Source organism: Leptonychotes weddellii, chromosome 1 (assembly GCF_054177405.1).
Source record: "Leptonychotes weddellii isolate Sample4059 chromosome 1, ASM5417740v2, whole genome shotgun sequence".
Classification (NCBI taxonomy): domain Eukaryota; kingdom Metazoa; phylum Chordata; class Mammalia; order Carnivora; family Phocidae; genus Leptonychotes; species Leptonychotes weddellii.
Window position 1 is genome coordinate 122,508,460 of NC_138369.1, and position 221,030 is coordinate 122,729,489.

General features: G+C 40.4%; 1 protein-coding gene and 1 pseudogene across 1 annotated transcript; both read left to right on the forward strand.

The window, feature by feature from the left end:
• Positions 1-86,083: 86,083 nt before the first annotated feature.
• TPRG1 (tumor protein p63 regulated 1) lies at positions 86,084-196,854 on the forward strand. The gene is made up of 3 exons (XM_081813775.1): positions 86,084-87,312; positions 187,607-187,837; positions 196,759-196,854. Exons 1-3 carry the CDS (start codon positions 87,301-87,303, stop codon positions 196,852-196,854), a joined length of 339 nt encoding a protein of 112 aa, XP_081669901.1. The 5' UTR covers positions 86,084-87,300.
• On the forward strand, positions 113,423-115,338 carry LOC102731195 (malate dehydrogenase, mitochondrial pseudogene; annotated as a pseudogene).
• Positions 196,855-221,030: the final 24,176 nt, after the last annotated feature.

Sequence of the window (221,030 nt, forward strand, 5' to 3'; positions counted from 1 at the left end):
TAGCCATTGTCTTCACAATTGCTAGCCTGAATTCCGTCTCCGACATCTTGGTTATATCTGCATCCATTTGTAAATCCGCAGCATAAGTCATAATCCCTGAGTCTTTTCTATTTTGGGGGCTCCTCCTCCTAGTCATTCTGTTGATGGGTGTTTGAGGGAATGTATAGAGTCCAAATTATTGACCAGAACCCAAGAAAGATGCACCTGTTTTCTTGGGACCTTAGGGTTGCTGGCCTCTTGTTTTCCCAGCCTGTCTTCTGCAGGAGGGGCCTGCCGCGCTGTTACTCAGGCAACCCTGTTTGGGCGGAGTTGCCGTGCCCCCCTGTGGTGGGGGATGGGCTCAGTGGGAATCAGTTTTGGGGGCTTTTGTTCTCTGGTGGCTTTCCCTGGTGGCTTTCTGCATCTCTTCCGCGAGTCAGAGCAGAAGAGACCGTTTCCAACCCTCTGCCTCAGAGCAGAGAGACCTCAGTCTGTTCTTCAGTGAACTCTCCAGGCCACACTGTCTCCGTTTCTGTCTGTGCTGCTATAAACCGCAGCAGCCTCGGTTGTGCGCCCCTCCGCAGCGCTCCCAGTCCTGCCTCCAGGTCGGGGCACGTCTCTGCCCTTTGTGCTTCTAAAACCGCCAGCCACCCCCAGATCACACTTGCGGCCCCGCCCCTCCGGGTTTCCGTCCCAGGGGCTGCAGTTCACAGGCCTGACCCGGCCGATCTGGGTTTCCACGCCGGGGGCTGCCCTAAAGTCCTTTCCCCGCCGCTACCGGTGTGCAAGTCTGTGTCTTGTCTGCAGTGCCCAAGGCTATCACTCACCGGCAGTGTAGGATCCCCACGGCCAGGCACCCTCCCGCTGCCGTTTATCCTCCGATATCTACGGGCGGAATCACAGCTCCCTGCTTCCTACCTCAAAACCAACCACCTGCGATATTCTGTTTGTAGAGATCCAGATCTTCTTACATCTCAGGCTGGTTTTGTGGGTGCTCAGACTGGTCTGGTAGATATCCAGCTCAATTCCGGGGACCAGTTGAAATAGGGTCCCCTACTCCTCCGCCATCTTTCCCCCCTCCGTATTATTTTTTTATGTAATTATTGTTGCAATACCTTCATTTCCCCCAAAAGAACCAATTTTGAAGAGATCAATGTTAGAAATGATTCAGAGGAACCAAAGATCAGGGTAACTGATCACCTCTGTCTCTGGCTCTGTCCCTTGACACAGGGCTAGCCAGTATCCACAGATCACATACACTTGAGTAGCCATTGCATGGTAAGGGGAATAAATGGGTTTTCTTAACAAATGGCACAGGATTTTTCTTAAGGAAGAAAATATCTTGGGCTAGAAAAATTCTTAACAAGCTGCTTAGTGAGAAAGTGATAGAGGTTCTGAGTTACCAAGAACCAAGATGACAAAAGAGAAGGCTAAACTCCTTGAATCAATGATGAACAGGGATTTGGGAATTGGGGGAGAAAGGTGAGGGGGTAAGAGGAAAAATACAGGCTGTTAGAAGGTAGCACAAAGCCTGAAGACCTCAGGAGAAAAGTGGGCAGTGATAATACCCATTTGTGGGTGAAGCAAAGCCTTCCTAGAACAAAGAAGTCTGGTGTTCAGTTTGAATGTATTTTTGTTGGTGTGATGTAGTCCTTTCCTTGGCCACCTTTCTCTGATCATCAGTACAACCTACTAAGCACACACCTATCTCATGAGAGTAGAGCTTCAGGGAAGGGGCTGGGCTGTAGCATTGAAAATGTCATGAACAGATTTGGCAGATGATTCACACATGGAACTGATTCAGCCAAAGCAGGACTTCAGAAGCAGGTATCTGTGAGCTTGAATCACTCTCTCCTCCTACCTCCAGGCATGAACAGAAATCTGGGGAAACAGTTTTGATTCTTATAGGACACTGAAAGGGACATGAGAGTAAGGATGTGTTTAACTCAATCTTATCTACACTTTAAGGGGCAGGCTGATCCCAGATTTCATGGAGGTTATATATGTATTGTAACTCATTACTTTTTAGGAACAACAGTCCAACCTTATGTTGGATTATGAGTGATTTTAAAATGTTTCTCCACATATTATTCTTTATTTTCAAAGACTTCTGTTTTTAATCACATATGATTATAATAAAATGGGAAAACCAGCATGAACTTTTAAAAAACATTTTATTTATTTAGGTTAAAAGTTTATTTTATGCTCATATTAAATTGGCATGGAGTTGTAAGAAATAACACAGAGAGATCTTGTGTACCCTTTGCCCAGTACAATATCACAACTGGAATATTGACTTTCATACATCAAGATACAGAACATTCCATCACCACAGGGGTCCCTCTTATTCCTCCTTTAACCATACCCACTTCCCTCCTGCTCCATCCCCCCTCCTTAATCCCTGGCAGCCACTCGTTCTAGAAATAGTTCTCTATTTCTAAAATCTGGCATTTGAAGAATATTATATAAATGGAACCACACAGTATGTAAGTAGCTTTTTGGGATTTTTTTCACTTAGCATAATTTCCTGGGGAGTCATCCAGGTCATTGCATGTATCAATAGTATTTTTTTTTTCTTTTCATTACTGAGTAATATTCCCAGGTATAGATGTACCAAAGTTTGTTTAAATATTTACCTATTGAATGATATCTAGGTTGTTTCCAGGAATGGGATATTACAAGTAAAGGTACTTATTGTGAACTGAATAGTGTCTCCCCAGAATTCCTATGTTGAAGTCCTAGCTCCCAACACCTCAGAATATGACTATATTTAGAGATAATGTCTTTACAGGGGTAATCAATTTTAAAATGAAGTCATTAAGATGGGCCCTGATTCAGGGTGACTGGTGTTCTTGTGAAAGCAGAAATTTGGAGGCAGGCATGCAGAGGGCAAATGCCATATGAAAATGAAGTCAGAGATTGGGGCGAGGTTTCAGCAAGTCAAGGAGTACTAAGAATTGCAGACAACTACCAGAAGCCAGGCAAGAGGCATGGAAAAAAGTCTCTCTCACAGCCCTTGGAAGGAAACAATCTTCTAACACATTGATCTTGGACTTCTGGCCTCCCAAACTGTAAGATAAAAAATTTCTGTTGTTAAAGCCACCCAGTTTGTGGTGCTTGGTTAGGGCAGCACTAGCAAACTAATACAGTGTCATTAACATTTGTATATAATGTTTCGAATGATTACAAGTCTTCATTTCTTTGGGATAAATGCCCAGGAGTACAATCACTGGTTCATATGGTAATTACATGTTTGTTTGTTTGTTTGTTTTTTTAGGATTTTATTTATTTTATTTGAGACACAGAGAGAGAGTGAGCACACACACAAATGGTTGGGGGAAGGCACAGAGGAAGAGGGAGAAACAGACTCCCCACTGAGCAGGGAGCCTGACTCGGGGCTCGATCCCAGGACCCTGAGATCATGACCTGAGCCAAAGGCAGACACTTAACCAACCTAGGCACCTAGGTGGTCCAACATGTTTCATTTTTAAAGAAATAGCCAAACTATTTTCCAAAATGGCTGTACCATTTTACATTACCCCCAGCAATGTGTGAGTGATCCAGTTTCTCTGCATCCTCTCCAGCATTTTAGCGATTCTGATAGGTGTGTAGTGATATCTCATTATGGTATTAATTTGCATTTCTCTAATGGCAAATGAGGATGGACATCTTTAATGTGCTTGGTTGGTTGTTTTACTTGGTTGGTTGAGAGTCTTTACATATTCTAGATAATAGTCATTTGTTGTATATGTGGTTTGCAAAGATTTTCTTCTAGGCTATAGCTTGTTCTATCATCCCCTAATAGAGTCTATTTAGATCAAAAGTTTAATTTCAATCAGGTCCATTTTATCATTTGTTTCCTGTTATGGATCATGCTTTAGTGTCAATAACCCCAGGATACCAAAGACTTTTTCCCATTTTTTAAAAAAACTTTTATAGTTTTCTATTTTCCATTTCAGTCCATGATCCATTTGAGTTGATTTTTGTGCAAGATGTGGGGATTATATTGAAGCTTATTTTTATTTTTTAAAAATTTTTTGGCCTATAGATGTCTAATTAGTTCAGCACCATTTGTTTAAAAGGATGGCTTCCCCCATTGAATTGTTTCCATACCTAAGTAAAAAATCAGTTGTGCATATTTTTGTGAATCTATTTCTTAGTTACTTATCTTGTTCTACGGATCTATGTGTCTATTCTTCCACCAGTATCAAATTGTATTGATTAGTATAGGTATATATTAAGCTGTAGTATCAGGTAGAGTGATTTCTACCACTTTATTATTCTTTTCTCCTCTACTGATGTCCTTAATTAATGCATTTGGACTATTTACATTTTTTATAATTATTGATATCTTAGGGTTACATTTGCAATTTTATTTTTTGTTTTGCTTTTATTCTGTTTTTTGTTTGTTTGTTTGTTTCTATTTAATTTTTTCCCCCTGCCATTATCTGGACTAATTGAACATTTTGTAGAATTCCATTTTCATTTTTCTATAGCTTTTTTAAAAAAAATCTTATCTCTTTCTATAGTTGTTTTAGTAGTTGCTCTAGGTTTTACATTACATATACATAACATCACTATTTACTGGCGTCATTTTACCAATTTGAGTGACATATACAAACTTTATCTCTCTTTGTATTTCTTAACCTTCCCCCATTTAAAATATAACTTTCTTAAATATTTTCTCTACATGCACTTAGATCTGTATCAAATAGTGTATAACTTTTGCTTTGATTGTGTAAAATAACTTAGAAAACTCAAGAGAAGGAGTTTATTTATTTATTTTTTTTGGTGCATATTTTTGCTTATCACATACTTCCTTCCCTCCTGATATTCCAAGATATTTTTCTTTTATCATTTTTTTCTCTGTTTAGAGAACTTCCTTAGCCATTTTGTTATGGTAGGTTTTCTGATGACAAATTCTCTTATTTTTCTGTTTCTGAGAATGTCTTGATTTCCCTTTCCCTCCTGAAGGATATTTTCACTGGACATTGGATTCTGGGTTGACACTTTTTTCATTTAAGTAGTTGAAAAATGTTGTGCCATTTTCTTCTAGTCTCTATAATTTCTGCTGGGAAATCCAACTGTAGTTTGATTGGTGTTTTTCATATAGGTGTGGTTTTATTTCTCTTTCGCTGCTTTCAATATTTTTTTCTTTGTCTTTGGTTTTCAGGACTTTGACTCTGATATGTCTTGGTATGAATTTCTTTGAGGTTTTCCTCTTCGGGATTTTCTCAGCTTCTTGAATCTGGAGGTTTATGTGTTGTTTTGGGGTTTGTTAATTTTGGGGGGACAAATTTGGGAAATTTTCAGGCACTATTTCTTCAAATAATTTTTTAGTCCCATCCTTTCTCTCCTTTTCATCTAGAAACCCAAAGACACAAATGTTATATCTTTTTTTTTTATATTCCTACAGTCCTTGAGGCTTTGCTCATTTTTTCTCAGTCTGTTTTTCTCTGTTGTTGGGATTGGGTAATTTCTGTTTTTCTTAAAGTTTACTAATTAATCTGTCCCCTCCACCTTACTGTTGAATCCATCTATTGTGTTTTTTAAGCTAAGTCACTGTATTTTTTAGTTCTAAAATTTCAATTTGATTCTTTTTTGCATTTTGTATTTCTCTCTGAGAGCTTCTATGAAGAAATCATTGGCACTTGCTTGGTTTCACGTGTTTCATCTGTGTGCATAATTGCTCATTAAAGCCTTTGTATGATGGCTGCTTTACAATATTTGTCTGATCGTCCTAACATCACTGTTATCTCAGTGTTGACATCTATTGATTGTCTTCTTTCATTCAATCTGAGGTCTTCCTGGTATTTGGCATGATTTTATTTTTATTAAAACCTGGACATTTTGGGTACTATGTTATGACAAATCAGATCTTATTCAAACCCTCCATTTAAGCTTGCTTTCTCTGAATCCACTTTGACAGGGGTGGGGGCAAGAAGGCAGTGTGTTGTTATTGTTATGTAGTGGTAGAAGCCAAGTTCCCAACTTGAGCTCCATTGATACACAACAGGTGGATCTTCATTAGGTAAAGTTGGGAATTCCAGTTTTCTTTCCTATCTTTCTTTTTTATTTTAATTTTTCATCCAATTTCTTTGAACCCTTTGCGAGTAAGTTGCAAAGCACAACAACTTCAGTGTGTTAAAAACAATATTCTTTAACATAACCAATAGACAATTATCCAAATCAGGATATTAACATTGAGACAATATTATTTAATCTTATAATTACCAGTTGTCCCACCTATTCTTTGTAGCATAAGAAAAAATTAATCTTGGATATTTTATGGGCAAGTACGTCCTCTCATGTTGGACCCTGAGATTTGCTGTGTTATTTCATTGGGCAATAAATCCCATGATTCTCTTTCTTTTTTGTTATTTTTCTTCACCAAATTCACCCTGATTTTTGATCTTTGAAGGTACTTTATCATCAATTAGCCTAGAATCTCTTTACTTGTATCCACCTAGATCTCTATTTGTACCAGTATTTGTTAGGGAAGGAAAACAGTCATTCTAAGTAATACAGGAATAATATTTTTTATATAGCATATAAAATATATAGAATATTGAATTCTATGTAGGATATAGAATATATGGGATACTGAATTCTATAGAATAGAGAATACTATTTTAATATAGGAATTAAGAATTAACTGAGAAAGGAAAGATTTGGAAGGGTGGCATCAAAATATCAGAGAAACAACTTGAAACTCTACAGTAAGTAGTTATAAAAATTTCACCAGGAAATTGTTGCAACTCTTGAGCCTCAGAAAATTCTTCATCAACTATCTTGGTTAATAACCTACCTTTGGCCACCCGTGTGGCCACCTTGATATCCCAAATCACTTCTGCCTACCAAAATGTCATGTGAGTTTTTCATATTGGCAAAATGTATATTCACATTAACAAAGGGGATTCCAGAAAATATAGTTAGATGACTTCTGGTTTATCTAAATCTCCTGATGAGTGAATGGTGCCTGTAATAGGAGAGGTAATGGATGGGAAAACATCCAACTGCCCCAGGCAATCTGTCTTTATGGAAAATTACTCAAGTAGAAATACATTGCTAAATTCTGCCACTGGACCCATGATAAGAGATAATTGGTTCTCCTTTTCCCATCATGATGTTGAACTTGTTTTTGTTATCCTCACTTTCCCTAACTGATTCACCTTGAAATAGTATCTAAAAAAGACATATCTAGTATTATCTAATCTACACCATTTCTTTTAGGAATTCCCCCCCCCCATTCTAACCAACTGGTTTTAATTGGGACTACCATGACTTTCCATGACCTTGATTCCATCCTTGGCCATAGTTTATTGGTCCAAAAATGGCATATTAACTCAAGTTGGAATAATCAGAGTGTTTTGTTTCCCAGAAACAGTTTATTGGTCTAAGTGTAGGTCCCTGACCAGATGAGACAATCAGAATTATTTCTAAAATTTTTTTGAAATATAATTGAGAGAAAGTGTTCCTTGTTGTCTTCTGGTGGGAACTTAAGAACTTTTGGTAGCTCAGTTTCCTCTTCTTTGGAACACCCCATTTGCAGTGAGAGGAAAGAACTGTGACACATAGAGAAAAAGAGCAAAAAAGAAAAAGATAGAAAAAGAAAGGGGTGTGGTCATGTTCACGTTGCTGATTCTAGTTGTTACAAAGTCCAGCTTCATCTCTCCTCTTCTCATCACTTGCTTACTCAAATCTTGTTTAGTTTATGGGAACCAATTATCTTCCACTCTCTTTTTTACTAAACTGGGTCAAACAAGGTTTCTGTCACTTGGGCACACGTATTGTCAGAACACTGGACCAAGTGCAATATAACTCACATTTTTAAAGCCTCCCAAACCACTTATTTTGAAGAGTGGTCATTTGTCCTACTCACAAACATTGCCTCTACTTTTTCTAATGGAGTCTTTCAACAATCAAAGTTGATTCTTCAGGTTTGAGTGTTTACTGTTCTATGTTGTGGACACTATATATAGCCTTTACATATCTTGTTCAATTTAAATTTCCTAATAACCAAACTGATAAAGATTTTTATTCATATTTTAAAGATGAAACAAACAATGGAAGCTTTAGATAAGTTGAGTAATGTCTCATAGGTTATCCAACAAGTAAATGAGATCTTAGTTCAGGGATTCAGCTTTCATATAAAGTACTTTTGTGTGATTTGGAAAGAGGTATCCTGCTGTGGGGCACAGCTCTGAACCACAATGCACAGCTTGGTGAACAAAGTGTGAATTAGATTTCAGACTTCACTTGTCCTTACCTCATGTTTGTCCTTGTGCAGTGAAAAACCTTGGTAACCATTACATGGTACCCAGCAGAATTCATGTCTTAAAAAGAATTGAACTTTTGGCATTAAGTTCAGTTACTTTTTTTTTTTTTTCATTCAGCCATGCAGCATTTATTTTTTATTTCCACAAATGGCTTAATTTTATGATACTGCTAGAGCAAATGGAGACTACATCAGTCAGTATAGACTAGGATGTGCTATGGTAACAACTCCAAAATCTTAGTAATTTAGCATAACAAAATTTTACCTAGTGCTCAAATTCTGCTGAAAGTCCAGGTGTTTCTCCAGGGCAACTGTCCACAATGTGCTAACTCAGTATCTTAGGCTGCTTAGCTCTTATGGTACTTCCATATGGATACATACTTCTGTAATTCCTGTGGCAAAGGAAACGCCAAGCTATAGTTTCAAGCATCTGCAACTAAATACTTCCACATGGAAACTGCACTTGTCACTTCAACTCATATTTCATGGTGAAATCAAGTCATACGGCTATGCCCAAGTTCAAGAGGTGGATTAGTGCAGTCTTCTATGTACTCAGAAGTAAAGGACACTTAAATGTCAGTGAACAATAGTGATGGTTACAATGTGGACTTACAGTTGTAGTTAATGATGATTAAGGCAGCTAAGTATGATGCCCCCATAGTCTTGGATCGGAACACTGTTGAGTCAGTCCTAAGGAAAATATTCTCTCTCTCTCTCTGTTTTGCCATTACTTTGATCACTAGGCTTGGGAAAGTCAAACATAAATAATGCTATTTCTTTCTCCTTTGCCTGGCATTGTAGATGACTTACTTTTATATAATACCCTTTCTGAGTTAGAAAATCTAGTGTTGAAGTTAATGATAGAGTACTATTTATGCAGCCTGTCACAAAGGGTTGTTGTAAACCTCACACAAAATAATGCTTATAAAAGGGCTGGGTATACTTTAATATCTTAAGTTATCATTTTTCTTTGGATTTCTATCAGAAACATCTCTGATGACTTTTCAGAAGAAAGGTGAGTGGATGATTCATTAGAGGGCATAAACCCCCATTTCCAAATAATCTAAAGGCCCTCTTGCCAACAAGACTCTAATGAGCATTTAATTTATTCAATGAAAGACCCAGTTAAGTGTGGCAGGGTAGAAAAGGCTTGGGTAGAAGGTAAGGGTGATCAGAACAAGTCAGTGATAAGGATGTGGCTCAGATGGAAAAATAAAGCATCCTATAGTATAAATGTGAGCCTGCTGAGATCTGCTCTGTGATTCTCTCTAATAACGGAGTCGAGAGGTGTTAATGAGCATGACACAGGGCACACAGCCATCAAGTGAATTAGTCATAGCTTGATTCTTTTATGTGCCTTGTCTAATGGCAAACATTACCCAGCAATCACAGCAGCAGCACTCTCAGATGGAGCAGAAGGTGTGGAAGGGAGTAATGAGGCTGCCTAAAAACTGTTTTACAGAGCCCTGCACCAATTCACAACAGATAATAGAACTCAAAGCCAGACAGATAATAGAAGCGACAGCCATTTATTGCTAAGAGACTGTCTGAGTATTTGTGCGTAAAACAGCCCACTCCAAGTTCTTTAATCACATTTCCTGAGAAAAAGTGGCAAAGAGGAAAGCCACGTGGCAGGCTACTTCCATTAGTGTATTCTAAATGAGTATAAAGAAGAAGAATTAGTAGATACGAAGAAAAGAATACTGACAGAGACTGCAGATCAGAAACAGAGCCTGGCTGTTTGACTCCAGTAAATTGGGACATGTTCTCCTTGTGGGTAGGGCAGGGTATTGGGAGATCTCATCCTAGAGTTATTTGATATTCAGGATTGTTAAAAGAATCTTAGTTTACAATTCTTCTTTGATTCCTGAAAGAGAGTTAGGCTCACCCAGACCCCATTCTCTTTTACTTCATGCCTAGACTTTAGAACTTTTGCTGTATTGTGGGTAGTGAACAGGGACAGAGGTATTTGGTAAAGGCCTGGGGAATGGAATGCATAATTTTCCATAAGTTTTTATAAGCACAAACACCTCTTATCTTATCTCTTACCTTTTACCAAATGGACCCCAAATAGAAACTTATATGATGCCTCCTAATATAAAGTAAAATTCAGAAACATTGTTTTTTTTATTTTTTTCCCACTTAATCAGGCAATCATGTTTTCCCTTCTGGTGCAACATTTTAAGAGGGACATTAACCAGTTGAAGTGCATCCAAAAGAAGATACCCAACTTGTCACTGGAATGTGAAACCGCATCATTTAAAAATGGTTGGAGGACCTGGAGAAGAATTTTGCATGGGGAGGATTATGTGTAGATAGCTTGACACCAGTATTGAAATAACATTACTTTCTTGTGAAAGAAGAGTTCTGTAGGAAATTAGGGAGTAGAAAAGGATGAATACAGCAAAGTTAGAGTACACTGACCTTAACATGATTATAGGGAATGATTTGGCAGTGATTAGAGCTGTGTAAGAATTGAATGGACTGTCTGGAAGGAATAGTGAGCTCCCTGTCAGTGAAGATGTTCAAGCAAAAGTCAAGTAACGACTTGTCAGGGATATTATAGAGAAAAATTAAGCTGGAGAGTTGTCCTAATTGATGTAAAGTCCACTTCAACCCAGAGGGTCTGTGATACTCCTCTTGTTATTAGTCTCCTCAGGGGAGTCCTTGATGCATGTAACCTGGAGCCCAGGAGATGAGCAAGGATGGAAAAATGGATACTTGAAAGGCTATGTCTAAAATGGTTTTTCTTCTATTCTGAAGTTAGAAAGACTTCCGTGTTTACATTATTATGATTATAAGATTTATTTATCTATTTATTTATCTGACAGAGAGACACAGAGAGAGTGATAAAACACAAGCTGGGGTGGGGGTGGGAGAGGGAGAAACAGGTTTCCCGTGGAGCAGGGAGCCCGATGCGGGGCTCGATCCCAGGACCCTGGGATCATGACCTGAGCCGAAGGCAGATGCTTAACGACTGAGCCACCCAGGCACCCCTACATTATTATGATTATAAAAGCAAGGTTTATTTTTGAAATAAATAGTAATCATGATTGTTTGACTTTTAGTAAAATTCGTTGTTTTTCCTGAAGTTAATAATTGCCTTGCTTATTAATTTTCTTCATTTTCAAGTACACATAGCTAATTAATCTCCATATGCTAACAATTTTATAAAATATTCTGCATTATTATTTTATACACCGTCAAATGCACTAGGTGATTTATCAAGTCCATATGTAACAATTTAGTACCCAACACCATTAGTTGCGTATCCAAAATACATTCTCCTTTTCTCTTTCTTTTTTAAAAATTTTATTTATTTATTCGAGAGAGAGAAAGAGTGAGAGGGGAGAAGCAGACTCCTTACTGAGCAGAGAGCCTGATATGGGGTTCAATCCCAGAACCCTGGGATCATGACCTGAGCCAAAGGCAGATGCTTAACCAGTTGAGCCACCCAGGCACCACCTCCTTTTCTCTTTTAGTGGAAGCCTAATAATTGTTTAGTGCAGAAATATGTATAGCTTTAAAAAATTATTTACTATTCTCTCTTACAAGAAATATCATCCATAAGATACTCATAAGATCTATAGTCTACTTCTCTTTCTCTTTATTCTCCTTCTCCCCTCTATTTTTCTTTCTTCCTGAATATGCTGATTTTATGCAAAAAATGGAGCAGGCTTTATATTACATGAGGCACCCATGAGAATGAAAGATATAAGGAGCAGAAGAATAGAGACTTGGATGTTAATGGCTTTACAAAACTCAGTCCAGGACTTTTTATCTTCAGATCTCTGGTTAAATGTGGGGGAAAAGAATTACATGTTTCAATCACTTTGATCAGGTCTCTAAGACATTTAGCTAAATGTAACCCTAACTGATACAAAGGGCATTTTGAATCAGTGAATTTCTCAATAAATAATGTTGCGACAAGTACCTAGTTATTTGGGAAAAAATGAAGTAGAATATTTACTTCTTAAAAAATAATTTTATTTTTAAATTTATTATTTATTTATTTATTTGAGAGAGAGAATGAGTGTGTGTGGGGAGAGGCAGAGGGAGAGAATCTTCAAACAGACTCCCCACTGAGCATGGAGCCTGTTGAGGGGCTAGATCTCAGGACCCTGAGATCATGACCAGAGTCAAAATCATGAGTCAGACACTTAACTGACTGAGCCACCCAGGTGCCCCTTTACTTCACTGTCATACTAAAATTAGTCCTGGATAGAATAAAAGTATAAACTGAAATAAATAATTACTGTTTAATCATACAAAATTTAAATTTCTATATAGATGCTTGAATAAGACAAATGATTAATTGGCAGAGAAATTGTTGCCACACTGAACTATATAAAGCTAACCTCCTTTATATATAAAGAGTGCTATAATAAAAACAAAATTTTCTCACAGGAATAGAAAGTTTGGCAAAGGAAACAGATAATTCTAAGAAAAAAGAAAGGTATTTGAGAAAAGTCTCTCACAAAACAGACTGAATAAATAATAAAATAACAAATAAAAAGGAACTTAAAAAAAAGAGACATATGGAAGAAGCCAATTAAAATATTATAAATAATTTCCTCAGAGAGATAAGAGAAAATAGAACACCCTGGAAATAACAAAAAGGTGTCTCATACATTTAAAGACAAAACAAACAGAAACACTAGAGAACAAGACAAAGCTTTTGAGAAATTTAAAAAATATGGTAATAAAAAAATAAAAAATAAAAAACATGGTAATAAAAATGTCTGAAAAATAGCTGACATATAACATTAAAGAAATAACCCAGTAATTAGAATGAAAACATAAAGAGATGGTTAATAGAAAAAAAACAAAATTGAAAACTAAACCATAAGCTCCAACCTTCACCTACTAGAAGTTAGTAGAAAGACCAGAGTAAACAGTGGAGAAGGAACTGTCCAAGTAACAATTTTGTTAAACTTTCTCAATCCAAAGGATGTGACACTTAAGATTGAAAGTGTATATGGGGTGCCTGTCATATGAACAAAAAACGTCTAAAATACCATGGACAAACAGATGTTTCTAAGCTACTAGAAGAGAGGAAACTGTCCCATACAAAGGATGAGAAATCAAAATGGCATATCCATCTATTCCTACTTCCTATTTTATTATATCTTTTACTCTGGAAAAGATGTTGAAATTCATAAATACATTTTCTAGTGAAACTGAATCTTAAACTATGAGAAGGTGGTCTTGTTGATATCTCTTAGCTATGGGCAAAGTGACCATAAGAGGGATTTAGTGTGAGAGGACTGGTGAATTGGCACAATCTCTGTCTTCACTGTTGGAAAAACAAAGGAACTGAGGTTCATCAGTGCCAGTATGGTGTACTTTTTCATTCAGATCATTTTTGCTTTCCTCCCTCTCTCCATTCATTTTTTCTATGGCAAATATTGTCAAGAGTTGGCACAGGTACAAGAACATCTAGGCTAAGAAGCACTAATTCTGTTCACATATATGCCACTTTCCCTTAGGGCTATCTCATTGTAATCACATAGCCCTTATCATATGGTTTCCTTTAAACATCCTTAATTTCTGGTTGGTGCAGAAAATTGAACCTGGGATTTTAAAATATATCAAACTCTGAGGAAAGCTGTAGGGGAATAAAGTCAAAGATAAGAAAAATATGAAGTTTTGCTTACAAAGTACAGTGCAAAGCTCTGATCTTTTAGAGTGACTGATTATCCTAGGTTGCCAGGGCCTGAGGAGGTTTCCAGGACATGGGAATTTCAGTTTTAAATGTGGGACAGTACCAGGTAAATTAGAATGAGTTGGTCACCCTAGATCTTACCCAACTAGCTCACACTCAGCATCAGGGAAATCCAAATCAAAACCTCAATGAGATATAACCTCACACCAGTCAGAATGGCTAAAATTAACAAGTCAGGAGACAACAGATGTTGGTGAAGATGAGGAGAAAGGGGAACCCTCCTACACTGTTGGTGGGAATGCAAGCTGGTGCAGCCACTCTGGAAAACAGTATGGAGGTTCCTCAAAAAGTTGAAAATAGAGCTACCCTACGACCCAGCATTTGCACTACTGGGTATTTATCTCAAAGATACAAATGTAGTGATCCGAAGGGGAACGTGCACCACAATGTTTATAGCAGCAAAGTCCACAATAGCCAAACTAAGGAAAGAGCTTAGATGTCCATCAACAGATGAATGGATAAAGAAGATGTGGTATATATAGACAATGGAATATTATGCAGCCATTAAAAAACTGAAATCTTGCCATTTGCAATGACCTAGATGGAACTAGAGAGTATTATGCTAAGCGAAATAAGTCAATCAGAGAAAGATAAGTATCATATGATCTCACTGATATGAGGAATTTGAGAAATAAGACAAAGGATCATAGGGGAAGGGAGGGAAAAATGAAACAAGACAAAACCAGAGAGGGAGACAAACCATAAGAGACTCTTAATCTCAGGAAACAAACAGGGTTGCTGGAGTGGAGCGGGGTGGGAGGGATGGGGTGGTTGGGTGACTGACACTGGGGAGGGTATGTATTATGGTGAGCACTGTGAATTGTGTAAGACTGATGAATCACAGACCTGTACCCCTGAAACAAATAATACATTACATGTTAATTAAAAAAAAGATACCTACCCTTCAGCCTCAATGAACTAGCACAACAGTTCAAGTTCCTAAAAAGAGTTCTTATCTCTCTAGCTCCTGGGAATATCTCCAGGGAAGGCATGTTTAAACATTACAATCCAGTAGCTATCTCTGATGCATCTTGAAGCCTACATCACCAACTATAAAGAGGGAGACTTCCTCCTTTGCAGTTCATCTGTGATCTTCCTTATGCTACACCCTTCTCCCCCATCCCCTTACCTCCCACTCCCTCAACCCTTGATTTCTGGATTTCTGGTTTGAGATATATTATTCTTCTTCTTTCCCAATGTGTCTTTACCTTAGGGATAGACCCTTCTTCTACATACCAGGATTTAAGTTTACTCTTAGGGGCTGAGATATAATATAAAAATATATTTGGTCTTTGTCTTGGTTCCTGGCACAGAGCTCCTAAAAGTCTTGGGATTTCCTAAGTGATAGAAGTGTATTTTGTTATTCACAACAAACTCCTTTGGATCACAACTGAGTTTATGCTAATGAAGTGACTTAGGGCGGGACCCCTAGATACACTAAGGATGGAGCTGGTCAGGAGAAAGACCTAGTGAATAGAGGATCTGAACTCTCAGCCCCATCCTGGAACCTCCAGGAAGGGATGGGGCAGGGCTGGAGGTAGAGCTCTATAAAAATGTTCCAACAATAAGCTTCAGAGGGCTTCTAGGTTGGCATGAATACATCAAGGTATTGGGAGAGTATTGTGCCTAGAAAGGGCATGGAGCTTTGCCTACCTGTCCCCCCAGTACTTTGTCCTGTGTATCTCTTCTATCTGGTTATTCCTAAGTCGTAGCTTTATAATGAACTGGTAATAGTAAGTAAAGCATTTTCCTGAATTCTGTAAGTTGTCCTAGCAAATTATCAAATGTGGGGGATGGAGAGAGTGGGCTATGAGAGTCCTCACACCTGTAGCCAAGTCAGAGAGAAGTGTGCATAATCTAAGGATCTAATATTTATGGCTGGCCTTTGAAGTGGGGACAGTCTTGTAGGACTGAACCTTTAAACCTGTGGAGTCTGACACTAAATCTGGGTAGTTAGTATAAGAATTGAATTGAATTGTAGATCATCCAATTAGTATCATAACTGGTTAGCATGTGAAAAACCAAACCAAACCATACATTTGATGCCAGAAGTGTTATGAGTAAGAACAGTTCAGGGACAAATTTAAGAATTCATATTCATTCAGCCATTCACTGACTTGTTCAATTAAAAATGTGTAGAGATTTTACTATGTGCCAGGCACTATCTTAGGTGCTGGGGATTTAGCGGTAAAAAACAATAAGAATCCTATTTTTGCTGCTATGGAATTTATGCTCTTATGGAAGTAAAAAATTAGCAAACAAACAGGTTAAGTATAAGAATAACAGAGTTTGGATGTGAATAAAATCAAATAGTGTGACAGGATAAAGAGTAATGGGGTGTATTTTAAACTGGGTTTGTGAGGAGGTAGAATGTGAGCTGTAGCTGGAAACATGAGAAGGAGCCAGTAGTGAGAAGATTTAGGGAAAGTAAGAGTGACTGTGCAGATTCCCAAATGGCTTGTTTAAAAAACATCTAGAAGAGCATCATGGCTGGAACATAGGAAACAAAAATGTTATTATGTGATATTAGAAAGGTAGGAAGGAACCAGAGCATGCGAGGGCTTTGAAGGCCATAGGAAAGAATTTGGGTGAAGACACTACAGTTCACCCTCGAAAGTACGGGCATGAACTACATGGTCCGCTTAGATGCAGATTTTTTACAGTACTGTAAATGCATTTTCTCTTCTTTATGACTTTCTTAATAACATTTTCTTTTCATTATAATAATATAGTATACAATATATATACAATATGTGTGTTAATTGACTTTATGTTATTGGTAAGGTTGGCGGTCACAGTAGGCTATTAATAGTTAAGTTTTGGGGGAGTCAATAATTATACAGGACTTTTTGACTATGTGGGGAGTCAGTGCCCCTAACCCCCTTGTTGTTCAAGGGTCAATTCTAGATGATTTTGAGTAAGAGAGTGATGTGGTCTAAATTACATTAAAGGTATATATCTTTCTGACTACTGTGTGGGAAAGATCATAGGACTTGAGAGTAGAGGTATTGAGATTGTTCAAGTAAATGTAAAAGCTGGCTGGTTCTAGGGTAGGAGGGAGAAACTGGCCATATTTAAGACATATTTTGGATGTAGAGATTATAGGATTTGCTATTGGATGGGGTCAGTGGGGGTGAGGAAAAAAGAATTAAAGATGTCTCCTGCACTTTTGGTGTGAGCAACAAGTGGCTGTTGGTGTCTGAACATAATTCACTGATCATACCATTCATGGCATTTATGTAACCTGTAAAAGCTATAGAAAAAGAGATACATTGCTGAAATGAGCAAAGCATTTCCAAATGGTATTAAGTATTCCTCCACCACAATATGGGCTTGTGCATAGTGGTTAGGAGCGGTAGTTATGGAACCACATGGCTTGACTTTGTATTATTCCATTCTGCCACTTACTGTGGATATAGGTTAAGTTAACTTCTTTGCCTCAGTTTTCTTATGGAGGATAATAAGTAATACACAGCTCACACAATTTTGTGAGGATTAAATAAGCTAACACATGTGAAGCACTTACAAAAATATCTGGCAAGAAATGATAGTTATTCTATTTATTAAATACATTTAATGGCTGCATGATATTCCATTATGTGATGTATTATAGTTTATATAATTGATCTTCCCCTTTGTCAGACATTTAGATTATTTCTAATAGTCTCTATTAGCTATAGTTCTATACTGAACAATTCACGTACAGAAATATTTTTCCACTATCATGATTATTTATTTAGGTGAAATTCCTACTGTTGGATTTGTTGGCCCAAATCATCTGGGAGATTTAAGATGCAGGATTTAAGGCTTTTGCTACTTATTGCCAAAAGTTATATAAATTTAAACTCCCGCTAGGCATGTATTTTCTCATACCCTAGCCAAATTTCGATATCATCATAAAAAAAGAAAACACAGATTGATGGAAGAAAATAACATGTCCTTATCAATTAAGTAATTATCGAATAGACTTAAAGCTTTATAATGAAGTTAACCACTGGTTATTTTTATATTGGAGTATTTGGCATTTTTATTTCAATTTGTAATAGCTGTTTACCTGCTACATATGCTTCAATCGAAGTTAGTCAGTTGGTTGTTGAATTCAATGTGTACATCTTTTACATCTTCCATTCTCATACTGATATCCTATAAATATCAGCCGTTTTTAAAGGTTAATTAAACTGAAATTTTTTTAGTGTATGATAGAAGTTTAATATATGGGTTTTTTTTTTTTCAAAATAGTTTGCTTGATATACTTTACTTGGCTATTGAATCTCTTATTCTCCAATTTAAAATACTTTACCTAAAAATTATTGAGACATACTTACAGAAATTTATATCTAAATGTACACATGAGTAAATGTTTAAAAAATGGAATACACATGCCTCGTTTTAATGTACAAAATTATTATACACGTTTAGCTCTGTTTTTCAGCTTTTCCTTCTATTCCATTTACCCATCTCTGTGGTTCTATACCACTATTTAAAGAATTGTAGCTCTTTAATCCATTTAATATCTGGGTTTGTAAGTCCCCCAGCGTATTCTCATTTCAAAAAGACATTCAAGTTTGGACTGGAATGTTGTTAAATTTCAAGATGAATTTTGGAGAATGTTAACAACATAATACACCAAATCTCCCCAATCACGGGCATATATTCATTTATTCAGGTGTTCCTCAGGTTCAGCAACTTTTGAGTTGCAATATATAAGCTAGAAAGACAAACAACAAAATGAAAACAAAAATAGAACAAAGAGGGCCGCCTGGGTGGCTCAGTCGTTAAGCGTCTGCCTTCGGCTCAGGTCATGATCCCAGGGTCCTGGGATCGAGCCCCGCATCGGGCTCCCTGCTTGGCAGGAAGCCTGCTTCTCCCTCTCCCTCTCCCCCCTGCTTGTGTTCCCTCTCTCGCTGTGTCTCTCTCTGTCAAATAAATAAATAAAATCTTAAAAAAAAAAATAGAACAAAGAAACCAAAAGAAGGGATAGAGGAATGAGAAGGATAAGAAGAACTTTTTTTCCCCTGAGGAAATTTTTTTATCTATTTTTAATTTTTATGTATGTATTTATTTTTTATGTTAATTTTAATTATTTTTATTCCAGTATAGTTAACATACAGTGTTATATTAATTTCAGGTGTACCATATAGTGATTCAACAATTCTACACATTACTCAGTGCTCATCATGATAAGTGTACTCTTTAATCCTCTTCCCCTACTTCACCCAACTCCCCACCCTCCTCCCTTCTGGTAACCAGCAGGGTTTTTTTTTGTTTGTTTTTTGTTTTTATAGTTAAGAGTTTGTTTTTTAGTTTGTGTCTTTTTTCTTTGTTTATTTGTTTTGTTTCTTAAATTGCTCTTTATTTTTTGCATATCTATTACTGGTTTCTGATTTGTGGTTGCCATTAAGTTTGTATAAAATAACTTCTGCGTATATCAGTCTATATTAAGTTGATGGTTGCTTAAGTTTGAGCCCATTGTTTACTCCCCAGCCTCCCCACAAACATTTTAGATATATGCTGTCATATTTTACATCTTTTTACCTTGTGAATACCTTAACTGATTTTTATACATATACTTAATTTTACTGCTTTTGTGCTTCCTACTCTTTTTACTCTTGCTTATGGTCTTTCCTTTGCACTCAAAGAGTCTCCTCTAACATTTCTTGTAGGGCTGGTTTAGTGGTGATGAATTCCTTTAACTTTTGTTTGCCTGGGAAACTCTTTATCTCTCCTTCTATTCTGAATGATAACTTTGCTGGATAGAGTATTCTTGGTTGCAGGTTCTTTCTGTTCAGCACTTTGTATACCTCATTCTATCCCCTTCTGGCCTGCAAAGTTTCTGCTGAAAAATCAGCTGATAGCTTTATGGGGGTTTCCTTTGTACATAATGATTTTCTTTTCTCTTGCTGCTTTTCTTTTTTCTTTTTATTTTTTTAAATTTATTTTTTATTTTTATTATGCTCAGTTAGCTACTGTATAGTACATCATTAGTTTTTGATGTAGTGTTCAATGATTCATAAGTTACATATAACACCCAGTGCTCATCACAGTACATGCCCTCTCTTGCTACTTTTAATATTCTTTCTTTATTACTACTTTCTGCCATTTTAATTACTATGTGTCTTGGTGTGGACCTCCTTGGGTTGATTTGTTGGGGATTCTCTGTGCATCCTGGATCTGAATTTCTGTTTCCTTCCCCAGATTTGGGATGTTTTCAGCTATTATTTCTTCAAATAAATTTTCTGCCCCCTTTTTTCTCTCTTTTCCTTCTGGGATCCCTATGTTATTATGCTTAATGGTGTCACTGGGTTCTCTAAGTATACTTTCATTTTATTATTATTATTATTATTATTATTATTCTCTCTCTTACTTAGCTTGATTATTTTCCATTACTCTATCTTTCAGGTCACTGATCCATTCTTCTTCTCCCTATAGTCTACTATTTATTCCATCTACTGTATTTTTAATTTCAGTTATTGACTTCTTCATCTCTGGTTGGTTCTTTTTTATGTTTCCCATCTCTTTGTTAAGGGTCTCAGTGAGGTCCTCCACTCTTTTCTCAAGTGCAGTGAGTATCTTTATGACCATTATTTTAAATTCTCTATTAGGGATATTACTTATCTATGTTTCATTTAGCTTTCTTGGTGTGGTTTGTTCTGTTCTTTCATTTATCCCACATATTCCTCTGTCTTCTCATTTTGTCTAACTCTCAGTGTCTGTTTCTATGTGTTAGGAAAGTCAGCTATGTCTCCTGCTCTTGAAAGTGATGACCTTATGAAGAGGTCCTGTAATGCCCTGCAGTGCAGTGTCCCCTGTTCACCAGAACCTGGTGCTTTAGGGGGTTTCCTATGATGTGTTGCACACACCCTGATGTTGTGGCTGAGCCACTTTTGCCTTCAGTCTAGTCATCTGCAGTGGCTCTCTTTGCCTGTTGTGGGTAGGATTTGGTCCCTGTGTTGTGAGTGTAAGTCTGGGGCCATCTTAGGCTTGAGTTGACTTAGACCAGGCATTTGCCAGAGATGTGGCAGCACAGAACTGCAGGGTGTTGTCCCCTGAGAGAAGATTTCATTGGTGGGTGGGGCCTGTAGTCAGACAAGATGACAGCCCATAGCCCACTGCCGGGGCTACAGTCAAACTGTGTGGTTATCCTCCCCTTTCTCCTGGGGGCAGGAGTCACTTTGGAGTGGTGCTGGTCCCTGTTGGAACTGCTTGCATACTACCAGGCTTATGGCACCACTTGGGATAAGCTCTGGCCAAGGGCATATTGGAGAGGGCAGGTCTAAAGGGGAACACAGAGGTGGGTCTGCAATGTCAGCAAGGTTAGCATGGGTCTGCTGTGGAAGGATATCTGGAGCCAAGGCATGGCTGGAGGGGGTGTACCCACAGGAAAATGCAGGATAGGGTGCACTCTTAGCAAGTTAGGTAGCAAGTGTTGGTGCTGTGCTTGTTCCCATAGGTGTCCCCATGTCTAGGCTGTTTGGCAAGGGAGGGAAATGGTTCCTGCCAGCTCTTTTGTTCTTGGAGATGTCTCCCAATGATCCCTGTCCCTCCAGTACATGTTTTGAGATTAGCAAATAAATCCCCCTCCTGTATACCCCAGGCATTTTTCAAACTGCTGTTTCTATGTTGTATCTCTATAAGGCTATTTGTTGTGCTGCCTTTTTAAGGACAGGGACTTTACCCTCCTGGCTCTCCCAGAGCTGATCCACTGATTTTTAAAATTCTAGGTGCTAAGCCCCACTGATTGTAAGAACTCATGATATTTGGTCTGCCTGGTTTTCAAAACCATATGTTGTGGGAATTTGTCTTCCTGTGCGGGCTCCCTGGTGTGAGGGTCAGTTTCTTTCCCCTTTCTGCACCGGAGGTGTCCCTCCCTCCTTTGGATAGCCCTGCGGTCTGTTTAGCTCCCGACTATGTCTCCGCCCTTCCTATCCTTTTTGATGTGGCCTCTTCTCTACATTTAGCTGTGGAGACTTTGTTCTGCCAGTCTTTGGGTCATTTTTCTGGGTTATTTACACTGATATGAGTGTTATCTAGTTGAATCTATGGGATGAGGGGAGCTCAGGGTCCTACTCTGTCATCTTCCCTGGTAGTCTATTCATTTTTTAGATTGTAAGTAAAACATATATTACATAAAATTTATCATTTCAATCATTTTCAAGTGTACACTTCAGTTGTATTAAATGCAATTACGACGTACAACCTCCAACACCATCCATCTCTATAACCCTTTCCGTCTTAAAAAGCTGAAACTCTGTACTCATTAAGCAACAACTCTCCATTCTCCCCTCCACTCAGACCTTGGCAAATACCATTTTACTATCTGTTTCTATAGTTTTAACTATTCTAAGTACCTCAGAAAATTAGAATCATACAGTATTTTTCTGTGACTGATTTATTTCTCCTAGCAAAATATTCATGGTTCTTCATGTTATAGCATATTGCAGAATTTCCTTTCTTTTAAAAACTGAGTAATATTTCATTGCATGTATATACCACATTTGTTTATATATTCATTTGTTGAAGAGTACTTGGGTTGCTTCCAAATTTTAGCTTTTGTGAATAACGCTGCAATGAATATATATCTCTTTGAGACCTTGTTTTCAATTGCTGGATCATATGTTAATTCCATTTTTAACTTTTTAAGAAACTGCCATTCTGTTTTCCACAGCAGCTGTATCATTATACTTTCCCCAAAAATGGGGCACAAGGATTCCAATTTCTCCACAACCTCCCCAATACTTGTTTTTGTTCTTTTCATGGTAGCCATTGTAATGGGTGTAAGGTGGTATCTCATTGTAGTTTTGACTAGAATTTCCTAATGATTTGTGATATTGTGATATTGAGCACTTTTTCATGTGCTTATTGGTCAGCTGTCTATCTACTTTGCAGAAATGCTTATTTATGTCCTTTTCTCATTTTTGAATTGGGTTGTTTGTTTTTTTATTGTTGAGTTTTAGGAGTTCTATCTATTTATGTTCTGAATATTAGTCCCTTATCAGATATGTGATTTGCAAATATTTTCTCCCATTCTGTGGTTGCTTTTTAACTCTGTTGCTATCATCCTTTGATGCATAATTAAAAAATTTTTCATGAAGCCTAATTTGCCTATTTTTTTTTATTTTGTTGTCTCTGACTTTGGTGTTAGATTCAAGAAATTCCCAAATCCAATGTCATGAAGTTTTTGCCCTATTCTTTTCTAAGAGTTTTATAGTTTTAGGTCTTACATTTAAGTATTTGGATCCATTTTGAGTTAATTTTTGTCTGTGGTATTAGGTAAAGGGTCCAATTTCATTCTTTTGCATGTGGGTATCCAGAACCAGTTGTTGAAAAGATTGTCCTTTCCCATTAAAGGATCTCAGCACCTTTGTCAAAAATCATTTGACCATAAACACAAGGGTTTGTTTCTGGGCTCTCTATTCTATTCCATTTTTCTATATGTCTATCTTTATGCCACTATCACACTGTATTGATTACTGTAACTTTGTATTGTTTTAAAACCAGAAGTGTGATATGATCCTCTCATATGATCCTCTCAATCCTCCAGTTTTGTTCTTTCTCAAGATTGCTTCAGCTATTTAGGGGTCTCTTGAGATTCCATATGAATTTAGGATGGGTTTTTCTATTTTTGTATAAAAAGTTATTGGAACTTTGATAGATATTGCATTGAATTTGTAGATTGCTTTGGATACTATTGACATCTTAACAGTATTAAGTATTACAGTTCATTAACGAGGTATATTACCATTTATTTATGTCTAAATTTCTTTCAGCAACATTTTGTAGTTTTTATTGTAAAAGTCTTTTACCTTTTTGGTCAAGTTGATTCCTAAGTATTTTGTTCTTCCTGATACTATTTTAAAAGGACTTGTCTTTGTAATTTCTTTCTCAGATTTTTCTTTGCTAGCATATTGAAATGCAACTGACTTTTGTGTGTTGACTTTGTATCCTGCTACTTTGCTGAATTCATTTATTAATTCTAACAGTTTTTGTTTGTTTTTCTTTGTATTCATTTGTTTTTGGTAGAATTGTTAGGGATTTCTACATCTAAGATCATATCTTTGGCAAACAGAAATAATTCTACTTCTTCATTTCCTTTTATTTTCCTTTCTGGCCTAATTTGCTCTGGCTAGAACTTCCTGTTCTATGTTAAATAGAAATGGTGAAAATGAACATCCTTGCCTTGTTGCTGGTCTTAGAGGAAAAGCTTTCAGTGTTTCACAGTTGGGTAGAATCACTGTGGGTTTTTCACATATGGTTTTTATTATGCTGAGATAGATTCTTTCTCTATTCATCAGTGAAGCCCTCAGGTCTAGGGCTTTTCCTTGTTGAGAGATTTTTTGATTACTGACTCAATCTCCTTACTAGTTATAGGTCTATTCAGATTTTCTAACTTTTCATAAATTAGTCTTGATAAATTTTGTGTTTCTAGAATTTGTCCATTTCATCAAAATTTTTAAGCATACAATTGTTCATAGTACCCTTTTATAATTCTTTTAATTTTTTTAATTTAAATTCAATTGCCCAACAATTAGTACACCATTAGTTTCAGGTGTAGTATTCAACAATTCAACGGTTGCATATAACACCCAGTGCTCATCACATCCTGTGTCCTCTTTAATGCCCATCACCCAGTTACCCCATCCCCCAACCCACCTCCCCTTAAGCAATCCTCAGTTTGTTTCCCATAGTTAAGAGTCTCTTCTCATTCAGTTTTCCCTCCCTTCCTTATGGTCCTCTGCATTATTTCTTATATTCCACATATGACTGAAACCATATGATAATTGTCTTTCTCCAATTGATTTATTTCACTTAACCTAATACCCTCACGTTCCATCCACATAAATGTGCAAAATACTCACCAAGATACTAGCCAATAGGATCCAATAGTACATTGAAAGGATTATTCACCACGACCAAGTGGGATTTATTCCTGGGCTGCAAGGGTGGTTGAACATTCACAAATCAATCAACATTATACATCACATTAATAAAAGAAAGGGCAAGAACCATATGATCCTCTCAATTGATGCAGAAAAAGCATTTGACAAAATACAGCATTCTTTCTTGATTAAAACTCTCCACAGTGTAGGGTTAGAGGGAAAATACCTCAATATCATAAAAGCCATCTATGAAAAGCCCATAGCAAATATCATTCTCAATGGGGAAAAACTGAGAGCCCTTCCCCTAAGGTCAGGAACACAACAGGGATGCCTACTCTCACCACTGTTGTTCAACATAGTACTAGAAGTCCTAGCCTCTGCAATCAGACAACAAAAAGAAATAAAAGGCATTCAAATTGGCAAGGAAGAGGTCAAACTCTCACTCTTCACAGATGACATGATACTTTATGTGGAAAACCCAAAAGACTCCACCCTAAAATTGCTAGAACTCATACAGCAATTCAACAATGTGTCAGGATACAAAACCAATGCACAGAAGTCAGTTGCATTTCTATACACTAACACTGAGAAAGGAAGAGAAATTAAGGAATCAATGCCATTTACAATTGCACCCAAAACTATAAGATACCTAGGAATAATTCTTTTTATTTCTATAAATTTGGTAGTAATGTCCCTATTTTCATTTCTGACTTTAGCAAGTTGAGTTTTTTCTCTTTTTTCTTAGTTTAGCTAGCTAAGTTTGTCAATTTGGCTAATCTTTTCAAAGAATCAACCTTTGGTTTCATTGATTTTCTGCTATTTTTTAAAATTTTCTATTTCATGATCTCTGTTCTAATCTTTATTATTTCCTTCCTTCTTCTAACTTTGGGTTTAGTTTGTTCTTATTTTTTTAGTTCCTTAGGTTGAAAGGTTAGGTTGTTGATTAGAGATTTTTCATATCATCTATCTATCTATCTATCTATCTATCTATCTATCTATCTATCATCTATTTATTTGTTTATTTATTTATAGTTTATATAGACTATTTATAGTTCACAGCTATAAATATTCCCCTTAGCTTTCATTATGTTCTATAAGCTTTGGTATGTTTTGTTTTCATTTTCATTCATCTCTTAAGTATTTTATTTTCTTTTTTTAAAATATTTTATTTATTTATTTGACAGAGAGAGAGAGCACAGAAGCAGAGGGAGTGGCAGGCAGAGGGAGAGGGAGAAGAAGCAGGCTTTTTGCTGAGCAGGGAGCCTTATGTGGGGCTTGATCTCAGGACCCTGGGATCATGACCTGAGCTGAAGGCAGATGCGTAACTGACTGAGCCACCATCTCTATGTATTTTCTAATTTCCCTTGTGATTTCTTCTTTGATCCTTTGGTTGTTTAAGAGTTTGTTGTTTAATTTCTACAAATTTGTGAATTTTTCAGTTTTACTTCTGTTATTCATTTCTAACTTCAGCTTCATCTTGTTGTGGTTGGTGTAAAAACTTTGTATGACATCTGTATCATTACAGGTACATCTATTAAGATTTTATCTGTGACCTAACATATGGTTTATTCTGGAAAATGTCCCTTCTGCACTTGATAAGAATGTGTATGCTGTTGATATTGGGTAGAGTGTTCTGTAAATATGTTAGAAATAGTCAGTTCATTGTGTTAGGTTTTATATTTTCTTACTCATCTCATGTCTGATTGTTCTACCCATTATTGAAAGTGGGGAATTGAAGTCTTTAACTATTACTGTAGATCTGCCCATTTTTTCTTCAATTCTGTCAGTTTTTCATTCATATATTTCAATGATCTTTCACTAAATGCATAAATGTTTACAATTGTTATATCTTTTTGTTCTATTGAATCTTTTATTATCAATTCCTTCTTTGTCTCATAATTATTTTAGTTTGTTTTAAGGTCCATTTCACCTCATATAATAATAGTCTTATATAGTATTGTTCTGGGTTTTTTTGTTTACTATTTGCAAGAAATATCTTTTTTTCATCCTTTTACTTACAACTTATTCATGTCTTTCGATCTAAACTGAGTGTCTTATAGATGGAATATAGTTGCAACGTGTGTTTTTATCCATTCTGATAATCTCTTTCTTTTGATTGGAAAATTGAATCAATTTGCATTTAAAGTAATTACTATCAGGAAGGCCTTATTTCTGTCATTTGCTATTTGTTTTCTATCTGCCTTATACATATTGTACCCCCCATTTCCTGCATTACTCTCTTTTGTGTTTGTTTTTTGTAGTAAAATGTTTAAATTTATTTCTTATTTTCTTTTGTATATATTCAATAGCTATTTGCTTTGTGGTTACCATGGAGATTAAAGGTAACATCTTAAAGTTATAACATTCTTATTGGAATTTATAGCAGTTTAATTTCAATAATATAAAAAAAAAAAACTCTGCTCCTTCACAGTTCTGTTCCCACCACTTTTGGTCAGTTTTTGATGTCATGAACTTACATCCTTATATATTGTATACCCCAAAATATAACTAATGATTCTTTTAAATTCTTTAGTCTCTTAAATTATGTAGAAAAGATAATGTGGAATTTTGCACCAAATTTATAATAACACTAAATTTTAGACTAATACTTTTTAAAAAAATGTATGAGTCTCTTTAATCATGTAGAAAATGAAAAGTAGTTGCAAACCAGTGTTACAACAATACTAGCTTATATAATTGCCCATGTATTTACCTTTATTGATATCTTTCTTCATATGGCTTATAGTTATTATCTAGTGTCCTTTCATTTCACCTCACAGGATTCCCTTGAGAATTTCTTGCAGAGCCGGTCTAGTGGTAATGAACTCCCTAAGCTCTTGTTTACTTGGGACTATCTTAATTTCTCCCTCACTTTTGAAGGGCAGTTTTGACAGTTTAAGATTCTTGATTGACAGTTTTTTCTTTTAGGACTCTGAAGTCTTCTGGCTTCCAAGGTTTCTGATGAAAAGTCTGCTGATTATTTTATTGAGAATCCCTTATATGTGACAAGTGTCTTCTTTCTTGCAGATTTCAAGATTCTCTCTGTCTTTGTTTTTCAAATAGTTGATTATAATGTGTCTCAGTGTGGATATCTTTGAGTTCATCTTCCTTGCAGTTTGTTGAGCTTCTTGGATGTTGATATTTAACACTTTCATCAACTCTCTAAGAGAGTTGTTTTAAAGTCTTTGTCTAATAGATTTGCCACCAAGTCTTTTTCTAGAGATAGTTTCTGTTGATTACTTCTTCCTCTGAATGTGCCATATTTTTCTGTTTCTTTATATACTTTGTGATTTCATATTGAAGATTGGATATTCAAATCTAATGATGTGGTAGCTCTGGAAATCAGACTCTACTCCTCTCCATGTGTTTGCTTGTTTTTTTGTTTTTTTTTGTTTTGTTTTGTTTTGAGGTAGACTGTCTCTATGCCAAGGATTAGATGAGATGTAAACCTAGGTCTCCTCAGGCCTTTTCTGAGTCTGTGCTTTTCCTTGAGAATGTACTTTTTAATTTTCCTTGTATTTGCAGTTGTTTTTCAGTGTCCTCATCTTTAATGTCTAGCCTCCAAAAGAGGAAAAAGAGAAAAATGAAGGGAGGAAGAAAAAGGACCCTGGCTCCTTAAGTCCCCTGAAATTCATTTCAGCCAGAAAGGAGGGGCTTCCAACAATGCGAGGACGTGTAAGAACAAGGTCACCCACCTCTTTGCATGACTGTTATCAGAAGCACAGATCTCAGATATTTGGAGGACAAAGCCCTTTTTGTCCACCTTGGCTTTTGGTAGAAGCTGCTCTTGGAATGTATTCAAAGCTGCCTGCCATGGGGGTGAGGGTGGGGGGATGGTAGCTGTTACTATCTAAGAGTTGAAATTGACTGAAAAGAACTGTACTTAGCTTTCCAAAACTCTGGAAGTTGAAAGCCTTCAGTAGACTCCAGAGTTCCAAAATAGTTAAATCAGATAAATTCTGCCCATGCCATTGTTGTCTAGGTAGACAGAAAGTTTCCTAAAGTATCGCACTCCACTATCTTCCCAGAATCCTCTTTCGCTTGAGGAAATTTGACTTTTGTTTTATTGTAAGATGCTGAAGATAAGATGAGCTCAATGACCAGGGACACTTTCTGACTGTGAGAATTGGAAATAAAGAAATGACAAAAATATATTACATTCATGTGTTGCTTTTTTACTTACCAAAGTATTTTTATATCCACATGTCACTTCATCTTCCCAGTACCCCTAAAGAAAAGCAAAGAAATTTCTAAAATGTCCATTTTACAGAAGAGGAGTTTATCTCAGAAAGCCTAGATTGCCCTGAGTGAGACAGCTACTTGTTGCAGCCCTTGACTCAGGAGTAGGTCATTTGGATTTTAGCGCTTGCTCTATAATACTCCTCAGTGTAGTCGGTAGTGGTTATGAAGAAAAGGATGAGTTTAGATGGAAGAGCATTAAACATTAGGTACACTACCTAATGTACCCAACCTCTGCCCCAACATAAATATATTTGATTCAGGACAATTTGTTTTCTACAATTTAAACCTTTTCTCCTTTGCAGAGGTGAGACTTCTTCATTTTTTTTTTCCTTATTACTTTCCTCCCTCCAAGCCCGTTCTTGCAAAAAGAACTGATATATCTAAACTTCACAAGTACCTCCTTATATTTCAGTTATTGACAGATTTGAAGTCTAAATCATGGGGCAGAAATGTGACACAATAAGCACCTGAAAGTTGGGTTGGAAAATAATATTTTAATCAGGTTGAATTTTTCAGTTTCTGGATTCACACTGTGTAGATAGAGCTTTCCTGTTCTGCCTGACTACTGTGCAGATTCCATATAATATGGGCTTACAGATATAGAAGAGCCTTATATTCACTGCTCCCATTTTGTAGATGGGAAACTAATGCCCAAAGAGGTAAACTAATTTTTTTAAGGTCACTCTATGCAAATTTAACCTTTGTTCTGTTGACAGATGATTCAGTTAAGCCCTAGCTCAGTGGTTAGTGATCTGTGGAAGGCTGGCTTCTGACCCAGCTACAGAGATTTAGTCCACAGGATATTTGCTAGGGAGTATCCTTAGGATCAACACCCATGGAAGGAAAGGGGCAAATGCAGGAGAGGGCAGAGAGAGAAGTGGAGCTGTCATAGGAAAACTCAGTTCCTGGTCACTTCAACCAACACCACAAAAAAGCTCTGGAGCTAAAATGGTCCATCAGGCTTGTCCCAATTTGATTGCAATGGCCAGGACTTTCTAGTCTAGCCTCCCTCAGTTCTTGGATATGTGCCACACCAGGGAGGAGTCATCTTGGGCAAGGAAACGCTGCACCTGAGGCGACCCCTGGAAGGCTGACAGCTGAAGGCAGTCTGTGACAGCAGTTCCAGCAGCTGGGTCAAACAGACTTTCCTTGAAAGGGGAATCAAAGCAATGCCTCTTCACATCCATCCTAAGAGCCTTGCTGAATTGGAGGATTAGAGATTATGTCCAAGTATTATCAACACTTTCGGCAGAACTTGGGCTTGCAATGAGGATTCCCCTGTCTTTACCATTCTCCTTTGCTGTTAGAATTCAAAATCTTTCTTACAGGTTTGTGATTTGGAATTATTTGTGATTCTTAGATATGAACTGTTGAACTGTGAAGAGACTTGCCAATCTGGTTGGCTCAATCTATTTAACTTCATGTTCAACCGCTACAATAAAAACATTTAAGCCTATCCCTGAAGATTAAGCAGAATACTTAATACCAAGCTCTCCAAATCTCTTCAAACTCCGTAACTTAAAAAAAAAATCTGTTTACTTCATTCTCCCTGGAGCTACATGTTGATAAATGATTACCCTAAGGAATTTTCTGTATCTACATCTTTTGTGTCTGCAGACATCATCCTTCATCTGATGAATACTGAACCAGAATTCTCCAGTACCATAGAGGATTTAAGGATATTATTGAGACCTTGCTATGAACCAACACAGGCGTCACCTATGACCTGAACTCAGTCATTATATTCTACCTGCCCACAATATTGACATGTCAGTGTCTTGTTTATTTTTTAAGCATTTGCTCAAAGGCCATCTCCTCCAAAAGGATTAAATGATTTAATACTTAAAAAACACTCAACCATACCTAGCATATATATGTAAGGATTCAATAAATATTAGCTATTATTATTATTGTCTTTTTAATGGCTTTGAATCCTTTGCATGGAGTTCTGTAATGCACACTCAACAGCTTATTCCTTGGTGTGTTAAAGGCAGAAAAATATATTTTTTTCCACATGCCATTGCCACTTGCAGCTGTGGTTTCAGAGATGATAACTGTGTTTGACTACAACTAACTACTTGGTCCACACCCCATGCATAGTGTTCAAGCAGTGGCACAGAGAGGGGAGAATAAGAGAGAAAGTGCCAGAGTCACCCACAAGGCACTGAGTCACAGGAGCTTCAGGAACCATCTGTTCCGAAATGCTCCGACCGTACCTCAAGCCAGTTGACCCCCATGTTTCTGTGGCATTCCTTCTTCAAAGTGGCAAAGTGGTACATCCCATCTCTAGAAAACTGTTTTAAATTTTTCTTAATTTAGGACAAAATTTAACTTTGGAACTTTCATCCAGACTTCTCATTCTCTTCTCTGGGACCACATGGACCAAGTCCCTTCCCTCTTCTTTAAGACTGCCCTTTAATATATGGAGAAACCTATTGCAGCTGATCACTCTAGAACACATTTGAAGAGCTATGCCTTATATATTGACTGACTTCAAAGGCCCTTTGTGTTGCCTCATATCCTGCTTCATTTTTGGTGGCTGATTATGGACTAGAGATTTAGTTTGATTCTTGGGTGGGTTAGTATCACAGTTCTCTCTTGCAAGTTGGTCTGGAAAGTCCTTTCTCCTTCTTTCTACTTACCTAAATGTGACCTTTTAAAAAAAGACTATTTATGCCAAAGAATGCCATGGCTCAATATTGATATTAATTTCTTCTTCTGAGTTATCCTTGCTGTAATCTTCTTTTAGGGACACTTATAGCTATATGCCCAGTTCTTGCCATGCTCCCTCTGAGGAGCTAAAGAGAGTTATGCTTTTGGGCTGAGGACTTAGGGGTGAATCTTACCATGTAGTCCTTGCCCCAGATTCTATCTGCTCACATTTTTGTATGGGTAAAATTGGTATAAGGAAACATGACAGTGAAGCCCACAGAGAGAATTGATGCTAATGAAAAGATGAAGGAAGACAGACTGTTTGGATGTATGTGAGCATCAGGTTTTCTTTATGTTCATTTTAAAAGTTGCTATTTTTTGGAAATGGTAATACATTTATGTGGTTCAAAAATCCAAACAATGTTAACAGATATAAACAGAAAATCTGGCTCCCACCCCTGTCTCTATTCACTCTGTTTTCCCTTGCTCACTGTGTTTATTTTTACTGTTTATTTTTAAAATGACAAGCAAATATAAATGCATATACTTATTTCTCCCCCTTTTTGCACAATGGGTAATTATAGCAGAAACCAGTAATGCTCACCAGTATTCATTCTCTCCTCTATCTAGGAGAGACTTTGTGTGTATTTGCTTGAGAAACTGACAAGAAGGAAATAGATCATAAATCTACCAAATTTTCTAATGTATTGTCACATCAAAGAAATCATGACACAGGACTGAAAATGCTTTTATGTTTTCCTCAGTTCCTCATATTTGCATCAGCAAGACGTTGGCTATGAAATTTGAACTGCTCCAAAAAAGCACATTCACTTTATTTTTTTTAACTTTCAGAACTTTATTTATTTATTTATCTAATTATTTATTTATTTTAATTTTATTATGTTATGTTAGTCACCATACAGTACATCATTAGTTTTTGATGTAGTGTTCCATGATTCATAGTTTGCGTATAACACCCAGGGCTCCATGCAATACATGCCCTCCTTAATACCCATCACCGGGCTCACCCCTCCCCCCACCCCCTCCAAACATTCACTTTAGATGTAGCCACAGAAGATAGTGGATAAGGAAGTACTTCCCAAGGAGGGAGCTAGTGGCAATAGCAACAAATGGGCAGATCTCCCCCCATTGGCAGCATCAATGCCCAGTCAAATAATCTCCCCTACTCCCATTTTAAAAGCTCTTCAAAATGCCTTCCCAGGGGGATTTAAGAATTGCTATGGACAATCACTTCTGTGTATCTCCTGTCCTTCCCTTTTCTGAATGAGTATTTCTATTTTGGTAATCCTTCATTATTACACAATTATATATTCCATGTGGCTCCTAGGTCACTAGATCATAAGGAGATATATCCAGATCAGACAGAAAGGACGGATTCAGACATCCTGGACTTTTGAGTTTGGTGCAGTTACTAGATGGGACTTTGTGTTGGGTTCTTTGGGGAGGATGTAAGTGTGTTCAATATGTTGAAGAAGAGTGAACCGGAAGTTTGATGGCCAGAATGGCACACTGTGGAAGACATGGCTAGTTCTCTTTAATATCAATGTATTCTCTTCCTCCTGAGCATACAGGTAGACTACATTTTTCTTGTCTTTCTTTGGTTCAGGGTAACAACATGACTGAGTTTTGACTAATGAAAGAAGAACAGAAGTGATGTGCCCATTTTCAGGTTTGCCCATAAAAACCTTCCTCATGTGATTCTTATTCTCTTGGCACTCATCCTCTGGCTGAACAGTGCAGACCCCAAAGACTTAGAGGAGGGAAGAGTCACAGGATTGTGTGGACCATTGAGTTAGAACCTAGAGCAGAACTCATCAGGAACTTGCTCTTCAGACCTCCTTTTGAGCCAGCTGGTAAAGCTTCTTCTTCTTCTGGCCATTACCTCCTTGAATGCCTTACCAGATGCCAGTACTCAGCACAAGTCCATGTACCACTAGAAGTCTGGAGCTGGGAATTTGCCTTTGGAAGTTTTCTATGCCTATTCTGGCCCATACTGCTCTCTCTCTGGAATTTTAAGCCAACACCCCAGAGCATACGTTACAGAGTCTGTTTCAGAATTGTACATCTGTTCTTACTCATAAGATCATAAGCTGCTTGAACTCATAGATCACATCTTTTGCTTCTTTCACCACCTCAGTGCCCAGTAAAGTGCTTGATACATAGTGGGGGTTCAGTATGTCTTAATTAATCAATTCACTGATTTCCCAGTAGAGCAGATGAGAGGTGATTGGGGTGTTTGAATGAGGTATCTCTGAACTTTTGACCCTCTCCAGAGCTCTCCAGGAGTGTTTTGGCATGTCTTCCAAGAAAAATTGTAAGTCAAGAGAAAATTATCATTTTTACTGATGACTCAGCCAAAGTTGAGCATCTACTAATCCAGAAAATTCTGCTGACAGCTTTGCTTTTTTTGACTTTCAAGTATTAATGACTCTATAAGAAAATCAGCTGGGGGTTATGTTCCCTTATTTTAAGTGGTTAAGTAAAGTGTTTCTGGGCATGTACACTTGGCAAAGCAGATTCTTTGAGTTGAGAAGGAAATTCCTTTTATATATTGTCTTTTTAAAAGGGAGTCATCTGCTTTTGGGGAGATTAGTGAAAGGAGCTTATAAATACAGGTCTGTATAACCAAATCATTAGTAAACTAATTGATTAAATTCATTCAGTATTAATTAAGCATCTGTCAAAATAAAGGCACTGTACTAAATACAATGTAACATGCAACAGTGAATGAAAGCATGTGCAAAATGGAAAGAATCCTGGATAATCAGCAGTATTAATAGTAGTAGTGTTAATAATAATAGTATTGATAGTAGTAGTAATGGTAGCTGCCAGTATTGACCATTTAGTCATACCAGAAATATTAATCAGATTGTCTCTAATTCTCAAAATAACCCTAAAGGTAAGTATATTACTGGTGTCCATATTTTTGTAGTTTAAGAAACAAAAATTCTGAGACATTGAATGTGTTGTTCAAGATTACAAAACTACCCAGCTGAACTTCTTTTTTTATTTTAAAAATATTTGTATTTAGAATTAGCCAACTGCATTCAGTTTGGATGATCCCAATTTTATTGGCAGTATCCAATGCATCATGGAAGCAAGTTGAACATACGCCTTTTTCAATCAGGCCTCATCAGGGAGGGTGTTAACATTGGCCACACCAAGGTCATAGAGTTTCTTTACAGGCTATTTAATCTGGTGCTCTTTGGCCTTGACATTTACAATGAATACGAGTGTGGTGTTGTTTTTTATTTTCATAGCCACTACCAAATGAATTTGAATACAGCTCTCTGACTCCATATGCAGTTTCTTGCATTAAACACACCTTGCAATCACAAGATTAGGATTCAAGTGTAGACTTTGCTTCTTAATGCTCAGTAATCTTGTTGAGTCTCAGTTTTCTCATCTTAACACCCAGGGGTGTCTTAACACTCATGACTCCATTCATCTCCCAGGGGGGTGTTTTAATCAAAGGGCCTAGTGAATGTGAAAGTGACTATGAGCTGCAAAGTACCCTATGTATGCAAATGATAATAATAATAATTAGTAGTAGTGTTAGTTATAGTAAATATCCTTCAGTTGCTTATGATCTAGAATGGGGAATAGAACATGCAAAATAGTAGTGTGAAAATTGACAAGTGATGTAATCAATATATGTACAGAGAAGGAGCTGGAGGTGTCCAGAGGGAGAGACCTCCCTGTTGGGAAATCAGGGAGGTATTAAAGACACGTGGATATGGACTCTTGGGGAGCACCATGGCCTCCACCCTGAAAAAGTGGCTCTATTCAACAGCAGGTATAGGCAAAGGAGAACTATTCTGCAGGAAGTCTTTCTTTCAGGCAGGCAAATAAACTCCAACAGTGACAATGGAGTTCTGAAGGCCACTGGCATCAGAGTCACTGTAGTCCCAGTTTGAAAAAAAAAGTAGTAATTGCTTTATATGCCTTAGAGACTCTAAATAAAGGGTCAGCAAACTATAACCTGAGGACTTGGTGCCTGTTTTCACAAATACAGTTTTATTAGAATGCAACCATATCCATTACTTACATATTTTCTATGGCTTTCTTGCTACAATGATGCAGCTGAGTCATTGCTACAGAGACTATGACTGGAAAAGTCTAAAATATTTACTATCTGGCTCTTTAGGAAAATGTTTGAAGAATCCTGCTCTAGACAAAGACAGCAGCCATCAGTTAAATAAGCAACTCATTATGCTAAGTACATATCTGCACATACGTGGGTAAGGAGAGGGGGCAGAGAGGGGAAGCTGGGGTGAAAGATATGGGTGCCATCTACTTCTTTATTCACTGTCCATGTGTCCTAGCTGGTTGGCTATTAGTCACTAGCAGAGGCAGCACACTGTGATAAATGGTTTGCAAGCTTGGCTGCATATTAGAACGACCTGGGGATCTTTTAAAGCTCTGGATACGTAGGCCATCAGAACAATTAAATCAGAATCTCTTGGGGTGTGACTGGACATCAGTAATTATTAAAGCTTTATAGGTGATTTCAGTGTGCAGCCAAGGTTGAGAATCATTAATTTAGTGGAAATAACACTGGCCCGAGTTTCTGAAATATAGTTCTAACCCAAGCTCTGGCACTATTTTATTTTAACCAATTAGTGAAATGTCTCAATGAGAAATTAATTAGTATGCTATGCTTTCTTCCTTCCAAAGCAAGAATTTTTACATCTTTCTTGGGGTGGGACGATGCCTGGGAGGCTCTAAAGTAATGGCATTCTTATTTTCAGTCAGAGATTGTTCTTGCTCCATGTACAATGGATTGCAGAGTTTATGGAGAAGTTTATGCATGGAGAAGGGAACAGTCATGGGGCAAGTCCATTTGGAATTTAAGATGTGCTAAGAAAAACAAAACAAAACAAAATCTCTCTTTATTTTAGGAGCTCTTCCTCTTCAAATATATTATGCTATATTGTGTTTCAACAGAGTAAGGCTTAGGTATCTAAATACTTTCTTTTCTTTCTCAAGGCCTCTTGACTTTTCCAGATTGAGAGTGAATGGATCAGCCAAGGTGGTTAAGAGAGAGGTATGAGAATAAACTAAGGCTTGGCAATTTGGCACAGTACTGTGGCTGTCCATTTGCTACCACAGGACTAAATTATTTACTCTAGTATAAAGTAGGGCTACTGAATCAGTAACCACATTTTGGTTAGTGACTGGAAGGCTAGTCTAGCCCCACCCACCCTTTCATGGACCACTGGCTAGTTCCAGGGTTAGAGAGTCCACATTTTGGGAGTGTTTTCTGAAAGTATGACTGAAATTCAAATATGATAATTAGAGTTGTAGAGCACTTAACCCTATTAACTCATTAGCTCACATTAGTATGGTTAATTTATTTTACTGACCTGAGGGAAAGGACATTGGTCTAGTGAATGTCAATGATGACCAAGGAGCAGGGCAAAAATGGTGGTAATTCGGGAAGGTAGATCTATTGAGACCTTATAAGGAGGGACCTGGGAGACTGGATAGAGATTCTAGTCAGGAGAATTTCTTTCTTTTTTTCCCCTTGATTCTAAAAGTAATACTTAATCACCAGAGAAAATTTGGAAATGCAGAAAAGCATTAAAAAAAACCAAAAACCTAAACTAAAATCACTTCGTAATCTTTTCTGCCAATTCCCAACACTTTCTGGTCCATTTTTTTTTCTGTTCATTTATTAATGCAAAGTCCTTTGATAACAGAAATAAATTTAGTATTTATTTCTAATATTTACCTATAGTGTTGCCCTGTGACTCTCAGATGGTCATTGCCCAAATGCAATAATTCTCAACTGGTTTGCTGATGGACCTTCTCAGGGATGCTGATGAAATGTGGACAGTGTGTTAAACTAAACTGTGGTGTGACTGATTGTACACACTCTGATGGTTGACATCTTTCCTGAAATAAAAGTAAGAGCAAGGAGGAACTTACTGACTGCAAGAAGGAAGAGACATAGCATAATCAAGCCTGTGCTTACTTTCTGGAGTGTTCTCTAGAATGTGAAGGAATGTTGTCTTTCAAATATTTAAGAAAACATTATCGAATCAGTCAACATGTCTACAATAATGTATAATGACCCAGAAAAAGTGCAATAACCATGAGTGATATTTATTTATTTATTTATTTATTTATTTATTTATTTATTTATTTTTTAAAGATTTTATTTATTTGAGAGAGAGAGAATGAGAGAGAGCGCATGAGAGGGGGGAGGGTCAGAGGGAGAAGCAGACTCCCTGCTGAGCAGGGAGCCCGATGCGGGACTCGATCCAGGGACTCCAGAATCATGACCTGAGCCGAAGGCAGTCGCTTAACCAACTGAGCCACTCAGGCGCCCACCATGAGTGATATTTAAACTTCGAGAGACGTTGTTTTTCCTCAGAAGTGATTGTATTCTCATTAATAGTGATTTTTTTTCCAGAGTTCCCCCCCCCAATTTTTTAATCCCATATTAGTGCATTACTAAATTCAAAGGGCTCAAAACCAGTCATTGAACACAAGATTGAGAATCCCTACCCTAAGGAACAAAGGAGTTTTAGTCTGCTCAGGCTGCCATACACAATTCCTCAGGCTGGATGGCTAAAACAACAGAAATTTATTTTTGTATAGCTGAGGAAGCTGGAAGTCTAAGATCAAGGTACCAACAGGATTGGCTTCTGGTAAGGCCTCTCTTCCTGGTTTGCAAACAGCTGCCTTCTTGCTGTGTCCTCACATGATCTTTCCTCTGTATGTGTATCTCTGGTGTCTCTTCCTCTTCTGTAAGGACACCAGTCACATTGAGTTTAGAAACACCTTTATGCCTTCATTTAACTTTAATTACCTCCATAAAGGTCTTATCTTCACATAGAGTCACACTGGGGGGTTAGGGCTTCAACATATCAATTTTGGAGGGATATAATTCAGTCCATAATAGAGTGTGTGAGCTTTGCATATTGAAGGAGAAGGTGCGGTTTATATTAGCCTTGGTATTGGGAAGGCTTTCAATGCACTGTGGACAGGACCATAGATACAGGATAAACAAAATCATGTTTTTGGAATGGCAGGCAGGGTTTAAGTTTAACCAGGACATAACATTTGTGAGGGAGAGATTATGGATATAGGTTGAAAAGGGAGGTTGAGACAAAGTTTTGGAGCCTTGGAGTACCAGGGTGAGGATGTGTCACTTGATTTGGAGGGGCAGCTGAGAGCCACCAAAGAATTTTGAGCTGGGGAATGACATGGGTCAAAGCTGGATTATAAGCAGATGATGCTGGTGAAGAACAGGTTGGAGGGTAGGGCATATAAGATGGGAAGTAAGGAGGCCAGTTAGAAGGCCACTGAAATAATTAAGGGCACTTCAGAGGCAGCTTGATATGGTGTGGTTGTTAAGATCATTGACTCCAAAGCCAGGCTGTCTTGTTTCAAGTCTGATTTATGCCTCTTACATAACTGGATTACTTTAGGCAAATGACTTTATTTCTCTAAGTGGTTGTTTCCTTGCAAGTGATACGTGGCTGATGGAAGTGTTAAGAATTTTACACAAGTCAACATATGTAAGGTGCTTAAAAAGTACCTGGCATACAATGCTATTAAACTGTTTGCTTGTATAGTGAAGGTGGAAAAGCATTAGACAAAAATCCAAAATCACTTTCTTTTTTCCTCAACCAACTTTAAAATAAGTGTTTTATGTAATGACTCCTGTAATTTTTTCCCTACACTTATATCTCAGGCCTACTTTTGTAAACAATTAGATTTTTGCTCAGCCTACCCCACTCTGCCTTCACTGATCCTGCCAAAAGAAATCCAAAATATACCCCACCAGGATTCAGAATGCACTTAAGCAACCAATAGATCTTCTGCATCTAAGGGATACAGCTGTTCTAAAAGTTTACATCTGGACTAAGTAAGGTATGTAAATAGAAAGTTGGAACTATGCTAAAAATCTCATATTTTTGCATTCATTTGAACAACCAGACTATAATGAACCAAAACACTATAAACTCTGCCTAGGAATATAAACACACGCCATGGTGCACTCAGGACTAGCTCACAAGGGCAACATTACTGTGATTAAAAATATTGTCAGGTTGAAGTTCTTCACTAGGTTCTCAAAGGCATACAGAATGGTGTTTTTTACATTTAATGCAACATTCCATGCTGTTAGTGGATGGTACTTGGACTCAGTTTGAGTTAGTCTGTGTTTAGGATGAATTATGTAAAATCCCCAAATCATCTGTTTTGTAAACATAAGAAAGGAAGTGATTCCAATGAATGGGAAAAGTTGTTCCAAATTGGGAAAATGGAAAATCAGGGCCAGATGGAAGTGTGTTAGAAGGCTCGAAAGCTCTAGCATTGCAAACAGTGAGCTTGCATCCTCTCTCATGCCTTGAAGTGAAGGGAAACTTATTTATGATTCCTGGGAAATGAAGTAAGGGCCATATATTTGTTGTTCATTCATTTTTTCATTATGTTGTCAGAGTATTTATTATTGAGAACTTACTATGTGCCAGATGCTGGGTTTCTCAGGAAACTCACACCCCAGTGGTTTATAGGAAGATAACAGCTAGAAGGAAACTTTGATTATGTAGTTTAACCTCATGACTTGACAGATGAAGAAACTCTGGTAAGTCAGTGTCAGGACTAGGCTTCCAGGTCCTTGACCCTCATTCCAGTGCCCTACTTGCCACAGAACACTGACACTTGAAGTAGTCATTTAGGCATTCTTTGCATTGTTCACTGTGCAAAGGTGGGGAAAACAGTGAGAAACCAGATAATCAAGCCTTGGAAGATGACCGATGGTGTCACTTAATGATCTCCTCTCTAGGGCTTTAGGGTCACTTTCTGCTGCTCTTGGAATAGCATGCATTGCTTATGAATTCCTTGGTATTAAGTGAGGAGTGGGGAAGTATTAGGATCATGGTCTGTCACATCTGAGGTCTTCACCCATTATAACTGATGGCTGAGAAAACAAGGTACTTCCAGTGCAGATCTAAATTTAAATCCTCACTCTAGCATTTTCTAGCTGTTTTTAATTACCCCTCTCCTCAAACCTCAGAAGAGGTACCTGTAAATGAGGTATGCTAATATTTCTTACTAAGTATTGGTGTGAGTGTTGGGGAAGGTCATTGAAAAGACGTGACTGCCAGTTGATCGCTGGGCTGGACCTTGGCAATTGAATGTTCCTTACCCCCTCTCTTGTCCTTGGAATGTGGGTTCCACTTCCTTTTCCCATTCCAGAAGCTGCCCCAAAGGCATAGCCTTGAGATAGTGATGTGGTGTTGGAAACATCGACACGATATACATGATGGGACTCTGTTGACACATCTATATAAACTTTTATTTTATTTATTTATTTTTTTTTAGATTTTTTTTTTAAGATTTTATTTATTTATTTGACAGAGACAGTGAGAGCAGGAACACAAGCAGGGGGAGTGGGAGAGGGAGAAGCAGGCTTCCCACTGAGCAGGGAGCCCGATGTGGAACTCGATCCCAGGACTCTGGGATCATAACCTGAGCCGAAGGCAGACGCTTAACGACTGAGCCACCCAGGCGCCCTCTATATAAACTTTTAAAATTTGGTAGGTGAATGTGGGGATCCACTCATCTTGCTTCTGCCCCAAACTAGCTTCTCATGTAAGATCCCTTTGCTTGTTAGAACTCTCACCCAGCAACCTGGAGTGTCCTGCCTCTTCCTTTGGTCTCTCCAGGCCCTCTGTATATGGGAGCTGGTTTCACCCAGGAATTTCTGAGAGGGTTGCAACCAACAGCGATGTACTGAGGGTAAGGTGCCAAGCACATTGCCTAAAGGGTGGTAAGCTCAAGAATGGTAGTTAACATTATCATTTGTCTCTGCAAACAGAGATGTGCTAAATATATGTAGTAATATATTATTACTGTACTCGTTAGGATTCAACATAGCCCCTACCCACAGGGAGCTCCCATTCCAGCAGACAAGGCAGACACATGCATAGACAGACAACTTGCTGGCAGTGCTGATTTATGATAAGCATTTTCAGGAAAACATCTAGTGTCTTGGAATGGAGGAGGAAGGGAGACGAATTTAAATTTCTCCCTGTTCCTCATCATGGTGTATTTCCTATTGAAGATGGAACTGAATAAGTGTTACATTCAATGAAAAAACAAAGTGATTTAGTGGGTTGGATGTGAGAATTTAGGTAAATTGAACAGTTGGGAAGAGGTTCAATGAAAATGGAGCCTGTTTTTCTATGCTGAAATTGTTAATATGATAATGTCTGCTCTCCTGTGTGAAAGGAGCCAGAGAAAATAATACCTTTTAATTGAAATTTAGATTTGTTCAAAGAGAAAAAAAGAGAGTCAGTTTATGTGTGAGATGTGACCTCCATAGCCGGAAACAGGCACGTGGAGATGTGATTCATCTAGAGGTGCAATGTTTTATGATGCTGCTGCTTCTGATAAAAAGAGCAGGGAATAAACAGTATAAAATGTTGATGTTATAAAACATTCCATGTGAACTAACATCAATAGAGATGAATAGGACTTTCACGTAATTAATGCCAGCCTGCCTCTGTGCTGTCGTTTATTGTAGAACAGACAAAAGCAATTCAATCAGCTTTTCCAGAGCAAACCCACACGATCTTAATTAATGGGTTAATGATTTTAGGAACAATAACAAAAAGATAATGTAGTATAGGCCTTCAAAAGTGGCTTGGAAGCTGGATTACAAATTTAAGAAAGATATTTTTATGTAACTGGGTCAGGAGGTAGAAACCAGAGATGTTTCCTTCCCTTTCACTTGCTTTTTTACATGAATACTCCTGACACTCTCTGTGCTTCGTTTAAGAAAAGAAGTCAGAGGCCTGGGTTTAAGTCTTGAATCTCGGTCACTAGATGTAGGAGATTTTATTTCATCATCTATTTCACAGTTTACCCATCATAAAATGAGGGAATTTGGTGAGATGGCGATTAGGGTTTCCGAATAGCATTGTCAGATTAGCACAACACAAAAGCAAAAACAAAACAAAGTGAACACTCAGTTACATTTAAATTCAAATTAAAACCCAGTTAAATTTAAATTCTTATGTAACTGGACATCCTCTATCTGGCAACACTATCTGTGAGGTCTCAATCTTACCCCTTCCTTATGTACGTTTTGAATAGTCACTGGACTCAGGAATCAACATATCAGGGTTTTTTTTTTTTTAATATATATATTCCTAATATATCTGGGTTGGATAATCTGGCTTGGAGTTAAAGCTAAATTCAGTCTCTCCTTCTTCCAACTACTATTCCCAATTAAATTTACTAAAAATTATTTACCAGAAATCCCTTTGCAGAGGAAGAAGTCAAGAGAGGAGCTGGAAATGTTACTGCAATCCTGCCTTTACCCCACCCCACTCTACTCCACCCCCAGGAGAGGGCTGGACCACTTCTAGAAGCATGTAGAAGGCTTAATGGCAGATCACCATCTATGACCATCTCTCTTGGGATGAGGTGGATTTCATTTTGCTGTTGCTCATACAAACTTTACAGTAAAGTGTAAGAAGATTTAATTCATTCATTTAATCTTGATTGAAGGCTTCATAAAAGCCGTTTAAAAAAACAGGTAGCATGCACAGAGCTTACTATTTGCTAGAAACTATATAAGTACTTTATGTTTATTTATTTATTTTTAAATTTTTAAAATTTAAATCCAATTAGCCAACATACAGTACATCATTAGTTTCAGATGTAGAGTTCAATAATTCATCAGTTGCATATAACACCCAGTGCTCATCATATCACGTGCCTTCCTTAATACCAATCACCTAATTACCCCATCCTCCCACCCACCTCCCCTCCAGCAACCCTCAGTTTGTTTCTTACAGTTAAGAGTCTCTCCAATTTCTTCCCATTCAGTTTTCCTTCCCTTCCCCTATGATCCTCTGCACTGTTTCTAATATTTCACATAAGAGTCTCATTTAATCCACTCCTCAGTCCTATGAATTAGTTTCTATTATCGCCATTTCATTTTACAGATGAGGAAACTAAGGCACAGAAATGTTGAGTAATTTAAGATCAAACAACTTGTAAAAAACAAAGTCAGTCCCTGAAACCCAGACTATGTGGCTCCAGGGTCTGAGCCTTTAACCATAATATTAGAGGGATCTTGTCATCAATGCCAGCACAGCACCACCAACTGCTGAATAAAATAATCAATAAAAAGTAAAAAGGGACACTGAAAATCCTGTCAAGTTGAAAAGAGAAGTCTTATCTGCCTTACAGAATATATGACACACATATACTGGGTATATGCATGGTTGATATTATATATGTTTATACATTTATATCAAGCCCATTTTATATATAGACATGGATATATCTGGAAATCAAGACATGCAAGACTGAGTGGCAGATGAACATTTTCTCTAGTGTCTTTCTTGCCATATTCCTTATGTGGTTGGCTTTCCCCTTTTTGCTGTGCTGTCACATAAAGATCAATTCAGTGCTTCTTTCAGCAAACTTTTACTGAGTGAATACTGTGTTCTAGAGACTGTTTTAGGCCCTTGAAATATAAATATGTACAAGACGGAGTTCTTTAATAATACCAGTGATGATTGGCTCTGTGGAGGGGTGATTGAGACCAAGAGAGGAAATTTCAGGCAGTCCTTGTTTAAGAAGTGGGGTGGCAGAGAGTGTATATGACATATTAAAAAGAGTTTCCCAAACAAAGAACTTCTTTGGAAGCACCCTTGAAAGCAGTGCCTCAACAAGAAAAGAAGCAATAAAAATAATAAAAGTAAGCACTAATAAGAAGAAACAAATAGAGTTTGTGAAATAAGGTAATACTAGAATTTAGGTCTAGCTATGTGTAAAATTGACCAAAGTAACAGTCATTTAAATAAGATGTTATAGGTAGAATAATGACCCTTCCAAAGATGTTCCCAGCCTAATCTTAGAACTCATGAATATGTTAACTTACATAGTAAAAGAGACTTTGCAGATGTGATTAAGTTACAGATGTTAAGATAAGGAGATGACCCTGGGTTATCTGCATGCAATGTAAGGATCCTTATAAGAAGGAGACGTGATGGGTGAAGGAGTGATTGGGGTGATGCAAGGAAAGGGCCATGCCCCAAGGAAGGCAGGTGCTTTCCAGATGCTGGAAAAGGCAGGGAAACAGATCTATCCCTAGGGCCTCCAGAAGGAATACGGCACTGTCTGAACCTTGAATTTAGGACTTCTGACCTCCAAAACTGAATCGTAATAGATTTATTGAAGCCACTAAGGTTGTGTACATTAGTTACAGGAGCCATAGAAAACAATATATGAGGGATGAGTTATCTCTCTCAGGTAGGAATTAAGTGGTAGATGGTCCAGGATTGGTGGGAGAGTTTTGTTGCCCCAAGTTGCCAAAAAATCCTGGCTGTTTATATCTTGTTAATCTTCCTTCTTAAGGGTCTTTCTTTCATTGATGGTCAAAATGTCTCACAATTACATATATATTTCAAATAGGTGGTTGAAGGAAGAGGAAAAGAAAGGTCATGTCCTTACTTTTTAAGTATGTGTTCCAGAAACTGCACACATATTTTCTCACATACCTTTGCTCAGAACTTTATTACATGGTCATATGGCAAAGGAGTCTGAGAAATGTGGTCTTGATTTTGGGTGATTGTGTGCTGAACTAAAAGCCAGGGGCTCTATCACTCTAGAAAAAAGGGATAATGGATATTGGAGACAACTAAGCAAGTAACTTAGTAAAGTCATTACCCCTCTTAATAAAACAAAAAAGGTATAGAATACTCTATGCTCTATATTACCAATGATACCAACAAGATGTGGGGAGGTGCAGAAGGAGATAAAAGGTACATGAGAACATGTTAAAGCTCCTGTCCAGTTAAGGGAAAATACACAGATATTGATTTATTTTTATATGCTTGTGTTTTAAATATAGTTATATACCTTGATACTTTAAGAATAGCCCCAGGATATTAAAAATAGAATGCATAATTTTTAAGCAACCAGAAAAATTGATCCATGCAATTAAAGGTATATTGGGAGGAAAATAATTGGACAAATTTTGTAAACAGAAAACAAAAAACTTTGGAAGTAGTAAGTTCTAACAAGGTAGTAATTATAATAAATGTAAATTGATTATAGTCATCAACCCCAAACAGACTTTTTCAGATGGGATTAAAAACAAGACCCACCTTTATGTGATCAATACAAGCCACCCTTTTTTTTCCAGAGTACACAGAGAGATTAAAAATAAAGGCATAAAAAAGATACTAGACGTGATCTGATAGTAAGTCAGTATAGCAATTTCAAAGTTGAACAAATTAGAAGTGGAGAACAATTATGATCAGGAGAAAAGACAGGTGTAATAAACTGATAGCATGAACAACAGATCAAGAATATATAACAATCGTAAACATATCTGCTTCCAACATACCAACGTATGTTCAAAATGTATAAAGTGCCAACTGACAAAACTATGATGGAATAAAGGTAAATTAATATCTGGAGCTGGGGTCCTTGAAAACTGTTCATTCAAACAGATGAAAGGAAGCAGAGACATAAAAAAATGTGAACAGTAGCATTTAGATGAAAATTTGGTGTTTAAAGTATATCTGTAGGAATAAAAGTTAAAGAAGATTTCCACTAAAGAAGAAAACATCAATAGCACAACATTATTCAAAACAAATGAGGAAGAAGGAAATCATAAAGAGGAGATAAAATTAATGAAATAAAGAACAATAACGATATATAGTTGAGTATAAACAAATAAATTTGGGTTCTTCAGAAAGATGAATAAGATATATAGGTAACTAGTAATACTGATAAAACTGATAAAGAAATGAAAAAGAAGATGAATATTCACAAAATACAGATGAAAAATAAAATCTATTACTATAGATGTAACAAATGATATATAATTATAATCATAGGTGTGATTTATAATTATATAATTATAGGTATAATGGAGATTACAAAAACAACAAATACTATTAAAGGCCTACTAACTGATAAACCTAGGTGGAATAGATAAAAATAATTTTTTAAACCAGAATCAGCAGAAGAAATAGGAAATTTAAAATAAAAAAAATCAATTTTAAAAAATATAATAGAAATAGAAATGATTATTGAAAAGTCCTCATTCCAACTTCTACCCTTTACCAAAATCTCAGGCCCAAATAATTTCTCAGTGATTTCTTAAAACAATTAAGAAACAAGTAATCTTCTTTTATAGATTGTCCTAGACAGTGAAAGAATAAAAGAAGCTGTGTTGCCTAAATCATTAAATCATTTACTGAGTCTAGTTTAACATTGATTTTTTTTAGTATATAAAAATGTTATCTGTAAATAAAATTATAGGCCAATTTTATTCATAAACATAGATGTGAAAATCCTACTTATTAGATCACAAATTACTTTTTTTTTTTTAAGATTTATTCATTAGAGAGAGAGAGAAAGAGAGCATGTGCAAGCAGGGGGACGGGCAGAGGGAGAGCGAGAGAATCCTCAATCCTCAGAGAATCCTCTGCTGAGTGCAGAGCCCACCCCAGGGCTCAATCCCAGGACCCTGAGATCATGACCTGAGCTGAAATCAAGAGTCAGATGCTTAACTGACTGAGCCACCAAGGCAACCCAACAAATTACAACATTACTTTTTAAAAAACAATATGTTGACTTATAAGGAAATTAATCACATGCTTAATTCAGTAGAGATAGAAAATTATTGAATAAAATTCAGTTCCTACTTATAATAGAATTTTAAAAAAGATTTTATTTATTTGAGAGAGAGAAAGAGAGGGCCTGAGAGAGAGAACACAAGCAGTGGAGCGAGAGGGAGAAGCAGACTTCCCTGCTGAGCAGGGAGCCCAATGTGGGGCTGGATCCTAGCACTCTGAGACCATGATCTGAGCTAAGGGCAGATGCTTAATGGACTGAGCCACCCAGGCACCCCTTATAATACAATTTTTTACAAAGTCTGACATAGAAGAGAATCTGATTAACTAGTTAAAGGCTATATATGAAAAATTTCCAGCAATAATAAGAAACTTCCTTTTCTTATTTAAGGAAGAAACTTTAGGTATGTTTCATACAAGACAAGAAAGTTTGTGTCACCACCACTGGTTGACTTTAATGCTAGAGAATATAACCAATTTTATAAAACAAGGAACACAATGAAGAATTAATATTGGGAGGGAAAAAAGTTTCAGAAGACATATCCATTTATGGAAACTAACATAATCTTTTACACTGTTTGATGTAGAACCCTAGTTCTGGATAAAAGATGATCTTATAACAACTAACAGTATTCTCACCAGGAATAATAAAATATATTTGTCATTTCAGAGTATACCAATAAAACTTTAAAATATAAATACATTAACCTAATCAAAATCATACAAGATGATTTTGGAGAAATTAATGTCTGTACTAACAGGCATATAAGAAGATTTGAATAAATGTAGAGATAAACCATGTTCATGGATAAGATAAGTTAACATTTTAAAGATGGCAAATTTCCCCCAATTAAATAAATAATGCATGGAATTCTAATCAGAACTTCTGCAGAGAAACTTGAAATAGTGGGTCTAAAATATATTTTGAAAAACAAAAGTCCATAAGTAAATGACAATTTTGGAATAGCAGAGCAAAAGGGACTATTTGCTATAACCTATATTACCACATAATAATAAAAGAAAACAATGTGACCTATAACAAACAAATAGAATAATGCAACAGATTAAAGGGCCATAGATAGTACCATATAAAATATGGCATAAAATTAAGGTAACTATTTGAATTTGTGTGGGAAAACCTTAACTTTACGCCTTCTGGTCTAGCAAAATTTTAATAATAAGACCTTTTACTCTCAAATTTCTCCTGGTTTGGAGTATAAATTATATGATGTCCTTATATGTAATAGATTGTCATAATGAATCAGTGGAGGAAAGACAGATTTTTTTTAAACATATAGTATGGTTTAAGTAGCTTAGCAAATGTAAAAAAATGGAAATTGATAAAATTTTGAATGTATTAAACACCTAAGTATACATATAGATTATAAACTATTAAGAAATTGTTGAAAAACACCTTGGTGATTTTGGGGTGGGAAATGGTTTCTTGAGCAGTCCCCAAAAAAGTCCAAACTAAATTGGGAAAATGGATTTAGCTACATAAAAATTAAGGATTTCTGCTCAATGAAGGACATTATAGATAAAGATAACAGATGGGAGACAGACTGGGAGAAGATAATTACAATACTTAAAACTGACAAGGGATTAATATCTAGAATAATTAGGCAATTCCTGCAAGTCAACAAGAAAAAAAAAAGAGGAATTAACAAAGAATATGAATAGGCGATTCACAGAAGGGGAAACCCAAATTACCTACATGCTCATGAAGAGATCCCCAACATCACAAGCAGTCGGAGGGATATAAATTATAACCACAATGAGGCTCATCTTACACCCATCAGATGGATAAAAATTAGAAAGTCAGATGGTAACATTGTTGGCACAGATGTGGTGAAGGGAGAATCCTCATGCACTGCTGGGGGGAGTGTAAACTGGTGAGCCATTCTGGACTGAAATCTGTGTATCCCACAACCCAGAAATTCCTCTGGTGGATCTGTAGTCTAGAGAAACACAGGGTCATAAGTGACATATACAAGGACAGTCAGAGCATAAGAGTTTGGGTAGGGAGATGTTGCTCTATGAAAACATTCAGAGAGAAGCAGACCATCATAAAGCTAGAGCTGGCTTTCTGGGTCTGCAAGCTTGTATTCCCTGCTGAATCTTCATTAAGTAGGAAGCAGTGATTGCCCCATTCCACCTCAGTCCTAGGGCATTGTTAAGGCTCAGATATTGGCCCTTCCCTGTAATTTTTCAGTGCCCTATTAAGAAAAGTGTCTAGGAAGTTAAATACATCCAAAGTGTTAGGAATTCATTAGAACATTTAAAAAAGTGGATGTTATCACAGGGTAAGGGCAATTCTTAACCCAGGGGGGAAATGATAGAATATAGGTTTCAGGGACAGCAAAATAAAAGAGAAATCCATGACATCATTGAGTGCAGACATTTGGAGGCTCCATACAAGTTGGAGACCCCTTCTGCTCTTTCTCTTTGCACAGTGAAAGAAAAACAACTTCATACATGATTATGGCTATGAAAACATGTAGCAAGAGCCAATAGTCTTTCCAGTTTTAGTGGAACTCCAGTTTTGAACACCAGGTTATTATGAGAGAATGTTCACTTGCCTTCCTGTCATTTCCGGAAAGCCAGGAAAATAGGTGAATTTTGTCCTCATCCAGATGGCACCTCAGAAAGATCATTTTCAGGTAGCTTCCTTTCTGGCTTTTAAAATTTTTCCAAGAACCACAGAACATTAGAGCTGGAAGTTTCCAAGAAGTCAACTGACACAACTCTAGCCCACTATGGAATTCTCTCTACAAAAATCCATTCCCTAATAAGTTTAACCTCAAAAATCTGCTGGAACCAGGCCATCGATCCATTACTTTAGGACACATCTTCCCATCCTCAGGAAAGCTGTGTAAGCCCCTCCTGAAAGAGGCTGTGGCAGAAAAGCTGCCTCCTTGCTACTTAGGGGTCAGGTTATAACTCTTGGATCTCACCTCCTTCATGAAGCGAGAGATCATATTCCTTATCAATCTTGTCTTCTCTAGGAGGTCCTCACTGTGGTGGATGAAGGAAATGAATTTTAATGAAGATGAATTAATTTTAATGAAAATTAAATGGACTTTAACCTTCCTCTAGACATTTAAGAAAACAGTAAAATATTGGATCTCTACGCCTCTTTAACTATCCCCCCAATTATTTTCAGGTGTCCCGAGAGGTGTACCTATAGACACGCAAATACACCTGCTCAACCTTGGTTGCCAAAGTGCCTGTTTCCCTGGTGGTTTCATCACTGCTCTGCTGCTGGTATGCCTCATGAATGGTGCCAAGGGAGTTAAACCAAAGGTTTTCTTGAGGATCTCACTTGGTCTCTTAATCCCACCTCAGGACATTGCTTTGTTTCCTGCTGTGGCTAAGGCCCTTGACACCTACCAAGGGAATCAAAAGGCCATTCTGTCTACCATTAAGAGCACTGTGTGCCTGTGGCCACCACTGATACTCATGTTCCTGTTGCTGATGTCTGCATGATGGGGACATCATCACAGATTTGCCATGTCTCCCACCTTTATGCCATTGTCTCTTCCACTGGTCCCACAGTGCTGTGACCACTTACTCCAAAGCCTCATGGACACAATGGGTGAAAACACCCCATTCAGGTCTTATTTGCAGGTCTTCTTTCCCCAGGATTTGAGCACAGATCGATAGGGACTGAGCTGGGTGATGAGTCTAAGGAAGGCATTGATGGTCCTCAATACCATTCCTCCTCTCCAGCTCAGAGGCAGTTGCAGCCAACTCCGTCTGGGCTTTGGCTATTATTCCTTAGACTAAGGAATTTCTTAGTCTTGGCTGTTATTCCTTAGACTAAGGAACTCCTCTATATTTCCCAGGACACTCCTCTATAGACTTCCCCAGACTTGTTGCAAATTTAGGTTGGCAGCAGCCGCAGCTAGAGCTGGGACCCCTTTGCTCGGGGAATGTTGGAAGTACAGACCAACACAGCCTTTTAGGATAGCACTAGGCCCCTCTACTTCCTCTTTCTCCCTTTCTCCCTTCTCTGCTCCCCTCTCTCTTTGTTAAAGAGAAGCCCACCTATCCCTAGAAATCAGTTCATTTTATAAGCTGGATTCTCACTTAGCATGGTCCTTACCATTCCTAACCTTACTGCAGGGCCCAAGATGATGAACTAAAAGCTGGCCCTGTTATCCAGGAAAAATACAGCACTGTGGCTATGGATTTGAACTTTGAAATCAGAGTCTCAGGTTCAATTCTTAATTTGGTCCCTTTCTGGCTGTGTGGTTTGGGCCTACTGTTTATTTTATTTTATTTTTTTTTAAAGATTTTATTTATTTATTTGAGAGAGAGAGAGAGAGAGAAACAGCATGAGAGGGGATAGTGTCAGAGGGAGAAGCAGGCTCCCCGCCGAGCCGGGAGCCCGATGTGGAACTCGATCCCAGGACTCCGGGATCATGACCTGAGCCGAAGGCAGTCGCTTAACCAACTGAGCCACCCAGGCGCCCGGGCCTACTGTTTAACCATCATCTGTCTCAGTTCGGCTTTATCTGTAAAAGGAGAAAGCGATTATTACCCACTTCACAGGACTATTGTGAGGATTAGCTAAGATATATGTCATGTGGCATCCAATATCTGGGGGCTACTACTGTTATTAATTAGGAAGAAAACCCCAAACCACACACAGGGCATGGGTGAGGTGCTCAAGGCTTCAACTGCCACATTCAAGTGGGGAGATGCAAGCTTCCTAGTCTGAGTCATTCACTCAGATGCTGGCAATTTTCTGCCCTATTACCTGGTGATGAGGCCCTCTGGTGGCAGAGGATGGTGTATCTTTTGGACAACCTGAATTCACTCTCCCATAGCCTTTCAAGTGGGGAAAGGACCCAGCAGATTCTGCAACTGCCCTGCACAAAGCCCTTGGATTCACACACTGAACCATTTGTCCCTGTTGCTACAGGTCTATTTTCTCAGGATGCTGAATGTTAAATATAAAACTGGATGCAAATCTCAAGCGTAATGATTTGGATCCTGATATAAAAATCAACTCCCCTCCCCCAAGCCTGGGGGATCCTTCTGGGTCATTAATACCAACCTTAGAGATCTGTTTCTGAACCAGTGGGGTGCTCCATAAAGTGAACTGCATTACCTGCCAGACATCAGGGCTGGTTAAGTCCTTAAGAATCCCTAAGCATTACAAAGCTAAAATCTCTCATCTTTCAGAATTGAGGAAAACAAAACAAAACAAAAACAACCCTCAGGTCATGAAATAAGTATCAGAAGGTCAAAGGAAGATGAGCCTTTCCCCATAATGACAACTTTAATGTATTTTTTGAACTACCAAGAATAAATTTCTTTGCCAATTCCCCGCTTTTTGGTAGCATTTATTTTTCTAATGTCTTAGCATATGTTTTATCCCCCTTTGAGTCATCCATGTCTGTGAGACATGTAGGAAGTTCTAAGTCAGAGGTAAATAAAAATCTTGGTAATATTTTCCATCTATAAGGTGTTTCGTAATTTATAGATTGCTTCAATAGCCGTTGTCTCAGAAATCTCACACCGACTCTGGTTTATTGTAGATTTTCAATAAAGGAAAATAAAGTTTGAACGAGGAGCGAGGAGGACGGTGTTATCTTATGTCTGGGCAGAAGGAATTAGAGTCCCAGGGACATTATGTAAATCACTGGGTCAGCAGGTAGTAGAGTTGGCCCTTGTGTTCAGAACTGCTGACAGCTTCTTTATATTATATCTCAGCTACGTGGGGCACACTGAAGATTCCTGGTGAAGAGGAACTCAGTCTTGCTTGAAGGAAAGTATGCAACAAAACAGAAAATAAAAAATTTCTTTAGGCATTTAGATAAAGCATCATATCACAATGCACAATCGGCTAAGGCTGGGAGGAACCTCATTTTATAGAGGAAGGAAACTGATGTCCAGGGAGAGGGAGAGTTACTTGCATGAGATGGGCGGGAGCTCACTGGCAGGACTGGTGCTGGAACTCTGGTCTCAGCCCAAAGACCTACACCATGGGGGCAGCTTAGACAAGCTAGAGTGGACCTGCTTCCCACCTCCACTTGTGGCTGGAAACACTGAGCATACTGTTCACCCATTGTTTATTCTGCAAATATTTTGTAAAGCAAAAGAGAATGCTGCTGTGCTACATACTAACTCTAAGGTCTTTCTACTTTCACCTGGCTTCTAAGGTCAAAATTAAATGGGTCCCACTCAGAAAACAGAGGAAAGAACATATAGAGACTAAATCCAAACTAAGAGAAATGGTAATTCTGAAGCACAAAATACCCAGTGATGTCTGAGTTTTTATGAAAATAAGATTCTGTTTCTGAGGGGAAAACTTAGAGAGGGTATGGGTTAAAAAGGGCACAAAAGGGGTGCTACAAAGACCCGAGACTAAGAATTAAGGGTGTCAGGTTGTAAGAGGCTCTCAACAGATCCACTGGCTTTCTTTGGGACCTGGTGCAAGAAATTTCTTTCTGAGCCTCAGTTTTTCCATCTGCTGAAATGACAAGGTTGGACGATGTATCACACAGGGCCTTTATGGGATTTGACCTTCCGTGACATTAAGTGCTCTCTTTATTTTTCATATTTTCACCCCAGATGAAAGAACAATTTGTTGATTTACTAAGAAGCAGACCGTCACCAAAGTCAATCCTCTGCTTCGCCTATTGAAATTTTTTGGGCGACAACTGACTCCGGGGACTGGCTTGTGTATGTTGAAAGCATGCCATTCACCACCTCAATTTCGGAATTGGAATGGCACTGGAATTCTATGACGCCCACTCTTTTGAATTGGAGAAGGGCATGGTGACATTGGCATTTCTGCTTGGGGCTAGCGGTTGAATCACCCTTTAAAACTAGTAGTTGGGTTGCGATCCAAAGATGGCTACTGACTGGAGCCAAAAGTTTCCACAAGGATGTCATTAAGAGAAGTGACTTTCATTACCAGAGGAGAAAGTCGGCTCTCTAGAAGTAAGGAGGTCTGTGAATGACGAGTGCCATCTATAGCATTTGAGCTATACCCACTAGTCAGGACTTACACAAGGAACTTAATTTTTTTCATGTCTTCTTTTTCTGATGATCCAATGTCAAGGTTTTACTGGTGTCTATGTCTCCTATAAATAATAGGCACAAGGCAGATGCTAGGAAATGTTCGATAAATGAATGAATCTTGGTGTCCAAAATCGAAGAGTTAATAGGAAAGAAAGAGAGAATGTGTGTACATTAAATAGTAAATATAAGGTAGCCCGTGACCTGTGCTATAAGAAAGAGATAAGTCAAGTATCATAGGGGCTTCAGAGCTAGAGAGATTACGTGGCTGGGACATCATGAAAAAGAAGGAGTTTGAGCTGCACCTTAAAGGACAGGTCTGTTTTTCATATGTAAGGAAGGTAAAGAGTAGCAAGAGGGTAGCCTGGTTAAGAAAGTATAAGCAAAGGCAGGAAGGATCTATTGTGTGTAGAAAAGAGCTGTGGTCTAGTGTACCTGAAGTGGAGAAGACGGTTAGAAAGGTCAGTTGGTGGTCTTACTGGGAAGAAACTAGGATGCCAGAATCTTTGGATTTCTGCAGAAAATGGACAGCCCCTGGATATTTTTTGAGAAGGGGCATGATATGATCAGAACAGAGGATTCGAATTAATTCATTTAGACCTATAATAACAGTACTCCATGAAAGGACCATAGTATTAGATTTTATGTCAAAGTGTGATTTGCTTTTGAAAGTGTAATGCTCATCCTGGGTGAAGAAAATGAACTCTTTCAGGTGATCAGAGTATTCATCAATATTCCTGGAAAATGACCAAATAAAACTCTGCTACCCTGGATAATCTAATTTATCTAGCATAAGCAGAAATATACCCTTAGAGAGTTTATTTAACCATGCCCTTCATTGGCTAAGGTTTATTTTTAATCAATGCTCATATATATATATATATATATATATATATATATATATATATATATATATATTTAAAGCACTACACTAAAGATAAACATCCTGTATGGCAAACATGGTATTTTAGCTCTAAGAGCACTAAAGGACTTCCCAAACAAATATGATTTTATTTTCAGCATTAATACTATCTAACTGCCAACTGCATAGCATTCGAGCACAAGGATTACAGTAAATTCATCTATGGCCAGGTCTACTTTTCCATTTCATCTATAGGAGTGGATGACTTATGTAATTGCTATTCATCACAAGAGGGAAAGAAGGACTATAAGGCTCAAAAATGTTCTTACAAATAATCAGGACTTATACATTTTATGGTATAAGTGGAAAAGAGGACAGATATTGAAATTAGATATCTGGATTCAGTTTGATTCTGTCAGTTATTAGTAGTGATACTGGAACAGATTATTAGATCTCTAAACCTCAGTTCTTAATCTATCAAATGGGAAAATATCTGTATGGTACCTGGAGTAGAAGCTGGCATGGAGTAACTATCTGCTAAACTGTAGTTGTTGTTTTTTTTTTTTAAAGATTTATTTATTTGACAGAGAGAGATAGCGAGAGAAGGAACACAAGCAGGGGAAGTGGGAGAGGGAGAAGCAGGCTTCCCGCAGCTCAGGGAGCCCGACATGGGGCTCGATCCCAGGACCCTGGGATCATGACCTGAGCCGAAGGCAGACGCTTAATGGCTGAGCCACCCAGGCGCCCCTAAACTGTAGTTTTTAAATCCTTATCACTAATACATCCTCACCCTAGATTGCCTGTCCACACAGTAAAATGTTACTTGTAGGAGAACTGAAACGATGTTGCATTCCTGAGTAGACATGGATCACAGCTACAAGGACTGCACTGGAGGGGAGGAGCCCCGGGACTGAATGGGTTGGAGGCTGAGGAAACCTGCCTCCTGCAGGCACTTGGCATTTGGGCAGACTGTGGTCTGCATTCAAGGGTCCAATATCCACACTAAGCTCAGGCAGGGGCTGGAGCCAGAAAAAGAAGGCTAAGTAGGAAGGTGGAGAAGAGTAAAGGAAAATCCAGTGGCAGGAGGGTGCTGCCCAAGGTCAGGGGGAGAGGCGGGATCCAGAGAGTGTAGGGCCTTGGCAAGTGGGACACCTCCTGTAAATGGAACTGGCCAGAGCTCTGCAGACTTCTGGGGCCTCTCAAAGATGCAGGGGGTGGGGACCAGTGATTTGAGGAAACCAAGGCAAAAGCTCAGTTGAGTTGTAGTTGGGGATCAATGGTTCATCTTGGGCATACTGAATTTCTAGATCAATGACAGCAAGATTTAATTTCAGGGTCTACTAGTCAGTAGACAGGGATTGTTGGTAAGCTCTCTGCTCCTCCTGGGCCCTGAAATATGCACAGCCTGGGAGGACTTAGAGAGCACAGTGCAGTCCAGTAAAGCTGATGATCAGGTCTGCATCTCAGGACTGTTGCAAAGATCCAGCAAGTGGATATATGAGGCAGAGCTAGCCAATTCTCTAGGAAGTATCTAGGAAAATTTTCCTGGCCTGAGTTGTAGGGAATGGTTATGCAGGGAATTCTTTAAGTCAAAAGCCCAGCAGAGAAAAACAGGGAAAAGGGAATGATTCATTTGACAAATCAGGGAAATTGAAAGATTGTGTAACAGAAACTTCCCAACAGGGTTTTTAATTCTTCTCTAAAAGATTTACCAGTTTCTTTTTTTAAAGTTCTAAGATTAAAGATATTTTCCATTATGCTTTTCCTGTAGTGGAAGCCGCCCAGGGAAGGCAATTTTTGTTTTATGGCTATTAGTCAACTCTTTCAATTGCCTCCTTACCATCCAGAAAAACTGATATAAAAACCCATGCTTCTTCATTGAGCCCAGAGGGGAAACAGAGAAGTATTGGAATGATTAAGACCCCCATTTAAGGGGGGTCTTGAAATCCCGGTAGCTTAATTTTTTTTTTCCTGAAAATACAGATATGGCTCTTTCTGTCAAAGCCAAGTAGGTGGAGGATGCTATAAGAATTGATATCAAAGTAAGGGATTTAACATGTGTATTACTGAGACTTGTGTATGTGTGTGTATAATATGGTCTTCCAAAAATATCTATTTGCCCTAACCAAACCATTTTTTTTTTCAAATGAAATTTTACCTGGTATTTAGTTATATAGTCCCTCTGGACCAAATTCAAAGTTTTGTTTGTGAACACTAAGGCCAGAAATAGGAGGTCCCGTCCCCACATTACCAATGTGCTATGAGATGGCTTCTCCTCATCCCCAGTCTGAAGGCCTCCCCACCACAGAGTGCTGCCTTCCTCCTAGTGTCCTCTCACATCCCATCTTCTTTGTTCTGAAAAGTTTGTTGTGTTCCCCACTTAGGTTGGGGTTTCCAAAGCAGACCCTGAGGGAAGAATTCATGTGAAAGCCAGTTGTTAAAAATCGTTCCCAAGAGCAACTCATAAGGCAGTAGGGGAGTAGGACCTGGAAGGAAGGAGAGGAGGCCAAGCCAGGGTGCTTCATGCCTGCTTCCATCACTGTAAAACCAGAGTCATTCCTGCTGTTCTCTCTCTCCCTCATTTGGATGTGACTCCTTCTCAGCAGAGAGCTGGGTCCAATAAATAGACCTCAGTAGATGTTAAGTACATGAATGAATAGAGCTTCAAGGCTCCTTTCAGTTGAAGTAATCTCTTTCCCCTATGAACTCTCTGTGATTACATCATTTTCCTTTGAATCATAATTATTTATATGCATGTGCTAAATCCCTTGCTCATTTATAAGCTCCTTGAGGCTAAGGATCATGTTGGACTCTCCATGACAGAACCTAGTCTGGGTGTTTGAACATGGTAGGGACCCAGGCAATGCCAGCTGGGATGGTTGAAACATTCTTGGATAGATGAACAGCTTGAATGCATAGTCCCAGTCCAGGGTGGGATTTTTAGTTTTTATTCTTTTTTTTTTTTAAAGATTTTATTTATTTGACAGAGAGAGACACAGTGAGAGAGGGAACACAAGCAGGGGGAGTGGGAGAGGGAGAAGCAGGCTTCCCGCGGAGCAGGGAGCCCGACGCAGGGCTCGATCCCAGGACCCTGGGATCATGACCTGAGCCGAAGGCAGACGCTTAACAACTGAGCCACCCAGGCGCCCCTTTAGTTTTTATTCTTGTTCACACCTACTCCTTTGGGGTACATGGTCTTGGGCTACTAATCAAAATGATTGCAGAACCTTTGGAAAGCTTCAATGCCATGTAAATTTTGAAGATACTCAATCCCCAGTGCCTGAGATATTTTACCCTTACTCATGCTTTACTCTTCCAATGGCATCTCGAGGTTTGTTCCCATCCCCAAGGGGAATAATGTCTGAAGTGTAAGAATTAATCACTCTTGCTTCCTTCTTGAAGCATTGCTAAATTAATGGCTTGACATCACATCTATCATCCTTCCTCTAAGCTCTCTAGGCCCATTAGGATGGGGAGTGTCTGAGAACATGGTAGAGGCTAAGTAAAAAAATATTTCGTGGGAATCAGTAAGTGATTCCCAAAATGTTCAATACGCAGCAGCATTTGAGGCCCTGGGCTTATTACTATTTGTGTTGCCGGCCCATGATGTATGTACACTTCGGCATATGTGCAAGTCCTTGCTTATGCACTGGTATCCTGTCTCTTCACGTCTAAATTGTTAGAGTAGAAAGTATCTCCTCTGGGCTGTAACACACACACACAAAGACTTTGGGATTGGAAATCATTTCATGAAACTCCAGCAGTTTTGTTTTGTCTAGACACAAGGCAATAAAAAGGAAAATCATCAGAGATGATAATAAGATGGCATGTGCAAGACGAGGCACTTCATACAGAGCCATGATCTTGGTTTTTTTTTGTTGTTGTTGTTGTTATTTTTTATACATTCTGTGGCCTCATTTCTAGAATCCGGTCACCTTCTGCAAATTCTTTAATGATTCTCCTGTGTGGCCCAAGGGAGAAAGTGTTAACAGCTATGGGTAAAACTTTCACTGAAACAAATTAAATAAAACAAAAAAAAATTAAATAAAAAATAAATAAACATTAAATAAAATAAAAATTAAATGACCCGTTGGTAGAAGACAAGAAGGGGTTATTCTCATTTCTGAAGCACACTTCCTATTTTCGTATGTATCTTAACATACGAACATATGTATGGTAGGAACTTCTAGATCTCTGAATTCTTCCTTTGCATTGTGTGTTGACTGAAACCAAGTTGTGAGTTTTGTATGAGTAGATTGTTGGCTGAAAAGGTGCCTTAGGGATTATGTAACACACTCGCACTTATATAGCCCCTACTAGAGGAATGAGGCCTCAGAAATGACAGGTAATGTAAGTATTTGCTAGACCCAAAGTTTTAACCTAGCACCCTGGATCTTTCTACCACCCTGCAATTTACTCTCCTTGAAGACATCTCTGATCAGTTTACCAATGGTTCCCTTCTGTGTGATCAAAGAGTATAATCTTGGGCAAGCAAGTCTCCACAATGTAGTTTGGTCTCAAATGACAGTGTAATAGAAAGTAGAAAGTGAAAAACTTAGTTACTTATTATGCCACGGCAGGAAGTATGAAAGTGAAAAATTTAGTTACTTATTATACTGTGGTACCAAACACCCAACTTAACTGAATTATCTTTTATACTGTATATTCATAACTGTGTATGTACTCTTTTATGGGCCCATAAAGCATCCCATTGGATCAAGGGATTTAGAAGGGTTAGGGACTGTTAAAATTCATACAGTCTCCACAAATAAGGATTCCCAACAAAGAGGCCTGCATTATGAAACTGTTTTAAGAAAAATAATCCTTAATGCTGGTTTCTTAAAGCTGTTGCTTTTTGGGAAATTAGTAGGTTGTCTATAAAGGTGATTTACCCAGGATGTGGCTAACTTACGACAGCTGTATTTAAAACACACACTCAGCCTTTATCCCTGAGGCTGGGGAAGACACGGAGGATTTATGCTTTTTCTGCTCAGGCTGAATTGGTGAAATGGGCCTCAAAGTATATTAACTAGAAGGCATGTTCAGAGGCACTGAGAAAGGCCCACATGTGCCAAGACCAGTTCACAAGAAAGATATAGCAAACTCAGACTGAGGAAGTTTCATTTAGACAATGCTCTTTCTCTGAACATATCTAGTTTTGCCCTTCTGGGTTACTAGCATTGAGATGCCAATGGTCATGAGGGTGTCCCAGGGCAGATATGCACCAGTTTTGACTCTATCACTTACTAGCTCTGTGACCTTAGGCAAGTCATTTAATCCCCTCAAACCTCTGTTTCCTAATATCTACAATGTGGATAATGGTATTTCCAATTCACAGGATTATCATGAGGATTACATGAGATAGTCCCAAGTGTTCAGCACATAGGTGGTCTCAAAAATAACAATAAGAATAATTAATACTTACTGAATACTTTCTAGGTACTAGGCACAGTTCTAAACATGTCACATGGATTAATTCAATTAAATACTTAAACAGCTCTATGAGATAGATAGTATTATTGTTTCAATTTTAGAGTTGAGGAACTTGAAGCACAGAGAGGTTATATAATTTGCCTAAGATCATATAGCCAGCAGTTGTATTGCTGGAATTCAAACCTTGACAGTCTGGCACCAGAAGCACTTACAGGTTAACTATTATTGTTATTGTAGTCTTAGAATAATACATAAGGACAAATTAAGACATTGTGTAAATTGCATGCAGAGTAGCTAATAATTTAACAAACGTGCATTGAGGAAGGGGAATTTTTCCAGCTTCAATCCAAGGATTCGAGGCTTGGAGTCTTTGGGGGAATATGGGGAGTTTGAATTGCTAGTATCTAAAGTCAAAGGCGCATATGCAGGAGATGAGGCTGGAGAAGTACCAAGTCATGAAGATCTTGTGATGAGGAATTATGATAAGGAGCCAAATCTTACCCTACACTTGAAGAAGAGTCGAGGAAGGGTGAGAGTTGGAGAGAAGGAGAGTCCGTGTCCTAGTCACTTTTTCTGAAGCCCTAGATCCAGCTGTGGCTGAGGTTTTCCTTTGAATTCTCTAGTTATATAAGTTAATGCCTTTTCTTTGCTTCTGCTAGTTTGAGTTGGATTGCTATCACTTGGAATGTAAAGAATCTTGATAAGAATGATTAGTTCAAAAACTATTATTTTAGGTAAGAAAATATGAAGCTATAGACCAAGACAAGACTATAAATTAGATAGCTAGTTAGCAAGTATAAGAGTCTGATGGAGCGCAATGAAATTCTTTTAGAGAATTGTCTCTCTTCCATCAAGTGCTGTGTTGGAAAAGATGTTAATCAAAGATCGCTCCCTTCTTTTGGCCAAGGGATAGATACGTCTGTGAGAAATGTAGGCAAAAGGACCATTTCTTCTGGTGATTTGAGTTCTAATAGTATAACCCAAGGATAGGAAAAAGAAAAGTCACCTGTCCATTCATTTCAGCGGCAAGGCTGATGAGATTCTCAGGATATTTCTCCTCGTAAGACTTCTGGGGTCATCTGTTTCTGACCTATCAAACCTGATTCTTCCACCTGCTAACCCTTTTCTCCCCCAATTCTGTGAGTAATCCCTCTTCTTACACTAATATTCTTTGAAAGTTTCAGTTAGTTTATCTTGCTTATAGTCATAGTCTTAAAGAATATAGAAATTGATCCAGGAAGTGAGATGTTGCAAGGGACTGACTAAAAATTGTAGAACTGGCTTAGTTGGATGAATGGCAGAGAAGGCTCCTTTATGTTCTGGGAACTATGCAATGCTTTTCATGATGTTAGAGTCTACTCGCTGTTTCTTATGACCTTCAGCAAAGCTCTATAAGAAAGAAACCAACTCCGATTATAGTTGGCCTACTGGTGAAAAGAGAATGCTACCTGGACAAGATGGCTTCGATTCTGCCCCTCCTTGCTAAACACAAGCAGAAGCATATAAACAATGTAAGAGGCAACCAAAAGGAGATCTCTTAAAGGTGACAAGAAAAAGGCAAACTGTTTTAGGGTCCTAGCATTGGAGGAAAAAAAAAAACAACAACCCAGTGCCAAGATTCCTTTTATCTCCCACCAGACAGAAAAAGGAAGCCCAGAATTTTCTGACCTCCAGTCTAGCATCAAAAGGCATCCTACATAGGCTCCTTCCTTCCAAGACTGAGAACATAAAGTCAGCAGGACACCATCAGCAAAAGGGATTGATTTGGAGTTCTTCTTAGCTGGGCTTGAAAATTTCTTCCCCTGCCCAGGGACATCAGAACCAGGAAGAAAGTCCTATCCAAAAGAAGAGTGATGGCCTGGGAAGCCTGAGATTCCCTTTTCCTGCCCAGAGACAGTGGGAGAGCTAGGATAGCATGGGGATGGCGTTCCTACCACAACAAGTGCCTGGTAAGGAAGCCTCTTTGTGCCAACACACTTGAGACTCCCCTTTTCCACCAGGAGATACTTAGTGGTCCAGCCTGGTGAAATTTTTCTACTACTTCAGGCAGCACCAACAGGGACCAGTGGGAAACCCAACAGCCTCACATAAACCAACCAGACAAAAATGACACTGAAATACTATGAGGATTACACTATCATTGGAAACACAGACCAAGAAAGTAGACCAGTACCTACCTGAATGCTTAATCTAAGCAGAATAATAAAATTAAAAGATTTAAATAGGATACAGAGTCACCTAACATAATTGACACAGTGTCTAGAATACAATAGAAAATCACTCATCATACCTAGAATTAAGAATAATCACAACTTGAATGAGAAAGACAACCAACTAACACCACCTCTGAGATGGATCAGACATTGGAATTTTATGACAAAGATTTTAAAGCAGCCAAATAAAAATGACTTGACAATCAATTACAAATTCTCTTGACACAAATGAAAAAAATAAAAACATCAGCAAAGAAGTGGAATTTATAGAAAGGAGCCAAATGAAAATTACAGAACTGAAAAATACAATATCGGACATTAAAAAAACAAAACAAAACAACAAAACCTTATTGGCTGGGGTCCATAGTAGTAGGGAGGTGATGAAGAATAGAATCCATAAAACTGAGGATAGATGGATAGAATTCTACCAATCTGAACAATGGAAAGGAAATTGACTGAAAAACACTACAACACAACACAACACAACACAACAACACAGAGTCTCAAGGACCTGTATGACAATAGCAAAAGAACCACCATTCATATCATCAGAGTTCCAGAGGAGAGGAAAAGAGAATGAGAATGAAGGATAGTCAAAGAAGTGATAGCTGAAAACTCCCCAAATTTGGCAAAAATAGAAACCTACAGATTCAAGAAGCTGAGCAAATCACAAACAAGATAAATCCCCCCCCACATCAATGCCAAGAAACAGTATAATTAAACTTCTGAAAACTAAAGACAAAATTTTTAGTTTTCAAAATGCATCCAAAATCTCAAATGGAGTCAGAGAGAAATGAGGCATTACTTACTGAGGAACACTAATCGGAATGACAATAATTTCTCATGTGAAGCCATGGAGGTCAGAAGGAAGAGACACAATATTTCTCAAGTGCTAAAAGGAAGAACTGTCACCTGCAAAAAGAGTAAAAATATGAGTACAGATAATAGACTATCTTTCTTCTCATGAGTTTTATAAATCATAACTGATGATCAAACAAAAATTCTAGTATCATCTAATACTCAGGACAATGATATTTATTTATTTATTTTAAATTTATTTTTAATTTTGTTTAAATTTCTTTTTGAGAGGGGGGCAGGGGAGGGGCAGAGAGAGAGAGAGAGAGAGAGAGAATCTCAAGCAGACTCCATGCTGAGCACAGAGCCGGACTCAGGGCTCCATCTCACAACCTGAGCTGAAGTCAAGAGTTGCACACCTAACTGACTAAGCCACCCAGGTGCTCCAGGACAATGATATTTAAAAGTAGGAAAGGCAAAGAGACCTCCATGGAAGAAAAATTGCCACACCTTACTTGCAGTGGTAAAATGTTGATGCCAGTAGAATGCGATATGCCATCTATATTGTTCAGTAAGAGTTCCCATTGCTTCACATCTTTATCAGCATTTCGTGTTGTCAGTGTTATGAATTTTGGTTATGCAATAGGTGTGTAGTGATATTTTGTTTTAATTTACATTTCCTCAATAGTATATGATGCTGAGCATCTTCTCTCTCTCCGCCCCCTTCTCTCTGTCAGTCTCTCTCTCATACACACACAAACACACACATACCACAAATAATCACAAGTAAAACAGAGGCAATCTGAGTAAGATTGGTAGATTGTATCAATGTCAATATCCTGGTTGTGATATTATACTATAATTTTGCAAAATGTTACCACTGGGGGAAATGGGAAAAGTGTCTGAGTGATATCTGTATTATTTCTTACAACTGCATGTAATCAACAATAAACACATTATTAAAAAACAATAAAAAAGAGAGACAAAGAGAGAATGACAATACAGTCTCACTAAGAAAATCCTACCTACAGCCTGAAATCTAAGATAAAGGAACACCCAGGTACTCCAGAATCTTACGGTATTGGAAAAACAGATTTTCCCCCCAATCTACACTTACTGTGATCAAAGACAGTGACTCAAGAAACATGGCAGGAGATTGAATTAGGACTTGAAGTTTGATGCCTTGGGTGGCCATTGTTTTAAATTGGTCTTTGATCAAGACAGAGCACAAACTGAGGGTGAGGGGATGGAGAGACACCTGTTGCTGGGAAACAGAAATTCCCAGATCAGTTTCTGGATTCAAATACTGTGTCTTGATAAGACTTTTGGACCTATTATTTGCCCCAGGAATTGCCTGGAAGCAAACAGACTAACACTCAAAAAAGAGAGTGCCTTGGGGAGAGCTCAGGCGAAGCCCCGGATGAGTTGACCAAAGCGAGGACTCCAGCTCATGGACTCCAGGGCATTCCTGCTCAGCAGCTTCCCTGTGTGCTGATGAGCAGCCACTCCGGATATGGTTCCCAATTCTACCTTTCCCAAGTGAGAATTTAAAGCTGGCCATCGAAAATTCAGTTCAATGAGCCAATACATTTCCTTTTGGTTTAAACCAAACCTTAGTTTGGTTTGATATCACTTGCAATTGAGAGATCATTAACAGATGCATTGTCTATCTACTTTATTCTCAGCGATGTGTAAGTTGCATTCATGTACACACAGAAGCATAGCGATACAGAAGCATTTATCCACACAGTGGTGTCCATACACCTGCACAGAGGCATGGATCTACACCTACAAGCACCAGTGTGCATATGTACACCACACACACACACACACACACTACTGAAAGAGGCAGTCACACAGGTACAGAAAAATTCATTCATCGTGGCATGTGTGTGCATACAGAGCAATCTCCCTAGAAGAAAAACTATTATGAGTCATCCTCTGCATCACACCTTTGGGCATATTATTAGCCTCAGAGTATTCAAAGGCAGAGATGATACACTTACTGCAATAAATTAATGAACAGAACTACTTTTTTTTTTGAGCTTCAAAAGATGATGTGGGATTATAACATAATGAAGGTTTCTAAGGTTCAAAATCCGCTAATTAGGTTGTGTGCTCAATTCAATACAGCTTCGGTTCCCACAAATACAATCAGGACCTGGATCTCTATGAAGGAGTCTCCATGGAGCTGGGTTCAGACAGGCTGCAGACTGCTAAGGGCCCGGCATCATCTCTCTCCCTGCTGGCATACGCATGAAGAATGAAGTGAAGCCTCAATTAGTTGAGGGGTAGTGATAAGGGAATGTGAAATGTTGGCCATACCGGGCTTCATCACACAGACTAGATAGTGATGAAGAGGGAAAATGAATATTTAATATTCTCACTAAACTTGGATTCTACAATATATGGAGGGAGAGACATAATAAATGGGCCTATCCATCAAGGATTTCCCTTCTTTCATCAATATCTTGAAATTTAACATTGATATAAAACTTTTATCTATAGATCATATCCCAGAGTTATCAATTGTCCTATAATGTCCTGTATCACTGTTGTTTCCCCCCGGCTCAGGATCCAATGTGGGCTCATGTATTGCCTTTAGGGGGTCGTGTCTTGATTTTCCTTTAATCAGGAGCAGATCTTCAGGTGTTTCTTGTTTTTCATATCATTAAGAATTCTGAAAAATGCCAGCCTACTGATGTAAAGATTGTCCCTCAGTGTGGATTTTTCAGATGTACCCTCATGATAAAATGCAAGTATTCCTTTCTGACTCATTTATTTCACAATTGATATTGTGTCTTTCCTGGGGCATCACACCCAGAGGCACGTGATGTCTGTTTGCCCGTCATTGGTAATGTTCATTTTGATCACTTGTTGAAAATGTTTGGTTTTCTCCTTTTTTTTTTTAGAGGGGCGGGTAAGGGGCAGAGGGAAAGGTAGAGAGAGAATCTCAACCAGGCTCCATACTGAGTGTGGAGCCTGATGTGGGGCTCGATCTCATGACCTATGAGATTATGACCTGAGCCAAAATCAAGAGTTGGGCACTTAACTGACTGAGCCACCCAGGTGCCCCTTCTTATTAATTTTGACACTCAAATTTTCCTAGATTTTAAAATGAGAGCTCTTCCAAGCAGACTTCTGTGTATTGGCATATGGCTCCATATTTTTAAGACACTTTTTTACTTTCTGACACAAGGTGTTCCATATTTATTTTGTACCTTCTCTGCCCAGTTCTTGAGTTAGCCATTTTCCCAAGGAGCACTGGTCTCTTTAGTAATTTCTTTAGAAACCATGATCTGGAGAGTAGGTGTGTTCATTGCTATGGGAGCTTTTTTTTTTTTAAACTTTTATTTATTTGAGAGAGAGAGAGCACAAGCAGGTGGAGGGTCACAGGGAGAAGCAGACTCCCCACTGAGCAGGGACTCTGACGTGGAGCTTGATCCCAGGACCCTGGGATCATGACCTGAGTTGAAGGCAGAGCTTAACCGACTGAGCCACCCAGGCAGCCCTACTATGGGAACTTTAAGGTCTTTCAGTGGATAGATCTAGGAAATATGAAATCATGAGTTTAAACTGGTTCCTCCAATTCCATTCCACCCCCACAAAGTCCTTCCTTGCCTTCCCCATTCCATATTTGTGTTTCCTTCCCCCCTGCAGTAAGAGCTCTAGCTCCCAACAATGTCAACGTTATTTACTCTTTTGCTCAATCCTGCAAAACACAGAAATTACAACAGTATTGCTATACTCACAACACTATGAAAAAAAACAATTAAAAGTGATTTAAGATTTTCTTGCAGTTCTTTTTTTTTCTTCTCTTTAGAACAAAGTCCAGTATCAAAATTACTTGAATAGCTCTTCTCTCACCCTTTAGTGGCTGTTATTCATACACACTTATGTTCTATTTTTATGTGGTTATTCTGTTTCTTTCCCATCCTTGTTGATTTAATTTTGTGTTTTGAATTTGTAAATAGTTAACAAGAGCTCATGTGTTAAAACATTGCAAACAAAATACACTCATAGAAGTGTCTCATTATCTCAATAGGTAAGCAATTTCATTATTTTCTGTTTTATCCTTCCTATGTCTCTTTTAGGAAAAATAAGCACAGATATATGTTATTTCTCCTTGTTTCTCATCAAAATGTACACAAAAGTAATATATGTATGTTGCTGTAGATAGTAAAAAAATAGTGTATATGCTACCATTATTTCCCACTCTCCTTTTTATACTTATCAATACATTCTGATTATACTCCATATTACTTTATATAGTTTACTCTTACTTTTGAATTAAAATTGTGAATTTCCAGTTATTTTTCATCAGTACTTTTAATATAGTATCCTATTATTTTTTGGAATCTATTCATGCTAACGTGCAATCTGCCATCAGTATAATTGCTGTTGTTTGTGGTACTCGGCCTTTCTTTTAGTTCTTGAAGTTCTGCTGATTCATTAAGATGTGCTGTGGTGTAGATTTGTCTTTATGAATTTACATTGGTATTTAGATTTTTTTTTTATTCTAAGGATTTATTTTATTTTATTTTTTAAGTCAGGAAACCCCTCTGATATTTCATTTGATTTTTTTCCCATTGCTTTCTTCTGTAATTCCTATTAGATCTATGTTGGAGCATCTCAATTTATTCTCCACAGTTCTTAACTCTTCTTCCATATTTCTATTTTTTAAAAATCTCTGTGCTGTTCTCTTTTCAACTGTGTTCATTTATTTCTCCTCTTGTCATAGCCACCTATTCTTGTATTATTCATGCTTTTTTCATATCTTTGGATCATTTTAATTATGTCATTCTTTCATTTATCTCTGACTATTCTAACATTCTTATTTGAAAGTTTTTGTCATACTGTCTCTTAAAATTAATTTCACAAGGAGTGAATTATGTTCTAGTTGTTGATTTCTTTTTTTTTTTTTAAGATTTTATTTATTTATTTGACAGAGAGAGACACAGCGAGAGAGGGAACACAAGCAGGGGGAGTGGGAGAGGGAGAAGCAGGCCTCCTCCTGAGCAGGGAGCCCGATGCGGAACTCGATCCCAGGACCCTGGGATCATGACCTGAGCCTAAGGCAGATGCTTAATGACTGAGCCACCCAGGTGCCCCTGGTTGTTGATTTCACTGGTTGTCCTTCTCATCTCTAGATGTTTTCATCAGTTTTAAAATTTGCACTGATGTACTTATTTTGAGTCAGAGGGATTATTTTTGTCTCTCTTCCTCTCTGGTCAGTAGTTTGTAGTCTTACAAGCATTTGAAACTACCTCCCCTGTAAACCAAATCCTGAGCCTAATTTTAAAATGGCGAGTTGGGGTTTCAGTTCTATGGTGATTTCAGAGATACTGAGATCCAATCTTTGAGTCAATGAGTTCTCTAACTCAGTTCCATATCAGACAGTACGTCTATAGTCCTACTTCCTTGGGTCCACAGCTTCCTATAAATCATAGTTTCAGGGATAAAATTGACAAACTTTTTTTTTTCTGTCTCCTTTATGCTTGAGGATATCCCCACATATAGCAAATCCCCAGCCTCAAGAAGTGAGCCTCGTTTTTGTCACCCATCTTGCAGGAATAGTATTATCCCATTATTCTTTGACTTCTAGCTCTGGAGGCCAGCAGGTCTTCTGTTTCAACCCCCTTCTCAACATAGACTTCTGTTCTGTTTCTGAATATAACTACATATTTATTATCTTCAGTCTCAATTTTCACTGGAGGATATTAAAATGTTAAGTTGAGGGCTCCTGGGTGGCTCAGTCGTTAAGCGTCTGCCTTCGGCTCAGTGCATGATCCTGGGGTCCTGGGATCCAGGCCCACATCGGGCTCCCGGCTCGGCGAGAGGCCTGCTTCTTCCTCTCCCACTCCCCCTGCTTGTGTTCCCTCTCTCACTGTCTCTCTCTCTGTCAAATAAATAAATAAAATCTTTAAAAAAAATAATAAAAAAAATAAAATGTTAAGTTGAAATGACTAGTCTAAAGCCACATGGTTAATGAGTGAAAGTGCTGGACTCAAATCCAGGTTTCCTGGCTTTAGATTCCATAATTTTTTAGCGACTCCAAGCAGCCTTTCTGTTGGCTTTTATTTTCCCATCTAGTCTTTTTCCAAACTTCTACTGAATTTAGATTTTTTTTTTCTAATTTAGGCTGTAAATGAAATGAGAGCATTTTTTCTCTCTAAAGGCATCATGTTATGGTAGAAGGGACATTAGGCTCTAGGTAGAATTACCTGAGTTCTGTTGTTGGCTGGGAAATTAGTTAAGTCTCTGGGCCTCAGTTTGCTCTTCTACAACACTAGGTGGTTTGGCTGATATGAGCTCTAAGTTACCTTTCAGCTGTAAAGGTCTTGGAGTGCACTTTTTGTCTGCTGCATTTTCAGCAAGATGTAGGTTGCTGATTGAATATCTCTTACATTTTTACTATATGTGCATTATCTGTCACTCTTCTTTATAAGAAATACTCCTTGACAAAGGAATGACAAAACAGAATGAGCTCATCAGCATGAACAGCTGGTTAGTGAGTGGTTTAATGGTTCTATATGGAACTTTGCTGTTAAGTTCTGGACTTAATGGTCTCTCCTTCCCCTTTACAAAAGCATAGATTATTGCTGGGGGTGATAAGGTAATGTGACTAAGCAACACTTGCCCAATAATTTCCAAGAAGATGCTAAGGGCCACTTAGGCAAATATATCACTGTTTATTCTGGAAATAATAGATTAATACTTGAACTATCAAATTAATAGGCAAATATTTTGGCATTGAGTCAGATTACAAAAGAAGTTAAAGTATTCTATGAAGACAAATGGATGAACACTTCACAATAGACTATATATGAATAACCAATAAGCACATGAGAAAGTGCTTATTGCAAAGTAAGACCACAATAAGATAAACTATAAATGGCAAAAATCCAGAAGACCAATACTAAATGTCAGTGATGATGTGGAGCAACTGGAACTCTCATACCTTGCTAATGGGAGAGTAAAATTATGCATGGCTATGGAGATGAGTTCTTCAGTGTCTTATAAGGTTAAACATGGATGTACACCATGACTCAGCAGTTCTACCCCTAGGTATTTATTCAAGATTTGGGAAAAATAAGTCCGCAAAAGACTTAAACAACAGTGTTTCTAGCAGACTTATTAATAAAAGCTAAAATCAGGGATAATAATATTATTATTAATGACTGGAAAAGAATATAAGAAACTTTCTTTGGTGATGAAGATGTTTAGGATTTTGTTTGGGGGAGTGATTATACAGGTGTATAAAATTTTCAAAACTCATTGAACTGAACACTTTAGATTTATGCATTTTATTGTATGTTAATTAGACCTCAATTAAAATGTGACTATAGAGAAATGGATCTATCTCAGGCTCTGAATCTAATTGAGCCTATCTGCTCTTAGAAAATGTTCACACCTCACACTTTTCAAGCACTCAGTATGGGTTAGTTATTGATCTACACTGAAATGCAAAGAATCTCTTATTTAATAGATATTTTTTTGGACTTTGTTTTAGTTGGAGCACTGAGAAATTGCACAGTCAACCTTACACCTGAACAAACACAAACATATAGTGCTTCAAATTTAATGTAGTGTGCGTCAAGCAAAGCCAACACTTCTTCTCAACAAAGATGATCACAGAGCCATTTGCCAATTAATGTGCTTTGAAGACCGCTAAGTTTCTCCTGAAACCCCTTTCTTTAAAAATGTGTTCCTGTAATTAGAATGTCTTACAGATACATTCTTAATTTCCCATATACCTCTTACTGAATGAGGGGAGGAAAGGAAAAAATAAGATTAGCAATGAAAGCTCTTTTTTTTTTTTTTAAGATTTTATTTATTTATTTGACAGAGAGAGAGAGCCAGAGAGAGAACACAAGCAGAGTAAGTGGGAGAGAGAGAAGCAGGCTTCCTGCTGAACAGGGAGCCCGATGTGGGGCTCGATCCCAGGACCCTGGGATCATGACCTGAGCCGAAGGCAAATGCTTAAAGACTGAGCCACCCAGGCACTCCAGAGATGAAAGCTCTTATCTCTAGCTAGACTGTGGTCTAAATTCCTTTGTCTCACTAAATTCTGGAAGCTCTTTACTACTATATACATTCAGGGCTGTATGAAGAACAACGGTCTAGAGGTGATGAATATATCATTCTGCATTATGTACTTAGTAACTCATGACTCTGAATTTTAGGCATACTTGGATTTAAATATCTTGGCTTCACCACACGCCAGCTGTGTCACTTTAAACAAGTTTTCGATGTCTCTATGTTTTTATTTATTTAATTTTGCACAATATTAATATGTAATATATAACACATGATAATAATATCTACCTAAAAGGTTTTGTTTTTATGACTTTAGTAAAGCAGTAGTGTAATGTTTGGTACATAGTAGGCAGCCATATTATCATCATCAATGCTGTACTGTTATTGTTTGCTTACTTGTTTGTGTCCCAGGACCTGGGTCTTGGCTTGGCTTTGCCATCTTTGACCATATGATTTTGGACAGATCATTAATTGACCTCTCTGGGCCTTATGTGGCTTTGGGGAAGATTAACCAAGAAAAGATGAGTGTGTGGAGCCTAACGCTTGGCTTGATGTCAACTTTCTTGACTTTTTTTTTATATACTTCATCCAGGAAGGAAAAAAACCTAGAGGCATGTGAGGCTTCTTGTTAGAAGGCCAGGCAACAGTTGGTGAATTCTGTTGACTAACTTCTCAAGGCTGCAGGCAGTCTTCTGGGCTTTGTTTGTACACATCCATGTTAATGGAGTCTCTACAACTGACCGCAAGTCCATCATGTACCTGAGCTACAGAGACAAGTACTCTCAGGTGTCCAGCCACTCACTGCAATTTGGCCAAACTGATTCTGTTTCAAGCTTTACAATTTACCTTGAATTTCTTGAGCTCAGAGAGGTAAATTCCAGGGGTTAGAAATGCAGCTGTAGTAGCCACCAACTGTGTGACTGACACTAGAAAAGACCAGCAAATTAATTCCAAGCATAGCAAAATATTTGACTGCTTGCAACATCCCTGCTGCATTTACACATGCACACACACACACACACACAGCAGAAATCTCTCTGCATTTGTGTCCAGTCAAATGCATAGCTGGGGGAAGAGAGATGAAACTTGGGGGGAACAGAGTCTGGGAAAAAGCACAAGAGAAAGGGGGAAGATGGCAGGCTCATTTCTTATATTTTTCCACTGACTGCGTTTGAGTGCCTATAATTAGCGTGGGCTGTGGAGGGAGAGGGCAGTGGAAGCTGGCGGGTCTGTTTAAAAAATATTTTGTGAGATTCTTGGCACAGGCAGAACCACTGGGGCCCAGGTGACCAAGGGTGGCAAGGAGCTGGGGAGGAGGCTCTTCTCACTGATGCTGCCTGGAAGCCAGCACAGCCGTGGAGCCAGAGGCCTGGAAACTTTGACGACTCTGGCTTGGATGTTGGGTTCTAACAGGGGCTGGAGCAACAGTGGTGGGAAGACTTCTCCTGGGGGGTTTGTGGGCAATCCAGGAGACCTAGCAGAACCCAGAGAAAGAGAGGGAAGGTCAGGGCAGGTGCCTCATGGTCACTGCAGCTGGCTGACTTGTTCATGGGCCTGTTGCATGGTCTGTCCAAGGACCCTCAGAAACAGATGGAGCAGGGGGCAGGAGAATTAAATTTTAGTATCAGCTTTGCCTTGGACTTACTCTGGTGCTTGGGACAAGTCATCTTCCCTTTCTAGATTGGTGTTTTGCCATCTGGGAAATGAGGGTTTGGGGTTTCAACTGAAAGATCTCTCCCAGGTCTTACATTTTCTACCTCCTAAGTGTATTATTCTATTGTCACTGAATTAAACAGATATTTTCCAAGTGCCTATGTCAAGTTTCTGTTGACAAATTCTAGAGGGAGAATTATAAGCTTGGGATGTGTGGCAAGTCCAGCTGCCTTATGTTGTTATTAGTTGTGTCTTTCTTCTTACCAGGTAGTAGGCTTTTTATACAGGGAACGATATCTGATTAAGCCCACTTCAGCCATTCCTGTAGTAAGAGCACATTCTGCTGCAGGAGAGCCTGCTGCTATATGGGAAACACTGGTATCCTGCTTCTTGTATTTTACCCAGAAAAAAGCAGATTTTAAAAGATGTGACCAACTATAATTGTCACATTGTATGACTTTTATCATAGAGCCTACCACATGGTACATACTCTAAATATTTGCTGAATGAATAAATGAATGAAAACAGTTGAACCACACACTTTAAATCTTAATTCTCAGGAAGCATCATTCTCTGAATCTACAGAACATGTATCTTAACTTCTTTATTGTCAACTTCCCTCTGCTTTTCTGACACTGGAAGTTTATCTACAGCTTTAATACAACTTTAATAACATGAATCTTAGGGTTTTTAAGTATATCACATCCTCTGAAGTTCTCTTGATTTAAAAAATTTGTTGCTTCTCCATTGGCTACTGGAATCGGAAAAGAAATCAAGACAGGTAATATATGCCAAGAAAATTTGAGAGACTTCTCTAGATACACAGAGGAACATTTTATTGCTCACAGCAAGTCAGAGCCATTGTTCGAGGATTCCAGTATTTTGATTCTAACAAAGAGAAGTCAGGGTCATTCTACTTGACCTTGACTCTAATATTTGTACTGTTTCCCCAAATCCCAACTTTATTTCAGTTATTTATAAATGTCCTTAAACTGTTAATAAAACATCTCTATCTCTATATGGTCAGGCCATTTCCTACACCCAATCTACACACAGAGAGTATTTGTGATTTAAGTGTGAGGTGAGGGAAAGGAAGAAACATAGGACTTTAAAGAACCTCTCAGGTAGTGAGTTATGGGGCCAAGTTAGTCTCACTTACTTGCGGTGACACTTGAGTAAATAAGTTCTCCTTTTAGGACATGAAATTCTTCTTCAAAGTGAGGTGATTGGACTAAATTGCCACTAAGGTCTCCCCAAGCCCTAACATATCGTTTCTCTCTTCTCTCTCTCTCTCTCTCAGATATATACTGACTTCTTGCAAAAGGTACAATTAAGACGTTTTAGTTTGGTTTTATTTCAGCTGTGTTCATAAGTCCAGTTGACTGCTTTGGGGACTATTTTGCATGGTTTAATATCAGGGTTTGTTAGTCTTATGGAAGCAAATGGGAAGGCATCCATTAAAAAAAAAATCAGAATATTTCCTTAAAGATTTAGTAGAGATCATCTATGAAATCACCTGACATTGTTTTAATGGAAAGATGGAAAGATCTCTGATTTTTTTTCTTAGTTTTCTCTTTTGATCCCTTGCTATTAAAATTTTTCAAGATTCTTTTTGAATCTGTTTGGTAACTTATAGATTCCCAGGATATTATATTCTCCATTTTGTCTAGATTTCCAAATTTACTGATATAGCCTATAAATAGTATTTTCTTAATATTTTCAAAATCTCCTCCATATTGGTAATAAAATTCTGTGTTTGGTTTTTCATATGGTTGTATCTTCCTTCTCTTTCTTTATAAGATTTACCAAGAATCTATTTTATTAGTCATTTAAGAAATAGCTATTGGAGTTATTGATCAACCCTAAAACATATCATTTTGTATTTTATTAATATTTATTTTATATTTGTTACTCTTCAACAGTCTTTGGATTTATTCTATTTTTATTTTATAGCATTTTAATTGGATTCATAGCTAATTTATTTTCAATATGTCTTACTTATTATTAAATGCATTTAAGAACATATGGATTCCTCTCAGTATTACTTTGTTACACTGGCTATATCCCACAAATTTTGATATGTAGAATTTTCATTGTCATCCATTTCTAAATAGATTTTGATCAAAAGCATTATTTAAAATAATATTTAAAAATTTCCAAATATATAGACTCCCCTTTGTTTCTTTTTGAAGAGGACAGCTACATTTTGTTTTTAATTTCTAATTTTCATTGAGGTCAAAAAATCTGATCTAAATATTTATTACTTTACAGAATTTACTGCAATTTATTTGTGCCTGATAAAAGGTTGATAATTTATACCTTTTGGTTGAATTGTTCAGGTCTTTACTTGGTTTTGGTTTACTTGGTTTTGGACTTACAATGTCAGTTATTGAAAGGGATGTATTGAAAACCTCCACTAAGTTTTGGCTCTGTCATAGTTTATGCCTTATATGCCTGGAATCTGTGTTATTAGGTACATAGAAGCTTAATAACAGCTTCATTTTCTTGATCATTTGTATCTTTTATCAGTTGGAAGTACTCCTCTCCGATATTTTAAAATATTTTCATCTTGACTTCTTTTATATTATCATTAACACCCCTGCTTACAGTTTTAGCATTTTACATAGTACATCATTCAAATGGATTAAATATCGTTTTCAACTCTTTCTTGATATTTTTGTTTTAGGTATGTCTTTTGTAAATAACATGTAGCTAAGCTTGCTTTATTTATTTATTATTTATTTATTTAAACAAATCTGATTTCTAATGGGAAAATATATTACACATTCTTTCACTTTGATTAATAACACTTTTGCAATTGTCTCTCCATTTTACTTTATGTTTTCTATTTACTTTACGTTTTCTATTTCTATTTACTAGAATGTATTATGAGCTGGTTTGGCACCCCAGCTCTGTCACACTAGATGTTTGATAGTGTTAAGTTACATAAATCCAATGTGCTTCAGTTTCTTCATCAAGAAAATGAGAATGACTATTATCACACCTAATTCATGGACTTGTTGCAGGGATTAAGGAAACTAATTCATGGACTTGTTGCAGGGATTAAGGAAACTGTTATATATAAAGTATCCAAAATTTGGTCTCAGAAACAGTAAGTACTGAATAAATGTTAGCTATTTTATTATCATTATGCCATTTATCTCCCCATTTGTATTTGTTGAGTTAATCAAGTTTCCCTTCCACCATCTTTCTTCTAATATTTTGGAAGTGGAATATCTACTTTTTATTCTTCTAACAGTTACCTGTGTATACGTGACACAGTATTTTTAAAATCAACTTTAAGAGGCATCATTTACATGTGACATCATGGACACATATTACGAGTGTATTTTGATTAGCAGCAATGTCCACTATATAGTCAAACTATGAAAAGAGCCCAGATGTCCATCGACAGATGAATGGATGAAGAAGATGTGGTGTATATTACTCATCCCTCAAAAGGAATGAAATCTTGCCATTTGCAATGACATGGATAGAACTAGAATATATTATGCTAAGTAAAATAAGTCAGAGAAAGACAAATACCATATGATTTCATATGTGGAATTTAAGAAACAAAACTGATGAACATAGGGGAAGGGAAGGAAAAATAAAATAGGATAAAAACAAAGAGGGAGACAAACCATAAGAGACTCTTAACTATAGAGAACAAACTGAGGGCTGCTGGAAGGGAGGTAGGTGGGAGGATGGGGTAACTGGGTAATGGGCATTAAGGAGGGCACTTGGTGTAATGAGCACTGGGTGTTACATGCAACCGATGAATCACTAAATTCTACCCCGAAATTAATAATACACTGTATGTTAAATAATTTGAATTTAAATAAAACCAAAAAAGACAAATTTATATTTAATAAATTTGAATAACATTTAATTATCACCAAAATCGAGATATTGAACATTTTCATCACCCCAAAAATACCTGTACCACTTCCCATACAATGCATCTCCCACTTCCCATCCCTGCCCCTTTCAGCTCCAGGTAACAATGAGGGAGTGTACTTTCTGTCACTATGGGTTAGCTTTGTCCTTTCTAGAGTTACGTATACATGGAATCAGACAGCATTCAGTCTTTTGTGACATACACATTGAAACATATTTTGCTACTATTATTAGAGTTATGCAATATCTCTAATCTTCCTTAAATGAGAGAAGAATCTAAGTAGTTTTTCCCTTCCCTCTGCCGCCTGCCACTTTGAGATTATCTGGGACTTGAGTTATATTTAGTTATAAATATTTTAAAATTATGCATCAAGAGTTATTTAAACCTAATCTAGGTTTTCTACTTACTTTCCACTCTTTCTCATATCTTATATATTATTTATTCTTTGGGCTTTATACATTCTTTCAAATGACTTCACGTACCAGCCCATCTCACCCCAATGAGGGCATGAGGGTAATAAGTTTTCTGAATCTTTGTAACCCTAAATATGTCTTTATTTTGAGCTCTTATTTTACTGGTAGTTTATATACTAGGTACAGGTTCTAAGCAAATCATATTTTCTTTCGTTTTCTCCTAACATCCAGCTTTGTCAATGAGAGTCTCGATGCAGCGCTGAAGATGGGGCTTTTTACTCACTTTCCACTTAGCTAAATCTATTTCTGCTCCCCATCCATTAATCTTCCTCCCCCCACCGTGATCAGAACTTCAAATTCTAAGCCCTTTAATGCAGTGCTTCACCAATGGCACTGAGCATACACATCCCTTGTGGGTCTTGTAAAACTACAGGTACGATTTTAGTCATTCTGGGGTGAGGCTGGACATTCTGCTTTTCTAACAAGCTTCGAGGCCATGGGCATGTGGACCACACTCTGAGAAGCAAGCCTCTAGCTGCCAAGTCCTCAAGGATGTGATATTCTCCTTAATCTTCCTGAAGAGAGTAATTGGCGATCTTAAATGTCTTCCTCTTTGCTCTCTACATTAACTCTATTTCTTGAGTGTTAATACTTGTATTTGTTACATTTGTGGCTTCTCTTCTGGTGCTGGTTTTTCTCAGATATTTTTCTTTTCTTTGTTCCTTTCCTTTCTTTTTCCCCCCCTCCTTTTTTTTTTAAGAGAGAGAGCTGGGGAGGGGCAGAGGAAGAGGGAGAGAGATAATCTGAAACAGGCTCCATGGCCAGCATGGAGTCAAACACAGGGCTCCCATCTCAAAACCCTGAGATCATGACCAGAGCCAAAATCAAGAGTCAGAAACTTAACCAATTGAGCCAGCCAGGTGCCCCTCCCCCTCCTTCTTTTTAAATTCCTGGTTGTCAGAGTTACCTATTGTTTACCTGTTCCTGTGTCTGTGGGCAAGGAGCAGGCAGGCTGCTCAGAGGAGTGCTTTGTAGCTTGGAGAGCAAATATGGGGGTTCCACCACCCCTTTGACTTCAGACTTGAAGTTCATTGCTTTAGCCTATGGGCAAAACCAACTACCAACTGTTTAGTACAACCTGGGGGCAGGGCTGACCAGCATAGCTAATAATTGGAATGAAGGCAGAAATAAGGAATCGGCATTGTTGAGTGCCCACAGCATAAAGGCACTGTTCTATGTGCTACATGTATGAACTCATTTAATGGATGGAATTTGACAAGCTTTGAAAATCTAAACCACCTCAACTCTTCCTCTCTGTGTTGTTAGTGCTCTCTAACTTACTTAGATTGAGGAATACAATTTCTCTTTAATCATATCCTCTTTTCCTTCTTCAATTCTGTGAGTAAATGAAAGGATGCTGAAGACACAGAGATTTGTCTATATGAAATTGCCCAAATATTCCAGGATATTTGGATAATACTTAAAAGTCAAAGCCCATATAATGGCAAGTGCACAGAGTAAAGAGAATAAGAGAGAGAGAAAGGCAAAGAAGAGAAAAAGAAATAAAAAAACAGAAGTCGGGGAGAAATGGTGAATAAAGAAGAGACAGGGAAGATGGGAAGGAGAACATGAGTTAGGGTAAACCTTGCACAACAGGGGGGAATTTAGCTGCATTTTGCTTGCTGTAAGCTTTTGACCTTCCTTAAATGCTTTCCAATCTCTGCAAACAAGAAGATTAATTGAGTAGCCTTCAACATTCAGAAGGAGTTCTCACTGTAGTGACCTGACAGACATAACCCAGGAGAACAGGAGGAATATTAATTTTGGCTTACCAAAAGGCAGATTTTCATAAGTTTATTGGAGAGACATCTTGTTCTGTGTTGTATGGATTGTTTCTGAGCTGAATAAAATGGTCTTTTATTTTGTGGGCTTACAGGGATTTTATGGGCTATTTATGTAGACCCCAAAGAGGAAGCCATTTAAGTCTTGGAAACTGACTGATTTGAATTTGCAGCTTAATGTGATCTTTCTTCTCAAGGATTTTTCCTATAATTTTCAGGATGTGGATGGACAATGGAAAGACAGGTGAAGCCACCTGTATTTTGGGTTCAGGCCACTAATTTACAGTCTGTGCATTCTGGGAAATTTGAAGCTCACACTCTTAAAAAAATGTTTCCTCTGTTTTTAAAGGTATTTGTTTTGTAAAGGAAACACATTTCCAATTTTCCATATTTATCAAAATCTGTTTCTTTAAAGTGAGATATTTGCTGTGCCTCTAGGAGGCATTCTAATTGTCTTTAGTTAGGATCAGACAGTATTCCTCTTGGTAAAGAGGGCAGCCTAATCTAAAGGGCATGGTCAGAGCAGCCCTTGGGTTATCGGCTTTGTTTAGGTCTACCTCCTTTTAATCAGTTGTTCGTTTTTCAGTTTGTCACTTGAGTCTTCTTCAGAATACAGCCTGTGAACACAATGAGGGCTCCCACTATGGCCCAGACCTACACTTAAGCCTGGGGACATAGAAATCATTCTTCTAAGTCTCTGAGTTCAAGGGCCACCAGAGTCCTATAGTGAGACAGATTTAGAGGTAGCGTCCCCCAGTGCATTATGTGTGCTGTGTGCTGTGACAGGGTTATGAGAAGGGTATCCTATGAGACAGGTGGAGTGGGGGCCTCACTTCCAGGCAACCTTCCACCTGGATCTCACAAGAAGAAAAATATTCTCCAGTATAGTTAGTCCTTTCTTACCCTTCCTCAGCCACTCCATAGCTGCCCCTTCCTTCTCCTCTGCCCACCACCCTGCTGAATCCCTCACCTTTAAAATTTCTTTATGAACAAAGAAATATCTATTCCAAGTGCTCTGAGGTTCCCCTTATGTGGTGCTTAGGAAGTCTTGGGTTGACCAACTGCTTCACGTCCTTGGGTTTGGAGTTCAACTTGCTATTTATGCTGCTGAAGTCCCTCCACCTCCTCACTGACTCCTGCCTGCATCTTAAGCTTGTGTCATTTGTTCTGGTGAACACAGCTCTGTGAGTTATGGCACGAAACTTCACCCAGGCATAATTGATTTTCTCATGGTGTCACTTGTATTGACAGCCAATCCCAAAAAGGGGAAGTGTTTTTAATGTGGGCATTTTTAGACATGATGGGTAGGGCTGCATCTCTGTATATGTCAGTGCTGATAGGGGTGGCAAGAGAAGTACAGAATACCCCTTCTTTAGGGCTGATAATCCCTTGCTGTCATCCATCACTGAAGCCTTCCTCCTAGCTCTGGTCAAGGTGGGAAGCAGGCCCATCCATCCCAGGGGAGCGTAACATGCGTCCTTAGGAAGTGATCGGCATCAGTTTTACAGATGGTCCCTCAGTTCCAGGGCATCATATCAGTCTTGTGTCATGCGTATTGATTGTAGCCTTTCTTACAGCAATTCTGACTCATGACTAGGGTACCAATGCAATGTTTTTGTCCCCTGCCTGCTGAAAGGGTGTGAGAGAGCATGAGTAAAGTGAGGCAGAGACTTGGTCTATAGTCGCTACTGTCTTGTTTGTCCTGAGTATCTACAAGACTTTGTCTGCAGTGAAACAGGACACTTTTTGATTGCTGGTCCATGAGAGGCTGTCTGCCAGTGGCAGATTTAGGTACCAATGACTGATAAGATTTCTAATGGTGGAGAAGGCGAGATTGGGGAGTCATAGACCAGAGTGTAGAAAATGTGTGGCATATTCAAAATTGGGTCTTGGAAATGACCAACAGACTCATTAAAAGATGCTCAACATCACTAATCATCAGGGAAATTCAAATCAAAAGCACAACGAGCTATCACCTCACATTTGTTAGGAGGCTGTTAACAAAAAAATAACAGACAACAAGTTTTGGTCAGCCTGTAGAGAAAAGGGAACACTTGTGCACTGTTGGTGGGAAGTAAATTGGTACAATCACTATGGGAAACAAAATGGAGGCACTGGGTGTTATATTCAACTAGTGAATCATTGAACATTATATCAAAAACTAATGATGTACTATAACTTGGTTAATTGAATTTAAATTAAAAAAATGTAGGTTCATCAAAATATTAAAAATAGAACTACCATATTATCCAGCATTTCCTCTCCTGTATATATCCAAAGGAAATTAATCACTCTGGAAGAGATATCTGCACCCCCATGTTTACTGCAGCATTATTCACAATAGCCAAGACATGGAGACAACCTAAGTGTCTATAAACGTGTAAATGGATAAAGAGAATATGATACGTATTTATAATGGAAAATTATTCATAAAAAAGAAGGAAATCTTGCCATTTGTGACAATGTGGATGGATGCTGAGGGCCTTATGCTAAGCAAAACAGACAGAAAAAAGACAAATACTCTATGTTCTCCTTATATGCAGAATCTAAAAAAGTAGAACACAAAAAATATAGAGAACAGAATTGTGATTGCCAGGGGCAAAAGGGTGGGGGGAAATGTAGAGATGTTGGTCAAAGGGTATAAACTTTCAGCTATAAGAGGAATAAGTTCTGGGGATCTAGTGTATGGCATGGTGACTGTAATTAACGATACTGTATTATATATTTGAAAGTTGTTAGAGTAAATCTTAAAGTTATCATCACACACACAAAATGGTAATTATGTGAGGGGATGGAAGTGTTAACTAACCGTTTTGGGATAATTATTTTGCGATGTATATGTGTATCAGATCATCATGTCATACACCTTAAATTTCTCTATGTGATATATCAATAATATCTTAATGGAAAGATGGAAAAAGTTGGAAAAAAGTTGAGTCTTGGCATCATATCTCTTCTTCACCCTTGCATTCAGAGTATTGCATCAGACACTTATGGAATGTCTTTGCTGTGATAGGCACTGTGTTTGGTGTTGGGGATCTAGAGGCAAAGAGGACAGATTCACAGACCTTCAGGAGCCTTTGAATTCATGAATGAGTGCTATGTATCTAATCAGTCTTTATCCTTTAAGAGTCCCTTGAATCACTCCCTTCCTTTCCATCCCCTCTTGAAAGCTTCACCGTCCTTCAGATGGAGGTCTTGTCTGTGCTCTGTACTTAGGGTAGCACTATACCCTCTCAGTCATGGTCAGATGGCTCTCTCTCCCCTGAAGGCCTTGTTCAAGAGACCGTGAGGACAAGAACAGCATCTTTTTCCTCTCCGAATCCCTCTTGCTCTGATCAGGGAGTGGTGTTCAGAAGAAGTTCTTCCAGTGATGAATCTCAAGGCTGTGTCGGTCTCACCCTTATTCATTCAGTGTCACGCCCAAGTTGGGACAGAGGAATATCAGCTAGTGCCTGACTTAAGAAGGAATTGTCTGGCAAAGAAAACCTTGAAGCCAGGTCAGGGCCTGCTCTGTCTCTAATTTGCACCTTATATGAATCTTTTCACTTCTTTGGCCTCTATCAACTTTCTCCACACAATTTTCTCACATATACTGTGGGAAGTAGGGGTGATAAGACACAGCTAAATGCATCCATTGCCTAGTCAATCTCTGTTTTCATACATAGGTTCATCTGGCAAGCATTTATTAAACATCAACTCTATCGGAGGCTTTGGGTCCTGCATCTCAGTTGTGCCTAATGGAATGCTCGCTCTACTCAGTGTACTCTCTGCTCTCCCACCCCTGTGCTCTTCCTTCTGCTTGGCCCACATCAACACTCCCCTGCCCCTCTGCTTTTTTTGTTTTGTTTTCTGAATGCTCAGTTTTTGTTCAGGCTTCTCAACTGTTACCTCCTCTGTAAAGACTTTTCTAGGTCGGCTTACCTGCAACCTGAGTGGAGCTTTGGAGGCATTTCATTCCTTCTCTCTGGTGACACTCCTGGACTCAAATTGCAGCTATTGATCTCCATGCCTTATCTTCCTGCTACACCATGAGGGCTGTAAGAGCTGGATCCCCTGTAGTACTTACCATGAGCCTTACCCATACTGGATGCCCAGTTAACAAGTGTTGCGCAGATTTATCTCTGCTTTCTTCTAGAATAGTCTACAGGAGTGGTGCTCAAATATTTTGGCCTCAGGACTCCATTCCACTCCAAAGAGTTTGTGCTTGTGTAGGTTATATTTATTCATAGGTATGTGTTAGAAATTAAAACTCAGAAATTGTTAAGAATTCACAAATGCCCATATTTTCCAAAAGAAAAAAAACGGGTGTCATACATTTTTAAAAATCTCTTTAAAGTATGATTTAATTGGAGACTGGTAGATTTTCTTATCTTCTATTAAATTTGCAATAATACGTTGTTTAATTGAAGTAGATGAAGGAAATCCTGCTTTGTACAGATATAGAGTTGGAAAAGAGTGGGATATTTTACTAGTGTTTTCAGATAATTGCAGACATTTTTCTTTGCTACTACATCAAAACTCAAGATATGGTAGTTTCTTAGAGTTTAGTTGCCTTGTGGAACTTGGAACCTGTTAGTGAACATTTTGTATTCAGTTTTGTTAAAATCCATTAGTCTATCTTGCATTTTCAGTGGCTGTTTTCCCAGGCAGGCATGGTTTTGTAACACCATGCATTGGTCATTTGGAAAATACCTGTTCACTGGCTTACACCAGTCTTTCAAATGTTGACATATTTCATTCTAAAATTCAAATAATCACATTTGTCAGTATCACCACTGATCTAACCAGGAAAGTTTTCAGTATGGGGAAACAGTTCAGTTCATGGTGGTAAATACACATTTCCAACATTTTAATTTTTGACTGAAAGCTCAGATTTATCATTGGCAAAAGGTGCTGTCTATTTTGCCCTGGAAGTGACAGGCTCACTTTGTTCATTATTAGGAAAACATCTGCCAAATACACAGGTTTAGACAACCACAGTTTGTCAGTCGTTCTTCCAGGTAAAACTGGAAAAAAGTGATAGGTAAAGCTTACATCTCAATTGCATAAGTACTTTTCCTTGAGGCAACTGTTATACTTTAGTATGTGGCAGAAGTACTTTATGCACGTTTCTCAACTTGCCCGGGAATAGGAAAAAAAAAAAAAAAAAGTGTACTTGAGGCTTGTTTTCAGTTCAATAAAATTTAATCTAAATTTAATAAAATAAATATTTTTAACTGCTCCTTTATGAGTATTCTTAAGTAAAATTTACTTTTTAAAACAACTGGTGTTCATGGCTGTGAAGATTACAATGACTGGGAGTCCAATTTGGTTACAATGCCTGGATACATGCTAGGCCCCCCCACCCCAGTTTTACCCCTTGTGGTGTTTGCACCATCAGTTCAAATGTTAACACAGTAAAAATGACACATAACGTCTTAACATTATGGTGAATACAATTGTGACCTTGTAGACCCCTTGAAATGGTCTCAGGGATCCCCTGAGGCTCCCCAACCATACCATGAGTACTGCTAATCTACTGGCCTCTGTATTCCTCTCCTTTGATGTTATTTGTCTTCACTAAGGGTGAAAAGAAGACCCATTCCCATTAGATCTATACTGAAGATTTGGGGAGAGAGATGAAATTTTTCTCCTTGATATCACTACTTTCAACAATTTTATTCTTTCCTTGATGTACACATGATATCCTTCCACAGGAGCCGGTGACCTATCCAGAGGACCACGCAACTGACACTGGCGAATTGACTGGGTCCCGAGACACAGGGCAGAGATGGAGAAGACAGAGTAGAAGGAAGGAAAGCACAAAAGGAAATAAAACTCGAAGAAAAAGAATGGGCAAAAGAAACAGAGAAGACCTGAGGAGAGAAAGCAGGAAGGGAATAAAGGAAGAGAAAGAGAGACACTAAGAGCAAAGCCAAGAAGACAATGGGAAGGGGGTCTGGAGGTGAGGGCCCTGATGATTCCCTCGGAATCAAGGGATCCGGGATCAGCAGGACCACATCTAGCCTTGACTTTGCAAGAGTCACTGTCTTCTCTGGGTCTCACAGTTCCCCTTCTGCAAAACGAGAGGGCTGGCAGGGGAAGGAGTGGTCCAGTAGGTCCTTGCACTCCCCAAATTGTGAGCCAACTCTCCAGTGTCTGCAGGTTTTTCCCTAGGGCAGGGAGCGGCCTGTTTTCATCAGTTACTCAAAGGTCTCTTTACCAAATTGTGTGAAGAACCACTTGCATGGATGGTTTATGATCTTTTCTAACCCTAAAACTTTATAATTCTTGCACGGAAGGGGACCCTGGACACTGATACTAAAATTGTTTTCTGGCTCTAGAGGTTCACCTTCATTGTCTTTTTTGACTCCGAGCAAAATTCGGTATGAAGTCTCTGGCCTCTCTAACGATCTGTTCTCTCCTACGTAGGGGGAAAAAAAAAAAAGAGGAGCTGTCGCTGGGAGTCCTGAACTCTTGTCACACTGCAGTGCCCAGCTACGGTAGGGCAGGTGGGAAATCAGAGTCCGGGGGGCCGCGGAGCAGAGCGACTGCCCGCGGTGTGCATGCAAACGGAAAGGGCTTCGCTCTGCATGCCAGAGCCGCAGCTCCTCTGGTCTCAGCTTGTTGACTTGGTCCCAGGGAAGGAACAAAGCCGGCCAAGTGCAATGAGGGGCCGGCAGTGGAAAACCAGTGCTGCTGTCTGCTGGCAGGCAGGGCGGCCAACACCACACTCGGTCAGCTCCCCCCGCCCCGCCCCCAAGCGGCGCGCTTCTTCCCCCCGTCATGGCTGGCTTTGGCAGGGCTGCCAGGCCTGGGAATGCAGGAAGTTTTGGGTCACGGTGACCTCTAGCTGCTGATGCCAGATGAAATATGCCCTGGAGGTTCTCCAGGGTCACATGGTGTGTGGAGCAAGAGTGGGCGGGGCTGCTCTTGTGCTGACAAAGTGGCTTTTGGCTCCAAAATGGCACCCCTTGGGGAGAAGGAGGGGTTGTGGGTGGGAAAGGGGGGGTTAGGCGAGGCAGGGGCGTGAGAGGGGGCAATAGGGAGAATCAGTCTTGCTCTTTTCATCCCCTTTAGCCTTCCAGGAAGCCACTTGCTCCTGGAGGTGGGGGCACACCCCCAAATCTAGGGCGCAGAAATTTAGGGAACTGTTTTTGTGCGTTTTTGTTGTTTATTTGGCAAGATGGACGCGTTTCGAGCTCTCCAGGCCCTGGGCCTCAGAGCCCAATAAAGCTGGAGAGTAAGTGGCATTTGACTTAATGCTCCTCAGTAGTTCAACCACTCAAAGTGGAAAGGAAGTGGGCTTTCAGCCCCTTTCTGGGAAAATAAGGCCTCTGCCATTTCTTTCCTGCTGAAATCTCTCTTCACCTCAGGCTGACATGCGGTTCTCCTGAACCCCAGACTCCTAGAGGAGGCTCAGCTGTTCCAAAGAAGGCCTCCATCAGAAAGCCAAAGACGGACACCAATCTTTGGCCCCACTTAGGTTTGACGAGCCCAAATACAGTCCCTTCACCTTCGCCTGGGCAGAGGGAAGGGGCTTGGCTACTTCTGCTTTCAAGAGTCAGGAGCAGAGGCCTAAAATGGAAATAGCTGAGAAGAAAGGAGCCAAGTCAAAAACAACATCCAGCTGAAAGAGGTCAGGCCCGATAAGCAGGCTGACCACAGGCTTGAAAAAGAGGTCAGGCCCCAGGAGCCGAGCTGGGTCAGTGAGGAGTGTTTCTGCCAAGGGAAGACAATGGCCTGTGAGGTAGGTGGGCTGCGCTCTTCCACCCCACATTCCGCTTCAGTTAGCAGAGTGAGGCCTTGCTGGCTTCCCTCTCGTTCTCTGCTGACTGCTGAATTTTCTAGGCTTAGTTGAAATGGGGAGAGGAAGGGTATGCCTGAGCAACTAGAGGCGAGGAATCTTTGGGGAAAATGAAACACATCCAATCTCCAGCTCCAGTCTCACCTCCTCCAAGAACCCTTGCCAAGTCACTCCTCATGGGTCTTGGCTCTACCTCTGTACCCCACTCTACTGCACTTCATATTTTGTTTCTGGTGTGTATCTCAAACTATCACATAATAAATTACTTGGTAATGGTAATGCCTGATATTTGTACCGTGTATCTCCGTTTGCAAAGTTTAGTGCTTTGGGGACTATTAACTCAGTTGCTCTCTATAATGACCTTGAAGAATAGCTGAGTGGTTATTGATAGTCTGCTTTATAGAGAGGTAAACTGGTACAAAAAGCATAGACCTTGATTCTGTCAGGTAAGAGTTTAAATATAAGCTTTAATAACTGGCTGACTACGGGAGCTAGGACAGCTTGCTTGACCAGCTCAGGCAGCTGGTGGTGCCACCAAGAGAGATCTGGACCCCCTTATTTGTTACTGGAGTCACTGTAGCTTCCACCAAGAGCTACCTTTTTGGTAAAAGAAAATCCTGCCCTGGCACACACAGAAAAAAAAAAAAAAAAAAAAAAAGATTATTTTGGAGGCGTCGTATTTTTTTTACCAACATTGTTTGGAACCCTGAGCAAATGCCATGGTTTTCTAACATCAAAACAAGTTTATTCCAAAGTTTCTTTTGGAAATTTGAAGGCAGTGAACTCTGCCAGAGTTCACATCATAGCTTTCCTTGGCAGCTGTGCCCTTGGGTTATTACTGCTCCTCTAGGCACATCCCTGCACCCCTGTCCTGCTTTGAGTCCTTTCCCTTTTCCCTTCTGCACGCACTACCCTTTCCGACCCTTTGCGTTGCAACTTTGAAGCTTGCCTGTCCATGCTAACAAACTCTCTCCTACTGTTAGTCTTTTTACGGGTTCATTCCTTACCCTCTGTCGTAACTGGAACCTGGTCTCCCCAGGGGGACCACTTACCTGGAAGTTCTCTTATCTGGAACGCCAATACATTTTTCTTAAATCTTACCTGGAAGTAGAGCAATGTGACCTTTCTCTATACTGCATGTTGCTGCTATCAAATCATCCTTCTTCCTCTAGTTCCCTGTTTCTCTTGGGGCGGGGGGTGGGGGGGAGCAACATGGCATTTGGCTGTACCATCCAAATCCTCCACACTCTCCACCCCTACTCTCCACCGCCCCACTGCCCTGTCAACCATGGACCTCTTACCCTCTCTTCACATTCATTGACTCATTGAAGACTAAGGCCCAGAACTTGTTGTTCTCCTTCCTTCCCTAAGTCCGGCCATTATTCTGAGTGATCAATATCCAGAGGACTATCCGATTCCTTGTCTTTCAGAAATATAAAATTTCATCCTCTGACCACAAACCTCTCATTGCATCTCTTACCCCTTCATCTGTTCTCTGGTATATTTGAGTTTCCTTGTGTTATCCATGCCTACCTTCCCCCACTAACAATCCTTCTCTGTTTTCCTGTTCTTCTAATCATCCTGTCCGGCCTGGATGGCCATTCTTTTCTTGGTATCCTAAATCCCTTTCCGCAGACATTGCACATGCTGAATCAGCTCCAGTCTCTGTTTCCTCACTTCTGCACTTAGACCACTGGGCCAGCTGAGGGAAATCATGCCACCACATGACTTGATGCCACCCTAAGTTCACGGTCCAACCTCTGTCTGGCCCTCAGTGACACCTGAATAGTCTTTTATGTATTGAGAGTTTGGTCCTTTTCCTATTTTCACAACAGATATTTAGACTTTTCTGGAAATTCAATTGCTCTTTCCCATGGCTCTGTCACTCTCAGCAAGGTACCATATTTGCTACGTCACAATGATGTTGAGGTTATCAGATGAGAATTATAGCTGGAACCATTCCTTATCTTGGCTACACCTGCTTCTGTGGAATAGGTGTCTCTTCCCCTTTCAGGTCAATTCCCCCCTGAGCTCTGGATCTCATCATATACCTCTTCCTCCTCCAGAACGTTGATCTAGTAGTTCTCTCCTGTTCTTTGTATCTTCAACCTCTTCTTCCCTACTTGCTTTTCCCCTTCAGCATGGAAAACTACCCATTTGTCCTACCTTAGCAACCCACACTTATTAGAAATTACATTCCATTTACAACTCCTATAGTCGACGTTCTCTGCCCCCTACACCTACGAACCATTCAGTATATACTTAGCTATTCCTGACTCTGCTTCTCCAGCACCCACTCTTTCCTCAACCAGCCACAGTCTGGCAGCCGCCTCCGCTACTCTACATATGACCTTAAAGTGGGTAAACCCACAGATCTATTTGAGGCCCCTTTTTCTTGACCTCTCTACAATATTTGATGCTCTGTGTATATCCTGTCTTTTGAAGTTTCTCCTTCCTTAGCCTCAAGGACGGCACTTTCTTCCACTTTTCCTGTTTTACCATTCATTTATTTTCTGTTTCCTTTGCAAGGTAATAATAATAAAAATAGCAAATATTTCTTGAGTATTTACTACTTGCTGTGGTGCATGGTCAGATATTTACATACATTTTTTTACTTGATTGGTAGGAGCCTAGGAGGTAGGTACTATTATTATTCACCCTTTGCAGATGATGAAGCAGGAATAGAAGTGTCTAACTGACTTGTTCAAATCATGCTACTGCTAATAAGCAACTGAGTTGGGATTTGAACTCAGGCATTCTGGCTCCAGGGCAGGGACATAACCACCATGGACTCTGCTGTCCCTGTTTCCTAAAGACTTTGTTTCTGGGGTTTCAGCTTCAATCTTTCTCTTTTCTCATCCTACATACTCTTTGTAAATGAACTTGTCATCTGCTCCTATGCCCGGTTAACTCCTAATTCTATAATTCAGGTTAAGAAATAAGAAATCCAGCTGGAGTTATTATTAAAAAACATTTTCCCTGACCTTTCCTTTATTTACATTTCTTTATCTGTGAAATGGGAATAATAATTGCACCTAGCTGACAGATGTATGTAAAAAGCTGATCTACCTTCATGGCCAGCAGATCACTCTCCTACATCTCGACTTAAATGTCCCACAGATATCTCACACTCAATAGTTTGATATTGAACTGAATGATGCCCCAAATATTTCAATATTGATGACTCCCCCCCTCTTTTATCTGCCCAATTGTCCTATGGGTAATCTGTTCCTTCTTCTCTTGGTCCTACATATAACCTGTCTCCATGTGGAATCCTGTTGATTCTAATCCTTAAATTGACTTCATTGCCTCAATCTAGGCCTTTAAACCACTGTGATTCCAAACAATTGCAGTGTTTTTCTACCTGAAATCCTTGCCCCTACTTCTTGTGGTCCTGAAATAGTATTAAAGAAAAAAAAAAAAAGATCAGATGATGTCTATTCTGCTCTGCCTAAAATTCTTCGATGGCTCCCTAATGCCTTGTTTTTGTTTGTTTGTTTAAAATTCTCCTTGCTTTCCTGCTTTGTCTTATTTTTGATACTCTCCTAAATTTTTTACTTCTTGCCCCAGTAATGGGAACTATTGGCAATCCTTCAAATGCCAGGGTCTCTTACAGCTCATCGTATTTATAAATGCAGCTTTCCCTACCCATCTCCTCTTTCTCTAACATTCCTTTGTTTTCAAAGACTCCATTGCAGGTATCATCTCTTGCATAAATGTTTTATCCTCATGCCCCTGGAGTACTTTGGTGCTTTCTCTGAGTTTCTACAGCACCCGATGCACACTTCTGTCAATCAGTTAATATTCCACATCATGTTTCTTAACTTCACTTTGCCCCCAGATACCCCAGAGCTAGGGTTGGCAAACTATGACCTGTGGATGAAATTTGGCCTCTTAACCTGATTTTGTAAATAAATTTTTCTTGGAACACAGGCATGATCATTCATGTAAGTGTTCTCTGTGGCTGCTTTTGTGATATAAGAGCAGATTGAATAGTTGTGACAGAGTCTATATGATCCACGAGGCCAAAGTATTTACTGTATGGCCCCTTGCAGAAAATGTTTGCAGACCTCTGATCTTACATCAATCACTGTGCATCACTACAGCCAGATTCTTAGAGATGCCAATGCCTGGAGGGAGAAAGTAGATCAAGATCCTGCAGAGGATGAATGGCAAAGGAAGGGATATTTGGATGAGTCAGATACACACTGTAAGGGCTCATGGTCCACTCAACCCTGCTGAAAATGTTGTAATCATCTATGTCCACACACATGACCCTATGAAACACTTCTTAAGAGTGTTGTAAGTCAGGGACTGTATTTTTTTCATCTTTGTGTCTTCCATGTGTAGCATGATAATAAGCTATTAGAAGTTTAAAAAAGAAGGCAAGCTTAAGCAGAAAGGATTTTTGCAGGACCCTGGGATATATTCATGGAATCCAAGGAAGAGGTGAACGCCCAGTCCTTGGGAAAGGCAAAGCAATGGAGCAGATATATGACTGCCATCAGCATCCAGTCTGTCTCGTGTCTCTGCTATTTTTCACTGTGCCAGCTTAGTTTTTCCCTTTTACTGTGGACTTCTCCAGCTGACAATAAGCATGGTCCTTCACAGCTTCTGAATACTTCACCGTATAGTTTTCGGCCATTGACCATACTTCATCCTGATTTTCTCTTAGTCCCAAATCCCAAAATACTAAGTCAATTGACTATCACTTATGGTCAGGAAGTAGGGATTAGTTGAGAAAATGAAAGTTTTTGTGATACATATTGATAGACTAGAGAAACAGGAAGGCCCCCCAAAAAAGTGGTACTGTTCTTTTTTCAAGATTTATTTTTATTTGAGAGAGTGTGAGAGAGAGAGAAAGAGACGGAGAGAAAGAGTGAGTGGGAGAGGGTCAGAGAGAGAGGGAGAGGGAGAGGAAGAGAGAATCCTCAAGCAGACTCGCCACTGAGCACAGAGTCTGATGCAGGGCTAGATCCCAGGACACTGAAATCATGACCTCAGCTACAATCAAGAGTTGGCCACTTAACCAACTGAGGCACCCAGGCACCCCAAAGTGGTACTGTTCTAAGAAGAAAGGGTGCTGGACACGTAAAGCAATGGGTGCATCCTATAGTAACTCTTGGTAGGCTCCCCTATAGTAGCACTTGGTAGATGTTTCCCACAGCAGCAAGTAAGAGGCACTTAACCAAGATATATTGGCTCAGTAAATGAATGGCTGAATGAAATGAACAAAGGATTTAACCTCTTTGAGTCTCTTTTCCTCCTGTAAGATGAGAATACCATTTATTTTATAGACCTGTGTTGAGAATAAAGTACTTGCGCACTGGCAGATAATAGACACTCAGTAAACGCTATCTAAATGTCTAATCCCTCATCTGGGTTGGGATTGGGAGGAGGACTTAGGAAGAATGTAACGTAGCCAGTCACTTTTTAAAGTTTCATCAACATGATGGTCTGATAAAATCTCTATCAGTCTCTATGCCCCATCTTGTCTCCTAATCATTCTTAAATCAACATAAAGCCCAGGACTCTCCCTTGGCTCAGGCTGAGTTGCCACATTGCTTAAGGGAAACTCTAGGGCATCACAGAACAAGCTCTCATTTGCATCTATAAGAGACTGTATTCATATGTTCAGAAGACTAACAGAAACTCAAGGTTAAGAACCTCTGACCTCTCTGATCAATATTTATTCTTTGACAAGCAAAGTTTCAGCTTACCTGTTCACCAAACTAGCTCACACAGCCCACACTCAAACTATTGATTCTCTCACTTTCTTGAATGTTCTTGGGTTGCTCTTTCTCTTTATCTCCTATTAAAATGATTATTCCTGCCTTCACTTGCATAGCTCTTCATCCTTCACTGTCTGCTCTGGCTCTATAACTTGCCTGGCCCATGCCCATCCACCTCCAGAAGTCCTTTAACAACTTTCCCCCAGGTCTGGTACAGAACATTTATGCTCAAGCCAGGTATCCTGAGGCTCTCACCTCCCACCCCAATTTCCCTTACCAAACTGTACCAAAATTCTAAACCCATAATGGGCAATACTAATAAAGATTTCTGATGAATGAACATTTCCATCCACTGATGAAATGCTTTATGGTAACCATAGATAGCTACAAAGCTTCCTAACAACTCTCCCATGGTGGTGTTATTAAAGCCATCCCACTCCTTATTATAGCTCCTGTCTCTTAGATGATTAACAGTTTTGGGAGATGAAACTTCTCTTTTACCGAGAAGAGTTTCTTAAATCTTTCTGCTAAGAGGCACTTTCCAATGGTATCTCCTGGTGCTGGAATACACTTTACAGGTTGTCTATGACATTGGTCCTTAAGGTTTTGTCTGAATTTTCTCTAGGTGTCCCCAAGGGGTGATTGAATCTGTACATACATTTATGATTTATTTGTGACTTCTAAAGGAACACCTATTTCCTCCATCTGCCAAATTAGACCTCTCCCACTCTTATCTGATTCTTTCTTACATACTGAGGAACGTTTTGCCCTCCTGTGAACTTCGATCATGAAATCCTCTGGCATCCATTAGAGACCTTTGACGTCCCCTCTTCTCCATGAGACAACTTCGTGAAAGTATGTGGGATCCAGATTGTGTCTCCTTTGTTTTCTCTTTCCCAGCACCATCAGCCTTAAAAGCATTAACTGTTGCTCATATGTTAAGGTTTTGAGTCCACTAACCTTTTCTCAGGATATATTCTAATCTATTAATTTTCTTATTAAAATTCTTAATTTGGGGGTACCTGGGGGGTACAGTCGGTTAAGCATCTGACTCTTGGTTTTGGCAGGTCGGGATCTCGTGTTCATGAGATCAAGCCCCATGTCAGGCTCCATGCTCAGTGTGGAGTCTGCTTGAGATTTTCTCCCTTTCCCTCTGCCCCTCCAGCTCATTCTCTCTCTCTCTCTCAAATAAATAAATAAATCTTTAAAAAAATTATTAGTTTTAACCAGCTGACTCTTTTTGAAGCCTATAGAATAGAGGATGTCTGAAATGTCCTTCAGGCATAATAAATACTAAATATATAGGGATTAGGAACTTTCTTTGGATATAGAGACATTCTAAGTTGGAAACATTTGTTGAGGATAAAAGTTTAGCCTGAGTAAAAATTAGGATGTCCATTTTCATAATTGTTCTAGTCTTGTCTCAAAAGCAGTAGGAGATTAGCATCATGGTAGCATGAATAAAAACCATCAATGGTTACCTGGCCTTCTGCTAATGCTTTGGATATGTCAAGCTTTTTTCACCTCAAAACCTTTGCAAGTGTTCTTTCCTTTACCGGGAATACTCTCTGCAACCTCTTTCCCTCAAATTTTTACCTGCCAGTTTCTTATGCCTCAAGTCTCTGAGAAACTTTTCCTTGATGCCTTTACCCTCCACCCTAATCCCCCACCTAATTCAGGTCATCCATCATTATTTCCCAACCTGCCTTTAACTTTTCCTTATGGCAAACATCACAATTTCAAATATATTTATTTGTATTATTATTTAACACCTGTCTTCTCCACTAGACTGTAACTTCCAGAAAGGTTCCAATCCTATCTGCTTTTGTTTACTGTGAAATTTTTAGTGCCTGGCAGAGAGCCTGGTTTATGTTGGGAATTCACATAGTATTTGCTGGAGGAAGGGAGGAAGGGAGGAAGGAAGCAAGGAAGGATTCCTACAGCATACTGTTTTCTTTCTTCCTTGCTTACATTTGTATATGACCTTATTCTTTTCAAAAGGTTTTCATGTTCCTCTCATTTTAGGTAGGGAAGGGTGATACTCTCCCAATTTCCATCTGATGACACTGAGGTCCAGAAAGAGGAACTAACACAAACTCACTTAGCTGATGGCATGTGGGGCTGTGATCAGAGCTGGGACTACATGTTGACTCTTAGTCCAGAACTCTTTCCAGTAATAATTTTTAAGAATAAAGTTAAAGAATTTCTTTTAGAAATAATTTAAATGCACATGTGATTTTTAAAAAGATTTATTTATTTATTTGAGAGAGAGAGAGAGAAAGAGAGATACACAGAGTACTTGAGTGGGGGGAGAGGCAGACGAAAAGGGAGAGGGGAAGCAGGGAGCCTGATGCTGGGCTCTGTCCTGGGACCCTGAGATCATGACCTGAGCAGGAATCAAGAAATCAAGAGTCAGATGTTCAACGAGTGAGCCACCCAGGTACCCCGATTTTTTTTTTTTAATCTTGGAAAAAAATACTAGCTAATTCTTGGAAACATCTAGGTAAAATGAAATCCTCTGACTTTTTTTTTTTAGGAGATTTAATTTTTTTAGAGCAGTCTTAGGTTTATAGCGAAATTGAGCAAAAGGTACAAAGATTTTTCCCTATGCCCCCTGCAATCGCATGACTTTGATGACTTGATTTCTTCATGTGACCTACTGTGGAGAAGAATGTAAAGGAAAGAGCTCACGGACTTGGTCCCATTGCTTTGGGGTTCATAGAACTTCAGACAGACAGTATGGAATACATATTGATTAAAAGCAGGAAACAATTTCTCCATCTGAACACATTTATTTTCTTATGAAAGCATTTGGTCAAAATGAAATTTTAGTTTTTGTCAAACCAGTGGCTTAAAAAATTAAAAATTCTCTTAAACATGCCTTTTGCTTCATAGTATGTCTATCACAAATTCCCCCCTTTTTTTCCTATGGATTTGCTTCACTCTATTAGTCATTACCTTGCAATAACAAGTAGACTTGAAAGCATTGCAACATCATTCCTTTATAGAAATTCCCATATGTGGGCCCATTTTTCCCACTGAATCGTGCTACTCTTCTTTCCTTATTTCAAATGAGGAAAGTCTGTTCTTCTGCATTCAACAAATCCTACAACCCCAGGGCAGTCCTATAGCACAAACTTATCTTAAGGGAAAAATTACATAATCCACTATAAGTATTACACTCAATTAATATATAATTTTTAAAATATCCCTTATTTGTAGACTATCTCTGATTTATATCTCAGGTTCTACAATTCCTGCATGTGGTATCATTTGCTTTTATTTCTCTATGGAATCAGCTAGGCTTTGATTCATTAGGGAAGAGAAGTTTCTTAGAATGTAGTATCCTTTTCTCACTTCTTTGGAAAAAATAACATTTCATAGAATCCTAAGGTTTCATGGTGGTGGGATATTTTTTAAAGCTATTTAGACCCCCTGCCTTTGAATTCTCTCTGCAATAAGCCCTCCAAACCCATCTATTCCCTCCTTGAATACTTTGTGTGACGGGCAACTTACCACCTCGCTTCTATACACACCCAGGGAAAAACCAGGTTGATTGCTTGCCCAACTGAAAGTGGTCCCTCTAGCCCCCAGCAGGTTGCTGGCTTGTGAAACACAGGGCTTCATTTATGTCTGAACAGCCTGAAATTCTGGACATCTGGAAAGTGTGCTCTGCAGTTGGGTCCAACATGTGATTGTGTAGACTGGTAGCAAGGCAGGCTGACTTCGTTTGGGGCTGGAGGCAGGGGCGTGTTGACAATAGCTCTCAGAACAAGTAGGTCCCTGACTGGCTGCTTGTGAGAAAGAGAATGTTTTAAGTGAGCTTAGGTTTCTAAATGTCTCCTTCAAAAGTACCTGATTGACACTGGGGGGTTTAAAACAGGAGAATATGCAATATGTGAATTAATTACTCTTTTTCACTGATTATTATTTTTTTTTACTTAACGTTTGACAGCACATTTTTCAAAAATCTTATTTTTTTAGAATCTGTTTTTCTTTTTTTCTTTCTTTCTTTTCTTTCTTTCTTTCTTTCTTTCTTTTTTTTTTTTTTTTTGTGCTGCAGAACTGCTGTCCGGAATGCTGATAGACCGGCAACTTTTCTTAGTATGATTTTATGCACATTCTTTTACACTTGTTGGCTCACACATTATTTTTTGCATTCAAATATCTTAGTTCCTACCTTCTGTAGAAACCATAATCTCATAACACAATAACATGATTTTGATAATGTCAAATCAGGTATTTCCATCTTCCTGTAAAGGAAACTGCAATTAAAGTAGCACCTTTAAAATTTCTTATCCAAGAGAGGTGGAGCAATATTTTAAGATATCAATCTGTTTTGTTCTAGCAGTGTTTCCATCTCCCCTCCATCTCTCTTCACCCCTGGACTTTACTTGATTGCCTCAGGGGAGGCAGTGAAAGGGCTGACCTCAGAAATAGCCCGCTTGTCTTTCTGACATTTGTCATGGAAAAGCCTAAGCCCTCAGGGGAACTTTGAGAGTTTTTGTGGAGAAGGTAAAAGGTTGGTATTTCAGGGTATAGACAAAGTATTTTGGCCAGAAGCAAGCAGAAGAGAGAGCAGAGTATTCCTCTGGGCACTGTGTACAGAAGTGAGGGCATGGGGGTGGGGAGAGAGAGAGAGGGAGAGGGAGGGAGAAAGGCAGAAAGAAGTGATGATTCAGAGAGCTCTGTGGTCCGGAGAAGAAGGCTCTTACACCCTACTTCCCACTGGCACTGATGGAACGGTAACTAGACCCTAAAGAGGAAATGGCTGCCTCGTGCGTGGAATACAATGTAAAAATTGATACACAGCAGCCTTGTAAGAAAAATTCTCTTTTTCCAAGAGTGACAGGGAAACACTGGGGAGTTACCAGATATAATGGGCTATGCAGCAAGGGACAATGGATGCAGCCACCATGTGGACCTAGGACTATGTATGAATCCATTGCCACAGCCCTCCCACCTTGCTACTGCCTGTGGAATATTAAGTATGGCATAAGCTTGGGAGAAACCGGGATGGGGGATAAGTCTCAGGAAGAATTGATGATAAGTTTGTCTACCAACCCAGCAGAGTAGAAACTCAGGATAGAAATACTACATTGAATTATGGGTTTATAGTATACCTTAGTGTGTGAAATGAGAGGAAAACTTGCTATAAAATCAAGAATTAATTTTCTCACTTAAAAAAATATTTAAGGTAAATTAACCTACAGTAAAGCTCATCCTTTTAGTACACAGTTCTGTGAATTTTGGCAAACATTCCATCTTGTAACCACCACGGCCATCACAACAGAGAACAGTTCTCTCACTCCCCTAGACTCTCTAGGATTCCTTTGTCCCTCTCCCCTGGCAACCACTGATCTGTTCTTCACCCTATAGTTTTGGCTTTGCAGGATTGTCCTAGAAGTGAAGTCATGCACTATTGAATTAATTACTCTTTTTCTCTGATTTCACTAGAGTTTTGAGACTAGCTTCTTAAACTTAGAATAATGCATTTGAGATTCATCCATGCTGTTGCACGTATTGGTTTAGTTCCTTCTTATGACTGAATAGTATTAGATATATGTATGTACCATAGTTGTTTCCAGATTTGGGTGATTGTAAATAAAGTAGCTATGAACATTTACATGGTTTTGTGTGAACATAGGTTTTCATTTTACTTGGGTAAATACCTAGGAGTAGGATTGCTTCATTGTGTGGTTTATGTTTAACTTTATAAGATACTTCCAAATTGATTTCCAAAGGGGCTGTAACACTTTTCATTCTCATCAGCAATGTAGGAGGAATTTTACTTTGCTCCACTTTGTATTGTCAGTTCTTTCTTAAATGTTTTATTCTAATAAGCATGTAATTGTATTACATTGTGGTTTTAATTTGCATGGTTTGCTTGCCATTTTTATGTTTTTTGGTAAATTATCCATTCAAATGTTTTGACCACGTAAAAAAGTTTTTTATTTAATTGTTGAATTTTGAGAGTTCTTTATATATTCTGGCTACCAGCCAGATATGTCATTTGGAAATACTTTCTCCCAGTCTGTGATTACTATCCTTTTATCAGGAGTTTCAAAGTGTAAAAGTGCTTATATTTGATAAAGTTCAATATATCAAATTGTCTTTTATGGCTTATGCTTTAAGAACTCTTTGTGTATTTTGAAGGTTACAAAGTACCCCCCCCCTTTTTTCTTCTAGAAGTTTTATACTTTTTTACATTTAGGTCTATGATTCATTTTTGAGTTAAGTTTTGCCTAAGGGGCAAGGTGTGGATCTAGGTTCTTTTTTTGATTTTTGTTCCTTTGGGTTTTTTTGCAGATGGACACAGGATTGTTCCAGCTATTTGTTGAAAAGATTACCCTTTGTTGAATTACCTTTGCACATTTATTGAACTCCATTGACCACATGTGAGTCTGTTCTTGACTCTATTTTGGTGCACTGATCTATACCTTTAACAAACTTTCTCTAACACCAAACTGTTTTGACTATTACATCTTTATAGTAAGTCTGGAAATTATGTAGTATAACCCCTCCAACTTTGCTTTTCCTTTCAAAATTGTTTCATCTTTTCTTGTTTCATCACCTTTCTTTGTAAATTTTAGAATCAGCTTGTCAATTTCTAAAAGAAAAATTCTTACTGGGATTTCAACTGGAATTGTATTGAATCTGTAAATAGGTTTAGAAAAAAATTAACATTTTAACTTGCTGATAATTTGAAAGATTTACGCATAAGTATTTCATGCTTTTTGCTGCTATTGTAAATACTTTTTACATTTCAATTTTTAATTATTCATTGTTGGTATAGAAAAATATGATTGACCATATATATCCTGCACTCTTGTTAAACTCACGTATGAATTCTAACAGCTTTTTTGAGTATTTTTTGAGATTCTTTCTTTAGGCAATCATATTACCTATGACTAGAGACTCATTTCTTCCTTTCCATTCAGTATGTCTTTTTTTTTTTCCTTTGACTTGTTGCATCAGATTGTACTTTTGGTACAATACCGAGTAGAAGTGGTGAGAACAGAGATTCTGGTCTTGATCCTGGTCTTAGGGGGAAAACATTTAGTCTCTTACCATTACGTATGACGTTAGCTTAGTTCTTTTGTGGGTTTACCTTTTATCAGGTTGTGGAAGTTCCCTTTTAGTCCTAGTTTACTGAGAGGTCTGTTTGATTTTTTTTTTTTTTTTAAATCAGGAATGAATGTCAAATTTTGACAAAAAAATTCCTCTGTAGCCCGTGAGATACTCTATTATTTATTCCTTTTTATTCTGTTAATATGATATGAATTACATTGACCGATATTTGAATGTTAAACCAGCCTTGCATTCTTGTGATTAACTCTGCTTAGTCATGATATATCATCCTTTTCATATGCAATTAGATTCCATTTGCAAATTTTTACATCTACGTTCATAAGAGATATTGGTGTATAATTTTATTCTTTCTTTCTTTCTTTCTTTCTTGTTTGGTTTTGTTATCAGAGCACTGTTGGTCTCATAAAATTAGTTGGAAGATTTTCCCTCCTACTCTATATTCTGGAAGAATTTGTGTGTAATTGGTATTATTTCTTGCTTAAGAACTGTTTTTCATGATGAAAAATATCCAGATGTTTGTCTGGATTTGTTAAAAAAATTTGTTTTCCCTTACCTGACCAGCAGCTAAAATACCCAAAACTCTGTTTTTTTTTTTTTAAGATTTTATTTTTTTGGCAGAGAGAGACACAGCGAGAGAGGGAACACAAGCAGGGGGAGCGGGAGAGGGAGAAGCAGGCTTCCCTCCGAGCAGGGAGTCCGATGTGGGGCTTGAACTCATTGACCCTGAGATCAAGAACTGAGTTGAGATCAAGAGTCAGATGCTCAACCGACTTCGCCACCCCGGTACCCCCAAAAAACTGTATTTTAAAAAGATTTTAGCTAGTTAACATACAGTGCAATATTGGTTTTAGGTGTAGAATTCAGTGATTTATCACTTACATACAATAGCCAGTACTCAATACAAGTGCCCTCTTTAATACCCATCACCTGTCTAGCCCAGCCCTCTCCCTCCTACCTCCATCAACCCTCTGTTTGTTCTCTATCCTTGAGTCTCTCTCTCTTTTTTTTTTTAAGATTTTATTTAATTGACAGAGAGAGACACAGCGAGAGAGGGAACACAAGCAGGGGGAGTGGGGGAGGGAGAAGCAGGCTTCCCCCGGAGCAGGGAGCCCGACGAAGGGAGCCCGACGCAGGGCTCGATCCCAGGACCCCGGGATCATGACCCGAGCCGAAGGCAGACGCCCAACGACCAAGCCACCCAGGCGCCCCTACCCAAAACTCTATTACATGACGAATAATCATCATCAAATGATTGATCATCGAATAATCATCATCGAATCATCGAATATATCATCATGATAATTTTACTGTGGGGTATTTTGGGAGATAACTAGTGAATGCACCTCCATGGCACCAGCTCTAGGGCGAGTTTTGTTGATCTCCTAGAGTACGAAATCAATTTGTTGGGCACAGACTTTGTACCAGACACCTAGGTGCCGTGTGTTCAGAATGTCTGTTATGTCTCCCAAAATTAAGCAGCAAATACTAGCATTTCTCCAACTTTATAGGTGAGAAAATAGTGCCTTATGAAATCTGGTGATTTTCTTTTTATGGGAATGTGTCCAAACGATGGCACTACACTCTGTTTTTAAAAAAAGGCTCTGGTGTTCTTTTCTGATTTTAAAAATAATTCATGGTTGTTATAGAAAACTTAAATAAAATTTATGGACTATTTTTATTTTTTATAGAGACTCCCAGTCTTATTTCCATATGCAGCAAAATAGTGTTTGGAGAATAAAGTGAGAAATGTTTTTATATCCCCATGCTTTCAAGAGCCTTTTCCCAAACATCCAGGCAATAAAGATAACTTTTCTTGAAAGAAAAAGACAATACTTTGAGAAAGTAAAATGTATGTGTTTTAATTCCAAATCTCTTCTTTAAATAACTAGAGCTAAAATCTGGAGAATTTAGATCACTGAATTTATTCCATGAATGACACTGAATAGGAGCTCTCCCACACCACCCAACTTCCTCCAAATAAAAGTTTGATGAGGAAGAAGAGGACTGGTGATGACAGTTGTAGATTTAGGCTTGGCCTCTGTCACTGGTAAGGAGCCCAGCATCCCATTTTTCACTTTGTAGAAACCCTAATTCCTAGTATTTGGCCCAGAAGGTTGACTGGATTCCTCAGATGTAACCTTGAGAGGCTGCAAGACTCATAGAAAAATCTCAACTACAATAGAACTGTTGAGCTAAACCACAGCTGTGGCTAAGAGGAGATATAAGGAGAACTCTATTCCTACCTAAATTCTCTTTGTACATAAAGTAGGAATTTCTGTTTTTGTAGAAGTAAAGAAAGAGACCACTCATCTTCGCTTCATGTCACCCACTCTTAGACTTGATTGTAGGACACACATGTACTCTGTTTGGTGGGAACTTGTGGTGGTCTTGTCCAGCTCTGCTTGAGGCAGGATGCGTGCATTCAGTTTGGGAGTAGAGCTTGAAACTGAGGAGGAAGAAAAGTGATTTCTGTAGTAAAGCTACTGTTCTGATCTTTGATAATTCTTTTTTTTAAGATTTTATTTATTTATTTATTTGACAGAGAGAGACACAGTGAGAGAGGGAACACAAGCAGGGACAGTGGGAGAGGGAGAAGCAGGCTTCCCTCTGAGCAGGAACCTGACGTGGGGCTTGATCCCAGGACCCTGAGCTAAAGGCTGACGCTTAACGACTGAGCCACCCAGGTGTCCCTGATCTTTGATAATTCTTGAGTCATTTCTCAGGTAGATCGGATCTTGAGAGAGGAGTGGAGTGTTACTTATTGCCTTCCACTGCAAACTCCAACCTATTAATTGGTACATGGGAATCTTGAGAAATAGTCCCAGGGGCTAATATTTGGAGGCTGAACTGCAGGGGAAATTGACACTTACACAATAGCTAGGGCAATAGGTGTAGGCTTTAATACTATGGTAAGCCAAATTCTCTTGGATTGTTGACTTAGGTAATCGGCAGTGGCTCATATTTTGATTATAGAGCTGGATTTCCACTGGTATGGATCTCTACAGCTCACCTGGCATAGATTTGTCCAATGCAGTTGTGCTTCATTATACAAGCCCTTAAAAAAATATAAAGAGCACTGTGAATTGTGTAAGACTGTTGAATCACAGACCTGTACTTCTGAAACAAATAATACATTATATGTTAAAAAAAAAAAAAAAGATAGTAGGAAGGGAGAAATGAAGGGGGGGAAATCGGAGGGGGAGATGAACCATGAGAGACTATGGACTCTGAGAAACAAACTGAGGGGCGCCTGGGTGGCTCAGTTGTTAAGCGTCTGCCTTCAGCTCAGGTCGTGATCCTGGGGTCCTGGGATCGAGCCCTGCATCGGGCTCCCTGCTCGACGAGAAGCCTGCTTCTCCCTCTCCCACTCCCCTTGCTTGTGTTCCCTCTCTCGCTGTGTCTCTCTCTGTCAAATAAATAAATAAAATCTTTAAAAAAAAAAAAAACAACTGAGGTTTCTAGAGGGGAGGGGGTTAGGGGGATGGGTTAGCCTGGTGATGGGTATTAAAGAGGGCACATACTGAATGGAGCACTGGGTGTTATACACAAACAATGAATCATGGAACACTACATCAAAAACAAATGATGTAATGTATGGTGATTAACATAACATAATAAAATAAAATAAAAGTACTTAAAAAAAATATTAACGGCTGACCATTGGTTCCCTGCATTTTTGGTGGGAATATACAGTGAGGCAGCCATATGAAAAATGGCATGACAGCCTCCTAAAAAAGTAAAAAAATAGAATTAATATATGATCTAACAATTCTACTTCTGGGTATATACCACAAAGAAATGAGAGTAGGGTTTCAAAGAGAACACCCATATTCATGGCAGCATTATTTACAATAACCAAAGGATAGAAGCAACCCAAGTGTCCATTGACAGGTGAATGAATAATATACATACAATGGAATATTATTCAACCCTGAAAAGAAGGAAATGCTGATATATGCTGCAACATGCATGAACATTGAGGACTTTATGCTAAGTGAAATAAGCTTGTCATTAAAAAAGTCAAATACTATATGAATCCATTGATATGAGCTATCGAGAGTAGTCAAATTCATAGAGACAGTAAGTAGAATGGTGGTTGCCAGGGGCTGCGGGGAGGGGGAAGGGAGAGCTTTTGTTAAATGAGGATAGCATTTCAGTTTTGCAAGGTGAAAAGAGTTCTGGAGATCAGATGCACATTAAGACACACATAGCTGTTGCCAAGACCCAAGCAGATGACTAGGATATCTGACTAAAAGAGAATAAAGAGAAAAAATAATATCTACATCTTTTTAGCCTTACCAATCTCTTTGTCCAGAGTCTACATCTTGAAACTTAAACTTAGTGAGAATACCTATGATTAGGTTAAGAGTAAGGATATTTACCCTAAGTGTAGGTGGGGAGAATTCACTTGTGCATAGTCTCAGCTTTTTTTTTTTTTCTTCAGAGGGTGACTTCCTTGTTCCTCCTAAAACTTGTTCCTCCCCCACAGTGTGAATGTACTTAACACTACTGAACTGTACACTGAAAATTGGTTAGGATGGTAAATTTTATGTTATACATATTTTAACACAATTTAAAATAAAAATAATAAAAAACACTAAAAATATTCTGCTCAAAGAGAAGTTAGAGTTGGCTGTATCCCCTTTTCCTGTCATATCAGTTTGCTTGTCCTCTGAGATCTCAAACTTTCCCTTGGAGAACACTCTTATCTCCCGTTCAAACCATCTTGCTTCCTTTGCCTGAGGCAAAGTTTAATACAAATACTTCATTGGAAGGTACAATCTTGGGCAGGAAAAGGTGAGAGAAAAGGTGGTAAGGAGGAAAATAGGTAAACAAATATAAGGTGGTAGTTATAGAAGAGGGGGCCACCTCTTCATAAAAAAATAACCAGTGGTTGTTCGGTCACTTGGGTCATCTCTGGAAAGAGGTGGGGAGAGGAGTTCATTTGCCAGCTCCTTGCCACCACCTGTCACTCAGTAGTCAAGTTTCTTATTATAGAGAGACACCGTTGTACTTTTAGGTTATACAACGTGGCCCCTTTAAAGGAGATAGTACTTAGGGAAGCCAGGTTCCATGTCCTGTGTGTTAGAACTGTATCCAAATTCCAAAGTGGCAGAAGGGACAAACACCTTTGTGGGTCAGGTCAGGTCCCAGTCCCGTGACCTGGCTGGAGATACTCTGGTTGTGGCCACAGCCAGCACAATGGAGGCCATGCTAGCAGATGGGGAGGTGCTGGGGATGACAGAAGTACTAAAGTAAGTGGCCAAGTATCTGGGAAGCCACTGAGAACTTAGTAGACCTAGGAGGGCATATTAACTGTGCCTGACACAGAGACATACTAGCAGAAAATACAGTGAGTCCAGAAGAGATGGTGGCCAGCCTTGGTGTAAGTGTTACTCTGGTGGAGTAACATGTTCAAAATGGGACTAGCCAATGCTGGGAGATATGGACAGACCGGATTTGGTCAAAAACAAACGCAGCTGGAAAACTCAGAACTCGTGACATTATGATTTTCACAATGGAGGGGTCCCTAGATTAGTAATGGTAAGTAACACTAGCCCGTTACAAACCCTGCAGTACCAGTGTTGGCCAGATGCGAAGCATGCCTGCTGAAAGCTGGGTGTGGAGGCGATGCTGCTTTTACACAGCTCTGAACACAGGTTCAAAGTGAAGCTCGGTATTGTTAGGTTTCAGAGGCTGCATGGAAGAAAACAAACAAACAAACAGTGACCTGATGACTGGGGCTGCTACCGCTGAAAATTTCTAAACTTTGGGTGGGGAGGAACAAGGAAGTCACCCTCTGAAGAAAAAAAAAAAAGTTGAGACTATGCACAAGTGAATTCTCCCCACCTACACTTAGGGTAAATATCCTTACTCTTAACCTAATCATAGGTATTCTCACTAAGTTTAAGTTTCAAGATGTAGACTCTGGACACAGAGATTGGTAAGGCTAAAAAGATGTAGATATTATTTTTTCTCTTTATTCTCTTTTAGTCAGATATCCTAGTCATCTGCTTGGGTCTTGGCAACAGCTATGTGTGTCTTAATGTTACAGACCTTGAGAGAGATCTAAGTATGTCATTTTGACCGGGATATTGGTTCTAAGGGCTGGGGATTTGCTTGTGTTTTTTTTTTTTTTTTTTTTTTTTTAATATATTTTGGATGTGTGGAATAGGCATTGTGATAACGTTTGTGTATATTAACTTCCTGGTATTTTTAACTAGTGGTACATGAGAAAGGCTTGATTGGATTAATTGAATTGGGAAGACCCTTTAAGGAATTACCCCTGTTCTATTAGTAGAGAGCTCAGGCTGGGGGTGATATGGGAACCCATGCTCTGTTCAAGGTTCTGAGCCAACAGATCCCCTGGCTGAAATGGAAAGAAAATAGGAAAGATTTTTTTCTTGGTACAAAATTTACAATAGGAAAGGATGTTAATTTGGGACTTCAATTTCTCTTTGAGAATTTGATAATGGGATGAAGTTCTTATTGCTCAAATCTGGGACATTTTAATATTGTTTTAGTTTTTTGGTTTTTTTTTTGTTTGTTTTTTTTGGTAATCTTTACTTTGACATTTGATGTCATTGTCTATATATTGGAATGGGAATAATTTAGAATAACAAGAGGACATTTGGTCTAGAGTATAGTATGAATTACTCTTCTTACCCATTTGAGTATTTTATAGACAAAAACTAAATTGCTTTGTCCCAGGAGCATGTACAAAGAAACCAGTTGGTTGACTTGGGAACTATCACATGAAGGTGGGAGGCTGATCTCTTCTCCCAAGGACAGCAGCCAATCTGCCTTCAGATGGCATGTAATAAAGATTATAAAATGGTTAAAAGTCTTTCCCACATTACAAGTTTGATAATAAACAATATCCAATTTGAGTTACATACCACCATATGATTTAGCCAGGACAATGGTAGCTGCGCTTTACTTCCAAAAAAAGAAAACTAAGACATAGGGAGTAAAGATTTTCCAGAAGACATGTATTTGCTTTATGCTCTGTAAACTATTTGTCACTAATATTCCTAAACTAGACTATCAAATGGGAGATGGACTAGGAACAGAGACCTTAAGATGGGATTGGAATCGACATGGATGCACAGGGCAAATGTTCAGATATAAAATTCTGTATGGTGTATCTATTTTTTAATTCAACATGCATTTATAGAATACAGTATCTACGATGAATATTCAGGAGTTCTACTACACATAGGACATTGAACTAAGTATTGAGAAATATACTGAGACAGAGACTAGTCCTTTTCTTCTAGAGTTCACCATCTAGTTAAAGCCATAAGACAAAGACATTATGACAAGAAGTCACATTTGTTCACTGCCATAAGAAAGGCCTAACGCATTATAGGTATTCTGATTATGGAGCATGAACACTTCTAACCTGAGGTGACCAGAGCAAGTTTTATGAAAGTTAATCCTTCTGAAACTTTCTTATTCCCAATACGTGAGCTTCAACTATGGTCACCAACTGCCGACATTGTTTGGCCTCCTTAAAATTATTCCAAAATTTATTTAGCCACTCTTTCCCTTATTCATGCATATGCTCACTCATTCATTCAACAAATATAATTTTGAGGATCTGAATGGCTTTAGAAGACAGAGACAGAGCCAGCATCACCACTACCACAACAACCGAGTCCGTGTGTGTCAAAGAGCTCATTGAGGAATACAAAACACCCCTCCCTCCAAAAAAATCGATGCTGTTAACCCAGAGTGTGGCAAGAGCTGTGAGAAAGATAAGAGCAGTGTACTCTGCATTCACATAATATGGGCACCCAGCCAGACTTGGGAGGCCAAGAATGTCTTCCAAAGAAAAATGATATCTAGGTTTAGACTTGAAAGATAAATGAGGGTTAGTTGCTAAATGGGCCCAGAGAGGCAAGAGTGCTAAGAAGGTTCAAGAAAGTTTGTCTAAATTATTATAGCAGAAAAGGCAAACTTGGTCAACCTTGCTGGTGTGGGTTGAGTGATTTCAGGGCTTTGAAAATTTTCTGAATTTTCCCCCGTCATCACATACCCCCATTAGAGCCTAGGTCTTGTTGGGATCTTTGCAGTTTCAAATGATTGTGGGGAAAATGGGAAACCATGTGAAGAGTGACACATTTATTCTGTCATAGAAAAGGAAGACACTTGTAGAAATGCTAAAGGTAAATTATTAGGCTGTATAGTACAGTATGAGCAAAAGTATTTTATCCCAGAGTGAGGTAGGTGACAGTAAAGACACAGATCTATGAATTTTTATTTTCCTAGAGGATGAAACCACAGAATTGTAGGAAGACTTTAATTATGAGTAGATTCTGTCCGTTAGGTAGAGAACCCTGAGAGTATGTGGATCTTAGTGCCTGAAAAATCCCTTTAAATAGGAGAGCTAATCTAATTTAGGTATCAGCCCTCATGGCAAAGATAACACTCTGAGTTTACCACACAATTTTCTCTTCCTGGATTTGCTGAGACTACACTTCTTAGCCTCTTTGAGGTTAGATTGGGACTCAGTTTTATTGGGCTGAGTCTGGGCCAATGGGAAGTGAGCAGAAGACATGTAAACCACTTTTAAGTTTGACCTTTAAAAATAGCTCATATATTCTATTTCCCTTTCTCTTCTTATGGTGAATCTTGAAGACCATATACTTATTGTAGCTAAAAGGTAGAAGCAACTTGAATCATTGAATGATGGCTTAGAAGAACCACCAAGTACAGCCAACCTCCATCAGGCTATAACATGAGCAAGAAGTGGATGTTTGTTGTGTTAAACCATTGATATGTCAGTAATTTGTTATTGAAGCAGAACCTTGTCTATTCTGATGAATGTACCCCTTCTCCTAGAGGTCTTCCCATGTCTGCGTTTGTATTTCATGGGGGTCATTTATGACACGAAGCCTTGGTAACTCATTTGGCATAGGAAATGAGAGAGCAGGAATGAAGAAAAGCCATTGTTTTTTGGTTTGTGTAGGTAAAGTGAACTGAGGTGGAATTTTTCAAGATAGGCCAAACGAAGAAGAGTAGGTTTGAGGATTAAAAGTATGAAATTAATTTTGGACATGTTATATTAGAAGGATTTTTAGCTTTATGTCATGGATGATCTCATAACTATCCTTGAGGGCAAATAGTGTGGTCTTACATGTTTAATTCCCTGTAGTATCTAGTATCTAGATACCGTTTATATTTGTTGATGGGTTGGTTTCTTCACTGGATCAGCTGAATTCTGGAGGAAATTGTCTGACTCCTTGAATCAATGAATTCCTCTGAGAGCTGTGAATATGCTTATTCTTTTTGTGACAGGAATTGTCTTGAGTTGTCCACACACTCAAAGGAAGTATCGTGTTTAAATCACAATAGCTTATTTATGCTGCTTTACTTCTTGGCTTCCCCTTTCCCTGAAATCTACATTTTCTTGAACAGTTTTAAGCAGGATGCTATCGCTCTTTGTAAAGATATTTCTCATTAGGTAGACTGTAAAAGCCAACACGAAATGTCAAATCCAAGTTTGTTGCACAAGCAATTTGGAAGGTCATAATGATCCCCACAAGATGCATACCAGCAGCTAACTCAATTTTTGATTTCCCCAAATGACTTTTCTTGTGAAATCTGGTTTTCACATCTTCCCATGCTTTTCCCTAATGGCCTACTTTTATATTAGAAAAATAACCCGGAGGAAGTATTTTACAAAAGTTATTGTTTTTATTTTTCTTTGTAATCTCTTAGGTTATACCTTGGTGTTTTTTCCTAGAAGAAGATTTTGCATAGAGTAGGTACTAAATAAGTATTTGTTGACGGTTTAAAGATCTTGGTTTGAGCTGGAAGGAAATGTAGGGATCATCTAGTGCAATCTTGTCCATTTACAGATGAGAAACTGAAAGCCAGGAGAATTGAAATGTTTTGGCCAAGGTCACACAGCTGATCAAGTGCAGACCTGCTGCTATTACTAATGATGCTACTCTTTAATTATGTGCATAACTCAACAGTTTCACAAAGCCATAATTTATCTCATCTGTGAGGTAGGAAACACAGACATAATCAACACTTTTGGTTTTTTAACAAAGAAGGAAATTGAGGCCCAGGAAAACCAAGTCAAACAGTTGAATGATCTTATTCATTTATTCCACAGACTTGATTGAACCCCTATTATTGGCCAGGCTCTGTTCCTGCTCTGTTCTAAATATGAACAAAACAGACAGAGTCTCTGTCCTTTTATCAGGGAGAAAAAAAGGAGAAAACACTATAATAAATAATAGCTGAAACAAGCTAGCTTGCCTCCTGACTCCAATCCGGTGCTGTTTTTCTCTACATCCTTGTTAATTAATTAAAACCAATGGAATTTCTGATTGATTGATTAACTCTCTCGTACTAAGGAAAAGTAAACCTGTTAAAGGATTTCTCCTGTGAAGAATGCAAAGCATTTTAGGTGCAGCAATAACACGAGGGCTTCAGAGAGTTATATAATTTTACGTGCTCAAGAGAATATGGGGAAATACCGGTCCATGTTCTCTTTCTCTCCAGTTTTGAGATTTATGACTGGTCAGTTACAACAATAATAACAACTGAATATTGGCACAAGAAATGTATTTGATTCAGTGGGTAACATTTGACAGCCTTAACTTGTAAAATGTAGCAAAGTTCTTGCAGGAAGCTCCAGCAGAATATGTAATACACAAGAAGGTATTCAGGGAACAGGGAAATAAAATCAAAGGAACCTGCTACCCAATCTGTTTCATTAAATATGAAAATTAAAATGCCTTAACAAAATGCTTTCTCTTCCTCTCTCCTCCCAACAAACAAAAGCTTTGGTAGGCAGCCTGAAATTGCTCATCAAGGAAAAAGACCAGACTGATTCTAAATGGCTTCTTTTGAATGAAGCAATTAATGCTAAAAGGAACATGTTGTCTCCTCAGCATTTGTAAGGTAAAACATTCATTGTACTTCCTGGCACTCTGTCAAGCCTCTCCTTGACCTAAACCAGTAGAGAAATGGTCTGCTGCTTGTGCTCTTGACCTCTGGTAATCAGGAGGATTTGGCTGATTAACTTGACAGCAGTGATTCTCCTTAGGACTAGGAGTACGTCTGGGAACTGTATTCCTGGATCCTTCTTTCTCAGACCCTGACTTGCTGGCTTTGGCAGGTCCATCAAGGTTGGCATCCCCTCCATTTAAAATAGAGATGTTACCTTATGATTGTTAGGTTCTGAAATGCAGTAGAGTAATGCAACAGAGTATTATCTTAATTGTATTTGTTCTGGTGATTCAGCTTTTTTCAAGAACATTACCTTCTTAAAGATACTTTTCATTTGCTCACTAACTCATGCATTTATTCAGAACACATTAATTAATGGGGTCTGTGTATCCGAAACAGTAGGGAATGTTCTGGAGTAGGGACACAGATTAAGACATAGTGCCCATCCTCAAGGAGTGCTCAGTTTAAGGTGGAGGGTGGGCAGAGACTCCTTATGACAGTAAAACCTGGCTTAGTGGAGGGGCAGCTGCAAGGCGCACTGGGATTATGGAGGGGTGGTGGGAGCTCTCTCTGTACCACGAGGACTCTGGACTGGGCTGGAGACGTCGATGGCCAGGAGGGCTTGGATTTACTTTTGTGCAGCCCCTGCCACCTGCAAACCTCAAGTGGAGACTTTCTCTTTTACCTGTTTCATGTGCACATATTTCTTATAAGAGGTTTTTAGAACAGTGTTTTATTTAAAAAAATACAGATGAGCCATATGAATGGTCTCTATTAATTCACTTAATGCTCCCTTAAATAATCCAGGTAGCAGGAGGCAATGTCCTCCCCATTTTACATAGGAGGAAAATATTTATCTTAAATAAACATTTGTTATTTCACGGTCAGTGCTAAAAGTAATGGTCTTTATTTCTTCCTCCATGAAACCATCCTACTGAAGTATTTTCACAATTAGGGAAGGTCAGTAACTGGCATGAAGCAAGACAAATATTTGTGGAATGGCTGAATGATGACAAAGATTAGACCTATCTTTGTATAGAATACTCATTTTAAAGACATTGTAACATTTAGTTTGTTAGCCTGAAAGTGAAATATACTTTCTACCAAAGTGACAGTAGATCTCTAAATGAGATCCTGTGATTCACTTTAATTCAGTTTAGTAGGTGGTGATCTTTCAGGTACCTGCCCATGCTTAAATTTGCTTATACTTTTTGTTTTCCAATCTTGGATGGTAAAGGTAGATTTTATTCATTTAATTAATTTCGATGCCACTACGTCAGGAAGTTTGCTTATACTCAAACAAGAGGCGTTATTTTTTTCAACATTTGCTTTATTATAATGTGGGATAAGAGGGTGGAAACCCTGTATTCCTGAGTCAGGGATAGAGGTTCAGAGTTTTGTTCCTCCACAAGCTAACTGTGTAACTGTGGGCACATTTCTTTGTCTTTCCTGGTTTCAGCTTTCTCAGGTGTGAAATGGGGTACCGATCCCAGCTGACCTCCCCTTATTGTTGAGGATCAAACGAAATGATCTAATTGAAAGTATACTCTGAACTATAAAGTGCTGTGTAAGTGAAGGTGCTTATTATTATTCATTGAGCCCTGGGCCTGTCAGACCATATGATCTTTTTCCAGGGTTGTTTGTTTACAGTTGATTAACAGCCCCTGCAAACTGCCTGCTTTTTGAGGTCTGCAGCAGAGCGGGGATTGGCAAAGAAATAAAAAACAGTTCCTCTCCCACTTAATCCTTCTTTGGACTCCCTATCTGTGTGTCGTCTTAATCACAAGGCTCAAATGAAGCAGTACCTTCCAGTCCTACTTGAGGATTCCAGGGGCTTGAGGGCCTCATTTCAGGGACGACCATCCAGGGAAGACCCCCGCCCTTTGCAGAATTCCTCATATCAGACTTTTTTCTTTTTTTTTTTTTTTCCAGTTAGAGATTTCATTGCCTGCTCAGAAAATGGAGCTTCTGGCTTTTTAGTTTTGTTTTGTTAGATTTTGATTGACATAGAAAAAATGTCTTTAACAATCAGCAAAGTGCTTCTGCAAGAACATCACACTGACAGTAGTCCATCTTTCTCGTCTCCTATCAAATTCACTTTCCTGACCAAGTGCAAGGTGGATTTCTCCCTGCCCGCACTATAGGCTGCTGATGCCTGGAACAGAGCTCAGCTCCTTCTCCTAGTTCACAGCATCATTATAGATAATAAAAAATCTGGAAGCAGGACTTTGCTAGCAGTTTAGGTTTGGGGATGATGCATGAGACAGAAGTCCATTTTGGGTTATGAGGTGCTGACACCAGGAAAACTCCTTGTTCCAGATAAAATAAGTCAATTTGACTCAGAAGACACGGGGAGGGTAGAACTATACTCTTGTAAGGAGGCATGACCTCCTTCTAGGATTATATATATATAATAAACCATTCTGCTTTTAGACAGAACTTGAAGGTTATGCTTCTGTCTTTAGATGAGGGAAACTGGTCATGGAAGCAGACAATGGCTGGACTTCCAGCTTCACCCCCTACCAGCTGTATGCTAATGGAACCAATCTGCATTTATTTATAAAATGGGGATTAAAATCCTGCCTCATCACTCTCTGGTATGTTTTGAGGATTAAGTGACAATGCCTGTGCATGATGCTTTCTGATTTTTAAGGCCTTTTCACATGAGAAGTGACCAGTATGTAGTTAGAAAAACACATGTTTAGGGGCGCCTGGGTGGCTCAGTCAGTTAAGCGGCTGCCTTCGGCTCAGGTCATGATCCTGGGGTCCTGGGATTGAGCCCCACGTCCGGCTCCCTGCTCAGCAGAGAGCCTGCTTCTCCCTCTCCCTGCCACTCTGCCTACTTGTGCTCTCTCTCTATCTCTCTGTCAAATAAATAAATAAAATCTTTAAAAAAAAAAAGAAAAGAAAAACACATGTTTAGGGGGCTTTGATATGTGTCTGAATCCCATTCCAATTATTGGCTAGCTCTGTGACCTTGGACAATTTGCTTAAACTTACTGAGCATAGGTTTCCTCATCTTTCAAATGGGGATGACAATACCCGAGGCTGGGCAGAGCGGGCAGGGAGGTCCAGTATAGAGTGGAGGTTGGTCGTGGGTGTCACCTGCCCGGAGCCAGCTTCTCCACCTGCGGGTCCATGCCCTGCCTGCCCCAGCCCTGCTCTCCGCCCTCGCCTGCCCTGCGGGCACCACTCTCCTCCACAGCTTCAGCCCCTCAGCCCAGAACAAGGCTACAGTAGCTACGTTAGGGGCTTCTGGAGGAGGAATCGGGCAGCCCCTGAGCCAGCCGCCTGACCCTCTATGGTATTGCTCGGACACCTCGAGTGGCCGCAGATCTGAGCCACATGGAGACCAGAGCAACCATGAAAAGCTACCTCGCACCTGAGCAGCTGCTAGGCTGCCCGAAAGGTTGCGATGTGGTGGTTATTCCAGCAGGAGTCCCAAGGACACCAGGCATGATAGGGATGACCTGTTCAACACCAGTGCCCCAATCGTGGCCACCTGGCGGCTGCCTGCACCTGGCATTGCCCTGAGGCCATGATCGGCATCGTGTCAAACCCGGTTAACTCCATCATCCCAATGGCAACGGAAGTTTTGAAGAAACACAGAGCATACCACCCCAATAAAATCTTTGGGGTGACAACCCTGGACATTGTCAGAGCCAACACTTTTATTGCAGAACTGAGGAGTTTGGATCCTGCTTGAGTCAATGTTCCTGTCACTGGCAGCCACGCCGGGAAGTCCATCATCCCCCGATCTCCTGGGGCACTCCCAAGGTGGACATTTCCCACGACCTGTGGACAGCCGTCACTGGGAGGATCCAGGAGGCCCGCACGGACATGGTGAAGGTCAAAGCTAGAGCAGGCTCTGCCGCCCTGTCCATGGCTATGTGGGAGCCTGGTTTGTCTTCTCCTCTGCGGAGGCAATGAACGGAAAGGAAGGAGTTGTCCGGTGTCCCTTCGTTAAGTCCCAAGAAACAGACGGTGCCTATTTCTCCACACCATTCCTGCTGGGGACAAAAGGCATAGAGAAGAATATAGGCATCGCCAAGATCTCCCCTTTTGAAGAGAAGATAATAGCAGAAGCCATCCCTGAGTTAAGGCCTCCATCAAGAAGGGAGAGGAGTCCGCGAAGAACATGAGAGAGCAGCTAGCGAGCAGTCTGTTTCCCTAACTTATGGAGACATTATGTCCCTATAAAGCTATCTCCCGCTGCTTTGTGTTTCAGTTGTGTTAACCACAAGTGTTGTGTCAGGGTCCCTGTCCCTTCCAAATCACAGGTCTATCTGTGGGTACGTCAATAAAAGCAGGCTTTGGTTTTCTTTTTCAAGAAAAAAAAAAAAAGGAATGACAATACCAACGTTGCAGGGACATCAGGAAGGAGTAAATGATACATGTGAGGTGCTTAGCTGGGTACCTGGCATGTGGTATGCACTCTCTACGTGGTTGCTAGTTCTGTCTTACTTGCTTTCTACCAAACACTGTGAGGAGAGAACAGCTCTTATTCACATGGTTTCCATTGTGAAACGGTTGGTAACCGGTGGCCTGGAAAGATGAAGTGTGTTGCTCTACTTAAATCCAGCAGGAATATCTTATAAAGCAACGCATACACTTAGAGATTGTGACTACTGTTGGTTAGAATAAAATTGCATCTTCCCTTTGAAGCAGTGAGCATCCTTCCTGAAGGAAGGGGAAAGACACCCTAAGATTTCATGCTGTTGATTCATGGAAAGCCTATTATTCTCGCTCCCAAGTGTCCCTAGAGCCCGGGACATGTCCTACAGAAGATCTTTGTTGTTAGTATTTCTGATCTACTTCTGAGGTGGGGAGAAGGGAATGTGGGAGTCTCAACTGAAAGGGAAAATGAGGATACCCACGGGAAGTCATTCTCAGCAGCCAGGAAGGCACTGGCAACAGGAGACCATGACTCAGATGGCCGCACCATTAGAAACCAGAGTCCCGGAGGGCAGAATGCCGGAACCGGAAGGAGCTCAGAAATCATCTGGGTGATTACATATGGGGATAAGCAGAAGCTATTTACCAATGGTAAAATCATAGCTGCAGCAGTATGTGCTGTTACCAATATACCAAGTCAGTGGTGAATCTGATCCAGGACTTGGGCCTTTTCCCTCCTGATTTAGAAAGTGTCACCTTTGCTTTGGAAGCACTGTAGGAAATCTTGACATGAACATGACCCAATCCTTACCCTCAAAGCCAAAAAGGAGATAAAATGCAGACATATGTGGCTGTGATCCCAGGTAAAGGTCTTAGGCATTTCTCAAAGTAATGTGGAGAGTCAGAAAAACAAACCTTATACCCGGTTTGGAGAATCGGTACAAACTCACAGGAGAGGTGGCCTTCAAGCAGAACCTCGATGACCAGATGGTGTGCTAAAGAAAGATGTAGATGCAGTGAATGGCCCTAAAGCAAAAAGATGATCATTTCCGGATGAGGTAGAGAGAGTCTAAGTTATTTTTCTTCCCTCAGCCTCAGGTTCTCATCAGGAAACAGGCACAGGCATACTTCTCCTATGTGGTCCACTAATGTATGTGAAAGCATTGTGCCCAAATGCTCCCTCTTTTTCTCTCATTCCCTCCCCACAGATCCCAAGAGGTGGTCCATCTTCTGCGCTGTTGGTAGTTCTGATATTTTTCCTTGTGGTTTAACAATTTACGTAACACTTCAATCACTGGGCTTCTGTAAGGGGTGGGTAATAAAAATACCCAAAGAATTTGAAAAGAAATTTTGCACAATTGCAAGTCAGAGAGAGAGAAAATTCCTCCGAGTCATGCATTCCCCGTGAACTCGCTTTGCCAGAGTCAAACTCCTGTCATTGACCTTTGTGTTTCCCTCCTGGAGCACGCACTGCTGTGGTGTTCAGGTGAGGTTGTTATGCCAAAGGGTCCTCAGAGCTGAGCACATCAGCACTGTATAAAGAGAGGCTGAAGGAAGGAAGGGGTGTCTTAAAGAAAGGGACTGACAATTGGAAGTTGGGTAGAAGTAGGATTGCCAGAATTAGTAAATAAAAATATAAGATACCCAGTTGGTTTGAATGTTAGATAGTCAAAAATATGATTAAGGTAAGTATGTCTCAATTATTACATGGGGTATATTAAGACTAGAATGATTATTTATCTGAGATTCAAATTTAATGGGGAATCCTGTATTTTATCTGGTAACCCTAAGTGGATGGGGAAGGACATAGTAATGGGGCTAAAGAGTAATAAAAATAATATATTTATAAAGAAAGAGCTTATAGATTTTTTTAAAATAATTTATTTGAGAGAGAGAGGGAGGGAGAAAGCATGAGGAGGGAGAGAGGAGGGGCAGAGGGAGAAGCAGACTCCCTGCTGAACAGGGAGCCCAATGCGAGATCCGATCCCAGGAACCTTTGATCATGACCTGAGCCGAAGGCAGCCGCTTAACTGACTGAGCCACCCGGGCTCCCCAGATTTATAGTTTTAAACGTACCCTCGGAGGGCGCCTAGGTGGCACAATCTGTTAAGTGTCCGACTTTTGATTTTGGCTTAGGTTGTGATCTCAGGGTCGTGAGATGGAGCCCTGTATAGGGCTCCGCACTCAGTGTGGAGTCTGCTTGAGATTCTCTGTCCCTCTCCCTCTGCCCCTTCTACTCTTGCACTCTCTTTCTTTCTCTCTCAAATAAATAAATAAGTCTTAAAGGGGGGGGGGGGGCTCCAGTTTCTTTTTTTATTTGGTTCTCAAATAGGTAGATGCTGTTCCTCTAGTTTTGGACGTGATGAAAGATGAGGTTCAGGCGACTTACCTAATGCCCCAGAGGGTGGCAGTGTTAGCATTCCAGCTCAGTTACTTTTTTTTTTTTTTTAAAGATTTTATTTATTTATTTGAGACAGAATGAGAGACAGAGAGCATGAGAGGGAGGAGGGTCAGAGGGAGAAGCAGACTCCCTGCCGAGCAGGGAGCCCGATGCGGGACTCGATCCCGGGACTCCAGGATCATGACCTGAGCCGAAGGCAGTCGCCTAACCGACTGAGCCACCCAGGCGCCCCCAGCTCAGTTACTTTTTAAGCTTCTTATTTTGAGATAATTTTAGACTTACCAAAATGTTGCAAAACTAGTAGAGTGCTCTTCTATCCCCTTTAGGCAACTCCTCTTTACATTAACATCTTAAATACCCATAGAACAATAATCAAAACCAAGGAGTTAACATTGGTACAGTACTATTATTCACTAAAGTATGGACTTTATTCAGATATCACCAATTTTTCCACTAGAGGCCTTTTTCTTTCCCAGGATCCATTTCCACTTCCCACATCATTGTCAGTTGTCATGTTTCCTTAGTCCCCTACCATCTGGAACGGTTCCTCGGTTTTTCATTGTCTTTCATGGATCTTAGCACTTTTGTCCAGTACTGATGAGTTATTTTGTGGGATGTCCTGCAGTTTTGGTTTGTCTGATGCTTTCTCAGGATTCTATGGAAGGCATTGGGAAGGAAACCGCAGAGGTGATATGTCCTTCTCAGGGCATAACATGTGTATTACGTTGACATGTTCTGTTGGTGATATTACCCTTGACCACTTGCTAAAGATGACATCCGCCGGGTTTCTCCACTGTAAACCTACTGTTTTTCCCTTTGTGATTACTAGATATTTTTAGAAGAGATACTTTGAGACCATGCGCAAATCCTGCTTCCACCTAACCTTTCACGCACCAGTTTTAGCCTCTACTGGTATCACTTGCTTGCTGCCATGCTTAGTGTGTCCCAGAGGTCATTTTCTAGTTTCTTCATCCCTTCTACATTGATTAATTGGAATTCTTCCGTAGGAAAGAGCTATAGCTTCACCCCACTACCTCGTTTAAGCTCAGTTATTGTCATTCCAAGTTTATTGTTCCTTTCACGAAAGCAAAGGCAAAGGAGAAAGTGAAAAAATTTGCGTTACTGTAGAGGTATGATTGTTTCAGATGTGCAGTGGAAAGGAGGTGGGACTAATTTTGTTCATCTCACAAGTATTGATCAAACATTTCTATCCAAGGCATTGTACGATGTACTGTGAAGGAAAGAGAAATGTGCAAAAAATCCAAAGGAGGCTGATAAATCAAAGATTCATACTTAAGGTACTTTTTATAAAAGGGATAATGAAACTTCTCAACTGAATATTGAACTGAAAAATAGTCACACCGATGATTATGACAAGGGCAAGTGTATCCTAATGCAGTCAGTTATGAAGCCCTCCCTGAACGGCCAAATCTGTGTAGTGTAGAACATCTCCAACAAGATGATCGTGATGCGTGTGAAGATCCTGGTACCTTAGTTTGTAGGGTTATAAAGCATTTTAGCCTTTTTCTCCTAATTCAGAGAGAAGAACCGACTAGAAGATAACCATTTGACTGCCTTTGGGGCCCATGATTCCTCTCCTGCCTGAAAGACAGTATGAGGCTTCAGAGAATTCAAGCTCACTCCTCATTAGGAAATTGGGAATTAATTTGTATATAGTACCTGGAAGAGTTAAGTTTCTATTTTTGGTGACTAGAACTGACCATACAAGCATAATCCCAGTGTCCCAAATATCATCAGAGGATAAAGGACTGGCATGGTCAAAAGATTTCCAAACCATAGCACATTATTTTAACCAGCAGTTAATAAAGCTAAAGGGCAGCTTTACAGAGAACACTAATTATCTATCCTCTTGTGTGGAGTGTAATGAGATCCAGCTAGGGGCAAATATAGATTCTCCTTGAGTGGGTCAGTGGTTTATTCTCCTGTCTCCTATCAGAGTAATCATTTGCATATTCAGGCAGAATGTGAATTGTTTAGGACACCCTTGTGAAGAATGCTGTTGTGAAGAGAACCTAGCTCCATTACACTAGTGTCATTAAAAAAAAAAAAAAATCTGTCCAACAGGAGAGCTTATTCTAGCTTTCATTTACATTCATTCATTACATTCATTCATTCATTTTCATTTATATGCTTCTTCGACTGCAGATAAGTCTGAGATTCAGGTAATACCTTGCATTTTTGAGATGAGGAAACCGAGATTCAGTGGCATTATGTCATTTTTGCTAACCATGGTGGATCTAGATCTTGGATCCAAATGTTCTGATTCTAGGAAGTGTGTTTTTAGCCTTACACCATATTGCCTCTGGTCAGTGATATTCTTAAAATTCCTTATGACTGTAAGTAGAGTGGTCATATGACCCACTTTGCTCAGAATGGTTCAGATTTATACTTTATGCCATGGTATAATTATCGATAGGATGACTTTCTACTCTAAAAAAAATAAAATAAAATGTCCTGTCTTGGACAAGAGAACAACATATGGTCACCCTATCCATAGTAAGGCTCAGAGAAATTCTAGCTGGGAATTCATGCAATCTTTAAACGTATGTTAAGGAAATTACTAATAAACTCCCTAAGTGTTAAAAACTAATTAAGCCAGGGGTACCTGGCTGGCTCAGACAGAAGAGCATGCAACCCTTGATCTCGGGGTTGTGAGTTCGAGCCCGACGTTGGGTGTAGTACTTACTTAAATAAAACATTAAAAAATGTTTTTATGTGATTATGCCATTTAAATATATTATGAAGCATTCTGATGTTGGAATAGTATGCACATATAACATACACACATACACATATACATAATATTTAATGATCTGGGAAAACTCAAAAAAGGCAAAATTATAATAACAATTCAAATTGTATGTGCACGTGGTAACAAGACTATAGATGATTTTCTTTTTAAAAATACATTTCTGTATTTTCCCAAATAGCCCATAATGAACATGTGAAAAATTTACAGCTAAAAATTATCTTTAAAATCTCTCATTTAGAATGAAGGGATTTCTTTTGACAGGAGAATATAAAATTGTCACCTCAGAGAAAGTAAGCCTGCATAGATAGGAGTCTAATAACATAGTAATAATCCTTCTTACAAGTAGAACAGAGCTTTATATTCCCAAGAACTTTCTGATCACATTTTCTCGCTTAATCTTCCGAAGAAGGCTCATAGTCAGTAAGCTAATGCCCCATTTCACAGGTGAAGCCAAAAATGCAGAGAAGACACTGAATGAGGCAGATGTGGGAGCTCTGAGGTTGTCCCAGGTAAGCCCCTCCACCACTGACTCTTATACTTTTCCTATATTGGTTTTTAAAGCTAACAGTGAGACCCTGAGCTAACAGTTAGAAGGTAGTTCCTTTGCTCATGCTGCTAGTCTCTCATGTTGAGCACAGGGAGAGCAGGGCATATTGCTGCCACAGTGTAACATGGGAAATGAGAAGCTTTTCCTTTATTTAAGCAACCATTTAGCCAGCCATTAATTTCAATCTCCAGCCATTCGAAAGAACACTGACTACAACTCTGAGACAGGTTCCAAGCCTGAATTTGTTGTGACTGTGTCTGCCGTATGATTTACGGCGACTTGCTTTTTCCCTCTGGTCCTGGATTTCTCCGTCTGCAGAATGAAAACTTGTAACCAGATCACCTCTATGGTTCTCTCTGGCTCTGACAGTATGTGATTCCAAGCTTCTGAGCTTCTGAGGGAAAAAGTGAATTCCAAAGCTGTATTCCAGAAGCACCCTGTCTAACTGGGGCTCTACTTTTCTTTGCATTTGGAATCAGCCCAAAGAAAAGGTCATTTTTGCAGACATCTTGAAGTTGTGCTCCAGTGTCCTCATTAAATAACAGGAACCCAGACTGGCAGGCCCAGGGGAATATTCAATCAAGGAGAAAAAGGCCAAGTCATTACCGGAACCCTATCATCAGAGCTGTAAACACAAGCATTCATTCGTGGGCTTTAGCTGAAAGCATGTTCAATCATGCTCTCTCCCTCCTTATACAGGTTCCGTTTGTCAAATGCGTGTGACCATTCCGATAAGTCACCAGGGGTGGGAAGGGAGAAAGAGAAAGAAAGAAAATTGCAACCGTAAATAGACTCTGAACATAGAGAGATCAAAATAGACAGCCTCTGGCTTTAGTGGATGAGTCATCGTCGCAGCCCAGACCGCAAAAACAAGCGTGGCTTCTCTCCTTCGCGGCAGTCTTCCTGTCTGGAAAGGAAACACTGCGCTGATTGGAGATATTGGCCATTTTACAGACTTCAAAGCAACTTAGGCAACTGAACGTACAAGAAGGGGGACAGGTAAAACGATTTTTTCCAAGTGTTTCTCTGGAGAACCAGCTACCAACTCTGATTTGAAGATGCGTGGAAACTTTCATCTTGAGCCAACGCTGGTTTTCGTTTTGTTTTGTTTTAGTGTGGTGGTCTTCGCTTCTGGTGTAGTGTACATATTTGTTTTTCTTCAAATAATATAAGTTATTTTTCTGAGACTTGGTTTCTGGGCACTGAGCTGAGCACTGTGGGGGATGGAGAGATGAATTGACATGAGGACCAGCTAATGAGGAAGTGGACAGGTATACACATCATGATATTATGAAAGGAGATAGGTGCTGAAACAGGAAAACCCAAGACCACAGGGGTGTGAAGGAACCAGCAGCAGTGGGCCCTGACGAATGGTCCACTAGATTGAGAGACTGGTATAAAGAAGGCCTACGTGTATTCAGGATTTAACAGTGAGTCCAGGTTGAGCTTGCTGCATAGTGTACGGTAAGGGAGTAGAAGAAATAAGGCTTGAAGGACAGATTGAGACCAAATCCGGAAGGAGTCTGAATGCCAAGATGCAGTTTTGGGCCTTGTCCTCTATGCTGTGGAGAAGGGGAGGGGAAGAAGCAGAGACACTGTGGGAAAGTAGCAATACCAGCTGTAGGAAGAAAAGGATGGAGAAGCAAGATCAAGGAAGATCAGTTAGGGACTCTTGCCACAGTTTAGGAAAGAAATAAACTACAGCCCCTGTTGGAGTAAAAAGAAATATATATTTGGTCTTTGTCCCTGGTTCTTGGCAAAGAGTTCTTAAAACCCTTGTAATTTCTTGAGGGATAGGTGTGATAAGAGCATTTTTTTTTTTTAAGGATTTTTAACACAGAGATCATATAAATCCCTTGGAATTTCCTGAGTGATAGGATATCTTTTTTTCCTAATGAGACAACTGGTGGCTGGGGGCCCCTAGGTAACTTCAGTATGGGGGCTTGTCACCAGAAAGATCAAAGTATGATTAGAGGGTTGGAACTTTCAGTCCCATCTCCCAACTCCTGGAGAGGGGCAGGGGTGGGGTGGCTGGAGCTTGAGTCGACCATCAATAGCCAGTGAGTTAATCAACCATGGCAATGTCATAAACCCTCCACATAAGTCCCTAAACATGGGGTTCAGCAAGCTTCTGGGTTGATTAGCACTCAGAGGTACTAGGAAGGTAGCATGCTCCGAAGGCATGAAAGCTCCATGCTCCTTCCCCATACACTGTTCTATGCCTCTCTTCCATTTGGCTGTTCCTGATTTATATCCTTTTTAATAAGTCTATGATGGTAAAATGTTCTCCTGAGTCCTGCGCGATGTTCTAGCGAAGTATTAAATCTGAGGAGAGGATTGTGGGAACCCCTTGAATTTATAGCCAGTTGGTCAGAAGTACAGGTGATTAAGACTGGCCTCTGAAGTGGGGGCAGTCTTGTGGGAATGAGTTCTCAGCCTGTGGGACCTGCCCTAACTCTACATTGTTAGTACTAGAGAGTTGGGGAATTGGTTGGTGTGGGGAAACCCTCCTCCACACATTTGGTGTCAGAAGTGTTGTGAGTGGGGCACGTGGGTGGCTCAGGTGGTTAAACGACTGCCTTCGGCTCAGGTCACGATCCCGGAGTCCTGGGATCGAGTCCCACATCGGGCTCCCGGCTCAGCGGGGAGCCTGCTTCTCCCTCTGACCCTCTCCCCTCTCATGCTGTTTCTCTCTCTCTCTTTCTCTCAAATAAATAAATAAATAAAATCTTAAAAAAAAAAAAAAGAAGTGTTGTGAGTAAAACCAGTTCTTTGCTCCCCACCTAGAACATACCCTTAGATTAGAAAGGAGAGGATCTACAGGAAAGGGTGTAAAAAATATGTCTGAACTTCTAATCTGGTTAGTGAGGATATCACTATAAAAATGTTCACCATCATAGTGTGTGTGAAATCACTGAGGGGTCAGGGAGACAGCTGTGGCCAGCTCAGTTTGACACAAACAAAGGAAGATTGTCCACTTTATAGGAATATGGGGCAAATAGCTTTAGCTGGCCTACTCACACTGTAGGCTTTATTTGCTGCTTGGAGTTCTGAATACTATATATTCAACCACATTTCCTTTCCAGCTTATAATTTCTTTCCTGCCTTGGTACCAGCTCTTGAGCTTTAGAAGGGAGTGGTGCTTGGAGGAAAGAGAACTCACCTTACTGCTGGCTCAGCTTTGCTGCCTCTCTGACCTTGGGTAAATCCCCTGATCCCTCAGGGCCTTGGTTTCCCATCTGCAAAATGGGAATGCATGATGTATTGAATTATTCAGTGCCTGGGACCCCTTGCAGCTCCAACAGTTTAGGATGCATATTTAGTAATGAAGTAGTCTTCATTACTAAAGTTATCTTTCACAAAACAAACCCATATCATTGAACCCTCCTGATAACTTGAGATAAGCTGTGCAGGTATTATTATTTAAGTGTATTTCAAAGATGTGTAGATAAAGGTATAGAGACACATAGAAGGTAGGTAATTTTTACAAGGACATACAGTGACTTAATGATGTGGTCAGGACTAGAATCTTGGTCACCTGACTCCCAGCCCAGTGCTCTCTTGGCTCTCCCAGGCTGCACTGGTCCCTAGGAAGGGTCAGTGAAGTACATTGCCAGGAACGTGCTCAGTTTCCATGATTATTCTTGAATATCCTCTATTTCCAATGTTTCTCCTCAGTGAGACCAGGCCAAAAGAAAGGGAACCATTTTACCAGGGTCATTGCAAAGTTTTACTTGTGAAAGACATATTTTTTTTAAGATTTTATTTATTTATTTGTCAGAGAGAGAGAGCGAGCACAAGCAGGGGGAGTGGCAGGCAGAGGGAGAAGCAAGCTCCCTGCTGAGCAAGGAGCCCGATGCAGGACTCGAACACAGGACCCTGGGATCATGACCAGAGCAGAAGGCAGACGCTCAAACGACTGAGCCACCCAGGCATCCCTGTGAAAGACATTTCTTTAAAAACCACTTCTAGCATGCAACTCTTGATCTCGGGATTGTGAGTTCTAGCCTCATGGTTGGTGTAGAGATTACAAGGCACTTCCTTTTGCTGGGATCTGTGCAGATGGCAAACTTCTTTTTCAGTCATTACTCCCATGGCCAGCTGGAGGAGGTTACCTACTTGGATGTGGTCAGCAGGCAGAGGCTGGATCATCTAGTCTCCTCAGTGTGGGTCCCTCTGGCCATAAAATCATGCTAGCTCTGGGCCAATAGGACTTTGGAGTTCATCCAATCCAATGCCCTGTCCAGTGCTAGATATTTTCTATAATGGTTCTACTGGTTGTCCAGCATCCTCTTGAACTACTACATTACTTCTGGAACCTAGACCTGTATTGTCAGCTATCTGTGGACATCTTCATGTGATTGTTCATGGTCAGCTCACATTCAACATGACTGAAGCCAAACCTATGTTATTTTCCCCAAATACTTCTCTTTTCTTCTCCAGTCGCATTGCTGTCCATTCAGTCCAACAAGCTAAAACCTGGTTCTTTTAAGTTCACTCCTCTTCTGCATTTGATGAAGTCCTGATGGTGTTCCATTTGCAATCTCGCTTTCCTGCATCCCTCTTTGAACTCGCTTACGTTCTCCCCTTTTCAGGCCCTCCACCATATTTCCCTGGACTATCCATGTAGCCTTCTCACCGATTTCTTGGAGCATTTGATAGGCAAATATACATTTTAAATTTCTAAATGGGAATAAAGGATGTGTTTCCCAAACTTATTAACCATGGACATTTTTTTCCAGGGTATGTCTGGCCAATGCTAGTCTAGTCATTCCAGATGAATTATAGTCCCTCATCATTGTCACATGTGTCCACCCCTACTTGTCACTAGACTTGTTATTTCCATTGCTTAGAACGCCCTTCTTCCTGACTCTTGCCATCTGGGGAAATCCTATGCAAGTTTCATGGTCCAATTCAAATGTCTTCTACTCTCTGAAGCCTTCTTTGATCCCATGTCCCAGGATAACCCCTGAGTTCTCAGAGGACTCTATATTGAGTCTATTATGATATTTATTTATTTATTTATTTATTTATTTATTTATTCTGTGTCTACTATAATATTTAAATCATATTCTAGTTGTGTGTGTTTATGTCTGTCTCCCAACACATGGTAAGCTCCTTAAAGGCTCGGAAGTATATTTTATTCATCTTTCTGTCGTAAGACTAGAATGATGAATTTTGTTCTCTTTTACTTCCTTCAATATTGATTGAGCAACTTATGGTTGATGCTTCATGAACTTGATGCAATAAACAAGCTTACGATTCTAGTACAGTGGTCTCTAACTTCTTTGCCTCCCCCATTACTACCTGGGTCTAGATGGGAACTGGTGGGGGTTATGCCGGGGACATGGGGACATTGGTTTAGAAAGTGAGGTGGGGCAAGTATGTTGGCAGTTACAGTATAAGATCCTTATGGGACAAGTTATCTGAGAGAGGAGAGCAGATATTAGGGATGATTCCTGAAGCTTCATCATCCGTATCCTACCTTTACTGAGCACCTGCTCTGTGCAAGGCATTGTGCTAGGAGCTTGAGGACACCTGATCCCACCAAGAACTAATAGTTAGTAGTTTGATTGCTAAAGACACCTGGTTCCCATGAACAAAACCCAACTCTGCTAGCTGGGCTACAAAGAGAAACTTAAGGATGTGAGGGTAGAATCCAAGGGCAAGGAAATAGCTAGGTCGGAACTGAGCTGGAACTAGGGGATGAAGAGCCATAGGGAGTCCAGGAAGTAGTTGTACTTTTGTTCTTTTTCTGTGTCTGTTTTTTGTTTTTTTTTAAAGATTTTATTTATTTATCTGACAGAGAGACAGCGAGAGAGGAAACACAAGCAGGAGGAATGGGAGAGGGAGAAGCAGGCTTCCCGCTGAGCAGCGAGCCCGATGCGGGGCTCGATCCCATGACCCTGGGATCATGACCTGAGCCGAAGGCAGACGCTTAAGGACTGAGCCACCCAGGCGCCCCTCTGTGTCTGTTTTCTTCTTCTTTCTTGCTATATGCCAATATTCTTAGTGTCTCTAGCAATTTATGATTCAGAAAGCTGTGTTAGGAATGTGGCTAGAGCTGAATATCACATCCAGATGAGTTACCTTAGACACATAATTTTCCTAAGTCTCCCATCTATGAGATGAGAGATTTGACAGGCTCAAATGTCAGCTGTGAGGGCCTATTTTGACAAGTTCTGCCTTAAGTCATTTTTCAGATTTGGTCTGATTATAAATAAATATGAAAATATTAGAAAATAGTGACTCTGGGAAAATTCTTATCCAATTCTAGATTCCAGTGTTCTTGGCCAGCCAATAAAACCTGTTTTGTTAGAACAAGTGAGCATGATTCCTCTCTTACTTGTAACTCTTTTCTACCTAGGAACATTCTGGTTCTCTCTAACACACACTGCCTTCTCCTTTCTTCATCTCCGCTAAGACAGAAATTGCCTCTCTGCCCTGCCTCCCATTTGAATTGCAACCCTGGGCCACATCAACAAAGTTATGCATATTTGAAATATATTTGTCAAAGTATCTTCTGATATTTTAAAATAGCCTAGTAACTCTTCAGTTTGGGGACAGTCCATGCATTTCCCATCTGTGCAATAGTAATGCTTCTCTGTGTACACTGTCACAGGATTTGCCAAGTGTTTTTATGTCTATTAGCTTATTTGGTCTTCATGACAATCCTTCAGTCACTCAACCATCTTTATTGAATATCTACCACATACCATGTGCTGGGACAGGCATAGGGCTACAGTTGAACAAAATGCACATAATCCCTGCTCTGATGGAGCTGATAGTTTAGAGGGACAGAGTTCATATCCCTCCCCCCCTCTTTTTTAGAGACAAAGAGACTACAGTGAAATGGTTTGTCCCAGAAAGGTAGTAGAGCTAGGACCCAGCTGGGCTTTCCATTCCCTATCTGGGACTCTAATCTTGCCACCATTCTGCCTTGCTGAATATCCCTGAGCACTCTCCAGGAGTTAACTAAAAAAAAAAATAGTTGATGCCAGTGAGGATGTAAGAGTGGCAGATAGAGAAGCCCGAAGTATCAAATTATAAGAAAGTAAGAAAATCAACCAACTTCTGAAAACCCCAAAGTACGGGGAAGGAACAGATCCCAAACCAAAACAATGAACAGAATGACAGTAATAGCCACTGGAAAACAAAAATTAAAGTGGTTTGTTCCCTCAGAGATGAAACCCCATAGGGTGTTCTTAAGTTACAGGGAAAGTGTTTGATGTGAGTATCCAGGTCCCGCTGTGAGCAGAGCTCCAATTTGTATCTTCCATGCAGCCCTGATTGACTGGCAGAGCTGGACTCAGAAGGGAATGGGCCACAGCTTGGCTGCTTGACTTTTGAAGGATGATCACAAGGAATCCCAGTGGGGTGGCAAAGAAGAGTGGGGTGAGCAGGGAGGAGGAGGAGGAGGCCTCCATAAACGGGCCCTCCCCTATGCCCACAACACTTTATGCCTGCTTTCCTCAGGCCAGCGCCCTCCCGCTCTTCCCATGTCTGTAAGGGTCAGTGCAGGCCTTGGTTGGTAGATGCCAAGAAAGGAGGACGTGACCTTGCTTTTCCTGAGCTGTAATAAGACATCTAAATTTAAAGAGGCATTTCTGTTTGCCCCTGTGCTCCTCCATCTTTAAGCTGGAATATACAGTCTAAGGGCACCTAATCCCACGGACACTGAATGAAAACAGAGCCAAAAGATGAGAGGGTGGTTTCTCAGATGTTAATTAAGGGTTTGAAGAAGACAGGGTCCCTGCCTCAAGAGGAGGGAGACCTATGTAAACCATAATTCCACTATAATCAAATAAGGGGTATGTATGTATTTGTGAAAGCCCAAAGGAGAGTGATTAACTTCATCTGGGTGGTGCTTCAGAGCTGGACGCTGGAGTGAGAGTTTGCTTGGTAGCCAAGTATAGTTGGGGTTGAGGGATAGGGGGAGAAAATTGTCAGGTAAGAAAAGGCTTGGGGGTGTGAAAGTGTTCTGGGAGTTTGATGCAATGCTGACTGTGTTTCTGGTAACAATGTCCTTTATGTAGTGAGGTAAGATAGATGATTGTCTGAGTTTTAAGGTAGGCTGGTTACTTTAACAACCGGCCAATTAACCACAGAGGTTTAAGAAGGTAGACTTAATTTCTTATTCACTTCCTAGCCCAGTGCAGGTTGGCAGGGGGTTCTGCTCCAGACAGTCATTCAGGGCCCAGGTTCCTTCCGTGTGTGGCTCTGTCCTCTCATAGTCCCTGTCTTTACCCTCAGCTGGTGGATGGAGAAAGAGAATGATGGGTCATGTATGCACAGATAACTTAAAGGTAAGGTTGGGAAGTTGTCAACCTCACTGCTGTTCATATTTCTTTGGCCAGAACCTAGCTAGATGGACACACTTAACTGCAAGGGGCTCTGGGAATTAGAGGCTAAGGGAAGAACATGTATTGTCAAGCAGAACAGTCTCTACCACAGCTTGGAGTCTGGAGAACAGGAGAATGGAAAGAATGAGGGCATTGTGCCTACCAGATTGGACTTGCTGAAAGCCTCCAGCTTCCCTAGGGGGAAAGCATGTGATAAAGGAGTCAGGGTGGGCTGTTGGTGAGAAGTGCCCTGTGACCAGACACTTCAGCAGAAAGAAGACGAATGATTCTAACTCAAGGGTGCTTGTATCTAGATGAAAGAATTCTTCTCCAACCATGAGAAAATGGAAGAGAAATCATTTCAGCTCAGCTCTTAAAATGGGAACAAAAAGAAACCCAGCCAAGAAGGCAACTTACAGCCTCAACATTTATAGAGAACTACGTGTTCACTGGCTTCAGCTGATCTTCCCGCTAATCTTGGGAGAAGGACCTGGTTGAGAATTTTCATTCCCATTTTAGAAGTGGAGAAACCTATGCCCAGAGAGGTTAAATGACTTACCTAGGGTTGCACAGTAAGGGGGAGACAGACCAGCAAATCAAACCCATGTGGTGTTCTTTCCACAATTCCACAGATCCTCCTCTCCATGGGGCAGATGCTGACCACACTCTGGGAGGTGACCCAGATCTAGTCCTAGACATGGGGCCGGGATCCTGGGGAAATTCTCCTCTCAGCCACCCTTCTGTCTGGGTGACTTTTGCAATCAGTGAACCAGCTCCTCATTCAGAGAGCATGTACATGCTAGCTGTCAAGCAGCGCATGCAGCCTCTGACAGCCCCAATATCACTGTTTGTATTATCAGACAATTACCAGCCGAGCTCGTATTCATAATTTGACTAACAACTCGCGACAATGATTATTTTTCCTTTCCTGGCAAAACAAATATAGCAGCATTTTCTTTTCAGCATCAGCGCTGATGCTCCTTGGCATTCTATCAGCTGAAGGATTTTTTTTCAAAAAAAAAAAATGTTAGTTGTACTCCCCCACATCTCGCTAACTTTACAGTCCCCCATGGCATCTGTGTGCAGTGAACTGAGCTGTTGAGACTAAATGTAATTTGCAATCAAGCTTCTGTTAACATGGAAATGTACCGGCTGGTCTGCTGCAATATGGGTTCTCATTCTGTCTAGCATATGGTTGCATTAAATCCAGTCTCCAGAATGTCTCTTGTTACCACATTGTCAATCCGTGCAGAGCAGAGAACCCTAAAAAACCACTAAAGGAACATATTTTTGGAATTGGCTCTTCTATTGGATCTTGACAAGAGCTGTCCAAAGACATACTTGGTTACTTGAAATGAACTAGCCCTGTCAGATCTATGCACACATATACACAGAGACACACAGTAAACTTGAAACCCAGTTAGATGCTATGTATCTGCAAGCATAGGAGTTACACTGGAGGACAAAGGGAAAGGAGAAGGCAAAGGACTCAGCTCCATTAGTTACATTTGAGATGGTTTATTGATTGTTTTCTTGATACCTCAATATTCAGAGAGTCCCAGGATATTAGATTTGCATGGGACTTTAGCAGTCCTTGCAGCTAAAACCACAGGCCCTGGAGTTGGACGAAGCATGGCTTGAATCCTGATGCCATCCTTAGCTTGGTGACCTTGGACACCGTCTTTGGCTTTGTGTGTCTCAGTCTATGCCTTGGGGAAACAGAGGGTAATAAAAGTACCCTCACGATTTAGGATGTTGTGGGGGATTAAATGCTTAGGCACAGTACCTGACTCAATCAGTTGTGGTCATCAGTATTCATTACTTCTTCCTCACTCTCTCCAATCCCAAATCAGATGCTTACACATCCCTCACAGCTCAAGCCACCATTGTTCTCTTGTTCGGGTGTCACACTGGGTGGGTATCTGGGAAGCCCGTCCCTTCCATGGCAATCCGTTCTCTCCTGTGCAACTCTGTTAAGTAGTTTTTCCTCACATTAAAAATAAATCTCACCCCCACCCCGAGTCTTTCTTCTGAGGCATACACATAAAGTCTAATTGGGTGGTAGCCCTCAGGTATTTGGAGAGGCCATCATGTACCCTGAAGGCACGTCATATTCTCCCATTCAGCTCCTCTTGTTCCTCTAGCTTCCTTGTCCGATGCAGCATGGACTCCCCTTGTTAGCCTGGGCCCCTTCTTGGGCTTGCTTGGGTAGGTCCATGCCACAGCGAGCACAGTGTTTGCAGATGGCATGTTACCAGCTGGGTCCTACCTGGCAATGAGTGACGATTTACCAGATTACACTGAGCTTTACCGAATATACCTCTCCTTGGAAAATTCACCAATAGAAGTTTTCAGTAAACATGTAATCCTTTAAACTCAGTGTTGGGAGGAACTTCGTGCCTACAGGTCTCTGCATCATTTTGTGGAGAAAAAAATATTTTTTTCTAGGAAGTTAATGCCCTTGTTGGCATCTATTCTGCAAATCTGAAGTGTTTGGGTTTTATTGGATGTGTTCCAAGTAGGAAATTCATGCACAGAAGGTGTATGAGACACCAGAGTGCTAGGACATAAAATTCTTCCAACATTTGAAGAGTGCTTTGGAGGGTCAGGAGAAAATGGGAAAAGAAGTTCTAGTCATTCTCTTAGAAACCATTTGTGTGCTAGACACAGTGCTACGTACCTGGGATATAGGGATAAACATTCCTTTCCTGCCATAAGAAGCTGGCAGACAGATGGAAGCCAATTAAGATACAGGGTGATAAGATCTAGAATACTGCCAAATACAGGACGGTCTGGTGCTGCCTCACCCAGACTTGAGTAGCTCAAAAATCCAGAGATGGGGATAAAAATGCAGATAAATAATTATGTTACTAGGGACTAAGTGTTATGTTTAAAGACTATACAAAGTGCTCTGAGCACTTCGAGGAATTTGTTCAACAAATGTTGAGCACCAATGTGTGCTGGAATCTATGATGATGAACAAAACAGATAGCTCTTGAAATTTATCAAAGTTACAGTCTTGAGCATTCGTGTGCATGTGTACTCAGACAAATATTATTTATTACTCACTTAAAAGCTGCGATAAGTGTTACAAAGGAAGAGAAGAGGATTTTTGTAGAAAATAAGACGGAGCCCTGATTTAAATGTTGGTGAGGTATCAAGGAATGCTTCTCCAAGTTGTATTTAAGTGGAGACCTGAGAAATGAGTAGGGATAAAATGACAGACGGAAGTGCCAAGTTCTATAACAGGAATGAGCTTAGAGTTTGAGAATTGGGAGAAATGGAGTTATAGGAAGGGCTTCAGAGCCCACGTGGCTCTGGGCAGTTGGCTACATCCAGAGGAAAAGACAGGGCATCTCAGGCAGAAAGGGCAACTCACACAGAGGAATAGGTGCCCAAGAAGACACACCAGGGCTGAGAGAAGCTCCCTTCATGCTCCTCGTGTGTGTGCGAGAAGTTTAGGATGGGGCCAGAAATGGAGAGAGAGGCTGGCTGTGTCATAAATGGCTTCATCCACTATGTCAAAGGATTGATTACAACTGGAGACACCTTGGAAACACTGAGAATGTTTTAAATTGTCTTTTATTTTTATTTTTATTTTGTGTATCTATCTCCTCCATTTGTTTCAAAGCTTTACATGGGGGCATGCCTTTTGTATCTCTGTATCCCACCCCCACCTCCATGCTTAATTATCGTTGGCCAAATTAAATTTCATCTCCTCTTGGCCACTTTGTTCCCAGCTCTGATTTGTGATCTGTGGTGGCTTCCACTTGGAGATTCTCTGTACCTCATAGTGACATGGTGCTAAGGTACCTTGAGCAGATCCCTGTAGGATCTAACTTCAACCCCCCATGGTGCTTATGACCTGCTCTAGCATTCTGTTGGGAAGGTTTCACTCAAAGATGTGAGGAATGAATCACACCATGACATAGGTATTTTCAGCTGCCAGCTGGCCATCCCTTATTGAGATCATAGAATCTGAGGCTTGTTAGACTGTTTAGCCCAACACTCGGGCTCAGCAGAGAAACTCATTAGCTCCATTTAATTAGGAAAACCAAACACTTCCAAACCTACTTTGCTGTCAGTCCACTTCCCGCCATCTCATTGATGTATTTCTTTAAAAAAAATTACACCTTTAATGTGGTGATGATTTTCTTAATCAGCATCAGAACTCCATAGATTCAAGCTATTTAGCTAGAGAACAAGTAGAACAATTATACAAGTAGTTGTCACACTTCTTTGAACCAATATCTTTCGGTATCACTAAATATGAGATTTGGGGACTTAATTTTCTATGAACAGGATACACAAAGGCAGTTGTTCAGCTGTAGTCCTATAATATTGCAATTAAGACCATCTATTTTTAATAGCATCCTAGAGTCTTCAAAAGCTTTTAGATCAATCTGTTGATTCTCATAAAATGCTGAAAGAAAGTGAGGCAGGAGGTATCATCTGCGTTTGACAGATGAGAAGACTGGGGCTCAGAGCAGTTCAAAGATTTCTCCGGATGACAGCTCTGGGATGTGCGCCTTTCTGCCTCCCCTTAGGCTGGTGCAGGGGTTGGCAATGAAGACCCAGATTTCAGGTCCAACTAGCTAGAGATACTGTTCTATCAGTACCAGAAATGGGGATAATTGGTTCTCTGCAAAAGATTATACTTTCAGTTAGGATGTGCTGAGGGTTCGCTGACTAGAGGGAACTGAGCACTGGATGAAAATTTGTATAGCTGCATCTCTCAGCTGCTTTGAAACTGCATAAGCACTGTCTTCTCTACCTGGGGGAGGTCAGAAACATTTCAAGTTTGCCCGAGAGTCCACGTGTAGGAAGTGGATTCTTAGTCCATCCTAAATCTGTTATGGTGATCCACTGCTCTTCTATCCAGGCCTTCCATTCAAGGTGACTCCAAAGCAGATGTAGGTGTAGGTGATTCTGATTTGATAATGTGCTTTTATATTCTTGACCTCATCTGATGCTCATGGCACTCCTGTGAGAGTGGCTTCTTGTGTCTATCACATCAGTTAGGAAATGGGGTTCTGGAAGGTATGAGATTTATTCTGTGGCAAACAGCTCATAGTGGGACATCAGGTTCTCAACCTTGGACCTGTGTCCATCATCATGGCTCATTCCACTGCTTCTGCGCAGCTCTTGGTCCTTCCCTTGTCTTTTCTCTCCTCTTGCCTCTCTCTGTGGCTTTCCTATGCTCCTCTAGGAATCTTAAGGAACTCTTCCCATAGTCCTCTGACCAGATCTGCTTTCTATAAAGGTCCTCCTGTCAGTCATTGTTTTAGGATGAATTTAAAACTTTGAGTTCCCTAAAGGTGTACATATTTTCATTACCATCTTCTCCTCATTTGCTGTAACAAATTCTTCTTAAGCACTTACCATGTTCCTGGCACTGGGAATACAATGATGATAATCGCACACCGTCCACATCCTCTGGATTTAACGTGCTCGTGGAAGAAAGCACTTTCCTGGAAGCTGACTTCAGAGATCCACATGCCTCATAGACAACCATTTGTTCTTACGGTTTTGAAAAGTTTTTAATCTTTAATTTGGGGTTTATGAATATTTAGTCGACCACTCTGCCAGGTGACATAGAGGCACTGAAGAAGAAAAGGGATCTGGAATGCTGATGTGACATCACACTCCTAAACAAAGAAGTGGGAGGTTCTGCTGTCAACCTGAGCATTGAAATGTTAACTGGGGGTGTGAGTGGGGTTGCTTTTCCATGGAACAGATAATATTGGTAAATTCATAACGTTTTTCCCTTTTAATTAAGGGGCTTCCTTTGTATCTTATCACAGGAATAAACACCGAAGCCAGGAAACTGTATGAGTTTTATCTAGGTTCCTGCTGAAATTTTGGAACAGATCATTACACAGTTGATTTGTGGGCATTTTTGAAGAAAAGGCACCCATCACTAGAAGTTAATGCAAGTTTACCACAAACAGGTCATGCTAGGCACACCACATTTCCTTTTCTTATTGTGCCACTAAATTGGTAAATCAGCAAGATGAGGAAGTTTTAGCAATGGACTTAACATGACCTCCTGTGATCTGATTGTGCGTGAAATGGTGAACTCTGAGCAGGATTGTATGGCTCTTAGGGATTGCCGGACAGCTCTGTGTAAGATAGAAAGAGGTCTCTGGCAAGGACCAAAACCTTTTTCCTGGTCAATACCTTTTTTTTTTTTTTTGGTCAATACCTTTTATTAATGACCTGGAAGGTTAACTAGAAGGAGGGATGTCCAGATTTGCAGCTGACAAGACTAAGATGAAGAGCAAACATTAGGGACTGGCACAAAGAGATGGCATGGGCTAGAGGAAAGGATGCTGGCTTTGAGAAAGCCCGAGCTGACCTTGTCTCTTGTCTCTGACACCTAGGGGACAGGGCTTATTCTCTCTGACTGTTCAGCCTCAAACCCGTAAAGAAGCAATATGGTTGTTGATCTTTTCCATTCAATATGAGAATTTAAAAAGGGGCCTGGTATTATGCTTGGCACATGTTTTCAATTAATTAATGCCATATTAATAATGATGTTACAGGATTAAAATCTAAAATGGTCTAGAGCTTCTAGAACACAGGACTGAAACCAACTGATGAAACGAGTCAAAACTTAAGGTATGTGTGTGTGGGTGGTGGTAGGGGTGTCAGGATTAAATTTATGACACACAAAGCTTCTAAGAAGTACTCAGCATATGTTAGGCGCTTTAGAAATGTATGTTAATGATGGCTTAATTAGCTATGTGAGTTCGAAGGGAAAGAACACAAAGGAGGATCTTATACTGATATCTCTCTCATGTCTTCATATATATGAAGGGCTGCTATGTTGAATAGAATATGGACACATTTCCTCGGGATTGTTCTAAAGAACAGAACTAGGTCAAATTGGTGTACGTGGATGACATTAGAAGACTTTCTGTGGCAGTGGAGCTTTCCTATAATGGGTCTGACTTGGGGACAGGTGACCTCCTATCAGATCAGCTAGTTTTCCTTGCGCTGACTGAATCACGGGCAACACTTGTTGCATGGGGAGGGCATCGAGGCAGGTCTCCCTTGTGCGTCACTTTTACTCAATGTCACTTTTGGGTCACGCACTGAGCCAAGTATTAGGGGGCAAAGTAAAAGTATGCGGCTTCCACCTTTAATGAGATCACAGCCAATGGGAGAAGGAGCCCTTAAATCTCCTTGATGGAGATGAGAAGACTTCTCGCAGGACACTACCCTTAGGCAGAGACTTGGAGGATTGGTAGGGGTTTTCCAGGCAGGAAGATATCCATTCAGAGAATAGTCGATGGCAAGGTTAGAGGTCTGGGACATCAAAATGCGTTCTCAGAAAGACAAATATTTCTGGCAATACGTATTGCCAGCAAGGTAAGGGTTAGATCATAAAGGGTCTACAGTGCCTCCTAAGGAGTGCTGGAGCTCAGGCTCCCTCTCTGTGCTGTATCTGGTCCATACTGTGTTAAAGCACCAATCCTGCTACACTGTAATTGCTTGGGAATGGGCCTACTCAGTGCACAGCGAGCTCCTTGAGAAGAGAGCCCATGTCTAGGCATCCTTGGATCAGCCTCCTCTGAGCTTGCCTCTGAGCTTGCCACAGCTTATAGGCTCAGTAAGTCCTACTGAAATGAAAAAATAAATCCATGAAGGCAACACAGATCTCATTGACGGGATAGGTCCTGGCATGATTTATGAAGAGTTTTGTGCTCTTAGAAGTTTCTGAAGCTGTGTTGAGTATAGTGCCAAGAATTACTTCTGAGGAGCCATGCCTTCTGCAGGGTGTTTCTGCTAATGCGAATAGTAATTGCTAACATGTATTTAGTGCCCCATGCACCAGCACTGTGCTAAACACTTTACATGCCTTGCCATTTAATTGGCACAACATCCCTCTGAGGTATGTATACACTTTCCCCATTTAATAGGATTTGGGGAAGGTAAGCAATTCACCCAAGGTCACACAGTTAGGATGTGACAGAACCAGAATTTGACCCAGGTCTGCTGCTGAGTCCAGAGCCTGTAGCAAGGCTTAACCACTCTACTATTTATTGAACAGAGCTTTTTACCTGGTGAGGAGGGGTGGGGCACAGAGTTAGATGCCCTTAGAACTAAGACAGCCTTGTTCGGTTAAAAGAAGTAGAACTCTCTAGAATCTTCTTGCCTCTTATTCCACTTCTTTAGCAGTGGAGAAAGAAGTCCATGGGAATAGGACAAGTCTGGAGGAATTAGAGCATCATGGATGGTGGCATGCAGAGACAATGCAGGAGATTACAAAATAGCAAGAGGGGAAGTGGGTGAAGCGAGTAGAGACACAGAAACAGAAAGAAGTAGAAAGATGAGGCCCTTTTGCCTTTGGGCTTTTTTGGTACAGGAAGTCCTTTGGGGATGTTTCAGTTTTTCATTTGGATTAGAGATGTCTTCTGTTTGGGAACCCTTTATTTATTAAGAACTCCACAGCCGAACATAGGGTTCACAGGTAACAAGGCCAGAGGCTCTATGCTTAGAACACCTGTAGGTCTCCTGAACCCGACCTGCCAAGCTCTTGAGTGGGGAAGGAGGCAGGAACCCAGGAAGACCCAATCTTTAAAAGTAAGCCCACGTGTTTGGCTGACTTTGGCTTGTTGTCTGGTTCTCACAGATGGAGGTGGGCAGGAGGTTAAGGAACCTCAACGGATGGCAGCAATCATTGGGTAATGGTGGACACTTCTCTAAGTGCTGAAAAGATAGTCACTTTGTGCCTCACTATTAAACTCAAATCCAAGTTCCTCTGTCCTAGAGCACAAAACAGTATAATCTCTTCTCAGCCTAAGGGAGGAATATTTTCAGAAAGCAGCGATATGTAGGGAATACAATGGCTGCCTGAGGGTCTGATTCAGCAGTGTGAATTCTACTGCCTAGTCAAAAGTCCTGATGTCTGCAGAAATTTGTTTGTCTGTCTGCAAGGACAGAGATGAAAGTCAAGTTGCTATAAACCCTTCCCCTCCCTTCTGATTGGTAAGGGGGGAAAAATGTCCATACACTGCCATCTGGTGGCCACTACTGGTCACTGCAGCTTGAACGAGACCCTGAGACCGTTCACTCAACAAGCACTTCGAAGGGTCCAGGCGCTCCCTTAGCTGGTTAACAAAGCAGCAATGCACAAACCACGGTTGCTGCCCTTGGAGAGCTCCCTGTCTAATGGAAGAAATTGACACGTCACCAAGTAATTATAGCTCAAAAAGCACTATTTTAGGGAAAAGTTACCAAATGTTACCAAAGCAGATGACCTCTCTCTGGGGGCTTAGAAGACTCCTTTGGGCTGGGTCTTGAAGCATGCCTTATTGTTATTACTACCAGCAGGAGTAGAAACACAGGAGTGGCGCAGGCGAGTACGAGCTGTAAATTGTTAGTCTGGTTGGTAAGTAAGGAACATGGGGAAGAAGTTGTAGACAAAAACTGGAAGAAGGTTGAGGCCAGCACATGAAGGGTGCTGAATGCCTAGCCAAGGCAAACGATTCCACTCAAGATTAGTGAGCAGAAAAAATGATGGGACCAGATTTTGATGGTAAAGTAATACGGACAAGTGTCTGTCATTCATGCTTTCCTTCATTCCAAACACACTCATTATTTAAAATCTCCTATGGAAGCTCATTATGTGAAGTCGGTGAAGTCATAGCTATTCTGATTGAAGCAAAAATCTCCCTCCCAGTCCCCCAACCCTGTGCACATGGGGGCTTTCAGACAATGTCTGAGCCTCAGAAGGACCTTCTGTGACATCCACCACTATGGAGGAGTCCTTCCTTACATGACCACCCTGCTCTGGTTTTAGGGGTAACCATGTCCTGTCCCTCCTATGTACATGGGTGTTCATAAATTAGGTTCTAGATCTTTCCCTTTCCTTTCAAGTAATTAATTAATTACAAATTATGTTATTTGTGTTTCTATTTTTAAAAAGACACTTTTTTTTTTTTTAAAGATTTTACATATTTATTTGACAGAGAGAGAGAGGGAACACAAGCAGGGGGAGTGGCAGGCAGAGGGAGAAGCAGGCTTCCCGAGGAGCAGGGAGCCCGATGCGGGTCTCGATCCCAGGAGGCTGGGATCGAGACCCGAGCCGAAGGCAGACGCTTAACGACTGAGCCACCCAGGCGCCCCAAGACTTTGTTTTTTTAGAGCAGTTTTGTTCACAGCAAAATTCAGAGGAAGGTGCAGAGGTACTGCGCATACCCCTCCCACATGCGCACAGCCTCCCTAGTTACCCACACCCCCCACCAGAAGAGTACATTTGTTTCAGTCGAGGAACCTACATTGATACAGAATTATCACCCATGGTTCATAGTTTACATTAGGGCTGACTCTTGGTGTTGCACATTCTATGGGTTTGGGCGCATGCGTAATGGCACATATCCATCATTATGGTATCTGAGACAGAGAGAATGAGAGACAGAGAGCATGAGAGGGACGAGGGTCAGAGGGAGAAGCAGACCCCCCGCCGAGCAGGGAGCCCGATGCGGGACTCGATCCCGGGACTCCAGGATCATGACCTGAGCCGAAGGCAGTCGCCTAACCAACTGAGCCACCCAGGTGCCCAACCATCATTATGGTATCATACAGACTATTTTCACTGCCCTGATACTCCTCTGTGTCCCATTTCTTCATCCCTTCCCTCCACTCCCTGGCAACAACTGATCTTTTTACTCTCTCCATGGTTTTGCCTTTTCTAAAATGTCATATGTTGGAAACTTATAGGATGTAATCTTTTTAAATTAACATCTTTTTACCCCTTTTGTTAGAACTGCTTACAGTCTTGGAGACTCCATTTTATGGTGACCGCTTTTTACGGATAAATTAACTTTGTTAGACACACAGTGTATGCCCTCATGTCACCCAGTCCTTAGCAACTTTAGATCTATGGGGAGGTGGCTAGAGACCAGCCGTCTCTGCGGGGTCTAGTGAGCATCACTAGTATTAATTCACACTCAGCGTCTATGGCATACACGCACCCCTCAGCCCACAGATCATCTCTGATGGAGTTTGGAGAAGGAAACCTTTGGCACTTATTAACGGCGTACAATTTGTTGCTTTCATTCCAAGAAGAGCACTCTGCAACAGCATTCAATAGCCTTCTTATGAGTGTCTGAATGATCAAGATGCGCAGCCTCTAGATGGAATTTGCCACAGGGAGAGAGATTTCAGTCCAAGAACAGGTCAAGAGTGGCTGGTCCCTGACGGCCAAAGCTGTTTTGTTCCACCACAGTGGTTATCTTCCTGCCCTTTCAGATCCACTCTTTCTGATGCAAAACAGAAATTCCACCCACCCAACAGCATTTCTTCTAACTCCTTCTCGTGGCCCCTGTCTTCCCTCACGCCTTGCCCACTCTCTCTGCGTGATGGGGTCAATTTGCTCTCACTTGCCCACACTAACTTCTCTGTTGCAAGCCTGTGTCCAGAACTGCCTCCTTCTTGCCATCTGGCAGCTGACATCTGCCACATCTTTCCAACGCGGGCCCCCACCTTTTCTTCGAGGCCTTCACAAAAAAAAGATGTTAACTTTCACTCAGAGACTTGCCCAGTACTTGATTATGTACACAACATTTCCACACGGTTGAACAACTACTTTAGCATTGATTCTTGCCTGCATTACTTAGGTTAATTGTTATTTTCCTGAGGGCACGCTCACCAGTGTCCTTTTATGTTCCTAGTGCCAAGTTCAATAAACATTAACTGAATGAATATCACACTTTAGAATAAATGGGTTGGAGCTATTCTGTCTTTTATTAGACAAAATGGAAAGGTAACTTAGCCTACTGCCTTATAATAAAGAGCAGCAAGGCAGAAGCATCTTTGCACGCTTTTTAGACACTGTGTGGTCATCTCCTGTTCACTTACCTCATTCACTTGTAACTGTTGCTTTCTCTGCTTCTCTCCCTTCCTTAAAGCATGACCTCCTTAAAAGAAACCTTCCTGTGCTTGGCTTGGGACCTGGCTTAGAGTACAGAATCAATAACTTTTTTTTTCAATTGATTTTTAATGTATTTACAAGGACCCATCTGGATACTGAAGATATTTGGGACCTCGTAAAGTGTCCCTAATACCAGGTGGTCACATTTTTCTCTTGGAGTCATTTTGAATGAAATCAACAAAGTGGTGGAGAGAATGCAGTACTACCTACGTATGTCTGGAGTTGTTTAGCCAGCTCCTTAGCTCCCTGAGGGCGGGGATGAGTGGGTATTAATAGAGAGAGTCAGGGCTGGATGTTATGACATCTGTGATGTAGCCCTGACATTCCCAGGTCCTACATATGTGATCCTGGGCAAGTCACCCTTCTCCAGGCCTCAGTTTTTCCACCTGTGAGATAAGGGAACTGACTCTCCAGGACCTTCCATCTCTGACAGCACCTTGGATTTCTTTGGTTTTGCCTCTGGTACCAAAAAAGCCCCAATCTTTTAATTTAAATGGCTGAGTAATTTTCAATTAGTAGAAGTCCAGTGTTGGCTCCCATTCTCTTCTCAAGAGGTCGATGCAAAGATCTGTACAAACAATTAAAATGGCAAGCCTACCTCCAAAGTGAGTCTCTTCGAACTACTTGTCCTTGCTTGGTTCCATCCGCACAGATGTTCAGAAAAGCAAGTGGGTTTTGTGGTTTCAGGCACGCTGTTGTTAGGAACTCACCAGTATAGAAAGAGTGGATCCGAACTGGGAGGTAGAGCTGATGTCCCAGCAACAGTCTTCTGACTTCAAATCTAAGCACTTTGGAGATGCATCCTGCAGAGACAAATTTGACCCTGAATGGAGCTAAACCAATGGCATTGCAGAGGGCTTAGGAATGGGATATTGCCTAGTTCTTAGTTTGCAGGGTGTTAACCAATCTTGGATGTGAGAGAGGGAAACTCGAGTTAAATTGAGTCATGGAGGGCTTATTTTAAGGATACAGGCCTCTCTGACTTAACCGTCAAACCTCACCGTGCCTAGAATGGGAATGTGGTGTGGATCCAACAGGTGTCCCTGGATCTGCTCTAGGGACCATGGAAGTCAGAGGACACGAGCCTCAGTCTGTGCTTCGCCCTCAGTGCAACTCAGCGACTCTGTCAGTCTCTGCTTCTCTTAGAATCTTCTCTCTTCCTGCTGCCAGGCTGCACCGTTTCCTTCCTATTGTAACATCTGGAGAGACGTATTCAGATTATTGTGGTTAAATACCACAGCCCTCCTTCAAGTCATGCCATAGCCGATGAATATAGCTACTCCTAGGCTGGAGGAAAGCCCGGCATCCAGTGAAGTCCATACCTGGGCAGTTTCCTCTACAAAGTGATGTGTGATAGAAGAACAATCATGTCTGCTCCCTCAACTGTTTTGTTTGGTGAAGGGAAAACCTAAGAAGGAGTAGGAGTGCTGCTCTTTACCACAGTTGACCCTTGAACAATGTGGGGGTTAAGGATGCTGACCCCTACACAGTTGAAAATCCATGTATAACTTTTGACAACTCAAATATTAAACTGCTAATAGCCTGCTGTTGACCAGAAGCCTTACTGATAACATAAGCAGTCAATTGACACATACCTTGTACATGTATTATGTATGTTATATATGTATTCTTACAGTAAAGTAAGCTAGAGAGAAGAAAACGTTAAGCCTAAGGAAGAGAAAATACATTTATAGAATTATACTGCATTTATTGAAAAAAATCCACTTATAAGTGGACCTGTGCAGTTCAAGCCCATGTTGTTGAAAGGTCAACAGCTATTGTATGAAAGTGGTAACAGGTGTATCTTAGATTACTCTAGAGGAGAGAAATAAAACAAAGGATCCTAAATCGAGGTCACATGTCCATTATCTGCATGCCGGGAAGTGCAGGGAAGGGGAGGAAACCTTTTCCTTGGATGGGTGGAATGTACTGCATCGTATCAACAACTCACAGCATGGGATATTCTTTAGAAGTAGGAAGAAAGCTTGGATGCTGCACAGGAAAACCTGAGGGATGTCCAGAACACCTTTTGAAAAGCTTGCAAAGTGGATATTGTTACTCCCATTTCATCGTTACGCAAACAGTCTCAGAGAGGTAACTTCATTCACCAATTCACTGATTCATCAAACAGCTGTTGAGAGCCTACTATGTGCTCTGTGCCAGGCGCTGAGGCTGTGAGCAAAATAAGTAAAAACACGTGCCTTCACACAGTGTACGTTTCTGCGGCAGGGAGGGGATGAGACAGAAAGTAACCAATCAGTAAAACATGTAGTATATCAGATGGGGGTAGATACTAGAAAGAAAAATAAATCTGGGAAGGAGAGTGGGAGGGCTGTTGTATTATGGAGATGTTGTCATTTTGAAGTGGGCAGACAAGGTAGGTCTTGCTAAGACAGTGATATTTGATCAAGGACCTGAAGGAGATGAGGGAATGAGCCACGTGAGCCTCTGGAGAAGGGTGTCCCAGGCAGGGGGAACAGCATGGGCTAGGTGCTTTGAGGCACCAGTGTACCTGGCATGTCCAAGGACCCATCTGGAGGCTGGTGTATTAGGGCCAGAGCAAGAGAAAGAGCATCCAGAGGAGGGAAGGGCTGGGGTGCTGGGGATGGATCATGGGGAGCTTTGGAGGCCGTAAGACATCTGAGCAGAGGATGGACAGGATCTGACCTACACTTCTAATAAACCGCTCTGACTGCTGTGTCTTGAAGACCAGGTGTTGGGGGACGTGGTGTTGGTAGAGGGATGGCAGAAGCAGGAGAACTGGTCAGGAGGTTGCTTCAGTAACCCAAGTGAGGGCTTATGGAGTCTGGGATGAGGTCATAGCTGGGAAAGGTCCTGGGAAAATAATCAGAATTTGGGTGTGTGGTAGGCTGAAAAAGGCCCCCAAACATGTCCCCATCCTAATACCTGGAACCTTCTAGCCAATGGGACTTTGTAGACATGGTTAAATTAAAGATCTTGAGATGGGGAGATTATTCTGGGTTATCCACGTGAGCCCAGTGGGCTTCAGAGGTCCTTCTAAAAGGGATGCAGTGGTGTTAGAAGATACGTAGTGATGGGAGAAGCAGAGAGAAGAAGAGAAGGGGTGATGCTGCTGGCTTTTACGTCACATAGGATAAGGGGCCATGAGCCAAGGAATGTAGTTGGTTTCTAGCAGCTGGAAAAGTCAGGGAATAGGTTCTCTCCTAGAGCCTCCAGAAGAAATGCAACCTGGCAGACTTCTGACCTCCAGAACGATCATATTAAAAATAAATAAACAAATAAGTGGCATTTAATCTACTTCATTTGTGGCAATTCACTAAGAGCAGCAATTAGAAACAAATACAGGCAGGATTTGGGGTTGGAGCCAACAATGTTTACCGATGGCCTGGATGCCAAGTGCGTGCGAAAGAGAAGCAGGGAGAACTCTTAAGAATTTATGGTGGAACCACTGGCAGGATGGCGTGTCCTGTAGTGTGATGGGGATGACCTGCCTAGGATGATGCTGAGGGGCCGTGCGGCCGTGGCCTTTCCGCTCCTATGAGGCCAAGGGGCTGAGCCAGGAAGGTGCACGCAGGAGGTGCAGCTGGCTCAGCTGAACCGCCACCGCCCTTCCCCTGGTTTACCCCTCGGAGTCCCCCACTCTCTGCAGCCTCCCCCTCAGCCCTCCCTCCCACCTCTCTGATGGCAGAGGCAGCACAGAGCCGGATGAGATTAGACACATGCATTTTATTTTAAGGCACAGCTGAGAAAACACTCAAGAAATAAAAGTTGTTTTGACGTAAACTGTATTATCTGGAGGACTGTTGATGGTCTGCTGATGGGGTTCTCAGGCTGTCGGACAGATTCCTTACACTGAGCGTCGCTGAGACAGTCACTTACAACCACTGCAGCTTCTGTCCTCACCACACCTGGCTAATCTCAGCCAGTGACCCGTGTCATGTTTGTGTAGGAGAGGAGTTCTCGGTCAAGGAGATGGGATCCTCTGGCTCTGCTCAGCAGCTGCTGTGAGCCTCAGTTTCTTCATCTGTAAACTGCAGGTGGTGTGGGAGCCGGTGTTCCCCATGAGCCTCCTTGCATCTGGTTCTCTGGTTCTCACCGATCTCAGGTGTGTGTCTTGGAGGGATGCTTGAGCAAGTGTTTAGCCAGCCAGGGTCTCAGCACCCACCGTTCTGTCTTGGGTCCTGAAGAACAGGCACTGACCTACTTCTCTCATCTTCTCTTCCCTGCCATCCTGTTGGGGATTATTCTGACCCTAGAGCTGTCACTGTCCAGGCTGCCCTGGAGAGCTTGCTTCTATTCCAACTGGTCCACGATTCGCATGTCCATGGGGCTTAGCAGCGAGGACAGACTCCGTTTTATAGAGTCCAAGGCAGATGGCCATGCTTCCTTTCCAGACTGAACATCAAATGCCAGGAACTCAGTGAGGGGCACCTCCTTCTGGCTTGGAGCTCTGCAAGGCGGACACACAGGCCAGGTTCCGGCCACCTTCTGTTCCGGTTTGCCTAATGATGCTTTTGGCAAAAGACAAGGAAGAACAGAAAAGCAAAGAAGGAAGTGAGTAGTCTGTTAAGGGAGAGTGGCAGGCATCTTTCACCCTTTGGGAGGAAGTTTCCATGAAAATAAAGCACAAAACAAAACACTGGCCTACTGCTGCATCCCAGGAGGATGGGCAGATCTGCCATGTGAACGCGCTCGCCATCTTCCTCCCTGGGCCAGTTTGCTGAATTGGAACATGCAGGTTCTGTGATAGGAGTCCTCGTAAGTTCTGCCATTTCTCTCCATTCTGGCTGTAGGGAACCTGGTCTGTCTAATAGCAATAAAGACTGAATGACAGTTGCCATGGATTGTGCAATGCATGTTATATAGGCTAATAAAGGCTTGACTAAATAAGCAAGTGGATTAAAGGGATATTATCTATTTACTGTGCGACTTTATAAGTGTTACATCATGCTTTTGGTTCTCAGGGGCCACATTTATAAAACAAAAATTCTAGCCAAACAATTTATAATCAAAAAAGATATTGAATATCAACACCATAGTCTTTCACTGTCAGTGTTGGAGGGTCCTTCAAACCATCTTCTATAGGAAGTAGTTACTATCATTATGGTTTGCAGAATGTTCTCCCACTCATTTTTATTACTCATTTTCCAAAACAGCCCCATTAACTAGGTTTCGTGATTCTCCTTGTTGAGCTGGGAGAACTGAGGCTCTGAGGGGCTGAGTGGATCTAGGGCTTTTTACTACTTTCAAATGGGAAGAGCAGGCATTCCCTTTCCTGGAGACATGGGGTTTCATGGACCTCATCCCATTTTGTTCGGTTTGCCTCCATCTTGGTGGTTCTGTCTCTTTCCTCCACTTCATAGCTCTGTTGTCTTCCTTTTACACTCCCTCTTCTGAGGAATGAAAGCAAATTACTCTCATTTTCGCCATAGATGTTTGCCCACTTCTCTGAAGCTGCCTTCCAAAGCACATTTTCTATCCCAAGAACTTATCAAGGTATTTTTTCTTTTTTGTCCTAGACAAAGGCAATTTTCTCCTTAAAAAGAATGATTGTGAGAGCTGTTAAGATAATAAAGTTTATTGTCTCCAGGATTTTCTTCTGAGGAGCTGGCAGTTATCTCTATAATGATAAAAATGCACTCCTCTCACACCACGTTTACACCCTGCTGCCCTGGGTCTGTGCCATTCTGTGCTCACCACTTTTCGTTTCAATGCGAAATCATGGTATACTCTTTAAAAAACATTCAAAATGGTAATTAATCTGAGCAATGTACTTTAAAAAAAAAAAGTAACAAAGTTTCTTTCCAGTCTTTTCAATGAAGAGATAAGGGTAGACCCAACTTTGAGAATAACCAAAGGTTTCCCAAGGACTGAGTCTCAGGAGGATGACATATTCCTTCAAGTGCAGGAAGAGGTGGAGGTGGTATTTCAGACAGATGGAACAGGACAGACAAAAGGAAAGAAGCATAAACAAGCATGGTGTGTCAAGGTGACACAGAGGAAAAAGTGAGAGGCGATTCTGGAGGAGTAGGCTGGAAAGAGGGAAGGGCGGAGCTATCCCCCCTGTCCTGGTGATTTCTTAGAACTGATGGGAGGCCCAGTAGAGATGAGAGATGGGAAACTCTTATAACGTTGAGAGCACTGCAGGAATATAAGGCAAGTGGTGTTTGTTCATGTCGATGTTGCTATTTATGTGTTCTTCTTGTTATTACCAACAATCTGAAGTCAGCTGTGGGTCTCCGACAAGAAGGATCTGATTCAGTGGCTGGTGTGGTTTAATTATCTTGTATGTTGTTCTTGGTCCTAGGAGTGCAATATGGGATGAGAAATGAGAGATAGGACACGTTTTTCTCAGGTACTGCAGATTCATACCCACAGCCCTGGGGCAAACTCTGTTGTAGTAGGTGATGCTTTGATGGAATGTTTTACTGTGGGGCTCATGAGCCACAAAGATCCACTGTCATCAGTCTTGGTGAGCATTGGAAGAGAGTGTGGGGGTGGCTTTCTTGGAGATTGCCTCTCACTGTTTAATGTCATAATAAATCCTAAAATTCAAATTCCAAAGGAATGCCTCTAGGGTGGATGTGTGGGTGGATGGGTGCAGAGGTCAACTGAATGCTGAGGAGGAGATGGGCAGAATTGTTAGCCTGAGCTGAGGTGGGCTGCCGTGTTCATTAAGATTCATGGATGTCAGTATCTTTTGGCAATTGATCTATGAGCTGAAGTTTATGAAAAGAAACCAGAATTAGTGGAAGAACCCAAGGCAGTCTGCGAGTTGACTCTGGGGATTTGACTGGATGATTTCTTCTTCATGGTGGAAGGATGAGCCCACGCAAGGTAATCTTTGGCTAGGGGAATGTGATAGAATTTGGTGCTCAGTAACTCTCCTCTCTAGTTAGAAGTCTTGGAATCAGTCATCTCTTTTGTGCTCTTCTTATTTTCTTTATTTCCATTCGAGTTTTTCTCAGTGTTTGGTAAATTTCATGTTGAATATGTCAGCCTGTCTCAGTTGTGCTAAGGAAAACAAGAAGAAAGATTATGTTTACCTTAAGCTGTGAAGAAAAAAGGGAAAGCACCTCTCTCATCTTCTCCCCCTCCCCAGCCCTGGGAGATGGGGACTTCCCTTGGTGGTGGCAACAGGAATCAAAATAAAACAACTCTTGGGAAGGATAAAAGCTCAGAGGAAGTAGTGAGATGCTGGTGCTGCCCCGCCCTCTTCACCTGTTAGACCTGTTTCCATGTGTATTCCTCTCTGAGGGATAAAGACCTCAACCACCGAATGGAAAATTCTTATTGTGTTCTTCATAGTCAAGATAGCAACTCCTTCCATGGTGGTGTTTTGTTTTGTCTTTGGTTTTGGTTGAGACTCCTTTTAATAGAATACTTATAGCTAGAATCTGTGGAGAAGAGGCAATGAAGCATAACTGAGAGGTTGTCTTATAAAGATCCCGGTTGGATTTTTGGCTTTGCGCTGTGGCATGACTTTGGACACATCACCGGACATTACTTCCTTCCCTGTACTGAGATTTATAACATCCCTTTCATGGGATGGTTGGAGAATTTGGGGCAATGTGTTAAAAGTACCTATTAATTTGTACATGATAGACACTTAAGAGGTATTGGCTTTTATTGTTATTGCTTTTTATTACATATAAACTGAAGTAATCTGGTGTAAGATCCTCCTGGGGGCTAGGGTTAGAGAGGATAAGCATGGCTTCTCTCACTTTTCTTTTTCTAAGAGAAGTAGTTTGCTGTATAACACAGGCTATAGACCAGACCGCTCATGGCAACTTCGGCAAGTTAGTCTCTCTCTTTTTCTTTTTTTAAGATTTATTTATTTATTTGAGAGAGAGAGAGCAGGGGGAGGGACAGAGAGAGAGAGGCAGACTCCCCACTGAGTGCAGGGCCCATGTGGGGCTTCATCCCATGACCCTGAAATCATGATGTGAGCCAAAATCAAGAGTCAGATGCTTAACCGACTGAGCCACCCAGGTGCCCCAAATTATTCACTCTTACTTCTCCTCAGTTTCTCCAGCCATCAAATGAAGGGATAATGTGAGAACCAAATGACACAAATATACTAAGTACCTAACAGAGTGCTGGCCCCCCTAGCTTAAAAATAGTAAATCCTGCTTTTTGTTCTTCTTACCCACATCTGCCTGCCTCCCCTCACCAACTACTTTTTGGTCAGGTGCCAAGACTGTGCAAAATATCCCTTTGTCCAGGCTCAGCAGAAGCCTGGCGGTTGGTGTAAATGCAGTGCTTATGCCTGGGTATGTATGGATGGATGGATGGATGTATTTATTTATTTTGCTTTATTCATTCCATTTTATACCATTCCATTCCATGAGATAAATTTTAACTGAGTCCCTGTTATAACACAGGGATGATGGACTTAGAGTGGTTAATAGGACGGTTCTTGCTCTTAAGGAGTTCACAGATCAGTCGGGGAAGGGCACAGTCTAGAAATCATGCCATGAAACAGATAGGGTACATGCTGTGGAAGGGGGTCAAAGTCAAGGTGGATGGCATCTGAAAGGTGGAAGGAACAGCATGATCTGGTGCAAACTCCACGGAAGAGGTGAGTTTGAAATGATCTTGGTTGCTGTGAAGACTCCTTGTAGCCAGAGGGGATGGGGAGGGCCTCTCGGCAGAGGGAACATCTGAGACATATTTGGGGAAATGGTGACAGTTTAGTTTGGCTGGAGTATATGATCTGTGAAGGGAAATAATGGGGAATAAGGGTGAGGCATTATTGTTAAGAGTTTTTAATGACAGGACAATAATTTTGTACTCAGTTTGATTTGCAATGAGAAAACATTGAGAGCGTTTTTGAGCAAGAGGGTAAGTAATATGACAAGGAAGATACAGTAAGTTGTATCAGAAGTGGTGCTTGCAAATGGCTCTAACAACAGCCAGATAATGCCATTTATCTTGGTCTTCGATGGCTGATATGGGAGAGAAAAGGTGGCGGTGTTCCAAGTTCTGAGTCAAAAGGAAAGTAAGGACACAGAGGTGGGAAAGCCTCAGAAATCATTTGAAAACAGATGAGTCTAGGCTGCTATGAACATAACATACAAGTCGGGAAATTTGGAGAGATGACTTCAGATTTCATGGTAGGATCTCAAAGTTCCTATCAGTGATGCTGGTTTCTCTTTTAGAGGAGATCAGAGTACACAGAAGGCTATCAAACAAAGATTCCAAATGAGTTTACTGTTTCTTTGAAGTCAGGCTTCTTGGAAGGTCTGTGAACTATTAAAGCATTATTTTTTTTATTGTGGTAAAATACCCATAATATAAAATTACCGCTCTAACTATTAAGTACACCCATATGTTGTGCAGTCATCACCACTATTTAGTTCCAGAACTTTTCATCACTCCAAAACGAAACCCTAACTATTAAGCTGTCACTCTCCATTCCCTGCTCCTCCTGGCTCCTGGCAAACACAAATGCCTGAATGGATAAACAAAATGTGGGGTAGCCAGACAATGGAATATTATTTAGCCACAAAAAGAAATGAAGTATGATACAAGTTGCAATGTGGATGAACCTTGAAAGCATTAAGCTATATAAGTTTACATTTTGTTTTTAATTCGGTGTTAACAAAATTACCAGTTGTAATCTCAGTTTTTATGCTATGCAGTGATAATTTGCAGCAGAAAATATTTTTGTAGGTTACAGCAATTACACTGTAATTTAGTGATTCTTGACTGGGCTCTGCAAACTCTTGAAAGTTTCTGGTAAGTTTCAGGGGTTCATGACATGATCAGTTCTAGATTGTTTCATTGAAGTCTCTCAATTATTAGAGTTTAACATCTTGTTGCAAAAATTATAAAAACACTGTGGATAAAACAAACAAATCTGCAGGAGTCCATTGAAGACCTCTGCTAGAACATATATAATGTAGTTAGATGAATCTGGTGCTGAACTCCAACTTCATCTTTTAAGGGTATGACTTTCAGCATATTCCTTAACTTCTCTGAGACTCTTTCCTCATCTGCAAAATAAGTCTAATGACCATCTTTCCCTAATAGAAGTGTCATGTACATAAAGCATTAATACAGTGTTGGCAGAGTACAAGGCACTAATAGGAGATAATATTATCAGCTGATTGTTAATGATGAAACTAATGGTGCAGGGGCATGTGGGTGGCTCAGTTGGTTGAGCGCTGGGCTCTTGGTTTCAGCTCAGGTCATGATCTCATGGGTGGTGAGATTGAGCCCTATATCCGGTTTTACACTCATCGGGGAGTCTGCTTGAAGTTCTCTGCTTCTGCCCCTCCCTCCACTCGTTTATTCTCTCTCTCTAAAATAAATAAATCTTTTTTTAAAAAAAGAAACTAATGGTGCAGATTCTACCTGGTTCTGCTCTTTGGAGGTCTTGGAGTAACTCAAGGGGGTTGGTGAAATAATCCTGGTGGTGATACAGTACCCTTTATGTTGACTGTGACCTAGGAGAGCATCTTTTGTACTTGTCACAGTAAGCAGCGATGTGATAGTGGCCAAGTTAGTGATTCGTGCTCAGTCTCCCTACCTGTGAGATGGCAGTGACGTGTAGGACCTTCCCCACACGGCTGTTGTGGGGGACACGTGATTGATATTCACGAGGCCCTTACAGCCCTTTCTGGCACATGGTTAAGTACTCCATAGGTATTTGTTAAATCACTAGAAATAAATAAGTATAGGGCACAAGCTGATCCAGCATAGGGTTCTTAATTTTTTTCCTCTGAATGACTAATTTCACTGAGGCATTGATTCAACTTGATGACACCTTGCTTTAGTTGGTATTTTAAGTAAAATTTGGGAATGTGCTAGCCCAAGTTATCTGTGTTATGATTCAAGACAGAGCTGTGATCCACACTGACATTATTCAGCTAATCTGGAGACCTTGAAGAATGTCAGACTTGCTCAGGAAGCAAAAAGGTTGCATCTTATCTTCAGTTTATGATGACTTCATAACCCATTGTTCTGGTTATTTTAACAAATTACTAGGATGAGGCTTAAGCCATAGTATTTCTAGGAGCTAAACAAGTGACTTTAATAAATTCTGAAGATTTCTGTGGGGTAACAAAGTAGAGTGAAAGGGAAAATAAGTGCTCTGGCACTAAATCCTAATGTAAGACTTCAGGACAGTCATTCCTCACTGTGGCCTGGTTTCCCAAAATGTCAACTTAAGGAATTAGGTTTCTATGGGTATCACTGGGGCCTCCCCCACAACTTATTAAAAACTGCAAGTCACAGGGACCTCTATTGGATACCCAGGGAGCAGGGGAGTTGCTCTGGTTGAATTGGGATGGCACCTGCTCGCTCTCCCCTGGGGATCAGCCTGTCCCTCCTGGTAGCCCCCGAGGAACCTTAGTGGGACTTCTAGAGTCCCCTGAATCTCATTCTGGAAACTACTGGGTAAGATGAGACTGTGAACTTTTAGCCAATAGTCTGTGATTCTAAAAATACACATATTTTTTCAAATAAGGTCAACTTCTTTTTGCATAATAAATAATACATATGTACATGTGCTTGTATTTTCCACAGAACCAAGGACTTTGCTGTTTAAATGGACCCCATGCTAAAATGAAAAATTCTTTTGTAATATGAACAATTGCTCTTCAACGTCTCTGTTTTTGAAATTCTGTGCTCTCTCCTTCTTAGAGTGGGATCCTTTTGGCCGGAAATGCCACTGTGAAAACTTAGGATATTACTAGCTTTCTGTTCAGTTTCTACTTTTTGAGGAACTGGCATTTGTCATTCCTTTTACCTCTCTTCAAAAGTGGGATAATCTGAAAAAAAAGAAAAAGCTTCCATTTAAAAAAAGGTATCTGAAATTTCACAAAGTATGCTGGCATCCCAGCAATCCATGAATATTTAATCATTATCAAGACAGGAGGTTGGAGAAAAAAATCAGGTTGTGATATTTGGGAACAGCAGGTGTGGGAAGGAGGGTGTTGACACCCTCTGAAAACGGATATGGCATGTTGTTCCCTCTGCATTTCCCACATCACCTGGGGTCCCAAACGTGCTTGAGGAAAACTCTAGGGAGCGGGAGCTTGTCCTCACTGGCCCCGCACCCTTTACGTGGCAGAGAGTCTTTCTGGAAGCGTGGATGCCCTTCGGGGAACTCCTTCTCTTCACAAAACCCTTCCCGCTCTCTTTTCTGTGGGCCTGGCATAACACAACTTGTTGTGACCCCCGTCCCTTGGCATCTTTTTGTCCCCCTTCTCCCTTGGCATATTGTTGTTAATGTCTTTTACGTCTAATAAGTCATTGAGGGTCCAGGGATCCATCCCAGAATTTGGGACGGAGACTATTGAAACTCAGTGTTCACCCAAGAACTCTGGTGTCTGAAAATCAGGAGCAAGGCAGCGATGAAAGACTTGTGGGTCATTCTGGGACAATCACCCGTCTTCTGACTTGATCACATGCTCCACCTGCCCTACCACCCAGTGTTGTGGCCACCCAGGTTCCGCCACTGCTTCTGGGAGGCGGAGACTGATTCGTCCCACGAGCTCCCGCCCTGCGTTTTTGCGCAGCCTGCTCCACGTTGGAGCTCTCTGTCAGGAGACTGAGAAAGTGCAGGGCTCTAGTTCTCAAACTCTTAGGCGCACACCAGCTACCCAACAGGACTTCTTAACATGGGGATTCCTGGGCCCACCCCTAGGGGTTCTAATCCAGCAAATCAAGCATGAGGCCTGAGAATATGCACTTTTTACAGGAGATTCTCAGGCAGGTGGTCCCGGAACTGCCTGCACATCAAATGCTGTCTTTGGGGTTGTCCATCCTGGGCCTTGCACTAAAGGACACCATGGCCTAAACGACCAGGCTGAGACTGGAGTCATGAAGCCCAAACTGCGGGTCCAGCTTTGGTTCAGATGGTCACAGAGCATTCGCTGTGTGCAAAATTCCTTATGTTGCAGGAGTGTGGCCGGGGCAGGGACTAAGACAGGCAAAAGGAACGCTCCCTCCCCTTCCGCATGTGATCTGGGCAACATCTGAGGCTGTCTGTTTGCATTCTGGTCACAGCCCACAGGAACTCATCAAATGTCAAGACAGAAACACTCAACAGAGTCCCCAACACATAATAATGATGAAAATAAAGTATAAGTTTCCCAGCTTAGAATTTAAGACCCTCAGTAATATGGCCTTGGTCTCCAGGCCACCATCCCCCTCACTCTCCACACATCCCATCAGAGCAGGGTGACTGTTCCAGTAACTGTGCTTGGGGGGCAGGGCTCAGTCTAAATCACATCACTGGGGAGTGAAGGCCCCATGGATCTGGGGCCCCTCCGTGGATACCAGGGATACCTCCACCCTGATGTGTCTCCATCACCTGAGTTGTAACCCTGGCATTAGAATTCTCTAGCAGCTTCCTCTCTGGGTCCCCTTCTGCGGTCAGCCACTCAACTTTTTGAACTGCATGATTTTGTTGCTTTCATTATTTTGTCATGCCAACTTAGGTTCTAAAGTATAATCTTACTCTGAAGATCAGTTCCTAAGTCATGACACTGAAATGAAGATGATAGCAGTTTGGCTCTTAGAAGCACAGAAGGCCAGCCCTGGAAGGGCCCTCACTCTGAGCATGTCCAACCCTCTTCGTGTTGTTGACCAGGAAGCCCAAGACCAGAGAGGGAAACTTTCCCAAGTGTATGCTTGCTCAAGTCCATCCAGAATGTTAGTGAACCAGCACTCAGAAGTGACTCTCCATACCTACACAGGTGTGTCATTCCTTTTATCCTAACTAGTGCCCTCCCCCTCCAGGCTTCCCTTGGAGTCTCTGTGTTTCTTCTTCTTTTTTTATGCTTTATTTATTTATTTGAGAGAGAGAGAGCGAGCGAGCAAGAGAGAGCACAAACAGGGTGAAGGGCAAAGGGAGAAGCAGACTCCCCACTGAGCAGGGAGCCCGAGGTGGGACTTGACCCCAGGACCCTGAGATCATGACACTTAACAACTCAGCCACCCAGGCGCCCTTGGGTGCTGGAGTCTCCGTGTTTCAAACGCTTTTCTTACTTGCATGTTGTTTATGATAGGCTCTTTATTTACATGATTAAGTTTTGTCAAGTTTTGCCCACCTCCTTTGATTTCGTCTCTACTGAGACATGTGAACTGTCTCGGGCTATTAGAAGAACTTTGGGTAGGAGAGAAGAGCCAGTGGTAATAGTTTCATTATACTGCAGTTTTCAAATATCAGCCTCATCCTCAATTTAATTTGACCTCTATACGTTGAGCATCAGAATCTGCTGGTCACTGCCCCGGGTGTGGGCTTTTGTTACTGGTATGACAGAGAAGTATGTCCTGCCCCTATGGATCCCAAACAGATAGAAAAGAGAAGTCAGTCAGAAGGGAATTAATGCTGAGAGCAGCATGGGAAACTGACTCCCAGTGTGAATGTGGGTCAGTCTGTTCTCAAACCTGGAGCGGATTGTTTCCCTGATAAAGGCTGGCCTGTGACGGCTGCCTGAGGTCTGTTCTGAAACCCTGTGTGATGTCAGGTGGTGACTGGATGGTTTCCACATTCACTCCAGGGCAACCCACACTTCCTCCTGAGCTCCACGAGCAGGGAGGAGCCCCGTGTGCTTACAGGAATGGCGAGCCACACCTTGGGCATGAGTCAGGCCCCCAATCCACCCACGATGGGGAAGGTTGATAGGGGTGGGGCCTGTGGCAAGTTTCGTGTTCTCCCACCTTATCTTTTCTTTGGTTAAATATTTACAGTGAAGGGCATTCCATGGCCAGGCTCCGCCATGTGGGGAGCCCTTCGCTCCTCCATCAGTGGCTGGCAAAGCTGCTCCATTGTTCTCCTCTTCTGATGCTTTTCCTTCTATATTGCTTTGGGGGATTGGGTTTGTAAGACTGGCCACACTGTTTGCAAGCCTCAGTGCAAAGTGAAGATGCAGACCCCTTGTTCAAAAATTAAGAATTGCAACATGGTGACAGCTGAACACAACCAAGCATGGGGCCTTTTATTTATAGGGCTCTGGGCTCCTGCATAGGCTGTTTGCCCAGGAAGCCACCCTGGGTAAGGGTGGATCAAGGAGTGGGATGGGGACCTGCGGGGGGAGAGTGAGTAGGGGCTTCATTAGGCCAATAGACACCAGACCATTGCCTTGAACCAAAACTAAAAATGATGAGAAATCTTCCCCGGCTGCACCAAATGTGAAAAATGACACAGATGTTAGTGCAGCTTGGTGGCTGGAGAGTTTCAAGCTATTCCACATAGATGCCATGGCAGTCAAGAGCAGACTTTATTTTGCAAAGGAGAAGCTGGTGAAGCTAGGAAAGGTGATCCATGGAAAGTCATGCTGCTTGTTGGTGGTACCTGGGGACTGGGTCTCGGGCCCTGTAACTTCAGTGCCCTTTCTAGCCCTTGATAGAGCTGGGTATCTGTGAAATTGTTCTCTCTCACTGCGGGTACAATTGAAATTTGGGAACATGAGTGAGATGCAGGAAGGGAAATGAGATCAATGATAACTGGATGGAGAAAACAAAACAGTTTAGGAAGCCAGAGCAGTTTGTCTGAGTCCTAGCTGATACACAACATACAGCAAAACAGACAAATGTCTGTGCAGCAAAACAAAACTGGAAGAAGAAGATATTGTCAAATAAAATATGCACATTTCCAACCAGCCTTGAGCTCATCTGATAAGGGACAGATTGTCCAGAGTAAATAGAGAGAGGAAGAAAGATGCTTTGGGCTGTATTTAGTCCCCTGTCAAAATCACAGGGGAGCGTCATGCTTCTCCTCCTGTTTATCGTTTCTCCGGTGGCCAGGGCTCATAGGGCCACACAGGGGAGCAGAGTAGTTCATACACCTGTGCATTTGTCCGTCTGTCCATCCATCTGTCTGTCCATCTGTCCATCCATCCATCCATCTCCCCATCCCTCCATCAGACATCTCTTGAGTACCTCTATTACTATTGTCCTGTGTTAGATCCTAAAAAGAATGTTTAAGACGTGGCCCCTCCCTTTAAAGAGAGCGGACAGATAAGGATCAGGGGAGAAGACTAACCACGGCGGAGTGTAATGCTAGCGAGGCCTGCTGTGTGCGGTGGGACTCAAGAGAAGGGGAAATTCATGCTGCCTACATTTCTCAGCCGATAACCTGCCTGCAGGTTCCTGTTGGCTCTAACAACAGTGTCTTCTAGTATCTGTTCATCATCCCCGTGCTCCTCTTCACCGAAAGACTCCTGGGGAGGAGGCAGGCCTGGGGATCAAGGATGTGGGATTCTTAGAGACGCAACCCATTTACCCTCCAGGGTGTATGTCTGTGTATCAGTCCTTCTCTGCATGAGGGGGAAGCCCTGGGCTGGTGGTGATTCTGGTTCAGAACTGGCAAGGATCCGTGCCAACCTGTGCTTTCTCCCACCCACCTGCTGCCCTGGGCATGACTGTAAGGGAGCAGCCTAGCCAAGGTCAGGGAGAGGGCAGCTAGGGGGTCAGCAGGCTCACCCTGTCCCCCTCTGCAAAATGGCAGGAGGGGAGGTCTAATAAACCCGTGTTCCCTAACCCAAATAAGCAGCAGCTTATATTTTCCATCAGTGACAGCAGGATTAAAGCAGAGGGGGGAACTGTAAAGGCCATCACAGAGGAGAGGGAAAGGACCAGACGCTGAGAGAAATGACATCTAAGTGCTTATCTAGTAAAATGTTCCTTGGTGGAGGAAGATGTCATCCACCAGGACACCTGCACACAGCCTTCGCTATCACTGAAGCCAGTAGACATGAGGTGAATCCCACATGTCATCATATGTCCTGCCGTGACAGTGCTGCACATTCACGCCAGGACTTAGCATCAACAGAGCTCACCTTACCTCCAGAATCTCACGATCTCCCTTGACAGCCTGGGCAGGCTGGTGGGGGTCTGTGTTAGAACTCCCATTGCGCAGAATAGGCAACTGAGGCTTGGGAAGGACAAAGCTACTTGCCAGTTGATTCTGGTGAATGGCGACGGGGGCCCAGAGCCCAGGTTTTCTGTGGGACATTCTCCAACAGCTGTGCCCCTCCCAGCTGCAGGGTGGCAGGACCACAGCGTGGGCCGGGAGAAGCCTCCCATGGCCACCGGAAGCCTGGTGATGCTTAGCTGCCCTGTGGACATAGATGTCTTTTCAGAATCTCCTGCCCTTTAAAATAACATGCTTCAAATAGCAATGCATGGCTTGGTCCCAGGCTGGGATCCTGCACCTCTCAGCCACCTTCCCCTCTGCCCCCGGCTGCGTGGGAACAGTATTTGTCTCGCAGTCACTTCTTCTGGCCCTGTAGCTTTGTGGTGTAGAAGTGGAGTGACCCAGATACTCCTTACGTGAAACCCTCTTTTCATCCTGGGGTCTAGAGTAAGGAGGGCATAAATCAGTTGGATGAGGGGACAGTGGTTCAGTCCATCTCACAGTTAACTTCACCATCTGCACTTGTTGAATGCCAGCTCTCCCTACCAGCCTGGAGCTCAGGCTGCCTCCTCCCCCATGAAGCCTCCCGGGATCGCTCCCTCCTCAGGGTTCCCAAAGCCCTGGTTCTGATCCTATCCATGGTGCTCGGGTGCTCATCCCTTTCTACATATTTTATTTTCCTGAATCTTCATGCCAGAGACTGTGTCTAGTTCATTTTTCTATTCTTGTCTACACCGAGAACTGAGAATGGCCAAGGTGGTTGCTCAGTTAACTACTCATTGAATGAAGGCATGAATTGATTATGTCCTAGACATTATGGAGGCATGTAAAAAGACAGGTGGACATGTGATGTCTTTTCCCTGTTCATACTTTATACTGACTCTCTGTAGAAAAGTCTTATTTGGGTCTCAAGATCAATTCATTATGATTCAATTATATTTTCTAGCAGTTGTTACTGCGTCAACTCTTAACCTAGGTTCATTTCTTATGCTTCTCCTTTCAAATGCAACACCTCTGAAGGTGGAATGGTATCCTCAATTTACAGATGACAAAAATATCAGCTCAGCGTAGTGGTGGTTCTCTCCCATAGGTTGCAAAGCCATTCAGTGGCTGATTAGGATTCACTAAGCAGATATTCCTTGATCAGCATTCATTCAATATGTATTTAATTAGTCCTTGCTACATTCTGGACATTGTGGGCAATGTATGGGAGAATAAGATGTGGTCATTACCCTCCGGGGGCTCACAGTCTAATGAGAGGGACATACACTTGAATGGAAAACCATGTCATGTGGCAAACACTCTAGAAGAAATACTGTGTCTGTGTTTGTTCTCATGGAGATATACTGCTCTGCCTGTCCTCTATATCTCTGATGCGAATGTAGTGATGATGCTCAAAATCCCAAAGAACCAACAAATCAAGTCATTGCAAAAGAACACTAATAATAGGAACAAAGGCTTCAGGCTTAAGCTTCCTTATAGCTAATTGGGAGCATGCTAATGACGTGAGGGAATGGACAGGAGACTGCTCCTGCTTGCCCCATCAGAAGATTTCAATCAGAGAGGAAGTTGGCAGGAAAATCCAGGCCTTCTTGAAGAAGAGGACGAGAGAGAGAGGTGTGTCACTAGAACGAGAAAGGCCCCACCCACAAACCTGTCCCTGACAGGTTGAGCTCCACCCTGTAAACATCCTCAATCTTCTCATTTGACCCTTTGTTTGAGACAGAGCACGTAACTCTCAGCCCACTCAGTGAGGCAGGGTTCAGACTGAGGGGGTGACAACTCAAGGGCACCCTCGTGTTGGGCTTCACCTGAGCCAACCACATTTTCACTGGCCACTCTCTGTGCTCTGGCCCCCCTCATCCAAAAAGAGAAAGAAGAGCCTTGAAGATCCGCTACAGCTTCATCAGGTAAGAGCAGGTGGTTTGTCCTCGGTTCTGCAAGGAGATAGGGTTTCTCCCTATGTGTCGATTGCTCCTGGCCCCTAGCCTGGCTTTCTGGTCACTTCCACCACTGACTAGCAGTTACGTCTAGGCTTGTAGTTCATCTCGACCACAGGAAAGTCCTCCCTTTGTCCTTACTGCCAGGGTTGATGAGGTTTGTAGACCAGCATTTTTCAGCCTATAAAATCACTTGACATACTTATCTATATATTGATTTTGATCTCAACTGCCTTATAAAAGTGGTGGGATAGGTACAATTTTCTCTATTCAGTGGCTTAGTGAACAGAGGCTTGGTGAATTGAAGTGATTTGTTCCAGTATGATCAGCAGGCTAAGGCCAAGATTAGATTTGATTCCTCCTTCTCTCTTCCTCTTCTGTACCACCCAGCAGGTCATACCTTATCTCAAAAAGCCACGAAAAGTGAAAGGGCTTCCTGAACTGTCAAATGAGAAACAAAAGGTGTTATCTCCTTACAGGCAGGTTGGGAGGGATATTTTTGAACTACTCTGAGACAGATTTTATAATGATATATAGGCTCCATCAAATAGGGCTATTTCTAGAGAACAAATGAGAATATGTATATAAAGAGAACTTGCAAACCAAAAAGTGATATGCAAATGTGGGAAAATGGCTCCGTAGAGCCCGAAACATGCTCTTGCTCTCTGTATAAGAAGGCTTGCATCTGGGGCTGGATGACACTCTCCTAATGTCATCAGGAGCATTATGAGGCACAGCTCACAAAAGCCCTGGGGAAATATTTAGCTTTTCCATCTTCCTGTGGTATGTGGAAAAGCAAATCTCAACGAGGAGGGGAGGGAACACCCCCAAATCCTTTTCAAGTTGACTCCTGCAATTTCCTTTCTTATGACAGCTATCATTATATCTCATTGTTCTATAGTTTTAAGAAAATCTCATCTTCAGTGATTATGTAGTTTATTTTTTAAGATGCTAATTTTAGCTATCATTTTCCCTTCATGCTCAAAAGGTTGTATCATTCTTAGTTGTGGAAGCAAATATTTTGTGCACGTGTGTGTGTGTGTGTTTGTGTGCGTGTGTGTATGTTTGAGTTTGTTATGACAGTGCTAATATTCATCCCCATAAGCCCACCACAGTGCAGTGGGTTGCCATGTTACACCATCTTTGGCATACTTCTGTATATTCTTAGTGTCTGGCTGTAAGCATCTTGAAGAAGTCACTTAATCACCTTATTCAAAATGGAGAAACTGAAGCCCGGAAAGATGACATGATGTGCACAAGGCCACAAGGCCAACGATCATTAAAGCTGTCAGTCAAATGCACATTCCTAGTCTTTCACTGCCCACGATGCATAGTGAATGGTGCCGGGCATCCCTCAGCAGAAGCAGGAGCTGTGTCATTTGGGGGATTGGACCCAGATGTCCTTTAAGATTCCTTTCAATGAAACATTTTAGAACACTTTGGCCTTTTCTCAGCATTCAATGGAAATATCATACCCTGTAGAGAGTAGGGGACTTTTCTAGAGAAGACTTTCCTTCTTAGCTTGGTTCTTGTGCAATATTGTTTCGGCCAAATTCTGGAACTTCCTTTTACGTGTAGGGTTAGGAGATGTGCAAGCTCTGGCAGCATCTTCATTTTGTTCAGCCAATCTAGATCTTTTTATCTTTTAGGACCCTTCTAAAAGGGTGTCACCCAGTTTAACTGGTTATAATTCTGCTCGATCTTGAATTCAGAATTATGAAATCCAACAGCAGGGTTGAACTCTAGAGTTCCTTTAATCCAGGGGCTGCAGACCAGAGGCCACAGGTGAGTCCTGCATTCAGATGTCTTTTGTTTGTGGTGCAGTGGTAAACAAAATTGAGCCAGTTGCAAATATTTAACATGCAGGAAATTTCTTGTAAAAGTTCAGATATATCATTTTTCAGGAAGATCAGAAGATCTGGTTATAGTGGGTCCAAATACCCACATGGAAAACATATCTGTCATGGGCTCAAATCATTCTATGTTTCAGGAGAAACCTAGTTCCACATAATGATAGGCCAGGCCACAGATCAATGTCACCAGGGAGGAGGTGAAATTAATTCTTTGGCCCTAACCTCTTATTATTTGCGAGGTAGGAAGAGAAATGATGACTTCAGCAGAACATGCCATTGGCCCTGATACCAACCCAGGATATTAAGCCAAATGTCAAAGCTCAGTGACTTGAAAGCTTAAGTATTCAGCTACCTGACACAGTTCCAGCATAATCTCTGGGTGCCTACAAGAGAACAATGGACAAGTGCAGGGTAATACTCTTTACTCAATGTCACAAAAATAAGAAAAGAAATTATGATGTGTGATTGCACATAGAATGCAACACAATGCTCCACAATCCCAAAGAATACAGAACAAATTGCTGAAATTCTGGAAACTAGCCCAATCTTACGTTTTCTGTAATCCATTCACTAATAAAATAATCACTTCTTGATCACTTACAGTGTACATCACCCTAAGCTGGAGGATTTAGGGATGAGGGGCAATGACGCTTCCCCAAAGGTGCTTACTAGTATTGAAAATGTGCACACAAATAACCACAACACAGGATAAAGTATGATAAATGCTACAAGAAGAAGAAAGCCAATGTTGTTGGTTTTGCTGAGTAAAGAGATATTCATGGAAAGTATGTAGGTTGCCACCAGGATGGTTGTAAGGAGGAAATGGCATTTGACTTGGGCTTTGGACAGATAGAGATGGGAAGAGTTTCTAGCAAAAGAAGAACATAAACAAATTCATTCAGTACTATCTGAAGTGTACTTGAGAGAGAGAGAGAGAATGAGAGTGAGCATTCACTGTGGCTAAATATAGGGCCAGTGGGATGGAGGGAGATTGAGGCTAGAAATGTGGGTCTGTACCAGATCTTGGGTGCTGAGTGACAGGCTAAGGGCTTCAGAGGAGGTGCAACATGGAGGATTCGAGGAACATTGCAACTATTGACCAGACATTTAATCCAAGTTCATGGCTATCCAAGTCCATAACTCGGCAGTGACAGAATATCAGTGTAGGTATCACTAAGCTTAGCTTTAAGTGTTTCAAAAAAATTAAGAGGATAAAACCAGAACTGAGCACTTCTAAACATGGTAGACAGTATCAGATGCTTAAGGAGGGAGGCAAAGTGGTAATATACAGAAGAATTACAAAGATGGATGAACATATTTTTTAAAATATGTTGAGCAACTTGTAAGGAATACTTGGGGGAAAACATGGTTAAGATTTTTCCCCTTTTTTTTTTTTTTAGAGCAAGTTTATTCCTTTGGGTTATCTAAAAGTTAGAAAAGTGATGTGCATAAGTTCTTGTGGGATGTGGAGCATTATTTTTAGTTGATAAGCTTTTTCGTTTGGTCTGGAAAGCAGTCACCCCCCAAGGAATAGTTATAGAAGGTCCTTGGATGTCCTAGCCCTCAGCGCTTCCATTAAAACACTGCTGGAAAATTCCACAAATATTTGAAGGCTTCACTGTGGTTTACAGCATTCCTGATGGGCTGAAGGGAAGGTTCTGGTCCTGTAAAGGACTCCACCAGTCACCAGAACAATGTTTCCACACACACCACAAGGTATTTGTGTAATTAACCAAACTGTTCTAACTTTTATGAACATGCTTTTGTGTGAGATTGGTTCAGCAATGTACCCACGTCTCAAAGGACGGTGCTTCAAGGGAAGTATGCAGGTGATGTGGAACAGAAAAATGAGATACGTGAACAAGATTTGTTCATTTAAAGCTATTTATTGAATATCTGTTCAATATAAATATCACTTCAAGTTTCATTCATTCAAGACTATTGAATATGGGTTCTAGGGTTTGGGAAAACCTCTGCAGTGAACAAAAAGAAGTAATCTCTGCCCCCAAGTAGCTTACATGTCTAATGAGACAGATGGAAAATAAACAAATCAATCAGTAAAATGTACAATATATGACATACAGAGAAAAAATAAGGAAAGAGATAGGAAGTCTTGGAGAGCTGAGATTTTGGAGAGGGTGCTTAGGGAGAAATAAGTTGTTATTTGAGTAAAGATCCTAATGATACAAGAGAGTGAGCCATGTAAATAGCTGGGAAAATGGTGTTTCAGACATTAAGACAGCAAGTGCAAAGGTCCCAAAACAGGAGCATATCTTCTTGGCCCCTTTAAAGAATATCACATAGAGTAGACAAATCCTTAGAAATAAAGTTAGAAAGATGATGGTGGGGTGGGGAAGGGGACAAGGATAATGCAGGCCCTGTAAGACACAATAAGGACTTTGACTTTCACTCTGAGGAAAATGGGAGCCATTTGCAGATTTTAGACAGAGGAATGACATGGTCTAACTTCATTTCAAGGGGAATCCTTGGTCTGTGTGTTGAGAATAGATGAGGGTGGGGTGGGGAGAAGGCAGGCAGAAACAGGGAGATTCATAAAGGAGTTATTGTTATAATCCAGATGAGTGATGTGGAAGCTTGGAAAAGTTGGTAGTGGTGGTGATGAGGACATGTATTTGAATCTTGTGGTTGAGGTGGATTGAATGGGGAATAATGAGACAGGAAGGAGCCAAGGATGAGTCCAAGGCTTTTGCTGAGCAACTGGTAGAAAGCAGTGGCCTTCTATCTGAGATGGAGTAGACCATGGCAAGAACAAGTTTTGAGGGAACACTAGATTACTTTTGGACAGGTTAAGTTGGAGATGTTGAGTAGTGAATTCATATACAAATCTGAGATTCAATGAGGATATCTGAGCTGAAGATAAAAAGTGGGAGTCATCAATATTTACGGCAATGAAATTAAATGGGATTATCAAAGGAGTTAGTATAGACAGAGAGAGAGAGAGAGAGAGAAAGAGGGAGAGAGATTGAAGGGCTGACTTGGATACTTCAAGGTTTTGGGCTAGGGAGGTGAGGAGAATCCAGTCAACAGTGTACTAAAGGGGAAAGTGCATGGTGGAAGCAGTTCTTCACCAGCAGAGAGGAGATTTCCTTCACTGAAATTGTTTAGAATCCCCAGCACATGGTAATAATGAAAAGCAATTTCATTTACATTTTCTATAGACAATGTAAACCATCTGCACCCTGGAGGAGACCACTCCTTCTACTCCCATCACCCGATAATCCTCTCTGGTTCCATGGGAACCAAGAAAAAAGATGGAGAGGGAGCAGCCGGAGTGGTGGCCCACACTAGGTGAGTGCCATGCACTCTGGGATCCAAGTGCAGAAGCTTTCTGAGATGAGGGAGGTCAGATGGCACAGATGCTACTGAGAGGTGGAGGGAGGTGAGGTCAGAGATCTGAATATAGCAAGCAGTGAGAGAATGGGATTAGAGGAATTGGAGCTAATGAATACAGATGTTCTTTTCAAGGAGTTCATTTGTAGAGGGACTCAGAGAAAATGGATACAAAGTGGATGGGAAAGAGGGAGGCTTCCCCCCCCCCCCTTAAGATGGGAGGAAATGATAGACAGGTACTTTTATAGAGCTTGTAACTTGATTGATACACATACAGTATTTTCTTTTTTCTACCTCTGCGAAGTAGTCTTGGTAATCATCTTACATTTTTTTCAGGGAAAGAAAATAAGGCTCAGGGTGTTGAAGTCATCTGCCCCAAATCTCACAGCAATCCAATAAGAGATGGGACTCAAATCTGGGCTCTGAAAATCAAATTCATTGTTTTCTTCTCTGCCACTGCCTCATACTACGCAGATAATTTTGGAGATCATACAGAGCCTTAGAACTCTCTCTAAAGCTTTACAAAGCTTTCACTTTGTCATTGTTTAAGCACCTTTCATACAGCCCAGGGAATCTGGACTTCACAGCAGGGCATCCTGAACTGCAGGTGCTGTTACACCAGATGAGGGATTTCTGGGGCCCTGGGAGGGAACTCAGCATCTGCATCGATGAAAACTTGTAATATTTGGGAAAAGTCTTCCAGGTATGGTCAATACGGGACTTCATATTGAACCATCTCCGTGCTGGAGCATGAGAATACAATGTCTTTTCTTTATCCTTTTTTTTTTTTTTTGAGAATGCAATTTATGATACATCCTTAATGCTGTCTGCCAATTTCTTTCCACTTGAAGGTCATACGTGGTTAAAGTTCTTCCTGTTTACACGGAGCTCCAACCATACATTTCTGGGTCTTCAACCCTACATGGGTCCCAAATGGGACATTACTACTCTGTAAGCAGGGCTACACTGAAACCTATATTATTTGATCCAGCCCTAAACAAACAAACAAACAAACAAAAAACCAAACCAAACCAAACCAAAACAAAACACATGTTTAGAATAAAGAGCTCTGCACACCATTTGTCTTCCCCAGGAGAGCTCTTCTCTGTCATCATTCATGGGACCAAAAGGCAACTCCTAGAGTAACATGTAGCCCTTGTCTTTTTGCAGGGAGTCACACTGGGTCCTTGGCGTCTGTTTTATGTTTTGCTTTGTATAAGTGCTCTTAGATCCATAAATATCCAGACAGCTCAGCATGACTCTGCACTGCCCCTAGAATGCTTCTTTGCACTTTGTGCCGATTACTACCTAGGTCTTTATCCGGCCATCTTGTAATTATCTTTTGGCAGATCTGATTCTCTTATAGACAACTTACTCTGTAAGGGCAGAAATCGTATTTGCGGGTTTTCTTCTACTCTCCATTTCTCTGTCTTCCCCAGCACCATGCTTGCTACAAGAGATGGCTTCCCAAAATGTTGGGAACATTTTGATGTGGAATTAATAAATTAAATGAAGCATTTTGTACCATGTAGAGTTGTACTATGGAGATTAATCTATGTCACACAGAAAAAAAGTAGTGTACCTAAGTTCAAGCTATTCTGATATGCAGAGTTAATAAGTTAGGCAAATCAAACTTACAACTTTGGAAGCCAACTGGTGTGGTTCATCGTGCTCTTTAGTCAGAGATACTTCAACCTGTATAACTGATAACCCTATTTTGAAAATTTTATACCATCATTACACACACCTATAACTTTCAGTAGTGTTAGTATAATCATTAAGAGCTGTTGACATTATGAACATTTGTTTAATTGTTTATGCATTTAATAAAATGAAGAATTCTTGTGGATCAGTAAGACCAAAAAAAGGGAAGCTAATAAAACTGTCCAAACACACACACACCCAACCTTTCAATCTCACAACTTAAAAAAGCATGGAAAGTTAAAGCAAATACTGGACTCATTTAAACCATTAATTGTAAAACATGTATTTTTTAAAATTACAAAATTCTCTCCTAATGTGCAGGAAAATTGGTTATATATTTTTTGTTATTTTTTATTGAAGTATAATTGACATACAACATTATATTAGTTTCAGGTGCACAGTGTAATGATTCAATACTTGCATATGCTGTGAAATGATCACCATAATGCATCTAGTTAACGACTATCACCACACATCATTACAAGAGGTTTTTTTTTTCTTGTGATGAGAACTTTTAAGATCTACTCTTAGGGGCACCTGGGTGGCTCAGTGGGTTAAGCATCTGCCTTTGGCTCAGGTCATGATCCCAGTGTCCTGGGATTGAGTCCCACATCGGGCTCCCTGCTCTGTGGGGAGCCTGCTTCTCCCTCTGCCTCTGCCTGCCACCCCCATGCTTGTGCTCTGTCTCTCTCTCTCTGTCAAATAGATAAACAAAATATTTTTTAAAAATCTACTCTTTTAACACCTTTCAAATATGCAACACAGTATTATTAACTGTAGTCACCATGCTGTATATTATGTCCCCATGACATTTATTTTATAACTGGAAATCTGTACCTTTTGATTCCTTCCACCATTTTGCCCACCCCTCAACCTCTACCTCTGGCAGCTACCAATCTCTATCTATGAGCTTGTTTTTTTGTCTTAGTTTTAGATTGATTGATTGCTTTCTCTTTTCTTTTCTTTTTTTATTTTGCATATAAATGGGCTTCATATTCTACAGAGACTTAAATTCTACAACATTTCTGGGAGGGGAAACTTGGCCATATCTATCAAACACCTGAAATCTACAAAGTCTTTGACCTAACATTTCCATTTCTGCAATTTATACGGAGGAAAAAAGTAAGGATCTTGAAAAGTTTTACCTACAAGGATCTTCAGTGCATAGTCATTAAAAAAGCAAAGTAAAACAGCAACATGAATAAGAACCAATAGGAGATGAGTTAAATAAATAGAGATGATTACATAACAGAACCTTTGCAGCCACTAATATGCTGCTGTAGGAAATTACTTATTAGCTGAGTAGTTTAGTGCACTGATGGAAAACAGGGCCTTGAGGTTTGAGAAAACTTTGATCAACTTAGAGCTCTTATCACTAACTGTGTGACCCTGCACAAATTCCTCAACTTTCCTGAGTTTCAGTGTCCCAATCTGTAAAATGAGAGTAACTCTAATACCTAGACCACAGGGCTATGGTGAATTTGAAATCAGCCAATGCAGTTAAAGCCAGTGTTTGGCACACAGTATAATATTCAGTATAGTAAGTGTATGTACAATATATTACTCAATATCTGAAGTGTAAAAGGCAGCTTTTGAAACAATATTTACAGCATAACTTCATTTTTGAAGTAAAAAACTGATATCCACAGATATAAGTAGAAGTCTTAAAAGATACACATCAAAATTATTTACTTCCATTTTCCCTTCATGGTAGATTTAGGGGCAGATTCCTTCTCCTTTTGCATTTTATGTATGACCTACAATGTAATAAGAAAAGTTAAATGGGTCCATATGATCATCAATATCAACCCCTATAAATGAACATCTATCAACACAGGAGTTCTTTGCCTGTGTTATCACTGCTTCCCTCATTGCCAAGTCACCAAAATCTCTTTAAATCATTGTCATGGAGGCCATACATGCTGTAGTTGGTAGTGCTGGTGATTACCTATAGGTTTCCCTCGCTACTCTACCCTTGTCCTCTGCCATACCCTATGTGGTGTATATATTAAACATTTAGTAAGCATCCTTCTGTTAAGAACGCTGAGTGTTGATACTGGGGTGGAATACAAAGCAGCACGAAGGATGGTTTCTGACCCAGAGGAGCCTATGGTGCCTCCGAAGGGAAGGGCACTTACCTTCTGGGGCAGGTAATGCTTCATCTTGTTGAGGAGATCCATCTGTCTCAAGTGAGTTTGGATAGCTAGGGAAAGGTGTCTTAAGGAGGTAGGGCGGAGCTATTAGAGGGACATTAAAAACAAGTGTATTTCCATAGCCCACAGTTAGAATGATCTCTGACTGGGATGGAGGCTTTCCAAGGTCCTTGTGTCACCATTACCTTTGATAAATTTTTTTTGTATGATTGCCTCTTTCCCCACTGGTTTTCTGAGGTCTTAGATGTTTATTCTCATATTTCAATCAATTCCTTTTGTGCCCATACTCCCATGACTCTGATTTATATCCACTTGGTACACATCCTTGAAACATTATTTTTCACATTTTTTTTGGCCTCAATCATAAGTATAATGTATGTTCATGCAAAAAGAATTAGAAAATTTAGAAAAATGTAAAAAAAGAAAGTAAAAATCATCCATAAGCCAGTCATGCAGTCATAACATTTTGGTGCATGTGTTTCTAATACATGTGTGGGTGATATTTTAATATAATATTTATGATCCACATTTCTGTTTCATAATAATATATCTTTTCATGTCAATTAATATTTGACTATAGACTTATGCTGTGACATCCATTACAACCTCCCCCTCCTAGAGAGAAGCTCACTTTAACACTTCTGTATGTTAATTTCTGGGACTTTTCTTTGCTTACTTATATATACTTCAGGCTTTAAAAATAAAACCATAGGTTATGTGTAGCTTTGGATCTGCTTTTTTACTTAACAATATTGTGTGAATTTTTATCTGTCATGTAACTATCTTAAAAATATGATTTCTAATCGTTCCATTATATTCCACTAGGGGTGTGTACACATAGTTGATACAATAAATACCTTTAATTTTAAACCTTATCTAATTTAGGATTGATGCTTAAATCATCACCCCTTCCACGAGGCTCTCAACTTCATATAAGAAGATCTAGTTTTGATTCACCTTTGAACTGTAGTTGTATAGCCAACTGAAAAAGATGAAATCCTTTGTTCTAAGATGAAATCTCTCAACAGAAGCTTCCACGATGTGAAGGGATCCAGGAAGTTATGTCTAGGTCCTTGCAGAGGGTGGAAAGGAGGTCATGACCCACAACACTGTGGTTGGTTGGGATGGGAGAAGAACTTGACCTTGAATGGGCCAAGTGGGCAAGATGGAGGGCAGGATGAATGCCTAGAAAGGGCACTGTCCCCAAAAGGTCATCCTCACTGGTTGGAGGGCAGCTAATGAAACCAGGCAAGAAGTTCCCACCATTTGGTGTTTCTTCCTTGTTGAATTAAAAACCAAAACCAAAACAAGCTAGTAACTTGTTCTTCTTGTTGGTTTCTTATCCCTGGTGCTCTTAAAGATGTGATCCTCTATAAATATATAACCAAGGACTAGAAAGTTTTGATTTGTACTGGGATGAAGGTGATAAAAATAAATATATTCTACCTTGTTATTTTTGGTATTTGACCTGCTTTGAAAATGGCCTCTGAGCTCTCCAATTTGATTTAGAATGGGGGCTCCAAACCAGGCCTCTGTGGAGTCCTAGACTAGCAGAGCTGGAAGGAAATGTGGGGGCCAAATAGTTCAAGTCCCCTCCTCTACATGTGAAAAAGACAGTGCCCAGAGAGAAGAGATGACTCACATCTGAGTCAATGGACTCAATGACTTACAAATCTGAGGCTTGTATGAAAGCCTACAAGACTTTCCCCATCACTAGTTACTATATGCTCTGATCCCAACCGTTCAAGTGTCTCTAACATAGATTCCGTTGATCATTAGACTTCTAGCTTCCTTTTCTTGGAAACCTTTAAACTCAGTTTTAAGACTCTATTGCAGTTTTGGTACTTTGCTAGGCCTTTAGACCATTAGTTCCTCTCATTCCTATATCCTCCTGCAAGGTAAATCTTGGATCCACTTCACATTTGAGAAAACGGAAGCTAAGGATTTTTTAATTGCTACCCAACCTCAGGCAGCTGGTGAATTGTGGGGTCTGGATTGAAGCCCAAGCCTGTTTGACTCCAAAGATTTCTCTACTCTGCCAGTCTATTTCCTGATACAGGAATTGATTGCATGAAATGAATCAGTTTAGGTCTTTACTGTTCCTTGTCTATTGTCTTGTGGAAGAGTTGATTTAATTAACTCTCCAAATGTTTGTGCCTTTGAGTTGTGGGTCAGTGATTTTGACACATCCCCCACAAAGGTGCACTTAAATCAAAAGCAAAGACATCTTTCAGGCTTTCGGAGAGGAAGCTAAGTTGTGTAACTTAGCCACTCCTACTGATTGGCCCAGCTCCCAAACAGGATTGAAGCTTAACAACTGAAAACAAACAAGAACGAAAGTTTTACAAAATTTGGGGGGGGGGGGCGGGGATAAAAAGCATAAAAGGAAAAGAAAATAAGAACCTATTCAATACCACATAAGTGAAGTCATCTCTGCTAAGAGAGAGAATGCATTTCAGAGAGAAGCACAAAGAATCACTGAAGAGTTAGCAGGTGTGAAGGAAATTTAGGGCTGTGTTTTGGGATGTGGATTCCCTTGGCCAGGCATTTTCCCTTGACCTCTTCTCAAGGAAGATGGGTTATAATATGACTTCTAAGTCTGTTTGGCATAATGCAGGGGGTATGAAGGAAAGTATTTTACTCTGGTTTGTTTCAGACTGATGTTTTTGAATCTGACCTATGTCAAGGTCAGCTTGATGTGGAATGGCTCCCCTCAACAGCCCCCTTGCCTGCCCCTTCCCCAGGCCACTCTTCAAAACAAGGTGGCTGCCGCCTCTTTTCCAACTCCACATCCCATGCTATGACCTTTTGCTGGAAACCTGTAACTTCTGCCAAATTATTCTGTCCAGTCCATTTGTAAATAAGGGCTTTGTTCTCAGAGGATCTGTTCATTGGAAGTGCATTGGACTTATCTCTCTAAGACAAATGTTTCCCCCACCTTTTTCCCTTATAGAATTTAAATAACAGGTTTGTAACTTGTGGCCCACATAGCTATTTCATAACTCCTTGTGATAAAAACTTGACACTATCTTTCTCCATCTCTCAGTTTCTTTTGATTTTATTTCCTGAATACAGCCTTTGCATATCAGTGGGCAGACAAAAGTTATTGCCCAACAGTCCAACTCTTCTGTGGACAGAAAATAGTCTTTATCAGTGTATGATTTTTAGCCTTCTTCTGACTTTAATTTTTGGGGAGTTTCTGAGGGCCAAATTTTGATGCATTTTCTGTACGAAACAGAATTTATTTTATCTCTGATGGTGGGTGCTGGAGAATAAGAGAAGAGATCTGCGATGAAAATGTGCGTGCTTAGAAAAACAATTACGTTTTCAAATGTTTTGGCTAGAACTAATACTTTCTTTTTCATTTTATCCTCTTTAAAATATTTTTATTGTAGAAAATTAGAAAATATAATTAAGGGAAAATATATTTCCATTATTAAAGAAAACCAATGTTAACATTTTTGTGGCTATCCTCGTAAACTTTATTTTATATATATCTATATTTTATTTTTATAAAAACTAAGATCATGCTCTGTCCTATTTTGTAGTCTTTTTAAAAAATATATACCTGGATTTTTTTCTGTTGTATTTGTACTATGTTTATTATATCAGTTACATAATATTCTATTTAAACTACATTAGATATTATAAATAAATTATAAATTAAACAATATTGCTATTTTAAAAAGGGGTTGGCATTGCCACTGGACGATGATGAGTTTAAATATAGCCAGGGATAGTAGTTATTTTAAATGATATCTCTCTTTATTTCTTTGTTCAGATATACCAGCACAGCTTCTAACAATGTACTGGTTAATCCCGCTTTCTTTACCATGCAATCTAAATCTATAGATACATATCATTATTAGTGAAACAAAGTAACAGTCTTAGAGACATCTGTACTGGGTGTGATACTGAACTAGCATAAGTAAGCTCCCTCCTACACTGAAGAGTCTACATTCAGTCACTCCCAAAGGGAGAGCTGATTTCAGCTACTCTCTAGTGTTGTCTAATAATTTCATCCACTGGCTAGGCTTTGGTGGGGAAATTACTGTTTCTTTTTTTTTTTTTAAAGATTTTTATTTATTTATTTGTCAGAGAGAGAGAGAGCGAGCACAAGCAGGGGGAGCAGCAGAGGGAGATGGAGAAGCAGACTCCCCGCTGAGCGGGGAGTCCGATGTGGGACTCGATCCCAGGACCCAGGGATCATGACCTGAGCCGAAGGCAGACGCTTAACGACTGAGCCACCCAGGCGTCCCTGAAATTACTGTTTCTTAACAGAATTTCACAGTCCAACATTAATGGCATTTGGATCCTGACATTGCCTATTTTGGGTGGGATACAAGAGAAGAACTGATGAATAATATTAACCAGGGATAGTACTGGGTATTAGAGATTGGCCCCAGCTCATTAAGAAGGGAAGACAGCTACTCCAGGAACCAATATTGCACTGTATGTTAATTAAGTGAAATTTAAATTAAAAGAAGAAGGGAAGATAGAACTTCCCTCATAGTTAACAGGAAATATATTTTGGAAAGTGCCAAACAGTTCAGTGATTTCTTTAAACACCATGCAGGGTCATAGTTCAGGCTCTTAGATGCAGAGATACCGCTGAACAGTAACACTGTGCTCCAACCCACATTCTCTCAAAAGAGAAGCTCTAAAGATGGTCAAACTTATCCATTCACTTGAATTTCCCCATTCACAAATAGGACATATTATATAAGCCGCAGATGTTCTTTCACTGATTTGATATTCTGAAGGGGTACTCTAGAGGCAGGAACTGACACAGGAAGTGTGTGTATGGGTGACTGGCAGCATCCGTATCAAATTCTGGCCCTGTGGGCTTCATTTTCTATCTGGTCCCCTGGTCTAGTTGGAACAGTTGCCTCCCGGGAAGATCTGGCACATCCTTTGTCTGGGCACACTGCGTCTCCTCACTATCATCCCCCGCATCTTGCCAGTAGCTTTGCCTTCGTCAAGACAGGAATCAGCTTTCTCTAAAGGCTTTGGGCAGTGCCACTTTCCCTTTGGCATCTTTCAGGGATGGCCACAAACTCCTGCTCAGATAGAATTTTGTTGCTCTCTCCTTCTCCTAAGATAATATATTAATGGCTCTTCAAAAGATGCAAGATCAAGGCACTCTCCATCATTTGCAAAGTACTTTCACAACGTTTTCATTTGATCTTCACAAACAATCTCATAGAGTAAGTGGGGCAGGCATCAATATGCAGATTTTCATAGATAAAGAAATTGAGAGGTATCATTACAACACATATGTGCACTTAACATACGAAGATGGCATTGTGATGACACTTACTAATGACTGGATTGATCTTTTCCCCGGTCCATGTTCCTACACCCTCTCAATTTCTTTGTGAGTGAAGTCATATATTTACAGAAGGCTGAGCAAAACCAAACAGTATTCCTCCCCAGGAAGCCAGCCTTGAGATACACCTTCCCAGAACCAAGGAAATGTGAATATCACCAGCAGCGTTTTAACTTTCTCAGTGCATTTACTATCTATTCTGTGTCATGCTATTTATTGCTTCACAGTAGATGTAGCAGGCCACATACAAATTCGTATTTATCCTTTCTAATATTCTGAACTTATTTATGTGCATATAATTTACTTAAGTGCATATGTAATTATATTTTCTTAGGTACCTACATATTTTGTTTTGTTTTCTTACTGAAATACAGAAAAAGAAAAGGCCTTTTGTGACTGATGTTATTATTCCTCATCTCTGTCTCTTATCTAACTACAGCAAGCTAATATAATTTTTTTTTTTTTACTTTTTATTCATTAGCATTCTGAACTGTCTACTTTTCTTAAATCATCTTATAATGAATCTGAAGGTCCTTCTTGAAACACAACTCTTATTTCTCTATACCTGAATGCTGGCCTTCATTATTTGCATGGGAGAATAATGCTCTGCTTCAGTTCTCTTGCCTTTTCCCTCTCTGGGTGGTGTTCTCTGGACCTACTTGGATCCTCTTGGAATCTTGTAGAACAAGCTGAATCACAGGTGTTAACATTCTCATCTAGGAGGAATGGAATTGGGTCAAATTTGCCTTAGGATGATATTACTCTAACTCTTAGAACTAAATTATTTTGTCCCATTTGGTGTCTTGTTTAGCATTCTGCATTGGACTTCAATGTATATTTCACTAATAAAACATAGATTGTCTTTTAGTTATGGTCCCCAGCAAGATGAGAAGTTAGCAATATCTGTTTTTAAGACCTCAGGCTCCCCTATCTGGCCTTGTTCTACCCCTTTCAAGTGCTGTTCCCAAATATTGCCCTTTGGTTTCAGGATAAGACCTCCTCTACTCCTTCCATTCCTAGACCTGCTCTCAGGAAAGGTTCTCATTATTTGTCACCTACCCATCAGGGTAGTTTGAGGCAGAAGCGACTTTTTCCTTACTCTGTCTCTGGTGGTGCAGATGTCTTCTGTGACCTCCACTATCACTGAGCTAGCTGTGCTGCACAGAGGGTTAAGTATCCTGTGGGCATCCAAGAGGGCAAAAGAGGCCATGGTTCATTCCCTCACAGAGCTCACAAACTATTCACAGAGACCAATTGTAGGCAATGACTAAAGAACTGGTTTGGTAAAAGATCATGGTAGCTGGAGAGCATAGGAAAAATTGCATTTCTAAATTGCCATTCCTGTGAAGCTTATGGGAACTGGTAAGTTTGGAGCCTGGTTCAGAATAAAGGGTTTCAAATCTTCTCTTTTCAGGTCTGATTCCATCACATCTGAGTAGAGACTCTCTAAGCTGAACCTCCTTTGCTTTTCTGTTATGGGTGCTCCATGGAATAAAGATATTTATTACTGATCCATTTGTTTGGCTAACACATAATGTTATCTATGTGCTTTACTTGGTGCTAAGCATATCGTAGTAAGAAAACCCTGTCCCTATCATCAACTATTTTACGTACTAGTGAGGAGAATGTGAACGTTGAGTTAAGAGATAATAAGATAAGTGATATAGTGTGATAAGTACTGTCATAAAGATAAACACAGTCTACAAGGAGAAACAGTAGAGAAGCATGTAAGTTATGAGACAAGATTGGTCAGGGAAGCCTCTAGCTGCTTTCTAAGTTGAGACAAAAAGGGCAACGGGAGTTATCAGGTAAAGGAACTGAGAAAGAGCTTGGTGGATTTATGAGTCTAAAGGCAGAGGAGTATGGCTGAAGCACATGTTGTGAGTGCTGGGCTGTGACAGGGAAGATGGGAGAAGAAGATGGAAAAGAAAAGGGAGGGAAGAGACTTGGTGAGACATGAGCCTCTACAGGTGAGTAGGAGTTCAGATCATGCCTGCCATGCTCAGGAGCTCCTACTTTACTTGGAGTGCAATGAGGATTCACTGAAGGTTAAGTGGCCAGTGACATAATCTGATTTGTATTTTAGAAAGATTAGTCTTCCTGCTGTGTGCTGCATGAATTTGAGAGAGAAATATTGGAGAGAGACCAGTTAGAGGACCTTTATAATGATCCACAAGAGGTGAACTTAAGCCATGGCAAAAGCAGTGGAGCAAAGTAGAGGATTCAGTAGATACTGAGGAATTAAGAGCCATAGGACTAGGTGCCTGTTGGCTAAGTATTGGACAAGAAGAGAGAATCAGGCAGACTTCTGGCCTGAGCAACTGTATAGCTGTGATCTCTCTCCCTGAGATTAGAATAAAAAGGAGGAATAAGTTTATGGGGGAGGTACGAAGACGATGAGGTTCCTCTTTGGATAAAATGAGTTTGAAGTACCTGTGGGTCAACAAAGGTGATGTGTCTAGTAGGCAGTTGTTTAGATGGATTTGAGCTTGGGAGAGAGATCTGACTGGAGATACAGATCTGGGAATCATAGATCTATAGATTATGGCTAAGCAGTAAGAACGAAGGAGCTTGCTTATAGAGAACATCCAGAGTGTGCTCTGACAAACACCAGCATGCGAGATATGGGTGTGTGTTGTGTGTTTGTGGTGGGGTCTCCTTGAAAGAAATAAATGCAGTGAACAAGCAAGTAGAAAGACCACTGGGAATGTGCAGTTCCAAGGGACAGAAGGACACAAGAATTTCAAGAAGGATGATGTCAACAATCAAGAGTGCTAAAGAAGATCAAGGAGGATAAAGAAAGGAAAGTACCTATTGGATTCAGTCACAAGAGCTTTGTTGGGAATATTTCAAAGGGACTGAAAAGCAGATTTCTATGGACTCAGGTGTGAATGAGATAAAATTAAATAGAAACAGCATGGATGGGCCATTTTTTAAAAGAAGGTTGGTCATGAAAAACAAAAGATTCTTCACCTTTCTTATGCGTCTAAGGCCAAATGGAATAAATGTGCTCTTTTTCTCCTGGCAATCCTTTAGGTATCTGAAGAGAGTGGTCAGTGTCCTCCATATTTTCTTTCTTCTCAACTAAAATTCTCCAGGACCTTCTACTGTTCCTCAAGTGACACAGCTGGTGGTCCCTCACCCTCTTCAGAATAAAGGGGAAGGTTATCTCCCAGGCAATGGGTCAAAATGACCAGTCTGGTCATGGAAATAGAAGAGGGAGAATTTGAGAAGCATCAGTTGACATCGTGAAGTGTCTCTTTATTAATTCATTTAACAAATATTTTACCATGTGTCAGATATACACCAGGAGCCCCTCACAGAAGAAACAATCATTTGTGTGGGCTTTAGAGAGGTGTCTCCAGGACAACTCCTCAGAGATAGGCTTTATGAAGCCAAGAGAGAGCGAACCTCAGACTCTCGGAGAAAAGAGTCATCATAAAGAGTAGGTTTCCCTTCTTCATAGGCCAGCTAAGCCTTCCTAGGATTTGGAGGCAATAAGAACAGGAAAGAGGAGCCTGAAACCCTGGCTCTTCCTCTAACTTGCTTTTTGACCTGAGCTAAGTCACTTCTCTGAGCATCTGGTTTCTTATTTGTAAAATGAGGGTGTTGTCAGATATCTAAAATGGATGGCAGTGCTCTTGGATTCCATCATTTGAAACCAACTGAGTATTTACTTTGAGAAAAATAATCCTGTCAATGTGCCATTACTATGGCACTTCTTGACCTATGTGGTAGTTACCTCGGTGTGTTTATTTTATGATCCTTCATTGATCTGTACATTTCTGATGTCTTAAATGCATGTCATACTTCAATAAATATGTTTCTAATAAAAATGCCATTAAAATAATAATGGGTGCAGTTTTTACTGGGGGGGGGGATGTTGTCAGCATTTGGATGAATGTCTTTCCCTGAATTTCACAAAATCTTATGTGAGAAGTTACAGTTGGCCTAGCAGGAAAACCAGGCTTGGGGGCGACTTCCTTCAACAAAGCTCCCAGCCAGGAACATCTGATTTTGTAATGTGTGCTAGTACTGCTCCCTGGCACTGGGACGAATGCTGGGTAGGTAATAATCCTGGTGACATAATCCACACACTCCCCTGGGATGTCCCAATTACTGGGAAAGAGACTTGTTCTCCTTTCTAAGCATTGTCACCATCTAGTTTCTGAACCAGAAGCTTCAAAATCAGGGAACCTATTTACTTTGGAGAGGGAACAAAAGAGGCTGATGTAGGCTTAATTGTTGCCCTTTGTTGATTCTTTTGATTTCTCTGCTCCTTTCTTTTTCATTTGTTTGTGGAAACCATATTTGAGAGCTTATATTCCCCTTGAAGTACATCATCTGGACTCAACAACTTTGTTCTGGTCAGTTCTTTGCAGGCTGATTTTTTTCTTTCTTTTGGAGGGGGTTGGAAGGTTGGTGATTTAGCCTTAATTCTTCTTCTTCCCAGGAGGAGAATTCCACCACTTTTCTGTCCCCTCTCTGTCCTCGGCTGTTCACGGTCAGGCAAATTGCTAATTAGGACACCTCTACTGTGTGACATAAGTCACTATGTGTGACTCCTGGCTTATAGATTGGCTTCCTTCTGCTTTTTCAAGCACATCCCCAGCCAGCTCCTCCCCAACTCACAAATCCTTGTACAAGTGTATATTAATAGCTACCTCCAGAATTTATCTTCATGGGGGAACTCCATTTATTTGGGGTGCTGAAGGGGAGAACCCGAGTGACTTGGAGATGCGGATGAAACAGATATGTTCTTCAAATAATAAACACACATACTAGGAAGAAATTGTTACCCTGGAAAGAAAGAAGAAACAGATGAATGGTGCAAAGTTGGACCGTTCGCAATGCGACTCACCTCCCCATGACTTCTCTCAATCCTTAGTGATGTAGTTAATCTCACGAAGCGCCTGGGGCGAGTGGAACCCTTACAAGTGCCAGCCCTGACACTGCATTTGGGTTGCCTGTGAGGGAGCTGTTCCAGCAGGTATGGAGGTGTGGTGACGCAGAGAGGAGGTGTGAGGAGGACTTCAGACTATCGCCCCGTCAGAGAGTGGCAATTTTAAGCAAGGGTTACCAGCTCCTCAAGGGGTGTGGGCTGGAGGTGGGCAGCTGATGTCTCAGCTACACACACCATATTACCTGCCGTCTTTTGAACACCCCCCTCTTCACACCTCACAGCTGTGCAAGGAATGGCCTCGCCCGTCTCCAACATGCAGTTGGCTCTACGGAGCCTTTCTCCACAACTTTCACTTTCCACACTCTCAATTCTCCCTCCACTCAGCCCTGTTAATCCCGCCTTCTTTCTCCACAGTATTTGTGCAAATATTCCTAGTAGGGCTCTATCACCAAAGTCTGTGATTGTCTGCTAAACTATGAGCTTCTCAGAGGAAAGACTGTGTGGCACGTGCTTCTATGTGTGTCCAGAAGATGTTTCCATTCACGTTGAGCACAGGGCTTCATTACTCAGCCCACCATTTACTGAGTACTCATGTATGAGGTAGGAGGTCATGTGCCAACAACAATGGATCTGACAGAAGCCTTGCCTTTCAAACTTAGACCTGACAGAGAAACAAGCAGGACATCCATTTGAGAACTTGTACTTTGTGGCTGTTTTATGCCATGCTCATGCCAATCCAGGCTATAAAGATGAGTGCTCAGAGTTGCTCATGGCCCAGGAGTGAAGACAGGGATGTCATGGGGATTACACAACATTGAGATAAATGCTACAAGTCAGGGACCCAAGCCTTACTCAAACCCAAACAAGTGTTTGTGGGAGTGTGTAAGAAAATTAATCTCAGGGAGTCACAAGGGATCTGTAATCTCACAAAGTTCTCTAGTCAATATCTTTGTCTCTATCAATTCTTTTCCGTATATATTTTCAAAGAACCCCCTTTAAAAATTATGTGTCTGTATGAGAGGCTCAGCAAATCTCTGCATGTTTTCCTTTTCAAATGCAGGAAGACTTATTGGGGCCTTAGTGTGTCTCTGGCCCTGGCCTGAGTGAGGTGCCCAGTGGATGTCCCTATCAGCTCTGGTCAATGTAGATAGATAGCCATTTGCACTAGAGGGAATTCAGAGGCCAAACACCCCAGAGTCTTCACAATGGGCACCCAAATTCATGACATGGCAGCTGTGTTCCTCTGACCCCACAGCCTGTGCATCACAGGGAACTAACATAATGAAGATGAGATGGGGGAAACCATACATGAGCCACCTCTCCAGACTTAGATCTAGAATATTCTGGGTACTGGAGAAAAGCCCATCAAATCTTATGGAGCTATTGAGCTGGAAGTAAACTTGGGAATCATTACTCCAAGAGTTTTCAAACTTTCACGTAGTGTTCTCCCCACATGAAAGCTTCAGAAAAGATCCCAAACCAGAGAAGTGGATCTGCTTTGATTGAAATGAGTTGCTCATTTATGCAGACCATAACGTCTGGCCTCTCATTTTGCAGATGAGGAATCTGCGGTGCAGAAAGAGGAGTGACTTCCATAGGGTTACCCAGTGAGTGAGTGGGGGTACATTCTTCATGTTGGCCTTGTGTCCTGCCCACCCCCTTGCCAAATGAGCACAGGACCCTGCCCACCAGAGGGGCAACTGGGAGGGAAGAGACCCTGCATCCATTCAACTTTCCCCCAGGATACAGAGCAGCCCTGCTGGCATGTTATCCCTAATGCACAAAATGTGAAATTGTGAAGGCTTGTTTGCCAATTCTCTTATCTCAGCTGGCACCGACGAGGGCTCGTTGGAGTTTGGAAGTGTTTGAGTATTGTTTATCCACCACGCATCCCTTGGCTGTTCTTGAAGAGACTCAGGAAAGGCTGCATATATAAATTCACATAAATTACCTTTACAAAATGTCAAAATTAAAAGTGGATTTTTATTTTGGGGATGTGCCTCGAGCATGTTAACCCCTTCTAGTGGGTAGAGGTGTCACCATCAGAAAAGCAGTCGACTTCTTTGAAAGCAACATAAGCCGCAGGAACTTACTCCCACGCTCCCTCCCCAGCCCAGCACTACCTCACCTGCAAGAGGCAGCAGTTCTGGTCAGCAAACCAGGGACTTTTCTAAGCTCCTGGCCGGCCCACAGATAATCTTCGGGAAAGAGTATTTTTTATCCTGGGCTGGCCATAACTTCATTCTTTATTACTTCTTTTTAATTGACTAACTGGACAGTTCAGGGGAGACACAGAACCCATCTAGGCCTCAGTTTCCTCATTTACAAAATGTGGAGGTTAGTATAGATGGGTGTTTCCTAACTAGGCATTCTGTCCGCCCAAGGATCCAGAGAGGCAGTAATGGGGATCCTTAAGTAGCTATTAATATTTCAAAAGCTTTATGGAAATCACAAGACACCTGCAATAGGGTTGCATAGGGTTAAAAACAATCCCATGAAGACTTACGGAGATACATTGAGAAGACAGGGAAAGTAAGGGAGAAACAGCAGGCTTGCCAGGGAGGCAGAGAGGGTGAGGAGCCAAGGACTTCTTACAACCGGATGGAAAAAGGGGGAACGTAGTGCTGGAGAGTAGCATGCATGGCCCTTGAAAAGAGGCTCACCATGAAACAGCGCTGAGGTTTACTGCTATCTCTGTTTATTTTACTGCTATCTCTGTGATTCTTTTTGTTATGTCCAACCTATTCTTTATTAAACTCTTGTGAAAAGGAGAAAGTCCCCAAACTCCCCCTTTCTTTGCCTCTGGTTGGAGCGGTGGCCACTCAGTGTGGCCAGTTACTTCTTTCAAGCTGATCAGAAGTTTTCAGCATAGTTCTTTGTATGCTTTTCTAGAAAACAAATATTTATTGGGGTCAACTCTTCTGGATCTCTCTTTGATTTTAATAAAGCAAAAAATAATTGTCTTGAGATTGCACAGTTTGTCCATAGGATAGAAATCTTTCAGCTGGAGCAGAATCTTCCAGAATAAAGGTTTGGAAGGCACTGGAAAGGGTGGGGGATGTTTCTAGTTCTGATGATTTAGGATGGAGCCCCAGAATGGAATATTAAGCAGGCAATGTCTGTAGTTTGATGTAGGTTTGATTCAGGGCCACATTATCATTTTCATGAGCCTAAAACTCTCTTGCCTTTATGGACCTCTCCACTGTAATATTATCAATATTAAAACTTACATTTCTTTATGACTTTAAATGGTTCCCCCATTTTTGGGGGGTTTTTAGACAAAACCAAAAGTTTTGGGTGTCCCACAAATTTCACTTTTTTTCCTGACATGAGAAAAAAATCAAAACATTTCTTTTGACCATGCAATTTTTAATTTGTCTCTTCCGATTTTAAAATAAATTAACACGTTTCCTGAGCCCCTAAAAGGTTTGTGGACCATAGGCACTGCGCCTGTTGAACCTAACAGATAAGTCAGCCTGACTGCAAGGTAGAGGAGAAAGCTTTAGCTCACAGGGCTGGGTGCTGGGTACCTGCTGCAGATGCAAGAGAAGCTGGGGTGAGCTTTGCTCCATGGGAGCTGTATCTCCCATCCCAGAACAGAGCAGAGCTGACTGATGGAGACATTCGACAGAAGTGTTTCCAGTTGACCAACACCTAAGTTTGATAACTGCGTCTCTGCCTTTCTTCTAAGTGATACAACTTGAAGCAGTGAACGAGAGTCAGGAGTCCTGTCTTGATTCTATTTAGCTGCGTGTCCTTGGGTGAGTCCCCCTCCTGAGCATTCCGAAGTTTGCAAAATGAAGGAGTTGGACTAAACATTGATTCTCTAGCTACAATTTATGCCCTATATGCTTCTGAAATATTATCAGAAAAAATCACAGAGAGATAGATGAAAGCACGTATACAGTGAGGCAGGTATACTTAGATGAGGACCCAGAAATAAGTTATTTACTGCAATACTCTATTAAATTTAGCTCTGAATTTGCTGGCAGCTGAAAAATATAGAATTCTTACCACCTAACTGAAGGAAGAATAGTGCTTCTTTAGATATTTATTTGGCATTACATTTGAGGAGGTCATGGAGAAGATATGACCACTAGTTGACCCCTGAGTGAGCCCCAGGGCAATCGGAAACTTCTCCCCCCTCTTCTGCCCTTGAAACATACATGCCACCCACTATTCCCACGGTGGGAGCCACTTGAAGGACACAGCCTAGAGAGAGAGAAAGAGAGAGAGAGAGTAAGGTGTTGCTGAGACCATTTTGACCTTATATGTGACTGAATCCAGGTATGTCCTGTGTATAAACTTTTAAGATTCTGGCGGGCACGTGCAGAGATGTGCTTGTCTTGAGGTGCCCAAGACAAATTCACATGTAAGTTGTCTTGCTTGTTAAACCTGCCACCTACCAATTTGGATTGGTCTGTTCTTTGGTCTCTCCTTGCCCTCCGTGTTGGGGGTGGGGGGCAGTTTCAGATTATACCAGAGTTTGCAAATCAACATATTTATTAAACATTTTATTTCTTATTGCAAAAGCAGCACTAACACAATTAAAAAAAACTTTTTTTAAAAGGCAAAAATTCAGTTTCAATCCAACTACCTCAATAAATCTAAATATTTTCCTTGTGCTCTTTACCGATGTAAAAATTATTCAAATCCTCCTATCTAGAGAAAGTCTTTGTTTTTTGCTTTTGCTTTTTTTTTTTTTCCACCTAGGAAGATACATCCTTTACTTCCCTACTGCAGCAGTGCTTATGCAAGTTATTTTAAATGTCTGCATGGTATCAATTGGACAGTCTTAGCAATTCCTTGGCTGTTAGGTGTTTAGTTGATTTCTGATTTTTCATTACCTCCCAGAATAAGCAATTAATATTGCACTCTTTTTCTCCTTTAGAGTGTCCTGGAATGAGATTAGGTCAAAAAGTATGGACTTATTCTTTTCTAAGCCTTGACCTTGCTTTCCTTAGAAATTGTGCTACTTGAGTACTAAATGCTAGCATTTCAGATTCCATGAAGTGTTAGAGAATAATGATCTTTTAAAATTAATGGCTCTGGATGGGTCTGTTACAAGGCATGCTTTATCCATGTAAAACAGTGGAAACATTTGAATTTGTCTAGATTTGTTTTCAGTATTAATATGCTTTTCGTGTTTCAATGTATACTATTCAGGCAGAGGTAGGAGAACACATCTATTGAACCAGGGAGAAACATTGGCTGGGCAGAGGGTGATGAGGAATGGAGCTGGCCGCTTCGATGCTTGGCACTGCTCTCACACTGGGGAGATTGTTGAAGAAGTCACATTCATTGTCCTTACAAAGATGTCCCTGTGACTACAGCAGAGCTGGAATCATCCCGGAGTAAGGCAGCCGGGCTCCATTTTCAACGATTCATGGCTGTAAGAATTTAACTGGAGCTGAGTTTCCTTCTTTCCTGGATCTCAAACAGCTTGGTCTCAAAGTGCTCTGATTCTCTTCCCCGAGTGTTTCCAGAGAAGACAGCCTGAGGGGAGAGGAAGTGGTGCTAATTAAGTCCTCCCTCTGTTTTCCAGGCATGGGAGCCTTCTGCAGATGCCTGTTGTGAGGCGTGTGTTCCCAGAGTGTGGCAAATACAGAAGCAGGCTTTCCTTCCCCAAAGGCACAAACCTTCCTTAACAGGTTACAGGGAACTCTAGAAACACACTTCCTTCCAACAGCCACTGTGATTGAGGCGACAGACCTGCCAGGGAGGCCAAAGTGCTTCACCGATTGTTCTCTCTGTCTCTGTCTCTCTGTCTCTGTCTCTCTCTCTCTCTCACACATACACACACAAAACGCACACATACACACATACAGGTGCACATGCACACAAAATTTCTCCTGCTTCTGCGGGTGCGCCTTGTATTTCTTAACAGGCCAATCTCTGCCTTTTACGCATCTAACTTAAAAAAATTACTGAAGACTCAGCAAAGCCTTCCTGCTGCAACACAGCGTGCCTCATGATGGGCGTGCTGGATTGACAGGAAGCATGGTTGGGAGCCCGGGGTGAGCATCCAGGTGCTGCCACAGTGATCTGAGTGTGCCCTGGGTGGGTCCCCTAAATGCTGTGATCCCCAGAGAGATGCAGGTAAAATCATCTTCTAGGGTTGTTGGGAGGATCAGATGGGTACTGCGGAGGGCTGGAGGGCTTTTCACTGGTGAGCCCCCCTAACCAGCTGTGTTTTCTCCTGCATTCAAATCCCTCAGGGTGACTGTGTATGTCCACCTTTGCCTGAGATAATCCCGGTTTACTCCTCTCATTCTGACATAATTGTTAATCGTATGTTTTTCATGCTCCAAAGTGTCCAGCTTTAGGCAATAGGTTATATGCTCAGACTATTTTTACCTCTTTTGAATACTCTAATTCCAATGTTAAGAATGTACACTTGCTGGGGTTGGGGCTGTTTCTCATTGTCTAGTGTTTCACAAGAATCGAGGGAATGGAATTTATCTGATTAGGAGCACTGAGGCAGCTCTGAGGATAAGATAGTGTTCCCAGACACGGTGAAGCCAGGCACAAAACCCACCTTCTATGTAGCATGGACAGTGTACTTACTGCAGGTCTGACTATCTGGTCTCAGCTTGGAAATGGTGACCTGATGTATGCATGCTTTTTACTAGGCTAGCGTGTGCTTTCTATTTATTTTGTTTAATTCTGCTGTATATTTACAGGATAGAAATGTTTATCGTGTTTTTACTTAAGTCATATATAATCATTGTAAGCATCCAGAGACTTATGAAAACAAAAAATTAAAATCACCTCATCCAGAAATAACCATTAATATTCTATTTTATTTCCTTTTTTTAGTTTTTGATGTAGTGTTCAATGATTCTTTAGTTAAGTATAACACCCAGTGCTCATTACAGCATGTGCCCTCCTCAATACCCATCACCCTGTTATCCCTTCTCCCACACTCCGCCCCTCTGAAACCCTCAGATTGTTTCCTGTGGTCCATAATCTCTCATGGTTCATCTCCCTCTCTGATTTCTTTTTAAACGTTTTCTAGCCCTGTCACACAATACATGTATATACATATTCAACTCCCAGTTTCCTTCTTTCTTTTTTTCTTTTTGAATTTGAATTATTTTAACCCATTTGAATATAATAAGTCATAATTATTCATAATCTTTTTCCATTAACAATATATTTTGGACAGATTTCCATGATAAAAATATGCACTTATATTTTTAATGACTACAGTATATTTCACTTTGTGATATAACATATTTAGCCAGTTCCCTCCTGACCACTTCTTAGTTTTACTATGTTCTTTTTGTGTTAGATACAATGTTGTATGAGTGTCTAATGTGGCTGTTTTATACAATGTTTTGCTATTAGAAATAAAGTTGTGTATTTTTCTGTTATTAGACACATGTGATGAACTACTTCTATATTGATATTTTTGGGCATTTGTCTAAATTATTTCCTTACAATAAAATTTTAGAATTGTTGTTTTTTGAGTCAAAATATATTCAGTTCTAAGTGCTTTTGTCCCCTATTACTACCCAAGCAGCATTCAAGAAGGTGCATTATCATTCCATTTACCTGTTAAATAAGTTGGCAGGCTGGTGGGTTTTTAAGCAAAAATTCTATGAAATTGTGAAGATCAGTTGCTTGGTAATTATTTCATACTGCCATCTCCATACTCCACTTCCTGTCTTCTGGGATTCAAGGTGGGAAAATGGACCTACTTACAACCCCCTTTTGTCTGTCTAGAGGGTCTCTGCTTCGCTCCCCTGGTAAATGGCCCAACAGGGTGGTGGAGTCTGTGTTATTGAACTGCATTCATTAAGGCCTTTGTTTAGTTAACGTGTGAGTACCTTTGTCAGTTTCAGGAACATCATTTGCACCCTGTCGACTTTTTGCCCTGGCCAGGACAGAGGTGACTTCTTTTCCCTTTTTTTTTTCTCCTAATGAAAAGATTGTTTCTTCTCTTGTTTTAGGTAGAAGAAATGTCAATGATTAGGAGTTTTGAAGGATTCCAGCCTGTGTCTCTGAAGCAAGAGGGAGATTACCAACCCTCTGAGACTGACCAGCTGTCCACGGAGGAGGAGGACCCAGGCACGGACCCAGAGCCAAGGCAGATTTCAAGGCAGCCAAGTGCGACCGAATCAACACTGTACCCCAATCCTTATCACGGACCTTTTGTCTCACGGAAGTACTTTGCTACACGGGTAAAGTTTTTGGTGCTCTGAAGTACTGTACAAGACTGTTCTTACAATATTCTAATATTACCAAGTATTTTCACATTTGTTATCTCATGTAATAGTCATAATAACTGTGAAGTAGTTATCTTTCTCCGCATTTTACAGGTGAAGGAGCTGAATTTCAGAGAAGTTAAGGGTCTATTTTTGATAACCAGGTAGTATTGAGGAGAAGCTGGTTATCCAGTCTCTGTGGATCTTTGGCTCCTCGGTCCTGTGTTCATGTTAAACCTGATCTCCACAGATTAATGATCTATGGAGAGAAAACCCAAGCAGCTAGAATATAAAGTTGTGTGCCCAGAGTGGTTATCTGTTGCATGTTTGAAAAAGACATGGGTGATGGAGTAGAAAGGCTTGCTGAGAATGGATTGAACCTCAGGGTCTACACTGGGATGCTGGTGTTACATGTGGGAGCAGGCACTTCGAAATCCCAAACCTTTGGCTGCTGTCTGCAGCTGAGCTCTTTTCCCTGAGCATTTGGAGCTGAGGAAGTAAATGGATGGATGGGTAATGAGGATGGGGTTTGTATATCTAGATATAAAAAATGATGTGGTGCTGGGTGGCTCAGTCGGTTGAGTATCCGACTCTTGATTTTGGCTCAGGTCATGATCTTGGGGGTTGTGGGATTGAAACCCATGTCAGGCTCTGCACTGTACTGGGTGTGGAGCCTGCTTGAGATTCTCTCTCTCCCTCTCCCTCTCCCCCTTCCCCTGCTCGCTCACTCTCTCTTAAAAAAAAAAAAAAAGGTATTTTGAACTTCTAGCATCTGGATCAAGTGGAGAGTGCTTCCTGGGTTTGAGTACTTTTCTCTTTCTCTCGAACTCTCCTTCCTACTTATCAATGTTCTTTCCCAATCCTTCAATGTTCTTGTTTACACAGTAATTGCTGGCTCACAGGCTGTAATCAGTCGGTGGCAAAACTGGGAATTGTACAGTGTGACAAAGGAAACAATCTCATTTTTGAAGCGTAGATGGGACACATCTTGAAAAAAGGTTTTTTTTCAACTCAATCTTATAAATAAATGGTGGCTAAGATGTTGTGACAATTTACAAAGCTTTAACTAATGAATCCTGATTTGGTAGCTTTTAAAACATCTTTGGTTAAGATAAAAATGCAGCTATTGTGACTCAGTGTGTGTGTGTGCATGTATGTGTGTGTGCACGCGTGTGCGTGTGCATGTTTGAAGATAAGATATACCCGTATCATCTGTATTTAGCCACTCGTATGTGTTAAGGTGCTTTGGTAGGTGCTCTGCTATGTGCGTGTTTGTGTGAGTGTCTTTGCCTAGGCAGAGCATATAGTTTGTTTTCTAAAGTATGTGAACGTTATTGAATAAGCAAAATTAAGTTGTAAGATACATCTGTGAAGGAAATCAAAGCATCCCCTAAAGTTGTCTCATCTTTGGTAATGATGATGTATCAGTCACAGTTTGATGAGATAACAACCATGAGTGGTATGGAATAAGAGATTCGGCATGCTCAGAAGCTGGTGCAGTCATGAGGGCTGGCTGGGGAGTCTGCAAAGCTGTTGTCTTTGCATTTGGTGATGGGCCTGAAGCTGCCCCACGCCATCAAGTGAAGCAGCCCTGAATATGAGCTGCCGCAGTCACCGTGGGCCTGCACTGATCTTCCGCAGGGAAATGACCGATGTGTCACTTCTGCCTTGCCAGCCTGACACTAATGTCTCTTGTGGCCAACTCTAACTGGGAAACAGACAGGAAAGGAAGTTCTAGGAAAATGTAGTTTTAGCTTAGCTAAATCGACACAGTTTGAAGCTACCATGGAGCTTTTCTTTCTTTGTTTGAATGATGCTTTTATTTGTGTGGCTCTATGTAACTTATCAAGTGAAGGTCCCTGGAGCAACACTGTAAGGTAGGCAGGGGAGGACTTACCGCTCTTGTTTCATTGTAAACATAGTACAGCTTCAGGGGAGTGAAGTGACCTGACCAAGTCATGCAATATTAGTGGAATAGCTATAGCTGGAATCTGTATCTCCGGTCTGTAAGTCCAGAGCTCTTCCCACCTCATGTACAACTGCACGTATGGCCCCTTTCTAAGTCAGTCAATGACTGACTCCAGTCCATGTGAAGAATATCTTCTCCCTCGGGTGTATAGAAACAAGCCCTAAGTTCTCAAGATGTTGGGAGGGAAAGCTTCTAACGTTAATGAGTTTAAAGTAGACTTGAGGACTCTTTAGGAGCTGTGAGGGCTACATTCCCAAAGCACTCAGCATTTGTTCTCCTTCAAACCACATAATATATATTCTGTGAGCATGTGAGTATAATGAATGTGCTTTATATGTATGTTTATATTTTTATCTATATCTATAAATTTCCTCATTTGCAGTGTGTGGATAAAATACCAGTTTTATACAGAGGTTTAAATAGCCTGATTTTGTAAATATTCTTAGTACAGTGCATGACATGTCTATTAACATTTCATAAGCAGCATCTCATTGCTATTATGAATGCTTTCTCCCTTTCTTGTTGATTTGACATTCCCATTTCTGTATTTGGTCGTAGGGAATGACATTAAGATGCCTGTGACCTCACCATGACTTCCAGAAGGAGATATAAATGTAGATGTATAGTGTCTATAGCAGTAAAGAGGTTTGAGTTAAGGAAACTAATTCATTTCCCAGGGAATAATTCAACAAGACCCCGAATCTGAATGATTCAGATCTATGAAAGATTCATCATAAAGTATCATTTCTTAGAGCTGAAACGAGATTGACAGATGATCTGGTCCACTGGTTCTCCATTTTATCATGCAAACAAATGACCTGCAAATCTTGTGAAAATGCTGGTCTGATTCAGTAGGCCTAGAGGAAGGTCTTAGATTCTGCATTTATATAGATCCTCTGGCAATAAGATGCGATCTGTCCATAGACCACACCTTGAGCACCAACGAGCTAGTCAACACTCTCATTTTCAGAAGTAACTAAGGCCCAGAGAGGGGTTGTTGCTTGTCCAGTGTCATAACCATTAATAAGCACCAACTTGCCCGAGACGCTAGGAGTAAGTGCTTAAGCTAGGGTTAGAACCCAAGTTTTCCAATTCCCAATTCATAGTTCTATGATTTAGATCCCATGAAGCAATTAAAAAGAAATAAGTTTATTACAGTGCAAGAATTTAAAGCATATAGGTTGTAAATTCAGAAGAACAGTAAGTAAATGAGTTGAGGAATTCCTTGATCAAGCATTTTATTAAATGTTTTAAAATCATTTCACAAAAGGTGGCTTATTGGAAAAAGAAAAAAGAAAAATGTCAATAAGCAAAATAAAAGTCACCATAATCTCCCTGCCCAACATTAACCAAAGTATATTGAATGTGTGCTTATACATTTTGGTGTATATCCTGTCTTATTTATTTCCTCACGTGTACAATTGGTTGCATAAAAATATTTCCTGTGTCAATAACTATACTTCCATAAAATCATTTTTCACAATTCAATAACATTCCACTATAGAGATATGCTACAATTTATTTAACTTTTGATGCACATGTAAGTTGTTTCCTACTCATATCTTTTAACCCAGAAAGGAAAGTTACTCTTTGGCTTGCTGTGGTAGAATGGCACTGAGTTTCTTAGGCTCCAGGAGTAGATGCCCAATGCTATAATAAGAAGATCAATTATATGGGTTTCAAACTGGATATGCAAAGATGTGACTGCTCTGGAAGTTTAAATTAATTCAGGACAAACAAGAGGCTCAATCTCACAACCCTGAAATCATGACCTGAGCCGAAATCAAGAGTCGGACGCTTAGCCTACTAAGCCACTCAGGTGCCCCCAAGAGTCATTTTTTAGCATTAAAACCTCATGCATTAGATCATACCAGATCATAAAAGAAGTCAATCTGGTTCCTTAAACCTCTTATGTTATTTCATGGGGCATCTGGGATGTTGCTTCCTATCCACAGGCTTCCAGACCATTATTTATTTCCTGAACTGTGCCCTTCCAACATAGCAATGTTCTTGCTCAGATCCAGAAGGGGCCTTAGAGGAATATTTAATCCAACCCCTGGAACACACAAAGGAGATGTGACTTGTCCAAAGTCAACTGGCAATTTAGGAGCCATGCCAAGACTAAGAGCCAGGACTCCTGACACTTTTTACCACCCCTCCAGAGCCTCTGACCTTGGACAATGAATGAGACGTCATAGGAATGAATGTCTGAAGCACTTGCTATCACTCTGCTTGGATAATTTTTTCCTCCTGTTTTGTTCATTGCTATTTTATTGCTTAGACATATCTAAAAAAGGCCTAGTGCCTTTTCTGAACAAAAGTACCACTCAAGGCTAATAACTCGAGGTATATTATGATAATCCCTTTAGTTGTGGAGACTGATATTCAAAAGCAACTTCTTATGAAAGGAACAATACTTGATACGCATGGGGAAAGATATTTTTAAACTCCCTGTAGGACTCTATATTTGCAGATACCTTATCAGAAAGTTGAAAGCGATTAGGGATGGGGAATTATCTCTAAATTTATACTTGGGAATGTAAATTACATACAAACTAATGGGACTAAAACTATTTGATCTTTTAATATTTAATTAATGGTTCCCCATGGCCTTTTTATAGCCTGTGTTCTATTGTGAGGAACGAGACTTTAATAAGCAGGTTTGGGACTTCCCATTGTGTAGCAAGATGTCATTGCTTTCATGACACTAATTTGGCTTTCATACTCTCTCCCTTCCCCTCTTCTCTTACTATAGGGTTCCCTGTGTCTTGCTCTTTCATTGGGAGCAACTAAATATATTAGTTGTATTGTTATTGTCTGTGTGAGCTTCTTCCTGGTCTAGAAATTACATATCTCACTGGGCAAGAGATTTCTTGATTCCCCTCCTTACACTGAAATCCCTTGAAGATTGTAATAAAGTTGATGCTTCTTTCTGAGGGCAGGCAGTTAACGATAATAAAATAAGAAGCATTTCCTTTATTTTCAAAGAGAGATAAATTTGCCCTGGACTTTACAAATCACATCCAATTTAGAGCTGTTTTTCTGCCTGTATGTGTTTACCATGGAGTGATTTCTATCTGGGCATGATGACACCCACAAGAGAGATCTTATTGTGTCTGAGTCCCTGGGAGCATTCCTCTCTATGCTGCCCCCTCCTCTTACTGTCTGGCTAAGGAGTCCAGTACATGGAAAACTATTAGCAGCAGATGGGAGTATTATTTGTGTGACAACTGGCCCCTGGCTAGTCTAGCTTACAGAAATATAGGGAAACACACACACACGTCTTTGAAATTCCCTCAGTAGGTTTGTTTTGACTGAAGATATTCAGTGCTCAACTATTAGAAAAGATACTGCCTACTATGCTGTATAATGACTTGTAAATAAGAATCCCTCCTCATGATTTTTCTTCAAATTTAGCATTAGAAATATATATGTATTGGATGATGGGTACTTATTATTCCATCATACTTTCCTATTAGTCTTAGGTGGCAGGGAGTCTTCGAGCTAATTTTTCCCTTGCAGTGACCATTAGACCCCCAAATCCTGGTGCAACTATTTTCCCTCCATTTAATATTAACAAAAAGAATGAAAATACAGTGTTTTATTATTCAGTGTTCCCATATGCTTTTGGCATTTCCCAACAGCTCTGTTACAGTTAATATTATCTTATCCACTCAGCAAATGAGTAAACTGATGTCTGGAATGACAAGGACATAATACGGGTCTCATGGCAGGCAGAAAGGCTGAGATCTAAACCTTGCCCTAGACACAAGTCAGAGTGTTCACACACTATCTCGTTTTCTCCACTGAGTGGCTGAAGTTAATTTATTCCAGTTAACCCACAATGGCAAACAGAAGAGAGTAAAATATTCTATCAGGATACAGTGATTAACTGTTCCATAAAGGCACAACCACTGTTTCTGTGGAAGGTGAGAATACCACACTCAGTGAGGACATTGACAGTACTCTAGAGACCTCCCAACCATTTTATAAAAACCACACTGATGTTCAATGTTTAGGTTTTGAAAAGGTGTACAGTAAAACGTCACCTCCATCCACTGTCCCATCAAGTGCCTCCCCCCTCATAGGGGACCACTGTTAACATTTTCTAGGTATCCTTCTAGGGTTGCTTTAGCATATACAAGCACGTGCAAATATTTATTCTCATCCCTTCTCCTCTTTTTTATACAAAAATGTGGTATATTTACTTTTTCTTCTGAACATTTTTTTCTTTCACTTAATAATACATTTTGAAATCTTTCCATATTAGCACGGATTTCCTAATTTTTTTGCATGTTCTTCATGTTCCATTGTATGGATGTATCCTCTATTGTATCTAACAAGTCCTCTATTGATCGATGTTTGCCTTGTTTCCAAAATTTTGCTATTCACAAATAAGGCTGCAAAGAACTCTGCATATACATCTGTCATTTTGCGCATATGCAAGAACATCCGTAGTATGATTTCACAGAAGTGGAATGTGTAGATCAAAGGATAGATCATTTTGATAGATTTTGTCAATTGCTTTCCATAGGGAAGACAAGTAAGGTTTTGAAAAATTCTAAAATTTTATATTCATCTTCACATGTTCTGGCAAAGTACCTAGTGTAAAACCATTCAACAAAGTGCTTATTTTGGGATTATTTCATTATTTTCCAGTTCCACTTACAGTTTTCTTTTGTTCTTCTGGAAAGTATTAGTTTCACTACTGAGCTATATTAGCTAGAGGAAGAAATTGTGTGGATATACGAAGAGAGACAGGAAAAATAGCCTGATGAGTCATCAAAGAAAGGCTGATTTTGAGCAGTGGACCTGGTGCAGTCTGGCTGTATCCCAGGGAGCTTGGGTTGGGAGATGGGAGCACTGTCATGGGATCATAGGGGATTTCTCTCCAGCATAGTTTGATCCTGCCAGTGGGGTCACTAGAACAGTGATGTTGGCACAGCCTTCTCTGTCAGTGGGGGCTCAAGGCATACTTGATTTATGCTCCACAACTTACTGATTTAATGACTTACAGCTTCCAGCAGGCACAGGCTGCCATGTTAACTCTCTGACAACCCGTGAACCAGCAGCAGAGGATGACAAAGGAGTCAGAAATCATTCAGTCCACTGGCTGACTATTCAATTCAGCAGGAAATGTGTTAAAATGAGGTACTCAGAATGTCTCAGTATCAGGGCTGTGATCATATTTTCTTAAAGACTTCCAGGAGGCTTTCATCATCAGTTTGGCTCAGAAAGCTTTGGTTCAGTCTCCTCATTTGTCTTTATAGATAAGGAAATGGAGGCCAAGAAAACTCAGATCATTGGCTAGAGGTCACAGAATTGATTTACCACAGATCTGGAACAGGAACCCAGGTCACTCGACTCCGTTCGATGGACATTTCCTGGATGACTTGGGCTGTGCCCAGTGAATTGGAGGGGGAGGGGCAGAGCTAAGTAGGGAAAGCTCCGAACCATTTCCTACCACTTCATCTGAAGCAGTGCCATTCTTTTCCTGTTTTTCGTATATGGATTCTCCTATTCTAAGTTTTTTTTTCCTTGACCCATGGATTCTGTGGCCAAAATGTTTCAAAGTCTTTTATCGTAGACTGAGAAAGCAAGCAAATCCTAATCTACCACCCACTCCCCACCGCCCTACCTCCAAGAGGAAAAGGCATTTGGATGGATCCTAGGCCAGGCTAGTGTCCTGGTTTCCTTTTGTGAGAGAAGGGTCTCAGGCTGGGAGGATTAAGAATGTTAATATTTAGAGACGATTAGGTAGTTAGTATTAAAGCCCTGTTATATAGAGAATATTCAAGAACTAGCAACCTACTTGTCAGTAGCTCAGGGCTGGGAATGAGGCCAGCACTGCACTGTAGGTGGGGCAATGGAAAGTCTGTTTTCTTGTCTTGTCTCTACCACTTCTTAGCTGAGTGAATTTGACAAGTTACTTCCCCACACTGCTCCTGTTTCCACACCTATAAAACGAAATGGCTTAGACTAGATAATCCCTGGGCTGCAGTGGTTCTCAACCTTGGCTACACATTGGAGTCATCTGGGATGCGTTAAAAAATCCTGGTGTACTGATATGTGAGTCCCATCCACTGAGTATCTGGATATGATTGCCCTGGTGTGCAGCCTGCGCATTAGGATTTTTAAAAGCTCCCCTGGTGATTTTGATGTGTAGCCAAAATAACTGTCTAGAGAGCAATAGTTCTCATAAGACAGTCCCACACCAACAGCACCACCTGGGAACTTGTTGGAAATGCAAATTCTCAGGCCCACTCCAGATCCACTAAATCAGAAACTCTGGAAACAGTGCCCAGACATCTGTGTTTTTGATTCTGATGTGCACTGAAAGTTTAGGGATCACTGAGCTAGAGGTCTATGAATTTCTTATCAGGAAAAGGGTTAATCAAATTTTAAACTAGAGGTAGGCCCATAAGTAGGAGCACCTGTTTGGAGAAGGGTAAAGAATGCAAGATAAGGAGACAAAAAAGTTAATTGCCCAGAGTCAGCTAAAATTATGGTCAAAATATTAGAAGAAGATTTCTCTTAGGTGTTTTATTGCCATGTGCTCTTTAAAGAGAGAAAGGTTTGATTTTAAAAATGTATATATTGCTAAATGCTTTGAACTTTCTTATAAACTTGTTTATTCAGGAAAACTGGCCCTCTGAAAATGGCTGTCTTCATTTCCACGAGAAAGCATGAGTAAGATCATGGGAGACAGGACTTGGATCACTTTAGTCCCACCCAAGGAGAACAGCTTTGTAAATACCAGAGTTCAAGACTAAGCTCCCGGGCAGGCTGTGCCTAGAACAAACAGACAGATGCAAGAGCTATCTTTCCCATCAGCTTTCTGGAGGAGGCTGTGGGTTATACTCACTAATCATAAGCACAAAGAGGACTCGGTTTTCTCTAAACTAGGTATTTTCTTTTTTCCACTCAGCCGGGGGCCATTGAGACTGCCATAGAAGACTTGAAAGGCCACATAGCCAAGACGTCTGGAGAGACAATTCAAGGCTTCTGGCTCTTGACAGAGTGAGTAGTTATGGCTAAGTGAAGGCCAGTGGAAATCTAGCATTTTCCTTGACACCACTGTAACAGAATAGGAGGTAGACATGTGGAAGGATTTCTTCTGGATGCCAGGTAAGATCATTGATTGGCTTATCCCCCAGTTAGAGAGGAAAGTTTCGTGGTGCCCTTATGGCTGATGTATGACTAGGTTTGACTCCTAGCTAGTAGCTTCACTCAGCTATCATTCTGACTCCCGTAGGTCAGGCCCTCATCGTGGCTCTCAAGGACTATTGCACTGACCTCCTCACCCATTTCTTTGGTTCCAATCTGTCTCTTATAAGTACTCTCCTTCCAGCCACATCAGGCTACTAACCATCCCACTCAGGTGACAGTGGAAAAGAAGGTTAAAAAAATGAATGAGGTCAATGTATACAGTTTGAATTTTATCTTATGTATAATAACATGGGCCATGAAACCGGGAAATTCATGCCGGATAGAGAAGACAGGCCACCAGCCCAAAGTTAAGATAAAAACCAAGTCTAACACGTGAGTTCTTATTCCTTTAGTAAGTGCTCTATTCATCCCTGAGGCTTATCTTAGCTCTAAGGGCTTTAATTACAAATGACACCATGAAGATGGTTACCTTTGTGTCTTGCCCTGGTGTCTGTGACTTTTTCTTCACTTACCAGTAAACTATTAGGAATGCCATGTTCTTTACAGTGATAAAGTAATATATTCACATAATATATCCACATAATAATATATTCACATAGTAAGAGGAAGAGGCATCTCTTTTCTCCTACAGAATCTATAATATTAAATGGAGAATGTAGTTAGAACTCCATTTTGGATACTTAGTTGGTTCAGTAAGTTTTCTGGCCCCAAAGAGTCCAGCAGAAAAACTCAGTAATTCCTATACCTTGAGTAAAGAATCATTTAATCTTTCACCCCTCGGCAGAGCATCTTTAAGATTTTTTTCGGGGGGGGGATGCGGTGAAGATGGGCAACACTTGAATGTTCAACCTTCCAGGCCAGCAAAACAACTCCCTCAGTCAGTGGAATATAGAACCAGATCACCTGTGGGTCCATCTGACTGACCACCATATTACATTATTGTTTCAAATGAGTTCTAAGAATTGAGGAAAATGAGCTTGGAAAGCCAACCTGATCATTTCTAAGCATTTGTTTCTTCATGTATTGACTGGAGATAATGATATGCACCTGAGGAATTGTTACAAAGTCTAAATGAGATGGCCTGGTAAAATTCTTAGCGAAGTCCCCAGCCCATAGTGGATTTTCAACAGATGTCCGTGTCTCTCCTCTGTTCACAGGTTCTAACTATTGTTAAGGCCTTTTGCTTTTGTTTGTTTGGTTGCCTCTGCCTTTATTTCTGTCCTATCCATCTCTATCTCTTTAATCTCTGGGTGATCTCTAATGAAAAGGAAATTCTATAATTCAGTCTTTTTACTTATTCACTTTTACCAACGCACATTTCACACCCTACCTCCCATCTGCAAAGTAAAATTTGACTTGTACAAATAAAGTGTCTACCTTGATTAAGACAGGCATCTACTTGAATTCTGAGCGTCTAATCAGAAGTAGACACTTACCTATTTTGTTTCCACAGTGCATTTCATTTATAAGAAAAAATGTACAAATGCAGTCTTTCAAAATCCAGGGGTGGCATTTTGAATTCTCAAATAATAGAATCAGCAATTCCTTTAATAGTACATGTTTTAATTGTCTTATTTGTATAGAAATTTGGCTTATTTTTGTTTGAATGTTTTTGTTCAGTGATTATAAAGGTCTATAGATATCATTTTCCAAAAATAAATGAGACTTTGTGATCTGCATTGAGACTTAGCACCATAATTCTGTCTGTTTGATTTAACATCAACTAGGATGATTAATAAAACTAGCAGTTTTCAGATAAATATGAATGGTTGTGCCACAAAGACCCAAGTTTTGCACCTAGCTGTGAACCTAATGGGAAACTCCAAAGAGTTAATAAGGACTATCTGGCAACTAGTTTTTTATTTCTCTTTTGCTTTGTGGTATTCATATATATTATGGACAATAATGAGGGCTGTATCCTGTTCACGTGGAATTTTAAGCAATCATTGTCATTTGCTGTCAGACTTTCTTCCTTTTGCAGTTTGGAACCATTTCTCTTCTTTATTGTATTTTTTTTAAGATTTTATTTATTTTTAGAGAGAGAGCATGATGGAGCAGAGGGGAGGGATGGAGGGGGAAGGAGAGGGAGAGGGAGAGAAAATCCAAAGCAGACTCCATGCTGAGCATGGAGACCAACATGGGGCTCAATCCCATGACTGCAAGATCATGACCTGAGCTGAAAAGAAACCAAGAGTCAGATGCTTAACCAACTGAGCCACCCAGGTGCCCCTCATTTCTCCTCTGTAAATGATAGTTCCTTTGTGTTCTCTTTGGTCTTCTTCTCTGCCAAAATCCTTTTACACATCTTCCCACTCATCAAAAGCTACTTTCAGGGGCACCTGGGTGGCTCAGTCGGTTAAGCGTCTGCTTTCGGCTCCGGTCTTGATCCCAGGGTCCTGGGATTGAGCCCTGCGTCCGGCTCCTTGCTCAATGGGGAGCCTGCTTCTTCCTCTCTCTCTGCCTGGGCCTCTTTGCTTACTTGTGATTTCTCTCTCTTTCTCTGTCAAATAAATAAATAAAATCTTAAAAAAAAAAGCTACTTTCAAGAAAGATTTGATTCCAGTCATTTCTACCATAGTAAGAATCTGCCCTTTGCTTTTCTTTGCCTGTGAAGTCCTAAAGCTGTCTTCTTGTAATGGAAAGAGCTGCCAGTTGTAACTAAGATGGTTCAGGCATCTGGGCTAAATGAATAGGCCCCCAGTCACTGTGACTGTTCAAGCAGAAGATGGGAGGCATTTGTCCAAGGAAGGGCATGCATAGAGGTTCTGAATGACCTTTCACACTTAAGTCTTGGTTTGTTTGTAGTGCACCAAAAATGTAGGGAAGGCAAAAACAACAATAAAAACAAACAAAAACCAAAACCCCCAAAATAACAACAGCAAAGCAAAACAAAACAAAAAAACTAAACAAACCTATAAATATACAGACAGGCCCAGAAAGGTGAGAGCCTGGGGCTACTCTTGTCTCCTCTTCTCTTTTTTTCTAATGGGATGAGACCCAGCTATTCAGTTCTTATGAGTTACAGAGACTGTACTATAGACCAGCTTCGCCAACTGCATCAACCACACAAGACGCTTTTCAAGTGTGACGCTTTTCAAGTGTAACGCTTTTGTGTTTAAGATAGAGATGACTGGGCTTTATGCACATCAATGGTTAGCTCCTTTTATGGAAATGAGAAACCCCCAGCTGCTATCCAGCAGTTTAAAGAATGTTTGCTTTCAAACAAGTATTTCAGTTTCAGAATGGTAAGAGTGAAAACCCCTCTAATGTATACAGCACATGACAAGCTAACTTCATGTCCATGAACTTGCTTTATGTGCTTGACAGCCTTGCTGGTTTTGTGACTGCCATTTGACAGATGAGAACTGGAGATGAGGAACGAGGAAGTGGGCAGATGAAGATCACATAACAGATAAAGCAAGGAAGGCAGCCTGGGTCCCTACACTAGTTGGGTTCTGATTCTTTCCCAAAGGGTGTAAGGTGTAGATGTGGGGTGACTAACGAGCTCAGCTCAACTTTTAGTCATGGGTGGTCAGAGTCCCAGAAGTGGTTTGATACAGGAGGGTGATATGGGCACTGTAACAATGCATATGTGTTTTATTTTATGCCCCCAGTAGAGGTCTGGGACAGCCCCCCATAATCAAACACATGAACATTTTTGCAGGAAAATATGTGATATTAAAAGTAGAATAAATGGCTGCGTGTTGGTTCAGATCTGGCTTGTACCATAGTCGCCATTTTCAGGGTTTCATTGAATTTGGAATTATGGCTGAGGGTGCACGGCATGTACATGTTTGCAATGTGAAGGATCAATGCATGGGGGGAAGGCTGGCTGAGGGATTAGGTGCTGCACAGTATCAGTGGGTCTGGTCCAGTGGCGGCCGGCGCTGGGTCACACTGGTTTGTGACTGGTGAATGTTACCATTTCAGCAGTGTTGAGAGCTGATTGTCAATTATTAAAACATAAAATTCCACACCAAGCAAATTCAATTTAAAGCAAAGCTAATGAACTCAAACCTCCTTACTTTCTGATGTTTTTGACTGCATTTTGCTGTTGCATTTGCTCTTCATGCCTACGGTATTTGTGTCGTGGAAATGCTACACAATGGAGTGCCACCACACACCTCTGCTCAACTGTACCTTCCGTGCCGTCACATTGGTCACTTGGGATCGACCCTGGTGGCAGCGAGTAAACCATGGAAGTCAGCAAACACGAGAGATCAGAGCTCGATGTATTGCTTTGTGGATTGTCTAAACTCTAGAAAGCAACAGGGAATATTTTTTAACAATGCAGATTAAGCTTAAAAGTGTGTCATGTCCATGGCTGTGATACTGTAATTGCACACAAAAAAAATTAAAATATTTTTCCAGCATTTAGAAAAACTATTATCCAATTCCATACAAGTCACCTTTTTCACGCAAGAGGAGGTGAACCCTGAACAGGCAGCCAAGGAAAGCTTACAGCGAAGCAGAGGCTGCAAGGCTGCTGAGCGTCTGTGTTCTGGGCCTGAGGCTGGGGCAGAGGCATTGTTGCTCTCACACCTGCTCTGCTGAGCCCCAGTCAGAGCTGGAAGTTATAAAAAGACTCTTCTTCCTGTTCCATCCCTCTTGTGCTCTCTACTGCAAAAGTGTACCATGGGGCACACTTTAAAGAAGAAATGCTTCATGGAATTCTGTTGTTCAGCATAGAGCACCTACTGAAGCATGCGTGTGGGACTGAGAGGCGAATTAATAACCCACAGAGCTGGACTTTGTGGATCTCTGTGTTTAATCGTCTGTGAGGAAGGAGTTCAGGGCAACTCGTGGGCTTTGGCCTGGGGATCCGATGGGTTCACTCTGCCACCATTCCAGGTTTAGAAGGAAATGATAACTCTACTTTATTGAGAATACGCCGTATGCCAAACCTTGCAGAAAGAACTTGGTGCATGCAATCTCATTTAGTTATCCCAATAGTCTTGTCATTTGCTTTTTATAGAACTCGCTGAGTACAGTTTTGGGGAAAAATGTGTGTGAGATGTCTCTAGAGCATCCACATGGAGATGTTGAATGGATGGCTTTACATATGGATCCAGATACTATCTTCTTAAGTAGATTTGTCAAAAGGGACAGTGATCCTGACATGTTGTTTCTTATAGTCTTGTCTCCTATAGAATCTAAAGGCATTAAATAACATTAAGTCAGTAAAAGCATTTTCCAAGGGATATCACCCCAATCCAGGGGAGCTGCTTTGTGATGTCCTAAATGTATACAAGAATATTATTTAGTAAAATTAGAAAAATTAGTTTGAAGGCACTTGCGTGGAGGATATGAGGAGGATGGACAGACAGGCCAACCGGAGAACTGGAAATATGCAACCATCAACTCCAGCTAGATCCCAGTTAGCTGAAACCATTAAGAATAGAATCCTAAGAAGACTCCAGTTAGGACCCAGGCCTCCAGCCCAGCCCAGCCTGGAGATTTATATGCCTCTACAGCTTTAAAGATAGGATAGTGTTTATCTTAACTTCATCTTCTCCTCTCACTGTCCTTCTTGCCCCTTCTGGGAAAGAACTCTTTGAAGAAATTGTGTGTATGGTTTCAGAAGTGATACATTAAGGCAGAACCAAGGAGAACATCTTGACACTCTGTGAAGTCTCAAAAATTGTGTTATAATGGCAATGAAGTGGCTCTTCAGTAGAATGTACTCAAGATGTCTTTGTATATGGTGGCTAAGGAGGCAGCAAGAGATGGGATCTTTCTCTCCAATACATTAGTCCCAAGTGGTGGGGCGGACATTCTTATTCCTCTTCTTCCTAAATGAGAAGACTTGCCTCTGGTGGCTGGGGGTCAAGTAACCCTCGCTCTTCATCTTTGTGGAAAATACTGTCTGTTTCATTGCCTACCTTCCCCTAAACCTGCCAAGGTTTCCATCCTAGCACTTTGGTATAATAAATATGTGAAATCCAATTCTCTATCTACATGTAGTCAATATATGACATATATAACATATAGACAATAGAATGGAAGTGAGGTCAAGGAGGCAGCTTAGTGCCATAGAAAGAGTCCTGAATTTGGAGTCAGAAGACTTGGGTTTGAATCCTGGTTCTGCTACTCACTATCAGTGTAGCTCAGTAAACTTATGTAGGTTTTGCCATTTGTTTTTTTAATTAGGGTATTTGTTTTAATACAGTCTTTAGTCCATTAGAAGTTCACTGTTCTTGACAGAAGCACAGCCACTGTTAATTTTTGGTGTATTTTTCATTCCAGCTTTTCTTCATGCATCTTTGCCAAAGATCGGTTATGATGTTAATAAATAACATTTACTGAACATTTAAATTGTACCAAGTATTCTGATAAGTGATTTCCCTGCACTTGCCATTACACTGGTATAATGCACTGACTTTGATGATCTCTAAGTGGCACTTCCCTTGGGTTTTTCCTCATATTTTTCCTTGTTACCATGTAGTTTTTGTAAAGTTACTTGACCATTCATCTATTATTGGATGATTACTTTCCAAACTGTCAGTGGCTACATAAATTTGATGATTGATATTATTCTTTTAAAATTGAAGCCCTCAGTAAAGGATATTTACCAGGAGGGCAAAGTGAGGCTCCACAATTGGAAAGAGAAATGAAAATATATAAGGCATTCTCCATTTATGTTTTGATTTTTAAAAAAGGAATAGTCTATAACACTTTGTAGTTAAAAAGTGCTCTTCTTCATTTAATCCAATCTTCATAGCAGTTATCTGAGGTAGAAAACATTACCTCCAGTTTGGAGGTGAGGAAACCAAGGCTCAGAGAGTAACAGAGCTGTAAACAGAGCTGGGGTTCCGATGCATTCTGTGGCCCTGACTTTTGCTAAAATGATCCTTTTGCTGTTGTGCTCAGATTCCATGGGCGCCCCTTTTTGGGTTGTGGTCTGTCATTCTTCCAGCAGAAACAGGCTGGATAAACTCAGAGTTCTGTTTCTGGGGCTGGGTGGGGTAAATGGAAGGGTGCAGGACATCTCTGCTTAACTTAGAAAGATTTCCCAGAAGAAAGAGCTATCCTAGAAGCTTAAATAAAGAGAGACGCATTCTGAGAGAGAAAGGGATGTTGAGGAACAGACGACTAGGAAGTATTTTCCAGGCACAGGCTGCCCCCAGGCGCTAATGGATCCCCAAAACAACACTGTGGGTGATCACTTTCATACCGGCACTCACATTTGATCCTCAAACAGACTGATGGGAGGAGGCCAAGAGGAACTATTGGGTTTATTTTATGGATGAAGAAATCCAGAGATTAAATGACCTGCCTAAGGGCAACCACTTACTAAGGTCATGGGAGGGTTTGACTTCACAGTACCCCTCGCTCAGCCTCGTCGTTGTCTTCTCGTCATGCGGCTCGTGCCGCTTTTTGTGAATTTTCATCTCCCCAGACAGTAATCACCACAGTTTAAATTACCTGAATGCTCTTTGCGCCTGCGTCAGGTTTCTTTGTTGATTGTCTATTGTTTGCAGGGAGGAGGGCAGAGACTCATTGAGCAGGTTCAGGGACCTTTTCCTCTTTTCCTCTCCCGATCTTACTCTCCCCATGCTGTTCATTTGACCCTATTTAGTGTTTTCCCAGAAGCAACTAAAAAGTCAAATACCTGTAGGGGTGGGTCGGTGCCACGGATGGGCTAAGGCCAATCATACTTTCTCTTGTTCCAGTCTAACTGTAAGGAGTGTTGAACTATGTTTTTAATGAAAAATACTGCTACTGATAATTTTTAAAAAGTAGAAAGATCCCAAAGAACCCTGAAAACCAGGGCTTCTAATCTTTTTAGTCATGAGTAATAAATGTACTATACAAATTGAGTTAACATTCTGAAATGTGTCTCCTCCCCAACCCCATCCACTTTTGCATGCATTCTATTCTAGACCTTGCTGCTCAAAGAGTGATCTTAGAATGAGTAGCATCAGCATCACCTAGGGATTTATTAGCAGGGCTCATCCTCAGGACCCACCCCAGACATAGTGAACTTGAATCTGTTTTCACAGGATCCCCAGTTGATTCCTATGTACATTAAAATTTAAGAAGCCCCTGTTCAGGTCACTCTCATGCTTATCATCCGAGGACTTTAGTGGCTCCCCACTGCCTATGGACTCTTCTGCTGCATCTTTAAAACCCTGCGTGTTATGGAATGAATTTTGCTCTCTAGCCTTATTTACTATGATTTACTTATTACTAGCCTTATTTACCCTTTAAAAATTCTCAAAGTGAACTGCCTACTGGTTTCCCAAAGTTCCTGACACAATGCTTTGACATCATCATCATGATTGTACTCACTCACTTTACTTATTTTGTATGTCGTTCTCTCTCTTCTGTTTGTTCAGAACTTTCTGGTCCTTCAGAGGTGTTATGTCTATAAAGCCTGTCCATATTAATTCACTCAGACTACCCCCTTTCTTCTTTCTGGTCATGTTATACTCCATAGCATAGCTTACTGTGCACACTGTGAGGAAAGCATTCCTTGAGGCAGAGCCTGATTCTGATTCATGCTTGTCCAAGCCCATCTCTGCCCACCTCCCAGTGGTGTCTGCCACGTAGGGGCTCAGAACCCATCAGGAACTTGACTTGAATTTAATTCTGATAGAGTCATCCACTGTTTGAAGCCCTTCACTGACACTAGTAGGGTCCATCCATCGAGTCCTGCCTCCATTTCCCTGGGCCTCCAAGAGACCCCTTGCATCCTTGGGTGAAAGCACTCAAGCTGGAAAGTGCCTCAAATCCATTAAGATGTTAATGACCTGTGGCAGGACTCTGGCAGCAACAAGAGCACCTCTGTTGCCAGAAACCCATTTATACTGGGTGGGTGTTTTTGACAACCACTTAAACACATTGCTTTTCTCTATAAATTCCCCCATGGCAGCAGACGCATCCAGATAGCTAATGGTCCCCGAGTGACCTGAATTATAGGACAGCGAGGGCATTTAGTTACTGCAGTCACAGATGTATTTGGAAATGTTTGTTTTCCCAAGACTGCTACCAATTAGGGAGGAGTCAGAAAGAGCCGAGGTGAAAAAAGTCTGATGCAGCTAAACGCCCAGTTCCATCACTTACTAGCCATGTGACTTTGATTATACAAATCTCTTATATCCTCCAGGCCTCAGTTTTATTATTTATAAGATGGGGTTGGAAAATGGGTTATTAATTTAAGGATTAAATTACTTAATATATGTAGAATCCTCACAATTTTTGCACATGATATGTACCACATGAGAGTTGGCTTTTATTTTTATTATTATTATTGTTATTGTTATGATTTATATTCACTCATTCATACATTCCTTTGTATATTCACCAAGCTCCTCCCATAAACCAGACTCCACCCTAAGTGACGAAAATACCTAAGCAACAAGACAAGATTTTTGTGTTCAGGGAGGTCTCTGTCTGGAGGAAAGGAGGATATGTAAATGAAGTCAAAACAGAGTATGATATATGCTGATATAGAGTCCTGCAGATGATTTTCAGGAACATAGAACTTTGTATTGTTGACTTAGGTAAAGGGGATATCCAGGATTAAAGAAGAAAGAGAAATTTCCAAAAATATATGATGAGGAAGAACATCCCAGGAAGAGGGAAGGGAATCTTATATGTAGAGTAATAGACATAGGGTCAGGAACCACAAACAGTTCAGTGTGTCTGGATTATAGTGATCAAGATGAGGAGAGCTAGAAACAAGGTAGAAAGGCAGAAAGGAAACAGAAACTCAGGAATTTTGAATTCCAGGTTAAAGAATTTGGATCGTATTTTTTCTGGCAGTCACAAATCGGAGATCCATAGGTCATTCAAATACTTTTAAATCGGTTATATATTTCCAGTTGCCAACATCATGTCACTCCCCATTACCTTATACTGGCCCCTCTTTATTCCCTTGATGCAGTGATGTGTGGTGGTCTCTCCCAGTCATGAGAGCCATTTGTATGCATCTCTTCTGACTACATGATCAGTGACCTTACCTCGGTATCTTTTTTTTTTTTTTAAAGATTATATTTATTTATTTGACAGAGAGAGAGATAGCGAGAGAGGGAACACAAGCAGGGGGAGTGGGAGAGGGAGAAGCAGGCTTCCCTCTGAGCAGGGAGCCCGATGCGGGGCTTGATCCCAGGACCCCGGGATCATGACCTGAGCCGAAGGCAGACGCTTAACGACTGAGCCACCCAGGCGCCCCTTTACCTCGGTATCTTGAAATCAGTTGTGGTAGGATAATTTATACCAAAGAAATGAAATGAGAACATCATCATTATCTTTATTATTATTTTAGAAAGAGTTTACCATTTACAGCACAACACTGTCATTATGTTTCCTTTGTGACCACTATAGGCATTTCTTTCTTGAGTTACTGAAAGATATCAAACAGGAGGTTGACATCTTTGGAAAGGTAATAGGTTCTAGAAATATTTTACCAATAATCTAAACTTAATCTTGATTATTTTGACGCCTGCCAATGTGTGTTTCAGTAAAGAAAACAAGTAAGACCTCAATCTTAATATTGAGGCTATCAACGCATTTGGGCCTCTACAGCTGTTACACAAACAACTGTTAAAGAGTCTTATGAATAAACATGCTGCCTGATTCACAAACAGTAAATTGTGTTTACTCTATGAGGTACCTAGGTAGTCCTCAAATGCCCTGTTTTAGGGAAGGTAGGGTGGGTCTAAGAAGAGTAATCCGTGTGAAGAAGAGGGAGCTTCTGTTTCCACTGGTCTCTTTAGTAGAAACTACAGAGTTTAAGAAATGAAATGCTGTGCTATGTGAATTAATAAAAATGTAGACATCTGAGCAAAGAAAATTACCCAGGACAAAGAAAGAATTGTATAATGATAAAAGGGTCAATCCACCAAGAAGACAGAACAATCCTAAATGTGTATGCACCAAACAAGAGAGCTGCAAAATATGTGAAATAAAAACTGATAGAATGGGAAGGAGAAATAGACAAATCCATGATTTTAGTTAGAGACTTCAACACCATTCTTTTAATAATCAATATGACAAATAGGCAGAAAGTCAGCAAGGATTTAGAAGAACTCAACATACCGAGAGAACCCAATCAACATTTATAGAACACTCCGCCCAGAAAAAGCAGAATGAATGTTCTTTTTAAGCACCCAGAGAACATATACCAAGATCCAACATATCCTGAGCCACAAAACATACCTCACCAAATTTAAAATAATTGAAATCATTCAGAATGTGTTCTTTCACTACAATGGACTCAAACAAGAAATTAATAACCAGAAGAGAACAGGAAAATCTCCAAACACTTAGAAACAACACAACATATTTCTAAATAATCCAGGAGTCAAAGAGGAAGTTTCAGAGGAAATCAAAAGTACATTGAGCTGAATTGAAATAAAAATACAACATGTCAAAATGTGTGAGATTCAGCTAAAACAGTTCTGAGAGAGAAATTTATAGCACTAATAGAAGAATGCTAACGGCAATTGAGGAAAAGTCTCAAACCAATAACCCAAACTCCTGCTTCAAGAAACTAGAAAACAATGACAATAAGAAAACAAATTTAATGGCAACAGAAGGAAGAAAATAACAAGGATAAGAGTAGAAGTCAAGGGGAGCCTGGATGGCTCAGTCGTTAAGCGTCTGCCTTCAGCTCAGATCATGATCCCAAGGTCCTGGGATCGAGCCCTGCATCAGGCTCCCTGCTCAGCCAGGAGCCTGCTTCTCCCTCTCTTACTCCCCTTGCTTGTGTTCCCTCTCTAGCTGTCTCTCTCTGTCAAAAAGATAAATAAAATCTTTTTTTAAAAAAAGAGTAGAAGTCAATAAAAAAAAAATGGAGAAAATTAACGAAGCCAAAGTTGGTTCTCTGAAAGGTCCACTAAAGTTGAGAAACTTTTAGCAAGGCTGACAAAGAAAAAAAGAGAGAAGATATGGATTACCAATATCAGAAATGAAATGGGATATCCCTACAGACCCTGCAAACAATAAAATAATAAGTGCAAAAAATAGTAAGTGATTATAGCTAAAAACTTTACACACATAAATTTGCCAATTTAGATGAAATGGATCAATTCCTCAAAACACTCAAATGACCACAACTCACTCAGTATAAAGTAGATAATTTCAACAGCCCTATAACAATTAGGAAATTGAATTTGTAATTAAAGCCTCCCCAAAAAAGAAATCTCCAGGCCCAGATGGTTTCACTGGAGAATTCTATGAAATGTTTAGAGATGAATGAGCACCAATTTACATAATCTTTTTCGGAAAATAGAAGAGGAAGAAACAATTCCCACCTCATTCTATGAAGCCAGTATTAACCTGATACTAAATCCAGACAAAGACAGGAAAAAATAAAACTACGAACCAATATCTGTCATGAATATAAATGCAAAAATTCTTACTGAAATGTTAGCAAATAGAAATTAAGCAACATATAAAAATAATTATATATCATGACCAAGTGGGGTTTATTCGAGGAATATAAGACTGGTTCAGTATTGGAAAATTAATCAGTGTAATCCACCATATTAACTGGCTAAAGAAGAAAACTTAATGGTCAGATCAATTGATGCTGAGAAAACATTTGGCAAAATTTAACACACACATTTATGGTAAAAGCTCTCAAAAAAATAATAGAGGGGAACTTTTTCAATTTGCTAAAGAACATTTACATAATACCTGTAATTAACAGCATGCTAGTGGGAAAAGACTAGTGTTTTCTCCTTAAGATTGGGAAGAAGGCAAAGGAGGCAACTCTCACTAACACTATTCAACATAGTACTGGAAGCTCTAGCCAGCACAATAAGGCAAGAAGAGGAAATAAAAGCCACAAAGATAAAAAAAAGGAAGAAATAAAAACTGTCTGTAATTGTAGATGGCATGACAATCTTTGTAGAAAAACCCAAGAAATCTACCACAAAATTCCCAGAACTAATAAATTACTTTAATGAAGTTGCAGGGTACAGGATCATACGAAATCAGCTATATTTCTATAGGCTAGCATTAAAGAAGTGAAGACAAATTAAAAGTACAATGACACTTATAATCACTCAAAGAAAGAAATACATAAGTGTAAATCTAATAAAATATGTATAGGACTTGGCATGCTGATGAAAGAAATCAAAGAAAATCTAAATAAGTGAGAGACATACCATATTCATAGATTGGAAGATGGAGTATAGTCAAGATATCAATTCTCCAACATCTGACCTGTAGGTTTAACATGATTCCTTTTCAAAATATCAGCAAGATTTTTTGCAGCTGAAAACAATATTATTCTAAAATTTTTATGGAGACAAAGGAATCAGAATAGCTGGCGCAGTTCTGAAAATGAAGAATAAAGTGCATCTCACTGACAGCTCCTATTTTTTGCTCTGTGATTTCAGCCCCTGGCCATGGCTGATTGGACAAAGAGGAGCTAATCCATTAGCTGGCCCATGACCCAAAAAGACAGCTCAAAGAAATGCCTTGGACTAAAAGAATTCCTGATCTTGAGCATTTGGACTGGGAGAAACAGCTAGAATGGCTATGAAAGTGGATCTGGAAGTTCAGGTACAGTCAAAATGAAGGAAACAAAGGTCATAGGCAAGGTGAAATTAAAGAGGAACAAACACTGGTAGTAAGCAGAGGGAGCACGGTAGTCAAGAAGGAACATGCGATGTGCGGAGAGACCCAGAAATTATGATATTGACAGCCCCTGAGGGAATAGCTTCTGTTCCTTGCGGCTTTCCAGCTTTCATAAAACCCTACTGTGCAATGGTTCCTGCTCTTGGATTTCTGTGGGATGCCTCAGAGTATTTATATATCTCCTCCTTCTGGGCTCACCCGATCTGGGCTGTGTCTCCTGTGTCCAAAGAGCTGAACTAACATAGTACAGTCAATAGACATCTCTCCCATTTAAAAAGAATAATACAATGGAGGTGGCAAGAAGTGAGCATTTGTTGTATCTTGTCTCACTGTTCTTTCTTCTCTGCCGCCTTCTCAAAATTAGGCCTTGTTCTTCTGCCAGCTTTTTTGGCTTCTGATCAAGTGAATACCCCAAAGTCAATTCAGGGGAGGAGAGAGCTCCTCAGGGGGTGGGCCTCCTATTAGCCCCTGGTGTGCTGTAGGGGACTTGAGCTATTCAACAGCTATTCAGTCCTTTTGTGGAGAAGAGAGAAGGATGGGGTGTGCCCAGAGCCTTTTCTTCTGTGTAGCTTTTAAAATATCCTCTTACTGATGGTTCTGTGACAGGAAGAGCAAAGTTGCCTGGTTGTGTGGGAAAAATAAATGGGAGAAGCAGCTGGTTGGGATGTATATTGCCTGGGCTGGGGGTCCCAAAACCTGGATTCTAGTCTTGACTCTGTCACTTAGTGCTAGATGCATGTCACTTTATTGGGGCTTGGTTTCTCCATCTATAAAGCAGAGGGTAACAACCATTTAATATTAAAAACATTCATCAATCACAAAGAAACTGTGGTTGTTCCAGTATGGGATGTGGCTTCTGCTTACATCTCCCTCCACTCCCTTACTTGTTCCCTTTGCCTTGGTCATGCCGGCTTCCTTGCTGTTTTATGAAATGTGATGTATCCTGTCTCCGGGCCTTTGCACTAACTCTTCACTTTACCTAGAGACTATTTCCACAGATATTCTCATCTCCCTTTTACCTGTCTCTATGTTTATGTGTCCATTTCCTTTTCTCTGTGTGCCTTCCTAGAATGTAAGCAGGAGAGGAACAGGGGCTTGTTTGGCTCACCACTATACCAGTAGAGTGTGGAGCATAATAATGGACCAATAAATATTTGTTGGATCATTAAGGGGGGTTATTTTTGGACTGGATACCTAGTATTGTTTCTCTAAAGAGATACCTTCCTTGGGGCACCTGCGGCTCAGTCGGTTCAATGACATCCAACTCTTGATTTTGGCTCAGGTCATGACCTCAGAGTCATGAGATCGGGTTCTGCATTGGGCTCCACACTCGATATGATCTGCTTGAGATTCTCTCCTCTCCCTCTGCCCCTCATCCCTGCTTGTGCACTCTCTCTCTCTCAAATAAATAAAGAGAATCTTTTTTTTTAAAATATTTTGTTTATTTGAGAGAGAGAATGAGATAGAGAGAGAGCATGAGAGGGGGGAGGGTCAGAGGGAGAAGCAGACTCCCTGCCGAGCAGGGAGCCCGATGCGGGACTCGATCCCGGGACTCCGGGATCATGACCTGAGCCGAAGGCAGTCGCTTAACCAACTGAGCCACCCAGGCGCCCAAAGAGGGAGAATCTTAAGCAGTCTCCACACCCAGCACAGAGCCCTACTTGTGGCTCCATCTTATGACCCTGAGATCATGACCCGAGCTGAAATGAAGAGTCTGATGTTAACCAACTAAGCTACCCAGGCGCCCCTGTTGCAAAAGTGTTTAAAGAGAATTTAAAAGAATTCTTCTTCATTGTTTTCTTCTCCTCCTCCTCTTCCTTCTTCATCATCACCATCACCATTATATTAATAGCCAATGAAAATTGAGTACTTTATATGTGCTTTGTATTTTACTAAATGCGCTATAGCACTATTTTAAAAATTCACAACAACCCTATGAGGTATGTGTATATTATTATTATTTTCATTTTAGAGATTTGGAAAAAAGGATTTTAGAAAAGATAAGTAACTTTTGCAAGATCTCACAGCTAGTAAGGGGCAGAACTGCATCTCTAACTCTCGGCTGTGTGATAGAAAGCCCACCACTGCTCAGGAAACTAGCACTTGAAATGTACCATGAAATGAAGACCCATTTGTGATTAAAATGAGTCTTAAGCTCACAGGAGTACTGACAAAACTACTGGCCAAGTGAAGTTTGTCTTTGGGACAGGGACATAAAAAAAGAAATTAACATTCACAAAGCAATTTCTCTGTGCCAGGGCTAGGTTGGGACTATGACATAATATAATGATTCCTTCTGGTTAGTTATTTTGGCTGGGAGACTAAGAAGCAGAAGAGTTTCACTCCTGGAGTTTAAAGAACTTTTGATAAAGTGAGGGTGGTCGTGATTAGTTATTTGCATTGGGAAAGTACTCCTTAGAAATATTCTGTAGCTTTCCACTCTGAAAAGTTGGGTAAGTCCACAAATCTTCCAGTGCCACCTACAAATTCTTTGGGTTTAGGCTCAAAATGGTTCCACCTCAGTGCCTGAGAGATCAGCTCCTGAAAATGTTTTGGTCTTTTAAAACCTTCTGCATCTGGATAGCTTTTAAAAGGAGAGATGCCCAGGATTCCATCTCAGCGATCCTGAGTCAGAATCTTCGTGGGTGCTACCCTCCCTTTTTATGGTAATTCTGTTTTCATGATTTTCATTTACATACTGTGCAAACACGTGTCTTCCAACAAATCATTCTGTGCATGTCGCTCTGTGTGTTTGCACATGCTGTTCCCTCCATCTAAAATTAATTAATCTGCCTTCTGCATCAAGCTATTTAGAAAGCTTCTTCAAGCACACTTTATCCAGAGCCTTACCTCATTTCCTTGGTGGTTTTAAATGCCTTCCAGTAGAGCAGAGTGGTTAATCAAAAGCATGGTTTCTAGAGGCAGACACCCTCTAGAACTGTAGTTCCAGAATTGGGCAAGTTATTTCACCTTTTTATGTTTTCGTTCCTCATCTATAAAATGGGGAGAATGACACATCCTCACAGGATAATGTGAGCATAAATGAAGTAATTTATATGAAGAACTTAGACCAAAACCTTATTCAAAGTAAGCATTAAATCAATGTTAGACATTAACTGGGATTTCCATAGCACTGTATACAAATTTCCATGTTATTATTTATCACTCTATACCACAGTACCTGATTTATGTTGTCCCACATTAGATTATAAGCTTTTAAGGACAGGGATAATTATAGAGGACTTTATAGTCTGAGGACCTACATAATGTCTTTAATAAAGCACAACTGATCCTTGAACAATGAAGGGGTTATGGGTGCTGAGCCCCCACCCCTGTAATAAAAAATCCATCTATAACTTTTGACTCCCCACACTTTACTAAGAGCCCACTGTTGACTAGAAAGCTTACCAATAACAAAGTCAATGAATACCTATTTTGAATGTTATATGTATTATATACTGTATTCTTACAATAAAGTAAGCTAGAGAAAAGAAAATGTTATTAAGAAAATCAAAATACTGGGGCGCCTGGGTAGCTTGGCCATTAAGCATCTGTCTTCAACACAGGTCATGATCCCAGGGTCCTGGGATCGAGTTCCATGTCGGGCTCCCTGCTCCACGGGAAGCCTGCTTCTCCCTTTCCCAGTCCCCCTGCTTGTGTTCCCTCTTTCGCTGTCTCTCTCTGTCAAATAAATAAGTAGAATCTTTAAAAAAAATCAAAACACATTTACTGTACTGTACTATATTTACCAAAAAAAATCTGCATATAAGTGGACACACAGTTCAAACCTATGTTGTTCAAGCATCAAGTGTATAGACACTCAGCAATATTAATTGATTACATGAAGAGATTTCATTTCCTTCCTAATGAATGGTGGTTTGGTAAAGAGGAGAGAATAAGGGTTTTTTTTTTTTAAAGATTTTGTTTATTTATTTGACAGAGAGAGACACAGCGAGAGAGGGAACACAAGCAGGGGGAGTGGGAGAGGGAGAAGCAGGCTCCCCGCAGAGCAGGGAGCCCGATGTGGGACTCGATCCCAGGACCCTGGGATCATGACCTGAGCCGAAGGCAGTCGCTCAACCGACTGAGCCACCCAGGCGCCCAGAGGAGAGAATAAGGGTTTAAAGTGAAACATACCTTGGATGAATCCTGGCTGTGTTATTTGGAGCAAGTTAGCTTCTTGTGTTAGTCAACTTAGGCTGCTGTAACAAAATGCCCATAGACTTGGTGGCTTAAACAACAGACATTTATTTCTCACAGTCCTGGAGACTGAGAAGTCTTCGATCAAGATGCCCACAGATTTGGTTCTCAGTGAGGGCTCTCTTCCTGGCTTGCCTTCTCATTCACATCCTGGAGGGAGGAAGTTCTGTCTCTTCCTCTTCTTTTTTTTTTTAAAGATTTTATTTATTTATTCCTCTTCTTATAAGGACAGTAATCGCATCATGGGAGCTCCATCTCCATGACTTCATTTGCACCTAATCACCTCCCAATGGCCCCACCACTTACTACCATCATTTTGGAAGTTAGGGCTTCCACATTGGAATTTTGAGGGGAAATAAATATTCAGTCTGTTGTACCTCCCTGAGTCTCCGCTTCCTCACCTGTACTCATCCAGACTGTTTGATGAAGATTAAAACAGGTCGTATTTGTATAATATCTGGCAAAGTAGCTGATCCAGAGAAGACCCCCAGTAAGTGAAGGCTTTTGATTATAACCTAAGATAAATGCATGGCAGAATTATTCATATGCATGCAGATCTCAGAATTGTCATATATGTATGTATATATATATATGGATATACATACATATACACATACACACATATAAATTATATATATATATGTATAGTTTCCTAAGTAAAGCTCATTGTTTATAGTTTTATTATTATTTTTTAGAACTCAAAAACTCCGTTGTTTTCTGAGGGGAAAAAATGGCCATTGTTTTCACTTATTCAGGAAAAAATAGTCTTTGTGGATACATGAATGGATGTTTCTAGGTCCATCCTGTCTATGTTTTATGGGGACACTTTGTCTATCCTACAAGGGTATACATTAAGGAAGTGTTAAAAAAAAAACCAAAACTTAATACTCCTGAAAACTTTTTCCATGTGTTCTTTCCAAAGAATCATTCCTGTTTTTCAACTTGTGCTTTTTCAACACAGAGATCTTATACCTAACAGCAGGAAATGAAGTGTTGATCAAAGAACATTCTTCAAGGGCATCAGATAGATAGATGCCTGGGGTTCCTTTTCCTCAGCCCTGTGAACAGTGGACTGGGAATCTAGAGACCTGAGTCTGTGGACTTGTGTTAAAATTATAAAATCTCATCACACCCTTGGGTGCCATATTAGCTCTTCTCTACATGATTTCATCTCACATCTTAGAGAATTGTGTATTCCTTAAGAGCAGAATACTCTTCTCACTATTCCCAGTAGCCACCACAGAACTTGGAATATGCCTGGCTCTGTGGGGTAGTAGGGAGAAAACCAAACCACAGGAAGTCAGGTCAGGGGATCTGAGAACAAAGAAGGTTTGTGGGCATCGGGTTTTTATTAGAATACTGTGTTTACTTGGAGGGTCCCCTATTTTAAACAAATTGGAGAGGCCCCAGGAAAGAATAACCAAATGATTGAAAGAATTTAATGTGGATTATTTAGCTAAAGGTTTTTTAAGACTTCACTTAACTCAGGGGGAGGGAAATTGCTTTGCTTCAATGCCATGCATTTTTCATCTGTTTATGTTTCAAGAGCAAACCCAAATTGGATTCTCTTCAGGGCCTGGAACCCAGTGGGTGCTCAGGGAATATGTGTGGAATGAATGATTCAGTGTTTTCCTCCTGGGTTGCCGATTTCTGGCTAGCCAAGAAACTGTCTTCCTCTTTTAAGGTCTGGGCTATGCTAAGAGGCTGGAGGGGCACACGAAGGAAGATGGATTTGTTAACCAGGTATAGTCACTCTATTATGTATTAGGGAAGCTGTTTCTACTGGATGGGGGGGTGGGTGGGTGTGTGTGCGTGCGCATGCATGTGTACATGTATATAAGTATGGTGGAATAATGTTAGAAAAAAACATTTTTGGAGGAAAATAATTTCAAAACCACAAATTGATGTGACACAGCCTTAAAAGAGCAACTGAAAGTATTGTTAGGGGTAGGGCTGTGGCCACTGGGAAAGCGTCTGGATGGTTTGAGTGACTGGATGGGACCCCTGGAAACTTGCTCTGACCGGTCGCTGGTCATTGCTGGTTCGCTGTTGCCCTCTGCTGGCAAAACTGTTGTCATCCCAGGAAACCACAAATCTCACAGAATTCCTAGATTCCCTTTTACACTGGGGTGTCTGGGCCCTTCATCAAATAGGGAAATGACGCTAGTGCTGAGGAACAGCAGTGGCAACAGGGGATGCGACAAATCCTCTGTCAGGAGACACCGGGTCTCACAACTAAGAGGATGAATCTTATGGTTTTAGTTTTTCATGCTCTGCTCACTTGCTAAGACCATGATCTCTCTCGGCTCTATGTTGGGCATAGTGAGGGGACACAGACAGGACTAAAACACCTCTCTACACTAGGGTGTCTCTCATCAAATGTGGGGCAACAAGAGGATATTCTGGAGATAGACATCACTGTAATATAGAGCAGATTGTGACTTGAGCCACAGCTGAGGCTCTGATAAAAAGCTTGTGTGTATTTAATGCAAAGAAAGACGACATCTACTTTGTGGGGGGGTGGGCTGGAGACTGGTGAGGGTGAGTCTCCATGAAATAGATGGCATTTAAACTGGGGACTTGAAGGATAGGTGAGATTATTTTTTTTTAAAAAAGTATCTCTTTATCATAAAAGTAGAATATGTTCATTGCCAAAAGAAATTAAACACTGGCTAATAAAAGCATGAAAAGAAATGGAAGTCATTTGAAATCCCAGCACTCAGAAATAATCACTGTTACCATTTTGATCTATGGATTTGTTGTTACAAAGTTGGAAGTATACTGAAAGTAACATTTTGCATCCTCTCTTTCTGACTTTTAAGGCATGAACATTTTCCCAATGTTACTGATTAGTTTTTGAAACTGTGCTATTTTATGGGGGAGTATTTCAATGTGTAAACGTGAGGATAGGATTCCCAAACAGCATGAGCCAAGGCATATGGCTTGCACAGCACAAGGATTGTTCATTCTTTACTAATTCATTTCAGAAATACTTTTTGGACACATGCAACCTGGGAGACATGATGTGAAGAACTGACTGTCTTTGTGGCATTTATAGTACAGGAAAGGAGGCAGACACTAATTAGGTCATCATAGAAATAACTGTAAAATTGCATCTGGGATAAATACTATGAAGGAGAAATGTGTGGTGTTATGTAAGTGTACATTAGGAAGAACAGAAGTAGTCACAGAGGTCTGGGAAAGCTTGCCTGAGTAAGGAGTAATTGAGCTCAGCACCATAGCAGTTAGGTAAAGAAGCTCAGGAGGAAGCAGCATATGAAAAGTTGCTTTAGTAGGAGTGGGCATGTTAAATGCAAGAAACTGAAAGATCAAGAAGAATGAGTGCAGAGTCTTGGCCTGGGAGGAGGTTGAAGAAGTAGGTAGGGCTTGACTGTGGACAGCATCTTAGACCAGGTGAAGAACTTTTGTCATTTCTTAGAAGAGCTCTGGGGAACTGTTGAAATGTTTGAAGCCAAAGTGGAGAGGTGGGGGCCAGATTTGTTTTTTTCAAAAGGTCCCCCTCATTGCAGTATGGTGGAGAGGTTAGGAGGAAACAAGAGTAGATGTAGGTAAAATGGGTCTTGGTGACTAGTAGTCCAAACCTAGTGAGAGGGTGATTGAAATAGTCTAAGCAGGAGATGAGGGAAGACTGGATCGGGGTGGTGAAGGTCAAGATGGAGATAAGTGGGTGGTGTTGAGAAATATTTTTGGAGTCAAATGTTTAGGACCTGGCAGGTGAGGTGAGGAAAAGGGAGAGTTCAGAATGACTCCCTCCTAAGTCTCTGGCTTGCATAACTGGAAGGAGGGTTCTTTTCCAAGATTGGGAACACTGGAGGAGGAACAAGGTTTGAAAGGGACAGTGATAGGTGTTTTCTCAGGGGAAAGGTTTCCCAGAGAGCACAGTCCCAGGAGTGGTATATATCATCACATCAGCTCCTTCCAGAAGTGGGTTTTATCACATTCTCATACCAACTGAAGGACGCTCTATTTGGAGGTGGATGGTATTGGGAAAAAAGCCAATACCATGGCTGGGTTTTGTGTCTCTCTACCTTGTCTTTAAAATGAGGGTAATAACATCCAGTCCAAAGGGTTGTTGTGAGGATTAATAGGACCATCAATATCCAAGGACTTTGTAAATCTCCACAATATGTTACTGTTACTTCTATCCCTATATTTGTTGTGGATATTGTTGCCAACCCAACTTCAATTATGTTAATATTGGGAATATGAAATTCAATGTTTTTTCCATGAGTTATTTGGGGAAAAAGGTGTGATTGAAGTCTAAATAAATACATATACCACCCAGGAGCTAGAGATGTGGCCCCAAACTATTTATAAATCTGTGTGTTTACTTGAATTCAGACTTTCCCGACATGTAAATTATGCAGAATCTGTGTCACAGCAGAGCACTCTGTGTTCCTAAAAAGAATTCTCTTTTTTCCCAAATCCTTTACCTTTTAAAATAAATCTCATTATGGAGTGCTGACATTTTCAGTAAAACCATTCAACCAAAAGCTGTGGTTTTTTTAGACTAAAACCAAGTCTGGTTTATTAGGCAGCAGCTTTTTAACTTGCTGCTAAGTAGATGCAAGCTATTTAGAGAAATTTATGTAGATATCTGATAAGACATTTCAGAGTCCCCGGTGTCTTTCTGACTAAGACTGAGAGTGTTAAACAGATTATCTAGAATTCCTTCCTTTTCTCTGTGCATCAGGAGTTGAGTATGGCGGTGTTATTGGAGTGGATGGACACAGTCAAACCAGGATTTAAACCAGATCTCTCAGACTCTACACCATATTCTACTATCTACTGTCATATTATAGTTGACTGACTTCAGATGTGACTTTCTTCAAAGGGTTGTGGGGGATGTAGAACTAATACTTATATCACCTCATGGCCACCATACAATAGGGCCTCTATCAGTGATCCCAGCCTTCTTGTTTTTCCCTTTTCCGCTTTTCTCTCTTTTCTTCTCTTTTATCTTTTTTCTCTCTTTCACACGTCTACTGTTCCTTGCACTGATTTAGCTACTGACTTGTCTTACCTGTCTGTGTTTAGGTTATGCTATACTAGGGGATGGCATATATCTGGGTTACCCAAAATTCCTTTGTGACTGAGGTCCCTGCCACTGATAATGATAGCTGATTTATAGAGCACTGATTGAGAATCATTTCCCCTAATCCTCTCCCCAACTTAGATGAGTGCTAGTATTGTCTCCATTTCACAGATAAGGAATATGAGCCAAAAACAGGTCAAATATCCGATCTTACAGAGTTAGTAAATTATAGAGCTGGAAGATTTCACCCCCACCCTCATCTAGCCCAACAACCTTCAAAATTTTTGATTAGCACTCATTTATTCACTCAACAGACACTTATTTAGCGTAGGCTATTTGACAGGAACCAGATAGAGTGAGTAGCCCAACGGACACAGTCTCTGCCTTCATGGAACACACACACACACACGTGCAAACACACACACACACACATACAAGATACTGAGCTCATACTGACTGGCATTGTCCTCCCCTCTGTACTATGGTGTCCATTCTGATCAGTCAGTGTCCACATGGTACTTACTTCTAAATGTTTTACATATCATTCCTTCTTAACAAAAAGCAATGGGTTTGGATGCTTTGAGAGAGCATGATAGAGAGCCAAGTTTATACAGAAACTGAAGAAATACTCTTTGCATGAGGCATTTGACTATGATTTAGACGGTTAAGGTTCTTAGCCTGCTGTGAGATAATGCTATAGTCCATAGGTAACGGATTTGCTCCTAAGATCAAAGAGATGCTATTTAATAAAATAAACAGGGGAGTGATGTCATTCTGTTTGTATTTTAAAAATAGCACTGTGGTTACTCTGTGAGAATGGGTGGGAATAGGATGCCCATTCTGTCTTTACATTAGATTGTTTCTGTGTAGTGAGGATTCAGGTATGAATCAGTCACAGATCATCCTCTTCAAGTCTTTTAGGGAAAACAAAATGTGTACTGAAATAATTCTAATAAAACTCATGAGTGCTATATCCTAAAGACTATAGTAGATAGACAGCAAAAGTGCTGTGGGTGAGAGGATTTACAGACCATGTGCACTTCCTTCTTTTTTTTTTTTTATTTATTCTTATGTTAATCCCCATACATTACATCATTAGTTTTAGATGTAGTGTTCCATGATTCATTGTTTGTGCATAACACCCAGTGCTCCATGCAGAACGTGCCCTCCTCAATACCCAT

Bases quoted from the DNA above. Each gene is read 5' to 3' on its own strand.
- TPRG1 (XM_081813775.1), top strand. The intron at 187,838-196,758 runs GTAAAGTTTTTG...TTTTCCACTCAG, and splicing joins GGAAGTACTTTGCTACACGG to CCGGGGGCCATTGAGACTGC.